At 43.2% G+C, this 243,793-nt stretch overlaps 1 protein-coding gene across 2 annotated transcripts; it reads left to right on the top strand.

The window, feature by feature from the left end:
• The first annotated feature begins 615 nt into the window (after window positions 1–615).
• On the top strand, window positions 616–230,020 carry PTPRB (protein tyrosine phosphatase receptor type B). 2 transcript variants are annotated; one of them, XM_077265275.1, is made up of 34 exons: window positions 616–687; window positions 52,061–52,456; window positions 81,968–82,197; window positions 126,417–126,687; window positions 138,986–139,264; window positions 139,883–140,140; window positions 140,234–140,497; window positions 143,658–143,924; window positions 146,879–147,139; window positions 149,480–149,746; window positions 154,134–154,397; window positions 157,781–158,044; window positions 158,123–158,386; window positions 159,141–159,413; window positions 159,502–159,771; window positions 161,271–161,534; window positions 162,113–162,376; window positions 162,716–162,997; window positions 163,239–163,517; window positions 167,165–167,314; window positions 167,903–168,146; window positions 169,156–169,262; window positions 179,493–179,598; window positions 180,344–180,421; window positions 180,502–180,519; window positions 180,615–180,696; window positions 183,148–183,238; window positions 185,061–185,137; window positions 186,542–186,676; window positions 193,762–193,884; window positions 197,269–197,432; window positions 209,497–209,632; window positions 227,898–228,018; window positions 228,627–230,020. In XM_077265275.1, the coding sequence occupies exons 1-34, from the start codon at window positions 633–635 to the stop codon at window positions 228,647–228,649; spliced, it is 6,627 nt and encodes a 2,208-aa protein (XP_077121390.1). In that variant the 5' UTR covers window positions 616–632; the 3' UTR covers window positions 228,650–230,020. The 2 variants fall into 2 exon arrangements, with proteins under 2 accessions (XP_077121390.1, XP_077121391.1); XM_077265276.1 differs by lacking the exons at window positions 616–687; window positions 52,061–52,456; window positions 81,968–82,197 and adding an exon at window positions 125,166–125,863.
• Window positions 230,021–243,793: the final 13,773 nt, after the last annotated feature.

Raw genomic sequence — 243,793 nt, 5'->3', positions numbered from 1 at the left:
GCCCTATTTTGCATGGCCCTTTATCACTTTATCTAATAGAATATGAAAGCATTGAGAAATACACTAAATATACATAATATATCACTAAATGTTGCTTAGAGAGTGAAACCAATGACACTTTAATACAGTACAAGTATATGAATAAATTCCTACTGTACAATTTGTGCACACTGTGTTCCTCTGTACAATTTACTATTCTATTTTACAGAGTGGTTCTCCATATACTACAGCATTACCATTCACAGCAATGGCTCTCACAACCACAGCAAAAATCTAACAAATTAACAATTTCCTCTTTTGTAGCAAAGCTCCTGATCTGTCCCAGATAGGCAGCTAAGAACACATTGCACCCCCTCTGGAGCAGGTTGCTGGGTCATACGATTTTGCTTGTTTTGCAGTCTTACTTGCTCTGCTCCGAGACCTCTGTACCAGGTCCAGACACAAACATATACATAGATATTAAATCCGTGCTGAAGACTCATGCAATCTGGTGTAGAGTCCCCAAAACAATTGAATAGAAGGAAGTCCTCGTCACTGACTTTTTCCCTCTGTGAAGGCTCATTTCCTTCCTAAAGTTAGCTTCACTTATCTAAGTTGTTGGACAGAAGCATGGAGTGACTGCTAGGTGGAAAATGGATGCATTTTTACATGGTCTGCTGGTGATCTGCTTGTCCTACGGGATCACAGGTAAGTGAAGGCTCCAGATGGGGATACACGTGCAGAAGGGGAGGTTTGATCAAGGAACATGTATATAGAAATGATTCATCTACAGTTAATTAGATGTATCTCATAATCTGACACTGTACACTATGTGTCAAAGGAACAACTCCTGAAGACGCAATAATACAATCTGTGGTATAATAAAATTGTACCATTTTATTCCTGCACTCAGGTTGCTAGTTGGTTAGGCCTTGTGAACCAAGAGGTAACACAATCTTTCTTTGCAAGAACCAAACAGTAAATAATATTTTTCATTTTCTGGAACCATGGTTGATTCATTTTACAAAAAATATGGTAGAATAATATATTTGAAATGCAAGCAACATTCAGGCGTTGAAATAATATAGTATAATGGATTCATTTGTTCTAACATTCACCTGTGGTTGGGAATCGTGACTTGACCGGTTCCCTTTCAGTGCTTCACTATTTTGCATTATTACTTTCAACAATGCCTTCATCCATAGTGCACCTTTATTGCACTTTGTAAGAGCCACATATATGTTCAGATAATACGTTAGGGTTTTAGTTAGGTATCTGTCAGTAGGAAAAGAGCTGACCTACAAACAACATATTCAATGGGTTCTAAATTAATTTAGAACAAATCAGATGTCATCAGGAAATCAGGACATGTGTATGAAAGCTAAACCTGGGACAAATGTCCTTGTATAATCTGATCTCTATCAGATATTTTACAGCAAGAGCTACAGGTAGATTTGCTGATTTTTATGTACTGTTTTCCATTTGGAAGAAGTAAAATAAGGCTGATTACAGATGGACAGTAATGCTGTAAAATCCACTGGCCTTCATTCCCAATGGGATCCTCTTGGCTTTGTAGGCCAAGAAAATGCAGGTCTGTATTTTGTTTGTGTATACCATGTGTAGTGTTATTCTTATTTATTTGGGCCTACATTAAAACACTCAAATATTTTTTTATTTTGGTATTATTTATTTTAAGGCCATTTTAGAAACAATTTGATTGATAAGCAATTCAATAGTTCAATTTAGTAAACTAATTTTTCATGTCTGCCCAAACAGTTAACCACGTATCGAGACTTGTCTATCATAGTTCTTGTTATCACGCTTTACCAGGAATCCTACCCGTGAAATAGAACAATAAAAGTCCTTTCTTGAGACAATGAGAAATTGTCAAACCTGGAGATTAATAGTTTCTGGTGTTTATTGTCTCATGACCATGGGATTCAGAAAGTATAATAAATGATTTAATATAAAAAATCCATTGAAATATTCTACTTACATTCCTTTTGTAGATGAATTTTCATTTGTGATATAACGTTATCTACAAAAACTGTGTCAGTGCAAAAAAAGGTTTATAGAATAATGTAGCAGATGAACCCCTTGCTAATGAAAGACTTAAATAAAATGCCAAGAAAACATAAAATGGAAGTTAGAAATATCTCATCACAGTATTCTATACAACAGACTTGTATCTTCACATCTAGGCATAACAATGACTGAATGACTCTTTGATATCATTCATTTCATAGTAACCGAGCACCACTGGTCCTCAGAACTTTATCCATGCTGGGTAAGAAGAAGAATCATGGCAATGACAATAATAGAGCCTTCTGATTCAGAGATCTCTCATCTTGCCCAATGAAGTGTTTGCAATCAAAACAATATTCAGTCTCAAATCAATGTAGCATTGATTAAAGGTCCAGAGGTCCTTAGTACAAATTCCCTGTCATAGATATTTTGCCAAATTCACTCTGATAGTGGTCGTTCAGTATGTGTCTAACACTGGTTCAAGATCAGTGGCTTGATTCTTGACTTTGGTAGCTACTCAATTTTTTTTTTCAGTCGAAACCCTGTGTTTAGTGTCTCTGAGTTCTATGTTATTGTAGTCTACCATGGCTATTTGACTTTTACAGCAGATTTGTGGATTTAAAAACACATCACCTGTCCAGCCATGATCACCAAAGGACTGTTTTTACACTGACATTTGGGGTGCAAATGCATACAATGGGGCCTGAACCAATCTATTGACCTACACTCAACAGCCTCATATGTGCCAATAAGGCTGTTGAGTTCAGTTCAGGAGAACTGTGGCCAGCCCAGACATCATGTCTGTACTCATCATGAGTGTCAAATGTGTGAAATTCACCTTAGAAAGACTTTGAATGGAGTCGTTTCCAATGGCGGGCACAAAACAGAAGAGGGTCCCTGTGCAAGAACAGTACATGAGCCTTTTGCAGTCCAATATATCATCATAATGCACAATCCCACATGCTTTAGGGGTGGAAGTGGACTACCTTGCCTGCTGGGCCTCTGTGTGCCTGCACAGGTAGCACCAATGGTATATCTGCCCCAGGTCTTTTCTTTCAAAGGTAAAAATAAAATGAGCATATACCCTGCTGTAAGTAAGTAATTAATAATAGTGCATATAAATAATATATATAAAAAAAGCGTAAAAGACATTCTACCATGACAAGGGATACCCCAATTGGAATGGTCCGTCCTCTATTATTAAAATCTCACCTTGTGTCAGAAGACCTCAATGTAGATGTGGCAGAGCAGGACCGGGATCCGACTGGTCAGATACCTGGCTACGGGAAGCTATATAAATGAAATGGCTGGCTCAAAAAAGGGGAGTCACACCACTGTTTGTACAAAATACAAAAAAAACTACAGGAAAACAAAAAAATGAGTTGGCACATAAGTTGGTGTTCACACTATGGCCATTTAACAGATAAAATGTGAGATAGAAACAAAATGAACATACTGTATACCCTGCTGTAAGTAAATAGTAGAAATGAATTAGGACTAATCAAAATCAATTGTGCACATGTAATCCCTTTAAAACTTAGCTTTTAATATAATCATTATTGTAAAACCCTGACCCAAAGCAAACCTTGGTTTAATACCATATGCAATAAAAATACCACATATTAGGTCACCTACTAAGATACTGTACTATAACCTACTATTCTCGCCTGCCTTACTGTGGAGGTTGGCACCCTAAGAGACGATTTTTTGGCGCCCCCACTCAACGCAGGCTGTCCCTCTCTTCCCTACAATGTCCCTCTGGATGTAGGTGGGAAAACAATATAGTGGAGAACAGTGGTGAAAAAATGAGATTTCACAGATATATATATGCAGACCGTAAAGAATTTTAACAGGTGCCTCCAAATGCTATATTGATGATCCAGCACACAGCTAAACACCAATCAAATATGGATATTCAGTCCAACCAATAACTGTATTTGTCCCATGTCAATGATGAACATATCAATGTCACACACACAATACCAAAGGGACCAGCCCAAAAGGATCAGAATATACCAATACAAAATATAAACTATGACTTAGCGTGTGCTGGTATTGCCCCGACGCGTTTCCCCGTTAGCACGGTTCATCAGGAGGGGATAATGTGGTCATCAGTGCCACCGGATGCCATATAGATGAATAGCATAAGCCGGCGGTAAAAATGTGCGGGCATAAATAGCTACCATTGAATCCACGCGCCGTAATAGGCCCCGCCCACACAAGGATATAGCGGAACTCCGTCCGGGTCAAGCCAGCGTTTCATAACCCAGTTTTAAATAAAATACCGATACCACCGGTCCAACATTCCTTTATATTATGATGCCATACTTAGATAAGTGCTCAGTGTTGTTATTATCATTCCTACGTTCTCCATGGCCTTGACCCGACATTTACTTCCGGGTTGCAGTGTGTCCAGGTACGCACATACTATTTACTACTGCTCATGCGCATTCCTGATTTTAATGACACGCATCCATCACACAGCTTGCGTGTCATAGGGAGTTTGCGCCATGCTACTAAATGGGCGTACCTTATCACTGCCAATGTATACTCTGCTTTCTATTGCTCATGCGCACTCCTGATATATATGACACGCATCCATCACATAGCGTGCGTGTCACAGGGAGTCTGCGCCATGCTGATAGATGGGCGTACCTTTTCTCTGCCGATGTAAAATCAGCCTGATCTACCGCTGATTACTTATGTGACAGTACGTTGCTGCAGGTTGTATGAGGCAAAGGAAAAATCAAATGACTATGAACATATGCAAACAAAGAGTTAAGGATATGTTATCAGTTCCAATATGGTTAAAGATATAAATTCATATTCATGGCCACAGAAAAACTGCCTTGATAGTATTAAAACTGGGGAAATTGGACGCCTTTTAAATAAACTGTATAACTAAGAAATCTAAAATGGAAATTGTTTTTTCAAAAAAATGATTCTGAGCAGTGTAAAAGACTAGGTATATCAGAAGAGGACATGGAGGGGGTACGGACATTAACCGACCTCTTGAGGGAAAACGAGCAGGAGAGAGGAAAGGGTCCATTTACAGATCTTAAGAATAGGAGTACCAGGAGTCCGCCCATAAATGACACTACGAGTGTGGACATCTTTATGCAGTTGGTTGAGGCTGATTTATGCAAAATACCTCGCTTCAGCCAACAAGGACGCTCTAATCTCTCTATTGAAGAGACTACAGCCTTGGAAAATCTAGAAAAGAATAGGGATGTCATCATAAAGGCATCGGATAAGGGCGGTAACCTGGTACTTATGGACCAACATGTCTATTTAAAGATGTGCCATCTACTGCTAGATGAAGTGGATACCTATGAGGTTTTGGGCTGTGACCCGACTGTAAGATACAGTCTTGAACTAAGAGATATCTTGGATAGGGCAAAAGAGGCTAAATTATTATCTTTAAATGAATGGAAGTTTCTGGCACCAGATAATCCAGTCAGGCCTACTTTCTATGCCCTACCAAAAGTTCATAAGGGCCTTTCCCCCCTTAAAGGACGCCCAATTGTGTCAGGGATTGATTCAGTGACGCAAAATAGTGGGATCTACCTCGATAAGATCTTAAGACCCTTTGTTACTTCTTTGCCTTCCTATGTCCGTGACACATCACACTTATTGAATCAGTTGGAAGGTATCACGGTGGAAACCAACACTTTGCTTGTATCAATCGATGTTAAGGCTCTCTATAGCAGCATCCCGCATGCCTGCGGGATGGAGGCTATCAGTTATTATCTGCAGACGAGAGCGATTGAATGCCGTGAACACAATCTGTTTGTGGAGGAACTGCTACAGTTCTGTCTGACCCACAACTACTTTCTCTTCGATGGGAAGTACTTCCACCAGCTCAGGGGTACTGCAATGGGGAGCCCTTGTGCCCCCACGTACGCAAACATCTTCCTGGGCTGGTGGGAGGAAACCGTTATCTTTGAGGAGGGGGGAGTGTGGTGGAACCCGTACATCAGCCTCTGGGCCAGATACATTGATGACATTTTGATGTTGTGGTCTGGCCCAGAGGTTGAGCTCCAACGGTTTGTGGAGATGATTAACATTAATAGCATTGGACTTCACTTTACCCATGAGTATCATGATAGAAGTATTAATTTCCTTGACTTGAGTATTTCTAAGGAACTTAACGGTAACATCAGCACCTGTACATATCGGAAACCGACATCTACTAATAGCTTGTTAAGATGGACAAGTCATCACCCGGTCCCCCTTAAGAGGGGGATACCGAAAGGACAGTTTATGAGAATTAAAAGGAATTGTACGGATGAGGGGATGTATAGAAAACAAGCTAGAGATTTATATCAACGCTTTAGGGCAAGAGATTACCCCTGTGAGGTATTGGATGGTCCTTTTTATGAGGTTCTGAGAACCGATACAGTCCCTGTTGAGATCAAAAGATACCTCCAGTTTACAAAAGGAGGAGATGGTTAGGCTTGTTGGCACTTACGATGGGCAATCATAGAGGGTCTACCAGGTACTTAAAAAGCACTGGGGGATTCTTCTAGCAGACCCCGGACTGAGGAAGTATCTACCCCCGAAACCAAGTGTAACATACAGGAGAGGTAGATCAATAGGTGACCGCCTGGTGCATAGCCTATACCAGAGACCGTCTAAACCAGGGACGTGGTTGGACAGGAAACCGTTGGGGTTCTTTAGATGCGGTAATTGTGCCAGATGCGATGTTATGACCCAAGGGAAGACTTTTATGAGTGCTTCAAATGGCAAGGTCTTCTGTTGTGAATTTACTTTTTGGCTCCCTCTAGTGGCTACTAGTGATTTGACTCTGGGGTTGTCAGTCATTCCTTTTATGCTCACCTGGGTCGTTAGGTCAGGGGTGTTGCTATATAAGCTCCCTGGACCTTCAGTTCAATGCTTGGCAACGTTGATATCAGAGCTAATCTGTAGTGCTCTTGTCTACTGATCCTGGTTCCTGCTTGATTAAGCTAAGTCTGCTTTTTTGCTTTTTGCAATTCGTTTTTGTTTGCATTTTTTGTCCAGCTTGTATATTATCTGTATCCTGACCTTGCTGGAAGCTCTAGGGCGGCTGGTGTTCTCCCCCCGGGCCGTTAGACGGTTCGGGGGTTCTTGAATCTCCAGCGTGGATTTTTGATAGGGTTTTTGTTGACCATATAAGTTATCTTACTATATTCTGCTATTAGTAAGTGGGCCTCTCTGTGCTAAACCTAGTTCATCTCTGTGTTTGTCATTTCCTCTTACCTCACCGTTATTATTTGTGGGGGGCTTGTATCCTACTTTTGGGGTCCTTTCTCTGGAGGCAAGAGAGGTCTTTGTTTTCCTCTTCTAGGGGTAGTTAGCTCTCCGGCTGGCGCGAGACATCTAGCGACCAACGTAGGCATGTTCCCCGGCTACTTCTAGGGTTGGCGTTAGGAGTAGATATATGGTCAACCCAGTTACCACTGCCCTATGAGCTGGATTTTTGTACTTTGCAGACTTGCTGATATCTCTGAGACCCTCGCCATTGGGGTCATAACAGTCTTCTATCTGAGAGATTTTGGAAACTGCAAGTCCACTGGTGTAGTCTACAAAGCGACTTGTACCTGTCCGTTGGACTACATAGGCAAAACCCTGAGGGAGCTCAGGGTTAGGGTTGGTGAGCACCTGGGGGATATCAGGCATAAACGGGATACCCCAGTGGCTCGACATATAAACAACTGCCACGGTGGCAATCTCCGTGAGATCTCATTCAGTATGATTGAACTGGTCAAACCAAAAATCAGAGGAGGCGATCTAGATAAGATCATACTGAGGAGAGAGACGGAGTGGATATACAGAATGCAATCACTGTCCCCAAAGGGGCTCAATGAATGTCTGTCGTATACCTGTTTTATTTGAATAATACTCGTGGGATCACCTGTTTGTCTGCCTCTGCCGCACGTAGAATGATATTGAAAAATTGGAGTATTGTCCGTAACAGTCCCATATCCCGAATAATGCATGCTTGTGCATGTTCCCGATTATAGGGGTAATGATTTCTGTATTATTTTCATGAATATCAGTTATACAGTTTATTTAAAGGCGTCCAATTTCCCCAGTTTTAATACTACCAAGGCAGTTTTTTCTGTGGCCATGAATATGAATTTATATCTTTAACCATATTGGAACTGATAACATATCCTTAACTCTTTGTTTGCATATGTTCATAGTCATTTGATTTTTCCTTTGCCTCATACAACCTGCAGCAACGTACTGTCACATAAGTAATCAGCGGTAGATCAGGCTGATTTTACATCGGCAGAGAAAAGGTACGCCCATCTATCAGCACGGCACAGACTCCCTGTGACACGCACGCTATGTGATGGATGCGTGTCATATATATCAGGAGTGCGCATGAGCAATAGAAAGCAGAGTATACATTAGCAGTGATAAGGTACGCCCATTTAGTAGCATGGTGCAAACTCCCTATGACACGCAAGCTGTGTGATGGATGCGTGTCATTAAAATCAGGAATGCGCATGAGCAGTAGTAAATAGTATGTGCGTACCTGGACACACTGCAACCCGGAAGTAAATGTCGGGTCAAGGCGATGGAGAACGTAGGAATGATAATAACAACACTGAGCACTTATCTAAGTATGGCATCATAATATAAAGAAATGTTGGACCGGTGGTATCGGTATTTTATTTAAAACTGGGTTATGAAACGCTGGCTTGACCCGGACGGAGTTCCGCTATATCCTTGTGTGGGCAGGGCCTATTACGGCGCGTGGATTCAATGGTAGCTATTTATGCCCGCACATTTTTACCGCCGGCTTATGCTATTCATCTATATGGCATCCGGTGGCACTGATGTCCACATTATCCCCTCCTGATGAACCGTGCTAACGGGGAAACGCGTCGGGGCAATACCAGCACACGCTAAGTCATATTTTATATTTTGTATTGGTATATTCTGATCCTTTTGGGCTGGTCCCTTTGGTATTGTGTGTGTGACATTGATATGTTCATCATTGACATGGGACAAATACAGTTATTGGTTGGACTGAATATCCATATTTGATTGGTGTTTAGCTGTGTGCTGGATCATCAATATAGCATTTGGAGGCTCCTGTTAAAATTCTTTACTGTCTGCATATATATATCTGTGAAATCTCATTTTTTCACCACTGTTCTCCACTATATTGTTTTCCCACCTACATCCAGAGGGACATTGTAGGGAAGAGAGGGACAGCCTGCGTTGAGTGGGGCCGCCAAAAAATCGTCTCTTAGGGTGCCAACCTTCACAGTAAGGCAGGCGAGAACAGTAGGTTATAGTACAGTATCTTAATAGGTGACCTAATATGTGGTATTTTTATTGCATATGGTATTAAACCAAGGTTTGCTTTGGGTCAGGGTTTTACAATAATGATTATATTAAAAGCTAAGTTTTAAAGGGATTACATGTGCACAAGTAAGTAAATAGTAATAGTATATATAAATAACATAGGGCACTTGGCAAACACTGTTTTTAATAAAAAAAAAAAAAGGTTTGCTTTGGGTCAGGGTTTTACAATAATGATTATATTAAAAGCTAAGTTTTAAAGGGATTACATGTGCACAAGTAAGTAAATAGTAATAGTATATATAAATAACATAGGGCACTTGGCAAACACTGTTTTTAATAAAAAAAAAAAAAAAAAAGAAAAGCATAAAAGCCATCCCACCGCGACAAGGTGTGCCCCAAATCGGGACGGACAGTCTATTGGACAGATACAAAATTCTTCAGTCCCACAGATTTTCAATGTAGTGGCAGATTAGCCTCTGCTCAATGCAGATGTCTTTTGATCGCATTTGTACATTGAGAGAACCGTAATAAAATGCTAGGCCCGTTAAATGATTATACCAAATAACACAAATTTATGACATAATAAACATTAAGAAAATACAGCAGACTTTGTAATGAATAAGCTGTACACATAAAACCAGTGTTTCCCTAAGCATTCCTTACTTATCATCAAACCTTCATTACGAGTGACAGATAAAAAAGGGCAAAAAGTAAAGTGTATAGTGCTGTGTTTTGACACCAAGTAGGAGAGCACAGCCTGCAAGATAGTCAACCATCCACCCATTTTTGGTCATTTTTTAAAAAATAGACTTTTTCTAATGTCCATGAAAAAAACTGCGCCTTTCATGTGATTAAGCTGGTGATTAAATTGCTGGTCATTGTAATTATTTTACATATCACAGTTAATGCTAGCAATACTTAGTTAATATCTGTATTATGCACTAAACAAAGATATTACTTATGGAATTTATAATTCATTATGATTTCAAATTAAAAAATATGTTGACTTTCTGCTTTTTGACTACGCTGTCCAAAAAAAAACAAAGAAAAATTCAGGTTAGCAACCCATTTAGTCAATATACAATATAGTGCATTATACAATATAGAGTAGGCCTATGGGGAGTGCATTATACTATATTGAGGGCTATCTGGTACATTATACTATATTGAGGACTATCTGGTGCATTGTACTATATTGAGGACTATCTGGTGCATTATAATATATTGAGGACGATCTGGTGCATTATACTATATGGAGGCTATCTAGAGGGGCATCATACAGTGTGGGGATTACAGAACTGATGGTCGCAACCCCATTTATAAGGCAGGAAATCCCACTTATTAAACCTGACAGGGCACACCTGTGAAGTGAAAACCATTCCCGGTGACTACCTCTTGAAGCTCATCAAGAGAATGCCAAGAGTGTGCAAAGCAGTCATCAAAGGAAAAGGTGGCTACTTTGAAGAACCTAGAATATAAGACATAATTTCAGTTGTTTCACACTTTTTTGTTAAGTATATAATTCCACATGTGTTAATTCATAGTTTTGATGCCTTCAGTGTGAATGTACAATTTTCATAGTCATGAAAATACAGAAAAATCTTTAAATGAGAAGGTGTGTCCAAACTTTTGGTCTGTACTGTATGTTCTGTAGGACTGGTATCTACCACTGACCATATGGCGGTAATAGCCATGTTGGTCGTTATATAGAGATTATCTTCAGTAACATCGCTGTCATCTGGTGAGGTCCTCCACTATTAGGGCGCATCACCAAGTTTTAATCAAGTTTACCTGGTCAGGGGCCCACTCAGGAGCTTCACCCCCCCGGACCAAAACTCTAGCTACGCCACTGGTTGTCACCAATGGACCGAAAGTATCTTCAGAGTTTGGGAAGGGATGTATAAACTGGTCCTACAGCGGTGTAGGCTGAGGATGCCTTCAGCCTTGGAAATGTCAGATTTGGTTCTGTGGGTTGTAGGAGACTTCAGTTCTGGGAATAACCTATGAAAAACAATGTTGGCTCTATGATAATTTAATCCCAGTTGAAAGTCAACAAATGAACTCTGGGTAGGATGATGGATCTGTAGAGTTGTAATCCTGGAGAGAGTTATAGATTAGTCAGCTCAGGTTTTTGAAGCTATTAGCCTGGGAGGAATTTGCAACTAGTGGTATATGAGATGGTTGTCTTCCCAATAATTGTGCTGTGACCTGTTATTCCTATCCAACAGTGGTGGAATGGAGGAAGAAAAAACCCAAAGGGCTCTTTAACATAAAATCAAGGTTGAGGAGAATGTTGCTCGTCCTGAGTGAGCAAAAGGTTCAAGTGTTCCACTTTATACAGCAAATTGCAATTTTAATGTGACTAGATGGTCTGTATGAAGATAATACTTACCAGACAAGGCTAAAATATGTGAAGGACAATAACAATTGAGTCCTAGAACATATTCCATATTAGAAAAGTGTGTCCAGCTGACATGAAGTTTATTTGAGCTAATGTTGTATAACAAAGAAAAGTGGACTTTTTATACCAACAAGTTTTTCGATAGTTTTCATTAATGGGGATTCCTCGACCAATTTTCATGCTGTTGTTGTAGACATTTTTGCAAATGTCCAATAAATCTGCATGGGGTTTTCAAAAGTCCACATGCTTGGTTCAAAAACAACTTCCTTTACATGTATGGATACATCCAAACAAGTCTTTGGGCGCGAGAAAAAAACCCAGCAGAGAATCTGATTTTTACAGTTACACTGCAATTCTGTAACATAGGAAACCGTAAATGGTCCTATAAGTGATTAATATAGCTGTTGCTTTAAAAAAAACAGATTGTACACAAATGGCACATTCTGCCAGCTTCCCAAACAAGCAAAACAGCACCAGAGCATCAATTGAGCCATTACCATGCTTCACCGTATATAGGATAAAGCAGCGTCTAGTACCCGTGAAACGCGCATCAGGGCTCTTTCACCCGGTCCTTGGCCGCCCTCTACACCATTAGTAAGCTCTGCCATCCGATGTTACTAGCTGTTGCATGCGCTTGTTGGATGGTTTTCACCTGAGCTCACCTTTTGGTCTATGGCCTCTTACATCTGATTACCTGTTATATCTAGAGGGTGACTTTGGTTTATCTATAGTGTCTTGGTGTTTTGTAACTTTCATATATATTTATTACTTTTTGATATTTAATAAAGTTTATATTAGATTTTACTTTATTTCACCTGTGGTTTCTATTTCTCCTGTTGTTTCTATGACTTTTGGAGTTGGTGCTGCTTTTCACGGCGTGGGCCATGATTCATGTCGCCACCCTGGTATTTGATATGCAGCTGGGATTCCTGCAACTACTGTATAAAGGATGTATCAGTGTATGCTTTCATTTTTCCTCCTCCAGACGTACCATTGATCCATAGACCAGTTATAGTTTTGTTTCATTGCGTCACAAAACAGAACAACAAACAAAACGTCTGAGACATTTTTATATGATTTTATCTAACTTAACTTTTACTTTTGGATTAGAGGTATATGTCAGGCTTAAAGAGCTTTAGCATTTAACCCCTTCACCCCCAAGGGTGGTTTGCACGTTATGGACCGGGCCAATTTTTACAATTCTGACCACTGTCCCTTTATGAGGTTATAACTCTGGAAAGCTTCAACGGATCCTGGTGATTCTGACATTGTTTTCTCGTGACATATTGTACTTCATGATAGTGGTAAAATTTCTTTGATATTATCTGCGTTTATTTGTGAAAAAAATGGAAATTTGGCGAAAATTTTGAAAATTTCGCAATTTTCCAAATTTGAATTTTTATGCAATTAAATCACAGTGATATGTCACACAAAATACTTAATAAGTAACATTTCCCACATGTCTACTTTACATCAGCACCATTTTGGAACCAAAATTTTTTTTTGTTAGGGAGTTATAAGGGTTAAAAGTTGACCAGCAATTTCTCATTTTTACAACACCATTTTTTTTTAGGGACCACATCTCATTTGAAGTCATTTTGAGGGCTCTATATGATAGAAAATACCCAAGTGTGACACCATTCTAAAAACTGCACCCCTCAAGGTGCTCAAAACCACATTCAAAAAGTTTATTAACCCTTCAGGTGTTTCACAGGAATTTTTGGAATATTTAAATAAAAATGAACATTTAACTTTTTTTCACACAAAATTTACTTCAGCTCCAATTTGTTTTATTTTACCAAGGGTAACAGGAGAAAATGGACCCCAAAAGATGTTAAACAATTTGTCCTGAGTACGCCGATACCCCATATGTAGGGGTAAACCACTGTTTGGGCGCATGACAGAGCTCGAAAGCGAAGGAGCGCCATTTGACTTTTCAATGCAAAATTGACTGGAATTGAGATGGGACGCCATGTTGCGTTTGGAGAGCCACTGATGTGCCTAAACATTGAATCCCCCCACAAGTGACACGATTTTGGAAAGTAGACCCCCTAAGGAACTTATCTAGATGTGTTGTGAGCACTTTGACCTACCAAGTGCTTCACAGAAGTTTATAATGCAGAACCGTAAAAATAAAAAATAATATTTTTTCACAAAAATGATATTTTCGTCCCCAATTTTTTATTTTCCCAAGGGTAAGAGAAGAAATTGGACCCCAAAAGTTGTTGTACAATTTGTCCTGAGTACGCTGATAACCCATATGTGGGGCTAAACCACTGTTTGGGCGCATGGGAGAGCTCGGAAGGGAAGGAGCGCCGTTTGACTTTTCACTGCAAAATTGACAGGAATTGACATGGGACGCCATGTTGCGTTTGGAGAGCCCCTGATGTGCCTAAACATTGAAACCCCCCACAAGTGACACCATTTTGGAAAGTAGACCCCCTAAGGAACTTATCTAGATGTGTGGTGAGCACTTTGACCCACCAAGTGCTTCACAGAAGTTTATAATGCAGAACCGTAAAAATAAAAAATCATATTTTTTCACAAAAATGATCTTTTTGCCCCCAATTTTTTATTTTCCCAAGGGTAAGAGAAGAAATTGGACCCCAAAAGTTGTTGTACAATTTGTCCTGAGTACGCTGATACCCCATATGTGGGGGTAAACCACTGTTTGGGCGCATGGGAGAGTTCGGAAGGGAAGGAGCGCCGTTTGACTTTTCACTGCAAAATTGACAGGAAATGAGATGGGACGCCATGTTGCGTTTGGAGAGCCACTGATGTGCCTAAACATTGAAACCCCCCCACAAGTGACACCATTTTGGAAAGTAGACCCCCTAAGGAACTTATCTAGAGGTGTGGTGAGCACTTTGACCCACCAAGTGCTTCACAGAAGTTTATAATGCAGAGCCGTAAAAATAAAACAAAAATTTTTTCCCACAAAAATTATTTTTTAGCCCCCAGTTTTGTATTTTCCCAATGGTAACAGGAGAAATTGGACCCCAAAAGTTGTTGTCCAATTTGTCTTGAGTACGCTGATACCCCATATGTGGGGGGGAACCACCGTTTGGGCGCATGGGAGGGCTCGGAAGGGAAGGAGCGCCATTTGGAATGCAGACTTAGATGGAATGGTCTGCAGGCGTCATATTGCGTTTGCAGAGCCCCTAATGTACCTAAACAGTAGAAACCCCCCACAAGTGACACCATTTTGGAAAGTAGACCCCCTAAGGAACTCATCTAGATGTGTTGTGAGAGCTTTGAACCCCCAAGTGTTTCACTACAGTTTATAACGCAGAGCCATGCAAATAAAAAAAAAAAAATTTTTCCACAAAAATTATTTTTTAGCCCCTAGTTTTGTATTTTCCCAAGGGTAACAGGAGAAATTGGACCCCAAAAGTTGTTCTCCAAAGTGTTCCGAGTACGCTGATACCCCATATGTTGGGGTAAACCCCTGTTTGGGCGCACGGGAGAGCTTGGAAGGGAAGAAGCACTGATTTACTTTTTTAACGCAGAATTGGCTGGAATTGAAATCGGACGCCATGTCACATTTGGAGAGCCCCTGATGTGCCTAAACAGTGGAAACCCCCAATTATAACTGAAACCCTAATCCAAACACACTCCTTACCCTAACCCCAACGGTAACCCTAACCACACCCCTAACCCAGACACACCCCTAACACTAATCCCAACCCTATTCCCAACCGTAAATGTAATCCAAACCCTAACCCTAACTTTAGCCCCAACCCTAGCCCTAACCCTAATGGGAAAATGGAAATAAATAAATTTTTTAAATTTTTTTAATTTTTCCCTAACTAAGGGGGTGATGAAGGGGGGTTTGATTTACTTTTATAGCGGGTTATTTAGCGGATTTTTATGATTGGCAGCCGTCACACACTGAAAGACGCTTTTTATTGCAAAAAATATTTTTTGCGTTACCACATTTTGAGAGCTATAATTTTTCCATATTTGAGTCCACAGAGTAATGTGAGGTCTTGTTTTTTGTGGGATGAGTTAACGTTTTTATTGGTAACATGTTCGGGCACGGGAGATTTTTTTGATCGCTTTTTATTCCGATTTTTGTGAGGCAGAATGACCAAAAACCAGCTATTCATGAATTTCTTTTGGGGGAGGCGTTTATACCGTTCCGCGTTTGGTAAAATTGATAAAGCAGTTTTTTTCTTCGGGTCAGTACGATTACAGCGATACCTCATTTATATAATTTTTTTTATGTTTTGGCGCTTTTATACGATAAAAGCTAATTTATAGAAAAAATAATTATTTTGGCATCGCTTTATTCTGAGGACTATAACTTTTTTATTTTTTCGCTGATGATGGTGTATGGTGGCTCGTTTTTTGCGGGACAAGATGACGTTTTCAGCGGTACCATGGTTATTTATATCCGTCTTTTTGATCGCGTGTTATTCCACTTTTTGTTTGGCGGTATGAGAATAAAGCGTTGTTTTTTGCCTCGTTTTTTTTTTTTTTTTTTTTACGGTGTTCACTGAAGGGGTTAACTAGTGATATAGTTTTATAGGTGGGGTCGTTACGGACGCGGCGATACTAAATATGTGTACTTTTATTGTTTGATTTTTTTTTTATTTAGATAAAGAAATGTATTTATGGGAATAATTTTATTATTTTATTTATTTATTTAGGATTTTTTTTTTTATTTTTTTTTTTACACATGTGGACATTTTTTTTTTACTTTTTTACTTTGTCCCAGGGGGGGACATTACAGATCGGTGATTTGACAGTGTGCACAGCACTCTGTCAAATCGGCGATCTCACTTAGAGTGCAGCAAGCTTACCAGCGCCTGCACTGAGCAGGCACTCGGTAAGCCACCTCCCTCCCTGCAGGACCCGGATGCCGCGGCCATCTTGGATCCGGGACCTGCGGCGAGGAGGGAGGTAGGAGACCCTCAGAGCAACGCGATCATATCGCATTGCTCCGGGGGTCTCAGGGAAGCCCGCAGGGAGCCCCCTCCCTGCGCGATGCTTCCCTATACCGCCGGTACACCGCGATCATGTTTGATCGCGGTGTGCCGGGGGTTAATGTGCCGGGGGCGGTCCGTGACCGCTCCTGGCACATAGTGCCAGATGTCAGCTGCGATAGTCAGCTGACACCCGGCCGCGATCGGCCGCGCTCCCCCCGTGAGCGCGGCCGATCGTGCTGGACGTACTATTCCGTCCTTGGGAAGTAGGGCCCACCCCACATGGACGGAATAGTACGTCTAATGACAGAAAGGGGTTAATATGCACCTTTGGCTGCCACCAAATCTTGCTGCAGGTCTTTGTAGTCACTTGACAGTATTTGTTCACCTGTCTGCCATGCCACCCCCATGTAGTGTAGAAAGTGTTCCCTTGAGGGTTATCCCAAGAAGAAAAGTTCATTTTAATTAATAGATCTTGGAATGATATTAATTTCCATAATTGGATGTGCTAAAAAAATGTTCCTGTGCTGGGATAATCTTATAAATGTGCCCCTGCTGTGTACTGTGTAATGGCTGTGTCTGACCTTACAGGGACATGGTATGAACATGAACATGTAAGTAGGTGGAGGTGTTGCCCACTTTCCCCTTGAAGACATGCTGATTATTGCAATGTATTTGAATGTGTAATGTCTTTAGTTATGTTCGTTATTAGCAATAGAGTTGTGTTCTGCCCAGCCACAGATAGTTGATAAGGACAGGTAGAGTTAATGGTTAGGACTAGTGATGAGCGAATATACTCGTTACTCGAGATTTCCCGAGCATGCTTGGGTGTCCTCCGAGTATTTTTTAGTGTTCGGAGACTTAGTTTTTATTGCCGCAGCTGAATGATTTACATCTGTTAGCCAGCATAAGTACATGTGGGGATTCCCTAGCAACCAGGCAACCCCCACATGTACTTATGCTGGCTAACAGATGTAAATCATTCAGCTGCGGCAATAAAAACTAAATTTCCAAGCACTAAAAAATACTCGGAGGACACCCGAATGTGCTCGGGAAATCTCGAGTAACGAGTATATTTGCTCATCACTAGTTAGGACTAACCCAGGATGAGAGCGGATAAAGTGAAGGGACAGAGGGAGTTTCCTGTCAGAAAGGCAGATGGAGCCTAGCTTGCCACTAGAGCAGACCCTTGGTCTGATCAGTCAGTAGAGCCGCATGAATTGGGTGTCCCTAAAGTGAGTAGAGACCGAAGCAATGAATAGCGTGATCCAGAGTGGAGACAAGTAAAAGTGTTAACAGGAATGATCCAGCCAGGACCCCATTTTCATGTATTGTCCAGGGGAGTGAAGCACAAGTACCTCACCCACGCGAGGCCACCACCTGGTGCCATTAAACAAATGTACCAAAGCTCCTGACCAGGGGCAAAAGAGTATACAGATATTACAGCAATCAAACGTAGCAGTCAATAAACCCATAGCCAGTGCAGGTATTTGATTTTTTTTTTCTTCTCATAACTGGTTAGTCTTTTGATTAATTGTATCAGATATGCATGAGACAACATCTGATTTGAAAATATTGTCTTGCAGGAATTCTATTCAAGGGGTGAACAATTCTGAGACTGTAGTGGCCATTAAAATTGTTATTTTGTGTTGCAATTGGAGAAACCAATTGTTAGATTAGTGGTGTTGAGTTATTTAAATTGTTTGTGTTTGACTAATTGAAAGTTTGTTCATTTTGTTAATAAACCTAAATTTGCAATTGTATTTGGCTAATATTGATTGCAACTGTATAATTAAAACACAATTTCAGTTGCAGCAAATACATTTTGTGAGCTTTTAATGTTGCAGATTTGCACCCATTAAATAATTCAGATTGCTTAAATTTTTTAGAAAATACACAGCATTAAAAACTCACCAAAAACTCATCATGTGCCCGTGACCTTAGGGTTTGTATTTATACCAGTAAGACTTTCTCTTCATTCCAGTTTTTTTTTTTTTTTAATGTCATCCAGAGAATTTTGGTAAAACGGATGTTCTCCTTAGAGATATGCCAGGGCTGTAAGCTGAAAAGGTTAATTCTTGCTTGTAAAGAGAGGGCTTTGAGCTGACATAGGAAGAGAAACATATAATTTCAATTCAGCTCCAAATTCATTATGTATTAATAAAAAAAATCATATTCTGTATGGAGAGGAAACCGAAATAAATCATAATAATAAAGTTTGTTTTCTTACAACTGCGTTCTTACAACTTCTAGTGTTTCTGTGTTATTTCTACAAAATTGTTGAGATAAAAACCTATATTTAGACCAAATAAGTGAAGGCCCTCCTAAAGAAACATATAAAGTGGTGTGAGAAAGTGGTTGCCCCCTTCTTCATTTCCTATTCTTTTGCTTGTTTGTCACACTTAAAACATAAATTAACTGTGGTTTATCACATCTTTGGGAAGCTGAGTTAAAATTCCCTAGCTGCACTCAGGCCTGATGACTGCCATACCTGTTCTCAATCAAGAAATCAATTAAATAGGACCTGCCTGACACAGTGAAGTAGGCCAAAAGATCCTCAAAAGTTAGACATCATGCTGTGATCAAAAAAAAATTCTGGAACAAATGAGAAACAAAGTAATTGAGATCTCTTTGTCTGGAAAAGGTTATGAAGCAATTTCTAATGCTTTGAGACTGCAGCCAACAACAGTGAGAGCCATTATCCACAAATAGCAAAAACATGGATCAGTGGTAAACCTTCCCAGGAGTGGCTGGCCGAGGAGAATTACCTCAAGAGCACAGCGACGACTCATTCAAGAGGTCACAAAAGACCCCACAACAACATCCAAAGAACTGCATGCTTCAGTTGCTTAAGTTAAGGTCAGTGTTTATGACTCCACCATAAGAAAGAGACTAGGCAAATATGGCCTGCATAGCAGAGTTCCAAGACAAAAGCCACTGCTGAGCAATAAGAACATGAAGGCTCATCTCAGTTTTGCCAGAAAACATCTTGGTAATCCCCAAGACTTTTGGGAGAATATTATTTGGGCTAATGAGACAAAAGTTGAACTTTTTGTAAGGTGTATGTCCCATTACATCCAGCATAGAAGTAACACAGTATTTTTGTTGCACTGTGACAGTCTTCGGTAAGGAAGGGGGGCCTCAAGCTGACCCTGGAACTGGGATCCTAACTATCCCTGTCCCAGGGGTACTCTTGAAGGTAGAGAGGCCCGGGTCTCCTACCTTACTGTGCTACTGTTAAACCCTGATCTGTCCCCTCCATCACCCCATGAGGCATGGGACAGGAATGTATTGTAAACAAGACACATAGACAAAACAGGGATAAAAGAAAACCTCTGTTTTATCATCTTTTAAACATGTCTGATATATTCTGTTTTTATATATCTTCAATAAAGTTTACTGAATTTTATTTGTGGCTGATTTACTCGTAGTCTTCTTGAAGGTTATATACAGTGGTGTGAAAAAGTGTTTGACCCCTTTCTGATTTCCTATTCTTTTGCATGTTTGTCACATTTAAATGTTTTAGATCACCAAACAAATTTAAATATTTGACAGATAATACAAGTAAATGCAAAATGCAGTTTTTAAATGAAGGTCTTTATTATTAAGGGAGAAAGAAATCCAAACCTACAGGGCCCTGTGTGAAAAAGTGATTGCCCCTAAACCTAATAACTGGTTGGACCACCCTCAGCAGCAACAACTGCAATCAAGAATTTTCAATAACTGACAATGAGTCTTTTACAATGCTCTGGAGGAATTTTGGCCCACTCATCTTTGTAGAACTGTTGTAGTTCAGCCACATTGGAGGGTTTCAAGCATGAACCGCCTTTTTAAGGTAATGCCGCATCTCAATCAGATTAAGGTCAGGACTTTGGCTAGGCCACTCTAAAGTCTTAATTTCGTTTTTCTTAAGCCATTCAGAGATGGACTTACTGGTGTATTTTGGATCCTTGTCCTGTTGTATAACCGAAGTGCACTTCAGCTTGAGGTCACGAACAGATAGCTGGACATTCTCCTTCATGATTTTTTGGTAGACAGCAGAATTCATGGTTAAATTTATCACAGCAAGTCTTCCAGGTCCTGAAGCAGAAAAAAAAGCCCCAGACCATCATACTACCACCACCATATTTTAGCAATATGATGTTCCTTTTCTGAAATTTTCACAAAGCACGAGGGTGTCACATCCCCCTGGAAGACCTAGAGTTAGACGGTCATGCTGGGTAATGAATTGCAGGTCTCCTTTAGAGATGGTGTGATTTGTGTCTCATATTAAATAGTTTTAGTTTTTTCTAGTGCTGAAGAGGTTAACAACCCTTTCTATGCTGGCCAGAAACATGCAGCTCCATTTCAGCTGCTTCTGATCTGCTCATTACCTCTTCCTATATAAACTGGTCAGACTCTCTTGTCCCTGCCAGTGAAAGATTCACCTTCCTGTGCTGTGTGCTAAAGCTATGTGATTGGAGTAGAATTGTTATAGAAGTGAATATCACAAATGCCGGTGTCCTGAGCCAGTGGCAACTCCCGCACCTGACCCCATAGTGCCCGGTGTCCCCGCCTGCTCAGGACACCGGCATTTGGCACCCAGCGATGAGAGATGAGTATGTCTTTTTTTTTATTTTTAATCGCAGCACCAGCATGTGGGGCATATTCTATGGAGCATCTTATGGCGCCATCAACCTTTATGGAGCAGCATATGTGGCATATTATGTTATGGAGCATCTTATAAGGCCATCAACCTTTATGAAGCAGCATATAGGGCATAATATTCTATGGAGCAACTTATGGGGGCCATCCACCTTTATTGAGCGGCATATGGGGCATAATATGCTATGGAGCATCTTATGGGGCCATCAACCTTTGTGCAGCATTATATGGGGTATAATATTCTATGGAGCATCTTATGGGGCCATCAACCTTTATGGAGCAGCATATGGGGCATATTATTCTATTGAGCAACTTATGGGGCCATCAACCTTTGTGCAGCATTATATGGGGCATAATGTTCTATGGAGCATCTTATGGGGCCATCATTAACCTTTTATGCAGCATTATGTGGGGCATATTTTAATATGGAGCATCTTTTGCGGCCCATCATGAACTTTATGGAGCATTATATGGGGCTCCTGATTCAATATGGATATTCAAAAACACAACCTACTGATGTCTCAATTAATTTTACTTTTACTGGTATCTATTTTTATTTTTGAAATTTACCAGTAGCTGCTGCATTTCCCACCCTAGGCTTATACTAGATAAGTTTTCCCAGTTTTTTGTGGCAAAATTATTAGGGGCTTATACTCGGGTCAGCTTATACTCGAGTATATATGGTAATAAAATCTAATATCACAGAGTTGATAAGTAGTGTTGAGCGATACTTTCCGATATCGGAAAGTATCGGTATCGGAAAGTATCGGCCGATACCGTCAAAATATCGGATCCAATCCGATACCGATACCCGATCCCAATGCAAGTCAATGGGACGAAAATATCGGAATTAAAATAAACCCTTTATAAACTTGTAGGTTCATTCTACATGAAGGAAAACAACTAAGAATAATGTAGGATGTATTGGGGGACGTGGCGGAGATATTAAAGGGACAGAGGTTTAGCCCAATGTAATAGAATAGCAGGATTTTTAAATTTTTTTTTTGAAGTTTGGCGTTAGAAAGAATTTGACTATGTTATTTTTTTTTTTTTTTATGTCAGATATTGATGTTTCACTACTTCCACGCCCTTCACCTTCTTTTTTACTTCTCCCACGCTTTCTTCTTAATTATCCTCATCATCAGCTTCTTTGACATCAACTTCTTCACCTTATTCATCTTCTTCTTCATCTTCTACCTATTATTTTTTGGGTTACATTGTTCATATTCTTTTTATTTTACTATTATCTTCATCATATTCAACTTCTTCATCATATTCTTATTTGTGACAGGCATTCCCGTAGTTGTTATCTATAAAAGTTTGAAGATTACACCTTCCGTTCTGCCTGTCACAAACCAGTTACATTTGTCCGCGTTCAGTTTGGCCTGCAGCATCAGGCTTTATCCAGGGGCACCACGAGGAGGAACGGACTCACCCCCATACACTGCTTAGTCTTCTTCTGCTTATAATTTACATAATATTTTTTTGCTCTGATATTTTGTGTTATGCTTAATGTCCTTCTGCTCTTTGTTCTGCAGCCTCTTGTTCTTCTGCTTCTCGGTCTTCCAGGTCGTCGTCGTCTCCAGGGTCGTCGTCTCCGGGGTCGTCGTCATCGGGGTGGTCTCCGGGGTCGTCGTCATCGGGGTGGTCTTCAGGGTCATCGTCTCCAGGGTCGTCGTCATCACGGTGGTTGTCGTCTCTGGTGTCGTCGTCATCTTAGGGGTGTTCTTCCGGGTCATCGTGTTTAGTCTCTTGAACTTGGAAATGTAGCAGAAGGTACAAGAAGGCTGAGAAAATGCCGAGAACCAGCTGATGGAACTGGAACTCGGATGGCTACCCGAAGGTCCAAGAGCCAATGGAACTACCGAGGACCAGCTGACGTTACTGGAACCCGGTTACTAAGCAGGAGGTACCCGTGCCTGAAAGCACTACCAAGGACCACCTGACGTTGGTGGAACTCGGATACCCAGAGGGAGGCACCTAAGCCAAAGGCTCTGCCCGGAACCAGCTGACGGTACTGGAACCAGGATGGGGAGCAGAAGGTACAAGAGCAAAAGACACTGCCGAGAACCAGCTGACGGTGCTGGAACCCGGATGGGTAGCCGAAGGTCCAAGAGCCAATGGAACTACCGAGGACCAGCTGACGTTACTGGAACCCGGTTACTAAGCAGGAGGTACCCGTGCCTGAAAGCACTACCAAGGACCACCTGACGTTGGTGGAACTCGGATACCCAGAGGGAGGCACCTAAGCCAAAGGCTCTGCCCGGAACCAGCTGACGGTACTGGAACCAGGATGGGGAGCAGAAGGTACAAGAGCAAGTGTCTGCGTGGCTTTTGCAGGACACGATGCCGGCTGCACAGCAGGGGAACAGCTGGCGGTGCTGGACCCCACTGACACATTGGCGAGGTGTTTTTCTCTGTGCAGCTAGCACATCTGGGCCCCAACTGGCGGTTTGTTAGAGCCCAGGGTCAGCAGGAGGAGGAGCAGGAGGAGGAGGAGCAGGGGGAGGGGAGTGTAGGCCGAAGCCTGCACTGGCGGCAGCTTTCGGTGTGTTGTGTCTGCGTGGCTTTTGCAGGACACGTTGCCGGCTACACAGCAGGGGAACAGCTGGCGGTGCTGGACCCCACTGACACATTGGCGAGGTGTTTGGCTCTGTGCAGCCAGCACTTCCGGACAGCAACTAGCGTTGTTGGAGCCCGGGCTCTGCAGGTGGAGCAGAGTGTAGGCCGAAGCCTACTTGAACCGATTTCAAAGGTCACCTTTAACCCCCCCTCAGGGGTTAGAAAGTAGAAGAGCCACAGCTTATGCAGCAGTAGTGCTGCACAAGTCAAAGGTTGCTCTTTTAATTTTTCTCCTTGCACACGCTGAATGAAACACGTATAACATTTAGCCCTTTATACAGTCAAACTGTGTAATGGAGGCGAGAGTTCCCTTTGTAATGAGACGCAGCACAGGTGTCAAGAATCCCACCTTGGTGCTGGGTGCAGCCTCCCGAGCATTGTTATTTGCTGTACAGGAGTCTGCGCTGTCGTGTTATCCCCTGGCCTAGCGCCGTTAGCGCTGCCCATCTTCTGGCATCATGTAATGTCGGCCGGTGCGGTTCGCGATGACCATGAATCCCAGCCCCGCAGTGTCTTAACATTGTTAAAACACTGCGGGGCTGGGATTCAGGGCCTGGCGCAGCACATATGTTGGCCTCTCACACTCGGGTCCTTACACCCGCTTCAGACTGTGCGGCGTCATCTGATCCCTTATCGCATGCCACGGCCATGAAGCCGCACAGTCCGAAGAAGGCGGAAGGAGAGGAGGGACAGGCGAACTGATGCACTGATCCTGCCCATCAATCACACCCTCGCAGTCCCAATAAATAAGACACCGAGGGGCGTTGTGTGGGTCAGGGCGGCCGCAGAGGCGCAGGCAGCCAAACAATGATGCCAGAAGACGGGCAGCGCTACCAAGGGGGTTGCAGCGTGTCATTACAAAGGAAAGTCACACCACCGGGACGGTTAAATGGTCACACAGAGGACACATTGCAGACGTGTTTTCAGTTCCACATGTGCGAGGAGAATACGTTTCTGAGCCACCTTGCACACATGCAGCATTACCGCTGTACAAGGTGGCTGGATAACGTAAAAACGCCTGGGGGAGGGGGGACAGGTTCCCTTCAATTTCAGTTCTTGTGTCTGCGTGGCTTTTGCAGGACACGTTGCCGGCTGCACAGCAGGGGAACAGCTGGCGGTGCTGGACCCCACTGACACATTGGCTGGTGTTTTTCTCTGTGCAGCTAGCACATCTGGGCAAAAACTGGCGGTGTGTTAGAGCCCAGGGACAGCAGGAGGAGGAGCAGGAGGAGGAGGAGCAGGGGGAGGGGAGTGTAGGCCGAAGCCTGCACTGGCGGCAGCTTTGGGTGTGTTGTGTCTGCGTGGCTTTTGCAGGACACGTTGCCGGCTACACAGCAGGGGAACAGCTGGCGGTGCTGGACCCCACTGACACATTGGCGAGGTGTTTGGCTCTGTGCAGCCAGCACTTCCGGACAGCAACTAGCGTTGTTGGAGCCCGGGCTCTGCAGGTGGAGCAGAGTGTAGGCCGAAGCCTACTTGAACCGATTTCAAAGGTCACCTTTAACCCCCCCTCAGGGGTTAGAAAGTAGAAGAGCCACAGCTTATGCAGCAGTAGTGCTGCACAAGTCAAAGGTTGCTCTTTTAATTTTTCTCCTTGCACACGCTGAATGAAACACGTATAACATTTAGCCCTTTATACAGTCAAACTGTAATGGAGGCGAGAGTTCCCTTTGTAATGAGACGCAGCACAGGTGTCAAGAATCCCACCTTGGTGCTGGGTGCAGCCTCCCGAGCGTTGTTATTTGCTGTACAGGAGTCTGCGCTGTCGTGTTATCCCCTGGCCTAGCGCCGTTAGCGCTGCCCATCTTCTGGCATCATGTAATGTCGGCCGGTGCGGTTCGCGATGACCATGAATCCCAGCCCCGCAGTGTCTTAACATTGTTAAAACACTGCGGGGCTGGGATTCAGGGCCTGGCGCAGCACATATGTTGGCCTCTCACACTCGGGTCCTTACACCCGCTTCAGACTGTGCGGCGTCATCTGATCCCTTATCGCATGCCACGGCCATGAAGCCGCACAGTCCGAAGAAGGCGGAAGGAGAGGAGGGACAGGCGAACTGATGCACTGATCCTGCCCATCAATCACACCCTCGCAGTCCCAATAAATAAGACACCGAGGGGCGTTGTGTGGGTCAGGGCGGCCGCAGAGGCGCAGGCAGCCAAACAATGATGCCAGAAGACGGGCAGCGCTACCAAGGGGGTTGCAGCGTGTCATTACAAAGGAAAGTCACACCACCGGGACGGTTAAATGGTCACACAGAGGACACATTGCAGACGTGTTTTCAGTTCCACATGTGCGAGGAGAATACGTTTCTGAGCCACCTTGCACACATGCAGCATTACCGCTGTACAAGGTGGCTGGATAACGTAAAAACGCCTGGGGGAGGGGGGACAGGTTCCCTTCAATTTCAGTTCTTGTGTCTGCGTGGCTTTTGCAGGACACGTTGCCGGCTGCACAGCAGGGGAACAGCTGGCGGTGCTGGACCCCACTGACACATTGGCTGGTGTTTTTCTCTGTGCAGCTAGCACATCTGGGCAAAAACTGGCGGTGTGTTAGAGCCCAGGGACAGCAGGAGGAGGAGCAGGAGGAGGAGGAGCAGGGGGAGGGGAGTGTAGGCCGAAGCCTGCACTGGCGGCAGCTTTGGGTGTGTTGTGTCTGCGTGGCTTTTGCAGGACACGTTGCCGGCTACACAGCAGGGGAACAGCTGGCGGTGCTGGACCCCACTGACACATTGGCGAGGTGTTTGGCTCTGTGCAGCCAGCACTTCCGGACAGCAACTAGCGTTGTTGGAGCCCGGGCTCTGCAGGTGGAGCAGAGTGTAGGCCGAAGCCTACTTGAACCGATTTCAAAGGTCACCTTTAACCCCCCCTCAGGGGTTAGAAAGTAGAAGAGCCACAGCTTATGCAGCAGTAGTGCTGCACAAGTCAAAGGTTGCTCTTTTAATTTTTCTCCTTGCACACGCTGAATGAAACACGTATAACATTTAGCCCTTTATACAGTCAAACTGTGTAATGGAGGCGAGAGTTCCCTTTGTAATGAGACGCAGCACAGGTGTCAAGAATCCCACCTTGGTGCTGGGTGCAGCCTCCCGAGCGTTGTTATTTGCTGTACAGGAGTCTGCGCTGTCGTGTTATCCCCTGGCCTAGCGCCGTTAGCGCTGCCCATCTTCTGGCATCATGTAATGTCGGCCGGTGCGGTTCGCGATGACCATGAATCCCAGCCCCGCAGTGTCTTAACATTGTTAAAACACTGCGGGGCTGGGATTCAGGGCCTGGCGCAGCACATATGTTGGCCTCTCACACTCGGGTCCTTACACCCGCTTCAGACTGTGCGGCGTCATCTGATCCCTTATCGCATGCCACGGCCATGAAGCCGCACAGTCCGAAGAAGGCGGAAGGAGAGGAGGGACAGGCGAACTGATGCACTGATCCTGCCCATCAATCACACCCTCGCAGTCCCAATAAATAAGACACCGAGGGGCGTTGTGTGGGTCAGGGCGGCCGCAGAGGCGCAGGCAGCCAAACAATGATGCCAGAAGACGGGCAGCGCTACCAAGGGGGTTGCAGCGTGTCATTACAAAGGAAAGTCACACCACCGGGACGGTTAAATGGTCACACAGAGGACACATTGCAGACGTGTTTTCAGTTCCACATGTGCGAGGAGAATACGTTTCTGAGCCACCTTGCACACATGCAGCATTACCGCTGTACAAGGTGGCTGGATAACGTAAAAACGCCTGGGGGAGGGGGGACAGGTTCCCTTCAATTTCAGTTCTTGTGTCTGCGTGGCTTTTGCAGGACACGTTGCCGGCTGCACAGCAGGGGAACAGCTGGCGGTGCTGGACCCCACTGACACATTGGCTGGTGTTTTTCTCTGTGCAGCTAGCACATCTGGGCAAAAACTGGCGGTGTGTTAGAGCCCAGGGACAGCAGGAGGAGGAGCAGGAGGAGGAGGAGCAGGGGGAGGGGAGTGTAGGCCGAAGCCTGCACTGGCGGCAGCTTTGGGTGTGTTGTGTCTGCGTGGCTTTTGCAGGACACGTTGCCGGCTACACAGCAGGGGAACAGCTGGCGGTGCTGGACCCCACTGACACATTGGCGAGGTGTTTGGCTCTGTGCAGCCAGCACTTCCGGACAGCAACTAGCGTTGTTGGAGCCCGGGCTCTGCAGGTGGAGCAGAGTGTAGGCCGAAGCCTACTTGAACCGATTTCAAAGGTCACCTTTAACCCCCCCTCAGGGGTTAGAAAGTAGAAGAGCCACAGCTTATGCAGCAGTAGTGCTGCACAAGTCAAAGGTTGCTCTTTTAATTTTTCTCCTTGCACACGCTGAATGAAACACGTATAACATTTAGCCCTTTATACAGTCAAACTGTGTAATGGAGGCGAGAGTTCCCTTTGTAATGAGACGCAGCACAGGTGTCAAGAATCCCACCTTGGTGCTGGGTGCAGCCTCCCGAGCGTTGTTATTTGCTGTACAGGAGTCTGCGCTGTCGTGTTATCCCCTGGCCTAGCGCCGTTAGCGCTGCCCATCTTCTGGCATCATGTAATGTCGGCCGGTGCGGTTCGCGATGACCATGAATCCCAGCCCCGCAGTGTCTTAACATTGTTAAAACACTGCGGGGCTGGGATTCAGGGCCTGGCGCAGCACATATGTTGGCCTCTCACACTCGGGTCCTTACACCCGCTTCAGACTGTGCGGCGTCATCTGATCCCTTATCGCATGCCACGGCCATGAAGCCGCACAGTCCGAAGAAGGCGGAAGGAGAGGAGGGACAGGCGAACTGATGCACTGATCCTGCCCATCAATCACACCCTCGCAGTCCCAATAAATAAGACACCGAGGGGCGTTGTGTGGGTCAGGGCGGCCGCAGAGGCGCAGGCAGCCAAACAATGATGCCAGAAGACGGGCAGCGCTACCAAGGGGGTTGCAGCGTGTCATTACAAAGGAAAGTCACACCACCGGGACGGTTAAATGGTCACACAGAGGACACATTGCAGACGTGTTTTCAGTTCCACATGTGCGAGGAGAATACGTTTCTGAGCCACCTTGCACACATGCAGCATTACCGCTGTACAAGGTGGCTGGATAACGTAAAAACGCCTGGGGGAGGGGGGACAGGTTCCCTTCAATTTCAGTTCTTGTGTCTGCGTGGCTTTTGCAGGACACGTTGCCGGCTGCACAGCAGGGGAACAGCTGGCGGTGCTGGACCCCACTGACACATTGGCTGGTGTTTTTCTCTGTGCAGCTAGCACATCTGGGCAAAAACTGGCGGTGTGTTAGAGCCCAGGGACAGCAGGAGGAGGAGCAGGAGGAGGAGGAGCAGGGGGAGGGGAGTGTAGGCCGAAGCCTGCACTGGCGGCAGCTTTGGGTGTGTTGTGTCTGCGTGGCTTTTGCAGGACACGTTGCCGGCTACACAGCAGGGGAACAGCTGGCGGTGCTGGACCCCACTGACACATTGGCGAGGTGTTTGGCTCTGTGCAGCCAGCACTTCCGGACAGCAACTAGCGTTGTTGGAGCCCGGGCTCTGCAGGTGGAGCAGAGTGTAGGCCGAAGCCTACTTGAACCGATTTCAAAGGTCACCTTTAACCCCCCCTCAGGGGTTAGAAAGTAGAAGAGCCACAGCTTATGCAGCAGTAGTGCTGCACAAGTCAAAGGTTGCTCTTTTAATTTTTCTCCTTGCACACGCTGAATGAAACACGTATAACATTTAGCCCTTTATACAGTCAAACTGTGTAATGGAGGCGAGAGTTCCCTTTGTAATGAGACGCAGCACAGGTGTCAAGAATCCCACCTTGGTGCTGGGTGCAGCCTCCCGAGCGTTGTTATTTGCTGTACAGGAGTCTGCGCTGTCGTGTTATCCCCTGGCCTAGCGCCGTTAGCGCTGCCCATCTTCTGGCATCATGTAATGTCGGCCGGTGCGGTTCGCGATGACCATGAATCCCAGCCCCGCAGTGTCTTAACATTGTTAAAACACTGCGGGGCTGGGATTCAGGGCCTGGCGCAGCACATATGTTGGCCTCTCACACTCGGGTCCTTACACCCGCTTCAGACTGTGCGGCGTCATCTGATCCCTTATCGCATGCCACGGCCATGAAGCCGCACAGTCCGAAGAAGGCGGAAGGAGAGGAGGGACAGGCGAACTGATGCACTGATCCTGCCCATCAATCACACCCTCGCAGTCCCAATAAATAAGACACCGAGGGGCGTTGTGTGGGTCAGGGCGGCCGCAGAGGCGCAGGCAGCCAAACAATGATGCCAGAAGACGGGCAGCGCTACCAAGGGGGTTGCAGCGTGTCATTACAAAGGAAAGTCACACCACCGGGACGGTTAAATGGTCACACAGAGGACACATTGCAGACGTGTTTTCAGTTCCACATGTGCGAGGAGAATACGTTTCTGAGCCACCTTGCACACATGCAGCATTACCGCTGTACAAGGTGGCTGGATAACGTAAAAACGCCTGGGGGAGGGGGGACAGGTTCCCTTCAATTTCAGTTCTTGTGTCTGCGTGGCTTTTGCAGGACACGTTGCCGGCTGCACAGCAGGGGAACAGCTGGCGGTGCTGGACCCCACTGACACATTGGCTGGTGTTTTTCTCTGTGCAGCTAGCACATCTGGGCAAAAACTGGCGGTGTGTTAGAGCCCAGGGACAGCAGGAGGAGGAGCAGGAGGAGGAGGAGCAGGGGGAGGGGAGTGTAGGCCGAAGCCTGCACTGGCGGCAGCTTTGGGTGTGTTGTGTCTGCGTGGCTTTTGCAGGACACGTTGCCGGCTACACAGCAGGGGAACAGCTGGCGGTGCTGGACCCCACTGACACATTGGCGAGGTGTTTGGCTCTGTGCAGCCAGCACTTCCGGACAGCAACTAGCGTTGTTGGAGCCCGGGCTCTGCAGGTGGAGCAGAGTGTAGGCCGAAGCCTACTTGAACCGATTTCAAAGGTCACCTTTAACCCCCCCTCAGGGGTTAGAAAGTAGAAGAGCCACAGCTTATGCAGCAGTAGTGCTGCACAAGTCAAAGGTTGCTCTTTTAATTTTTCTCCTTGCACACGCTGAATGAAACACGTATAACATTTAGCCCTTTATACAGTCAAACTGTGTAATGGAGGCGAGAGTTCCCTTTGTAATGAGACGCAGCACAGGTGTCAAGAATCCCACCTTGGTGCTGGGTGCAGCCTCCCGAGCGTTGTTATTTGCTGTACAGGAGTCTGCGCTATCGTGTTATCCCCTGGCCTAGCGCCGTTAGCGCTGCCCATCTTCTGGCATCATGTAATGTCGGCCGGTGCGGTTCGCGATGACCATGAATCCCAGCCCCGCAGTGTCTTAACATTGTTAAAACACTGCGGGGCTGGGATTCAGGGCCTGGCGCAGCACATATGTTGGCCTCTCACACTCGGGTCCTTACACCCGCTTCAGACTGTGCGGCGTCATCTGATCCCTTATCGCATGCCACGGCCATGAAGCCGCACAGTCCGAAGAAGGCGGAAGGAGAGGAGGGACAGGCGAACTGATGCACTGATCCTGCCCATCAATCACACCCTCGCAGTCCCAATAAATAAGACAACGAGGGGCGTTGTGTGGGTCAGGGCGGCCGCAGAGGCGCAGCCAGCCAAACAATGATGCCAGAAGACGGGCAGCGTTACCAAGGAGCTTGTTGCGTGTGTCAATACAAAGTCAAATCACACCTGAGGGACGTTTTAATGGTCACAGAGGACACATTTTAGACGTGTTCACTTCAACATGGGCAAGGAGAATAAGTTTCTGAGCCACCTTGAACACATGCAGCATTACTGCTGTTCAAGGTAGCTGTAAAACATAGAAACACCTGGGGGAGGGGGGACAGGTTCCCTTCAATTTCAGTTCTTGTGTCTGCGTGGCGGTCGCAGGACACATTGCCGGCTACACAGCAGGGGAACAGCTGGCGGTGCTGAACCCCACTGACACATTGGCTGGTGTTTTTCTCTGTGCAGCTAGCACATCTGGGCAAAAACTGGCGGTGTTAGAGCCCAGGGTCAGCAGGAGGAGCAGGGGGAGCGGAGTGTAGGCCGAAGCCTGCACTCGAGCAAGTTGAAAGGAAACCTTTAACCCCCCCCCCCCCCCAGGCGTTTGTAGCTGAAAGAGCCATTGTGTACAGCACTAATGCTGGAAAAGGTAAACTTAGCTCTTTTAATTATGGTCCTTGTACATGCGGAACCAAACATTTATGAAATGTGTCTCCTCACAGCGTTAAACCGTCCGGTAGGTGGAACTTTCCTTTGTCGTGTGACGCAGCACAGCCATCATTTTTACCCCCTTGGCGCCGTGCGCCCCCTCCTCAGCGTTGTTTGAATCTGTCCCGGAGCCTGCGCTGTTAGGTTAGCCCTTGGCCATGCACACATGTTGCGCTGCCCGTCTTCTGACCTCATTTGGTGTCAGGCTGGCTGCGCCTGTGCGGGTGCGCTGGCCGAGATCCCGCCTCGCAGTGTCGTCTAATGTAATCCCACCGCGGGCCTGTGATCCGTGCCCGTGCGCAGTGCATATCCTCTCCTCTCACTCCCCTCCCTACGGCTTTTTCAGACTGTGCGGTGTCACGGCCGTGGCATGCTATTAGGGACCAGCTGACATCGCACAGTCTGAAGAAGCCGTAGGGAGGGGAGTGAGAGGAGAGGATATGCACTGCGCACGGGCACGGATCACAGGCCCGCGGTGGGATTACATTAGACGACACTGCGAGGCGGGATCTCGGCCAGCGCACCCGCACAGGCGCAGCCAGCCTGACACCAAATGAGGTCAGAAGACGGGCAGCGCAACATGTGTGCATGGCCAAGGGCTAACCTAACAGCGCAGGCTCCGGGACAGATTCAAACAACGCTGAGGAGGGGGCGCACGGCGCCAAGGGGGTAAAAATGATGGCTGTGCTGCGTCACACGACAAAGGAAAGTTCCACCTACCGGACGGTTTAACGCTGTGTGGGGACACATTTCATAAGTGTTAGGTTCAGCATGTGCAAGGAGCATCACGAAAAGAGGCACTTTTTCCCTTTGCATTATTACTGCTGCACAAGGTGGCTCCTTCAGTAACAAACGCCTGGGGGGGGGGGGGGTCAGGTTCCCTTACATTTAACTTGTTGTGTCTGCGTGGCGGTCGCAGTACACGTTGCCGTATACACAGCAGGGGAACAGCTGGCGGTGCTGAACCCCACTAACACATTGGCGAGGTGTTTGGCTCTGTGCGTACAGCACTTCTGGACGGCAACTAGCGGTGTTGGAGCCCAGGGACAGGTGGAGGAGGAGGAGGTTGGAGGAGGTTGGAGGAGGTAGGAGGGATTGCCACACACACAGCAGGGGAACAGCTGACGTTACTGAACCCCAATAACAGAGGAGGGACTGTTGACTGTGCATACAGCACTTCTGGACGGCAACTGGCGGTGTTGGAGCCCAGGGACAGGTGGAGGAGGAGGAGGTTGGAGGAGGTTGGAGGAGGTAGGAGGGATTGCCACACACACAGCAGGGGAACAGCTGACGTTACTGAACCCCAATAACAGAGGAGGGACTGTTGACTGTGCGTACAGCACTTCTGGACGGCAACTGGCGGTGTTGGAGCCCAGGGACAGGTGGAGGAGGAGGAGGTTGGAGGAGGTTGGAGGAGGTAGGAGGGATTGCCACACACACAGCAGGGGAACAGCTGACGTTACTGAACCCCAATAACAGAGGAGGGACTGTTGACTGTGCGTACAGCACTTCTGGACGGCAACTGGCGGTGTTGGAGCCCAGGGACAGGTGGAGGAGGAGGAGGTTGGAGGAGGTAGGAGGGATTGCCACACACACAGCAGGGGAACAGCTGACGTTACTGAACCCCAATAACAGAGGAGCGACTGTTGACTGTGCGTACAGCACTTCTGGACGGCAACTGGCGGTGTTGGAGCCCAGGGACAGGTGGAGGAGGAGGAGGTTGGAGGAGGTAGGAGGGATTGCCACACACACAGCAGGGGAACAGCTGACGTTACTGAACCCCAATAACAGAGGAGCGACTGTTGACTGTGCATACAGCACTTCTGGACGGCAACTGGCGGTGTTGGAGCCCAGGGACAGGTGGAGGAGGAGGAGGTTGGAGGAGGTTGGAGGAGGTAGGAGGGATTGCCACACACACAGCAGGGGAACAGCTGACGTTACTGAACCCCAATAACAGAGGAGGGACTGTTGACTGTGCGTACAGCACTTCTGGACGGCAACTGGCGGTGTTGGAGCCCAGGGACAGGTGGAGGAGGAGGAGGTTGGAGGAGGTTGGAGGAGGTAGGAGGGATTGCCACACACACAGCAGGGGAACAGCTGACGTTACTGAACCCCAATAACAGAGGAGGGACTGTTGACTGTGCGTACAGCACTTCTGGACGGCAACTGGCGGTGTTGGAGCCCAGGGACAGGTGGAGGAGGAGGAGGTTGGAGGAGGTAGGAGGGATTGCCACACACACAGCAGGGGAACAGCTGACGTTACTGAACCCCAATAACAGAGGAGCGACTGTTGACTGTGCGTACAGCACTTCTGGACGGCAACTGGCGGTGTTGGAGCCCAGGGACAGGTGGAGGAGGAGGAGGTTGGAGGAGGTAGGAGGGATTGCCACACACACAGCAGGGGAACAGCTGACGTTACTGAACCCCAATAACAGAGGAGCGACTGTTGACTGTGCATACAGCACTTCTGGACGGCAACTGGCGGTGTTGGAGCCCAGGGACAGGTGGAGGAGGAGGAGGTTGGAGGAGGTTGGAGGAGGTAGGAGGGATTGCCACACACACAGCAGGGGAACAGCTGACGTTACTGAACCCCAATAACAGAGGAGGGACTGTTGACTGTGCGTACAGCACTTCTGGACGGCAACTGGCGGTGTTGGAGCCCAGGGACAGGTGGAGGAGGAGGAGGTTGGAGGAGGTAGGAGGGATTGCCACACACACAGCAGGGGAACAGCTGACGTTACTGAACCCCAATAACAGAGGAGCGACTGTTGACTGTGCATACAGCACTTCTGGACGGCAACTGGCGGTGTTGGAGCCCAGGGACAGGTGGAGGAGGAGGAGGAGGTTGGAGGAGGTTGGAGGAGGTAGGAGGGATTGCCACACACACAGCAGGGGAACAGCTGACGTTACTGAACCCCAATAACAGAGGAGGGACTGTTGACTGTGCGTACAGCACTTCTGGACGGCAACTGGCGGTGTTGGAGCCCAGGGACAGGTGGAGGAGGAGGAGGTTGGAGGAGGTAGGAGGGATTGCCACACACACAGCAGGGGAACAGCTGACGTTACTGAACCCCAATAACAGAGGAGGGACTGTTGACTGTGCGTACAGCACTTCTGGACGGCAACTGGCGGTGTTGGAGCCCAGGGACAGGTGGAGGAGGAGGAGGTTGGAGGAGGTAGGAGGGATTGCCACACACACAGCAGGGGAACAGCTGACGTTACTGAACCCCAATAACAGAGGAGCGACTGTTGGGACTGTGCGTACAGCACTACCAGGCAACAACTAGCGGTGTTGGAGCCCAGGGACAGGTGGAAAAGCAGAGGAACACAATGTAGGCCGAAGCCTGAGAAAGTCGAAAGGGAACCTTTAACCCCCCCCCAAGGCGTTTGTAGCTGAAAGAGCCAGCTTGTGCAGCACAAAAGATGCAAAAGGAAAAGGTGGCTCTTTTCATCATGCTCCTTGCAAACACAGAACTAAACACTTATAAAATGTGTCCCCTGCAACCGTAAAACCGTCCCGGAGGTGGGACTTTCCTTCGTAATGTGACGCAGCCCAGCCGTCATTCCTACCCCCCCGGCGCCGCGCACCGGCTCCTCAGCGTTGTTTTATTCCGTCCAGGAGCCTGCGCTGTTATGTTATCCCGTGGCCAGGCACACTTAGCGCTGCCCGTCTTCTGGCATCATTTGGTGTCTGGATGGCTGCGCCTGTGCGGCCGCGCTGGCAGAGAGCCCGCCTCGCAGTGTCTTCTGATTTAATCCCACTGGGGGCCTGGGATCCATGGACATGCGCAGTGCATATCTGAACCTCCACCTCTCACTCATCTCCCTATGGCTTCTTCAGACTGTGCGGTGTCACGGCCGTGGCATGCTGTTAGGGACCAGCTGACACCGAACAGTCTGAAGAAGCCATAGGGAAATGAGTGAGAGGTGGAGGTTCAGATATGCACTGCGCATGTCCATGGATCCCAGGCCCCCAGTGGGATTAAATCAGAAGACACTGCGAGGCGGGCTCTCTGCCAGCGCGGCCGCACAGGCGCAGCCATCCAGACACCAAATGATGCCAGAAGACGGGCAGCGCTAAGTGTGCCTGGCCACGGGATAACATAACAGCGCAGGCTCCTGGACGGAATAAAACAACGCTGAGGAGCCGGTGCGCGGCGCCGGGGGGGTAGGAATGACGGCTGGGCTGCGTCACATTACGAAGGAAAGTCCCACCTCCGGGACGGTTTTACGGTATCAGTGGACACATTTTATAAGTGTTAAGTTCTGCGTGTGCAAGGAGCTAAACAAAAATAGCTACCTTTTCCTTGGGCAGCATTACTGCTGCACAAGGTGGCTCTTTCAGTAACAAACGCCTTGGGGGGGGGGGGACAGATTCCCTTACATTTCAGTTGTTGTGTCAGCGTGGCGGTCGCATGACACATTGCCGGCTACACAGCTGGGGATCAGCTGACTTTACTGAAACCCAATAACACTGGGTCGTATGTTTTGACTGTGCAGACGGCACGTCTGAGCCTCAACTGGCGGTGTTGGAGCCCAGGAATTTAAGTTCAGGTGGTAGAAAGATGAACACAACAGGAGACCTGGATAACGTATACAGTGACCTAATTATTCAATCAGGAGGAGGAGTGGCAAATTCCGGCGAGATCCAGGCCTTGTTCATTTTCAGGAAAGTAAGCCGGTCAACGTTATCGGAGGATAGTCGCATGCGACGGTCAGTTAGTACACCACCTGCAGCACTAAAGACACGTTCCGATAATACACTGGCCGCAGGGCAAGACAGCACCTCCAATGCATACTGGCTTAGCTCTGGCCATGTATCCAGCTTTGAGACCCAAAACTTGAAAGGGGAAGAGCCGTCTGGGAGTACAGCAAGAGGGCAAGACATGTAGTCTGTCACCATCTGACGGAACCGTTGCCTCCTGCTGACTGGAGCCGTCTGTGATGGTGTAGACTTTTGTGGCGGGCACAGAAAACTGTGCCACAGTTCGGCCATACTGGTCTTGCCTTGGGCAGAGGCACTGCTTCTGCTCCCTCTTTGTGCAGAGCCTCCACCACGGCCTGGACGCACTGAGCTGCTTTGGAATGCACTAGCAGCACTTCTCTCAGTTGGAATGGAGAAGATGATGGAATTGACCAGTTTGTCTTGGTACTCCCGCATTTTTCGCTCCCGGTTCAACGGTGTGATGAGGCTTTCTACGTTGTCCCGGTAGCGAGGATCGAGGAGGGTGAACACCCAATAATCAGACATGTTGAGAATGTGGGCGATGCGGCGGTCGTTTCTCAGGCACTGCAGCATGTAATCCACCATGTGCTGCAGACTGCCAACTGCCCAAGAAACGCTGTCCCCTGCTGGAGGCGTGATCTCTGCCCGCTCGTCATCACCCCACCCTCGCTGTACACACTGAGTACTGGACAATTGTGTAACTCCCTCCTCTGGACGGATGTCTTCCTCCTCCATTGACTCCTCCTCATCCTCCTCACAAACGGTCCCCTGCCTACGCGTTTGTGAGGAACCACGTGGCGCTGACTGTCCAGAAGATGATGGAAATGGTGAATCCTCATCCTCCACCTCTTCCACAACATCATCCCTTAGCGCTTGCAGTGATTTTTCAAGCAGGCAGATAAGGGGGACAGTCATGCTGACTAGTGCATCATCTGCACTCGCCATCCGCGTGGAATAATCAAAGGGACGCAAAACCTGGCAGACGTCATTCATAGTGGCCCACTCTGTGGTTGTGAAGTCTGTACGGCGCTGACTGCGACTTTTTTGCGCCTGAAGCAGCTGGTACTCCATTACAGCTTGCTGCTGCTCACACAACCGCTCCAACATATGTAACGTGGAATTCCACCTGGTAGGTAGGTCACATATGATGCGATGTTCCGGCAGGCGGTGTCGGCGCTGCAGAGCCGCAATGCGCGCTTTTGCCGTGCTGGAACGCCGCAAGTGAGCACACTCTAGACGGACCTTGTGCAGCAGTGCATCAAGATCCGGATAGTCCCTCAAAAAGCTCTGCACGACCAAATTGAGCACATGTGCCAGACATGGGATGTGAGTGAGGTTGCCGAGGCCCAGAGCTGCCACCAGATTTCGGCCATTATCACACACTACCATGCCTGGCTGGAGATTCGCTGGCACAAACCACACATCGCTCTCCTGCTTGATGGCATTCCAGAGCTCCTGCGCTGTGTGGCTACGATTCCCCAAGAAAATTAATTTCAAGACGGCCTGTTGACGTTTGGCCACGGCTGTGCTCATGTCGGTCGTAACAGGTACACGTTCATCACGGGTCCATGTGGAGGTGGACTGTGACGGCTCCTGCAGCGATGATTCTGAGGAACTGGTGTAAGAGGAGGAGTCAATGCGTACAGAATGGATTCCTGCAATCCTTGGAGTGGGCAGGACACGTCCTGCGCCACTCGCACGGTCTGTACCCGGCTCAACGACATTAACCCAATGGGCAGTGAGGGAAAGGTATCGCCCCTGTCCATGTTGACTGGTCCACGCATCGGTGGTGAGGTGGACCTTGCTACTGACGGCGTTCAGTAGCGCGTGTTTTATGTGTCCCTCCACATGCTTCTGCAGGGCAGGGACGGCTTGCCTGCTGAAGTAAAAGCGGCTGGGCACATTGTACTGTGGGACTGCCAATGACATCAAGTCACGGAAGCTGTCAGTCTCCACCAGCCTGAATGACAGCATTTCCAGTGACAGAAGTTTGGCAATGCCTGCAGTCAGAGCCTGTGCTCGTGGGTGGTTTGACGAGAAAGGCCGCCTTTTCTCCCATGCCTGTACTACCGATGGCTGTAGACTGGGCTGGGAGTGTGTGGATGACTGGGAAAGTGGCGCTGCGGGTGGAATTACAGCGGGTCTCTGGACAACAGGGGCAGAGGTTCTTCCACGGCGATCCTGGGAGGACGCCGAACCAGCTGCGTGTGAGGTAGAGGAAGAGGCAACACGAGCTGAAGAGGTGGTAGCTGCCGCTGTTGGTTGGCCTACCTCTTCAGTGTGTTTTTCTAACTCCGCCGGGTGCCTGTTGCGCACATGTTTCCACATGTTGGAGGTATTGAGGTTGCTGACATTTTTCCCTCTTTTGACTTTTTGATGACACACGTTGCATCTGACATAGCAAATGTCATCTGCAACTGTGTCAAAAAAGGACCAGGCACTGCAAGTCTTGGGAGCGCCCTTTTTGGCTTTTGGAAGAGACATGCTCCTAACGGGTGCCAAAGCGGAGGCTGCAGGATCCGCAGTCTTCCCCCTCCCTCTCCCTCTTTGGGCCGTACGGGGAATCTCTTCCTCAGAGCTGCTCCCACCACCTTCCTGTCCCTCACGCCAAGATGGGTCGAGGACCTCATCATCTACACTACCCTCTGCCCCCAACTGCTCCTCCTGGGTAGTCTCAGCAGCAGAGCACGCACCAGTAAGTGGCACCTGAGTGTCATCATCAGCTGATGCGGCCTGCGATGTGGTGACCGGAGCCACTGGCCCACCCGCCTCTTCAGAGGAAGACAGAAAAAGCTGTTGGGCATCACTGCACCCTGCCTCTTCTTCCATTTCTCCAATGCTGCTTGGCTGGCCCCCTGTTTCCAAGCCAAGAGATTCAGAGAACAGAAGTAGAGACGGCTCCTGTCCTGGGCTCTCTGTCTGCCTGGGCAATTTGGCAGGTGGTGAAGAGACAGATGGCTGCTCTCCAGTGCTCTGTGTCTGAGAGGATGTGGCACTAATGGAAGTTGATGCATTAGCTGCCATCCATCCGACAACAGCTTCAATTTGTTCTTCACGCAGCAGCGGTGTACGGCGCTCGGACACAAAGCTTCGCATGAACGACTGTTGCCTGGTGAAAGTGGGTGCTGATGAGTCACCGGTGCCCGCAGCAGGCACAGAATCCCCACGTCCCCTCCCTGCTCCGCGACGGCTCCCACGCCCCCGTGCCTTACTCACTGCCTTCTTCATCTTGGTTGACTGATAAAGATAAGCAGAAAAGTACTAACGGATTTGTGTGCTTATTCCTGAGCAACTCCTCCTAACAGGTATAAGAAGCACTAATTATCTAAAGTGTGGACTAGACTTTAATATGAGCTAATGTGGCCTACAGAAATGTAAAGTGGTGTAACTGGTGTGTTTGGTGAACTTTATTATTTATTTATTTTTTGGGGGCTGAACTGACAACAGATAGAGCTGCAGTCACACGGAGACCGTGCAGACAGACGTAAACGGCGCTACAAGGCCCAAAAACCCTCCTCTACTTTATCCTATGTAGTGTTTTTCCACAAATTAGCTGGAGACGGGTGGAAAGACACTAATAGGATTTTTTTGAATAAATTAGCAGCAGACTACACTATTTGGAAAAAAAAGAAAATTGATTTGGCGGTATGACGCAGTGAAAAACCCTGAGCTGGAGACAACCAGGCTATAGCTGCTCACAGATTACAGGGCGAGCTGCAGTCACACGGAGACCGTGCAGACAGCCGTAAACGGCGCTGCAAGGCCCAAAAACCCTCCTCTACTTTATCCTATGTAGTGTTTTTCCACAAATTAGCTGGAGACGGGTGGAAAGACACTAATAGGATTTTTTTAAATTAATTAGCAGCAGACTACACTACTTTGAAAAAAAAGAAAATTGATTTGGCGGTATGACGCAGTGAAAAACCCTGAGCTGGAGACAACCAGGCTATAGCTGCTCACAGATTACAGGGCGAGCTGCAGTCACACGGAGACCGTGCAGACAGCCGTAAACGGCGCTGCAAGGCCCAAAAACCCTCCTCTACTTTATCCTATGTAGTGTTTTTCCACAAATTAGCTGGAGACGGGTGGAAAGACACTAATAGGATTTTTTTAAATTAATTAGCAGCAGACTACACTACTTTGAAAAAAAAGAAAATTGATTTGGCGGTATGACGCAGTGAAAAACCCTGAGCTGGAGACAACCAGGCTACAGCTGCTCACAGATTACAGGGCGAGCTGCAGTCACACGGAGACCGTGCAGACAGCCGTAAACGGCGCTGCAAGGCCCAAAAACCCTCCTCTACTTTATCCTATGTAGTGTTTTTCCACAAATTAGCTGGAGACGGGTGGAAAGACACTAATAGGATTTTTTTGAATTAATTAGCAGCAGACTACACTACTTTGAAAAAAAAGAAAATTGATTTGGCGGTATGACGCAGTGAAAAACCCTGAGCTGGAGACAACCAGGCTACAGCTGCTCACAGATTACAGGGCGAGCTGCAGTCACACGGAGACCGTGCAGACAGCCGTAAACGGCGCTGCAAGGCCCAAAAACCCTCCTCTACTTTATCCTATGTAGTGTTTTTCCACAAATTAGCTGGAGACGGGTGGAAAGACACTAATAGGATTTTTTTGAATAAATTAGCAGCAGACTACACTACTTGGGAAAAAAAAAAAAAAAAGGAACAGTATGAGGCAATGAACCACCCTCCCTGAACTGAATACAACCAACTATGGATGGCCTATGTGGCTGCACTCAGACTGGAGACTGGGCTGCACTCACACACACACACACACACACACAGACCTTGCAGATCGCTGTGAAAACAGCGCTACAAGGCAAAAGCAAGGTGAATAGTAGGTGAACACAGCGGTTGCTAAATTAGCCTTTGGAAAGCACAAAGAAGCAAATCGCTATCTCTAAACTGTCCCTCAGTCAGCAAACAGCGTCCTGTCACTAACTGAATTCACAGCAGAGTGATCGCAAAATGGCGCCAGCGACTTTTAAACTGCATCATGACATCATTACACCAGCCAATCACAGCCTTGCCAGTAGTTTCATGCCCTCCATGCTAAACAGGATGTGCCCACACTTGGAATCAATCTCATTGGCTGAATTTCTGCTTTTTGAATCTTAGAACTTCCGATTCCGGTATCCGATACGCGGCAAGTATCGGAATCCCGGTATCGGAATTCCGATACCGCAAGTATCGGCCGATACCCGATACTTGCGGTATCGGAATGCTCAACACTATTGATAAGTCAATATTTGAACATAAGAAGAAATACTGGGAACACATTAGATAATAATATATAATGTGCAGCACACTGATTGTAAGGCCTAATGCATATATGTAAGAGGCAAATCCCTCCAAAGCATAAAGTCCTATGCAGAGATGAACAGTGGAACAATTCCTACCACAAAAATAAGCACACTGTAATAATCATAGGATAAATCTAAGCATCCCTGTAGATCCCAGTATCCCTTGACATCACGCATTAGCTATAAGGCATAGTAAATAAAAAAGGGCAAACCCAGAGTGAACGTCAAGCCAGAGAAGAACACCCCTGATGCGCGTTTTGCATATGGCTTCTTCCAAGAGATCCTGCATATATGCATTATGCCTTACAATCAGTGTGTTACACAAAGTGTGTCTCATATACAATATATATATACAATACACTTGGATTCCTGTCTGTTTTGTCTGCATCTCTTTTTCCATTGGATTGATTCTATAAGCTACTGGGATATACAGCTCATTCCCCTCAGAATTAATAAGGGGTATTTCGGGAATATTCAACCCTGGGTTTAACAATGGTAGTGTGAAATGAGAACTACAGTATTGTATATAAAATGTATAATATTATCTAATGTGTTTCCTAGTATTTCTTCTTATGTAATTTATCAACTTAGTGATATTATATTTTTAAAAAATGCAGCAAATGTTTAAAACTACAAGAATTTATATATAAAATATTAGAACAACTGAGAAGAATGGGTGCAATGATGAAACATATGCCTGCAATTTAAACCTCAGGATAGAAGAGAATGGAAATGTATTTAAATAAAAAACAGTATAAATGCTAGTTATAATAAAGATTATGCTAATAACTAAAATATAAAGAACAGCTGTCCTGATAGTAAGAATGTATGTGAAATTATCAATATGTTGCAAGCCCTGGGTTACACATCAAACAAGGCTGCAAATGGGCAACTAGAGGTTGGGTAAAGAGTGGGAATAAGTCTGATCCAATCCAACTTAACAATGTAGTGTGCACAACAAATACTTAGTAAAAATTCCCATGCATACATATAGAATAAATAACATAACAATAACAGAGTAGGTGATAAGCCCACTCACTGCAACAAAGTCCAGCAGAGTCCCGGGTTTTCAGACAGTAAATTGCAATATGCAAAGGCCCTGTGTCCGGCGGGCGTATAAAAGGTCTTAGGCTGGTTTCACACTTGCGTTTTTGTCTGCAGCGTTTTTTGCACAAAAAACGCATGCGTTTTTTTTCCTATATTTAACATTGAAAACGCATGCGTTTTTTTGCACATGCGTTTGGTCGCGTTTTCAAACGCATGCGTTTTTTGTCTGCATGCGTTCATTTTCAAAAATGCTACCTGCAGTATGGCTACGTTCACATTTGCGTTGTGCGCCGCAGCGTCGGCGCCGCAGCGCACAACGCAAACGAAAACGCGGCAAAACGCACGCTAAAACGCTGCGTTTTGCGCCGCATGCGTCGTTTTTGGCCGCAAGTTGGACGCAAAAAAAATGCAACTTGATGCGTTTCTTGCGTCCAACGCTTGCGGCCATGCGGCGCTAAACGCAGCACAACGCATGTCCATGCGCCCCCATGTTAAATATAGGGGCGCATGACGCATGCGGCGCCGCTGCGGCGCTGACCGCAAATGTGAACGTAGCCTATTTTCTTGCGCGTTTTTTTGCCGCGAAAAAACGCATGCGTTTTTTCGCGGCAAAAAAATGCATTGCTGTCTATGTAAACGCATGCGTTTTTAAGCACATGCGTTTGTTTGCGCTAAAAACGCATGCGTTTTTATAGAAAAAAAACAGAAAACACACTGAAAAGCCACCCACCACCATCAAGGTGATAAAGGGATCCAAACCCTAACCCTAACTCTACCCCTAACCTCACCCCTAACCGTTTAATGAACATTTTCTGACAGTCATATTGCCACGTATTTAAGTGCCACGTATCACGTATTTCAGTGCCACGTATGCCACGTGCCACGTATTTAAGTGCCACGTGCCACATATTTAAGTGCCACGTGCCACGTATTAAAGTGCCACGTGCCACGTGCCACGTATTTAAGTGCCACGTGGCACATATTTAAGTGCCACGTGCCACGTATTAAAGTGCCACGTGCCACGTATTTAAGTGCCACGTATTTAAGTACCACATATTTAAGTGCCACATGCCACGTATTTAAGTGCCACGTGCCACGTATTTAAGTGCCACGTGCCACGTATTTAAGTGCCACGTGCCACGTATTTAAGTGCCACGTGCCACGTATTTAAGTGCCACATGCCACGTATTTAAGTGCCACGTGCCACGTATTTAAGTGCCACGTATTTAAGTACCACGTATTTCAGTTGCACGTATTTCAGTGCCACGTATTTCAGTCACGTTTAGGGTTAGGGTTAGGGGTAGGGGTAGGGTTAGGGTTTTCTTGTTTTTTCTTGTGTTTTCTTGTGTTTTCTTGTGTTTTTCTATAAAAACGCATGCGTTTTACCGCGTTTACATGCGTTTTTCACACATGCGTTTTTTTTTTAAAACGCATGCAGATAAAAACGCAAGTGTGAAACCAGCCTTAGAGGAAGCAGAGAACCACTTGGAGCAGTGGTGGAGTGATCAGGCAGCCGGCTGGTGGTGTGCCTTAAAGTAAAAACAAGGAGATCCTGCCAAAGAGCAGAGTGTGACGTCACACTGTCCAAGGAGTACGGGAGCCGATGAGGTCCACAAGTCCTAGTCAACACTTTACTAACTGAAGACCTGGGACTCTGCTGGACTTTGTTGAACCTGTCTGTGGTTTACAGTGAAATCCTTTTTACTCAGCACACATTTGACATAGTGTGTGTTAACCTTTTTGCAGGTGTGCATTTTTTTCCCACTGGTCAGTCGTTTCTCTTCTGAGCTCTATTCGTGAAGGTGTATTGTATTAATATCTATCTATGAGACATAACTTTTGCACATGTAAAATTTGCTTATGGCAATTATGGTTTTTGAACATTAACACCTTTTGTAAAGTATTCATTAAAATTTGCTGAATTTTATTTGTGATTGCTTTAATCCTAGATTTTTGTAGGTTATACTGTTAGAAACAAATATTCAATTAGGTGCTACCATTCCCATTGTCATATAGGCGTATCCCTACACAGACTAACACTCTAATCACTGATTGGGCCCTGCCAGTCTATGTAGGCATACGCCCATAACTTTCACTTTATTTATAAATTTCTAGTAGGAATAACAGAGATACAACACACAAAACCCCAAATATTGTCCAGACAAAACTGTTGACACCTTTCCAAAATTGTGGGTAAACAACTTTATTTCAAGCATGTGATGCTCGTTCAAACTGACCTGTGGAAAGTAACAGTTGTGGTCAATATGAAATTCACACCTGAAACCAGATAAAAATGGGAGAAGTTGACTCAGTGTTTGCATTATGTGTCTGTATGTGCCGCACTAAGCATTGGAGAACAGAAAGAGGAGAAGGGAACTATCTGAGAACTTGAGACGCAACATTGTTGAACAATATCAAGGTTACAAATTCATCTCCAGAGATCTTGATGTTTCTTTGTCCAAAGTGCACAACATAATCAAGAAGTTTTCAACCAATGACACTGTAGCTAACTTCCATGGACGTGGACAGCATAAAAAGATTGATGAAAGGTTGCAACACAGGATAGTCTGGATGGTGGCTAAGCAGTCCCAATCAAGTTGCAAAGAAATTCAAGCTGTCCTGCAGGATCAGGGTGCATCAGTGTCAGCGCAAACTATTTGTTGACATATGATTAGTCCAAGAGGACTCCACTGCTGACACAGAGACATAAAAAGCTACACTAAAGTTTGCCAAAATGTACTCGAGTAAGCTAAAATCCTTCTGGGAAAGTGTCTTGTGGACAAATGAGACCAAGATAGAGCTTTGTGGCAAAGCGCATCATTCTACTGTTTATCAAAAATGTAATGAGACCTACAAAGAAAATAATACAGTACCTACAGTCAAATATGATGGAGGTTCAAAGATATTTTTGGGTTGTCTTGCTGCCTCTGGCACTGGGTGGCTTGACTGTGTGCAAGGCATCATGAAATCTAAAGATTACCAAAAGATTTTTGATCGCAATGTAGTGCCTAGTGTCAGAAAGCTGGGTATGCATCATTGGTCATGGGTCTTCCAGCAGGACAATGACCCCAAAAATACTGCAAGAAACACCCAGAAATATATGAAAACAAAGTGCTGGAGAGTTCTGAAGTGGCCAGCATTGACTCTGGATCTAAATCCCATAGAACACCCGTGGAGAGATCTTAAAATTTCTGTTTGGAGAAGGCACCCTTCAAATATGAGATACCTGGAACACTTTACAACAGAAGAGTAGTCCAAAATTCCAGTTCAGACATGTAAGAAGCTTGTTGATGTATATAGAAAAGTATTGATTGCAGTTGTTTATTCCAAAGGCTGTGATGCCAAACATTAAGTTTTTGTGTGAAATTATGTTCAATTTGCCTTTCTTTCTCTGTTTATTTTTGTGTTGTACCAATACACACAAAGGAAATAAACATGCATGTGTATAGAAAAACATGTGTAATTGCAATAATTTAATAATTTTCTGGGATAAATATTTCACTTTCTGGAACATTTTCAAGGGTGCCGATACTTTGGGCCATGACAGTATGTACCTACTGAAATAGACATTTTAAGGCCTCATTCAGGTTTTTTTTCACAGATACAGCAGGTACCCAATGTAATCTATGGTGCTATTCATATGCTCGTGTTTTCTCATGAACCATGTGACCATGAAAAACTCACAGAGACATCCATTTTTTCTAGTATCATGGATGAAACATGCCAATCTAAGTCTATGGGTCCATGAAAAACGCGTGCAGCACATGGATGGCATCAATGTACAGTTCGTATGATGTCCTTATTTAACATTGTAAGGTATAGGAGAAGCTTTATAATGTATTTATTCAATTATCATTCTGTGAAAAACATGGATGACACACTGATGGTAAAAACGGACACATGGACCAAGCGCTGATGACATCGGTACCATTTTTTTAATATACGGATTTAAACAACAGTGAGGCCTAAAAAAGTGTCCAATTTTCTTTAAATACAGTTGTGCTTAAACGTTTACATACCCAGGCATAATTTTTGTTTTCTTGGCCTTTTTTCAGAGAATATGAATGGTACACCAAAACCTTTTCTACACTCATGGTTAGTGGTTGGGTGAAACCATTTATTGTCAAATTACTGTGTTTTCACTTTTTAAATCATAATGACATCCCAAAACATCCAAATGACCCTGATCAAAAATTCACATACCCCATTTCTTAATGCCACGTATTGTCCCCTCTAACATCAATGTTGTGGATGAGGTTCTTTATTTTCTCAGATGGTAAAGCTGCCCACTCTTCTTGGCAAAAAGCCTCCAGTTCCTATAATTTCCTTGGCTGTCTAGCATGAACTGTGAGCTTGAGATCTCCCCAGAGTGGATCAATGATATTGAGGTCAGGAGACTGAGATGGCCACTGTTGTGGACCTGGTGGTTAGGTGCACCAGGAATAACCTGATAGTTAAACACGGAATCGGGACGAGCTCTGGGGAAATGGGAACTCTGCTGACCGCAAACCCTACTCCTATCATCACAACTAGAAATAGCCGTGGAGCGTGCCTGACTCTGCCTAGACGCCTCTTCACAGCCTAAGAGCTAACTACCCCTAAAGAAAGGAAACAAAGCCTCACTTGCCTCAGAGAAATTTCCCCAAAGGTAAAAGCAGCCCCCCACAAGTATTGACTGTGAGTTAAGAGGAAATCACAAACACAGGATGAAATAGGCTTTAGCAAAGAGAGGCCAGTCTAACTAAACAGATTGAGGATAGAAAAGGGATCTTTGCGGTCAACACAACAAACTACAAAAACCACGCAGAGTGTGCAAAAAATACCCCCTCACCGGCTCACGGTGCGGTGGTGCCACTCTGCACCCCCAGAGCTTCCAGCTAGCCAGGCAGTTTCATGATAGCAGGCTGGACTAGAACTTATCAAGAAAAACCATAAGTAACAAATGAACAAGCCGGAACTTAGCTTTTGCTGGAGTAGTCAGGTCCTCAGAAAGATCCAGGAGAGATCTGAACCAGAACTAGAACATTGACAGCTGGCATGGAGTAATGATCTGAGTGGAGTTAAATAGAGAATCCAGCCTAGCCCTAAACGAGGGCAGGTGGGGAAGGAATCTCAGAACCAGCAGCTCCACTCACAGCCACCAGAGGGAGTCCACAGACAGAACTCACCGAAGTACCATTCATGACCACAGGAGGGAGTTCGAGAACGGAATTCACAACAGGCCACTCCAGAACCTTCACTTTGTTCTGCTGTAGCCAATGACAGGTCAACTTGGCCTTGTCTTTTGGATCATTGTCATGTTGGAACGTCAAAGTACATCCCATGTGCAGCTTCCGGGCTGATGAGTGCATATTTGCCTCCAGTATTTGCTGATAACGTGCTGCATTCATCTTTCCTTCAACTTTGACCAAATTTCCTGTGCCTTTGTAGCTCACCCATCCCAAAACATCAGCGATCCACCTCAGTGCTTTACAGTAGGAAAGGTGTTCCTTTCATCATAGGCCTTGTTGACCTCTCTCCAAATGTAACGTTTATAGTTGTGGTCAATTTTTGTCTCATCACTCCAAATTACCTTGTTGCAGAAGTTTTGAGGCTTGTCTCTGTGCTGTTTTGCGTATTGTAGGTGAGATACTTTGTGGCATCGGTGCAGTAATGGCTTTCTTCTGGCGACTCGACCATGCAGCCTATTTTTCTTCAAGTGCCTCCTTCTTTTTGTGCATCTTGAAACAGCCACACCACTAGTTTTCAAAGAGTCCTGTATTTCAGATGATGTTATATGAAGGTTTTTCTTTGCATCCGATTCCCGAACAATTTTCCTGGCAGTTGTGGACGAAATTTTGTTGTTCTACCTGACCGTGGTTTTGTTTTTACAGAGCCCCTGATTTTCCATTTGTTAATCACAGTTTGAAATCTGCTAAATGGCATTATCAATTCCTTGGATATCTTTTTTTGTATCCCTTTCCTGTTTTATACTGTTCAACTCCCTTTTCCCATAGATTCATTAACAATTCTTTTGACTCACAATCCAGAAACATCAGTGGCTGGATGAAAGATGCAAGAGTCTGTCTGGATCCCAGAAACTCACTCAGCTTTTATGCACACACACTGATTACTTGCAAACAGGTCACAGGTGAGGATGTTACCTTTAGTAGCCATTCAAACCTATTTGTGTCAACTGCTGTGCATGCTATCAGGCCAAAATCACCAGGGTATGTGAACTTTTGATCAGGGTCATTTGGATGTTTTGGGTTGTCATTATGATTTTAAAAAAGAAAGCACAGTAGTTTGAAACTAAATGGCTTTACCCAACCACTAACCATGAGTGGAGAAAAAGTTTTGGTGTTATCATTCATATTCTCTGAAAACAGATCAAGAAAGCAAAAATTCTGCTGGGGTAGGTAAACATTTGAGTACAACTGTAGGTGCAATGATGATCATACTAAATGACTAGTTTTAGTACTGATTAGTGATGAGCGAGTGTGCTCGTCACTTGGGTTTTCCGAGCATGCTCGGGTGGTCTCTGAGTATTTTGGGCGTGTTCAGAGATTATGTTAGAGTTGTCGCAGCTGCATGATTTGTGGCTGCTAGACAACCTGAATACATGTGGGGGTTGCCTGTTTGTTAGGGAATCCCCACATGTATTCAGGCTGTCTAGCAGCTGCAAATCATGCAGCTGCAGTGACTCAAACATAATCTCCGATCACGCCCAAAATACCCGAAGACCACCCCAGCATTCTCGGAAAACCCGAGTAATGAGCACACTCGCTCGTCACTAGTACTGATATGAAAAACTATGTATGTATAAGTTCTTTGATTTTCTGTTCAGTCTAATTATAACAAAACTATTTAGCTTTGCCTTATCCTTAGGGTTAATGGATAGGTCAGATTTTCTAGCGGTTTTATGGCCTCTTTGAAACTGTGTGAATTTTCCTGTAATTTTCCAGCTGCCATTTGGGCTATCATCCTACGTTTACATAAACTGATATAACTAAAAAATACATTTTTAATAGTTGGCTGAGGTATTTAACTTGGAAACTTACACGTGGTCAAAATTGTTGGTACCCCTCATTTAATGACAAAAAACCCACAATGGTCACAGAAATAACTTGAATCTGACAAAAGTAATAATGAATAAAAGATCTATGAAAATGAACAAACGAAAGTCAGACATTGCTTTTCAACCATGCTTCCACAGAACTAAAAAAAAAAAAACTCATAAAATAGGCCAGGACAGAAATGATGGTACCCCTGAAAATAATGTGACAAAAGGGACATGTTAAATCAAGGTGTGTCCACTAACTAGCATCACATGGGTCTACAATCTTGGAATCAGTAAGTGGGTCTGTATATAGTGCTACAGATACTCACTGTGCTGTTTGGTGACATGGTGTGTATCACACTCAACATGGACCAGAGGAAGCGAAGAGAAGAGTTGTCTCAGGAGATTAGAAAGAAAACTATAGACAAACATGTTAAAGGTAAAAGCTATAAGATCATCTCCAAGCAGCTTGATGTTCCTGTGGCTACAGTTGCACATATTATTCAGAAATTTAAGATCCATGGGACTCCCTGGATGTGGAGGAGGAAAATTGATGACAAATCAAAAAGACGGATAATACGAATGGTAAAATAAGAGCCCAGAAAAACTTCTAAACAGATTGAAGGTGAACTTCAAGCTCAAGGAACATCAGTATCAGATCGCACCATCCGTCGTTGTATGAGCCAAAGTGGACTTCATGGGAGACTACCAAGGAGGACACCATAGTTAAAAAAAAAAACATAAAAAAGCCAGACTGAAATTTGCCAAACTACATGTTAACAAGCCACAAAGCTTCTGGGATAATGTCCTATGGACAGATGAGACAAAAATTTAGCTTTTTGGCAAGGCTCATTAGCTCTATGTCCGCAGATGGAAAAATGAAGCATATCAGGAAAAGAACACTGTCCTTACTGTGAAACATGGAGGAGGCTTTGTTATGTTCTGGGGCTGCTTTGCTTAATCTGGCACAGGGTGTTTAGAATCTGTGTAGGGTACAATGAAACCTTAAGACTATCAAAGGATTCTAGAGAAAAATGTGCTGTCCAGTGTCAGAAAGCTTGGTCTTAGTCGCAGGTCATGAGTCTTGCAACAAGATAATGACACAAAACACACAGCTAAAAACACACAAGAATGGCTAAGAGGAAATAATGGACTATTCTGAAGTGGCCTTCTATGAGCCCTGACCTAAATCCTATTGAGCATCTTTGGAAAGAGTTGAAACATGCCATCTGGAAGAGGCAATCTTCAAACACGAGACAACTGGAGCAGTTTTCTCTTGAGGAGTGTGGCAAAATGCTTGTTGAGAGGTGCAGAAGTCTCATTGACAGTTACAGGAATCGTTTGATTGCAGTGATTGCCTCAAAAGGCTGTGCAACAAAATATTAAGTTAAGGGTACCATCATTTCTGTCCAGGCCTATTTCATGAGTTTTATGTTTTAAAAAATTCTATGGAGGCATGGTTGAAAAGCAATGTCTGACTTTTATTTGTGCATTTTCATAGATTTTTATTTATTATTACTTTTGTCAGATTCAAGTTATTTCTGTGACCATTGTGGGTTTTTCTGTCATTAAATGAGGGGTACCAACAATTTTGACCATGTGTGTATGTACCTTTTGAGCTTAGGTGGAAGTTCTTGTTAAATTAACATTAAAGGGGTTGTCTAGCCCTAGGGTACAATGTAACTGCAGACTTGTAGCCCGAGGTCGGACAACCCTTTTAAGGACATTAGAGACAACATGGATATTACTTAAAGCTACAAATGCCATTCATTTTGAGTTGTATAGAATGCTTTATAATGTGTTCTCTCCATTTCTGTTGTAGAGACCTTTCTTATATACCATGACCAAAAGAATGTTTGTATGAACCATGGCAAGTACGTGACCGTTACCAGATGCAATGTGACGTATCGCAGTCAGCACTGGAAATGGACAGAAGATGGGAAACTACATAATGTCAAGTCCTCCATGTGTCTGGGCATTTCTTTTGCTTCCGCATCACACTTTCGCCCAGCCATTCTTGTTGACTGTGATAAGGCTCCAACGTGGACATGTCATAAAAATGAAGGACTTCTTGAAGTTGCAAATTCTTCTCTGTTCTTGAGGAAACAAGCTTCAAGGGTTGTTGTCAAAAAGGGAACAAAATACCCGAATACCTGGAAAAGACTGGAAGTGGATGAAACAGGAAAAAGTGCATTTGAAAACATATGTTTAAATGAAGGTTAGTAGTGTAAATATATGCAAAACCATTCACAAGCCGCATGAGATAATTTATTTTCTCCAAATAAGGCTTAAAGTGGTTTCGGTAGTATCACAATATTATCCATCTACAACCTGTATCAATCTATATTGGACTGTGCAAACGTTTTAGGAAGATGTGGAAACAATGCTGTAAAGTAAGAATATTTTCAAAGATACAAGTGTTTACGTTTTCAAATAATAAAATGCAAATTGAATGAACAAAAGAGAAACCTAAATCAAATCAATATTTTGTGCGACCACCTTTTGCCTTCACAATAGCATAAATTCTTCTAAGGACACTTGCACAAAATTAGGGACTTCCCTGGACCCTCTTGTTCTGTCCCTCTTCATCATCTTCCTGGAAGAAAATGGCAGTGTACCTGCCGATTTCTGCTGGCTGGGAACCCAGCAACAATAGGAGATTTTTCCTATTGGTTCATTTTGATTTAGACCCTATCACAGTGATCAAAATAAAAATAATAGTAAATTTGTCACCCCATTAGTTAGATAAAAAATAATAAAATTAATTTTTTAAATTTTTTTCTATTTTTTGCAGTTAGGGTTAGGGTTGGGGCTAGGGTTAGGGTTGGGGTTAAAGTTGGGGTTGGGGCTAGGGTTAGGGTTGGGGCTAGGGTTGGGGTTGGGGTTAGGGTTGTGGTTAGGGTTGGGATTAGGGTTAGGGGTGTGTTGGGGTTAGGGCTGTGTTAGGGTTGGAATTAGAATTGGGGGATTCCACTGTGGTAGGGTTAGGGTTGGGGCTAGGATTAGGGTTGGGGTTAGGTTTGTGGTTAGGGTTAGGGTTGTGGTAAGGGTTGGGATTAGAATGGGGGTGTGTTGGGGTTAGGGCTGTATTAGGGTTGGAGTTAGAATTGGGGGGGTTCCACTGTTTAGGCACATCACAGGTTCTCCAAATATGACATGGTGTCAGCCATCAATTCCAACCAATTTTGCATTCAAAAAGTCAAATACTGCTCCCTCCCTTCTGAGCCCTGCCATGCGCCCAAACAGTGGTTTTTCCCCATATACGGGGTATCGGCATACTCAGGAGAAATTGCTCAACAAATTTTGTGGTAAATTTTCTCCTGATAATCTTGTGAAAATTAAAAAGTTTGGGTCTAAAGTAAATTTTTTGTGAAAAAGGTAAAATGTTCATTTTTTCCTTCCAAATTGCTTTAGTACTCGTGAAGCACCTAAAGATTTAATAAACTTCTTGAATGTAGTATTGCGCACCTTGAGCGGTGCAGTTTTTAGAATGGTGTCACTTTTGAGTATTTTCTGTCATATTGACCCCCCAAAGTCACTTCAAATGTGAGGTGGTCCCTAAAAAAAATGGTTTTATAAATTTTGTTGGAAAAATGAGAAATCGCTGGTCAACTTTTAACCATTAGAACGTCCTAACAAAAAAAAAAATTTGTTTACAAAATTGTGCTGATGTAAAGTAGACATGTGGAACATATTATTTATTAACTATTTTGTGTGACACGACTCTTATTTAAGGGCACAAAAATTAAAAGTTTGAAACTTGCAAAAAAATGTTCATGAATAAATACAAGTCATATCTAAGAAATGTTAGAACTAACATGAAGTACAATACGTCATGAAAAAACAATCTCAAAATCAGTCGGATACGTTGAAGTGTTCCACAGCTATAACCTCATAAAGTGACAGTGGTCAGTATTGCAAAAATTGGCTTGGTCACTAAGGGGTTAAAGCATTCTTAGTTTACAGCATTTTGTCACATCTGCCTAAAATATTCTAAAGTAACGAAACTGGTCAGGTGGGATGAAGTTGTGTTGACACAACTCACTGGATGCATGTGATTGGTTGATCACAGAACATGTGACATGCAAAATTTCATGTTGTGTTTCTAAAGTGTACTGAATAAATTTTACTTTCAATAAATGGTAATACACTATGAGAGATGCCTGTTTTCCACTATTGTGATATTGATGACCTATTAAAATAGGTCATCACTTTAAGATCCAATGTGCTGACACCTTCATCCACCCATCAGCTGTTATTTTCCTTGGGTGGTGGCCAGATATAAACAGTGTATGGGATAAAATGGCTCAGCTCCCTACACATCTTTGAGGCCTCAGCTGGGTATTGAAGTTCAGCTTTTATTGAAAAGGGTATCTTCTGTACCCAGAAACAGACTCTAAACAGTGTACAGACCTACAGTATTCTGCTTTGTGAGTACATCTGGCCCCCACTGGAAATGCTAATAGGATAGGTCATTGATATAAAAGTACTCAAAAAAACCTTTAAATCTATACTGGCTAAGCTATATGGACAAAAATATGTGGACACCTCACTATTGTAGCTATAGGAAAGATAAATATCTTTCACCGTGTTAGCCAATAAATAGAAAAATTGTTAGAATTGAGAGTCGCCAGTGGTTGATACCTTTTAATGGCTACCTGAAAAGAGGGTAACAAATTGCAAGCTTTCAAGACTACTCAGGTCTCTTCATCAGGCACAGACTAATACAAAATCTGAAGAATCACTAAGTTTATACACAACACAGCACAGAAATAATGCAATAGATAATAATGGGTGTTAATATGGAGTTAGGTCAACTTGTGCATCTATATTAATCTCACTCCACTGAGAGAGCTTTTCAAAAGAAGTCAACACCTATGTTACTGGGAATCAGCATTCTAAGGCCGGGGTCAGACCTAACATATAAAAATGCGGTCCGTTTTTTACGGCCGATATACACAGAAAAGTTCCTCAACATTGATCCGTATGGGGTAATAAGGGGTTAATGTCACCTTTCTAATGTAAGGTGACATTAAGCCTGGTTAACAATGGAGAGATGTCAATAAGACACCTATCCATTATTAATCCAATAGCAGTAAAGGGTTAAAAATACACACACCCACATTATGAATAAAGTATTTTAATGAAATAAATAAACACATGGGTTTTAATATCATTATTGTACGCTCAATCCATCTGAAGACCCTCGTTCTTCTGAAAAAAAGAAAATAAAAAAGCAACAATATCCCATACCTGTCCGCCGTACAGTCATGTCCCATGATGTAAATCCATCTGAAGGGGTGAGCCATTTTTCAACATGACGACCCTATACTACATGTTAAGCATGCTACTATGAGCAGCCTGCTTGGCCTAAATGTGCTACCATGACCTACAACATGTCTGGTTTTGTCTCTTATCAAGCACATCTGGGACATCTTTGATCAGCAACTGTAAATGAAGCTGCTAGTAGTGCATCTTGATGATTTGTGTGCCCACCTGCAGTCAGTGTGGTAGAATCTTCCTCACACAACTATTAGTAGCATCATTGACATCATGCCACGATGTGTAAGTGCGTGTATTTCTGCAGTTCGTACTCATACTAAAGAAATTAGATGTTTTGAAGATTTTGTTTCCTTTTTTTAATCATTTGCATATCATTAACATGCCTATTGATCCTGTGGATTTCATAATTACAGTTGCATGTGACCAGATCTGTACATCAGCCTTCTCCATTTAAAAAAAAAACACTTTCCCAAGTGCAGTGTTTTTCAAATGGAGAAGGCTTATGGACAGAGCAAATGATCTGTGAGTGCATGTCAAAAGCTGCACACACTAAATGTGGAATTTGAGAACTATGCATTGAAAAGAAATAACAAATTTAATATGTCTGAACAAACCTCAGGAAACCAATTTAATACAACTGCTGCCTGTTGGCTTCCCCAGTGATCTGCGGTAAAGAAAATAGGGCAATAACCAATGCCCATTGACGTAAATGAGTATCCAGGCGTCCTCAAAAGGCAATGGATGACGCTCGATGTGGATCTTTGTTCTGTCTGATAGAGGGGACCCCATTTGCAGGCCTTGACTGCAAAATATACACTTACCCAACAAATTCAAGAGTCATCACATTTTTATTACTAGCCTCTCTTTCATATCAATAGCTAATTTTAACCCCCTTAATGACCGGAGCTGTTTTCAGTTTTGCGTTTTCGTTTTTTGCTCCTCTGCTTCCCAGAGCCATATTTTTTTTGTTTTTCCATCAATATGGCCATGTGAGGGCTTAGTTTTTGCAGGACAAGTTTTACTTTTGAACGACACCATTGGTTTTACCATGTCGTGTACTAGAAAACAGGAAAAAATTCCAAGTGCGGTGAAATTGCAAAGAAAGTGCAATCCCACACTTGTTTTTTGTTTGGCTTTTTTGCTAGGTTCACTAAATGCTAATACTGACCTGCCATTATGATTCTCCAGGTTATTACAAGTTCATAGACACGAAACATGTGTAGGTTCTTTTTTACGTAAGTGGTAAAAAAAAATTCCAAACTTTGATTAAAAAAAGCGCAATTTTCCGAGACCCGTAGCGTCTCCATTTTTCATGATCTTGGGTCGAGTGAGGGCTTATTTTTTGCATGACGATCTGACGTTTTTAATGATGCAAGGAATTCTGACATTTTTTTTTTTCTCCCTAGGACATTTAGCGATCAAAGGTTAATTCTTTTTTTAATTGATAGATCGGGCAATTCTGAACGCGGCGATACCAAATATGTGTAGGTTTGATTTTTTTATTGTTTTATTTTGAATCGGGCGAAAGGGGGGGTGATTTGAACTTTTATTTTTTCATATTTTTTAAAAACTTTTTTCTTAACTTTTAGCATGCTTCAATGGACTCCATGGCAGGATAGAAGATGGCATAGCCTTATCAACCCTGCTACATAGGAGCGATGCTCAGATCGCTCTTATGTAGCTGAATTACAGCATTGCTATGAGTGTCAACTACAGGGTGGCGCTCGCAGCAATCTGGCATCAACAACCATAGAGGTCTTCATTAGACCTCTGGTTGTCATACCGATGCATTGCTGACCCCAGATCACGTGACGCTGTCAGAGTTTGACAGCGGCATTTAACTAGTTATTAGGTGCGGGTGGATCGCGATTCCACCTTCACCTATTGTGGGCACATGTCAGCTGTTTAAAACAGCTGACATGTCTCGGCTTTGATGCAGGCTCACCGCTGGAGCCCACATCAAAGCGGGGGTTCTGCTTTGGACGTACTATTCCATCCGATGGCAGAAAAGGGTTAAAGGGATTGCATAGGATAAGAAAATCAGAAAGAAAACTTTTTTCTAAAACAAGAGCCACACTTGAGGTGTTTCTAGGTTTTCTGGAACCCAGGGCAAGGATTCAGTTAGTCCCTCACCACAAGCAGTTTGAGATGTCGTCATGTGACCAATTTTTCATATGCAATTTGCACAATACTGCCAACTAGCTGCTCTTCCTAATTTTCTCAGTGTTCAGTGAGAAACTGATAGAAGCAGGAAGTAAAGCTAGTTGTCACATGACTATAAGCATGAAAATCACATGAGTCACTTAAGTGGTCATGTTATGACTGATGGAACTAACAAGGAGAACTTAATCCTGACAGTGAGTATAATACACACTATTAGGATTGGCATGCTACAGGGTTTCATTTTATAATTAAAGGGCTTGTTCAGATTTGAGATGAACGTTACTTAAAGCATACCTCCTAACTTTTGAAGATGGGAAAGAGGGACAAAGTTTGCGGCGCGCAAAGCGCGGCGCGGCAAATTTTAGGCCACGCCTCTGACCACACCCATTCATAATTAGTCACACCCATATCCACGTCCCAACCACACCCATTTAGCACTGCTGATCACACTGTTTCATATACAATAGTTATAAACAAAAAAATATGGCAACACAGTGCTCCATACCGTATAATGACCACACATGATGCCCCATACTGTATAATGGCCACACATGACGCTCCATACTGTATAATGGCCACACATGATGCTCCATACTGTATAATGGCCACACATGATGCTCCATATTGTATAATGACCGCACATGATGCTCCATACTGTATACTGGCTGCACATGATGCTCCATATTGTATAATGACTGCACATGATGCTCCATACTGTATAATGGCCGCACATGATGCTCCATACTGTATAATGACCGCACATGATGCTCCATACTGTATAATGGCCACACATGACGCTCCATACTGTATAATAAACACACATGACGCTCCATACTGTATAATGACGGCATGCATACCGTATAATGGCCGCACATGATGCTCCATACTGTATAATGACTGCACATGATGCTCCATACCGTATAATGGCCGCACATGACGCTCCATACTGTATAATGACTGCACATGATGCTCCATACTGTATAATGACCGCACATGATGCTCCATACTGTATGATGACCACACATGATGCTCCATACTGTATGCTGGCTGCACATGATGCTTCATACTGTATAATGACCACACATGATGCTGCATACTGTATAATGACCGCACATGATGCTCCATACTGTATAATGGCCACAGTTCTCCATACTGTATAATGACATACAGGCACGCAGCTCACACACACGCTCACACACATGCACACGCACACAGCTCACACACACGCAGCACACACAGCTCACGCACGCAGCTCACACACATGCAGCATCACACACACAGTATCACACATACACACGCAGCATCACAAACGCAGCTCACAAACACATGCAGCTTTGACACAAATGCATCACACACACACACACAGCCATCACACACACACGCAGTCATCACACACACACACGCAGTCATCACACACACACACGCAGCCATCACACACACACACGCAGCCATCACATACACACACGCAGCCATCACACACACACACACACGCAGCCATCACACACACACACGCAGCCATCACACACACGCAGCCATCACACACACACACAGCCATCACACACACACGCAGCCATCACACACACACACGCAGCCATCACACACACACACGCAGCCATCACACACACACACGCAGCCATCACACACACACACGCAGTCATCACACACACACACACAGCCATCACACACACACACGCAGCCATCACACACACGCAGCCATCACACACACACCCAGCCATCACACACACACACGCAGCCATCACACACACACAAGCAGCCATCACACACACACGCAGCCATCACACACACACACGCAGCCATCACACACACACACCCAGCCATCACACACACACACACAGCCATCACACACACACACAGCCATCACACACACACACACACCCAGCCATCACACACACACACACCCAGCCATCACACACACACACCCAGCCATCACACACACCAGATACCTCATACACACATGACACACTCACAAATGCAGCATCACACACACACAATGACACACACACATCTCACACACACACATCACACACACACATCACACACACACACATCACACACACACACAATCTCCTCTGTGTTGCAGGGGCGGCTGATCTGTCCATGTGCAGCTCTTCAGTTTCTCCGGCTGCTCACAGCTCTGCACTGTCCCGGCACCTCCCCCGTCTCTCCTTCTCTGCCGGGATAGCAGCTAAGAGCAGGAGAAGCCGGAGCTCCGTGCACACACAGGAGGAAGTGAGTCGCTGACCTCTCATCTTGATCGCTGCTGGCTCTCTGCCTCAGCGTGGCAGCGCCGCACACACAGGGGGCGGGGGGGGGAGGGTGATTTTAGCGGGATCGGTCGGGAGGAGACCCAGCATGTATAAGAAAAAAAAAACAGCCACAAACCTAAGCTACTCAGGTGCCGCCCCCTGCATTGTCCCCGCCCTAGGCACGTAGTGCGGGACATTAGTGTCCCGCCCGGGATCCCGGGGCTGACTGTCAAAATCAGGACAGTCCCGCGGGATCCGGGACGGTTGGGAGGTATGCTTAAAGTGACTGCAGGATTCTGGATTCTCACAGCACATCCACACTTTTAGAATTCTTCCTTGCCGGTGGCAAGAGTGGATGGTGATATGAGCACAAGTATGTGGTTTGTATACTTCTGGTCACATTCCGACTAGGTGGGTCTGGCCTAGATTAATTTATTTTCATTGAGGGAGGTCAAGCATATTCTAGTCGGCATCTGACTGCATGTATACAAATTACGGTACATATCTGCAGTTTTGTGACCTCCTACTTTCACCACTGACACCAGAGAATTCTGACAGCATGCAGTAAGTATTCAGAAGTCTGCAGTCACATAGAATGACTGCAGACTCATCACAAACTGGACAACCTCTTTAATGCTCCTAACATAAATAAAAACACAGAAACTAATTATTTGTCAGATGGTAAAACACTTTATTAAATAGCTATGTATCACATAATTCTTACAAGTTAGGGATTGATACATATATACAGGACAAGAACCAATACGAGCATAAGAATCCACCACCAGAACCAACTGCAGTACAAAAACTCATCAATAGAACCCCTGTGCAGAAACACAGCATCACAACGCTCTTCAGTAAAGAAATACATCACCAGAACCACCAGAAATACAGAAACTCATCATCAGAACCACCAGCAGTACAGAAATAAATTCATATAACCCCCATCAGTACAGAAACACAGCATCAAATCCCTCATAGGTACAAGAATGAATCACCAGGACCGCCATCAGTGCAGGAATACGTCACAGGGACCATCATCAGTACAGGAATAAATCACCAAAACCACAATCAGTATATGAATGTGTCACCAGAACCACCAATCAGTACATGAATTCAGCACCAAAACTGCCATCAGTACATGATACATAAATTGTAATTTCAAGTCAGACCCATATTCATTTGTATCGCAAGGTGTTACTGAGAATTGTTGCGGTCAGTTATCATCAGACTGTGGACCATACAGGAATCACAGTACTGATGATAATTAGCCAGTATCAAAATGAAACATGTGGCTTGTGAAAGTATTCACCCCTTGACAATTTTTGTACTTTGCTACTTCACAACATGAAATTTCACAGGTCTTTTTTTTTAGGGTTTGAAATCAATTCATGTAAAGAACATGCCTACAATTGTGAGCATTTGGTTTCCTTTTTTTGTGAAGCAGACAACAAATACGACAAAATAACTGAAAATTTCACTGTGCTTAACTAGTCATTTTCCTAAATGCATTACTTTGTATAGCCTCCTATTGCGGCAATTACAGTTGAACACTGGTGGCCAAAAAGTTCAATTTTGGTCTCATCTGACCACAGCACCATCTTCAATACATTTGGTGAGTCTCTCACATATCTTTTGGAAAACTTAAAATGAGCCTTCCAATTTGTGTAAGTAAAGGTTCTTTTCTGCCCACTCTTTCATAAAGGCCACCTCTATGGAGTGTACTCCTTATTGTGGTCGTATGGACATATATTCAGTCTCTGCTTGGGAACTCTACAGCTCCTCCAGGGTTACCTGGTATCTCTGCTGCCTGTCTGAGTAATGCCCTCTATGCCCTGGCTGAGAAGTTTGGTGGGTGGCCCTCTCAGCAGGTTTGTTGTGGTACCATGTTCTTTCCATTGGTGGATAATGAATTTGATGGTGCTCTGGGGACCATCATAAATTTGTACATTTTTTTATAACCCAAACCGGACTTGTACTTCTCAACAACTTTGTCCCTGACTTGTTTGGAGATCTCCTTGATCTTCATGATGTTGTCTGGTTAGTGGTGCCTCTTGCTTAATGGTGTTGTAGCCTCTGTTGCCTTTTAGAAAAGGTGTCTATATCCTGACAGACTATGTGACACTTAGATTGCTCAGAAGTAAACTTCCTTTCACTAATCATGTGACTTATGAAGATAATTGCTTACACCAGAAATTTTTTAGTTTCTTCATCGCAAAAGGGGTTAATACATACCGTATTTTTCGGACTATAAGATGCACTTTTTACCTCCAAAAATGTGGAGGAAAATGGGGGTGCATCTTATAGTCTGGATATATTGGCTCTGGCTGTGGTGAGGAGGTGGGGGAGCGGTATCGGAGGAGCAGCGATCACAAAGGCAGGAGCTGGTGGCTCCGGCTAACTCCTGTGCCCGCTGCTAAAGAGAAATGGATATGCACTGTATTCCTTGCCAATGGGCATGGAGGGCAATGAATATTCATTTCTTCCTGGCATCCTGGTATGATTGATTGGCCCCATCCCCTTGCTGGTATGGTTTGCCCCATCCCCTTGCTGGTATGATTGGCCCCATCTCAGTCCTGGTATCCATGGACCCATCAGAAAAGATTTTAAAAAAACCTTCACTCTTACCTTCCTCCGCTCCCTCGCAGTAGCAGCGTCCTGCTCCCTTGCCAGCAGCTGCTTAACCCCTTCCTGACATCAGACGTACTATCCCGTCGAGGTGGGGTGGGCCCGTATGACCGCCGACGGGATAGTACGTCATCACCGATCAGCGGCGCTCACGGGGGGAGCGCGGCCGATCGCGGCCGGGTGTCAGCTGCATATCGCAGCTGACATCCGGCACTATGTGCCAGGAGCGGTCATGAACCACCCCCGGCACATTAACCCCCGGCACACCGCGATCAAACATGATCGCAGTGTACCGGCGGTATAGGGAAGCATCGCGCAGGGAGGGGGCTTCCTTCGGGCTTCCCTGAGACCCCCGGAGCAACGCGATGTGATATCGTTGCTGCGAGGGTCTCCTACCTCCTTCCTGGCTGCAGGTCCCGGATCCAAGATGGCCGCGGCATCCGGGTCCTGCAGGGAAGGAGGTGGCTTACCGAGTGTCTGCTCAGAGCAGACACTTGGTAAGCCTGCAGCCCTGCACAGCAGATCGTCGATCTGGCAGAGTGCTGTGCACACTGCCAGATCAATGATCTGTGATGTCCCCCCCTGGGACAAAGTAAAAAAGTAAAAAAAAAATTTTTCCACATGTGTAAAAAAAAAAAAAAAAAAAAAACCTAAATAAATAATAAAAAAAATATATATATTATTCCCATAAATACATTTCTTTATCTAAATAAAAAAAACAAAACAATAAAAGTACACATATTTAGTATCGCCGCGTCCGTAACGACCCAACCTATAAAACTGCCCCACTAGTTAACCCCTTCAGTAAACACCGTAAGAAAAAAAAAAAAAAACGAGGCAAAAAACAACGCTTTATTACCATACCGCCGAACAAAAAGTGGAATAACACGCGATCAAAAAGACTGATATAAATATCCATGGTACCGCTGAACACGTCATCTTGTCCCGCAAAAAACAAGCTGCCATACAGCATCATCAGCAAAAAAATAAAAAAGTTATAGTCCTGAGAATAAAGCGATACCAAAATAATTATTTTTTCTATATTTTAGTTTTATCGTATAAAAGCGCCAAAACATAAAAAAATGATATAAATGAGATATCGCTGTAATCATACTGACCCGACGAATAAAAATGCTTTATCAATTTTACCAAACGCGGAACGGTATAAACGCCTCTCCCAAAAGAAATTCATGAATAGCTGGTTTTTGGTCATTCTGCCTCACAAAAATCGGAATAAAAAGCGATCAAAAATGGTCACGTGTCCGAAAATGTTACCAATAAAAACGTCAACTCGTCCCGCAAAAAACAAGACCTCACATGACTCTGTGGAGCAAAATGTGGAAAAATTATAGGTCTCAAAATGTGGAGACGCAAAAACTTTTTTGCTATAAAAAGCGTCGCTGGTTTCACACTTGCGTTTTTGTCTGCAGCGTTTTTTGCACAAAAAACGCATGCGTTTTTTCCCTATATTTAACATTGAAAACGCATGCGTTGTTTTGTACGCGTTTGGTCGCGTTTTCAAACGCATGCGGTTTTTTTCTGCATGCGTTCATTTTCAGAAATACAACCTGCAGTATTTTCTTGCGTTTTTAAGCACATGCGTTTGTTTGCGTTAAAAACGCATGCATTTTTATCGAAAAAAAACAGAAAACACACTGAAAAGCCACCCACCACCATCAAGGTGATAAAGGGATCCAAACCCTAACCCTAACTCTACCCCTAACCTCACCCCTAACCGTTTAATGAACATTTTCTGACAGTCATAGTGCCACGTATTTAAGTGCCACGTATCACGTATTTCAGTGCCACGTATTTCAGTGCCACGTATTTCAGTGCCACGTATTTCAGTGCCACGTATTTCAGTCACGTTTAGGGTTAGGGTTAGGGGTAGGGTTAGGGTTAGGGCTAGGGTTGGAGGTAAAGTTAGGGTTGGGGCTAAAGTTAGGGTTGGGGCTAAAGTTAGGGTTAGGGTTTGGATTACATTTACGTTTGGATTAGGGTTGGGATTAGAATTATGGGTGTGTCAGGGCTAGGGGTGTGGTTAGGGTTACCGTTGGGATTAGGGTTAGGGGTGTGTTTGGGTTAGGGTTTCAGGTAGAATTGGGGAGTTTCCACTGTCCAGGCACATCAGGGGCTCTCCAAGCGCGACATGGCGTCCAATCTCAATTCCAGCCAATTCTGCGTTGAAAAAGTAAAACAGTGCTCCTTCCCTTCCGAGCTCTCCCGTGCGCCCAAAAAGGGGTTTACCCCAACATATGTGTTATCAGCGTACTCGGGACAAATTGAACAACAACTTCTGGGGTCCAAGTTCTCTTGTTATCCTTAGGAAAATAAAAATTTGGGGGGCTAAAAATCATTTTTGTGGGAAAAAAAAGATGTTTTATTTTCACGGCTCTGCGTTATAAACTGTAGTGAAGCACTTGGGGGTTCAAAGTTCTCACAACACATCTAGATAAGTTCCTTGGGAGGTCTAGTTTCCAATATGGGGTCACTTGTGGGGGGTTTGTACTGTTTGGGTACATCAGGGGCTCTGCAAATGCAACGTGACGCCTGCAGACCAATCCATTTAAGGCTGCATTCCAAATGGCGCTCCTTCCCTTCCGAGCTCTGTCATGCACCCAAACAGTGGTTCCCCCCCACATATGGGGTATCAGCGTACTCAGGACAAATTGGACAACAACTTTTGGGGTCTAATTTATCCTGTTACCCTTGTGAAAATACAAAACTGGGGGCTAAAAAATCATTTTTGTGAAAAAAAAAAAGAATTTTTATTTTCACGGCTTTGCGCTATAAACTTTAGTGAAACACTTGGGGGTTCAAAGTTCTCAAAACACATCTAGATAAGTTCCTTGGGAGGTCTAGTTTCCAATATGGGGTCACTTGTGGGGGGTTTGTACTGTTTGGGTACATCAGGGGCTCTGCAAATGCAACATGACGGCTGCTGACCAATCCATTTAAGTCTGCATTCCAAATGGCGCTCCTTCCCTTCCGAGCTCTGTCATGCGCCCAAACAGTGGTTCCCCCCCACATATGGGGTATCAGCGTACTCAGGACAAATTGGAAAACAAATTTTGGGGTCCAATTTATTCTGTTACCCTTGTAAAAATACAAAGCTGGGTGCTAAAAAATCATTTTTGAGAAAAAAATAAAAATTATTTTCACGGCTCTGCGTTATAATCTGTAGTGAAACACTTGGGGGTTCAAAGCTCTCAAAACACATCTAGATAAGTTCCTTAGGGGGTCTACTTTCCAAAATGGTGTCACTTGTAGGGAGTTTCAATGTTTAGGCACATCAGGGGCTCTCCAAACGCAACATGGCGTCCCATCTCAATTCCAGTCAATTTTGCATTGAAAAGTCAAATGGCGCTCCTTCCCTTCCAAGCTCTGCCATGCGCCCAAACAATGGTTTACACCCACATATGGGGTATCATCGTACTCAGGACAAATTGCACAACATTTTTTGGGGTCCAATTTCTTCTCTTACCCTTGGGAAAATAAAAAATTGGGGGCAAAAAGATCATTTTTGTGAAAAAATATGATTTTTTATTTTTACGGCTCTGCATTATAAACTTCTGTGAAGCACTTGGTGGGTCAAAGTGCTCACCACACATCTAGATAAGTTCCTTAGGGGGTCTACTTTCCAAAATGGTGTCACTTGTAGGGAGTTTCAATGTTTAGGCACATCAGGGGCTCTCCAAACGCAACATGGCATCCCATCTCAATTCCAGTCAATTTTGCATTGAAAAGTCAAATTGCGCTCCTTCCCTTCCAAGCTCTGCCATGCGCCCAAACAATGGTTTACACCCACATATGGGGTATCATCGTACTCAGGACAAATTGCACAACATTTTTTGGGGTCCAATTTCTTCTCTTACCCTTGGGAAAATAAAAAATTGGGGGCAAAAAGATCATTTTTGTGAAAAAATATGATTTTTTATTTTTACGGCTCTGCATTATAAACTTCTGTGAAGCACTTGGTGGGTCAAAGTGCTCACCACACATCTAGATAAGTTCCTTAGGGGGTCTACTTTCCAAAATGGTGTCACTTGTAGGGAGTTTCAATGTTTAGGCACATCAGGGGCTCTCCAAACGCAACATGGCGTCCCATCTCAATTCCAGTCAATTTTGCATTGAAAAGTCAAATGGCGCTCCTTCCCTTCCAAGCTCTGCCATGCGCCGAAACAATGGTTTACACCCACATATGGGGTATCATCGTACTCAGGACAAATTGCACAACATTTTTTGGGGTCCAATTTCTTCTCTTACCTTTGGGAAAATAAAAAATTGGGGGCAAAAAGATCATTTTTGTGAAAAAATATGATTTTTTATTTTTACGGCTCTGCATTATAAACTTCTGTGAAGCACTTGGTGGGTCAAAGTGCTCACCACACATCTAGATAAGTTCCTTAGGGGGTCTACTTTCCAAAATGGTGTCACTTGTAGGGAGTTTCAATGTTTAGGCACATCAGGGGCTCTCCAAACGCAACATGGCGTCCCATCTCAATTCCAGTCAATTTTGCATTGAAAAGTCAAATGGCGCTCCTTCCCTTCCAAGCTCTGCCATGCGCCCAAACAATGGTTTACACCCACATATGGGGTATCAGCGTACTCAGGACAAATTGCACAACATTTTTTGGGGTCCAATTTCTTCTCTTACCCTTGGGAAAATAAAAAATTGGGGGCGAAAAGATCATTTTTGTGAAAAAATATGATTTTTTATTTTTACGGCTCTGCATTATAAACTTCTGTGAAGCACTTAGTGGGTCAAAGTGCTCACCACACATCAAGATAAGTTCCTTAGGGGGTCTACTTTCCAAAATGGTGTCACTTGTAGGGGGTTTCAGTGTTTAGGCACATCAGGGGCTCTCCAAACGCAACATGGCGTCCCATCTCAATTCCAGTCAATTTTGCATTGAAAAGTCAAATGGCGCTCCTTTCCTTCCGAGCTCTGCCATACGCCCAAACAGTGGTTTACCCTCACATATGGGGTATCAGCGTACTCAGGACAAATTGTACAACAACTTTGGGGGTCCATTTTCTCCTGTTACCCTTGGTAAAATAAAACAAATTGGAGCTGAAATAAATTGTGTGTGAAAAAAAGTTAAATGTTCATTTTTATTTAAACATTCCAAAAATTCCTGTGAAACACCTGAAGGGTTAATAAACTTCTTGAATGTGGTTTTGAGCACCTTGAGGGGTGCAGTTTTTAGAATGGTGTCACACTTGAGTATTTTCTATCATATAGACCCGTCAAAATGACTTCAAATGAGATGTGGTCCCTAAAAAAAAATGGTGTTGTAAAAATGAGAAATTGCTGGTCAACTTTTAACCCTTATAACTCCGTCACAAAAAAAAATTTTGGTTCCAAAATTGTACTGATGTAAAGTAGACATGTGGAAAATGTTATTTATTAAGTATTTTGCGTGACATATGTCTGTGATTTAAGGGCATAAAAATTCAAAGTTGGAAAATTGCAAAATTTTCAAAATTTTCGCCAAATTTCCATTTTTTTCCCAAATAAACGCAAGTTATATCGAATAAATTTTACCACTAACATGAAGTACAATATGTCACAAGAAAACAATGTCAGAATCGCCAAGATCCGTCAAAGCGTTCCAGAGTTATAGCCTCATAAAGGGACAGTGGTCAGAATTGTAAAAATTGGCCCGGTCATTAACGTGCAAACCACCCTTGGGGGTGAAGGGGTTAATGCTTGTAAGCAGCGCATGGCAGAGACATCATGTGCTGCTCACAAGCAGAGCACAGCTGCCAGAATACTCACCGGGTGTTGATTAGAAATCGTGGTGAGTATCCATTCCTCTTCAGTAGCTCGCACTGTCAGCTGCCTGCTTCCTGCTGCTGCCGGCAGTCACGTGTGCCGATACTTAAGAGAAATGAATAAGTATCGGCACACATGACCACCGACCCCAGCAGGAAGCAGGCAGCTGACAATGCATGCTACTGAAGAGGAATGGATACTCACCTTGATCTCTGATGAACACCAGGTGAATATTCTGGTAACAGCGCTCTGCTTGTGAGCAGTGCATGATGTCCCTGCCATAGAGCTGCAATACAAACAGAATTTTCTAGCTATGTAAATTATTTAATCACTCACATTGAAACATGTTTTTTTCAACATAGATTGAGGATGCCATAATTTAAAATGTAAGCATTATTTTTTCATTGTCAACTTTTCTGCAGCTAAGTACTTATTGTGCATTTCTAATAAATTGAAATAAATATATAAATAAATAAATCAGGTCTTTCTTTGCAACAAGACTCTAAAAATTTAGTTTGAAAGTTTGCCAAAAGGTCTTCCAACATTTGGCACGTATCATTTCCTGTGGAAGGAAAGGCAGGTCCTTTTCAGCACACTTGCTTAGAGAGACAGTTCTATACTGGGATTTGTAATTTTCAAGGACAGTTCTTTGCCTACAATGAACAAGTGCTAAAATAAATTAATCACAATAATAGTAATTGCCATCAATTTAGATCAGAAATAGATGGTTGTCAAGCACAGAAATAACATTAAATCAACTAATTACCATAAAAAAATAACATTTTTATTTAGTCTTTTCAAAAACATTGCCATTGTAGCATGAAATAATGCACAGCAAAAACAAATGTCACAAGAAGGGACGGGCGGACGCATGGATGTTCAGGTGTGTTGGATTCAGCCAAAACTTATGAAAAGTTTTGGTTCAGGTACTAGAACAGTACCTGAACTTGATTCCAAACTAAAACACTATTCAGGTGAATGAAGGGGCTCGAATATCCAGAGGTTCCCTCCCACGCTGTCATCTGTGTGACAGCGCAGGAAACACTGGCTGTGACCGGTGGTAACGTTACTGAAGTCATCGCCGGTCAGGCATTGGCTGATGACTAGTGTTGAGCATTCCGATACTGCAAGTATCGGGTATCGGCCGATACTTGCTGTATCGGAATTTCCGATACCGAGATCCGATACTTTTGTGGTATCGGGTATCGGGTATCGCAACAACATTAATGTAATAGTGTGTAAAAGAGAGAATTAAAATAAAAAATATTGCTATACTCACCTCTCCGACGCAGCCTGGACCTCAGCGAGGGAACCGGCAGCGTTGTTTGTTTAAAATTCGTGCTTTTACTTGGTTACGTGAAGTCCCGGCTTGTGATTGGTCAGGGCGGCCATGTTGCCGGGACGCGGACCAATCACAGCAAGCCGTGACGAAATTACGTCACGGCTTGCTGTGATTGGTCCGCGTCCCGGCAACATGGCCGCCATTAACCAATCACAAGCCGTGACGTCACGGGAGGCTGGACATGCGCGTATTTTAAAAAGCTACAGCTACTGTCTGTGTGTTTCAACAGCCGTGCTGAGAAGTCCTGTTACTGATGTCACCACTCAGCACTGCATTTGTATATAGCAGAGTGGGGGATCGTCATGGGATATAGGATGTATTTACAGAGGAGCCATTTGGATTTTTTTATTTTTTTCAAAGGTAATAAATGTTTAACCCCTTAATCCCATATGACGTACTATCCCGTCAAGGTGACCTGGGACTTAATTCCCAGTGACGGGATAGTACGTCATATGTGATCGGCCACGCTCACGGGGGGAGCGCGGCCGATCGCGGCCGGGTGTCAGCTGACTATCGCAACTGACATCCGGCACTATGTTCCAGGAGTGGTCACGGACCGCCCCCGGCACATTAACCCCTGGCACACTGCGATCAAACATGATCGCAGTGTTCCGGCGGTATAGGGAAGCATCGCGCAGGGAGGGAGCGATGTGATCGCGTTGCTCCGAGGGTCTCTTACCTCCTCCTCGCTGCAGCAGCCCCCCCCCCCCCCCTGGGGCAATGTTATAGTGCAAAAAAAAAATATTCACATGTGTAAAAAAAATAAAAAAAATTCCCCCCCAAAATTCTGCCCCCCAAAAAAATATTGTTCCTATAAATACATTTCTTTATCTAAATAAAAAAAACAATAAAAGTACACATATTTAGTATCGCCGCGTCCGTAACCACCCGACCTATAAAACTGTACCACTAGTTAACCCCTTCAGTGAACACCGTAAAAAAAAAAACGAGGCAAAAAACAACGCTTTATTATCATACTGCCAAACAAAAAGTGGAATAACACGCGATCAAAAAGACAGATCTAAATAACCATGGTACCGCTGAAAACTTCATCTTGTCCCGCAAAAAATGAGCTGCCATACAGCATCATCAAAGAAAAAAGAAAAAAGTTATAGTCCTCAGAATAAAGCGATGCAAAAATGATTATTTTTTCTATAAAATAGTTTTTATCGTATAAAAGCGCCAAAACATAAAAAAATGATATAAATGAGGTATCGCTGTAATTGCACTGACCCAAAGAATAAAACTGCTTTATCCATTTTACCAAACGCGGAACAGTATAAACGCCTCCCCCAAAAGAAATTCATGAATAGCTGGTTTTTGGTCATTCTGCCTCACATAAATCGGAATAAAAAGCGATCAAAAAATGTCATGTGCCCGAAAATGTTACCATTAAAAACGTCAACTCATCCCGCAAAAAATTAGACCTCACATGACTCTGTGGACCAAAATATGGAAAAATTATAGCTCTCAAAATGTGGTAACGCAAAAAATATTTTTTGCAATAAAAAGCGTCTTTCAGTGTGTGACGGCTGCCAATCATAAAAATCCGCTAAAAAACCCGCTATAAAAGTAAATCAAACTCCCCTTCATCACACCCTTAGTTAGCAAAAAATAAAAAAATTAAAAAAATGTATTTATTTCCATTTTCCCATTAGGGTTAGGGTTAGGGCTAGAGTTAGGGTTAGGGCTAGGGTTAGGGTTAGGGTTAGAGCTAGGGTTAGGGTTAGGGTTAGGGTTGGGGCTAGAGTTAAGGCTACAGTTAGGGTTGGGGCTAAAGTTAGGGTTAGGGTTGGGGCTAAAGTTAGGGTTAGGGTTTGGATTACATTTACGGTTGGGAATAAGGTTGGGATTAGGGTTAGGGGTGTGTCAGGGTAAGGGGTGTGGTTAGGGTTACCGTTGGGATTAGGGATGTGTTTGGATTAGGGTTTCAGTTATAATTGGGGGGGTTCCACTGTTTAGGCACATCAGGGGCTCTCCAAACACGACATGGCGTCCGATCTCAATTCCAGCCAATTCTGTGTTGAAAAAGTAAAACAGTGCTCCTTCCCTTCCGAGCTCTCCCGTGCGCCCAAACAGGGGTTTACCCCAACATATGGGGTATCATCATACTCAGGACACATTGGAAAACAACTTTTGGGGTCCAATTTCTCCTGTTACCCTTGGGAAAATACAAAACTGGGGGCTAAAAGATAATTTTTGTGAAAAAAAAGGATTTTTTTATTTTCACGGCTCTGCGTTTTAAACTGTAGTGAAACACTTGGGGTTCAAAGTTCTCACAACACAACTAGATAAGTTCCTTGGGGGGTCTAGTTTCCAATATGGGGTCAATTGTGGGGGGTTTCTTCTGTTTAGGTACATTAGGGGCTCTGCAAATGCAATGTGATGCCTGCAGACCAATCCATCTAAGTCAGCATTCCAAATTACGCTCCTTCCCTTCCGAGCTCTGCCATGTGCTCAAACGGTGGTTCCCCCCACATTTGGGGTATCAGCGTACTCAGGACAAATTGGACAACAACTTTTGGGGTCCAATTTCAACTGTTACCCTTGGAAAAATACAAAACTGGGGGCTAAAAAATAATTTTTGTGGAAAAAAAACGATTTTTTATTTTCACGGCTCTGCGTTATAAACTGTAGTGAAACACTTGGGGGTTCAAAGCTCTCACAACACATCTAGATGAGTTCCTTAGGGGGTCTACTTTTCAAAATGGTGTCACTTGTGGGGGGTTTCAATGTTTAGGCACATCAGTGGCTCTCCAAATGCAACATGGCGTCCCATCTCAATTCCTGTCAATTTTGCATTGAAAGCAAAACGGCGCTCCTTCCCTTCCGAGCTCTCCCATGAGCCCAAACATTGGTTTACCCCCACATATGGGGTATCAGCGTACTCAGGACAAATTGTACAACAACTTTTGTGGTTCAATTTCTTCTCTTACCCTTGGGAAAATAAAAAATTGGGGGCAAAAAGATCATTTTTGTGAAAAAATATGATTTTTTATTTTACGGCTCTGCATTATAAACTTCTGTGAATCACTTAATGGGTCAAAGTGCTCTCCACACATCTAGATAAGTTCCGTAGGGGGTCTACTTTCCAAAAAGGTGTCACTTGTTGGGGGTTTCAATGTTTAGGCACATCAGTGGCTCTCCAAACGCAACATGGCGTCCCATCTCAATTCCTGTCAATTTTGCATTGAAAAGTCAAACGGCATTCCTTCCCTTCCGAGCTCTCCCATGCGCCCAAACAGTGGTTTACCCCCACATATGGGGTATCAGCATACTCAGGACAATTTGAACAACTTTTGGGGTCCAATTTCTTCTCTTACCCTTGGGAAAATAAAAAATTGGGGGCGAAAAATCATTTTTGTGAAAAAATATGATTTTTTATTTTTACGGTTCTGTATTATAAACTTCTGTGAATCAGTTAATGAGTAGTGTTGGGCGATACCGTCCGATACTTGAAAGTATCGGTATCGGATAGTATCGGCCGATACCCGAAAAGTATCAGATATCGCCGATACCGATACCCGATACCAATACAAGTCAATGGGACACCAAGTATCGGAAGGTCACGTGACCGCTCCGTGACCAATCACAGGCCGCGACGTCATCGAAGGACTTTCAAGCGCTCATTCTTATGAACGGAGGCTGGCGGTTACAACCAGGGCGCGTCAGAGGGTGAGTATATCAATATTTTTTATTTTTATTCTTTATTTTACACATTAATATCGATCCCGATACCGATTCCCGATACCACAAAAGTATCGGATCTCGGTATCGGAATTCCGATACAGCAAATATCGGCCGATACCCGATACTTGCGGTATCGGAATGCTCAACACTATTAATGAGTCAAAGTGCTCACCACACATCTAGATAAGTTCCTTAGGGGGTCTACTTTCCAAAATGGTGTCACTTGTGGGGGGTTTCAATGTTTAGGCACATTAGGGGCTCTCCAAACGCAACATGGCGTCCCATCTCAATTGCAGTCAATTTTGCATTGAAAAGTCAAATGGCGCTCCTTCGCTTCCGAGCTCTGCCATGCGCCCAAACAGTGGTTTACCCCCACATATGGGGTATCGGCGTACTCAGGACAAATTGTACAATAACTTTGGGGTCCATTTTCTCCTGTTACCCTTGGTAAAATAAAACAAATTGGAGCTGAAGTAAATTTTTTGTGAAAAAAAGTTAAATGTTCATTTTTATTCAAACATTCCAAAAATTCCTGTGAAACACCTGAAGGGTTAATAAACTTCTTGAATGTGGTTTTGAGCACCTTGAGGGGTGCAGTTTTTAGAATGGTGTCACACTTGGTTATTTTCTATCATATAGACCCCTCAAAATGACTTCAAATGAGATGTGGTCCCTTAAAAAAATGGTGTTTTAAAAATGAGAAATTGCTGGTCAACTTTTAACCCTTATAACTCCCTAACAAATAAAAATGTTGGTTCCAAAATTGTGCATATGTAAAGTAGACATGTGGGAAATGTTACTTCTTAAGTATTTTGTGTGACATATCTCTGTGATTTAATTGCATAAAAATTTAAAGTTGGAAAATTGCGAAATTTTCAAAATTTTTCCCAAATTTTTCACAAATAAACGCAGGTAATATCAAAGAAATTTTACCACTATCACGAAGTACAATATGTCAAGAGAAAACAATGTCAGAATCACCAAGATCCGTTGAAGCGTTCCAGAGTTATAACATAAAGGGACAGTGGTCAGAATTGTAAAAATTGGCCCGGTCATTAATGTGCAAACCACCCTCGGGGCTTAAGGGGTTAAAAGAGAGTTGGAGAGTGCTCTTTACAATTAAAGGACTTTTCTGTGTGTGTGTTAATTCCTTTTGAGTACGGAGTTAGTAATGGGGGTGTCTTATAGATTCTGCCCAATTACTTACCTCTGAGCTTGATGTCAGATGTAAATCATTCAGCTGCGGCAATAAAAACTAAATCTCCGAGCGCTAAAAAAATGCTCGGAGGTCACCCGAGCGAGCTCGGGAAATCTCGAGTAACGAGTATATTCACTCATCACTTGTAGGAATGTATATGCGTGTTTTCTCTGAGCTTACATGGCAATTGTCTATATGGTAAAAGATGGTGTATAGAGGTTTAGAAATATATATATTAATAATGTGACTAATTCAAAATAAAAATGAATGAAAAATGTGAGATGAAGTATAAATCACATATATCAGGATAAACAGAAAATGGTCAAAAGAATGAACGTATACATTGATATGTAAAAATGACTTTCCATTAATAATAATATTATATTATTAATGATTAACATATTATTAATATAATAATAATAATTTTGAATATTTAACAGATTTAGGTTTCTAAAAACAACAAGCATTTGGCTGTAAGCCATAATCATCAACATTAACAGAAATAAACACTTGAAATAGATCACTGTTTGTAATGACTCTATATTATATATGAGTTTCACTTTTTGTATTGAAGAACAGAAATAAATTAACGTTATGATGATATTCTAATTTTGTGAGAATCACCTGTATATGATGTTTTTAATCTGAATGCAAACCTGCTGAACTTTTCTATCACAAAGCTGTTGGACAAAAATGTTGGAAAAATTCTCAGGAAACAACTGAAAAAATTACAGAAATGACACTTCAGGAAAAAAAAGCCAGCGCTTCCAGAAGTGTCTACTGCTTGACAAACTCTGCGATTTTGCCAGTGTTTTACAGATGTCGTGTGCACATACCCTATGAAAAATAGGAGAGTATATATTAGAAAACTGTCAGGAAACATGGTCTGACTTGCTGATTAATGTGCCGCCCACAGCACTGAGGAGAGGCTTTTAGTGTAATGCAGAGCAGATTAAGAGTAGCTAGTGCCCCGGGCAGTTTAGAAAGTGTCCCCCCCAGGTACCCGATGTATCATGTAACATATCAAATGAACCTATTTGATAGATCATGTGATAGGTCATGTGAGTAACACACAGGTGCTCTGATGCACATCTATAGAGGCAAAATGACAAAGATAATGGCGCTCGTAGCGCATCGCGCAAATTCTTCTCTTATGTACAGGACTTTACATAACATAGTACTATACATAATAGAGGAGGTGTGGGAGATAAATATTACCATGGGGCCACATAACAGACAGTGACTGTTGTGGAGACTGCACCATTAGACTAAAATTAATTCTGCTCAATATTAATATTAACATAATAATTTGATTTTTGTATATTAATTGTATGACTTAATATTGAGCAGACTTAAGTATGCTGACATCCTCTGTGGTAGAGCGGCTCACTTAGCTGCACATAGAGGGTTAGCAAAATAAGCACGGCCTTTCTGATCTAACAGGAAAAAGAAAACAAAGGAGCACAGTCCATGTAGATGCAGTGATCCCGTCTGAGAAATGGTGTACAATCTCCCATCCACTCTTCACCTGTTCACTAAACCTAGCCTTAAACATGGCCAATTAACTCCTCCCAGCATCTAGTGTGATGGAGCATTTTTCTAGGTTCATATCACTGAAGCTATTAAACTCAGTGATGCATATCCTCCCTCTAGTAGTTTGCCAGTGACTTTGTCACACCCCCTATATGAGCCCCTGCATAGCCTCTATATGCAATATGAGCCCCACATAGCCACCTCAATCAACAACCAAAGTGATCAACCTATGTATGCAAACAATTACAAAAAAGTATCTCTTTATTTAGCTAGTTTAAAAGCCAACATATCTCATAGTCACATAGTCACGATTCTATGGACATGGACTTCCTGCATATTTCCTATTCTTTTGCATGTTTGCAATAATTAAATGTTTCAGATCACTTAACAAATTTAAATATTAGACAAAGATAACGCAAGTAACCACAAAATGCAGTTTTTAAATGAAAGTCTTTATTATTAAGGGAAAAAGAAATCCAAACCTAAAGGTGTGAAAAAGTGATTGCCCCCTAATCCTAATAACTGTTTGGGCCACCCTTAGCAGCAACAGCTGCAATCAAGCATTTGGGATAACTAGCAATGAGTCTTTTACAATGTTCTGGAGGAATTTTGGCCCACTTATCTTTGCAGAATTGTTGTAATTCAGCCACATTGGAGGGTTTCTGAGAATAAACCGCCTTTTTAGGGTCATGCCACAGCATCGCAATTGGATTAATGTCAGGACTTTGATTAGTCTACTCCAAACTCTTAATTTTGTTTTTCTTAAGCCATTCAGATGTGGACTTGTTGGTTTGTTTTCGATCATTTTCCTCCTGCATAACTTAAGTGCCCTTCAGCTTGAGGTCACAAATAGATGGCCAGACATTCTCCTTCAGGATTTTTTGGTAGACAGCAGAATTCATGGTTTCATTTACCATAGCAAGTCTTCCAGGTCCTGAAGCAGCAAAACAGCCCCAGACCATCACACTACCACCATAATGTTTCACTGTTGGTATGATGTTACTTTTCTGAAATGCTATGTTACTTCTACGCAAACTGTAATGGGACATACACCTTCAAAAAAGTTAAATTTTTGTCCTGTCAGTCCCCAGAGTATTCTCCCAAAAGTCTTGGGGATTATCAAGATGTTTTCTGGCAAAACTGAGAAGAGCCTTTATGTCCTTATTGCTCAGTAGTGGTTTTCATCTTGGAACTCACCATGCAGGTCACTTTTGCCCAGTCTCTTTCTTTTGGTGAAGTCATGAACACTGATCTTAATGTGAGACAAGTGAGAATTGCAGTTCTTTGGATGTTGTTGTGGGGTCTTCTGTGATCTCTGGGGCAGCACGGTGGCGCAGTGGTTAGCCTTGCAGTGCTGGAGTCCTGGGTTCAAACCCCAGCAAGGACAACATCTGCAAAGAGTTTGTATGTTTTCTCCGTGTTTTTGTGGGTTTCCTCCCACATTCCAAAGACATACTGATAGGGAATTTAGATTGTGAGCCCCAACGGGGACAGCGATGATAATGTGTGCAACCTGTAAAGCACTGCGGAATATGTTAGCGCTATATAAAAATAAAGATTATTATTATTATCTCTTTGATGAGTCATCGCTGTATTCTTGGGGTAATTTTGGCCACTCCTGGGAAGGTTCACCACTGTTCCATGATTTTTGCTATTTATGAATAATGGCTATCACTGTTGTTCACTGGGGTCCAAAAGCTTTATAAATGGCTTTGTAACTTTTCTAGACTGATAGATCTCAAGTACTTTGTTTCTCATTTGTTCCAGAATTTCTTTGGATTGCAGCATGATGTCTAGCTTTTGAAGATGTTTTGGTCTGCTTCACTTTGTCAGACAGGTCCTATTTAAGTGATTTCTTGGTTGAGGTGTGGCATTTAATGAAGACAAACATGCAAAAGAATAGGATTTCAGGAAGGGGGCAAACACTTTTTCACACTATATATATACAGTGGGGCAAAAAAGTATTTAGTCAGTCAGCAATAGTGCAAGTTCCACCACTTAAAAAGATGAGAGGCGTCTGTAATTTACATCATAGGTAGACCTCAACTATGGGAGACAAACTGAGAAAAAAAAATCCAGAAAATCACATTGTCTGTTTTTTTTATCATTTTATTTGCATTAAATTACAGATGCCTCTCATCTTTTTAAGTGGTGGAACTTGCACTATTGCTGACTGACTAAATACTTTTTTGCCCCACTGTATAGTCATATGCTATATGACCTGAATGGCTGTGTACTTCTTTGCTTAATGGCATCTTTTTCCGATGTGTTTCTCCCCTCTTTTGGTCACTCAGGGGTTCATCAGGGAATTCATTTAATCAGGACAAGAAAAGGAGACCATAAACTGTACTGCAATGAGGCAATTAGCATAACAGCTGAAAGGCAATATGCCCCCTCATCGCCCCTACATACAATATAAGCTCCCACACAGCTCCCCTATATACAGTATGAGCCCACACTCAGCCCCTACATGCAGTATGAGCCCACACAGTCTTCCCATATAGCCTCCTATACACAGTATGAGACTGCACATAGCTATCTATATACAGTATGAATCCCCATATAGCCTCCTATACACAATATGAGCCCCCACCTAGCTGCCTATTTATAGTATGAGCACCCACATAGCCTTCTATATACAGTATGAGTGTGAGGTGCCATATAGCTGCCTATATACAGTGTGAGCCCCATATAGCCTCCTATATACATCCTATATATAGTGTGAGCCCCAAATAGCTGCCTATATACAGTGAGAGCACACATATAGCTGCCTATATACAGTATGAGCCACCACAAAGCCTACTATATAAGGAATGAGCCCAACATAGCCTCCTATATACAGTATGAGTCTGTACATAGCTGCATATATACAGTATGAGCCCCCACATAGCTACCTATATGCAGTGTGAGCCCCCATATAGCCTCCTATATACAATATGAGCCGGCATATACAGTAGCTGCATATATACAGTATGGGCCTGTACATAGCTCCCTATGTACAGTTTGAGCACCCACATAGACTGCTATATACAGTATGAGCCCCAAATAGCTGCCTATATACAGTGCCTACAAGTAGTATTCAACCCCCTGCAGATTTAGCAGGTTTACACATTTGGAATTAACTTGGCATTGTAACATTTGGACTGTAGATCAGCCTGGAAGTGTGAAATGCACTGCAGCAAAAAATAATGTTATTTCTTTGTTTATTTTTTTTTTAAATTGTGAAAAGTCTTTTCAGAGGGTCATTTATTATTCAACCCCTCAACCCACCAGAATTCTGTTTGGTTCCCCTAAAGTATTAAGAAGTAGTTCAGGCACAAAGAACAATGAGCTTCACATGTTTGGATTAATTATCTCTTTTTCCAGCCTTTTCTGACTATTTAAGACCCTCCCCAAACTTGTGAACAGCACTCATACATGGTCAACATGGGAAAGACAAAGGAGCATTCCAAGACCATCAGAGACAAGATCGTGGAGGGTCACAAGGCTGGCAAGGGGTACAAAACCCTTTCCAAGGAGTTGGGCCTACCTGTCTCCACTGTTGGGAGCATCATCTGGAAGTGGAAGGCTTATGGAACTACTGTTAGCCTTCCATGGCCTGGACAGCCTTTGAAAGTTTCCTCCCGTACCGAGGCCAGGCTTGTCTGAAGAGTCAAGGCTAACCCAAGGACAACAAGGAAGGAGCTCCGGGAAGATCTCATGGCAGTGGGGACATTGGTTTCAGTCAATACCATAAGTAATGTACTCCACCGCAATGGTCTCCGTTCCAGACGAGACCGTAAGGTACCTTTACTTTCAAAGCGTCATGTCAAGGCTCGTCTACAGTTTGCTCATGATCACTTGGAGGACTCTGAGACTGACTGGTTCAAGGTTCTCTGGTCTGATGAGACCAAGATCGAGATCTTTGGTGCCAACCACACACGTGACGTTTGGAGACTGGATGGCACTGCATACGACCCCAAGAATACCATCCCTACAGTCAAGCATGGTGGTGGCAGCATCATGCTGTGGGGCTGTTTCTCAGCCAAGGGGCCTGGCCATCTGGTCCGCATCCATGGGAAGATGGATAGCACGGCCTACCTGGAGATTTTGGCCAAGAACCTCCGCTCCTCCATCAAGGATCTTAAGATGGGTCGTCATTTCATCTTCCAACAAGACAACGACCCAAAGCACACAGCCAAGAAAACCAAGGCCTGGTTCAAGAGGCAAAAAATCAAGGTGTTGCAGTGGCCTAGTCAGTCTCCTGACCTTAACCCAATTGAAAACTTGTGGAAGGAGCTCAAGATTAAAGTCCACATGAGACACCCAAAGAACCTAGATAACTTGGAGAAGATCTGCATGGAGGAGTGGGCCAAGATAACTCCAGAGACCTGTGCCGGCCTGATCAGGTCTTATAAAAGACGATTATTAGCTGTAATTGCAAACAAAGGTTATTCCACAAAATATTAAACCTAGGGGTTGAATAATAATTGACCCACACTTTTATGTTTAAAATTTATAAAAATGTAACTGAGCAACAAAACTTTTTGGTTTGTAAGATTTATGCATCTGTTAATAAATCCTGCTCTTGTTTGAAGTTTGAAGGCTCTAACTTATTTGCATCTTATTAAACATGCTAAATCTGCAGGGGGTTGAATACTACTTGTAGGCATTGTTCAGTGTAAGCACCCACATAGCTGCCTATATACAGTATGAGCCACCACATAGCCTACTATATAAGGAATAAGCTCAACATAGCCTCCTATATACAGTATGAGTCTGTACATAGCTGCCTATATACAGTATGAGCCCCATATAGCCTCCTATATACAGTATGAACCCCACATAGCTACCTATATGCAGCGTGAGCTCCCATATAGCCTCCTATATACAATATGAGCCGGCATATAGCCGCCTACAGTATGGGCCCGTACATAGCTCCCTCTATACAGTTTGAGCACCCACATAGCCTGCTATATACAGTATGAGCACCCACATAGCCTGCTATATACAGTATGAGCACCCACATAACCTGCCATATACAGTATGAGCACCCACATAACCTCCTATATACACTATGAGCCCCAGCTAGCCTCCTATATACAATATGAACCCACACATAGCTTTCTATATACAGTATGAGCCCCACATAGTCTCATATATACAGTATGAGCTGCACATAGCAGCTGATGGTTTCATCGCACTGAACGTCACAGCAGAAGTGAAGGGAGCTGCACTGCTATTCTATATTGTCAGCAGCGGAGCTCCAGGAAAGCGCCTAGTCTGGATACATTACAAAACGTTACACTGAGAGCAATGTGATGCAATGGTTTCATCAACTCCCCCTTTTGTCTAAAGTTTTAAAATAACTTACTCTACCCATCAGTGTAACCATGCTTTTAGGACCCTTGCAAACTACTTCTGGTTATTCCTTTTTCGGATATATGTTTTGTCCAAAAATAAAAAGGTAAAAGTAGTAGAGCAGAGTTTTGCCAATCTAGAATCTACTATAGATTATATAATATAGAGTCTAGCTGTATCTATTCTATTATCCAAAATATCAAATATTAGGAAAAATGTATTATATAATTTTGGATGATCGTGGATATAAACAGTCAGAAAATTTGCCAGATTAATTATATGTATGTCATTTTCTTCTTAGTTATTGATGTGCACATATGAAGGCCATGAGATGGTTCAAGGAAGAGAAGCATGTCCAGCTAGTATACCCAACAAACTATGCCAAATTTATTAGGACATCTGAACTACATTGATAAATTTTGTGTAAACTGATAAATCTGTTGCACTGTCTCACTAATGCCTTTTTATTAAAGCAAAACATGTAACAAATTCTATTTGATCCTCAGATTATGATCTGACCACAGTCAGCCCAACAACAAAGACTTTTGCTTCAACCACTGCCATTACCCAATGGACGGTAACTGCCAACACAACTGAGACAAACCATGTGAATGCTACAAATGGAGACCAAGACACTGATACCGTAAGCCATCCCCATAATGACAGTCTGCTGTCTACTGCTACCACGCAAGTCTGGGTAGTAACAACACTGGCCTCCCCCAATTCAATAAAAGAGGTAAGCTGCATTGTATTTTGCATTAAATTCCGCTAATACTGTAGATAATACAAATGAGTGAAATTAGACAGTATGTATGTATTAATTCAGCAATGGAGTAAGGTTGGATGGGCAAAAAAGTGGTGGGGACTCTAATACAGAAGTGAAGCCCTCTGTAACCTGAAATCCACCTTATCATCTGTCACGACCAGAGATAAAAGATGTAGCCACGCAAGTCTATGTGCGTTATGGAGACAACAGAACCAACAGCTGGCTTGGACTTCAAAAAAGATAGTTATAATCCTCAGCTGGATTGGTTTACCAAACACCCATCAGGAAGGTTGGGTGGTGGAGGCCCAAGGGCACATGCACTATATGCTGTCTCTAAAAGCCAACCCTGATATTGGTGAAATGCTAACAGTTGACGGTCTGCGCCTTCACGACTAGTGCTGAGATGGAGGCTGGCATAGCACACAACCTGATCCTTATAGCAGACCAGTCATTTTATGATGGAAAGAGCTCCAAACCCTTTTCTAAACGTCCTGGAACACAGGACCAGCTTTAATGTCTAGACATTAGTGGAGTTTCATAACAAAAGTGTATTACTAAGTTTAATGAACTTCTATATTGAGCTCATGAAAAAAATATTTTATGTGGCAGGACAATGAAAGTGTGCTTGTAAAACAGTTAGGTTCCATCTATTTTTATTGATTTTATTGAATAAGAATGCAAACATGCAAACAGATGCAAGAATAAAACATTAGAATGAGGGTTTCACTGACAAAGTCAGCGCACATAAGTGCCTGAGAACATAGTAGGACAAAACGTTATGTATAACCTATCTTCTGGACTTCTATAGTCATCTATCGACTATAAGAAACAAGGACCATACAGTTGGAGAAAGGAAGAGAAAAAAGTAGACAAAAATAAGACAGACAGATAGAAAGGAGAGAAGAAAGAGAAGAGAGAATAAGGGGTAGTGAGTGACAAAACATTGTGTACTGTATAACCTATGTTCTGGACTTGAGATTTGAGCTCTAGCCAAGGCTACCCAAATGATATAGTCATCTATTGACTATAAGAAACAGGGACTATACAGTTGGAGAAAGGAAGAGGAAAAAGAGCAGCCAAAAGAAAAAAGGAAAGACAGATAGAAAGGAGACAGGAAAGAGAAGAGAAAAAAGGGGAAGGGTGAGCTTGGGAGATGGGTAGAAACTCTAAAATTGTTCACTCCTCTACAAAGCAAGGACCATGTGCGTTTTGGAAGATTATGTTTATAGATTTTGAAAATCAGGGGAATCCTGAAGAAGAATCAATGGTCGTCAGATTTTTTCACACTTTTCTGAGGCACCTTGGTCATAGGAGACCAGCTCTTCTATGAGCATAATATGGTTCAGCTCCTGAAAACACTGTTTTCCAATGCATAGTGTTTGCAACCCTTGCTGCCACAAGGAGGTGTCAAAGTACATCTTATATGATTGACTTAAAAGAGCAAGGCAAAATAGGTTACAACCTAATTTTAATGATAGCTTCAATAGATCACCACTGACTTTAGAGTATGTTGAAAAAAATTGTCCCATAGTGGTTTACTACATTTTATACCTCTCTATAAGTGAAACATACTTCCCTCTGTGACATCTCATCTCCAATATGTTTAAGGCACTGGGGAGGAGTGGGTAACTGGTGTAAAATTATTGGACACCTGTGCCATCTGGTATTTTTTTCCTACACAGCACAAGCTAAGGGCCACTTGTTTGACCAGATAAATGCCTTGGTTCGCTCCTCTTGCAGTTTTAAATAGGATTGTGATTGTCCAGTACACCACCTTAAACATAATTTGTGTAACACTAATGCCGGCGCCTCTGCATGGTTCCTCCTCCCCCTCCATGCGGGGATGGTGACATACTTACTGCCCCTGCAGCGCGCTGACCTCTCCATCTCCTGACACGTCTCCTGCTCCTTGCTTTCTGTGCGCACCGCACAGGCTTCCCGGTGGTGCAACTGGTGAGCGTGCACTCGCCTGTTCTTAAAGGTGCAGCATGCGCACCTTGAAAGTGCTCCCCAGCCAGTAGCTAGTATAAAAGGCAACCTCCCCAGTGGGATGGTGTCTAAACAACCCCTGCACTTTCCCTACATCTCTTATGTGTGCAACTGTATGTTGCTAGGCCTCCTGTCCTAATCTAGTGAAGTTAGTTTGTTATCCTGAACCTGTTCCTGTATTCCGGTATAGTGTGTAAACTACCCTGAAGCCGCTCCAGTGGTACCTAAACTCTGTAGCTGCACTGGCTGTGCCTGAACTCTGTAGCTGCACTGGCGATACATGAACCCTGAAGCTGCACCTGCGGTATCTGAACCCTAAAGCCGCCTCGTTCCAGTGAGTCTGAATCATACTGTCTGAATAGGTTCCAAATCCAGTCCTGCCTGTAACTCCGAGCCCAGCCGACTGCTCTAACTGTAAAGAACCCTTTCCTATTTAGCTGCTGGAATCACCTTTAATCCATCCGTAATGAGTGCCCCCTGATCCTTAGTATGGTCTTTGGAAGGAATAAGTCCTGTGCCAGTGTTTTATACTGGCCACACAGATATTTATACATGTAAATGAGATCCCCTCTGAGGCGTCTTTTTTCTAAGCTAAACAAGCCCAACTTTACCAACCTTTCATCATATGAGAGGCATTCAATCCCTTGTTATAATCTAGTTGCACGTCTTTGAACTGATTTTAATTTCTTAATATCCTTTTTAAAATGTGGAGCCCAAAACTGGATCTCGCATTCTAGATGTGGTCTCATCAGTGTGTTATAAAAGGGTAATAATATGTTGGGATCGCAAGATTTTATCTCTCTTTTTATACACCCTAATATCTTCTTTGCTTTTGCGGCTGCTGCCTGACATTGAGTACTGCTGCTCAGCTTTCTTGTAACCAGAATACTCAAGTCCTTCTCCTGTTCTGTAGTCCCAAGTATACTCCCATTTAATGTATATGCAGCTATAGGATTACCCCATCTTAGGTGCATTACTTTACATTTATCTATTATTAAATCTCATTTGCCAAATGTTTGCCCATTCGGTCATCTTATTCATATTGTTTTGCAATATTGTACTGTCAGATTTTAGTAACCTATATAGTTTGTTGTCATCAGAAAATACTGACACTTACTCTCAATCACATCCACAAGGTCACTAATAAAGAGGTTAAAAAGAATTGGTCCTAGTACAGATCCCTGCAGTCACCACTGCTCCCAGTAAAGATCCCTGCAGTCCCCACTGCTCCCAGTAAAGATCCCTGCAGTCACCACTGCTCCCAGTAAAGATCCATGTGGTCCCCACTGCTCCCAGTAAAGATCCCTGCAGTCACCACTGCTCCCAGTAAAGATCCCTGCAGTCCCCACTGCTCCCAGTAAAGATCCCTGCAGTCCCCACTGCTCCCAGTAAAGATCCCTGCAGTCACCACTGCTCCCAGTAAAGATCCCTGCAGTCCCCACTGCTCCCAGTAAAGATCCCTGCAGTCCCCAATGCTCCCAGTACAGATCCATGCAGCACCCCACTGCTGACTATATCCCATTTAGAGAACGTACCATTTATGATGATTCTTCGTTTCCTGACATTTAGCCAGTTCCTTACCCATCTGCATATAGTTTCCCCCAGTCCTTGCCTCTGTAGCTTCAGTATAAGGCTGTTATGTGGTACATTATCAAATGCCTTTGCAAAGTCCAGATAAATCACATCAGCCGCATTACCAATATCCAGATTTGCACTCACCTCCTCATAGAAACCTAAAATGTTGGTTAGACACGACCTATCATTCATAAATCTGTGCTGGTCGTCATTTATTATATTATTCTCTACAATATATTTCTGCAGGTCATCTCTTAATGCACTTACAAACTTTGCACACTACTACTTTATGCGTATCCTAACTGTATTTTTATTTCTCTCCTTAATAAGAAATCTCTGAAGGCAGAAGAGACCACAATTAATGATTTCTGTAATATGCAGCGGTATGGTACACACAACGCTAGCAATAGATGTAATGAGCTTCAGCCGGACATCTATCCGCAGATATTCTCTCTCTGACAGTATAGACTTAAGTGAGTTTACAGTGTGACATACTTGACTTTTAATAGATGACCTCCTGCAATAGAGCGCAGTAATAAATTCCCGAAAAATTCAGTCAGCCATAAAATCATCATTTCTATTGTTCATCATCACTACTGAGACAGCAGTAGGATTTTGCCAGTCATCATTCTTACCTGCCTTCTTCTCTGGTCAGGGCGTTCTAGGTAATGACGTCAATTGATGAGCAAATGATGCTGATCGAATTCTTACAATACATTAGACACCTGTAATATTTCCACTGGGCAGGTCCATATATTTGTTATCATTCATTTTGATTTTCTGCTTGTGTTTAATTGGAAACTTCTAGTCTGGGCCATCGCAGGCTGTCCAAAACAAAGTTGTTGAAATAGATAATATAAGGGAATGATGCGAAATTGGAAGGATTATGGTACTAGATTGCCTCAAAACTGTTTTCAACGGCAAATGCATTTATTGTTTGGTAAAAGAATATCCGTTGTTTTACTAACTGTAGAACGTTTATTTTTCATATTTAAGTTTCATAACCATTTCACTACGACAATACTGGTTGAAAAAATTCAGTTTAAAAAAATATTCTGTAAAATAGCATTAACAAGTCAACGCAACAATGAGAAATATCTTTGTCTGTGGCCGAATTGGACTGTTTCGATTTAACCCAAGAAGTATAGACTTTGGCATAGAGTCTAGATTTAAAACAATGTATGTATTGTCTGTTGCTTACATTACATTGATGACTATGTTCACACCACTGTTTAGGGTTCTCGATGGAAAGCCACATAAACTTTGGTAGAACCCCAATTCTAGATGCTTTTATATTCCCCTGGAAACATGTGAAAATACATATTCATCCTCCCCTTATGTACCAAACATTTCAGAAAGTACTGGAAAAAAGACTACATAGGATTGTTGCAGTGTATTCAGGGTCGCGGGTGACCATTGCTGATTGATTGATGTGGGAAGTAAAAGCTAGTCCGTTTCCATTTGTCTCATGGCACAGAAGGGCTCTTATAGAAACAAAATGCTATAAAAGTTAATGCTAGAAAGTTGTCAGAATACACAGTGCATCCTGACTTGCTCCATATGAGGTTGTGTAGTCGCAGACAGGTAAGAATGCCCATGCAGACCCCTGTAAATGGCATACATTACCGGGAAATGTGCTGTAGCCCATGACTGGAGTACATTTTCTGATATTGGCACATAGGCATCCAAAAAGATACACAACATTCATTTTGAATTTGGCGCATCTTACTTCAGTGTATAAAACTTCAGTCTTGAAGATTTCTACCTTACGCCACTTCAATATTTCTACAACTGAAAATCTGTTCAATGTTTCTGAATGAGGTTATTACGGTTTACAAACCCTATTTACAGGGGCAAACATACCATTGTTACAGTCTATGCCGCCACACAGGGGCCCAAGAGGTAAGGGGGCCACTTCTACCTCCAAAGCAGATGGAATTGAGCATCTTGATGAGCTATTGGATGGAAAAGGGCCCATATATTCTTCTTGCACAGGGTTCTGTCTTTGTCCGTTACTGCCCGTTTAGATATATGAAAATGTAGAAGAAGAAATTTGGTTATTTTGATGCAGAAAAGAGAATCACTTGAAAAACACTGCTTTAAAAACTAATGCTAATTGCTATCATTTTATACTTTAGTTTCCACTCAATTTAGATCCGCGGCACAAAAATAATTAAAAAATACAAATATACACAGGTTCTGACTGTTTGTAAAGTTGCTGGCTGGAGATGCTGCAGTCATCTGACAGACATGTTGTACCCAATATGAAACAGTAGGGGGCGCCATCTACAATGTTTTAGGCCACAAAAAATAAGTAAAAGTGCATCATTTAAAATAATTCCTGCTGCATCTGCAGGTCGGCATTCTAGAATGACTAAGTCATAATCTCCTTGGGCATTTTAATCTTTATTTTACTCTCCCATTAAAAAAACGAGCTTTTTAAAATAATGCACCATCAGGTTAAATATCTCACCCAGACCTCTGTATAACAGATGTATTGTACATAAATCAGTCTTTGCTAAAAAACAGAAGACTTTATGACAGCGGCTTTCAATTTATAGATTAGATCAGCTGTGGTACAATTATAAATCACAGCATGTTCTGACAGCTACAAGCTGGGAGTTGTAGTTGTTCACAGGTTGCAAACAACTATTTTCTAAGATCATAAGAAGGCGGAGCGATTTAAAGTGGTCACCTGGTTTATAGACCTCAATATAATATACTAAAAGGAAATTCTAATGACATAGTTGTGCCTGTTGTCTATCACAGTAGAGCAGGGGGGGGAACCTCAGGCCCCTGGGCCATTTACCTTTTATCAGGCCTCCGAGCAGATTCTCAGGGACCGCATTCTTGTATTTTCATTATAACCAGCTCATTAATTTCTTCTTGCTCTGTTAGCACACACATGCAGTGCTCACTACTGAACACTGAAGGGCATGCAATGAAAGATTACGTCCTTACACCAGTGCCAATGTCAGGATGTACTTTGTGGGCGCAGTTTGTACGGCCCCCGAAGGATGGTATAAATATCCAAATAGCCCTTGGCAGAAAAAAGATTCCCCACCCCTGCAGTAGAGTATGGCTACAAGTGGTACCTCTACCTCCGGAGGACCTGAGATGTTTCTGTATTACATTGGGTTCAGTAGAAATTATGCAATGTTTCAGTTCCCATGTGATGGGGCTACACGGGAACTAAATACTGCACAAAAGTGAGATGATTATATCAAAGGTCCGCCTAAGAAGAAGGGACTGTCCAAAGCAAAGCGATGGGAAACCCGAAACGCGTTTCAGAATACCCTAACGCTGTCTTCATTTGTACTGTGCAGCCTATCATCAAAGCAAATCACATTTTTGTTGTGGTTTAAGAAAAAGTCCTTCATCTTGACAATTCACATGAAAGTTTAGTTCATCCAGCAACGTTCAGCTGTGAGTAAACTTAACGCTTGTGCTTTAAAAGCCGCACGGACAAAGGTTGTTCATAGCCCATTTCCTCCTGATAATAAGGGAGTGAAGTTGGTATTCATAAAAAAAATGTCAGGAAACCTTGGGAAAGTGTCTGCAGCAAAAGACCCTGGAGCCTGCTATTAGCCACATATCCGGGCACTCCCTAAACTTCCGCAGCCTGTACAGTAAAATAATCGAGCTCAGGAAGCCATGTTAACTAATGGATTACCAGCTCTAGGGATTTTTATTAAGAGCCATATATAACACGTCCTTTATACAAAAGTGAGAATCTTTATTCATTTTAGAACAATGCAAGCAACAATGAAAAGCTTCCCCAAAGCATCTGTACTTTATATTTTTAGTGTCACAGGAAGTCTGAGATTTAATTATTTCCCAAGGTCACCGAGTTACACCAGTTTGAGATAAAGAATGTAAACCACATGACAGTCCAAGAACCACCTGCTTGATATATAATGCCCGGGAAGAATTGGGCAAATGTTCCATTATATTTGAATATTAATATCAGCCATCCTAAGTCCTAAGTCAATATTTAAGCAAGTACTTAAAAAAAGTACTTTATTCATAAAGTAAACACTTAAAGGGGTCCTAGTGGTTATGAGAAAACATAAAAGGTGTCAGTTAATGATATTTTGAGACTTTCATAAAATATATGTCATTAGCAAATGTGATTATTTATTTCCCTCGGTATTACTGGGGGGAGCGCAAAATGTAGTGAAATTTCGGCGGTACCAACGGTGACGATGGAGCTGATTCTGCACAGCATCTGAACAGCAAAATGGAGCTTTGTGCTGAAATCTGGCAAGATTTGACCAATTTCTCAGATTTGGTGAGTCCCTTTTCCATAGAATAAAATAGGAAAATTGATTCACCTATTCTTTTTCTCTTATGTTCCCCAAAAGAGAGCCATAAACATAGTGAAATTAGTCACCAATGCTTAATCAGTGAAATGTAAATCAAGTGAAAATTTACCTCACCTCCAATCAGATACTTGAACTTTACTTCTTACTGAATATTGTTATTTAGCCACCATGTAATAAGATGTCCCTGTGTATTACGCAGGTCAAATAAAGGTCGAGTTCACAAGAGAATATGGAGCGCCCCCCATAGGGCAGTGGGGTACTCGGAGCCGGGTCCTTTGGTTCGGGGGATGTCAGAGTGGCTGACCCGGTCCGTGGCCCTAGGGACGTCCGTTGAAAATGGGGAAAGGTCTTTAAAGGGGAAATGTTCGTGACACCACCTCTGGTATTCGGTCAGGGTGACCGACATTGCTTAGGGGTCCGCTGGGGTGATGTTATGGCAGCTAAATGGTATACCTTTCCACAGGTGAAGTATGTCCCCAGGGCTTCCCAGTGTGTAGATGGTGGATGGTGTGAGGCGCAGTGAAGAACGAGGACACAAGGTTGCAGTCTCTTTACCTTTACTGAAGGCTTCAGTGTCCACAGTCCAGAGCACCAGATCACAGGGCAGGCAGAGTCCGGCCGGTCTGAAGGCAAATCTAGAGTCCCCTTATCCAGGTGGAAATCAGTAGCCTTCCTCTAGTGCCTGGATGTTGTAGTACCTTACTGCTGAGCCTGTCATAAGGTCCTCATAACTGTTGTAGATGTTATGTCTCTTTCTGTCCCCCAGATGGATAGGAACAACCCGTATGACTGATGGCCTGAGGCTTTTTACAGGGACTCTAGCACGCCCCAGCCCCCACAAGTTGCCACCATGCCTCCTGGATATAGGTTGGGCAGGTAACGTGGAATTATCTGCCCTGCCGGTCTCTGGAGCAAGGCTTGGAGATGATTGCTCCCTCGGTGTTCCAGCTACCGGATCCTGCGCCTCAGAAGGAGGCAGCCTTTTGCAGGGCAGAACTCCTTCTGGTTTCCTCTCCTTTTGCTATGACTTCATTTCTCACCCTCTACAATACAATTCTCTTTCATGTCCTTCCTTAGGAGGCTGCCGCACGCCGGGCTGACGCAGCTCCGTGGCCTTCTGTCTAGGCCTCTGACAGGATCCCACCCCTGTCAGGGACCCACTCTGTCAGCAGCTATTAGGTGGTCTTCCTCCCTCTCTGTCTGCCTGACAGGTGCTGCCTGGCTGAAGCCCAGTCAGCTTCTGCCTAACTTTCTATCCAGACCACCAGTTTTACCTAATTGTGAAGAGTGTCCTAATAAATAGGAGCATAGCTCCCCCTGGTGGACTGGAGTGTGAAGTGTGTTGTGTTGTTTGTTATACCTGGTAAAGAGATCTCCTTTATTGCCTTCGGACGTAACATCACTCCCCCTGGTGGAAGAATGACATTACTGCAACGACCAGGACCCTGGGGCGCTGCACTCCCACCCCCCCCCCCCTGTTAAATCCAGTACTCCTGGACTGGGAAAAGAAAACAACAATACATTAGCAAAAAGACATGCAAAATTTTTGAAATGCTATAAAACTAATTAATTTAACCCTGCTGTTCTGTTCGGTCAAAAATGACCGTTTTTGAACTTTGATATTTTTAAAAAAATTTATTATGCGGTTCTGAAACTTATGGTTACTTCTATTTTCCTAATTAGAGGGGTTCTTTAGAAGGGTACCCTTTTTTGGGGGGGTTTAGTTTTTGTGCCACATTTTTTTTTTACACTTGTACTGTTCCAGGTCAAAAATGACCGAATAGCATGTTATGCTATTTCAGCCATTTTTTGAGTAAAACAAATGAGTTATAATTTCTTTTGAGACTACTTATTGCATCTACTATTGTTTATGAAGTAAACAGTTGCTTTAGGTGCAGATTTACACATGCTTTCAGTACAAACCATACGCATTGGCTTTCAGTACAGTTCTGTGCAATTGTTTTTCTCTGTATGTTATTTACCCTGCTTTTCCTCTAAAAATAAATAAATTCAGTTGTCAAGATTGCATATTGTAAAAAAAAAGATCGTACCAACTTGGGCAGATATTGCAAAAAAGAAAAATGACAATGCTGGGAACGGTAAGAAAAAACAAGCCTGAGCTTCCATAAGGTATTCTCAGCAAAAGAGGTGTACATAGTTCCATGTTTTATTTCACTCAAGACACAACAGTGGTTTCTTATGTTCCAAAAAAAAAATAAACAAGTGATACTTATGAGCACAATGCACAATGATGATGCAATAAGCAATCGAGAAGATAGAAAGCCGGACATCATAATGGAATAGGCAGACATGTGTATCATTGTTGTCCTGAATGTAAACAATATAATAATGTGAAGATTTTCTGAAAAAAAACTGATTTTTTATTTTTTTAATTTTTTTTATTATTTTTACTATTTTTTTTTTCAAAATGTTTGCACGCAGTTAAATTTTATACTATAGTTAATTTTAGTTATAGTTATAGTTAGTTATAGTTTTTATAGTAGTAGTAGTAGTAGTTGTTTTAGTAAGTTAGTTAAGCTCAAATTTGTAATTTCTGTGCAGAATTCAATAAGCCCTTGTAACCTTTATAAACACAAATTAAATAAAAAAAATTGAGTTTTTTACATATTTTTTTTTATAATGACCAACCATGTTCACATACAGTATAGTAGTGCAACAGGTATTCAAAAAATTATTTTTCAGTAGCTAAAACAGCATTTTAATAGGTCCAGTCAAAAATGACCGGAGCAGTACAAGTGTATAGTGGAAATGAACAGAACAGCAGGGTTAACTGTGCTTCCCTTTATGGGAGGTAAGAACACTTGAACATTACAAACAATAACATATTTACATTACTGACTTGCTTCTATATCTGACCAATATCAGATGTACTGACTAACTATTAAATACAATTACCCATACAGGTATACTATCTATTAAGTGCAAAGGCAAACATTCTATCTTTATTTAAGTTCAAATGTTATTAACTAACCCACACGGGCTTACTTTATTTAAATGCAGGACAGTCTATTAACCCCCACGGGCTCACTGCATTTTTTTCTTAAGCCCCCGTCACACTAAGCGAGGTCGCTAGCGAGATCGCTGCTGAGTCACAAGTTTTGTGACGCAACAGCGACCTCAGTAGCGATCTCGCTATGTTTGACACGTAGCAGCGACCAGGCCCCTGCTGTGAGATCGCTGGTCGTGTCGGAATGGCCTGGACCTTTTTTTGATCGTTGAGGTCCCGCTGACATCGCTGAATCGGTGTGTGTGACACGGATTCAGCGATGTCTTCACTGGTAACCAGGGTAAACATCGGGTTACTAAGCGCAGGGCCGCGCTCAGTAACCCGATGTTTACCCTGGTTACCATCGTAAATGTAAAAAAAAAAAAACACTACATACTCACATTCCGGTGTCCGTCAGGTCCCTTGCCGTCTGCTTCCCGCACTGACTGACTGCCGGCCGTAAAGTGAAAGCACAGCACAGCGGTGACGTCACCACTCTGCTGTTAGGGCCGGCGCTCAGTCAGTGCAGGAAGCGGACGCCGGGGGACGCGAAGGTGAGTATGTACTGTTTGTTTTTTTACATTTTACACTGGTAACCAGGGTAAACATCGGGTTACTAAGCGCGGCCCTGCGCTTAGCAACCCGATGTTTACCCTGGTTACCCGGGGACCTCGGCATCGTTGGTCGCTGGAGAGCTGTCTGTGTGACAGCTCCCCAGCTACCACACAGCGACTAAACAGCGACGCTGCAGCGATCGGCATCGTTGTCTGTATCGCTGCAGCGTCGCTAAGTGTGACGGGGCCTTTAGTTTATCTAAAGTACATTATCAAACCTTTTCTTACTATCTCAATTTCTGGCTACATCGGCTATGTAAACATTATTACTATCTAAACCTAAATCTCTAACTTTACTTGTTATATTACTCTGTAATATATTAACACCTTATCAAAGTCCAACGATTCAACATTCCCTTTAAGAGAAAACTCAAGTCTTTCAATGAGGCAGTGCAACATATCAATCACATCATCAATACTCAAGTCAGTTTAAAGGTGACATAATGCGAGGGACCCGTGACGAACCCCCAACGTTGGTCTTGGGTGGGCTACAAGACGTGTATCCTGACCCGGAATTCTGCCACACCAGTGGGCTTTTCTTCAGGTCTGTAAAGCAAAGTAATTTTTACAGTAAGATTAACAGCAGTTTCTGTTAGAGGCAGTCTCTTTAAAAGCCTCCTTTGTAAAAGCAGTAGGAAGCACCCTTAAGAAGGTGCCAACTATTTAAAAGGACAGTTTGTGATCATGCGCAGTTCATGATTCTGCAGTTCGTAGAAACAATAAGAAAACGTATGCAAAACATAGGATCCCTTTAAGCATGGGACCCCTTTAAGAGTTAACCCTAGATGGGTTTAAAGTAGAAAAGGAAATGTTTTGAGAACTATTTACATTCTTTTCAGTCAATACTCACTTGGACGGCTTCCAGGGCTTTACCTGGCACATAATCCTTCCTGGCCTGGGAAGGGTAGGGTCCAGGGTTACACCCGGTGCTGGATAAACGCCATTGGTCTGTCTCTCATGAACTGTAAGGTCATGGGCCATAATGGAAGTTTGCGTAGCTTGATGGTGAACATTTGCTACGACAGGGGCTGTGGCTGCTGTCGCAGTGGCAAGTTCATTTTCCTGGGCTTTAGGTGTTGCCATAAGGGCCGCACATCTCTGGACATCCCGAGCCTACCAACCGTTTCCCTTCCGGTACCGGATGTGGGTCACTGCATCCCCGGGGTACGAGTCTGGGTCCGCGTAGTCTCCTCTGAGGCAGGGTTCCACTTCATCCCGGGTGATGTGGACTCTCACAGGCAGTCCAATTTCTTGGAAAAAACCCTTCCCCTTCTGGAGGTGGAAGAATACGACAACACCCCACTTTGGTGGAAAGTCGTCCTGCAAGTCACCCCGAGCATCTTGTTCCGCTTCCTCCCTCCACTCCGATATTAGATGTCGCTGATACTCTCCCCAGGGGAGGACCCTAAGTGTTGTGAATTAGACTTTTTTGGCTCCCTCTTGTGGTCACTAGTGATATGACTCTGGGATTGTCTTTCCTCAGTTTGGCACCCACCTGGGTCGTTAGTCCAGGGGTGTTGCTATATAAACTTCTTGGTTTCTCAGTCCAGTGCCTGGCATCGTTGTAATCAGTTCCTTTCTGTTTGCTCCTGTCTGCTGGTCTTGGATCTTGCAAAATTAAGCTAAGTCCTGCTTCCTTGTTTTTTGATTATTTGCTTTGCTCTTATTTTTTGTCCAGCTTGTACTAAATGTGATTCCTGATTTTGCTGGAAGCTCTAGGGGGCTGGTGTTCTCCCCCCGGGCCGTTAGACGGTTCGGGGGTTCTTGAATATCCAGCGTGGAAATTTTGATAGGGTTTTTGCTGACCATATAAGTCATCTTACTATATTCTGCTATTAGTCAGTGGGCCTCTCTTTGCTAAATATCTAGTTCATTCTTACGTTTGTCTTTTCTCTTTACCTCACCGTTATTATTTGTTGGGGGCTTGTATCCAACTTTTGGGGTCTTTTCTCTGGAGGCAAGAAAGGTCTATCTTTTCCCTTCTAGGGTTAGTTAGTTCTCCGGCTGGCGCGAGACGTCTAGAACCAACGTAGGCACGTTCCCCGGCTGCTGCTATTTGTGGTGCTAGGATTAGATATATGGTCAGCCCAGTTACCACTGCCCTATGAGCTGGTTTTTTGTGTTTGCAGACTTGGTATGTACTCTTGAGACCCTCTGCCATTGGGGTCATAACAGTATGCCAGGCCAAGGTTGAATGTTTAATGCATTGCAGAAGTGGGATTACAAGAAAGGAAAGTCTGAGTTTTGTTTTTTTTTTTTCTGTCCTCTCTTTTTTCCTCCCCTTTACCTCTGAGTGGCTTGTGCTTGCTGCAGACATGAATGTCCAGACTTTGATTACAAGTGTGGATCAGCTTGCTGCTCGTGTGCAGGGCATACAAGATTTTGTTACCAGTAGTCCAATGTCTGAACCTAAAATACCTATTCCTGAACTGTTCTCTGGAGACCGATTTAAGTTTAGGAATTTCAGGAATAATTGTAAATTGTTTCTATCTCTGAGACCCCGTTCATCTGGAGACTCAGCTCAGCAAGTAAAAATTGTTATCTCTTTCTTACGGGGCGACCCTCAGGATTGGGCCTTCTCGCTAGCGCCAGGAGATGCGGCATTGGCAAATATTGATGCGTTTTTTCTGGCGCTCGGATTGCTTCACGAGGAACCCAATCTTGAAATTCAGGCAGAAAAAGCCTTGCTGGCTATTTCTCAGGGTCAGGATGAAGCTGAAGTGTATTGCCAAAAATTTCGGAAATGGTCCGTGCTTACTCAGTGGAATGAGTGTGCTCTGGCCGCAAATTTCAGAAATGGCCTTTCTGAAGCCATTAAGAATGTGATGGTGGGTTTCTCCATTCCTACAGGTCTGAATGATTCCATGGCGCTGGCTATTCAAATTGACCGGCGTTTGCGGGAGCGCAAAGCCGCGAATCCTCTGGTGGTGTTGTCTGAACAAACACCTGATTTAATGCAATGTGGTAGAATTCAGACTAGAAATGAACGGAAAAATCATAGACGTCAGAATGGGTTGTGTTTTTACTGTGGTGATTCTACACATGTTATATCAGCATGCTCTAAACGCCTAACTAGGGTTGTTAGTCCTGTCGCCATTGGTAATTTGCAACCTAAATTTATTTTGTCTGTGACTTTAATTTGCTCATTGTCCTCCTACCCTGTTATGGCGTTTGTGGATTCAGGTGCTGCCCTGAGTCTTATGGATCTGTTGTTTGCCAAGCGCTGTGGTTTTGTTCTTGAGCCGTTGGTAAATCCTATCCCTCTTAGAGGTATTGATGCTACGCCATTGGCGGAAAATAAACCGCAGTTTTGGACACAGGTAACCATGTGCATGACTCCTGAACATCGGGAGGTGATTCGTTTTCTTGTTCTGCATAAAATGCATGATTTGGTCGTTTTGGGTCTGCCATGGTTACAGACCCATAATCCAGTCTTGGATTGGAAGGCAATGTCTGTGTCAAGTTGGGGCTGTCAGGGAATTCATGGTGATTCCCCGCCGGTGTCTATTGCTTCCTCTACTCCTTCGGAAGTTCCTGAGTATTTGTCTGATTACCAGGATGTATTCAGCGAGTCCAGGTCCAGTGCTCTTCCTCCTCATAGGGACTGTGACTGCGCTATAGATTTGATTCCAGGCAGTAAATTTCCTAAGGGAAGATTATTTAATCTGTCTGTACCTGAGCATACCGCAATGCGTTCGTATATCAAGGAATCTCTGGAGAAGGGGCATATCCGTCCATCCTCTTCCCCTCTTGGTGCGGGATTCTTTTTTGTGGCCAAGAAGGACGGATCTTTGAGACCTTGTATTGACTATCGGCTTCTGAATAAAATCACTGTTAAATTTCAGTATCCTTTGCCTCTGTTGTCGGACTTGTTTGCCCGGATTAAAGGTGCCAAGTGGTTCACCAAGATAGATCTTCGTGGTGCGTACAACCTTGTGCGCATTAAGCAGGGGGATGAATGGAAAACTGCATTTAATACGCCCGAAGGTCATTTTGAGTACTTGGTGATGCCTTTCGGGCTCTCTAATGCTCCTTCAGTGTTTCAGTCCTTTATGCATGATATTTTCCAGAAGTATCTGGATAAATTTATGATTGTTTATCTGGATGATATTCTGGTTTTTTCTGATGATTGAGACTCGCATGTAGAGCAGGTCAGGATGGTGTTTCAGGTTTTGCGTGAGAATGCTTTGTTTGTTAAGGGCTCAAAGTGTCTCTTTGGAGTACAGAAGGTTCCCTTTTTGGGTTTTATTTTTTCCCCTTCTGCGGTGGAGATGGACCCAGTCAAGGTCCGAGCTATTCATGATTGGACTCAACCCACGTCAGTTAAGAGTCTTCAGAAGTTCTTGGGTTTTGCTAACTTCTACCGTCGTTTTATCGCTAATTTTTCTAGCGTTGTTAAACCTTTGACGGATATGACCAAGAAAGGTTCTGATGTTGCTAACTGGGCTCCTGCAGCCGTGGAGGCTTTCCAGGAGTTGAAGCGCCGGTTTACTTCGGCACCTGTTTTGTGCCAGCCTGATGTCTCACTTCCCTTTCAGGTCGAAGTGGATGCTTCTGAGATTGGGGCAGGGGCCGTTTTGTCGCAGAGAGGCCCTGGTTGCTCGGTAATGAGACCATGTGCTTTTTTCTCTAGGAAGTTTTCACCTGCTGAGCGGAATTATGATGTTGGCAATCGGGAGTTGTTAGCCATGAAGTGGGCATTTGAGGAGTGGCGTCATTGGCTCGAGGGTGCTAAGCATCGTGTGGTGGTCTTGACTGATCACAAAAATCTGATGTATCTCGAGTCTGCTAAACGCCTGAATCCTAGACAGGCCCGCTGGTCATTGTTTTTCTCCCGTTTTGACTTTGTAGTCTCGTATTTACCAGGTTCAAAGAATGTGAAGGCTTGAAGGCTAATGCTCTTTCAAGGAGCTTTGCTGATTTTGCTGGAAGCTCTAGGGGGCTGGTGTTCTCCCCCCGGGCCGTTAGACGGTTCGGGGGTTCTTGAATATCCAGCGTGGAAATTTTGATAGGGTTTTTGCTGACCATATAAGTCATCTTACTATATTCTGCTATTAGTCAGTGGGCCTCTCTTTGCTAAATATCTAGTTCATTCTTACGTTTGTCTTTTCTCCTTACCTCACCGTTATTATTTGTTGGGGGCTTGTATCCAACTTTTGGGGTCTTTTCTCTGGAGGCAAGAAAGGTCTATCTTTTCCCTTCTAGGGTTAGTTAGTTCTCCGGCTGGCGCGAGACGTCTAGAACCAACGTAGGCACGTTCCCCGGCTGCTGCTATTTGTGGTGCTAGGATTAGATATATGGTCAGCCCAGTTACCACTGCCCTATGAGCTGGTTTTTTGTGTTTGCAGACTTGGTATGTACTCTTGAGACCCTCTGCCATTGGGGTCATAACACCTAAGGTCATGCCCTTGTGATCTGGGGCCTGGTAGTGAGGCCGTCGGGTTCCAGCAGTCGTAGCGGGAGAAGTCGCGGGGGGCAGGCAGATCCCTGGGATGCAGCTAGTCTAGTACCTGCACGCGGGCGGACTTCACCAACGCCGTTCCACTCCTCTGAGGAAGGTGCCAGGACCAGCGGTGGCAGGGATTTGCGACTCCTCCAGCAGCTCCGAGAAACCCATATTCTCCAGCGGCGGCATGTCTGTGTGCTCCTCCGGGAACGGGGGTCTGTGCTGGGCCGGAGCGCTTCCAATCAGGTACCTGGGGGTCACCATGTCTGCTCCTTCTTCGTCCTTTTCCAGCTCTCTTCTCCGGGGGCGGTTTCTTTTTCTTTGTCTCCGCCCGCCATTGAGGATCAGGAGGCAGATCTCGGCTGCTGACGGACACGTCCTCAAGGTACAAAGATATTTAGACTGGGCGGCCATTATTTTTCGTGCTTTTCAGTTCGTTCATGCCCACAACGCCACGCCCTTCTTTTTCTCTTGTGCTCCTCGTGGCGCTGTAATGGTGGCAGTTTTGGCGGGAATTTTGGCGGTCTTTTGCAATACACAGTTGGTTCGGGGGATGTCACTGTGGCTGACCCGGTCCATGGCCCTAGGGACGTCCGTTGAAAATGGGGAAAGGTCTTTAAAGGGGAAATGTTCATGACGCCACCTCTGGTATTCGGTCAGGGTGACGGACACTGCTTAGGTGTCCGCTGGGGTGATGTTATGGCAGCTAGATGGTATACCTTCCCACAGGTTTAGTATGTCCCCAGGGCGTCCCAGTGTGTAGATTGTGGATGGTGTGAGGCGCAGTGAAGAATGAGGACACAAGGTTGCAGTCTCTTTACCTTTACTGAAGGCTTCAGTGTCCACAGTCCAGAGCACCAGATCACAGGGCAGGCAGAGTCCGGCCGGTCTGAAGGCAAATCCAGAGTCCCCTTATCCAGGTGGAAATCAGTAGCCTTCCTCTAGCACCTGGATGTTGTAGTACCTTACTGCTGAGCCTGTCATAAGGTCCTCACAACTGTTGTAGATGTTATGTCTCTTTCTGTCCCCCAGATGGATAGGAACAACCCGTATGACTGATGGCAGGCTTTTTACAGGGACTCTAGCACGCCCCAGCCCCCACAAGTTGCCACCATGCCTTCTGGGTATAGTTCGGGCAGGTAACGTGGAATTATCTGTCCTGCCGGTCTCTGGAGCAAGGCTTGGAGACGATTGCGCCCTCGGTGTTCCGGCTACCGGATCCTGCGCCTCAGAAAGGAGGCAGCCTTTTGCAGGGCAGAACTCCTTCTGGTTTCCTCTCCTTTTGCTATGACTTCATTTCTCACCCTCTACAATACAATTCTCTTTCATGTCCTTCCTTAGGAGGCTGCCGCACACTGGGCCGACGCAGCTCCGTGGCCTTCTGTCTAGGCCTCTGACAGGATCCCACCCCTGTCAGGGACCCACTCTGTCAGCAGCTATTAGGGGGTCTTCCTCCCTCTCTGTCTGCCTGACAGGTGCTGCCTGGCTGAAGCCCAGTCAGCTTCTGCCTAACTTTCTATCCAGACCACCAGTTATACCTAATTGTGAAGAGTGCCCTAATAAATAGGAGCATAGCTCCCCCTGGTGGACTGGAGTGTGAAGTGTGTTGTGTTGTTTGTGATACCTGGTAAAGAGATCTCCTTTATTGCCTTCAGACATAACATCACTCCCCCTGGTGGAAGAATGACATTACCGCAAGTCTCTTGACACGAACTTACAGCCTCATTTTCACATATAAGGCTGTCAATTTGGGATGTAAGACCAGACACCACACTGGGCATTGCAATCCATATACGGACCTTGACATATACTCATATGAACCTGGAGTGTCTCATTACATAATGAACAGAGTTAGAGATCACAACACACTTAGGAGAGGGCTGCAAAAATATTTACCTCAGTTTCTTTTTCTAGCCCTCTCTTGCTGCTCTATAATGCAGAGCAGTCAATATTACATTTCCTCCTATATAGCTAAATCCAATATGAAGACAGCAGCACAGATCTCCCCTGTAGATGTGACAGAATACTGAGGGCACTGCAAAATAATAATATATGGGATCATATATGTGTATAGAATGGCAAGGATCACCGCTACCAGGGCCGGACTGGCCATCAGGCAGTTCTGGCAAATGCCAGAAGGGCCGGTGCCAGTAGTGGGCCGCTGTGCGCCAACTCACCCCCACCAGCGCCACCACTGCATTCAACTATACCGGCGTCCATGACGCCGGTACAGTTGAATGCAATGATGGAGGAGAGAGCGTCTGCTGACGCTCACTCTCCCATCATTCCCCGCTCTGCCTCTGACACTGCAGGTGCGCGCGCACTCACTGTGTGCCAGGTAGTGCAGCGGCAGCCGCCGAGACAGAAGCAGGGAGAAACGCGGGCACGAGGAGAGGTGAGGAGTGTTTTTTTTTTGCTTCTTTTTACTGGACTGTGGGGCCATTCTCGGGGGGGGAGAAATGCGGGCTGTGCTGTATACCTTTATGTGGGCTGTGCTATATACTACTATGTGGGCTGTGATATATACTACTATGTGGGCTGTGCTGTATACTACTATGTGGGCTGTGCTGTATACTACTATGTGGGCTGTGCTGTATACTACTATGTGGGCTGTGCTGTTTACTACTATGTGGGCTGTGCTGTATACTACTATGTGGGCTGTGCTCTATACTACTGTGTGGGCTGTGCTGTATACTACTGTGTGGGCAGTGCTGTATACTAGTGTGTGGACTGTGCTGTATACTACTGTGAGGGCAGTGCTGTATACTACTGTGTGGGCAGTGCTGTATACTACTGTGTGGGCTGTGCTATATACTACTATGTGAGCTGTGCTATATACTATTATGTGTTCTGTTCTGTATACTACTATATGGGCTGTGCTGTATACTACTGTGTGGGTTGTGCTATATACTACTGTGTGACTGTGTGGGCTGTGCTGTATACTACTGTGTGAACTGTGCTGTATACTACTGTGTGGGCAGTACTATATACTACTGTGTGGGCTATGCTATATACTACTATGTGGGCTGTGCTATATACTACTATGTGGGCTGTGCTGTATACTACTGTGTGGGCTGTGCTGTATACTACTGTGTAGGCTGTGCTGTATACTAGTACGTGAGCTGTGCTTTATACTACTACATGGGCTGTGCTGTATACTGCTATGTGGGCTGTGCTGTATACTGCTATGTGGGCTGTGCTGTATACTGCTACGTGGGCTGTACTGTATACTGCTACCTGGGCTGTGCTGTATACTGCTACGTGAGCTGTGCTGTATACTACTATGTGGGCTGTGCTATATACTACTGTGTGGGCTGTGCTGTATACTACTGTGTGGGCTGTGCTGTATACTACTGTGTGGGCTGTGCTGTATACTACTACGTGGGCTTTGTAATCTGCTATGCGGGTTGTGCTATATGCTATGCTGGTTGTGCTATATACTATGCGGGTTGTGCTATATACTATGCGGGCTTTGCTATATACTATGCGGGTTGTGCTATATACTATGCGGGCTTTGCTATATACTATGTGGGTTGTGCTATATACTATGCGGGCTTTGCTATATACTATGGGGGGTATATTCTATTCTATAGGGAGGCCGTGTTATATACTATGTGGCTGTGTTATATACTATTGTGTGGGTATATTATATTCTATGGGGGAGGCTGTGTTATATACTATGGGGGGTATATTATATTCTATGGGGGAGGCTGTGTTATATAATATGGGGGCTGCATTATATTCTATGGGGGCTACATTATATATTATGGAGAGGTGGGCTGTATTATATTCTATGGGGGGCTGTATTAGATTTTATGAGGGATGATTGCATCATACTCTTTGATGGGGTTGCATTATATTCTGTGGGGAGGTGGGCTGTATTATATTCTATTTGGGGCTACATTATATTCTATGGGGGGGCTGTATTATATTTATATTCTTTGAGGGGTGATTGCATCATACTCTATGAGGGGGCTGCATTATATTCTATGGGGTGGCTGCATTATACTCTGGGTTGGCTACATAATACTCTGGGGTGGCTGCATTATATTCTGTAGGGTGGTGGCTGCATTATACAATATGTGGGCTGCATTATATTGTATTGAGGACTATGGGGAATATGTTACACTACATGAAGAACTATGGGGTGCATTATACTATGAGAAGTGAATTGTACTACATGGATGACTATGGCGGTGCATTATACTATATGGAGCACTATGAGGAGTGTATTATAATATATAGAGGACTATGGTGCACATTATAATATAAGGAGGACTGCATATTCAGATTGTTTTTGCCGGAACAAAAATCATTGTTTTCAGCAGCACATCGCCGTTGTAAACTGTAGATGTGCTGCTGATAACATGATACTGTATGGTGATCTGTTAGTGATCTATTAGTGATCATTCTGTCCCATCATTATTCCTCAGCAGGTGGAAAGAGGCCCGGAAACAAGCGTTGAACAACTTCAGTATTGTCGATCAAACTCATTTAGCGGCCTGAGATCAGCGCATATAAATACAACCGAAATGCTTTTGTGTGATGTGCAATATGTTAGCATTTGGGGCCCTATTTGAAACTTTGCCTAGGGCCCCACTTTGTCTAAAACCGGCCCTGCCTACAAGTGTACAAAGATATTATACAGTCACCATGTGACAAGTGGGCCTGTGTAACTTCAAATGCCAGGGCTGAATTTTATTCCCAGTCCAGCCCTGACCGCTACTAATAAAATAAATCAACTTTATTTAGATACAACTATACAAAAAGGACAGAAAAACACACATTAAAAAATAATTAAAAAGCTTTTAGGGCTAGTGTGAAAAAACCCTGGGAAGCCAGATACGGACCAACCAGGTTCCTCCACTGTATGCACCTGGTATAACAAAATGTATTACGCAACAATGAGCAATCTGAGTATAGTAAACTGTTCAAGAGATATAATAGTAGATCTAACACATAAAGGATGCAAGGGTATAATTGAACAATAAAAAGAAATAGTCCAATACCAAAAAGCCCAAAAGCCAAATGCAAACCCCCAAACAAAAAAGGTGGTTAAATCAAGTGGTATCCTATATATAAAAGATATACAAAAGATATAACACAGGCTGTAGGCAGACAAAAAGAGGACCTAGGAGAGCAAAAGGCTATGTAAAACCTGTATGTAGATGTGATAAATAAGAAACCCCAAGTCACAGCATGATGTGTGGAGGGACGAGGGTGCGAAGGTCACAGAAATTGGTCCTTGTAGCACCTTTTATTCCGGGAAGTCACGTGCACCTCACGTGACCACCTACGTCATGCAGGTCCTGTCTGCTCTCAGACGCTGCAACCATGCAGGAATCTAATGCGGCGCTTACACGTCCGCGCATCACCGGAAAAGAGCCACACGGAGCGCTTGTTACCAGCCGGGACAGCACTCCGGCTTGAATTAAATACCTAGCTGTTGCCAGCCACCCTCACAGACTTCGAGGATACTTACAGAAGACTTTATCTCCCCTGCCTGTGTGGCACCCCAGGAGTCCGGTTGCCACAGTGGCATTGCCTTCCTCGGGAGGGGAGGGGGTGATGCCATGCCTGGAAGCAAGAGGGGTCCCCTTTCCAGGTAATTTCAGCATACAACTGACTCCAGACCAGAAGGGGGAGCTCTAACCCGGTTTTCAGTGGAACTTCCCTATAAATTCTGGCCTGGAGGCAGGGTTAGTCAGTTTAGTTTCAGTTTGAGTGAGAGAGCAGACAGTGAAGGAGGAAGAGGCAAGACGTGAGGAGAATCTGAGAGAAAGGAGCTGCGACTGAGCTCACCCGAGGACTAAGCGCCAAAGACTGGACGCCAGAGTACATGTTTGTGTGGGAACTTCAGGCCCTGCAATCAAATCTGGAGGACAGGAGATTGCAGGTCTCCTAGCCCCAGCTGACACCTGAAGGCACAGCAGCATACAAGAGCCCGGAGTCACCATGAGGGAGTGACACCTGGAACAGGCTCAAGCCGCCTGCCATGTGGGTAGTGTTTCACTTAGTGGACAGACTGAGAGAGGGACTTGAGGAGAACTAAAAGCACCAAGCACTGAGAGAACAGTGCAGTAGGAAGGCCTACAACCCCACCTGGCTAGGGGGACTCTGAATTCCTTCCAGGCTGCCCAGATCTCCATCACCAGCTGTGACTTTTGCCCCAGACTGCACCTTCAACCTGGGATTAAAGGTAAAGAAACTGCAACCCTTGTGTCCTCTAGTTATTCCTGCACCCTCAGTCCTGTACCCTCAGTCCTGCACCCCAATGTCCACAAGTCCCTTACAGAACTGCACCAGCAGTCCTGGGGCCCCACTCCACCTGTGGGAAGCAGAACCATCCCAGCTGCATCACCATCGGCCCCAGCGGTCTCCTTAAGCAGCGTCGGCCATTTATAGCCGAACACCACAGGTGGCATCATGAACAATCCCACTTTCCCTATACAAACTTTATTCCCATTTCCACCATCATCCACTTTCTATTCTCCATCCCTTTAATTGCGCACCCAAGGCCACGGACTGGGTCACCGCTGCCGTGATCACCTCTTGAAGAGTTGTGCGACACGGTTCCGAGTACCCCACAGCCCTAACAGGTGTTGCACTTGCAGACTACCAAACTGCTACCCAGACAACCAGGGGAAAGGTAATACATCTCTAAGACCATTAGCTCATAGAATCTTCTGTCATTCCTCGATTACTGTGACCACCAGGGGTTTCCAGAGGCAAGTAATGTTATGTTGTTATATTCAATTTAATAAGTATAAAAAGTGAAACATGTTTAGTTCCTGAATTCTCAAAAAATTAGTACAAAACTCTGCATACTCAAGTAGTACAAAATAATGTTACAGTACAGTACACAATGCTTACATAAAGGGGTTATGTCCCTGACTCCCATCCCATCAGCTGCTGCGTCCAGCAGGGAATGGATAAAGAGGTGGCTATCGCCATTTCTGTGGGAGCTGCTTAAGCAGGTGGGATCTGCACTTAGCACACTGTCATGCCACATGACTATGCAAAAAATGTCTCTGATGTCAAAGCAGCGTAGACCTTTTGATGGTATTTTAGTGGCACAGTGTAACAACCCTGTCGGCATCACAGCATGGCTTCCCATCTCATATCAGGCTGATAGACTGACTTACTCACCACTCCAGGCCATGGTGTGAGTGCAGCCCTCCGCCTGCTCCATGCTGTATACCATGTGTCCTCTGCTTGGTGTGTGCATCCTTCTTGGCTGTATGCTTAGGGTGGCGGCACTTACTGAGTCTTAAAGAGACAGTGTGCACATTCCTAATGTGTCCCCAGCTTATTGCCAAGCGGTACCAGGTACTTAAGGCATCTCCACCAATAGAAAGATGCCTGAGCAACATTCTCTCTCTGTGTATGTTCTACTACTGAGTTGCCAGCTCCTGTCCTTTCCCTGCTCGTTTCTGCAATCCTGGGGGCTGTATACCCAGGTCTGTTCCTGTTTGTCTTGTTTCTGCCACCCCGGGGCTGTATGCCCAGGCCTGAATCCTTCATCCTGAACTTGTTTCAGTGTCTGACCTTGTCTGAACTAAGTCCTTGCCTGGACCTGTTTATATCCTTGTCTGAAGCCTTCCCTCCCGTGCTGTGTTTTTCCTTGTGTCTGCTCCCTCTTTGCCTGTGTGGCTCTGCCCTGTTCCTGTCCCGCATCCTGCAGCTCTGCTCTCGTCCAACATCCTGATGCTCTGCTCTTGTCCCACATCCTGCAGCTCTGCTTTCGTCTCACATGCGGCGGCTCTGCTCTTCTACCGTCTCGCATCCTATGGCTCTGCTCTGCTCCCGTCCTGCATCTCCCCTACTCCCATTCTGCACCCTGTGGCTCTGCTCTTCTTCCATTCTGCACTCTGTGGCTCTGCTCCTGTTCCACACCCTGCGGCTCTGCTCTGCTCCTGTTCTGCACCCTGTGGCTCTGCTCTGCTTCCGTTCCACACTCTGCGGCTCTGCTTCTGTTCCACACCCTGCGGCTCTGCTCTACTCCCGTTCCACACCCTGCTGGTTTTTGTCCTTCCAGTCTGAACTGGTTCCTACCTGTACCCTTATCCCACTGGTACCTGCCAGTGTTCCTGTCCTACCTGAAACAGTTCTGGTCCCTCCAGTCTGATCTGTGCCTGCCTGCCAGAGTGCCAGCCATGCCTGCCTGCCAGAGTGTAAGCCGTGTCCGCCTGCCTGCCAGAGTGCCAGCTATGCCCGCCTGCCTGCCAGAGTGCCAGCCGTGCCTGCCTGTACATCATTCGTGCCCACCAGTACTTGCCAGTCTGAACTTCAGCTATCCTCAGTACTTGTCAGTAGGGTTGAGCGAAACGGATCGTTCATTTTCAAAAGTCGTGAAACCCGACCCGACTCCAGCGTGGGATCGGCCACGTGGTCGGCGATCTTGGCGCCAAAGTCGCGTTTTGTATGACGCCTTCCCCGCCATTTTTTCAGCCAATTATGGAGTGTGGGCAGCGTGATGACATAGGTTCCGGCCTGGTTTCTGCGGCGTTATAGAGCCATATTACCGTTTGGGCTGCAGTGATTTCCGCAGTTAAACACAACATATGCTTTGCACGGAGGAGGGAGAGAGAGAGAGAGAGAGAGAGAGAGAGAGAGAGAGAGAGAGAGAGAGATGAATCCGCAGTGACTTGCATTGGGTTTCGTGTTCCGGTCCGGAACCCGACTTTACAGTAGAATCGGCCGATTTCACGCGATCCGACTTTCGAGAAGGTCGGGTTTCACAAAACCCAACTCGATCCTAAAAAAGCAAAAGTCGCTCAACCCTACTTGTCAGCACCAGTCCTTAGTGTTCTGTTCCCCTGGGGGATCAGCTGCTACTGCCAGATGTAGCCCTGGAGTGGTGCCTGACAGCTACCTGCCGCACAAGCCTGACCTCAGCCCTAGAGACTCCAGTGAACACCAAGGTAGCTGCTTAGTCACGCCCCTCCAGGGCTAGTCTGATTTGTGGCACAGTGGGGGCCACAATCACAATTCTCACTCGTGCCATCCAGTCTGGGCGCAAGCGTTAGTTTGCTCAGGTCATTGTCCCCGCTGAGTTCCATGGCCTTTTCTCTGAGAGCGAGATTAACGTTTTTGCAAGCATGAGCGACAGAACAAATTTTTTATCCGATCTGAATCCCTGACTTTTTCTGCACCAGCCCTAGTGACAGTTCAGGCAGCTGTACACACTCAACCTGCGACTTGCCCTCCCAGAGTAAAACCTGTCCCAGCGGATCCACCAAGGTACTATGGGAATCCAAAGCAGTGCCGTATGGTCCTGGAGCAGTGCTTGCAGCACTACGAATGGCATGCTCCCCATTTTTCCTCTGATCGGGTCAAGGTGGGATTCCTAATGTCCTACTTAGCAGGAGATGCCTTGAAATGGCTCAACCCCCTCTGGGAAGCAGGGAATCCTATCAACTTAGAGGCCTTCCTGGTGGACTTCTGTAAAGTCTTCGATGGGCCTAGTTCTGCTTCTTCTGCAAAGATTTCCCTCCCAAGCTTCCAGAAACGGACCAGATGGGTGATGCCTGTAGGAAAACCGTCACATCTGTCCGTAACCATCCAAAAACCTGTAATAGCAGCTACCAGAACAAAACCCAAGTAGGCTGATAAAAGAGAGCTGGCGGAGCAGCAGCCTGAATCCAGTCGTGAGAAGGGATTGTGATATCACTGCGGTTGTGGGGAACATCCTGATGGTCTCTGCCCTGAAAAGCTTAAACTCCAAAACCTTGGGCCAGTATGAGAGTTTGCCCTTGGTGAGAGTACTTCCTCTCCACTAAAGTCTATGACTGTTTCCATGGCTTGTGGGAGCTTTGGTTCAGCAGGTGTATTAAAGCAGCAAGCCATACAGAGTCAGTGTGTGATTCCTGTTCAACAGCTCGAGAATCCAGTGAGGGTGTTGTCTGGTGATGAATGGGCCCTACTCAAGAACAGTCTAGTCTTGCAGGAACAACTACAGCTCCAAGTTGGAGCATTATACATGGAGAGGTTCATCTTCCACATGCTGTCTGATATGCCCATAGGTCATTCTGAGCCAAGAACTCTACTAACCATTCTGGTCTGGAGACCCAGCGTGGCGCTTCGTTGGAAACAACCAAATCATGAAATGTGTCTGGTTCCCATACGTCAAGGTCAGTCAGCAGTGTCGTCATCTTCTTCACCTGGTCTGTTAGTTGTCGAGTCATGGTGTGCTGACGTCACCAAAGAAAGGGAAGTGGTGGCGTTTTCTCCACACATCTCTAACGATTGTACCAATGATCAGTTCCCAGGAACATACCTGCCTCTAGGATGTTTTTCTCTGGATAATGGAAAGAAGATGGATCCTGTGAGGATGTCTTCAGTCTCCATGTGGCCGGTTGATGAAGATACCAAAATGGAAGCTTTCACGTCTCTGCTTTCCACCAACCAGGAGGAAGAGGTTCAGATTGTTGTGTCTTCTATGGTGGGAGCTGACCTCGTCAGGCAGAGAGAGACTTGGCATTCTGGGATTCCTGATATCACGCCTGCCTCATTCTACCCTAAGGATGCCTTGATAAACTGGACTGTGCGTGGTCCTGAGGAGAGTTGGGCTATACACCTTCTGCAGACTATCCTGGCGGGCTTAAAGAAGAGGGGGCATAAGTACTGTAACAACCCTGCTGGCATCAGTGCATAGCTTCCCATCTCCTATCAGGCTGATACACCGACTAACTCACCACTCCGGGCCATGCTGTGAGTTCTGCCCTCTGCCTGCTCCATGCTATATACCTTGTGTCCTCTGCTTGGTGTGTGCATACTTCCTGGCTGTATGCTGAGGGCGGCAGCGTTGACACTTCCTGAGCCTTAAAAACACAGTGTGCACATTCCTAATGTGTCCCCAGCTTATTGCCAAGAGGTACCTGGTACTTAAGGCATCTCCAGTCTCCACCAGTCTATGTTCTGCTACTGAGTTGCCAGCTCCTGTCCTTTCCCTGCTCTTGTTTCTGTCACCCTGGGGGCTGTATACCCAGATCTGTTCCTGTTTCCTGTTTGTCTTGCTTCTGCCACCCTGGGGGCTGTATACCCAGGCCTTAATCCTTCATCCTGAACTTGTTCCGGTGTCCGACCTTGTCTGAAATAAGTCCTTGCCTGAACCTGTTTGTATTCTTGTCTGAAGCCTTCCCTACCCTGCTCTGTCTTTCCTTGTGTCTGCTCCCTCTTTGCCTCTGTGGCTCTGCCCTACTCCTGTCCCGCAGCCTGTGGCTCTGCTTTGCTCCCATTCCGCACCCTGTGACACTGCTCTGCTCCCATTCTGCATCCTGAAACGCTGCTTTGCTCCCATTCTGTACCCTGCGGCTCTGCTCTGCTCCCTTTCCGCACCCTGCGGATCTGCTCTGCTCCCTGTGGCTCTGCTCTGCTCCCATTCCACACCCTGCAGCTTTGCTCTGCTCTCGTTCCACACTCTGCTGCTCTGCTTCCATTCCGCACTCTGCGGCTCTGCCCTACTCCCATTCTGCACCCTGTGGGTTTTTGTCCTTCCAGTCTGAGCTGGTTCCTACCCATTCCCTTATCCCACTCGTACCTTCCAGTGTTCCTGTCCTACCTGAAACAGTTCTGGTCCCTCCAGTCTAATCAGCACCTGCCTGCCAGAGTGCCAGCCGTGCCCTCCTGCCTGCCAGAGTGCCAGCCGTGCCCGCCTGCTTGCCAGAGTGCCAGCCGTGCCTGCCTGTACATCATTTGTGCCTGCCAGAACATCATTTGTGCCCACAGTACTTGCCAGTCTGAACTTCATCTATCCTCAGTACTCGCCAGAACCTGTCCTTAGTGTCCTGTTCCCCTGTGGGATCAGCTGTTACTGCCAGACATAGCCCTGGAGTGGTACCTGGCAGCTACCTGCCACACAAGCCTGACTTCACCACTAGAAGCTCCAGTGAACACCAAGGTAGCTGCTTAGTCACTCCCCTCCAGGGTTAGTCTGGTTTGTGGAACAGTGGGGCCACAATCCTTACTCGCACTATCAGGGCCGGACTGGGACTAAGATTCAGCCCTGGCATTTGAAGTCACACAGGCCCACTTGTCGCATGGTGACTGTATAATATCTTTGTACACTTGTAGGCTACAAGAAGTGAGGGGAGTGTAACACGACTATATAACATATAATCACAGCTGTATCCAGCATTACAGCTCAGTCCCAATAGAATGTAATACAGCACAGCCCCCATAGACTATAATACAGCACAGCCCCATAGAATGTAATACAGCACAGCCCCCATAAACTATAATACAGCACAGCCCCATAGAATGTAATACAGCACAGCCCCCATAGACTATAATACAGCACAGCCCCATAGAATGTAATGCTGCACAGCCCCCATAGACTATAATACAGCACAGCCCCCACAGAATGTAATACAGCACAGCCCCATAGAATGTAATGCAGCACAGCCCCCATAGACTATAATACAGCACAGCCCCATAGAATGTAATGCTGCACAGCCCCCATAGAATGTAATACAGCACAGCCCCCACAGAATGTAATACAGCACAGCCCCCATAGAATGTAATACAGCACAGCCACATAGAATATAATGCAGCACAGACCTCATAGAATGTAATACAGCACAGCCCCATAGACTATAATACAGCACAGCCCCCATAGAATGTAATGCAGCACAGCCCCCATAGAATGTAATGCAGCACAGCCCCCATAGAATGTAATGCAGCCAGCCCCATAGAATGTAATACAGCACAGCCCCCATAGAATGTAATGCAGCACAGCCCCCATAGAATGTAATGCAGCCAGCCCCATAGAATTTAATGCAGCACAGCTCCCATAGAATGTAATGCAGCACAGCCCCATAGAATGCAATGCAGCACAGCCCCCATAGAATGTAATACAGCCAGCCCCCATAGAATGTAATACAGCACAGCCCCCATAGAATGTAATACAGCACAGCCCCCATAGAATGTAATACAGCACAGCCCCCATAGAATGTAATACAGCACAGCCCCCATAGAATGTAATACAGCCAGCCCCCATAGAATGTAATACAGCACAGCCCCCATAGACTGTAATGCAGCCAGCCCCCATAGAATATAATGCAGCACAGCTCCCATAGAATGGAATGCAGTCAGCCCCATAGAATATAATGCAGCACAGGCCCATGGAATGGAATGCAGCCAGCCCCATAGAATATAATGCAGCACAGCTCCCATAGAATGGAATGCAGCCAGCCCCATAGAATATAATGCAGCACAGCTCCCATAGAATGGAATGCAGCCAGCCCCATAGAATATAATGCAGCACAGGCCCATGGAATGGAATGCAGCCAGCCCCATAGAATATAATGCAGCACAGGCCCATAGAATGGAATGCAGCCAGCCCCATAGAATATAATGCAGCACAGGCCCATGGAATGGAATGCAGCCAGCCCCATAGAATATAATGCAGCACAGGCCCATGGAATGGAATGCAGCCAGCCCCATAGAATATGATGCAGTCAGCCCCATAGAATATAATGCAGCACAGGCCCATGGAATGGAATGCAGCCAGCCCCATAGAATATAATGCAGCACAGCTCCCATAGAATGGAATGCAGCCAGCCCCATAGAATATAATGCAGCACAGGCCCATGGAATGGAATGCAGCCAGCCCCCCCCAATAGCTCCACAATCCAGTCATCACTTATTGACAAAAAAAATCCAAAAAAACACTCTACTCACCTCTTCCTCGTGCCCCGCGCTGCTCCTGGCTCCGGTCTCAGCAGCTGCAGTCTGCCCACCCGGTCACACAGCAGGTGCGCGATGATATGACGTCATCGCGCACCCGCAGTGTCAGCGGCAGGCAGAGCGGGGAATGATGGGAGAGGGGGCGTCAGCAGACGCTCTCTCCTCCATCATTGCATTCAACTGTACCGGACGCCAGTATAGTTGAATGCGGGGCCGGGAGTGTGCCGCGACAGCGTGGGGAGTGTGCCGACAGCGGCACACTCGAGCGGCCCACTACTGCCATCGGCCCTTCTGGCATTTGCCAGAACTGCCCGATGGCCAGTCCGGCCCTGCGCACTAACCAGTCTGGACGTGAGCGTTACACACAGCCCCCTGCCATGAAAGAAAACGGACTGATCCTGTATCTGCTCAACCCTCCTAAAGTAACAGAGAGCAGAAATGATCAAATACAAGTCACAAAAGATCAAATCACAAAAATGCTAAAGACAGCACTCAGGTACTGCTATGGTTTGCAATGGGACAGAATGTAGGAAACTGTCATCTAGCATTTGGGTCATTGTCATGGAAACGCATGATGGTTCAATGGCATCACGGGCTTCCAACAGTTAGATGGGGGAGTGGAAAAAAAATAGTAAAGTGTATTGTTATATATGGAACAATGCAGCTATTTTCTGTGATTACTGAGACAAATCTCTGAAGTGGAGCTGTGACAGTATTGAGAATGTTGGTTAGGTAGGCTAAACGGGAGAGGGGTCTGCGTACCTGTTGTGCAGGCCACCACTGAAGCAGTAAAGACTGAGAGCAGCTCTGGCCTTGGTGGGGTTAGTTCTGGTGGAAATGTCTACCATAACCCTGGGGCATATGTCAGCCTGAAGAGAACAAGTGAGGAGTGACATTGGTAATGTTATACCAAGCTGTGTTTGAGATGTGAGCCAAACCAGTCTGGTCATGTTATGATCCTAGTGGTAGAGGATCTCAGAAGTACCAGCTAAGTCTGCAAACACAAAAACTAGCTCATAGGGAGGTGGTAACTTGGCTGACCGTATATCTAATCCTAGCACAACAACTAGAAGTAGCCGGGGAACGTACCTACGTTGATTCTAGACGTCTCGCACCAGCCGGAGAACTAACTAACCCTTTCAGAGAAAATAAGACCTCACTTGCCTCAAGAGAAAGGACCCCAAAGTTATAATACAAGCCCCCAACAAATAATAACGGTGAGGTAAGAAGAAAAGACAAACGTAAGAATGAACTAGATTTAGCAAAGAGAGGCCCACTAATTAATAGCAGAAAATAGGAAGGAGACTTATACGATCAGCAAAAACCCTACAAAAATATCCACGCTGAATATCCAAGAACCCCCGCACCGACTAACGGTGTGGGGGGAGAATATCAGCCCCCTAGAGCTTCCAGCTAAAATCAGGAATCACATTATGAACAAGCTGGAACAAAATAGAAGCAATGCGAATAAACAAAAATAAGAAAGCAGAACTTAGCTTATCTTGCAAAGAACAGGAGACCAGGAGTCAGGAGCAAACAGACATAGACTGACTACATCGATTCCAGGCACTAGACTGAGTTTCCAGGAAGTCTAAATAGGAACACCCAAGACCTAACGAACCAGGTGGGTACCAACCTGGAGAAAGAAGATCCAAGTGTAATACCGCTAGTGACCACAAGAGGGGGCCAAGAAATATAGTTCACAACAGGTCATTGAGGAACAGCTGAAGCATATAATTGGTTGCCTGGAAGCCAGAAAAGTGGTTGAACTGATCTAGTCGCTTTTTGTGGCATACTGCAGAGAATCAGTTATTTTAGTGACATGATATTTTCCAACTGGGATTGGTGGAAAAATGAGAAAGTAATGACCCAATTTGTCGGTGTAGTAGTCGTGTGAAAAAACAATAGAGGTTGTAGTAAGCAGTTAGCCTGTGTGACGCAACATGATATTTCAGCGCCCCAGGGTCCTGGTCGTTGCAGTAATGTCATTTTCCTCTAGGGGAGAGGGATGTTACGTTTGGAGGCAAAGAAGGACAACTGCATTCAGGTATCACAAACATGCAACACATTTCACACTCCAGGCCACCAGGGGGAGCTCTGCTCCTATTTATTAGGTCACTCCCCACACTTTGGTAAAACTGGTGACCTGTAGGGAAAGTTAGTGAGCTGCTGGCTGAGCTTCGCTCAGGTAGTTGGTTCCTGGCAGGGGTGGGAACCTGTTAGAGATCGAGGAAGAAGGACACAGAGCTGTGCATGCCCTGAGAGCTGTGGCTTCCAGAAAGAGACACTGAAGGAGAACTGTATTGCAGAGAGGGTGAAAGAAGTCATAGCAAAGGAGTGGATACCAGAAGGGGACCAGCCCTACACAGGCTGCTTCCTTCTGAGGCGCAGGATCCCGGGAGCCGGAACACCGAGGGAGCAATGACCTTTTGTGCCTTGCTCCAGAGACCGTCAGGACAGCTAATTTCATGTTACCTGTCTGCCCCTACACCCAGGAGGCAAGGTGGCACCCCTTAGAGGCTGGGGCATGATAGAGTCCCTATAAACCGCCTCAAGCCACTGGACATGCGGGTTTGTCCTATCCATGTCTTGTCCCTCATCCTTCAAACACACATCAATCACACCTATCAAACCCTCCCTCGACCCATCCTCTGTGTCCAGCTATCGCCCGATATCCCTTCTCCCTTATGCCTCAAAACTACTGGAACAGCATGTCCATCTTGAACTGTCCTCCCACCTCTCCTCATGCTCCCTCTTTGACCAGTTACAATCTGGCTTCCAAACACATGACTCAACTGAAACTGCCCTAACTAAAGTGACCAATGACCTACTAACCGCCAAGAGCAAGTGACACTACTCTGTCCTCCTCCTCCTGGACCTGTCTTCTGCCTTCGACACTGTGGACCACTCCCTCCTGTTACAGATTCTCTCATCTCTTGGCATCACAGACTTGGCCCTATCCTGGATCTCATCATATCTAACAGACCGGACATTCAGTGTCTCCCTCTCCCACACCACCTCCTCATCTCGCCCCCTGTCTGTCGGTGTTCCCCAAGGCTCAGTTCTAGGACCCCTACTCTTCTCCATCTACAACTTCAGCCTGGGAGAGCTCATAGAATCCCACGGTTTACAATATCATCTCTACGCTGATGACACGCAGATCTACCTATCTGGACCTGACCTCACTTCCTTACTGGCCAAAATCCCACAATGTCTGTCTGCTATTTCATCCTTCTTTTCTGCTCGTTTTCTAAAACTGAACATGGACAAAACTGAATTCATCATCTTTCCCCACCTCACTCTACCCCTCCACCCGACCTATCCATCAATGTCAATGGCTGCTCACCTTCCCCGGTCCCGCACGCTCGGTGCCTCGGGGTAATCCTTGACTCTACCCTCTCTTTCAAGCCACATATCCAAGCCCTTGCCTCCTCTTGCCGATTTCAACTCAAAAACATTTCCCGGATCCTTTCCTTGACCATGAAACCACAAAAACACTAGTACATGCCCTTATCATCTCTCGCCTCGACTACTGCAACCTCCTACTCTCTGGCCTCCCCTCTAGCACTCTGGCACCACTCCAATCCATCCTAAACTCTGCTACCCGACTAATCCACCTGTCTACCCGTTACTCCCCAGCCTCTCCTCTCTGCCAGGCCCTTCACTGGCTTCTTATTGCCCAGAGGCTACAGTTCAAAACACTAACAATGACATACAAAGTCATTCACAATCTGACTCCTACATACATCTGTGACATGGTCTCCCGTTACCTACCTACACGCAATCTTCGATCATCTCATGTTCTCCTTCTCTACTCCTCTCTCATCTCTTCCTCCCACAACCGCATCCAAGACTTCTCCCGTGCTTCCCCTATACTCTGGAACTCTCTACCCCAACACATCAGGTTCTCACCTACCACGGAAACCTTCAAAAGGAACCTGAAGACCCACCTCTTCCGACAAGCCTACAACCTGCAGTGATCCCCGTCTACTGAACCGCCGCATGACCAGCTCTACCCTCACCTAGTGTATCCTCACCCATCCCCTGTAGACTATGAGCCCTCGCGGGCAGGGTCCTCTCTCCTCCTGTACTTGTGTGTGCCTTGTTTTACTCATGTTTATTGTACTTGTCTATATTTGCCCCGTTCACATGTAAAGCGCCATGGAATAAATGGCGCTATAAAAATGAATAATAATAATAATAATAATCCATCTGGGGGACAGAGAGAGAGAGACACAACATCTACAACATCTGTGAGGACCTTATGAGAAGCTTAGCAGTAAGGGACTACAACACTGCAGCGCTAGAGGAAGGCTACTGATTTCCACCTGGACAAGGGAACTCTGGACTTGCCTCCAAACCAGCCGGACTCTGCCTGCCCTGTGATCTGGTGCTCTGGACTGTGGATGCTGAAGTCTTCAGTAAAGGTAAAGAGACTGCAACCTTTTGTCCTTGTTCTTCACTGTGCCTCTCACCATCCACCATCTACACACCGGGAAGGCCTGGGGACATACTTCACCTGTGGGAAGGTATACCATCTAGCTGCCATAACATCACCCATCGGACTCCTTAAAGCAGCGTCAGTCACCCTGACCGGATACCACAGGTCGCGTCACGAACACAAACTTTATCCCTTTAAAGACCTTTCCCTTTTACACGGACGTCCCAGGGCCACGGACCTGGTCAGCCACTGTGACATCCCCCTGTGAACCGCAGGACCCGGTACCGAGTACCCCATGGCCCCATGGGGGCGATCCAATATTTTAAGTCGGACTGTTGTGGAGTGTACAGGAGCCAATACAATTCTGTATCATTGCATTTGTCACTTATTTGGTCTCTGATTTTTCACCACTTTTGTGACACCTTTCTACAACCTTAACCTTACACAGTGTGAAACAACACAGGATACAGATCCTTTCTTCAATGATAACCTTCCAATAGGTTCATGGTCTGACATGAAGCGTACTTTTAGTCTTAAAGAGAACCTGTCAGCACAATTTTCTAAAGTAAAACCATGGCTGTAATGGCGCTGTAATACTGATTGCATTCATACCTTTGGTGAAGAAATCTGCTTTGTGGTTCTTCTCTAATCATCATTTGAGGTTTCCAGTGCACAGGGGCCGGACTGTGCACTGAGTCTTCTCAGTGTGGGTTATGGATAAAGTAGAAAGCATAGGCTCTCAATCTTATGCTTTCCATTGTATCTGTACTGTAAGTTGTGTGTGTGCTGACACTGGACCTGTGCACCTCAGGCAGGAGATGTGAGCAATTGTTTGGGACCTCCGGGCCAGGACCCTCACCAAGCTGCTTGTTATCATTAGGGGAAGAAAAAAAAAGATTTTGGTACTGTGCTAGCCAGCTTGAAAAAAGATTGATCTTTCTCAGTGGGAGAAACAAAATAATAATATTGTATTTAACACGTATGATACCTTTTAATAGCTAAAATTAGGGGAAGAAAATATGATTTTTTAAAAAGATTTACAAATACTTAGAATTGAGAGTCCTCAGTGGTTGATACCTTTTAATGGCTAACTGAAAAGATGGTAGCGAATTGCAAGCTTTCGAGACTACACAGGTCTCTTCATCAGGCAAAGACTAAAAGAAATTCTGAAGAACCACATATTTATGCCCAACATAGCATAGAAAAAAAAAAAAGGAAAAACCATGGATTAGACAGGTGACATGAAGCAGAATTACCATGAGTGATAAACAGTTATGTCCATAAATATTGGGCCAGTTCTTAGATAAGGATTGTTTTATTGGGGTCTGGTTCTGTTGTGATGACCCCTCACAGTCTGAGGGTTGGGTTAAGTTCCTTAGTTGATGTAAAAAGACATAAATCCATGCGACACATTCATTCCTGCAGTGAGAGTGTCAAAGGTCACCATCAGTTTATACTCCCAGACTCTTCTGTCTCTCTGAGATTTGAAGCTATCTTTTAACACAAGTAATTTCATGTCCATAATGTTATGATTTGGGAGACAAAAATGTATTGCCACAGGTAGATCCATTCTTTTTTCTCTTATTGTGTGGCGGTGAGAATTCATTCTTGTTCTAAGCTTTTGCCCTGTCTCCCCCACATACAGACCCCCAGTTGGACATTTAGTACAAATAATTAGGTACACCACATTAGAAGTGACGCAGCTGAAAGTACCTGGGATCTTGTAGTACTGATGTGAATTGGGGATCTTTATCTTGTCCGTGGTCATTATAAATGGACAGGTTTTACATTTTTTCTGGTTGCAAGAAAGTTGGTTTTCTTGCAAACAGAAAAAATGTCCTCAATACAATATAATGCAGCCCACATATAGTATAATGCAGCCACCACCCTACAGAATATAATTCAGCCACCCCAGAGTATAATGCAGCCAACCCAGAGTATAATGCAGCCACCCCATAGAATATAATGCAGCCCCCTCATAGAGTATGATGCAATCACCCCTCAAAGAATATAAATATAATACAGCCCCCCATAAAATATAATGTAGCCCCGAACAGAATATAATACAGCCCACCTCCCCACAGAATATAATGCAACCCCATCAAAGAGTATGATGCAATCATCCCTCATAAAATCTAATGCAGCCCTCCATAGAATATAATACAGCCCACCTCTCCATAATATATAATGTAGCCCCCATAGAATATAATGCAGCCCCCATAGTACATAACACAGCCTCCCCCATAGAATATAATATACCCCCCATAGTATATAACACAGCCTCCCCCATAGAATATAGTATACCCACACAATAGTATATAACACAGCCACATAGTATATAACACGGCCTCCCCATAGAATAGAATATACCCCCCATAGTATATAGCAAAGCCCGCATAGTATATAGCACAACTCACATAGTATATAGCAAAGCCCGCATAGTATATAGCACAACCCGCATAGTATATAGCAAAGCCTGCATAGTATATAGCACAAACTGCACAGTATATAGCACAACCAGCATAGCATATAGCACAACCCGCATAGCAGATAACACAGCCCACGTAGTAATATACAGCACAGCCCACACAGTAGTATACAGCTCAGCCCACACAGTAGTATACAGCACAGCCCACACAGTAGTATACAGCACAGCTCACGTAGCAGTATACAGCACAGCCCATGTAGCAGTATACAGCACAGCCCAGGTAGCAGTATACAGTACAGCCCACGTAGCAGTATACAGCACAGCCCACATAGCAGTATACAGCACAGCCCACATAGCAGTATACCAGAAAAGCACTTAGTGAGTGGGCACCACCTGCATATAGAATAAATACTAGGGGATCACCACTTGCATACCAAACATAGTAAAATCAAAAAGGAGCAAGTGTATGCAAACAAATTGGGATCACCACAAAATAAGAATTTATACAAAATCCAGCTTTATTCAAGAAACTCCACACAAAGACATAAAAACATATTAAAACAACCCCCTAAAAGTATGACCTGGGGTAATGGGTCCATATAGATCATTGATAGAAGTTGTAACATAGCAAATAGCCACTATACAGCCGATATATACATGGAACACAGAACCAAAAATATGCAACACACGGGCATTAAATGGTGCGATGTAATAACACAGATGAAGTAATACACCCTTTACTATTCTATGTCCCACAACAAAAAATCTACAGATAGAAAAACCTAAAATACACTTAGGGGCATAGTGAGCACCGTGTGGCTGCCTAGACCCTAGTATTCAGGTCCCATATTAACTCACCCTACCTAACACCTAGGCGGTAATAGGGCTCCTAGCAGCGTTGGTTCAGTGGATATCTGGCAGGCTGTAGCGTAGCTGTGACCCACGCGTATCGACGCCCGTAGCGTCTTCCTCAAGGTCGATATAACAAGTGCGGTACATTTCTTAACTTAAATAGCTACATGATTTCTTTTTACACCTACCAGGTGTGAGCAGCAGTACAGGCAGTATCACTTCAATCCTGGCGTCCCCCAAGACCTACTGCGTCTTGGGGGACGCCACCTCCGACAGCCGAAGATATTTTTCTCCTGTTCTGGGGCTATCATACCCCTGCACGACCGGGACATTGTGTTAGGTTGTGCACATTCACACATTTTTTCTGTTGATAAACGATACATGCATGCAGTATCCCTAACCTAAATGCGCAGGGTAATTGTGCGATGCCGCTCTGTGTGGCTGTATTCACATTACCACTCTTACAGCTATTAGCACTGTTGCTTGGAGCTGGGGCTTTGTTCCCATGGAGATGGGTGACTCACCATCTTGCAATGCACATGCACCAGCTACGTTCACTGTGCAATCACGGGGAACGTTTAGCATCTGCGCAGTAGGTCTTGGGGGACGCCAGGAATGAAGTGATACTGCCTGTACTGCTGCTCACACCTGGTAGGTGTAAAAAGAAATCATGTAGCTATTTAAGTTAAGAAATGTACCGCACTTGTTATATCGACCTTGAGGAAGACGCTACGGGCGTCGATACGCGTGGGTCACAGCTACGCTACAGCCTGCCAGATATCCACTGAACCAACGCTGCTAGGAGCCCTATTACCGCCTAGGTGTTAGGTAGGGTGAGTTAATATGGGACCTGAATACTAGGGTCTAGGCAGCCACACGGTGCTCACTATGCCCCTAAGTGTATTTTAGGTTTTTCTATCTGTAGATTTTTTGTTGTGGGACATAGAATAGTAAAGGGTGTATTACTTCATCTGTGTTATTACATCGCACCATTTAATGCCCGTGTGTTGCATATTTTTGGTTCTGTGTTCCATGTATATATCGGCTGTATAGTGGCTATTTGCTATGTTACAACTTCTATCAATGATCTATATGGACCCATTACCCCAGGTCATACTTTTAGGGGGTTGTTTTAATATGTTTTTATGTCTTTGTGTGGAGTTTCTTGAATAAAGCTGGATTTTGTATAAATTCTTATTTTGTGGTGATCCCAATTTGTTTGCATACACTTGCTCCTTTTTGATTTCACATAGCAGTATACAGCACAGTACACGTAGTAGTATATAGCACAGCCCACGTAGTAGTATACATCACAGCCTACACAGTAGTATACAGCACAGCCTATACATTAGTATACAGCACAACCCACACAGTAGTATACAGCACAACCCACACAGTAGTATACACCGCTGCCCACACAGTAATATATAGCACTGCCCACACAGTAGTATACAGCACAGCCCACACAGTAGTATGCAGCACAGCCCACACAGTAGTATACAGCACAGCCCACACAGTAGTATACAGCACAGCCCACATAGTAGTATATAGCACAGCCCACATAGTAGTGTACAACACAGCCCACACAGTAGTATACAGCACAGCCCACATAGTAGTATACAGCACAGCCCACATAGTAGTATACAGCACAGCCCACATAGTAGTATATAGCACAGCCCATATAGTAGTATACAGCACAGCCCACATAATAGTATATAGCACAGCCCACATAGTAGTATATAGCACAGCCCACACAGTAGTATACAGCACTGCCCACACAGTAGTATACAGCACTGCCCACACAGTAGTATACAGCACAGCCAACACAGTAGTATACAGCACTGCCCACACAGTAGTATACAGCACAGCCCACACAGTAGTATATAGCACAGCCCACATAGTAGTATACAGCACAGCCCACATAGCAGTAAACAGCACAGCCCACATAGTAGTATACAGCACAGCCCACATAGTAATATACAGCACAACCCACATAGTAGTATATATCACAGCCCACATAGTAGTATATAGCACAGCCCACATAAAAGTATACAGCACAGCCCGCATCTCTCCTCTCCCCGAGAATGGCCCCACAGTCCAGTAAAAAAAAAGCAAAAAAAAAACACTCCTCACCTCTCCTTGTGCCCGCGTTGCTCCCTGCTCCTGTCTCGGCAGCTGCCGCTGCACTGCCTGGCACACAGTGAGTGCACACGCACCCGCAGTGTCAGAGGCAGAGCGGGGAATGATGGGAGAGGGATTGTCAGCAGACGCTCTCTCCTCCATCATTGCATTCAACTGTACTGTACTGTACTGTACTGTAGTTGAATGCGGCGGCGGCGCTGGTCATGGTGGGGGTGAGTCAGCGCACAGCGGCCCACTACTGGCACCAGCCCTTCTGGCATTTGCCAGAACTGCCTGATGGCCAGTCCGGCCCTGCCTGTCTGTGATTCCCTGACCCCTCTGCTGCCTCCAATCTGTGGTTCCCCGGCCCCTCCGCCTGCCTCTAGCCTATGAATGACAGGTCACTGCTGAGATTTTATACAGAGGAGGCCGGTCATTCATAGGCCAGAAGCATCGAGGAATCACAGAGAGGGAGGAGAAGAACAAATGTACCGTCCAGCCCCTGTGCACCGAGATCTAATTAGCAGAAAACTCCAAATGGTGATTAAAGAACCACCACAAAGCGGATTTCTTCACAAAAGGTATAAATGTAATCAGTATTACAGCCCCATTACAGACATGTCTTTACATTACAAAATCTTGCTGACCGGTTATTTTTAAAAGTAACTAAGTCTTTAAAAAATAAATCACATTTCTTTCCCCTAATGTTAAAAGGTATCATAACTACAAGATTATTATTTTGTTGCCACCACTGAGAACAATCAATCTTTTTTCAACTGGCTAACACGGAACCAAAACCTTTTTTTTGTTTCCCATAATAACAAGCAGATTGGTGACAGTCCTAGCCCTGGGGTTCCAACCAATTGATCACATTTCCTCACCGAGAGGTGCAAAGCTCGTGTGTAAGTGCGCAGAGCCTATGCTTTCTATTAAATCCATACCCTCCACTGTGTGCGCTAAGCCATGAGCTGTGTCTTCTTGTCTCCCTAGGAGTGCACCTCTTCGGGAGGAGATTTGAACAATTGGAAGAGGGGTTTCAGGATCTGGGCCCCCACCAATCTACTTTAAATCATTAAAGCTGTGAAATGTGAAAAAAAAAAACATTTTAAAGGTCCAGTTACATTAATAAAAGCAAAAATCTGTTACTGCAGCAAATGCTTCTATTTATGCATACATAGGTATAATCTTTTCTGCTCCTGTGTTATTGCCTTCTACAAAATCTGCTACAAGATGTTGCATGTTCCATCAAAGTACCATAAACTTCATGATAATTAATTTTCAATTTAGATCATTTGGCTGACTTGTCCTTTTTTGCTTCTTTGGGTTAATTTCGTCATACCACTGATAATGCCAAAAAGCAAATTTGTAGAGAATAGAGTACCAGACAAATAGGCATCAAAAAAGGATAAAATACCACTTACAAAGATGTTAGAATTTACATTTGCTAACTATATTGTTAATAAAAATCAATTGTTTTATTTTGACCACTTTTAGTCTGTAGTGTGAACACCTTACATCCACCATACCAGGTGTTAAAGCCATAATACAAACCCTAATATCTAGTTTTACTAAAATTGCCCTTAGTTGATATTCTGATTATAGATTATCCCATATGTCTGGTTTAATAGGCTGAGATGGCAAAATAAAAAAGTAGATGTATTAATTATACTTTTATAGAGCCATTAATGCCACAGCACTTTGTTTATTTATTTTACTCAGTTATATAGCGACATTAATTCCACAGCGCTTTACAGACATTATTGGCACTGTCCCGATGGGGCTCACAATCTAGAATCCCTATCAGTATGTCTTCGGAATGTGGAAGGAAACTGGAGGACCCGGAGGAAACCCATGCAAACACAGGGAGAACATACAAACTCCTTGCAGATGTTGTCCTTGGGATTTGAACTAAGACCCCAGCGCTGCAAAGCTACAGTTTGAACCATTGAGAATCAGATTTCATTATTTACCTGTATAGCCTAAGCATCTTATATTATGTGAGAAATTCATTCATTCTAACATGATGTTGAGGTTTTTGGAGCTGCTACTACTGGGAAATCTAAACAGATAATGGACTTCAAAGAGAACAAGTTCCACGCATACATGCAGCTGATCTGATAATATACGGAGCAGAATGACCACAGCATATTAAAATCTGTAAAAGTTCCATTGCAAATCTAATTTGCTACTGTCCACACGTCAAAATGATCTGGTGAAAGAGTAACAAGACCTTTTGGGTGAGGCTGGTTGTGCGAAATTATAATGGCCAAACATTTTATTAAAAGAAAATAAAAAGCTCCAAAAATAGCCTCGGGAAACTAGCCTGAGAGAGAACGAAAAGATAGGAGGAAGGAAGGCAGGGGTGGGGGAGAGGAAAGTTAGAGGGAGAAAGAAACAAGATTTCAGGCAAAAATGATCAGAGCAGAATAGTGAAAGTGCTGGCATGGGACAGTGATATCCAAAGGACAGGCGCAACCAAGGGCAAAGACAGAAGGAACTTTTCTTCAGATGTATCCAGGCACCAGGAGAGAAGGTTAATGAAGGGTCAGCAGTCAGAGGAAATTGGCTGGTCTGGTATCTTAGAGGTACTGCCAAGAAGACAATCTAGATCATTCTGCAAACTCACAAGAAGGGGAGGCGCTCTTGAGTGCTCTGCTTGGGTTGGATTCTGGTTTCGGCTCATTATTATTGTTGCTTTAGAACTAACGAGGAAATTGACTCTTGATTAAGGAAGTTGATGGAAAGGACTGAACAAGTTTAGACTGGGTCAGAATGGCAATGTGGAAATTGCAAGACGTTGCCTTCTACACTCTTTTCTTAAATTTTACCCAAAATCAAGTCCTCTTGGTACCTTTATGTCTTACTGCACCACCTTTCAGGAAAAAAATGCTTGGATTTGAATGGTAGTTTTCTCAACTTCTGGAAAAAGATAATTGTATAAAGTAATTGACTTGGGAAGCCATCTGGAGTCTTCTATTCTGGAATTTCTTGAAAAAGCTTTTTTGTTAAATTGGATGCTCCATGGATTGCATGTTTGGGGGATTGGCAATGTAAATATTATCACTGAAGGATTATAGTAAATCAGGTTTCTCGCAATGCTGAGATATGTGTTTGGATTCTCATTGTGGATTATGCTTAGCTGCATTCAGGTGAGTACGCTTGATTTGTCATGGTACAGGTATAGCAGGGTTGAAATCATCGATGAGATCTGTGGATCTGTAGTGTTAGTGCATCGAAATGTCTCCCTGAATTAGGATTTTGTAGGAGGCTTATATGTAGTCCTTTGTAACATGACAGATCTCACAGTGAGATGTAAAGAATTGTGACAAATGCCAAAATGAAAATGACTACATATAGATATATGCTACATTTAACACTACAACATCTGACCACTTCTGTGCTTTAAACTATATCAACTTGTCTCTCTTAGGCGAATGAACCATGAAGTGTCCGTTTTGTACCAAATCAAAATTCAGAAAAGATTTTGTTCGCCATTTGAGCAATGAAATGCTAAGAATATTTTACAGGAGTTTTATAATTGAATATACATAGTGTTATTTATGATTGTAAGTATGTTAGCCAATAGACTCTCTATTCTGAGGACTGAGATTGTGACCAATAGGAGAATCACCTGCACTTTTCACTTTTACCTACCTATAATTCTAGAACTGAGTTCTAATGGGTTCTCTTTCATTTGTTTAGGATGTGGAGCCAGTAAAATGCACCATCAACATCACAGAGAGTAAAGTTTTCTCGCAGTCTGTCTACGTGAAGTGGAGCAGTTCTGGGAGTCTTTGTAACTTTAGCATGATATGTAGGTCAAGTAATTTTTGGGAGAACACTTGTGACCCAATTCAAAAGACCAATGACTCCTATGAATGCAGACAGAGTGGACTTGAGGCAGGAACTCTGTACGATATAAGCATTGTGGCTTTACAGGATGGAGAGGCAAAGAACCTTACCTTACAAACAGGTACGAGAGATATATACATTACTATATTTCAATCTGCAATGTCATCATATTTGTGAAGATCTCATTTCATTTGTTTTAATTTAATAAATGTGGAGTGATCCATTTACAAGCCGTAGAGGTATTGCATATTCTATCAAGGTTTCAGTCATGTGTCTATTAGTAAATGAAGTTTAATAGTGTGAAGAACTGTGAAACTGGATAGGTTAGAAATTGAAAACCCTCAAATCTTGAATATTTTTTACTTTGTGAATCTGGATATGACTAAGAACCTTATCAAGTTCTTGTTCTTCTAGTTGATCTCATTTGAAACACCTGAATTGATCATTGTGTGGTATTTATCTATAATTTTTGCAAAATTAGGAAGGCAGATGCTTTTATTGACTATGAGTTATACTATAGGTTGTATGAATAAATAGTCATCTATTTTGCCTATGGAACTACGTATGTTATATACAGTAAGTGTTCACACAATTTCCTTCATGTAACTGATATTGAAAAAGCAAGCCGTGCTGTATGTAGAAATCTTATTTGGGGAAATAAGGTCATGTCACGTCTCGTGAACATAGCCCGGCTCATCACAGCGTGATTGATGAATCTGACCATTTCTGAAAAGTAAGATTGGAAAAAATGTTAATAATTATGAGGACTCAGTTTCGTTTTAACCTATATCAAGTGCTGGTTCATTACGTTAAACAGTTGTCCAAAATGTTTGTATTCTCAGGTATTAAATAAAGACAAACACCAGCCTCATATCATTTTTCAACGTAGACCCTGTTAAAATACTTTTTCCAGTACTGCCTTTAACTGCAATTGCTGATATCACTTCACAATCAGATGCAAGTTTTTTGACACACAAAATGGCTTCATTTTTGGGAATAAATAAAAGTCACTTGGGTCCTGATCATGTCAGTGTGATGGGTTTTCCAATAGTTCAAACCCAGCAGCAATGGCCTTTTTTTCCATTTTTGAACATACCCATCACTTATGTCACTTTATTTGCTTATAAAATTGAAATAAATGATTTTTTTCCTGAAAATTAACATATTAGCCGTAGGTTACATAATATATGTTCCTAAAATTTCAATCTCTATGTTAGCTGGAAGTGGTTCAGAATATGAAGTTTTGTACTACGATTGTGTTTAATCTTATGGGCAGAGGTATTGAGTTGAGCTCATCTCAGAAAAAAAAGTCCACAGTTTGTAAGTAATAGGCCAATTATTAGGCATCTAATGGAAAACAAATTCTTTAGTTGACACATGAATGCAGAGAAAAACAAATATAGCATTAGAGTATGATCAGCAGACCAAAGCAGAGTACAAATGGCTTCATCAGAATTCTTCCTTTCCTAATGGTAAACCAAATATAATATGGAAGTACTGGCAGAGGTGTCAGATTGGCTCAGGTTGATTTAGTAATTGAGATGCCATCAACATGTATTGTAAACCTACCCATTGTGTTGGGGCAGTAAATGTGGCTCTAATGTTAGTATTAGATGACTAACATTGGCTTTAGTTAACCATAGCCAAGATTGGATTTTACAAGGCTCATATGCTACTGTAAATGAATCATGGGATGTGACTCAGTACTTCTGCCCAGAGGTGCTGACCAGGATGCTGTGCAGGCTCTTATCTACACTCAGATGTTTTATTAGTTGTCTGTAACTGTTCTCTAGTGGCTTTAACATGCCAATTTGAAATGCGCCTATTGTTTTTTGTAATATTAGTACAATGTATTATTAGAAAATGCTTCCAAACAGGCATTCGTTGATCAACGTGTTGACTTTGGAATACGTAGTTGTATTCATAAATGTAATTGTATTATGTAGGACCCAAGTGCATTGCCAGGTCACAAAATCTCACATCATGTATTCAATAATCACTATCTTGAATTACAAAGTTACAAACGGAGAAAAGCTGAATTTGTCATTTTCTAGGTAATAAAAAATAGCGGCACTCAATGCCAAATGAAGTTCTGGCCTTGAGAAAGTATGTGTTCATGCGAAATGGCGTTGGCCAACCTGGTTTTCATCTGCCCAGGTTAGCAATTTCACGCTTCAATAAAAAGTCAGCACTTTATTTGGTATTGAGTGCGGCTATTTTTTCTTACCTGAATTATAACATAGTTCTCACTGCGAGCTGAGCACCACTACCTGTGTTTCGCTTACTACCTGCCTTGGGGAATGTTTTAAGATCCGTGGTTGGGCGTTTCTCTCTATGTCCTACTAAGTAGCTGTTATCTGAAGCTTGCAGTACCAGTGAGCATTACTCTCTTTTTCACTGAATTTGTTATTCAGCAATTTATTTTGGGCTCTACAATATCTTTCTTTGAGATAACACATGAAATGACAAAATCTGCTTGCTAGTTTTTGAACTTTGTATTTGTGATGCGTTTTACCTTAGCGATTGGAACCTGGCATGTCTTTTAGACAATAGGGATATTTAATTGTCTTTTATTAGTATATTTAGTCTATAAAAATGCACCATTCACTCTTCATCCATGCAGGCATGGATGTCAGGAACATCATCAACTTTGTTTCCTTTTGGGACCATCTTAAACATTTTGCACAGGCAGGAGGGTTGTCACAAGATTATATGTGGTTTCAACTTTTTCAATTTCCATTTCATAAGCGTAGCAACAGCTACTGAAGGTGTGTGGGTACATGGGGTAATAGCCTTTCTTTGTTTTGTGTCATGGCTGCCCCTCTAGGAGTTTTCCCAAGAGAAATATGATGTTTCGTGAGCCATTGGTAGGATGAGTAATAAATATTTGATAACTGGTGAGTCTTAACATTAGGACTTTTAGTGCTCCCATATTTAGCAGAAAATTGAAATGTCTTCCCAAATAAATGAAAACAGTTGTGGAAACCAAAGACAGCTTTAGGTCATGAAAGTTATTCTGGGAAAGCCCCTTTAAGAGCAACACTTTTGTAAATAATATAATACCTTACATTGCAAAATACTAAACTACATTTACTGTCAATCTACTGTCAATAGTTTTTCCATGTCGTAAAGAATATTGTTGTGCAGTGTTAATTGGCCAATATATAGATGAGTAATCAGTCATTTGATTGTGCTTTTGACTGACACACAGATCTTACTATTCATGCAGGGTTACAGGGGTTTTCCTATGTCATATTTGATGGCATATCCAAAGAATATGCAGGAAATCTATAGCATATGTATGTTATTGCACCAATGGAATCCGCATCTACCTCAAGAACAGAGCTCTGTCGCATATTGCTTTCAGTAAAGATATGGTCTGAATTTCCATTCAAATGAATGGAAATTCTGTGGACCCCTCCACTGATAGCAGAGCTCTTCATTGCTCAGTTCTCAAGGTAGATGCATGTCCAATTGGTGGGATCCACATCTACTAAACATTTATGGCATATCCTGTAAATTTGTCATAAATAGATGAGAAGGGAATACACATTTAAATATAGTTAAATGCAAGATTCCATAAATCCAGGGATTAGTCTGATTGCCATATGTGGAGTCAGAAAGGAATTTGTCCCCTAATATGGGGCAATTAGAACCTGCCTCATGGAGATTTTCCTTTCCTCTGTATCAACAGGTTAGGATATTGGTTGAACTTGATGGACTTATGTCTACCTTCAATCGTACAAACTCTGAAACTATGAAATATAAAGAAGAGGACTACAAGCTTTGGATGACTACTGGACAAAAACATAACTTAATAAGTCAAAATTGTGACTTGCAGAAGTAATTTTTTAGGTGTTTACTTAATCAATACAGTTGTCTTTAGAGTACAGTGTTGATTAGATATCTCTTTAAAAATTAGACTAATAAATAGCAGAAAATGTAATTCCTACTAAAATTCCATGATAGAATATAATTATCATAACTATATACACTCTATCAGCTATGACGTTAGGATGTCGGACTAAGTATAACCTACACAGGATAACACTTTTGTTGCCCTTTATCTACAGAAGCTGTCACCAAAAATAAATTAACAAACAAATAAAGTTGCACTCTGCAGTGCTAAAGCATGTAAATATGAGATATATGAAATATGAATAGCATTGCTCTTGATAATAAGAAAAATGGGAGATACGTAGCACATAATTTGGCCAATTCATGCATGCCCAACAGCTATCGACAAGGTGATCTCCGGTTTTTACGGGAATCTACGTATCTAGTGTGAATGCCTCTCTTAGGCTAAAGCCTGAATTGCAGCAGAATCCTACCTGCCCATAAATTCAGGCTTTAGCCTGAGATAGGTATTCACACCAGACACGTAGATTCCCAGCAAACCAGAGATCACCTTGTCATTGGCTGTTGGGCATGCATGAATTGGCCAAATTATGTGCTAAGTATCTCCAATTTTTCTTACCTAGAGCAGTAATGCTATTCATATTTCACACATTTCATATTTACATTGCCTCAGTACTACAGAGTGCAACTTTATGTGTTTGTTATATATAGAGATGGCTATTCCTAGTTCGCACCTGTACACACCAGTTTTCGGATATGGAAGTGCCAGTCAGTTTTTCATTATTACGAAAGATAAATTATGCAGCCTGTAATCTCCTAAAACACTTAGTGCCATAGGCTGCCATGATCTGTTGATGTCTTCATGACATGTGCATGTATGGACAAAATGCAAGCTTTTGGTCACATTTATTTTTTTTTTAAATACAGCCTTAAATCCCTTGTTTTCCTTCACACAGCCATGAATGTAGTAATTATCAGTTTTATTCAACTTATTAGGGCATATGGACAGCGTCGGACTGGAGCACCTTGGGCCCACCAGAGAAAATCATTCTTGGGGCCCACTATGTAGCTACATAGAAATAGATACAAGACAGGTATAATATAAGGTAGTTCACGTCTTAATTATGTAGCAAGGATTGGGGTAGCCCCCTCACAGAATATAATGTAGCCCCCTCATAAAATATAATGCGCTCCCCTCTCATAGAATATAATGCAGCACCCCACAAAATATAATGCAACCCCCTCAGGTATGACGCAGTCCCCAACATAGAATATAATGTAGCACCCCCATAGGGTATAATGCAGCCCCCCTCATATAGTATAATACAACCCACCACAGAATATAATGCAGCCCCCCACAGAGTATACTGTAGCCCCCTCATATAGTATGATGTAGCCCCCCATAATATAATGTAGTACCCTGAGTATAATGCAGTCCCCCCACAGAATATAATGTAGCCCCCCCCCCCCCCAGGGCCGTATTTAGAGTTTCTGCTGCCCTAGGCACTTTCAGTGCTGCCTCCCCTTTGGTGAGTATGACACTATCAGCAGTGACTTTGGCAAGAAACGCTGTTGTGAAAGTCGCCTTTTGCAGCAGATCCGGCAGTTTTTCTGCATGTGCCGCGTAATGGATCACTTACAGCAACACTGCGTTTGGCCTCATTCATTCCCTATGGGATTTGTGGCACTTGCCGTGATCTGGCAAATGCGGTACCATACCTCCCAACTTTTGAAGAAGGGAAGGAGGTATGGCAAATTTTAGGCCACGCCTCTGACCACACCCATTTCACAACTAGTCACATCCATATCCACGTCCCAACCACAGCCATTTAGCACTGCTGATCACACTGTTTTATATACAATAATTATAAACAAAAAAAATATGGCCACACAGTGCTCCATACTGTATAATGGCCACACATGATACTCAATACTGTATAACGGCCACCACACATGATGCTCCATACTGTATAATGGCCACACACAGTTCTCCATACTGTATAATGGCCACATATGATGCTCAATACTGTATAATGGCCACACATGATGCTCCATAGTGTATAATGGCCACACATGATGCTCCATAATGTATAATGGCCACACAGTGCTCCATACTGTATAATGGCCACACAGTGCTCCATAATATATAATGGCCACACATAGTGCTCCATACTGTATAATGATCCCACATGATGCTCAATACTGTATAATGGCCACAAATGATGCTCCATACTGTATAACGGCCACACATGATGCTCCATACTGTATAATGTCCATTGGTCACACATGATGCTCCATACTGTATAACGGCCACACATGATGCTCAATACTGTATAATGGCCACACACAGTTCTCCATACTGTATAATGATCCCACATGATGCTCAATACTGTATAATGACCCCCCTCTCCTGTATGCATGGCTCATCTCCCTCCCATCCCATATGCATGGCTCATATCCCCCTGTATGCATAGCTCATATTCCCCCCCTGTATGCATGGCTCATATTCCCCCCCTGTATGCATGGCTCATATTCCCCCTCCTGTATGCATGGCTCATATCCCCCCCCGTATGCATGGCTCATATTGCCCCTCCTGTATGCATGGCTCATATCCCCCCCTGTATGCATGGCTCATATTTCCATTCCTGTATGCATGGCTCATATTCCCCCCCTGTATGCATGGCTCATATTCCCCCCCTGTATGCATGGCTCATATTCCCCCTCCTGTATGCATGGCTCATATTCCCCTTCCTGTATGCATGGCTCATATTCCCCCCTGTATGCATGGCTCATATTCCCCTTCCTGTATGCATGGCTCAAATTCCCCCCCCCGTATGCATGGCTCATATTCCCCCCCTGTATGCATGGCTCATATTCCCCCCCCCTGTATGCATGGCTCATATTCCCCTTCCTGTATGCATGGCTCACATTCCCCTTCCTGTATGCATGGCTCATATTCCCCTTCCTGTATGCATGGCTCATATTCCCCCTCCTGTATGCATGGCTCATATTCCCCTTCCTGTATGCATGGCTCATATTCCCCCCTATATGCATGGCTCATATTCCCCCCCTGTATGCATGACTCATATTCCCCCCCCCTGTATGCATGGCTCATATCCCCCCCGTATGCATGGCTTATCTCTCCACCCCCCCCGCTCCTGCTCCCATCTTGCATGGCGCGCCGGCTTATGTCCTCCTTCATCCCCCATTCCCCCGTCCCCCCGTCCCTCATACTCACCTGTCCCACACTGCACGGCCGTGACGACATCCCTCTGGCTCTCTCCCGACTCCCAGCGCAGCACCTTCTTCCTGCGTGAGCGGTCATGTGATACCGCTCATTAAGGTCATGAATATGCGCATATTCATGACCTTAATGAGCGGTACCACATGACCGCTCATTCAGGACGCGCTGCAGATGCCGAGACCAGGCATGGCTGGAGCAGGGTGAGTATCGTCTTCAAGGAGGGTGGGTGGGAGGCGGGCGGCCGGGGGGGCCCTGGAGCAGTGGGGGCCCTAGGCAGCTGCTGGCCAGTATGCCAGCAGGTGTCAGTGCCTGGGCCCACCGGAGAATCCTCCGCTTCTCCGGTGGGCCAGTCCGAGCCTGCATATGGACATGCATAAATGGCCTTGCTCCAGAAAAGGCACAATGCAAAAAGCAATTCTTCCTCTAAAGGACCCAACTGTTCCATGCATTCAAAGATGGTTGGTTCATTGTTTCCAATTTGTACAGGTCAATGTTTCAAGTTATATGCAAAGAAAATGCAGACTTGCTAACTTCTGCCAACATCATCAGAAAATTGCCAGGACCCCTTATCGTCAACCTATTGTGTCAACCTTTACCTTGATTTATCTGTGATAATGGATCTAAGCAAAAGTTTGGACCTAAAAATAAAATTAATTTTATTACAATAAATAGATATTACAGCATAACAATAATCACATAAATCCACAGATACCAGGAGGAATGAGGGCCCTGCTCGCAAGCTTACAATCTATGAGGAAATAGGGGAGACGAAAGGTTGATGGTAACAATTGCTTGTATTGTTCTGACCGGCCATAATGTAAGAAATTGGGTGTTCATGTAATGCTGCATGAACCAGTTATCAGCCTAAGTATGTAGCAGTACAGACACAGAGGACTATTAAATGCATAAAGCATGTGAGAACATGATGCGAGGAACCTGGTTATCATAAAAATTTTGAATGGGCCACACAGGGATGGTTAGCTTAATGCATTGAGACAGTAGGCCAGTCTGAACAAATGCATTTTTAGGGCACGCTTAAAACTGTGAGTGTTGGGGATTAATCGAATTAACCTGGGTAGTGCATTCCAAAAAACTGCCGCAGCACGTGAAAAATCTTGGAGACGGGAGTGGGAGGTTCTGATTATTGAGGATGTTAACCTCAGGTCATTAGCAGAATGGAGAGCACAGGTATGGTGGCAGACTGAGACCAGGGAGGAGATGTAGGGTGGTGCTGAGCCATGGAGTGCTTTGTGGGTGAGGTTAATAAGTTTATACTAAATTCTGGAGTGGATGGGTAACCAGTGTAATGACTGGCACAAGGTTGAGGCATCGGTGTAACGGTTGGTGAGGAATATAATCCTGGCTGCAGCATTCAAGACAGATTGGAGAGGGGAGAGTTTGGTTAGAGGTAGACCAATTAGCAGAGAGTTGCAATAATCCAGACAAGAGTGAATAAGAAAAACAGTAAGAGATAACATTTGCAGATCATTTGTCATAGGCAGTTGTAGAAAAAGGGCTGTGAAATAAGAAAGATGTTAAAAATAGAGTAGGTAATAATTTATCTTTATCAATTAACAAAGTGCAAAATAAATGGACATCTAAATCTAATCTAAATCAATTCAATATATGGTTTAACCACCTTTTGTCTTCAAAACCACATAAATTCTTCTAGATATACTTGTACACAATTTTTGAAGGAAATCAGCAGAGGATTTTTCCAAACATCTTGGAGAACTAACCACAGACAAGTGTCAAAAAGTAAGAATACTTTAAAAAAAATAGAAGTGGTAATAATTTATTTTTATCAATTAACAAATGCAAAGTGAATGAATAAAAGAGAAATCTAAATCATATCAATGTTTGGTGTGACCATCCTTAGGTAGGTTGTCCTAAACATCTTGAAAAACGAACCACTGACCTCTTCTGTGAATGTAGGCATGAGCAAATCTTTCTATCTGTTCATCTAATTCCACACAGGCTCAATGTTGAGATCAGGGATTTATTATGGCCATATCATCACTTCCACGACTACTTGTGCATCTGTACGCTGAAGATATTGACGTTGGCTGTACATTTAGGGTCTTTGTCCTGCTGCAGAATAAATTTGAAGTCAGATACCCCCAGATGGTATTGCATGATGAATAAGTTTATGCCTCTCTTTCTCTGCATTAAGAACACCAGTAATTGTGATGCACTTCCATCAGCTGAAACGCAAACTTGCGAAGAACCTCAACTATGTGTCACGGTTGTCTGCAGACACTGATTGTTGGACCACTCTCCAGCTCTTTGGTGACTAAACTGCATTTTGTTACAGCCAAATATTCTCATTTTGACTCATCAGTCCAGAGCACCTGCTGCCATTTTTCTGCACCCCAGGTCCTATGTGTTCATGCATAGTTGAGTCACTTGGCCTTGTTTCCATGTCAAAGGAATGGTTTTGGCTGCAATTCTTCCATTTGGCCAGACTTCTCCGAACAGTAGATGGGTCTCACTGGTTGCTTCCAGTTCTGAGCTGATGGTGTATCTTTCAATTTTGAATGGAAGTATGAGGTATCTTTCATCTGCTGCATAGGTTTCAATGACTGACCTCTCCATCTTGCTTATTTCTTGTTGTGATCATTGCCGAGAAATATAGGCAGATATTTTATCCATCATGCAACACTATCAGGAAAGAGTCTTATTGGCTCTAAATGTATTCTGCAGCAGGGCCATGACTCCAAACATGTAACCAATGTCATTAAAAAGTGTCTTCAGCTTAAAGAAAAACAATGGGTTCTGGAAGTAATTATTTATCCTCAACAGAGTCCTGATCTTAACATGAAAAACTTTCTGGAATTAGATGAAGAGACAGGAGGATTTGCACAGGCCTATATCCACATAAGATCAGTGGTTAGCTCTCCAGGATGTTTGGAACTACCTCTTTAAGTGCAGTCTCAATAAGTAATGATTTGATTTAGATTTTTTCATTCAATTTGTATTTTCTTAATTGATAAAAATAAACTATTTACACTTCTTTTATAGCATTCATACTTTGCAAACATTTTTTCCATATCAGTTTAAAACTTTTGCACAGTACCATACATATAACATATAAATATATACTATAAATATATTATTATATGTCTGTATGTAGTATTCAGTGGTGTCTATGTTTGTGTGCGCGTGTGCGTGTGTGTGAAGAAATGAACAAAGATTTATCAACACAATTGGATTAAAACAAAGGTGGAAGTTCACTTTAAGAATGGCAGAGAGGAAGTTATTATCCGTATCTGCCAATAGACTATTGTACTTGACCTTAGTGATCTCACAAGTGAACACTGAAGGAGACGTTAGTCCTGGTGTAAGTGTGATAGGGTGGGCTTCAATGAATGATAGATATATAAATGTAGCATGAAAAGTTTGAACAAGAAGAGAAATATCACACATCTCTAAAATGTACATGTAGATCTGCATTTGGTATAAGGGTGGTTTTACGTATGGTCCCAGGCTGGTAACAAATCCAGTGTGGCAGTGAGATTCCTATAGAGCGATGCATAATATTGCATTGGTGGCAGGTTGCCAACAAAGAATTCTTGTAACAATGTAAATGGCTTAAGTGTTTGTTTCCAGACAGGACTCTCTCAGCCCAGGCACTTCCCAACCTCATTGTTCCTTTGTTCTAGCGGATGTTAAAGGGACTAAGTGTTTTGTTTTCTGGGCCAGATAGATTAGATAAAGTCTGATTTTTTAAACTTCACCTTCTAGGCACGCAAACCATGTTCAACTCCTTCTGTGGTTCAAGTCCAAAGACACAATGTTCAAAGTACTAAGACTTTAGGAATTTATGTTTTAGGAAACAGAACATTTCTCTTGATGCAAGATGTTCCTCAAAAAAGGACTTTTTCAGAAGGTCGGTCAAGTAAGGGTTCTTGGAAGAGCCATGGTTTTAAGAGTAGTAACTAATAGTATCTATTAACTGGTTATGTTATTGCAATGAATTCAATGCCAAGGTTTCTAAGAATAAAATGTTTTTTTTTAATCCTATCTAACCCGTTTAGTTAGTCCATAATCAATACAAGGAGGACATTCAGCGTTACTGGCTCATGAGTACATATTAGAAGCGGCAGCTAACAAGAGTTCTCATATGTAACACTTCACTGTGTCTACCATTCCTGCTTAGGAAAGTGTGATGTGTGAAGGAGATGAGTATTGTACCATACCGGGATATACGTCTCCATTCTGTCGGCAGCGCGGAATATTGTCCACTAACTCCTTCTACAGTCTGAAGGAGATGAGTATAAAAGACAAACCACTTCTGTGATATATCACAATAAAAGATGCAGATTAAACTGTGGTTAATACAAGCAGAATGGATGTGTAAATGTAAATGATAGGATCATTCACTTTCTAAGATGTCCTTTAATGCATATAATAAAACCATAATGCATTATTATAGCTTTCAACTTCAACCATGGCTATAAAATTATGCAGAAAGAAAGAGGTGACTATTCTGGGGCCGAAGTCAGAGGTTCTAAAATGCTATTTAGACTTAATACTAAATATTCTAGGTCTCGTCAGGTAATATTAGGAATCGGATGCACTTTCTAAGCTAAAGAAAAATATTTTTTTTTTATCTGGCAATGTAGCAATACAATAAAAAAAATATTAGTTTAGTACCACACAAAGAGAACAAAGTTTTAGAACCTTGACAGGAAATTTGCTGGGCTTCCTGCCACTCCTTCCCATCTTTTAATAGAACACAACTAATTAAATGGTCGTTTGTTATTAGACAGCGGTCAAAAGATATGACGGGGAATGGAAAAATCGTATTCATTGTCCTAAATCACTTGCAATTAAATTGTGCTTTTCTACATGGGAATACGCACTAAACTGTTTTGATTTTAATTGAAGCAGCTTAATTTTTTTATGAATATGTTGTGATTGATCTAAACACTCAACGCGTTAATACAAGATATTCAACCAGGGCATAAACAAGGGATACTGAAAAAAAAGATTTGATCATATGGTACATTATTATTGGTAACTTGGTTTCTTGCAAAAATGCAGCAAGGACCAAGGTACTGCTCACTTATGGCTCCAACATTTCATAGAGTTTTGACCAGTATGATGGATCCAGTTACAAATCGATCCCAGCAAGTTCCAATGGATCCCACTGACTTGCTTATGCTAATTTGCAATTTATACATAATTGAAAAAAAAACCAATGTGAACAGAATCTAAAAAGTAAAATGAGAGAATCTAAACTCCAGCCACACATACAAAGCTCACCCAAACATATCGAATACTTATGTTGTATACTTTGGCTATTTTTTTTCAGATCCTCTTGCACCTTCTCAGTTTGCAGTAAAAAGGAATACAGTCACATCCTCAAGTTTTCAGGTTTCCTGGACCCCATCTCCAGGATGGGTAGATCATTATGAATTACAATTGCTAAGCAACAGAGGGGAAAGTCTACAAAAATATAACGTCCCTGGAGATGTCCCCCAAAAAGAAGCTGTGTTTACATCCCTAAATCCAGGCACAGAATATGAAATCACCATAACCGCTATCTCTGGCAGCAAGAGCAGCTCCTCCATTGCTATCAATGGTTCCACAGGTAACAGAAAATAAACCACTGTGCATTATTACACTATATCACCTCACACAGCATCATTTTCGCAATAAACCACAGTTCAGTGTTTGCTCTTGAACCAATTATTGGCATGCTTTATCTCAAAGTTTGTTTGCCTTCTTCATGATTCCCAATTCGTCAAAATAACCATAATATTTCCACTATTGATATCATCATGTTAGAAAAAAAAGTACCCAATTTATAAAGACCGATGATTTTCTTGATGAGGGGACATAGTGGAGTCAGACACTCTTGTTTCATGAATCAGGAGCATCTTACAAGTGGTGTGAGCCTCTGTACTTCACAGCAGAAATTTTACTCCAGTCACTGACTGGAGTAACATTTCTGGCATAGTGGATGCCACAGCCTGTCATGCATTAGCCGAGCTGTGGTGTCAGGTCCCTGCCACTCCCCAGTTCTGCCAATTTTGGTGGAGCTGAGAGAAACTGACGTGAAAACACCAAAGTGGCAACATTTTCAAATCAATTTACAACAGAATTCGAATGAAATTGCATGAATCAATCAGGGCCATAGTGTTGTACTATACATTATTTTCCACAACATGTATTTTATAATTAATATATATTTTCTTTTTTTATATAGTTCCAATGCCTGTGAAGAGTATCGATGTTAGTAGTAAATCAGACAGTATTCATGTATCATGGATTCCTGGTTCTGGCAATATAGAATATTACAAGGTTATTTTATTATATCAGCAAAAGATCATTAGTAAAGTTACTCTTGCTAAACAAATAACTACACATACATTTAATGAACTCCTTCCTGGATACACCTACAATATCACGGTGATAACTGATGCTGCCGGCCTGCAAAACTGGAACTCTAACTTAGCAAGGACAGGTAAGGACTGAAAAATTTCACTTGACCTTATTACCAACATCTGGGGTCATCTTGTCACTTCATCTTACCCATTTGTTGTTCTTCATTGACTAGCTCCTGCTGAAGTGTCTGATCTATCTGTGCTGAATGAAGGAAGTTCTACAAAACTAAAGGTTCGCTGGAAAACACCTCGAGGCAAGCTGGATTCCTACAATATTACCCTGTCTGAGAAAGGACCTATCAAGCAGAGCCGAACTCTGAATTCTGCTTCCACTGAAGTCACCTTTAATGATCTAACACCAGGACGTCTATATCAGGTTGTTGTCACTTCTATCGCTGGGGACCTAAGTGTGGACAAAATGGCGACTGGCAGGACTGGTATGTATTTACCAGTGGTGTTGTTTGGCTAATGATTATATGTGACAGCATATGTCATTCTTGAGTGACCAAAAAATTACCATCATTACTGATATACTAGATAGTAGATTATTTTTTCTAGCCAGTTTCTAAGTTATACAGCAATTAATATAAGAGGAAGCTGTTGTGAGACATAAACGGCCATTTTTGAAAGATGCCAATGACACACTATATCGGTCAAAACTTATTAGTGATTTCTCATCTTTTGGTATATCGGTCAAAACTTATTAGTGATTTCTCATCTTTTGGTATATCGGTCAAAAAAACTTATTAGTGATTTCTCATCTTTTGGTATATCGGTCAAAACTTAGTGATTTCTCATCTTTTGGTGTATCGGTTAAAAGCTTATTAGTGATTTCTCATCTTTTGGTGTATCGGTCAAAAGCTAGTGATTTCTCATCTTTTGCTATTTGCTGCTAGAAGACTCCATTAAGGCAAATTTGATTGTAGGGAGTGATGATGATCTGAACGATGGTGTTGACTTGCATATATAGCTAGTTAGTTATTACATTTATCTAAATATGGTGACCCAATTTGGGTGACAGAGTTCCTCCACTTCTAACCAGTAAGATAGATCTAATGAACGCTATTCACCACAACATCTAAAGTGTTATACTAGCTCCATTCATACAAATGACTGACAGGTGTCAGCTGTGTAAAATAGCCAGAATCTGCTGAATTTGGAGCGGGCACAGTAGATGAGCCCTCTTCTTACAACTCCTTTCCACTTCAGTCGTACATATATTGTGGATGCCAAGATAACTGGGAGATGTTAAGCACAGGAATAGCTATTTTGCGCAAGCCACCATTGCTAAGCAAGTCCTTAAGGGCCGTGATATTATTCACCCACTCCTGAAGGAGAGGGGGGCTTTACAGAGCCCCTCCCAGATTGCCTCAGGATAGTTGGCATCTGGTGACGCGGATGATGTGGAGTCAGATACAAGAATAAATTCAAAGCTAGCAAAAAACTTAAATGAAAACCAAAGGGAAACTCCAGGACAACAGCTAATAAAGAAGAATAAATAACGACCATTAGCAAGTACTGAGAAGCAACCAGAGCTGAACCAGGAGGCACTCACCACCATACACCTATGTAGGGGAACTGCATAAACAGCACTGAACTGAATTAGAAGCAGGCTTTAAATAGCCAGCCTAAATCTGAGGATAACAAACAGGCCATGCATTAAATGTGCAAAAAGGCTTGTGGTCTTAAATTAGATAGGGTAGGAGATCCCTGGGAGAGCACCACTCCCACCGCTACCTCAGAGGCGTCCTCCTGCATCACAAAAGACCAATTAACATCTGGCTGAGCCAGAACTGGAGAGGAGAAAAAGGCTATCTTCAGAGTATTAAATGTCTTAATAGCAGCAGGATCCCAGTTAGAAACATCTGCCCCTTTATGAGTAAAATCAGTAAGGGGTTTCACCACCTTGGAGAACCCCCTTATAAACCTCCTGTAATAACTAGGAAAACCCAAGAAACATGATAACACTTTACCTTTGCGGGGCCCATCTGAATTGCCCTGGGGACAAGATAACCCCAGGAATCCCAATTTTTGCACTTCAAATACACATTTATCTAGTTTGGCATATAAGTGATGATCATCTAATCTCTTCAGAATGACGTGTACATGGGCCCTATAAGTCGCAAGGTCCTTGGAGAAGATGAGGATACCATCAAAGCAAACATTGACACAGATACCCAGGAGATCCCAAAAAGCATCATTGACCAGTGCCTGAAGTACAGCTTGGCCCAAAAGTCGTGACACAATATTCATAGTGGCCTTCTGGGGTATTGAATATTGTTTTCCACTCATCTCCCCTTTTGATGCGGACAAGGTTATAGGCTCCTCTGGGATTCAGCTTATTGAACCAATTAGCCCCAATAAGTTGGTTAAAGAGATTAGGAATGAGTGGAAGGGGGTATTGGTTATGTACAGTAATGCGATTAAGCTCCCAATCAATACAAGGGTGCAAACCCCCATCCTTTTTGAAAATGAAAAAAAATCCTGCTCCCACAAGATATTTGTAGAGGTGAATAACCCCATTAGCCAAATTCTCCTTAATATAATCTTTTTTGGCGAGTCTCTCAGATTCTGACAAATTAAAAAATTCTACCTTTAGGCAATTTCTCTCCCCTTATTAAGTTGGATGGAGCAATCATAAGTTCTATGACGTGGCAGCCTTCACGTGGCTTCCTCAGAAAACACATGTGGAAACTCCGCCAAGTACCAAGGGACCCGTGAGGCAGATCCCACCGCCCGGGACAGCATGGACATACAGTGAGACCAACACCTTGAGGACCACTTGACAATATCCCCTCCCTCCCAATTAATAAAGGGATTGTGAGCACAAAGCCATGGAAGATCCAAAACCACTGCAGCAGGGTGGACCTGTAGGATGAAAAAGGATATCTCCTTCCTGTAAAGACAACCAGTGGTGAGGGACACAGGCTCTGCAGTGCGAAACCCAACAATCTGGCTAAGAGAATTATCCAAGGAGGATAGCTTTGTAGAAGCATCTAAGGAGATTAGGGGAACCCCCAGTTTTCTTAGTTACAGCAACATCCAAAAAAACTTCTCAGCCCCACAATCCACAAAAGCATAATCCTCAAGATGTTTATCAGAAAAAGAAGCAACAATTGGCATTTTTTTCTTTTTCATATCCAGAAAAAATTCTGATTGATGTCTCACAAGCTAGATTTGTCTTTACAAGCCAGCTCCAGTGGCATGCACAGTGAAGCAAGGTGTACCAGCCTATGCTGTGTGCATGGCATGCAACAGTTTCTGCCACTGACCTTTGGAACAACAATCAAGTCAAGACTGTATGACTCCTGATGAGAACAAGACCGCCCCAATATGACTCTCCACACATTGCATGTGCTACTTTAAACTTTTTTTTTCTTTTACGGTGTCAAAGATATTTTGAAAGTGATATCTATAAACTTCTTACCATCTTGCAAAACGCTATGGTGGTAGTTTATTGGCTCTATATGTAATTAGAGGTCTACTTTAATACTTCATTCAAGAAGCTTTTGTGATATCTTCTGTTAAGGCACTTTATAATCACCAGTAGTGAAAGAAGATGGAATACATATTATGTTTTGACTTTTTATTTTCTAGTTCCAGAGAAAGTTACAGATCTGAAAGCGATTAACAATGGAGTAAAATCTCTCCAAGTAAGCTGGGTGCCACCTGCTGGTGACTGGGACCAATATCATATTGTGCTCTACAACCAGTCCATCGTTTTACTGAATAGCAGTGTAGAAGAACACTTTAGAGAGTTCATCATTCAAGATGTTGGACTTATACCTGGAAGGCAATATGACGTTGCTGTGGTGGTGGAGAGTGGCGGATTGAAAAACACTGCGTACTGCAAAGGCAGAACAGGTTAGCTCTTACTTATTTGTCTAATACTTGGCTCTAACAAACGTCACGCAGTAGCTTTTATCTAGTGGAAACCTAGCCATTGTAGACCCCAGATCTATAATATAACGCTGGGAGCGTCACTCTGTCCGAAGCCTTTATAGACTGCGCAAGCGCAAGCGCCGGCGCAGTCTGGACCCCACAGAGCGACGCTCCCAGGAGATCGCGGTATACGTAAGCGCTGAACGCACACCGCGATCTCCAACAGAGAAACAGGGACGAGCCAGGACGCGGAGGGTGAGTATACTTACCTGTCCCGTTCCACCGACGCCATTCCGGGCCATGAATATCCCCCTGCTCCCGGAATCGGCGCCTGCGCAGTCCGCGCTTTCCGGCGCCATTTTCTTGAAGACACATTGCAGTGTGTCTTCAAGAAAATGGTGCCGGAAAGCGCGGATTGCGCAGGCGCCTTTTCCGGCACCAGGAGGACACAGAAAATCTGTCCTCCTGGTGCCGGAAAAGGCGCCTGCGCAGTCCGCGCTTTCCGGCGCCATTTTCTTGAAGACACACTGCAATGTGTCTTCAAGAAAATGGCGCCGGAAAGCGCGGACTGCGCAGGCGCCGATTCCAGGAGCAGGGGGATATTCATGGCCCGGAATGGCGTCGGTGGAACGGGACAGGTAAGTATACTCACCCTCCGCAAGTAACAAATTGCTGTGCCATGAGGCTGTGGCACTTCATGCCACAGCTATTTGTTACTTACGCCACTTACGTCCACAGCCACCGCACCCACCACAGCCACCGCACCCAGCACAGCCACTGCACCCAGCACAGCCACGCACAGCCGCCGCACCGAGCACAGCCGCCGCACCCAGCACAACCACGCACAGCCGCCCACAGCCACGCACAGCCGCCCACAGCCACACACAGCCGCCCACAGCCGCCGCACCCAGCACAGCTACGCACAGCCGCCGAACCCACCACCGCACCCAGCACAGCCACGCACAGCCGCCGCACCCAGCACAGCCACGCACAGCCGCCCACAGCCACACACAGCCGCCCACAGCCACACACAGCCGCCGCACCCAGTACAGCCGCTGCACCCAGCACAGCCACGCACAGCCGCCCACAGCCACACACAGCCGCCCACAGCCACACACAGCCGCCGCACCCAGCACAGCCGCCCACAGCCACACACAGCCGCCCACAGCCACCGCACCCAGTACAGCCGCCGCACCCAGCACAGCCACGCACAGCCGCCGCACCCACCACCGCACCCAGCACAGCCACGCACAGCGGCCGCACCCAGCACAGCCGCCTACAGCCACGCACAGCCGCTGCACCCAGCACAGCCACGCACAGCCGCCCACAGCCACGCACAGGCGCCTACAGCCACGCACAGCCACCGCACCCAGCACAGCCGCCGCACCCAGCAAAGCCACGCACAGCCGCCGCACCCAGCACAGCAGCCGCCCACAGCCACGCACAGCCGCCCACAGCCACGCACAGCCGCCGCACCCAGCACAGCCGCCGCACCCAGCACAGCCGCCGCACCCAGCACAGCCGCCGCACCCAGCACAGCCACGCACAGCCGCCCACAGCCGCCGCACCCAGCACAGCCGCCGCACTCAGCACAGCCGTCCACAGCCGCCGCACCCAGCACAGCCACACACAGCCGCCCACAGCCACGCACAGCCGCCCACAGCCACACACAGCCGCCCACAGCCGCCGCACCCAGTACAGCCGCCGCACCCAGCACAGCCACCCACAGCCGCCGCACCCACCACAGCCACCGCACCCAGCACAGCCACGCACAGCCACCGCACCCAGCACGGCCGCCTACAGCCACGCACAGCCGCTGCACCCAGCACAGCCACGCACAGCCGCCCACAGCCACGCACAGCCACCGCACCCAGCACAGCCGCCGCACCCAGCACAGCCACGCACAGCCGCCGCACCCAGCACAGCCACGCACAGCCGCCCACAGCCACGCATAGCCGCCGCACCCAGCACAGCCGCCGCACCCAGCACAGCCGCCCACAGCCGCCGCCCACAGCCACACACAGCCGCTGCACCCAGCACAGCCACCGCACCCAGCACAGCCACCCACAGCCGCCCGCACCCAGCAGCGCCACGCACAGCCGCCCGCACTCAGCACAGCCGCCCGCACTCAGCACAGCCACCCGCACTCAGCACAGCCGCCCGCACTCAGCACAGCCGCCCGCACTCAGCACAGCCGCGCGCACTCAGCACAGCCGCCCGCACTCAGCACAGCCGCCCGCACTCCGCACAGCCGCCCGCAATGATGGGGGCGCAGGATGGAGCAGCACGTGATAGGATGGGGGCGCAGGATGGGAGCACATGACAGGATGGGGATGCAGGATGGAGCAGCACATGACACGGTGGAGCAGCACATGACAGGATGGGGCGCAGGATGGAGCAGCACTTGACACGGTGGAGCAGCACATGACAGGATGGGGATGCAGGATGGAGCAGCACATGACACGGTGGAGCAGCACATGACAGGATGGGGGCGCAGGATGGAGCAGCACATGACACGGTGGAGCAGCACATGACAGGATGGGGATGCAGGATGGAGCAGCACATGACACGGTGGAGCAGCACATGACAGGATGGGGGCGCAGAATGGAGCAGCACATGACAGGATGGGAGAGCAAGATGGGAGCAGCACATACCAGGATGGAGACCATATACCAATATAAATGCTCGCCACCCGGGCGTAGAACGGGTTCAATAGCTAGTTTATTTATATCAGCCCATAGTCTAGATCCCATTTTCAGAACATGTAACTTGCATTACATATTGGAGGACATCAGTATTAGCATTGTGCACAATCTTAAACAGCTGCATTCACAAACAGCAAGTGATACCTGCAAAGTAACATAAAATAATAAATGCTATGAATATTAAATAAATATGTATGAGTGAATGATAATCTGTCTTGTCTTTTGACGTAGCTCCTCAATCTGTCCAGCAACTGAGGGTTAAACACATCAATGAATCTTCATTCGTCATCACATGGGTAACACCTCTTGCCGAATGGGACAGTTATGTGGTTTCACTTGCGGACAGGGATTTTATACTTATCAATAAAGTTCTTGCTAAAGAAGCTAAAGAATTTACTTTTGGTGACCTGGTACCTGGAAGAAAATATACGGCCAAAGTTACAAGTATCAGTGGGGAACTTAACAATTGGGCCTCTACAGATGGAAGAACAGGTAAAGTCAGTATCTCTATGATACACCCTTTTACTTTTAGCGTTGACCATGGTCCTTGTTAGGATGTATGGGACCCTCACTTATCGGGACATATACCGTTAAAATCATTGACTGATACAAGTGACGAAGGGATAACGTCTAAATCTGCAATGTGAATTTCAACACATCTACTTAAAAATTATCAAAAAAGGAAGGGTGGGAAGGAAAACTCAGGGGACTTGGCTCAAGAGTAGCAGGAAGGAAATGGGTGACTGATAACATTAATACGTACTTCTACATTCTTGTATTATTGTAAAGCCAAAGTAGACGCTGAGTAATGCTCTATCTGGTACTTTGTAGGGTAATATACATTATACCAAATACTGAAATGAGGCAAAGTACTGAGATGTGTTTACAGACCCCAGAAAAATTAGTTTTCAGGAGAATCAATGTAAAGCAATGCAATGCTCCTCAAAGTAAAGTGGTCCGTATCTGTAATAGTTGTCAGTGGCCTTGAAGTTTTAAAGGTACAAGAAAGATCAAGGTTGACAAGCAGTGAGTTGTCACATTTAGGGTACCGTCTCACAGTGGCACTTTGGTCGCTACGACGGCACGATCCGTGACGTTCCAGCGATATACTTATGATCTCGCTGTGTCTGACACGCTACTGCGATCAGGGACCCCGCTGAGAATCGTACGTCATAGCAGATCGTTTGAAACTTTCTTTCGTCGTCAGATCACCCGCTGTCATCGCTGGATCGTCGTGTGTGACGCCGATCCAGCGATGTGTTCACTTGTAACCAGGGCAAATATCGCGCAGGGCCGCGCTTAGTAACCCGATATTTACCCTGGTTACCATTGTAAAAGTTAAAAAAAACAGTACATACTCACCTTCTGATGTCTGTCACGTCCCCCGGCGCTGACACATTCAGTGCAGGAAGTTCTCGGCAGCAGCGCGTGACCCTGTGGACGCCGGGAGACGTGACAGACATCAGAAGGTGAGTATGTACTGTTTTTTTTTTTAACTTTTACAATGGTTACCAGGGTAAATATTGGGTTACTAAGCGTGGCCCTGCACTTAGTAACCCGATGTTTACCCTGGTTACCCGGGTGCTGCAGGGGGACTTCGGCATCGTTGAAGACAGTTTCAACTATGCCGAAGTCGTTCCCCTGATCGTTGGTCGCTGGAGAGAGCTGTCTGTGTGACAGCTCCCCAGCGACCACACAACGACTTACCAACGATCACGGCCAGGTCGTATCGCTGGTCGTGATCGTTGGTAAGTCTTTTAGTGTAACGGTACCTTTAGTCTTTAACTTTAATGAGAGCAACTTCTGTTTAATACAGGTTACACAATTTAGGCTGATGAGATCAAGTAGAGATGTAGCGAGTTAGTAGGCTATGTCAAATTTCTGGTAGCCTGCAGATAAATAGGAGCTTGGACACTTGGTTGTCGCTTTTAAGAAGAAGTGTTGGATGGTTGTTTGGTAAAAAGTTCTTGGTCTATTTAGGTTATTTCCAAATTAGTACAAGATGGCTGGGTCATGAATACAAGTTGTCAACTGGAAGGGCCAATGCTACTAAAAATGTGTTCTTCTGTACCTGTCAATATTCTGAATGGGTGTAGGATTGTGTAAGAATGAGTGGTGTTGGAGTGGTTGAGCTGAGTGAATGTAGCTAAGGGTGAATTTACATTGGATGGTTTTCGTGTATGAGCATTCCTAGGAACACTCGTTCTCAGTGCAAAAAAGTTGCCAATCACCCCGTGAATGAGGGTGAAATGGTGTTTAAGCTAGCTTAAGAATCATTGTTGTCAGAAGCACATCGTCTAGTGTAAGCAGGATATGTGCTGCCGACAACAATTACAGTCTATCCTTGTATAAGGATCTATTACCAATCAGTACTGAAGAGAAAAAAGATCATAATACGTAAAAATCACAGATTAACATAGGGCATGCCAAGTTAAAAACATATTGAAGCCAGACAGAACAATGTTCTAAGGTTTGTTTATCTGGGCTGGTGGACAATAGTAACGCCCAAGGACCAGAAAGTTCCCTTTTTAGTAGGCACAGCCTATTTTTTTACAATTTTTTCTGCTACATCATGGAATGGTCTGGCAAAGTGATGTTGGATTTTGTTGATGTGCTGTACTTTGATTGTTTCTGCCTATTATGGAAATTATTCGAAACATGGATGTAATATGTGAACATGAACTTAGAGAAACGTCTAGTGAAATGTCTGTATTTCAAATTTGCGTTAAATAGTGTGTTGTCATATATTTTGTATTCTAGGCATATAATAATATAATGTACTTATATTACAGCCTTCCATTCGAATATGTCTCTCATATGTCTCCATTACAGTTCCCTTCCAGGTCACTAATTTAAATTTAGTCAATCAAGGAAAATCAACCAGTCTCTATGCAGAATGGACGACAGGTCGGGGAGATGTGGACTCTTTCCAAGTTCTATTAATACATGAAAACATTGTTATAAAGAATGAAAGTGTATCTAGTGACATCAATAAATATCAGTTCCACTCCTTAAAGCCAGGAGGACTCTACTCAGTGGTGGTAACAACACTCAGCGGAGGCATTGCTTCTAGACAATCTCTGGCTGAAGGCAGGACAGGTAAGATGAAACCTGCTTGTCCATACACTGTACACAACCTTTCAGCTTTATCGTAGACCATAACTGAAGTTTTGGGAAAAGAATATCTGTAATGTCAAATAAAAGTTTGTTAGGTGTCTCTGACCTTCCTTACCTTCAGAGCCACATTCAGCTTTGAAAGATGGTCATGGGCCACCTTCTAAGTGAGGACATGTCCTAAGTCCCCTGCGTGCCGTTTGTAAAATAATAATGCTGCAAATAACCCCTTATGAAATAATAATACCCTAAGTATTCCCTTATAAAGTAATAATGGCTCAAGCCACCCGAATAACATGCTTATGGCCTGCGCCCCTTTATAATGCCCTATGTATCGTAATAACGTAATGTATTATTGTAACACCCCAACCTACTGTCTCCTACCCCATAATCCTGCAGAATGTAAGCCCGCAAGGGCAGGGTCCTCGCCCCTCTGTATCAGTCTGTCATTGTTAGTTTGCTTACTGTAAGTGATATCTGTAACTTGTATGTAACTCCTTCTCATGTACAGCACCATGGAATCAATGGTGCTATATAAATAAATAATAATAATAAATTTATATAAAACTGAGATATCGCGCTAAAAACACTATGTGTCTTACTTGAATCTGTCAATTAAGACACAAGGACCAATAATGATAACAAATAGTAATAATAACAAGTGATAATAATAATAACAACAACAAACTGCCGCCACTATGAATGCCAAAACCAGAACCAGTGTAGATATTATAAAGAGAAGTAAACTCTGCTCCTTACCAAGGGTGGCTTGATGGAGGTTGCGGCTGGTATAGAGGCGCTGGTAGTAGGTGTCAGTGGTTGTAGATATTAGACACCCGGCGGCAGGAGTGGATATCAGGATGCCCGTGTCAGGGGACGCGCAGAGCCAGCAGCGCTCAGGCCGGTAGCGATACTGGATGCGCGTATGAAAAAATGGCCGCCGCTGCTAGGAAGCAGCGTGTGACGTCACAGATACTACGGCGTGTAGGACAGGGCAAAAAGCTAAACCAACGCGTTTCGAGGGACTCCGTCCCTCTTCGTCAGGGTTACCGCCCCCTCACTGCCGATCACTATATATGCTATACCAGTGTAATTAATAAATTAGCCAATTAACCCCTACAAGGAAGTATGAGTGTGCGACAATTGCTTGCACTAATTTGTTGTAATAAGTGGGATAAAATGCATAAAGTTACCACCAATTCCTGCATAAAATAAAATACGATAAAACCAATTTTATTGATATCCTAATTAAAACCAAACAAGTGTTAAAATACATATACCAATATAATATAATAGGATGTATAAAAAAAATTATGTATATAAAAAATTATTTGTATACAAAGTTGCTGGCTTTCCATATAGGGAAATAAATATGGAATTAAATAGGGAATTAAATGAATATAGCATGTGCTTGGACAGTATATACGTATATTTGAGCTACACTGTCTCAAAGCTACTAATAATAATAAATTGCTTTCCTCACGGGGAGAGTGATGTCACGCTTGGAAGCGAAGGAAGATCTTCTTTATCAGGTAATCACAAACATACAACATGTTCACACTCCAGGCCAGAAGGGGGAGCTCTAAACCTGGTTTTTAGGGGAACTTCCCTATATTTAAATTCTGGTCTGGAGAGAGAGTTAGTTCCTGTCAGAGAGACAGAGGGGAAGCTAGAGAGAAGCTTGTCATGGAACATCAGCTTAGACGGAGCTGGTAAGACAGGAGTATAGCTTAGCAGATGTGGGAGTCTGCAGCTCCTGGCAGAAAGAGAGCTAAAGGACTGAGGAGCCGTGCAGCCATGAGAAAGAGCTGCAGCTCCTGGACAGAGATAACACAGAACAGATATGTAGTGAGTGTGCAGAAGAGCGAAGCACAGGCGAGTGACAACTGGGGAGGACAGCTGCAATTGGGTTATCTCCCTGCGAAGTGCAGATACCGGTAGCCAGAAGACCGAGGTTGTGAGGGACTCCAAGACTTACAGCAGAAACCGGCAGGACAGCTGAACTACACCTAACCTGTCCGCCCTAATACCCAGGAGACACAGTGGCGTATAGAGCCCGGATTGTGATAGAGACCCTGTAAAAAGGCTTGAGCCACCTGTCATACGGGTTTGTGTCCCACCTTTAAGGAGGACAGAGAAAACTGTGAGGACCCAGACAGAAGCCATAGGCAGTAAGGGACTACACCACAGCGCTGGTAAGAAGGCTTTTAACTCCATCTGGTAAAGGGGACTCTGAATTCGCTTCCAAGCCGGCCGGACCCTGCCTGTACCTGTGATTCGGTGCCCTGGACTGTGGCTGCGTGAAGTCTTCAGTAAACCAGGTAAAGAGACTGCAAACCTGTGTCCTCCGTTCTTTACTGCACCACTCACCATCTTCATCTACACACCGGGAGCCCTGGGGACCTACTTCACCTGTGGGAAGGTATACCATCTCCGCTGCTTTAACATCACTCCAGTGGACCCCTTTAAGCAGCGTCGGTCACCCTGACCGAATACCACAGGTGGCGTCACAAACACAAACTTTATTCAAAACCCCTTTAACGACTTTCCCTTTTACATGGGCACCCAGGGCCACGGACCGGGTCACCGCCACCGTGACGTCCCCCTTTAAGTACCGGACCCAGCCCTGTGGGCGGTCCATTATAATTAATGATATATTATTATAAATTATAAAGAACTGAAGAATCGACCTGACCATCACTGATCCCATTTTTCCGATGTCACCTCTTGCTGTGATCATATGTCTTCTGTTGTAATGTGCCATATTACAGTGGTAACGAAACGTAACTGTAGGATATTATGTCACTATGGATGAAATATGGACATTATAGCCTTACAGATTCTCCTAGATATTTGCATCAACCTCTTGAAATTTAATACGCTATTTTTAAGGCCCATTTGAAAAAAATAAGATTGTACCTTAGAATTGTTATTTTCAGACTACTATCAGTATTGACTGTTATTATACTTTTTAATTTAGAATATATTTGGACTTACTATTTAAAGGGGTTGTCCACTACTGGACAACCCATTATTGATTGCCCCATAAAAATCCTGCATGCATGCCACTCCTCTACTCTTAACCCTGTGCCTCCCTTCCGTCTCATGACATAAACAATGTCACAGTGCTTGAGTGAAAGAAATGCCGATCTTCCGCTTGGACGCAATTATGAAGGCTGTAGCCGATGAGTGGCCACTGATTGGCTGCACTGGTCATGTGCCATTGTCTATGTCAGGAGACTTTTGGGGGACTCAGGACTGAGAGGAAATGAATGGCATTGTGCTGAGGTTAAGTATGAATTATTTTTTGTTTATGCAGCACACTGGGGCAATTAACCATCTAACGAGGTGCAGTCAAGTAGCAGAAACCCCTTTAAAGCATTTTTAAAGCTTTTTCAAATTTCCACCAAAATGTGGAAACAAGAGTGTGGCAAACTGGCGAGGCAAAAGGCAATGGAATCACACGAAGTGGAAATGCCAATTAGCGAGAACAAGAGAACATAGATTAAGAAAACATATTGTAGAAAAATGACAAACTGTACTGAAAATCTTTAGGGAAGAGAAAGGATACAGATTAAGTAAAAAGGCTATGTACAGGAAATTAGCGTTAAGGCAAGAATGAATGTTTAATTATCCAAGATCAGCAAATTTAAAAGGTTGATGCTTATGTGAACTTAATCAAGCAGTTTCCTTCCTTGAGCGATTATGTCCTGTACTTAAGGAACAGAGTGAAATACTTTCAAACAATGCCTTGTACAAGTGAATGCATCATACTCCACAGTGATAAGGTGCAGTCTGCACACAAGCAGTGTTCCACATACAGCCAGCAGAGGGCGCAAGAGATTGACTTTCTACATCATACAGCAATAATGGCCACAATTAAATGTCTCTCTTTATAATTACCATAGTATTCTGGAACAAAATAAGTATAGTGTAGGTGTAAATACTAATACTAACCACTAATTATATCCAAGATATCAGTGTGAGCAAATGCAGAGTCCGTTCTGCAAGGTCTACATAGCACTAAATGGTTATTAAAACTTTTATATCATGCAGATAATTATGTCTGACTGTGTCTGAACCAAGGTATCTGGTGTATTAATCTTAGTAACGGGTATAGGAATAGTCAACACTTTATAATAACTACTGTATCATTACATAAATATTTCCGCTTTTTGTTAAGTATCCATATTCTATACAGATGGAGTATATAAGGCAGCTAATGAAGTCATTGTTAAAAAGGTGCATGCAGAGTTATGGATGTACATGGATGGATGGAGTCCAGTCATGTGAATAAATCTACATTATTTTGTAATGTTATTGTTCAGCCAAAGCTAAAACTGTGAATGTGTTTCATCCTATTATATTGCAGTGCCCTCCAGTGTCAGTGGGATTACAGTCAGTAACAATGGACAGAGTGACTACCTGCGTGTCTCCTGGCTGCAGGCTTATGGAGATGTAGATACATATGTAGTAACCTTATCCCATAACGGTAACATCCTCCCACCACTCACACTCTCCAAATCCATCCACGAATGTTCCTTCAGTGCCTTAACGCCTGGCCGACTATATAATGTGACTGTAACAACGCGGAGCGGAAAGTTTGAAAACTATTCCTTCAGCCAAGAGTGGACAGGTAAATGCACTATTACTATTTATCTCTCTATCTATCTATCTATCTATCTATCTATCTATCTATCTATCTATCTATCTATCTATCTATCCCATATCTATCTATCTATCTATCCCATATCTATCTATCTATCTATCTATCTATCTATCTATCTATCTATCTATCTATCCCATATCTATCTATCTATCTATCTATCTATCTATCCATCTATCTATCTATCTATCTATCTATCTATCCCATATCTATCTATCTATCTATCTATCTATCTATCTATCTATCCCATATCTATCCCATATCTATCTATCTATCTATCTATCTATCTATCTATCTATCTATCTATCCCATATCTATCTATCTATCTATCTATCTATCTATCTATCTATCTATCCATCTATCTATCCCATATATATCTATCTATCTATCTATCTATCTATCTATCTATCTATCTATCCCATATCTATCTATCTATCTATCTATCCCATATCTATCTATCTATCTATCTATCTATCTATCTATCTATCTATCTATCCCATATCTATCTATCATCTATCTATCTATCTATCTATCTATCTATCTATCTATCTATCTATCTATCTATCTATCCCATATCTATCTATCTATCTATCTATCTATCCCATATCTATCCCATATCTACTGTATCTATCTATCTATCTATCTATCTATCTATCTATCTATCTATCCCATACCTATCTATCTATTTATCCCATATCTATCTAGAAGTAAGAAAACGGAATAGCACATCTACTTATCTTCGAGTGCAAGGCCCCCAGGCAACCTGTCCAATGATTGCCCCAAATGCACACAAATTCAAAAATGAAGGCAGCACTCCATATCCTTGGTGAAAAACGTGCAGGATTTATTCAACCCACATAGGCGCGCTGAATTTGCAGAATGGGCAAAACAAAAATTGGAACAGGACCCTCAGTTTACACAGAGCATTATGTTCAGTGATGAGGCAAACTTTTTTGGGTGGGCCATTTATATGGATACACCTAGATCAAATGGGAATGATGACAGTTTTCTTGCGTAGGGTGTCTTGTCTTGCATTGAAATCTGCTGCAATGACCCAGGTACTGCGTTCACCAGACATCAACACAATTTCTATCCGCTCCTCACGTGTTAACCTCTGCGACATGTCAATGGCTGTAAGCAAAGATAAACTTGTAAATAACTCATGAAAGAATAAAGTTACATTAAAACCAAGTAAATCAATGTTTTTCTTGTGAAATTCTCAATAAGTTTGATGTGTCACATGACACTCTTCCCATTGGAAAAAATAAAGTTGGATCCAAAATGGCCGACTTCAAAATGGCCGCCATGGTCATCACCCATCTTGAAAAGTTTTCCCCCTCATATACTAATGTGCTACAAACAGGAAGTTGATATCACCAACCATTCCCATTTTATATAGGTGGATCCATATACATGGCCCACCCTGTACATTTCAGTAGGCCAATATTTCGGATGTTAAAATCATTTTTTAAAGCTGGTGTTATAAAGTATTATCATTTACTGAGATAATGACTTTTGGGTTTTCATTGGCTGTAAGCCATAATCATCAACATTAACAGAAATAAACACTTGAAATACATCACTCTGTTTGTAATGACTCTATATAATACACTGTGTGAAGAATTATTAGGCAAGTTGTATTTTGATCACATGATACTTTTTATACATGTTGTCCTACTCCAAGCTGTTCAGGCTTGAGAGCCAACTACCAATTAAGTAAATCAGGTGATGTGCATCTCTGTAATGAGGAGGGGTGTTGTTTAATGACATCAAAACCCTATATAAGGTGTCCGTAATTATTAGTGCGTTATTATTTCATTTCCTTTGGCAAAATGGGTCAGAAGAGAGATTTGACGGGCTTTGAAAAGTCCAAAATTGTGAGATGTCTTGCAGAGGGATGCAGCAGTCTTGAAATTGCCAAACTTTTGAAGTGTGATCACCGAACAATCAAGCGTTTCATGGCAAATAGCCAACAGGGTCGCAAGAAGCGTGTTAGGCAAAAAAGGCGCAAAATAACTGCCCGTGAATTGAGGAAAATCAAGCGTGAAGCTGCCAAGATGCCATTTGCCACCAGTTTTGACATATTTCAGAGCTGCAACGTTACTGGAGTAACAAAAAGCACAAGGTGTGCGATACTCAGGGACATGGCCAAGGAAAGGAAGGCTGAAAAACGACCACCTTTGAACAAGAAACATAAGATAAAACGTCAAGACTGGGCCAAGAAATATCTTAGGACTGACTTTTCAAAGGTTTTATGGACTGAGGAAATGAGAGGGACTCTTGATGGGCCAGATGGATGGGCCAGAGCTCCACTCCGACTCAAACGCCAGCAAGGTGGAGGTGGGGTACTGGTATGGGCTGGTATCAAAGATGAACTTGTGGGACCTTTTCGGGTTGAGGATGGAGTGATGCTCAACTTCCAGACCTACTGCCAGTTTCTGGAAGACAACTTCTTCAAGTAGTGGTACAGGAAGAAGTCGGTATAATTCAAGAAAAACATGATTTTCATGCAGGACAATGCTCCATCACATGCCTCCAACTACTCCACAGCGTGGCTGGCCAGTAAAGGTCTCAAAGAAGAAAAAATAATGACATGGCCCCCTTGTTCACCTGATCTGAACACCATAGAGAACATGTGATACCTCATAAAATGTGAGATCTACAGGGAGGAAAAACAGTACACCTCTCGGAACAGTGTCTGGGAGGCTGTGGTGGCTGCACGCAATGTTGGTCGTAAACAGATCAAGCAACTGACAGAATCTATGGATGGAAGGCTGTTAGTGTCATCATAAAGAAAGGTGGCTATATTGGTCACTAATTTTGGGGGGGTTTTGCATGTCAGAAATGTTTATTTCTAAATTTTGTGCCGTTATATTGGTTTACCTGGTGAAAATAAACAAGTGAGATGGGAATATATTTGGTTTTTATTAAGTTGCCTAATAATTCTGCACAGTAATAGTTACCTGCACAAACAGATATCCTCCTAAGATAGCCAAATCTAAAAAAAACCACTCAAACTTCCAAAAATATTAAGCTTTAATATTTATGATTCTTTTGGGTTGATTGAGAACATAGTTGTTGATCAATAATAAAAATAATCCTCTAAAATACAACTTCCCTAATAATTCTGCACACAGTGTATATGAGTTTCACTTTTTGTATTGAAGAACTGAAATAAAATAACTTTTTGATGATATTCTAATTTTGTGAGATGCGCCTGTATATATTTATATACAAATTCAAGTTCCATCCACGGGCAAGCTAACACTGAGGCAGTGAAATCACTATTAATGTTCTATTTATTTTGCATTATTGGTACATTGTGAGTATTAAACATTATTCCTTTTTTATAGTTCCCTCTGCTGTTCAGGGGCTAACAGTGAGCAATGCGGGAAGGAGTGACTACCTTAAAGTGTCCTGGCTTCACGCTATTGGAGATTTTGACCAGTATAAAGTGACCATAAAAAACAACAATAACTTCATTAACACCACAGCAGTCAGCAAGTTGCAAAATGAATGTGTATTCTCCAATCTGGTGCCAGGTCGTCTGTACAGTATAACTGTAAGCACTGAAAGTGGAAAATATGAGACTAGTGCTATGACCAGCGGTAGAACCTGTAAGTATCGTAAGATTTTTGCTACATTCTCCACCTGTTTTAATATTCTGTAATTTAAACATGTCCATCTCTTACTAGTCCCAGAAGCTGTAAAGAAGCTGACACTGGCAAGAAGAGGCAGCGAGGAGCTCCATGTTACATGGTCAAGAGCTGATGGAGATGTTGATCGCTATGAGATTCAGCTGCTATACAATGACATGAGTGTCCTCCCACTGATTACATTGAGCAATATGGCTTCCGAATACCACTTCACCTCTCTAACTCCTGGTCGTCTGTACAAGATAGTCGTGCTGACATTTAGCGGGGATGCACAGCGATCAACATTTGTAGAGGGGTTAACAGGTAGGAAACCACTATAAACATATTGAGATGTATAGCATTAAGTGGTATGGGGTGAAGATGAGGGCCATAAGTTGGAGGAGATATCCTACTGGAAAGTCTTCCACTATCAGTCAAAATGTGGGGTGGAACTGTGGGCACACATGCTTTTGGGTTGCAGAGGAAATGTTGGGTGGTCAACATTGAGTCCTCCAGAACAGCAGTTTCATGTAGCTCTTTAGCTAACAGAGGGGGCGAAACCAGGCAGGGGAACCTCACTGAAAGTCTGTGTTTACATATGTCATATTCATTATGTTTGGCCAGTTGTTTCCTGAGTTGGGCAAACTGATAACAGAGTAGTGCATCTTGCACATCAGTCCGGAGTCCTTACATTTTTGTAGCCAGCACCTGAACCAGTTGGGTGCAAAAATTGATATGCCATAAGCAATATCATAGAAAACATCGGCATCCGTTTCCCTCCGCTGTTACCCTGAGATATATAGGAACAAGGCCTTCAACATCCGTATTCCATAACACCATTATTTACAGTCTTAACGCTTTCATGGGTAGTCCATTTACCAATAATAAAAGCTTGCCACACATACTGTAAGTAACAGGAAACAGTTTCAACCACTCCAGGAGCAATAGGTATAAAAGGAGATCAAAGAGAGCAGAGACCTCATGTCAATGAATAATGAAAAAGAAAACCGAAAACACAGACCGTCCATCATGTAAATAGACATAAGTATTGAGCTGAGCTGTCATCTCTTTTCTTTAGTTCCCAGCGCTGCTAAGAATGTCTACATTTCTCCGAATGGAATGACTAACAGTCTCATTGTGAAGTGGACATCTGGTGGCGGAGATGTAGATTCTTACATGGTGACCATCTTCCGCCAGAACTACAAGGTAGAAACCCAGACTATATCCAAGAACATCTATGAACATTATGAACATACCTTCAACAACCTGATTCCAGGGGAACAGTACAAGATAGAAGTACAGACAAACAGTGGCAGTTTAAGCAAAAACATGACATCCTATGGACGAACAAGTATGACTTTACTATAGAGAGTCCTAAATGTTATAGTAGTGTGGAATATTCGAGAGTCCTTAAACTGATATGGTTGATTGTCTTCCAGTGCCTTCAATGGTTCAAAAGTTGTGGGCCGATAATGAATACAACAGTCATCTATTGGTGGTCAACTGGCAAAGTGCAGCAGGCATCGCCGACAGATATGACCTTCTTCTACTTACTAGTCAAGGAGCTCTAATAACTAATAAGTCTGTGCTAGCAACCGCAAAGTCCCACAAGTTTGAAGACCTAGTTCCAGGAAAAAAATACAAGATCCAGATGTTAACAGTCAGCAGTGGTCTATTCAGCAAAGGTGCACAGACTGAAGGACAAACAGGTATCAGAAATGGCCAGAAAGCAAGTCAAGAGCTTGCCCCATAAATGACATTTATCACCTTTCTATGTGTGATTGCTACGTATCCAGTTGTGACAATCGATCCAGAATACTGGAGGCACAATGGAGTGGTAGTGAGTATGTGGAACTTCTATTTCTGTAGAGACTGGAAGGAGCAGTGGTTGCACAAGCTCACTATGGCTCCATTAAAACAAAAAACTATCTTGTGACTCATGGGGATCCCAAAGCTTGGACTCAAAGACAGGAAACATTTATCTTTTATCCCATAGATAGATGATATGATGCATAAGGAACAATCCCTTGAAAGAATCTGTCACTAGGTTTTTGCTATCTAATCTGAGAGACAGAGACCCTGATTCCAGCAATGTGTCGCTTATTGGGCTACTTGCTATAGTTTTTATAAAATCACTGTCATAGAGGACTAGTAAACCTGCTGCCATGTAGTCCTCCATATCTATGTATGAGCTCTGTAAAACCCAGCCCCACCATTGACTGGCAGCTTTCTGCCTATGCACAGTGTACACAAAAAGATGCCAATCAGTGGTGTGGGCGGGATTATACAGAGCTCAGCATTCAGGGAACTGGTAGGTCTGCAGCAGATAAGTTTGTGATTTATCAAAACTGCCCTAAGCAGCCCAGTAAGTGATATATTGCTGGAATCAGGGTCTCTGCTTCTACACCATGCTTATCTCAGATAGGGTAGGAAAAACCTTGCAGCATACTGCCTTTAAAAGTAATAACAGAGATTGGAATAATCAAAGTATACAAGATTAATTTATAACATTATGGGATCATGCACACGACCGATTATATCAGACGAGTTCTCTCCATGGTTTTCACGGATAGCACTCATGCCCATAATATTCTATGGGGCTGTGCGCATGTCTGATTTTTTCACCACTTGATCGAAGTAAAAAATTGGAGACATGTCCAATTTTTATCCAAGTGTCAGATCAATATTGGCAATGCAAGTCTATGGGTCCATGCCAAGCCTGGGACTGGGAACACATATGAGTATAAAAAAGAAAACAGCACAAATCCGCACTGCCAACTGAGCACAATCCATATATATTGTTAACCACTTCACACTCTAAAGGTTAAGGTAGCTCTATGTATCCTGTATCAACTAGGGGGTGCGACATCCAACAAGTGTGCAAATAGTCCAGAAATCCAACAAGGAATAAGTGCGCTCCATTTTTTTTCTTCTTTTTCTGGACACATATGAGTATGTTGTGATTTTCACGGACTGACAGAATGGAGAGGGGGAAAAAACTTTTTTTTTTCTCCACCTCCGAGAAAAAGTGATCTGACCAAACTGGGATTAAACTCTGATTAAAAAAGTTGGGCCTTTTTGTTTGGATGGAGAGAAAATGGTCGTGTGCACCTACCCTAATGGAAACTTAATAGCAAACAAACTGCTCAATTAAAACTATAAAAATAGCAAATTAATTATATTCTATTTAACATGTTTTATGCTTTAGTCCCAGCTGCAGTGACTGGCCTCAAAATCACGGGGAACAGCACAGACAGTCTGTCATTCACATGGACAAGTGCGGAGGGAGAGCTGGAATCCTATGACATCTTCCTATACAATCCAGACAACACTCTGCATGACCGGAAGCCCGGGGTACAGAGTCTCACCCAAAGCTCATTTCAAGGGTTGCTGCCAGGTCGCCTTTATAAAATAGTCATCGTAACTCACAGTGGATCGCTGACAAATGAGTCCTCAGTCCACGGGAGAACAGGTAATGATGAGATCTCGCATACTGCTGATGCAACGCCATTTTATTGTGCCCTGTATTATAGGGATTCTAGGAAACCTATTGCAGCAAATACATCACTTCGAGACCGGTATTTCACATCTCATGTATCAGGTTGAAGGCTGTGTCAGTTGACTTAAAGGCTCAGTCTTATGGCTGAATATATTCAGCGCATGCAGCATAAAGCAAGTAATCTATGTAAATTATAATAGGCTGGATGAGACAAAGAAAATGGAAAAGCTGTGTTTTCCAGCAACAAGTCAGTGGGAGTTTGTAACTTATGAAAACTATGTAATGTTCTATTGTGAGAATTCAACTTTATGAGTCTCTTAGTTTCACACTGATATCTGAATTGTTCTTTCTTCCATTTTCTTCTATTCCAACTTATATATTGCTAATACATGCAGCTTAGCAGTGAAGTTTCTAAAACACTTAGGTAATGGGGTTTTGACGTACGCGGAATGCTAATGATCCTGTCCCTTTCTTTCCGGAATGGGAGTAGAACATTAGCAATTTTGTTGGCTATGAATTTTCATTATTGCTGTTGGGGTTTTCAATTCCAGTTCCAGCCCCAGTGAGTAATCTGCAAGCATCAAACCGAAATACATCTGACAGTTTGTGGTTTACATGGACCCCAGCGCTGGGAGATGTGAATATGTATGAACTGACTCTCTATAACCCTAACGGTACACAGAAAGAACGGTTGCAAGCCAATGTCCTTGGCGAATATAATTTCCAATATTTGATTCCTGGACGCCTGTACAAGCTGGTGATAGTGACACAGAGTGGTGACCTGATCAATAAAGTGACGGCAGAGGCCAGAACAGGTATGATGTTCTTTCTAAGATCGCTTTCCCTTTTACCTTTGCTTGGATAAAGGCTGGATCATAACTTTGGACTCACTTAACATTTGCTTCCATAAGAAAACATTTCCCACGCAATTCACAACAGTTGAACGCAATATATTTGGAAGAGGACAATGGAGTCAGGTGACTGATACTCAACCTCTGCCACTTGTATTGGAGTCCCACAAGTAACAATAGCACAAGCCACATTACTGATCAATTGTATCTTCTACCTCTGAAATCGTATCCAGCTCTAGACTTAAAAGCAAATTCTCTATAATCGAGGATTTTGTTTTAGTACTAAACTGTTGCCCTTTGTAGCTCCACAGCCCCCAAATTCAGTGTCATTTACTGATGTGAAGAATACCTCTGTGTCCATAACGTGGCTGGGCCCTCCAGACTGGACAGACTATGACGATTTTGAGCTGCAGTGGATACCTACAGACCCACTTGTGGTGTTTAACCCTTACAGCATTGGCAAGTCAAATGGAAGAATCATCACTGGCCTTCGACCTGGACGTCTCTATAAATTCAGTGTAAAGAGTGTCAGTGGCAATGTTAAGAAGACTCTGAGTTTTCCCATTACAGGATCAGTGAGAACAAGTAAGATGTTTCATTAAATTGGGATATTTTCTTGGAATACTTTATGTCAAATTGAACTTGTGTAATTGTATTTTTCAATTTTCTGGGTAATAATTTAAGATCTACAGCTCAAAACCGAGACCATTTCCATTTATATGTCATTGCCTCTGCCTATATATATTATTAGTTGAATGCGATAATGTGCAAGGCATTTAGGCCATTAGAAAAACCCCAATCAAAACTCTTGAATCCTTCTTTACAGAACCTGACAAGATACAACATCTTCATTGTCGACCTCAGAATTCTACTGCCATTTCTTGTTCATGGACACCTCCAGATTCTGACTATGATGGATATACCATTGAATATAAAAAGAACGGATCTGATGTTGTGGAGTACTCCAAAAGAATCGAGAAACACAAATCAGTACTTACCATCATGCAGCTTGAGCCACATAAAAGATATGTTGTATCTATCAAAGTGCATTCTGCTGACATGATAAGCCAGGTGGTAGAGGAGAGCACCATAACCATGATAGATCGTAAGTACTGATAGCAGAAGAAATCACAACAACATAGAATTTATAGATTTGCTGGAACAATCTCAGGACACTAGTAGTGTAATACAGTGTGGAGACCAAAAGTTTTTTTTAAATGTGATTACTTCTGTCTGGTAGTTGTGATGCCATTTTCCTGGTGAAGAATTGAAAGTGCATGAAGTTCTCATCATATAAGACCTTAATTTTAACCAAAGTACTTTACTTTATGGTCATTTAATTAAAGACAACTGCCTTCCAAAAGTTTTGTATACACTATTTATTGGTCACATCATAGAGAGTAATTCATTGTTTACAATTCCAAAACTTAGTATTTTGTAGCATAACTTCTTGCTTTAATTACTGCACCACACAAACGGGGCATTGAAGCCACTAGAATATTCAAGACATCTTGAGGGATCTTGCTCCATTCCATGTGAAAACAATTAATCTTTATTGCTATGGGTACGGGCCCCAACTCGTCACCCTAACTCATCCCAAAGGTGCTCTATATGGTTTAATTCAGATGATTGGCTTGGGCATTGCAACAGGTGAACATTTTCCTTTGCTATGTAATTTGTTACTAAATTAGATGTGTGCTTACTATCATTGTCTTGCTGGAATTTCCAGCCCCTGCCTACTTTGGTTTTGTCCATCTGGCAGCATTACATTCTTAAGTATATTCTTGTACATGGTAGCATTCATATTTCCATCAATTCTATGCAGAGGGTCAATGACAGATGCAGAAAAGCAGCCCCAAACCATGACATTGCCACCACCATGATTCACTGTAGGTGTTTGATACTTTACATCATTCCGTTTTCTAATTGGGCGGTATATATAGTGCTTGCCATCACTACCAAACATATTGAACTTGGATTCACCCAACCACAACACCTTAGACCAATTTGACTCTTTCCAGTGGCTGTGTTCTTTGGCAAACTCAAGTTGGACCTTCCAATTTCTGTGCACAGATGAAAGGCTTCTTGACTGGAACTCGTGCATTCAACCGTACTGCTCTTAGCTGTCGCTCCACAGTTTGGCAACTCACGTTGACCCTATATTCCTCTTTTATTTTGTGCAAAATCCCTACAGCACTTTTATGTATGTCAGATACTGACTTTATCTTAATAATGTGATCAACTGTCGAGGAAGCTTTCCATGGTCGTCCACTTCTAGGTTTGTGAGCTGTTCCATAACCTTCTTTTACTTTCTTTATTATATGTGACACTTGTCTGAGAACAGTTGAATTCCATACCTACCTTTTTTGGCTTTTGCCTAACTTCACTCTCAGAATAATAAGCGTACTGATATCTCATGACAAATTTGGCTTTATCTTTACCATGTTTTAACTGAAAAACACAAAAACAGAAAAAAAAATTATAGGCAAAATATGCAAAACATTTGGCCCAGAAAATGTTGAAAACTAACAAATAAAAGGATAAAACAATGTCAAACACAATTTTCATCCTTATAGCTGACAATTAGCTTCTGGTTTGCTAAAATCACCAGGAAAATGGCATCACAACACCCAGAGAGAAGTAATCACACTTAAAAAAAATGCAAAACTTTTGGTCGTCACTGTATTTAGACTACCTCCCATCATGCAGCTCCATACATTGTGGCATGTATAATACCACTAATATAAAGTACCACTTAGAGGACTGTAACTTACACAGATTTAATTCTTACAAGGCCATATGATGCCCTAAATTCAGTTGATAAAATTTGATATACCCTTTTTCTGTAAAAATGTCAATGGTATTCTTGTAATAGAAAACCTCTTTAAATGGGTTGGCTCATAAAACACCATTTTACAATTCACAGGATGGATGTATGATCCCTGGTATTACTACTACTCAGTCCAATTTGAAAATGAATAAAATGGTAGTACACATGTGTAACCTCCGTTCCATTCAAATGGGCCAACGGGCCCTCATTCCTTTGATTGGCGGGAGTCTCAACAGTAAAACAGCCAGATAAATATGATTTTGATCAACCTCATTCATCACAACAGTATCAAGCTTTGCTTAAACTGGCTGAATATATATATATATATATATATATATATATATATATATATATATATATATATATATATACTAGATGAAGAGCCCGGCGTTGCCTGGGCATAGTAACTAGCTGTGGTTATAACATATTATACACAGCCTCATGCTGCAGCAGCACCTCACTTCTCTCATTTTCCCATCACGCCTCCCATTTTCCCCCTCACATCTGTAATTTTCCTTCTCACATCTCTCATTTTCCCCTCACACTTCTCATTTTGACCTCACACCTATCATTTTCCGATCACTCCACTATTTTCCCCTCACTCCTCTCATTTTCCACTCACACTTCTTCACTTTCACCTCACACCTCTCATTTTCACCTCATACCTCTTTTTCCCCTCACTCCACTATTTTCCCATCATTCCAGTATTTTCCCCTCACTCCTCTCATTTTCCCCTCACTCCTCTCATTTTCCCCTCCCCTCATATTCCCCTCACGCCTCTCTTCCCCTCACACCTGCACAGCAACTTCCTGTTATGAGCACAGCAGTGTAATCCATGAGGCTCCTCCCTTTCCCTTGACATCATGCCTCACAGGAGCAACTCCATTTTAGACACGACGGAGCCAAATGTGGCCTGTGTCTGCCACGCACTGATACTGGCGAATTTTGCACGTGGCGAGTTTTGAGCGGTGACTTTTGTGTTTCGACTTTTATGTGGCGAGGTTGGTGTATGTGTGGTGAAATGTGCGCTGAGGGTGGTATATGTGTTCAATCACGTGGTAGTGTGTGTGGCGCATTTTGTGTGTGTGTTCATATCCCCGTGTGTGGTGAGTATCCCATGTCTGGGCCCCACCTTAGCAACTGTAGGGTATATACTCTTTGGCGCCATCGCTCTCACTCTTTAAGTCCCCCTTGTTCACATCTTGCAGCTGTCAATTTGCCTCCAACACTTTTCCTTTCACTTTTTCCCCATTATGTAGATAGGGGCAAAATTGTTTGGTGAATTGGAACGCGCGGGGCTAAAATTTCGCCTCACAACATAGCCTATGACGCTCTCGGGGTCCAGACATGTGACTGTGCAAAATTTTGTGGCTGTAGCTGCGACGGTGCAGATGCCAATCCCAGACATACACACATGCACACATACACACACACATTCAGCTTTATATATTATATATATATATATATATATATATATATATATATATATATATATATTTATTTATATTATTGCCTTCCTCACCCATGAGGAAAATGATAAATAATATGGTTTATTTTAGTCAAATGGTGAGGGTTTTACATTGCTATACACATGTCCTGTGGTACATATAATCTGGTAGCAGAAAACATTAATCCTTTGTCAGAGGGATAATGATTGCTATAAAACATCCATGATCCACATATATTAAGACTCCAAATAGTTGCCCAAGCATGCACCCTCATTTCCTTGTTCATGCCATTTTGTTGAGGCCTTTTTTCATAACTAGTCTGGTAACTATTTGCTGTATCATACTACTAGCATCCGCATGTAGCTTTCCTAAATGTTGTGCACCATATGATTTAGAAATGTCCAGGGCATCATATACAGATCTGCATAAAAAAAATTTTTTATTTATTAATTGTTATTATTGTATTTCCTCCAGGCCCTCCTCAGCCACCTCTTCATGTCAGAGTGAATAGAAAAGATACTTTCATTAGTAAATCATCAATCCACTTCAGTTTTAATTGCAGCTGGTTCAGCGACACCAACGGAGCTGTCAAATACTTCACTGTGATTGTGACACAAGCAGATGGTAAGCCCATATTAAATCCAGATGTTTGGTACTACACCTTCTGCAAACTATTCATTGGAAGCCCAGATCCATCGCTAAAGTTTCAATCCAGTATACCTTGATGTAGATACCTAATCAGGGACATCTGGACATACCTATTATAGTTGTCTCTAGTCCATTGTTAATATAATCATTATTCACATTAATCATTGGATGCCGGTATATGCTGTAACGAGCGCCATGTCCTATTAATTGCTTGCCAGGCACAGCTCTGTACATTTTCTAGTGGTCGTTCTTGGTACTACAGGTCATTCCTAGTCACATGGAGGCAGAGTAGCAGTGAGTAGAAGCACCAGTCACAACCCCTACAAAATGTATGGACATTTACTATTTTCCAGACTATACTAGAAGACGCATCTATTTAGGATAGACAAGGTTTCAATAAACTGGGATTATGCACTGAAAACATGAATTATGTGCTAAACTGAGGTGTCACTGAATTAGAATGGTCTTTATATCAGTCTAATCATTACAAATTATTTGTTAGTTGAAAAATATACATGTGAATGTTTTGGTGGCTTTGCTTCACAAGTGTTCCACCTGTCATAGGCAATGACAATCAGAAGCCTGAACCAATGCACCCCCTGCCAACATATACCGATTACAAGCGGAACAACTCTATTACAATCTACCAGACGGACTACTTTCCAAGCCGATGTACTGAAGCCTCTGACTACAACATTCAAACATTCAAAATCCGGCTGGGCGGTGAAATGGAAAACTTGGGAGGAAAATGTGATCTAAATCATAATAAATTCTGCGATGGCCCCTTGAAACCACAAACGTCATACAGGTTAGACACAATGAGGTTGATTGAGTCCACGAAAGAAAAGTATGTTTTACCTGCTGAGAGATACTTAAAATTGTGCATAACGAAATTGTGGAAACCAATCAAGGACGCATGTAATCTGCACCTGAGAATGTCAATAAAGTTTTGTCAAAGCATCAAAATCAAAGCAGCTTTATTTATAACATGACAGACCAAAAAAGAGAAAAAAATGCATTTAAAAACGCAGCAAAACGCAGGTTAAAAACACACTAAAAAGGTAATGAAAAATCGCAACCAACCTAATTTAAATAACGGGTGCAAAAATTCTGCAGCTTCAAAAACTTACCAATCATGGGATCATAGCCTAAAACAGGTAAAAACCTCAGGTTTTTTTAGAGAATTGTGCACAGAAAGAAGCAGTGAAAGTTGACAGACTTTCGACAACTTTCATCTGGTGCTAGGAACATTTTAATTTCTTAACAAAGTAGTTGGCATCTGACTTATTTGTATATTAAGGCATGTGGGAGTTGCTGAAGTTGTTGTGCATGTGCTCAGGAACTTCAGATTTACACATTTTTTCCTGATATCCTCTGTCTGTTCTCCAGCATATGCCACTGTTTTTCCAGAAAGGATGATAATATTCCATTATTCAGACGGTCAGACCTTACAGATCTACATTGTACTTTTGGAAGCATAGCGGGGTTTTGATATTAAAGCTTATTCATCAGTAGTGAAATCCTATGCATCACGCACCATTGAATCCAAGCATCATGATCATGAACAACTCCTGGGGGACCTCTACATTGTTGTATTTTATCTTGTTTGACATTATAGTTGGTCCCATCATGGGAAATTTACATTAATATTTTCAACTCTTTGTGCATACAATATTTGTATGTCATCACATATTTATTCTAGCTAATTTAGTGACAACGAATGTACAACTGGTGGAGAAAGGCAGAACTTGATGGATCTAGGTCTTTTTTCAACCTATGTAACTGTGTAACTTGGTCCTTTGATGTTTTTCTTTTAGGATTAGCATTCGAGCTTTCACACAGTTGTTTTCTGAAGAACTAAAAGAATTCTCAGATCCATTGTTCGCTGACACTTTTTTTTCCTTGCCAATCACAACAGAAGCAGGTGAGGAAATGTTGTGTCTAGCGTCCTTCTCAGTGCATTCTCATTGTTTACATCGTTAAAGGGTTATTTCCATCATCAGACATTGTTAAAATTGTAAAGTGCAATTTAACTGTTATGAAAAATCTTTTCTGTTTGAAGTTCTTTTAATTTTATTGTTTACTTTTCATTGTTAATTTACCAGTCACTTTAGCAGTCTATCAGAGGTGGCCGGTCTTCTAACAATGAGTGCAGCGCTTAGGGCTTGTTTCCACTTGCGAGAAACACGTCCGTGTCTCGCATGTGAAAACCAAGCTCTGGCGCCGGCACATTGGAGTGGAGCGTGCAGCTCCATGTGTTCCTATGCGGCCGCACGCTCCGCTCTGGAGTGCCGGCGCCAGAGCTTGGTTTCCACATGCGAGACACGGACGTGTTTCTCGCAAGTGGAAACAAGCCCTTTGGCCGGTTTCACACTAGCGTTTTGAGGACCTGCGGAGGGCTGCGGACTTCCTCCATGAAGCCCCGTCCTCGGCCGCACCTCCGCCTCTAGCTCTGCCTACTTCTGCATGCGGCCTGCATGCGGCCTGCGTACCTATCTTTAACATTAGGTATGCAGGTCGTGCCGCTATATGCGGATGCTTCCGCATGCGTCGTTTTGACGATGCGGAGAAGAAAAGAAATTGCTGCAAGCTGCCTCCTACGCTGGTCGCCGCACCCAGTATCATACTTACTAGCCATCACTTTTTATCGGCGACTCCTGTTGTCTTCTGCTGTTTGTGACCTGCCAGATTGCTCCAGTGGTAGATGGGCATGCTGGAATTCACTACTCAATATAGGGGCTTGTACGGATGGCCATATTTTCAGTCTGAGTGCAATCCGACAAAATATCGGATCGCACTCAGACCAATGTTATTCTCTGGGGCCGTGCAAATTGCACCATGCATGAGTTGCATCCACAGCCATGCCAGAAATGAGTCTGTGGAAAAAACTGGACTGTACATTTTAGTGCGGTGTGATTTTCACAAACTGACAGAATAGAGAATATGGAGACATTATTTTTCCATCTTCTCCTCATCCGCGAGAATCGAATCACACTATGAATTCACCGATTATACACTATTAAAAGAAATCTTTATTTGTATGCATTAAAACTTGTATATAATATAAGTACACCCCAAATTGTAGAAACATAAAAAGTGATAAAAAAAATAAATATCAAGTAGTCAAGAGTGGAGGGGGATCATCGTATTATGTCCACTGCTCTTGTTCTACCTGTTCGCGGAGGTTGGCACCCTCTTGAAACGCAATTGGCACCCCGCTCTTCATCAACTTGGCCTGGTAGTCCCTATCAGGTCCGATACAGATGGCAAAAAATGGATAAAACTACAGCTTGAAGGTCTATTCTTTACTAGAAACACCTATATAACGACACCGTCCTAGGTACATCAGTAGTACATCATTTTAACCAGTAGTCACATGAGCTGTATGGCCTGCAGTGGATAACAAACTATCTCTTGTCCAAGAGCAACACAGGCATACAGGACTGAACTATATCAGTTAAGTTAGTTTGCCATAAATGCCGCTCCTGGACCAGCAGCAGAGAACCATGGGCAACAATATTATCACAGTAAGGCTATGTGCACACTTTGTGGCGTCCTCTGCGGGTTCTCCCGCAGCGGATTTGATAAATCTGCAGGGCAAAACTGCTGCGGTTATCCCTGCAGATTTATCGCGGTTTGTTTTGCGGTTTCCGCTGCGGGTTTACTCCTATACTATTAATGCTGCATATGCAGCAATATGCAGCATCAATAGTAATGGTAAAAATAATAAAAATTGGTTATATACTCACCCTCTGATGTCCCGATCTCCTCGGCGCTGCACGCGGCGGTCCGGTTCCAAAGATGCTGTGCCGAGAAGGACCTTCGTGACATCACGGTCATGTGACCGCGATGTCACGGTCATGTGACCGCGACGTCATCTCAGGCCCTGCTCGCACAGCAACCCAGACCGGACGGCCGCGTGCAGCGCTGAGAGGTGAGTATATCATTATTTTTTATTTTAATTCTTTTTTTTACACACAAATATGGTCTCCTCTCCTCCACCCCGGGTACCATCTGCACATTATCCGCTTACTTCCCGCATCGTGGGCACAGCCCCATGCGGGAAGTAAGCGGATCAATGCATTCCTATGTGTGCAGAATCGCAGCGATTCTGCACAAAGAAGTGACATGCTGCGGGTTCTAAACCGCTGCGTTTCTGCGCAGTTTTTCCCGCAGCATGTGCACAGCGGTTTGCGGTTTCCATAGGGTTTACATGTAAATGTAAACGCTATGGAAACTGCTGCATCAAAATCGCCGCGGATCCGCGGTAAAACCCGCAAAGTGTGAACATGGCCTTATAGTATTTACAAGTTTTAATGCATACCAATCGAGATATCTATTAATAGTGTTTAATCAGTGAATTCATATGCAATTATATACACTGTTCACATTTAATTATTCTGTGATTTTCTATGATTACACTGTGGTCAAACTCTTCTCAGAGTGTGATGAGAGTGTGAGTAGCATAATCGGGCCTATTTTCTAGGATGAGAGAAAATAGAGTGGTGTTACCCTAGCCTAAGTGCTAGAATGAAACTCTCATAGACTGACAGTGAGAGCTGGTGAGTTTTTTACCTCAGTAAATGTAAGCCAAAACCAGGAGTGAGTGAAAAATGTGTTCAGAAGTGGTGACGTGTTTCTATTATACTTTTCCTCTGACTGTTCCACTCAAGATTTTGGCTTACGGATACTGGGGTAAAAAAAATGACCAAATACGTGTGCACGTGGCCTAAGGCAAGATCCTTGAAGAATACTGAGAGTACTAGACATGTATTTTCATATCGTAACTACTGGTCATGTGAGACCAGCATTGCTAGGCATATAAGGGGGACAACTAGTATGTAGCAGATATATCAGGACATGGAAAATTTTAACTGAAAAAATGTAGTACACTGCACATGTTAACAGAGCAAATTCATATTTATTTGTGAACCCCTTCACAGTAATAGCTGCATCGCAGTACCAGTAGTTACCTGATATTATATATATTCTGAATATTTCCTCATAAACCTGAACAGTCCAATAATAAATATGACAGGATGTAGAAAGGTCACATTGCTTTCTGCTACACTGCGGACCCCTAAGCTTCAGGGGCAATTGTGACTTTAGACATTTATGGCATATGCATTTATGACATGAAGCTGAGGAAGGATCCTTAAAGTATTTGTTGAATAAAAATCTTCTTTTCCATAGCAAATCATATTTCCACCTGTTGAAATTAGGCTTAGTACCTTTACTCAATCCATTTTATTACTGATGCAAAGGATATAATATGTCTTATGCCTAATTTCTGTTACAAATATTTTAGCAATATTTTCATTTTTGCTATCTTCTTTTATCACCTAAAGTCAAAATTGCATTATTCTATGAAAGCGTAAGCTGAGCTTCATTAGAAGTATGAGATGGCAACCATGAGTCCTTCAACATGGCTAAACATCTGTTAGCGGCACTAGCTCTGCTTGCTGCTGTTACAGGCAGATTCGAGCATCTGCCAAGTATAAAATGCGGGCTCACCTCCTGAGCCGGCTCCATATATGGGGACCTTACATGGGACATACGAATAAAGTATTAATAAATTGTTAAATGCTTTTTACTATCTTGTAGCCACGTTTATCAGATGTAGATTGATGGTGGTCAACATCCTGAGACATTTAAGTGGCTACAACATATTTAAAAAAGGAAAATTAAGCATTAGTTACAATTTAAGCATCTTGGCAACTTTAAAATATTTATAAATATCAAAAGCAAGCCTTTGAATTTTAGCTTAAAAGACTCTAAGACTATAGAGCCACGAGGGCCTGTTAACCCTCTTACTCCCATACATTTTTATGAACAAAGACTGGTTTTTAAGTTTAATATTTTGTCTCATGTTATTTGTCTGTCCTGCCTGCACTTGCATTACAGGAGGAAAGGTATTGTTGCTGTAGAGCTTGTCCAGTGCTCATAAATGATGGAACCCTTTGTATATCTGTAAAAGACAGTGGACATGTATAACAATAGAACTAAATATTATTTTAACCCCTTCCCGACCTTTGACGCATACGCTGCGTCATGAAAGTCTGTGCCTTCCCGACCTATGACGCAGCGTATGCGTCATGGAATGATCGCGTCCCTGCAGATCGGGTGAAGGGGTTAACTCCGATTTTACCCGATCTGCAGAGACAGGGGGAGTGGTGCTTCAGCCCAGGGGGGGTGGCTTCACCCCCCCCGTGGCTACGATCGCTCTGATTGGCTGTTGAAAGTGAAACTGCCAATCAGAGCGATTTGTAATATTTCACCTAAAAAACTGGTGAAATATTACAATCCAGCCATGGCCGATGCTGCAATATCATCGGCCATGGCTGGAAATACTTAAGTGGACCCCCCCACCCCTCCGATCGCCCCCCTAGTCCTCCGTTAGTCCTCCGGTCCCCTCCGTCCGCCTGCCGGCTCCCCCGTCCTCCTGTCCGCTCCCTCCTTGTGTGAATAAAGCCCCCCTGTGGTCCGATCACCCCCCCTGTGCTCCGACACCCCCCCCCCACCACCCCTTCATACTTACCGATCCTCCCGGTGTCCGGCCGTCTCCTCGCTGGGCGCCGCCATCTTGGAAAATGGCCGGCGCATGCTCAGTGCGCCCGCCGAATCTGCCAGTCGGCAGATTCCTTACAGGTACATTTTGATCGCTGTGGTAGGTTCTATCACAGCGATCAAAATAAAAAAAATAATAAATAACCCCCCCCTTTATCACCCCCATAGGGACATAGCGGATCGGCCGCGGATCGGCAGCGGATTCGCAGCGGATCGGCAGCGGATCCGCAGCGGATACGCAGCGGATACGCAGCGGATACGCAGCGGATCGGCCGCGGATACGCAGCGGATACGCAGCGGATACGCAGCGGATTGGCCGCGGATTCGCAGCGGATTGGCCGCGGATCCGCAGCGGATTGGCCGCTGCGAATTCGAAGCAGTTTTCCATCAGGTTTACAGTACCATGTACACCTAAGGAAAACCAAATCCGCTGTGCCCATGGTGCGGAAAATTCCATGCAGAAACGCTGCGTTGTATTTTCCGCAGCATGTCAATTCTTTGTGCGGATTCCGCAGCGTTTTACACCTGTTCCTCAATAGGAATCCGCAGGTGAAATCCGCACAAAAAAACACTGGAAATCCGCTGTAAATCCGTAGGTAAAACGCAGTGCCTTTTACCTGCGGATTTTTCAAAAATGGTGCGGAAAAATCTCACACGAATCCGCAAAGTGGGCACATAGCCTTAGGGTTAGGGTTGGAATTAGAGTTAGGGTACCGTCTCACAGTGGCACTTTGGTCGCTACGACGGTACGATCCATGACGTTGTGTCTGACACGCAGCAGCGATCAGGGACCCTGCTGAGAATCGTACGTCGTAGCAGATCGTTTGGAACTTTCTTTCGTCGCTGGATCTCCCGCTGTCATCGCTGGATCGGTGTGTGTGACAGCGATCCAGCGATGCGTTCACTTGTAACCAGGGTAAACATCGGGTTACTAAGCGCAGGGCCGCGCTTAGTAACCTGATGTTTACCGTGGTTACCAGCGTAAAAGTAAAAAAAAAAAAAAAACGTACATACTCACATTTCGGTGTCCTTCAGGTCCCTTGCCGTCTGCTTCCCGCTCTGACTGTCTGCCGGCCGGAAAGTGAGAGCACAGCACAGCAGTGACATCACCGCTGCGCTCTGCTCTCACTGTATGGCGGCACTCAGTCAGAGCGGGAAGCAGACGGCAAGGGACCTGAAGGACACCGAAATGTGAGTATGTACGTTTTTTTTTTTTTACTTTTACGCTGGTAACCACGGTAAACATCGGGTTACTAAGCGCGGCCCTGTGCTTAGTAACCCGATGTTTACCCTGGTTACCTGGGACCTTGGCATCGTTGGTCGCTGGAGAGCGGTCTGTGTGACAGCTCCCCAGCGACCACACAATGACTTTCCAACGATCACGGCCAGGTCGTATCGCTGGTCGTGATCTTTGGTAAATCGTTATGTGAGACGGTACCCTTAGGGTTGGAATTAGGGCTAGGGTTGGAAATAGGGTTAAGATTAGGCTTGTGGTTAGGGTTAAGGATAGGGTTAGGGTTGTGTTGGGGTTACAGTTGTGGGTAGGGTTGGGATTAGGGTTAGGATTAGGGTTGGATTTAGGGTTACGGGTGTGTTGGGGTTAGGGTTGTGGTTAGGGGTGTGTTGGGGTTAGGGTTGTGATTATGGTTATGGCTACAGTTGGGATTAGGGTTAGGGGTGTGTTGGGGTTAGTGTTGAAGTTAGAATTGAGGGGTTTCCACTGTTTAGGCACATCAGGGGTCTCCAAATGCAACATGGCGCCACCATTGATTCCAGCCAATCTTGCGTTCAAAAAGTCAAATGGTGCGCCCTCCCTTCCAAGCCCCGACGTGCGCCCAAACAGTGGTTTACCCCCACATATGGGATACCAGCGTACTCAGGACAAACTGGGCAACAACTATTGGGGTCCAATTTCTCCTGTTACCCTTGCAAAAAAAAAAAATTACTTGCTAAAACATAATTTTGAGGAAAGAACAATTATTTTTTATTTTCACGGCTCTACGTTATAAACTTATGTGAAACACTTGGGGGTTGAAAGTGCTCACCACACATCTAGATAAGATCCTTTTGGGGTCTAGTTTCCAAAATGGGGTCACTTGTGGGGGGGTTTCTACTGTTTAGGCACATCAGGGGCTCTGCAAATGCAACGTGACGCCCGCAGACCATTCCATCAAAGTCTGCATTTCAAATGTCACTACTTCCCTTCCGATCCCTGACGTGCGCCCAAACAGTGGTTTACCCCCACATATGGGGTATCAGCGTACTCACAACAAACTGAGCAACAAATATTGGGGTCCAATTTCTCCTGTTACCCTTGTGAAAATAAACAATTGCTTGCTAAAACATCTTTTTTGAGGAAAGAAAAATTATTTTTTATTTTCACGGCTCTGCGTTGTAAACTTCTGTGAAGCACTTGGGGGTTGAACGTGCTCACCACACATCTAGATAAGTTCCTTGGGGGGTCTAGTTTCCAAAATGGGGTCACTTGTGGGGGGTTTCTACTGTTTAGGCACATCAGGGGCTCTGCAAACGTAACATGATTCCCGCAGACCATTCCATCAAAGTCTGCATTCCAAATCATCACTACTTCCATTCCGAGCCCCGCCATGTGCCCAAACAGTGGTTTACCCCCACATATGGGGTATCAGCGTACTCAGGAGAAACTGGACAACAACTTTTGGGATCAAATTTTTCCTGTTACCCTTGGGAAAATTAAAAAATTCTGGGCTAAAAAAATATTTTTGAGGAAAGAAAACACATTTTTTATTTTCACGGCTCTGCGTTATAAACTTCTGTGAAGCACTTGAGGGATCAAAGTGCTCACCACACATCTAGATTAGTTCCCTTGTGGGTCTAGTTTCCAAAGTGGGGTCAATTGTGGGGAGTTCCTACTGTTTAGGCACATCAGGGGCTCTGCAAATGCAACGTGACGCCCGCAGAGCATTCCATTAAAGTCTGCATTTCAAAACGTCACTACTTCCCTTCCGCTCCCCGACGTGTGCCAAAACAGTGGTTTACCCCCACATATGGGGTATCAGCGTACTCAGGAGAAACTGCACAACAACTTTTGGGGTCCAATTTCTCCTGTTACCCTTGGGAAAATAAAAAATTGTGGGTTAAAAAATCATTTTTGAGGAAAGAAAAATATTTTTTTATTTTCATGGCTCTGCGTTATAAACTTCTGTGAAGCACTTGAGGGATCAAAGTGCTCACCACACATCTAGATTAGTTCCTTGGGAGGTCTAGTTTCCAATATGGGGTCACTTGTGCGGGAGCTCCAATGTTTAGGCACACAGGGGCTCTCCAAACGCGACATGGTGTCCGCTAATGATTTAAGCTAATTTTCCATTCAAAAAGCCAAATGGCGTGCCTTCCCTTCCGAGCCCTGCCGTGCGCCCAAACAGTGGTTTACCCCCACATATGGGGTATCATCGTAGTCAGGACAAACTGGACAACAACATTTGGGGTCCAATTTCTCCTATTATCCTTGGGAAAATAAAAAACTCCGGGCTAAAAATCATTTTTGAGGAAAGAAAAATATTTTTTTATTTTCATGGCTCTGCGTTATAAACTTCTGTGAAGCACCTGGGGGTTTTAAGTGCTCACTATACATCTAGATTAGTTCCTTGGGGGGTCTAGTTTCCAAAATGGGGTCACTTGTAGGGGAGCTCCAATGTTTAGGCACACAGGGGCTCTCCAAACGCAACATGGTGTCCACTAACGATTGGAGCTAATTTTCCATTGAAAAAGTCAAATGGCGCGCCTTCCCTTCCAAGCCTTGCCGTGCACCCAAACAGTGGTTTACCCCCACATATGAGGTATCGGCGTACTCAGGAGAAATTGCCCAACAAATTTTAGGATCCATTTTATCCTGTTGCCCATGTGAAAATGAAAAAATTGAGGCTAAAAAAAATTTTGTGTGAAAAAAAAGTACTTTTTCATTTTTACGGATCAATTTGTGAAGCACCTGAGGGTTTAAAGTGCTCACTATGCATCTAGATAAGTTCCTTGGGGGGTCTAGTTTCCAAAATGGGGTCACTTGTGGGGGAGCTCCAATGTTTAGGCACACAGGGGCTCTCCAAACCTGACATGGTGTCCGCTAACGATGGAGATAATTTTTCATTCAAAAAGTCAAATGGCGCTCCTTCCCTTCCGAGCCTTACCATGTGCCCAAACAGTAGTTTACCCCCACATATGAGGTATTGGCGTACTCAGGAGAAATTGCCCAACAAATTTTAGGATCCATTTTATTCTGTTGCCCATGTGAAAATGAAAAAATTGAGGCTAAAAGAAAATTTGTGTGAAAAAAAAAGTACTTTTTCATTTTTACGGATTAATTTGTGAAGCACCTGGGGGTTTAAAGTGCTCACTATGCTTCTAGATACGTTCCTTGGGGGGTCTAGTTTCCAAAATGGGGTCACTTGTGGGGGAGCTCCAATGTTTAGGCACACGGGGGCTCTCCAAACGCGACATGGTGTCCGCTAAAGATTGGAGCCAATTTTTAATTCAAAAAGTCAAATGGCGCTCCTTCCCTTCCGAGCCCTGCCGTGCGCCCAAACAGTGGTTTACCCCCACATATGAGGCATCAGCGTACTCAGGACAAATTGGACAACAACATCCGTGGTCCAGTTTCTCCTTTTACCCTTGGGAAAATAAAAAAATTGTTGCGAAAAGATCATTTTTGTGACTAAAAAGTTAAATGTTAATTTTTCCCCTATTTGTTGCTTCTGCTGCTCTGAAACACCTGAAGGGTTAATAAACTTCTTGAATGTGGTTTTGAGCACCTTGAGGGGTGCAGTTTTTAGAATGGTGTCACTTTTGGGTATTTTCAGCCATATAGACCCCTCAAACTGACTTCAAATGTGAGGTGGTCCCTAAAAAAAATGGTTTTGTAAATTTTGTTGTAAAAATGAGAAATCACTGGTCAAATTTTAACCCTTATAACTTCCTAGCAAAAAAAAAATTTGTTTCCAAAATTGTGCTGATGTAAAGTAGACATGTGGGAAATGTTATTTATTAACTATTTTGTGTCACATAACTCTCTGGTTTAACAGAATAAAAATTCAAAATGTGAAAATTGCAAAATTTTCAAAATTTTCACCAAATTTCCGTTTTTTTCACAAATAAACTCAGAAATTATCGACCTAAATTTACCACTAACATGAAGCCCAATATGTCATGAAAAAACAATCTCAGAACCGCAAGGATCCGTTGAAGCGTTCCTGAGTTATTACCTCATAAAGGGACACTGGTCAGAATTGCAAAAAATGGCAAGGTCATTAAGGCCAAAATAGGCTGGGTCATGAAGGGGTTAAGCAAGTATATTATTTAGATACTGGGTGATATGAACAGTAGAATATTGTAGATATTATAAATAAGAAAAAAAAATAGAAAAAGCAAGTAACAGATAAAAATATCGGTATGTTATATTTATATTCAACTTGTCCTGCTCATAACCATGAAGACAAAGGTACATTCAAAAAGTGAAATAACACTCATGCAATTTGGGATAAATCAGAATACATAACACAATATTATATAATATATGACCATTAATAACCATTGTGCTGCTCTTATGACTTGGCAGAGCCGTTAGTAGGAGTGATTGAAGGTGTCAGTGCCGGCTTATTCCTCATCGTTGTCCTGATTGGAGTCACATCTTTGCTGATTTGCCGCCAGAAATGCAGGAGAGTGTAAGTATTCATGCATCACATAACCAAAATCTTTGGAAACTGACAGTCAGGTAATCTGTGGTTTAGAAGAAAGGAATATTACAGTGGATGATCTCTGTGAGTAAAAAAAAATAACTTGAGAAAATAACTTTATGGAAAACTAGTAACTGTTTCTGAAGCTCCCAAACTGTCAACCTAAAATAAAAAAAATATGTATATAGAAGAAATAGAATAGCCAATACAAAAATCAGACATAGCTGCTTGAAGATGTAAATGACTTTCTATTTCGAGGACAGGAAATTCATTCGATCCCTGTACTCTCATCGTATTAGAGAAAAGTATGTGGAGGTGAACTCATATGGTGTCCATAAGTTAAGGTCATCCTGGTCCAGATAGTGAGCACAATGGAACATGTAGTACTACATTACACTGTAGAGAGGTGCCACTAGACAGCCAATCAGAGCATGCGTTTCAGCAATACAGGTGTTTAAACAGAGAAATGCCTTTTCCGAGCGGCTGGATGGCCCAGTCAGTCTATTGTGCCGCTGATGACGAGTGTCCGTGGAATCGTGTGTTCAATGGGTAAGGGGCTCAGGAAAGATCACCGTATGTTGTAAATATTGTAACCAGAAGCCTTTGTAACTTGAAAAACTTCTATACATGTAAAGCATGAAAGGTGATTCATAGTATCTTTCTTTTGTAAACCACTCACCGATCTCATCAGTGTCATGAGTGGGCTAAGTACAAAGCGTTCTTTTTATTCCAGCTACGATCAGGGTCAGATCAGAGCTCAATCGCATAGAGAAATGCCATCATCTTTACATCTTAACATCGCTCATAAAGGGTAAGAAAACAATACACACTTTCCTCTTCCCATAATTTTCAAGTTAACAAGTATTTATACATATTGTTGTTTCTTTATAGGAACAAGCGATCTTCCAGGTAAGCAAACATTCGCAAATACTGTACCTCTCTTCAAAACCTTACTATATGATTGGCATGTTATATCTAATTTTCCTTGTTTGCTTACATTTTAGTCCAATCAAAGCCAACCAGTTTGAGGTTCATTTCAGCAAACTTCAAGCAGATTCAAACTACCTACTCTCCCAAGAATATGAGGTTCGGAGCCCAAAAATATACATTTTCTTTAATTATATGACTTTTTTTTTCAGGCAGCATAATATAGCTGTAGACATTATGGACTCGATTCATCACGACTGGTTTTCTTCATTTTTGTTTTTCTTCATCTCCAGTTTTGATGAAGGGGTGTGGTGGAGTCAGAACCGCCTGATACATTAAAAGTAAAGCTCAAAATGTTAAGATTTTTCAAAGCATTTTACACCAGTTTTCTTGCGTAAAATCTTTGATGAATCGAGATCCATGTTTACAATATAATTTACTGCAGGTTAAATAAGTACTGAACATGTCACCAATTTTCTAAGTAAATAAGTTTCTAATAGTGCTTTTGACATGTAGTTCTCACTAGATGTCAGTAACAACCTATCCATTCCACACAGGCAAAGAAACCAAACCATAGATGTCCATAAATTATGTCTAATAACGAGGAATTACACAGGGAAAAAGTATTGAACATGCTTACTGAAATGTATTTAATTCTTCGTACAAAAGTCTTTGTTGGTGAAGACAGCTTCAAGAAACCTCCTGTATAGAGAAACTAGTCACATGCATTGCTCTGGTGTGATTTTGGCCCATTTTTCCACACAAACACTCTTCAAATCCTGAAACGTCTGTGGGCTCCTTCTCAGCTTTATTTTGTTTCATAAATGTTATATTGGATTAGGGTCAAGTGATTGGCAGAGCCATTCTAGCAGCTTTATTTTCTTTCTCTGAAATCAATTGAGAGTTTCCTTGGCTGTGTGTTGGGGTCATTGTCTTGCTGAAATGACCACCCTCGTTTCATCTGCATAATCCTGGTAGATGGATGCAAATCAAGAATGTCTTGTTTCATTTGTCCATTCATCCTTCCTTAAATTATATGAAGTTTCTTGTGCCATATTCTTAAAATCAGCCCAACACCACCACGATGTTCCCATCTTCTCTCTTCACTGTTGGCATCGTGTTTTGGGGGTGATATGCAGTGCCTTTAGGATTTCAAACATGGTATGTATTATGGTATCCATAAAGTTCAATTTTGGTCTTATCTGACTAGATTATATTCTCCAAGTATTTCACAGGCTTGTCTAAATGTTGTTTAGCAATGGAGTCTTGCGTGGTCAGCGTGTATACAGGCAATGGAGGTTGAGTGCATTACTTATTGTTTTCTTTGAAACAATTGTAAATGTTGATTCCAGGTCTTCCTGTAGCTCTCATTAGGTGGTCCTTGGCTCTTGGACAAATCTTCTGATAATTATTTTCACTTTCCTCTGTCTGAAATCGTTCGGGCACCTGATCATGGTCGGTTTATGCCGGTTTATGGTGAAATTATGTTCTTTTTACTTCTGGATTATGGCCCCATCAGTGCTCACTGGAGCCTTCATTAGTTTAGAAATTCTTCTATAACCATTGCATTAGCATGTTTTGCAACAATAAGATTGTGAAAGTCTTGAGACAGCTCACTGGTTTTACCCATTATGAGATATTTCTTGTGTGTCACCTTGGTAATGAGACACCTTTTTATAGGCCATCAGTTGAACCAGTTGGTATTATTTTTCACTAAGTGGCAGGATTGCTTTCTAATTACAGATAGATTTTAAATGGTGTCCTGACTTTTCATTGCTTTTCTCACCTCTCTTTCTTCATGTGTGCAATACTTTTTCCCTGTGTAATTTCTCATTATATCACATAACTTAATTTATGGACATCTAAGGTTTTATTTCTTTGCCTGTGTGGACTGGATGGGTTGTTACCGACCTCTGGTGAGAATTGCATGTCAATACTACCTTTAGAAGTATATTTACTTAGAAAATTGGTGATGTGTTCAATACTTATTTCACCTGTTGTATAATAAGTGCCAACATTTTCATGGGCTGGTGAAAATTTCCCTATATGCAAATGTCATAAATACTTGACTTTATGTATTATGTATGCTAGGTGAGACAGCTGCCATGTGAAGATTGAATAGAGCAATGCTCACATATTTCTGCTGTTGTTTTTCATTGAAGTCTATTAAAGTTACAGGAACGCTGAGGAAAAATCCTTCCTGACTCTGGCTCAATGATGAATATCAAGCAAAATTATAGTTAATCAATGAGACATGGATTATAATATTCTATATTTTCAAAATGTAGCTGCAAAATGAAAAAGAATATTCCACACTAGGGATTTCACACTAAATAAAGCACTGTGTAGTTTTCCTGCCGCAGATGTTAACATGTGGACTCATGCATTATTTCTAGTGACAGAAGAGCACTTTCTCTAACCCTATTTTTCACAGTTAAGTATTTATAGAGTAATATGTCAAGTTACAGTTTCAAGAACTTCCAGTTACAATCAATTGATGATTCTTTTGCTAAAGGACATGTCCTGTTGAATCAATGACCCTATAACACAGTGCAATGCAGCAGTGTCTTCAAGAGAAGTTAAAGCCTTTTTGTTACTTTTGTTTTTCAGGATCTTAAAGATGTTGGACGAAACCAATCTTTTGACATAGCACTTTTACCAGAGAACAGAGGGAAAAATCGATACAACAATATACTGCCTTGTGAGTATTCTTATGTAGAAACACCACATTACAAAGGAAAAAATTGCTAAGTACGTTTTTATATATTCATAAACACTCACATCATGAAATAAAGCAAGAATTTAATATTTACTTCACCCTGGAAAATGCTCTCTATATGAACCAGAGCTGTTCTAAAGGCCCCTGGTAACAGAAACTAATACACTATCAGGATGCAGCAAACCCATTTAATAGAGATGGAAGCAACACAAGTGCAAAATACTGATCAGACAACCAGTCACAACCTACCAATTAATGAAGGGGGTTATTGCTTATTATTAACATTGCACACAAAAAAGGCTTGTATAGGGCTCTGGCCACACACAGGTAGTGCACAATGTTTGACGTACAGACAGTGGCGTAACTAGAGTTCAATGGGCCCCAGTGCTAAAATTTGGCCCTGTCCCTCCCACACATGTTGATGAAATGTATGGGCCTTTGTAGCATTCAAAATCCTATAAGGACATACGAGTTACACCCCCCTCCCCCATTATGTAGTAATGTCCTCTATTTTGGGCTCCTTCCTGGTATATATGTACCCCATCCTGGACTATTCCAAGCATATATGTCCCACATCCTGGTATATCTGTCCCTAATCCTGGGTCCTATCCTGGTATATATATCCAGTATCCTGATATTTTTGTCCCTTATCCTGGGCTCGATCCTGATACATATTTCCCCCATCCTGATAAATTTGTTCCATATCCTGGGCTCCATCCTGGTTTATCTATGCCCCATCCTGGTATATATTACCCATCCTGGTATATATTACCCTTATCCTGGGCCCCATCTTGGTGTACATATAACCCCCATTCTGTTATATATGATCCTTATCCTGGGCCCATCCTGGGATATATAACCCACATCCTGGCATGCATGTTCCCCATCCTGGTATATGTTCTCCATTCTGCTCTTTAATACACAGAAAAAAAATAATTATACTTACCTCTCATCCGCTCCATGGCCATGTGGCATATGATGTCACCGTCATACACCTCCGATCACATGCTAATGTCAGCTGCTGGCCTCTGATTGGCTGGCAGCGTCTATTGCAGTGAAAGGACCTGGTGGGTCTCTGCTCCACAAAACACTTCAGTTGAATGTGCGATCAAGGATGCACATCCAGTTGAAGCTTGTTCTGGCATCGGCGGGCCCCCCACCTGCACTGTAATCATAATCACAGATGGCAATTCTTTACTGCAAGAGCAGATAAACCACTGACAGAGGTGTCTGGTAGCTGAATTTTTGAACTCTCATTGACAACTCTTAGGATTCGTTTACACGGACCAACCAGCAGCACTAACCGACCTGCGTAACAGGTTTAAACAACTGCCTATCAGTGAAGGTTTACCGTTTAGTAGTTTGTTTACACAGGCAGACCGCAGTTAACAATGGAGACAGAGCGATCTGTAACAGATTGCTCAGTGCGATAGGCCGCCATAGTTCTCGGCAGTGTGAGTCCTGTTTACCCAGCTGCCGAGAATGATGATATTTTGTGCTGCGCAAAGGATAATTTCACCCAGTATACAAGCGTTTTGCTTGTTCATCGGGTGATCAGTAGCTTGTTAACACTGAAAGATAATCATAAGCACTCTTAAGAAACAAACTTTCAGTGTGAATGCGGCCACATTTACAGCCGAATCAATCATTCATACACATTGGGAGGTAACAGTAAATGAACGTTGTATTGACAGCTTTATTCCTTTGGTACCTATCAGTCGGTTTTAGTAACATGTTATTACTGTATTGTTTTCTACTAAATTTTCCATCACTAGTCACAACATCTTCATCTTTTTTTCTGTAGATGATTTCACGCGTGTAAAACTCTCCAATGTGGATGATGATCCATGCTCAGACTACATAAATGCCAGTTACACACCGGTAGGTAACAGTTTCAGCATTATTTAAGTACCTGCAGTAAGTTTATACTATGAACTGTTGGCTCAGATGTGAAAATTATATAACAGAATTACTGATCAGCTTCTGGTCCACCATCTACACATTATTCTCTTCCTTGACAAAATGTATTCTTTGTCCATACTGATTATAATGTGTATTTTCAGGGCATACAGCCACAGGACAGAATAGAAGTAGTCATTGTTGAGCGAACAGGAATGTATTGTACATTGAGAGTACGTTGTCAAGCTGTTACATTTAGTAACAATGAAAATATTGTATTGAATATTGTATTGCTACTATTATTAGTACCAGTAATAAGAAAATATTGTGCAATCCTAGCACAGCAATTACGGAATAAACAGGAATATCTAATCTGGGCAATAGTGATAAATAACAGTGAATGATAATACTATAAGACTCGTTGCAATGTAAATGTAGTATAATTACCCAATTTTACTATCCACGAGCATCGCGTAATTGAGTACACTCCATTATAACATGCTGGTAATAATTTTATTGATAAAACATTATACATACTATACGGTGCATGTTAGCCGTTATCTTTATCATACTTTATGGACATATTGATTGTTCTAATATGTTTGTAATACTTTCTACAAGTCACATATAACCTAATGCTAATACACTAATCAATTTGCTAAAGTACTCCATTCCTGGCAGCTTAATATTAATCGCCATTTAAACACTTAAGTTGAGTTATGCCAATGGCGAAAAGTTAAGTATCATTCATGGTAATATGAAATGAAACATTCCGACTTACGAGGCTAATGTAGTTTATGAGAAGCGGGAGTGTAAGGGATATTATTATTATTATTTATTTATATAGCACCTTTAATTCCATGGTGCTGTACATGAGAAAAGGGGTTACGTACAGAGTTATAGATATTGTTTATAGCAAACAAATTTACAATGACTGGTACAGAGGGGAGAGGACCCTGTCCTTGCGGACTTACATTCTACGGGATAATGAGGAAGAGACAAAAGGTCAGGGGTGCTGATTAATAGAGATGCATATGGTACAGGAACAGTCCATAGAGGTGTTATTGGTCAAATCCATGGAATATGTGCTCATCAACAAGCCAAATCTGTATCCCAATGATCTGGCTAGTCTTACAGTTTCCTACAACTGTTCGAACATTGGACTGATGTGGTGAGCAACCGATGGGAGGTCTAAAGTAGCTCTGAGTGGTCATAAATTCAGGAAAACTAATATCCATACCTGCAAACTACTGCAAGAACTGATTAGAATCCATATTTCTTTTGTGCTTGGACAGTAACAAGCTTTGCTGTGGCTGCATGGTTTGTGTAAATGAACAATCACTCTAGTCTCTTTTTTTTTTTCTTTTACAACTTTTTTTGTTGTAGGGCAACAACTTCCGCAGAGAATATATTGCAACCCAAGGGCCTCTTCCAGGTACCAAAGATGACTTCTGGAAAATGGTGTGGGAGCAAAATGTTCACAACATTGTGATGGTGACTCAGTGTGTGGAAAAAGGACGGGTAAGAGACAGATAAGACACCTGGATAACTTTAATTTTGAGGGAAACCATACATTGTTAAAAGGCTGGTTTGAATAAAATAGATAAGGGATAAAATGAGACTTACCCCACCAAATGACCCTAACATGATATCCTATTGATTATAGGATACTGTTTATTATTGGATTCATTTTAAACCATAATTTTAAGGATATGTGCTCAAGTCTTCTTCAGGTGACTTTCACTTCAAAAATTGCCTGAAACCGTGCTAATTAAACTCCAACAAGAATGAGCATATAAATTTCGATGTAAAAATGACTTACGTTCATCCGTTCAGTCTTTTCAGTGTCTTTCAACCATGTCAGATGACGCAATGTGGGTAACAGTAGTGAGCAGACCATTCTTCAGGTGTTTTCTGCTCTGAAGACGCTTTATTCATTATAATAAAAGACACTCAGAAGATGCCCAGACATCTTTTTGAGCATTTACCCAGCGATTTTGTTTTAAAAATAATTGTTGGCTTCCTCATTATTGCGTGGAGTTAAAAAACAGTCTGGAAATACTAATAAAAAAACGCCACAAAACCGATGAAAAAATTCTAAAAAAAAAGTGAAAAAAACATTCAGTAAAGGACAAAAAAACACTAAAGTCATGTGCATAGGTTTAGTATCTGGTCAGTTTTTTACCTCAGTATTTGTAAGCCAAATCCAGGAAGTGGGTGATAAATGCAGAAGTGGTGATGTGTTTCTATTATACTTTTCCTCTGATTGTTCCTCTCCTGGTTTCATCTTACAAATACTGAGATAAAAAGCTGACCAAATACTGAACGTGTGCACGTGGCCTAAAGAAGCCACTTCAGAAAAATAAATTGCCTCCATTTTCTGTAGCATTTTCATTTAAAAAACTCGCCTACCTCTAAACCCTGTCATGTGCACATAGCCTGAGGTGGCTTTATGCTGTAAGCTTTCTTGAAAACAGTACAAGTCATTTTATGGTAAAATAATATGTCATTTTAAGTGTTTGGTGACAATGTAATTATTTATCCACTAGATGGTGGCCCGATTCTAACGCATCGGGTATTCTAGAATATGCATGTCCACGTAGTATATTGCCCAGTGACGTAGCATATTGCCCAGTGACATAGTATATTGCCCAGTTACGTAGTATATTGCACAGCCACGTAGTATATTGCCCAGTGACATAGTATATTGCCCAGTGACGTAGTATATTGCCCAGTGACGTAGTATATTGCCCAGTTACGTAGTATATTGCACAGCCTCGTAGTATATTGCCCAGTTACATAGTATATTGCCCAGTGACGTAGTATATTGCCCAGTTACATATTATACAGCACAGAGCCATGTAGTATATTGCACAGTGACGTAGTATACAGCACAGAGCCACGTAGTATATTGCCCAGTTACGTAGTATATTGCCCAGTTATGTAGTATATTGCCCAGTGACGTAGTATATTGCCCAGCCACGTAGTATATTGCCCAGTGACGTAGTATTTTGCCCAGTGACGTAGTATATTGCCCAGTGATGTAGTATACAGCACAGAGCCTTGTAGTATATTGCCCAGTGACGTAGTATACAGCACAGAGCCACGTAGTATATTGCCCAGTGACGTAGTATACAGATCATAGCCACGTAGTATATAGCACAGAGCCACGTAGTATATTGCCCAGCCATGTAGTATATTGCCCAGCCATGTATGTCACAGGTTAAAAAATAAAAAATAAACATATACTCACCTTCCGAGGGTCCCCTTGTAGTTCTGTCGCCTGTGTCCGGTTCAGGCGGCAGCTTCTGGTCCGAGGGTGTGATGACGTCGCGGTCACATGGCCGTGACATCACGGCAGGTCGTTCTCGCGCAGGCGTGCAGGGCCTGTGATGACATCGCGGTCACATGACCGTGACGTCACGGCAGGTCCTTCTCGCGCAGGCACGCAGGGCCTGTGATGACGTTGCGGTCACATGACCGTGACGTCATGGCAGGTCCTTGTCGCACACCAACTTTAGCACCGGAACCTGCCGCTTGCATGGACCGGTCACCGGAGCGTCGGAAAGGCGGCGGAAGGTGAGAATATAATGATTTGTTATTTTTTTAAATTATTTTTAACATTAGATGTTTTTACTATTGAGGCTGCATAGGCAGCCTCAATAGTAAATACTTGGTCACACAGGGTTAAGAGCGGCGGTAACGGAGTGAGTTACCCGCGGCATAACGCCGTCTGTTACCGCTGGCATTAACCCTGTGTGAGCCATGACTGCGGGGAGTATGGAGCGGGCGCCGGGCAGTGACTGCAGGGGAGTAGGGAGGGACTAATCGGACTGTGCCCGTCGCTGATTGGTCACGGCAGCCATGACAGGCAGCTGGCGAGACCAATCAGCGAATGAATATCCGTGGCGGAAGTTGCCGACAGATAGACGGAAGTACCCCTTAGACAATTATATATATAGATGAGTTTTAACTTAAAATATAATCATGCAAATATACTGAAATATGAAGCTCACCCTTGTCTACAAGAACCTAGTTACTTATAGGAAAGCTATGTGCAGCAGTCATTGTCATCGTCTAATTCATCCAGCGAGGATAGTAGATATGAAACAGCAAATAAAAAGTCCATTGTAATAAAGGGTATTCCAAACTTATACAAAAATAGCTATGGAGGTTATCCCACTAAATAAAACATAACCTTTAATATAAACAAGTTAAAATACTGGATCCCAACAAAAACACAAACATAGACCAAAGAAAACATGCTCATGTGAACCAGTGCTCAAGATAAAAAATTGGATCGGTCTTACCAATCTGAACGGACGTAATGGTAAGTTGCCTCTCAACCTCAAAGATTTGAGAGTGGTGGTCCCAAAGTCACGTGCATAGGGTGGGGGTGGGGATGTATCCTCTATCTTCCCTGTAGCACCCTTGTAGAGCTCCTGTCCTGACAAGGACAGGCCCCAAGTGAGCCCTACTATGGACACCCACCATCCAACCTGTAAACCCAAAGTGTTTCTCTTCTCCCAATGCGTTTCAACTCCACTATAGGAGAATCATCAGGGGAGTTTTTCCAGAATGCCTAAGTGCCAATGGGCACAGTTGCAAGAACAGAGTCCGTATAAGTCCATATAGTGTGGGTCCTGCAGTGGCTAGGCACCCAAAAAGACCAGTAAGGCTAGCTGTGTCTGCAGCTTAGGGTAAGTCCTCTATATCGTCCCATAAGTGGCCTACTATTTATAGAATGCCCAAAGTCATTGGGCCATCCCCCACCCATCTGTGACGCCATACCTGTAATCTGCCATAGAGGGTCGCCGGATATAGATCCGCCGCGCGATGCGACACGTGTGTCACCGGGTCACCATGATGCTCAGAACGCCGGCGCGCACGCCACCGGAAGTGTTGACGCCATGTTAGGTGCGTCACTTCCACTCACCATATGCAAGGAGGCTCAGAACGCCGAAGCCCACGCCACCGGAAGTATTGATGCCATGTTAGATGCGTCACTTCCGCCCACCATATGCAAGAAGTCCAGTATGTGTCAGGTACTGGGAATATCGGCGCCATTTTGTGTGCGCCGATATTGTAGCCATATAAAATATAGAAGCGCAAGAAATAGCCCCCTATGCGCTATTGGCAACAATACCATACTCCGCCAACCATTTAAAAGAATTACGGACCGTGATAAGCACCAGAAGTCTCGGTCTCGTAATCATGTAAAATATAACCAGCGCCAGGCAGATAGCCATATATAAATAGCAACAATGTCTTATTGGTCACATTGTGTTCCAGTGTGATATATAAGTGGCCCTGGATATCCGAGGATACATTGTTCATATAATCATAACTCCGGGCATCACACTGGCACGCAATCAAATGATCAAAAACACAGTACCCAATAGCGTAAAGATATGTAAATCCAATTAAAGGATATTAACACAAAAATTCATATAAGGCCAGGGATGACACACGTAGAATAGTAAAGACATACATTTCCTTGAGGACCAACTAAGTGACATAAAAGTTAGGTTCCAGATAGCAAAGACCTTTCAACATATATAATAAAAGGGGGTACAGCTCTAGATTAGAGTCCCCACTGTGTTCATATATTGAAAGCTGTCATAGAAAAAAGCAGTGGCTGTTTTCCTATATGGTAAGATTCACAAGTTCTAATTCAGTTTTCTTTGGCCGTCTCTATGGATAGAGGTCTGTAACAGCGCTAACTAGAATGGTAAAAGCACCCAATTCGAAGACAGAGCACAGAGTTTAAATGTTCATGTTCACTACGTGATTGGCTCCACTGTAGTTCTGTATTTGTGCACATTGGATTCCTGTAGTAAGCTCGGCATAGAGAACGGATGGTCACATGACCTGCCACGAGAAAAGACACTGATTTAACGTGTTCATAAGACAGCAGTTTATAAACATAATTCACCAATCGAGGCTGGAAAATCTTTCATTAAGTGCTAGCGAGAGGACCGTAGCCACAAGAGAAAAGACATGTAAAGAATTAGTAACATAAATATTAGTATTGTCAGCATGGTGAGAATTAGGAGGAAATATTGAATAAAGCCTAGCAGGAGAAAGTTATTCCCACTTAATACATATAAGAGTAACTCAACATCGACAAACAAGACACTTTCATTAAAAGAAAAAGAGAGGAAAACCTCCCTCTGAGGCGTCCAATACCTTCGTTATTTCGGCATTATATCAGCTGCTGAGAAGCAACGTTCCTCGTAATTCCCATTTTAATGAGATATAAAATTGCTAGATAAAACCAGCACACAATAGAAACACGGCATTACATGTTATTTTAATGGCCAGAAACATTTTTCAGGGAATAATTTCACTTCGAGAGAAGGATGGAAGTAAATGATAAAATATATTCTAAAGGCCAAGGTAACCTTTACAAAATCATTGAAAGACGGTAATGCAAAAACACGCGGTGAACTTTATATATTCTCATCATTTTTGAGAATGAACTTTTTCTAAAAATGACAGAGATTTTTTTTAAGCGGAGGGGCACACATAATCTAAAAGTAATGATTTTATATTACTGTTTCTGGAGGATAAACAATAGGAAATATCAAGACGTTTTCTGTGTCTAGTATTTAGTCTATGATTTATGTACTTGTTCTGTTCAATGGCATTAGCAGTTGTTGGATTTTGTTTGACTTCGTGTCAGGTATACCATACTCTTAATATTAACATTTAAAATATAATAATACAATATTTAAAGGTGTCATCCCACCATTTTTCAGGAGGACATTGCTCTTATGCATCCTGGGTTGCAGTTTAACAGGTGGCAGTGCACTCCTTAAGACTGACGACCAGTGGCATGATCACACCGCTACCCTGAACTATAGCTTGCCTATACATGCTTCTTGCTTAGGAAACTGACCACCTTTGGTGCACCCCAGCAACATAGGCAATGATTTTTAAACTATAATTAAAAAAAACTTATATTCTTGAGAACAGAGAGGATTTTTATTTAACGATAAATGAAAAAGTTACTTGTTTTTAGAAGTTTTTGTAATTTTACTTATTTAAAAAGTGGAGACAACCTCTTTAATAAAGACAGTAAAGTACACTAAAACTTGAGACTTCCATGCACATTGGATGATAGTTGATTGAATCCGCTGATTTAGATGGAATCGGCTTGGGTTTCCATCTGTCATGTATGCGAACCCCAACTCTACTCTTGATCGATGATGTCAGATGTGACCGGGATTGTGTTGTTGGAGTTTTAACGCCTGATCCTTGTGCCTTTACCTTTGCTTATGTATTTCATGCACATGTTGGTCATGGCCAAACTCAGTGCTTTGACTCCAGTGAAAAAACGGTGCTAGCTCATCTGAATGTATATTGTCCTAACAACTGGTGGAAATCTGTTGCAAGTTTTAGCTTATAAATTACTTTACATACATCATAAACGTGGTCTCAGGGCTCAAACACATGGTGCAGTTGCACTAGGAGCTTGTAAGGAGCATGTATGGCTCCTTAGTATACAATATTGGATTCCAAATGTACAAAGATATTCTTCCCTAGAAGCAATACTTTCAAGGGAAATAACCTCTGTACCTACAAAACAGAAAGGTTATTGGCACAATTGAAAAATCAGGAAATGCAAAAGCCTTGGAAAAATAAAATAATTACCAAAGACAAGAGTTGAGCAAAAAACTGGTCCTGTGTCTATGTAGGTATTCTGTGGCAGCCAGATGAAGGAAATGCAAAATTTACTGGCCAGCACTAGAATACCACCATTCTGGGCACCTCTTTTGATTACTCAGCTGTCATGACCCTATGGCTCTATGCAAGGCACAATCATAGATCATAAGACTGCAGGGGTCTAATAAACACAGGATACCAGCATTTGAAAGACGGCCAAGTAAGTTTGCAATACCCTGATGCTTATGCCAGAGATCATGAATGCCAGTCTAGGGTCCTGTGAATATATTGGCTCAATTCTATCAAAGAACTTTATGCCACAGCCTTGGAATGACTATTCTAATTGTTCTCTTCACCATGATTACAATAAAATGAATAAAATGACAAATTTATAAATCAGTCACTTTAAAAGAAGACAAGGACAAGGCAAAAAAGAAATATACAGACAGCATGAAATAGATATACTGTACAACTTTCATGACCTGCATTTAGACTGTACACTTGGGTTTCATCTTTTAGGTGCTCTGTCTAGAGAAAAAAAATGCTCCATAGGCTGTAAAGGAACAGTGTAAACAGTAATGCAGCATTTTTATGACTTTTTTAATGCTCTTTATGTTCAGGAAATATGCTTTTGTTTGATCCATTATTTATTTGCTTTCTGGCATTATTTTGTGATGAGCTTAATGCAGCATAAAGGTATAAACTACTTCTACATATTATATTAAAAGAAGTGTCTCACATTTATCTTGTTATAGCCATTATTCTGCAATTACCATCTTTATAGATTTACAATTGAAGTTATGGGTGAATTTCATTAGTATAGAACTTCTAGCTTCTAGCGATAAAACCCTTTTACAGCCATTGACTGTGCCTCAGCATTTCCTACGACCGACAGTTCTATCAGTCACACTATATCTAATTATATTTTCTTCTTACAGGTAAAATGTGATCATTACTGGCCTTTTGATCAAGACTCATTGTATTACGGGGACCTCATAGTTCAGATGCTGTCAGAGTCTGTGCTTCCCGAATGGACAATAAGAGAGTTCAAAATCTGCAGCGTAAGATTTTTTCCCTCACATTGATATTGAACAATGCAAAAGTTTCCACTTCTGCTCGGCCCTCATTTATCAACTACATGAGATCGATGTCAGAGTACACAATATGTAATTCTTATTTTGCAAAACTTTTTTCAGCAATTCATCACTCTGATTTGCGCCCTTTGTTGTAACCTTCAAGAAGCTTATATATACTAAAAGGTCAAACGAAAACCTCTTGTTTTGTGAAACCTGCAAACCTTTAAAACATATTAAAGTAGTGTGATTGATGTTGTGGCAATCAGATTAGCATGTTGGCATTTAGCCTTGACAACCCATCTGTGATTCAAGACCAAGAACCACTGGCGCCCCACATAAATAGAGCACACCGCAATTTCATTTTCACTACCTTTCAATAAAAAATTGGAATTCATATTAGGTGACAGTTGGAAAAACATTTCCTTTGGGATTATTTTTTTCCTTTCCGCTCATGGGGTACTGGTTATCATTGAAGAGATTCACAGTTCTATAAGCAATGCTACATGCGAAAACGAGCATACAAATGAATCCTCCTGAAGAAGGAAGAAAACTATCGCCAATCAGCCAAAAGCAATGTACTGTGGAATCATTAGACCCATGGTCCTCAACTTTTATTACCTTTATAGCCCCATTCCACTCTGATAGAATTTCTTGAATCACATCCAGGACACCCACAAGTATTGACATCCACTTCCTGCTCTCCCTTCCCCCCACAATAGTGATGCCCAGAGCCCCCATTGTAAGCATAATGACAGCCAAAGCTTCCTCATAGAAATCAAACCGAGACAGTATACCTAGATCCAGGGGTTCCCACCTTACTTACCTTAGTTTTTCATGAATCAGGCACTCCCACCACCCTATCGCATCCAGTTTCAATCACTTCCTCTGGCTGGCTGTATTGTCCTATTCCAAGGCCAGTATATGTTCATTCAGATCTGCTCTTCTGTGTGGGGCTACTTTCAAAAGTCACCATCTGGAAACCTGCTCTTCATAGCGGTTTGCTAGACCTGGTGATAATATACCCAGTTGGCACACAGTAATGAGCCACACATCAATGGCCCACGAGTCACATAAGGCTCCTGACCTACAGGTTGGATACCCTTGCATTAACTATGCATTTCATTACCAGAGGAAGGGATAGAGCACATGTCTGGACGTGAGCTGGTTATGTGCTCCTTGATTGTTAGCTATAAAATGAATTATACTGCCAGGCACTTTACAATGATACACCAACAGTTGACACTAAGGCTGTGTTCACACATTGCATTTTTTTGCTGCTTTTTTATGTACGTTAAATGTGACCCCAGCCTTAGGATTAGTACAGTTCCATTAAATTAGTGATATGTGTAAAAGTAAACAAATGCCTGACCAATGTGTGAAATTGGACAATGCCTGACCAACTTAATGGCCCGACAAATGTGTGAAAGTATACAGTGCCTGATTTACAAAATGCACTGCTAATGTCTTAGATACTGTATTTTTCGGACTATAAGACGCACCGGACTATAACGCGCACCCAGGTTTTAGAGGTGGAAAATAGGGAAAAAAATATTTGAAGCAAAAAAATGTGGTAAAATATTTAATAACATAAATAACATACTATTATATGTGGTGTTATTATATATAATAGTATGTTATTATGTTGGAAGCTGCGGGACCAGTGTGGTGTCTGTGAAGTACTATATGAAGATGCTGGAGGGTGAGTATAAGATTGGGGGCACAGGGCTTATATTGAAAGCACCACTCCAGCACTGCAAAATAACACTGGAGTGCTGCTTTAAAATCCCATGGGAGAACTATAACTCCCAGCATGTCCTGTAGATCCTATGACATGATAGGAGTTATAGTTCACCAAAGGAGTGGCAGAGTGCTTTATTGTGTTTTGTAAAGACCAACCTCTTAATTATGGCAGCCAGCCAGCCACTGTGGTGAGGTAAAAGCATCCCATGACTGCACACAGAGCTTTCCCTCTTGTTGCCTTTCCACAACACAGGTTATAAGAGGAAGCCTGCAGATTCTAGTGGGGAGTCTGAAGGACCTGTGATGATGTCAAGAAGAGGGAGGGTTCTGAGCTGCCATGTGATGCTCCAGCCTGCCCACTTGTGACATCACACAGGTCCTCCTTGTGCACAGCACTCAGTGTCCAGCCCACGCAGGTATGCAGCGATCTGCTCTCCCCTGGCCCCTGCTGCTGCCTCCTCCTCCCCCCCGGACACACAGATCTCCCCAGCTGCTGCAGGAATCCAGCGCTGGGGAAACCATGTGTGTCCCTGCTTAAGTGGAGTATTCATTTGCTGCTCCCAGCTCACCTCTCAGCTGATAGGTGGGCGGGGAAGCAGCTAATGAATATTCACTGCAATCATCGGGACCACATGGTTTCCCCAGCGCTGATTCCAGGCAGCGGGGACATTTTTCTGCCTCCTGAAGTGGGATAACAGTGCGATGCCACTCGCTGCTACCCCCTCCCCTCATGCTACATCCCTACCATAAGACGCACCCACACTTTCCTCCCAAATTTGGAGGAAAAAAAGTGCGTCTTATGGTCGGAAAAATACGGTAAATTTTGCCTAGCCATTCTAGTCCCCCAATTAACTCATATGAATGTTTTTGTTCAAAATAGTCACTAATTTTTCAGATATAAAAAACTTTTTCGACTAAATAATTTGATCAAAGTGCCCTTTTTTCTCCAAAAAAGTTTATTGTTTCACAAATGTGTTGCATTGGTAGCCTAACACCATTCATTAATCATGCTTGTATGGTGGAAGAAAACCTAATCTTTGGGATGCTGAAAAATGAAGCACAAGAGTAAAGCAAAAAACAGAGCAAAAACGCAGCAAGAAAAGCAGCAAAAAGCCAGCAAAACCTGCTTTTTGTTTGCAGCTTTTTTTACTGCCAAGAGATCAGGTTTTGGCTGCAGAAAAAAAGCAATATGTGAACAGAGCCTTATTGTGTTAGGTGAAAAACGTAAAAAGTTTCATTTGAGTTGAGAAAAATGTTAAATAGAAATTTAATAAAAGTACACTGAGTACATGTTTGCTAAGAGGCAATAACAGACTATTTTAGTCTGTAAAGTTAAAGATTTCATTTTGCTGATGTTGTGTGTTGACCCTGGAGCCTATATTGTTCTCCACAGGCAGCTTATTGACTTATGTTGTAAATTATACATTTCCATCAATTATACATTTCCATCTAGTCGTTTTATGTACACGGAAACTAAAATCATCTGCAACAGAAGGTGACTGCATCATGATTACCAAATAACTATACCTAATAACTATATATGATGAGTAAAGGTGATTATAAAAACCCTAATAAGATTTAGGATTTTGACACAAAGTACTTGACACGATTGTTTACCTTTCTCTATAGGAAGATCAACTAGATGCTGCCAGGCTGGTCCGTCATTTCCACTATACTGTGTGGCCTGATCATGGAGTTCCGGAGACCACTCAGTCTCTGATTCAGTTTGTAAGAACTGTCAGAGATTATATTAACAGGACACCAGGAGCTGGCCCTACTGTGGTCCACTGCAGGTACTACTAAAATACCTCTCATATTCAAGTTCAGTAGTCAGTCTTAATTCTTTCATCATTTATGGTCAGTGTAGGATTGGGGTGTCATGGGCCCACAAGTAACATTGATTCTGTGATCCATTCTACAGCTATAATCAGCAGTGGCGTAACTACAAAGTTATGGGCCCCGGTGCGAACTTCCAAATGGGGCCCCCCCCGCCATAAAATTCAATGTAAGCCCCATAGAATACAATGCAGCCCCCCTCATAGTATAATGCAGCCCCTCCATACAGGGGCAGTGACAAAGACACGAGCAAATGGTGACGAGGGGGCAGAGGAGAGGGAACAAGGGGGCAAGGAAGACAGGCACTAGGGGACACATGGGGGCTAGGAGGCAGGGGAGAAGGATACAAGGGGTCTAGTGGGCAAGGGAGACTGACACAAGTGGGCAAGGGAGACTGACACAAAGGGCACACGGGGACTAGTGGACAAGAGAGACTGGCACACGGGGACACGGACTAGTGGGCAAGGGAGACTGACACACGGGGAATAGTGGGCAAGGGAGACTGATACAAGGGGACTAGTGGGCAATGGAGACTGACACACGGGGACAAGGGACAAGCACAAGGGGACAAGGGAGACAGGCACAAGGGGACACATAGGGACTAGTGAGCAAGAGACTGACACAAGGGGACAAGGGATACAAGCACAAGGGGACACACAGGGACAAGTGGGAAAGGGAGACTGACACACAGGGACTAGTGGGCAAAGGAGACTGACACAAGCACAAGGGGACAAAGGAGACTGACACAAGCACAAGGGGACATAGGAGACAGGCACATGGGGACACACAGGGACTAATGGGCAAGGGAGACTGGCACACGGGGACACAAGCATAAGGGAGACAGGCTCAAGGGGACACACAGGGACTAATGGGCAAGGGAGACTGGCACACGGGGACAAGGGACACAAGCATAAGGGGACAAGGGAGACAGGCACATGGGGACACACAGGGACTAATGGGCAAGGGAGACTGGCACATGGGGACACAAGCATAAGGGAGACAGGCTCAAGGGGACTCACGGCCCCCTGACCTGCCAGAGCCGCTTGCAGCTGCGACCGTAGTAGTTACGCCGCTGCCTCACACACACACATACTACAGATATCACACACACACACATCATACTACAGATATCACACACACACACACACATCAGTTATTACACACACTACAGATATCACACACACATCATATTACAGATATCACACACATACTACAGTTATCACACACACACACTACAGATATCACACACACACATCATACTACAGATATCACACACACACACACTACAGATAACACACACACACACACTACAGATATCACACACACACACACACACACACTACAGATATCACACACACACACACATACACACACTACAGATATCACACACACACACACATCATACTACAGATATCACACACATACTACAGTTATCACACACACACTACAGATACCACACACACACTACAGATACCACACACACACACACACACACACACACACACACACACACACACACACACACACACCAGAGATACCAGCTCATATACACAACTCACAATCTCCTCTCTGGTACAGGGGTGGCTGATGTAAACCGGCTGCAGCTCCTCAGCTTCTCCTGACTAAGGCTAGTTTCACACTAGCGTCGGGAACAACCCATCGCTGTGCGTCGGGCCGACGTTCCCGACGCTAGTGTGGTCTCCGCCGCACAACGGGGGCAGCGGATGCATTTTTCCCACGCATCCGCTGCCCCATTGTGAGGTGCGGGGAAGTGCGGGGAGGTGGGGGCGGAGTTCCGGCCGTGCATGCGCGGTCGGAAAAAGTGGACCGTCGGGAGCAAAAAACGTTACATGTAAGGTTTTTTTCTCCCGACGGTCCACTACCACACGCCCAAGCGTCGCAAAACGGACGCGACGTTTGGCAATGCGTCGCAAATGCGTCGCTAATGTTAGTCTATGACGAAAAAACGTATCCAGTAAGAACTTTTGCTGGATGCGTATTTTCGGCAAAACGACGCATTTGCGACGTATTGCAGTTAACGCTAGTGTGAAACTAGCCTAAAGCGGCTCTGTCCCGCACCTCCCCCCTGCTCTCGCCTTCTGTCCCGGGGTTATTTTGGCTTTCTCTTAAAGGGAACCTGTCACCCCGTTTTTTCCGTATGAGATAAAAATACTGTTAAATAGGGCCTGAGCTGTGCATTGCAATAGTGTATTTTGTGGACCCCGATTCCCCACCTATGCTGCCGAAATACGTTACCAAAGTAGTCGTTTTCGCCTGTCAATCAGGCTGGTCTGGTCAGATGGGCGTGGTGTCTTCCCCCAGATCTTGCTTAGTTTTCCGTTGGTGGCGTAGTGGTGTGCGCATGTCCAAGGTCCCGAATCCACTGCACAGGGGAGTGAAAATAGCGTGATGTGCGACATTTCATTGGTGATCGGTGGGGGCGGCCATCTTCCTTTGGCCGCGCGTGCGCAGAAGCGGCGCTCTGCTGGCCGCGGCTTCAGGAAAATGGCCGCAGGATGCCGCGCGTGCCCAGATGGAGATCGCGGCGGCCATTTTCCTGAAGCAGAGATGCGACACCTCGTACACACCCTACTCCGCTCCGTACACCCCCGACTCCGCTCCGTACACCTCGTACACACACGGCTCCGCTCCGTACACCTCGTACACACACGGCTCCGCTCCGTACACCTCGTACACACACGGCTCCGCTCCGTACACCTCGTACACACACGGCTCCGCTCCGTACACCTCGTACACACACGGCTCCGCTCCGTACACCTCGTACACACACGGCTCCGCTCCGTACACCTCGTACACACACGGCTCCGCTCCGTACACCTCGTACACACACGGCTCCGCTCCGTACACCTCGTACACACCCGGCTCCGCTCCGTACACCTCGTACACACCCGGCTCCGCTCCGTACACCTCGTACACACACGGCTCCGCTCCGTACACCTCGTACACACCCGGCTCCGCTCCGTACACCTCGTACACACCCGGCTCCGCTCCGTACACCTCGTACACACACGGCTCCGCTCCGTACACCTCGTACACACCCGGCTCCGCTCCGTACACCTCATACACACACTGCTCTGCTCCGTACACCTCATGCACACCCAGCTCTGCTCCGTACACCTCATACACACACGGCTCCGCTCTGTACACCTCATACACACACTGCTCTGCTACATCCACCCAAACCCCTCCTGACCTCACACAAAAGCTTACCCTCCTCCGGCATGATGACAAACAGCACTGCACTACTGTCCTGCACTACACGGAAGCCCTTGATCATGTGACTCCAACTCCTCCCCTCCTGTGACCTCATCACAGGTCCTGTGCGCACAGAGCAGTGGCAGCTATAGTAGTGGTGTGCGGCTCTCTGCGGTGGAGGGGCTCTGCTGCGGGTCAAATGCAGTCCCACCCGTGATCGCGAGTGCACGCGCAGCAGGGCCTGTAAGGAAGAATTATTTAAAGGGCCGGCGGCCCATTTTGTAGCTTAGAGTTCTTAGGAGCCCGCCCAGTCTGCTGGACTGGGTGGGCCCCTAAGCACTGCGGGGCCCCGTCGCAATTGCGACCCCTGCGACCGCGGTAGTTACGCCCCTGAAATCAGCTATTATTACCTGACCCTTCATATATCTCCCACCAATACATTCTGTATACATTTGAATGGAAAGAAGGCCGTGTGTGCAGCCACATCTCCAGTAAAGTACATGGAGGATGCAGTGGGGTGAAATAGGTGATCCATCACTCACCTCATAAGGGAAGATCCCAAAGGTGGCATTTATGACAGCATTGAGGATGTGTGAGGTGCCCTGTCTATACGAAGTGCATCAAGTGTACCATGCCATGCACTGATCATGTGGGCCAGAGGATTCTGGGGGCCACTAATGCATAGAGCCCATGAGGGATTCACCTATTCCCCTGTGGCCAAATCTGTTTATGGTTATCATAATTAATAAATATAAAATATATAATATATATCAAGATATATGTATATATAAATACCTGCGCTAAAAAATGCATGTGTAAGACTGCATAGCTATTTACCTTGAGAAAGAGAGTGAAGGAAAAATGCTGAAGATAATGAAATAGTCGGTAATGAATCTGTATATTGGTCCGTGGGTATATTAACCTGGATTTTCCAACTCTGGGGACAGGAATAAATACACACAAGTAGTGAGCAATAAAAAAAATAAGCAACAATATTTGAAACTAAGGGCAACAACTATACTTATAGAACAGAATTTGCGAAGCTGTACTAAAAATGCTGTATTTAAAATTACACGCGGTAATAAAATGAAATAACAAGGAGTTAGTTACATACTGTTCAACGTGCGGACTCTTGAGACTGGAGAAAGCCGGCAACAAAGGGCACTGGTAACTTAGTCCAAATAGTAGTAAGTAAATTACTTTCTTAGTTTATAAGCACCGATGTGCAAAGACATTGATTCCTTTGGCGTGCTGTCCCGGCCGGTGACAGCCGCCCGTGCAGGGGAAAAAAAATACCTGTAGATACGCGCTCGAGAAACGTTGCAGCTGACAGGACCTTCGCTGTATTCGGGTCACGTGACCAGAGCGTCACGTGGTGCCCCGGCTTGAAAGTACGGAGCACTACAGGAGCCAAAAAACCAACGCGTTTCGGAATAAACACGGATTCCTTCTTCAGGGTATGGCTCCCGTTGTGCTTTATTGGCTATATATAGCCTTGGCTCCCATATCGTGTGTCAGTCAAAAGCGAAGAGTTCCACTCCCGTGTTCAATCCCTTCGGCTTTAAAGTGTCCAATTCAAAAATATACCTAGTTTCCTCCCTAGACATCTGCTTGATATAGTCACCTTTACGCCAGTTGGTGTGTACCACCTTAATTCCAAACACTTTGGTCCCTGATATGGAACCCCCATGACAAATTAAAAAGTGCTTTGAAAGCGGATGGTCTCCACATTTTTTCTTTATATTACGGAGATGTTCACTAATTCTCTTATTTAGAGGACGTTTTGTACGTCCTATATAAAGTTTTTTACAGGGACATTCTATTGCATAAATCACTCCCTTAGTGGTACAAGTAATGAAATCAGGGATTTCTATCTGTGACCCATTGTGAGATGTCACAAATTTCTGTTTCATTAGATTAAGCGATCTACACACTCCGCATTTTCGACATGGGAAAAAACCTTTTAGTATTTGTTTAAAAGGGCCTGCATATTTCTTTATTGAAATTGGGCGCTGCACAGTAGGGGCGATCAGGAGACCTAGATTACGTGCCCTTCTATACACAAAACTAGGATGATTTAGAAGTTTATCTCCTATAATTTTATCATCTTTTAGGAGTGGCCAATGTTTTTTAATAATATTTCTCAGAATCCGAGTATTTGAATTGTACTGTGTGATGATAGGGATAGAAACTTTCTCATCACTTTTTGTACGGGTGTCCACATTAACAATCTGATTGCTCAGGAGGTTCTCTCTAGAGATATCTCCCACATCATTTCTTGTTCTAATCAGTTGGTTACGGTCATAACCTTTGTTTACAAATTTTTCTATCAACATATCGGATTCTTTGGCATAATCATCCATTTTAGAACAGTTCCGATTTATTCGCATAAACTGGCTACGTGGGACATTAAGCAACCATCTGGGAAGATGACAACTTCCCATAGAGATGAAGCTGTTGGAATCTGTCGTTTTTTGATATGTTTTAGTGTGAATACTGCCATTTTCTATAAAAATATTTAAGTCTAAAAAATGAACACTTTCTTTATTAATAGTTGCAGAAAATTGAAGATAAAATTCATTGGTATTAATACTAGTTAAAAACTGATTCAATGAGACGTCATCCCCCTCCCATATAAAGAGGATGTCGTCTATGAATCTAAGCCATAGGGCCAGGCCCGCGCGCAGACTGCCCCCCTGGAAAATGTGGAGGTCCTCCCACATACCCACATAGAGGTTGGCATAGCTGGGCGCGAACCTGGTCCCCATGGCTGTACCCCATTGCTGGGTGTAGTAGTTCGCTTTATATTTAAAAACATTATGAGTTAAAATAAAAGTCGCGCACTTTTTTAAAAAATCAATTTTAGTTGAAGAAAATAATTTCGATGAGTTTAAAAAGTGACTCATTGCTGTAGTGCCTTTTTCGTGCTGTATAACAGTATACAGCGAGGCTACATCTAGAGTTCCAAAAATATAATTTTCCTTCCATTGTATTTTATTTAGAATTTGTAATACATGCTTACTATCCTTTAAATAAGCAGGTAATGTTGGAACTAAATTTTGCAAAAAACAATCCACATAATGGGATAGATTTGAGGTTAAACTTCCAATCCCTGAAATAATGGGGCGGCCTGGAGGGTTTTTTGTATCCTTGTGGATTTTTGGAAGATGGTAAAAGATAGGGATCCTGGGATGCGGAGTATAAATGTAATCAAACTCTTGTTTATTAATTAGACCCTGTTCTAGGCCTGTATCCAAAAGTACCTTTAGGTCTTGTATGTATTGCACTGTAGGATCCCTATCTAGCTTCTTATATGTTCTTATATCACCTAGAAGTCGTAGGGATTCTTTATCATAATAGGCCTCATCGAGGATGACAATGCCGCCCCCTTTGTCCGCTGGACGGATCACAATGTCTCCTTTTTGTTGTAAATTATAAACCGCTTCTCGTTCTTTTTTTGATAAATTAAATTTAAATTTAGAGCATTTTTTCTCGCTGGTGGCCTTAATCTCATTAATAACATTTTTCTGAAAGGCCTCAAAGGCTTCAGAATATTCATTCAAAGGGTTAAATGTTGACTTAGGTCATAGATTGGTATATGTGTCTATTTGTGGTACATTATTCGACAGTTCATTAGTATCCTTCTTCATAAAGTGTTTCTTTATTGCTAGTTTGCGCATGAATTGCTTAACCCCAATAAAAGCTTGAAATTTATTGAATTTAGCGGCTGGGGCATATTTTAAACCCTTCTGAAGTAAACGGGTTTCATTATCTTTTAATTTGTATTTGCTTAGATTATATATTTTTTGTATGTCCCCCGTTACTTTTTCACATAGTTTTTTCTTTTTTTGGGTGAGTTTCCCCGCCCTACAGCCCCTGAAACGTGCCTTTTTTGGCCCAATTGAAAAAAAGGATTGATAGTTTTCTGGGTGTTTTGAGTTTGTTGTATTCTTGTTTTTGTTCTGACTTGCGGCATAGATGTACCGCTAGTATGTGGTTCTAATGCATTATTTATAGATGACTCATTAATCGGATCCAAAGACTCAAAACGATTATGTGTTAGCAAAGGAGTCACAGTCAATGTCAAATCCTCATGAATGTTATTAGATTCCGTCTGTATCGTAATCAATGAAGTGAGATTATCCTGAGTATTCATTATAATTGGTTCATCATTATTAGCAGAAATAGAGGAGGGGGTAGGCGTGGGATATACTGAATATTCTTCCTCCGATGAAATAGTAGATAGAAGACTACCATCTGCTTGGTCTATTGTTTTTAGTTCATTATAGTTCATTATACCCCCCTCTTGGTTCAAATGGAGGGATAGCGTCGCGACCAAATTTCTTTTTTTTCTTTTCAATTATTTCTCTTTCTTTATTGTTCACCCGATTTTTTATACTATTAGAGAGACTTCGTATCTCTGGGTGATCTTTATAAGGGTCAATTTCTTTGAATAATCTCGAGATTTCACATTTACTAGCCATTAATTGGTCCTTTCTTTTATTAATTATAAAGGAAACTGCTTGTTTTGAAAAAAATTTTAACAGAGAATCCCATTCTTTAAGGGTTGTATCATCACCTATATCTCCTGACAGGTGTTTCTGAATTTGTAAGCCTTTTGGGATACTGTCAAAAGCTAAATATCTTTCAAGGGTGACTACTTCCCATAGATCCCTTGTTTCTTTAAGGAGTAATTGTTCTAGTAATCTTAATGAATTTTTAATATTCAGTATATTATTTTCATCAATGATATTGGGTTTATTCTGTTGTCCTAGATTGAAGAACGACTGAATATATTGAATGCGCTCTTTTCTATCCTCCCACAAGATACTCATTTTAATAGCATTTTCTTTTTAAAAAAATTTTTTATATTATTTATTAAATAAGTTTAGGTAAAATAGTAAGGAGGTATCTAACTTCTATTGATCAAAAGCTGCCAGCTACCAAATAATGGTTTTATTAAAACAGTGTGGAAAAGTGGTGTAGCGGCGCTAATGAAAAAAAGAAGAAAAAAAGATGAAGTGCATTAAAAGCAGCTGGTATAGCCCCTAAACCATAAAGGGGCAAAAAATTGAACTAATAAATATAAAATATATAATATATATCAAGATATATGTATATATAAATACCTGCGCTAAAAAATGCATGTGTAAGACTGCATAGCTATTTACCTTGAGAAAGAGAGTGAAGGAAAAATGCTGAAGATAATGAAATAGTCGGTAATGAATCTGTATATTGGTCCGTGGGTATATTAACCTGGATTTTCCAACTCTGGGGACAGGAATAAATACACACAAGTAGTGAGCAATAAAAAAAATAAGCAACAATATTTGAAACTAAGGGCAACAACTATACTTATAGAACAGAATTTGCGAAGCTGTACTAAAAATGCTGTATTTAAAATTACACGCGGTAATAAAATGAAATAACAAGGAGTTAGTTACATACTGTTCAACGTGCGGACTCTTGAGACTGGAGAAAGCCGGCAACAAAGGGCACTGGTAACTTAGTCCAAATAGTAGTAAGTAAATTACTTTCTTAGTTTATAAGCACCGATGTGCAAAGACATTGATTCCTTTGGCGTGCTGTCCCGGCCGGTGACAGCCGCCCGTGCAGGGGAAAAAAAAATACCTGTAGATACGCGCTCGAGAAACGTTGCAGCTGACGTAGCAATAAAGAAACACTTTATGAAGAAGGATACTAATGAACTGTCGAATAATGTACCACAAATAGACACATATACCAATCTACGACCTAAGTCAACATTTAACCCTTTGAATGAATATTCTGAAGCCTTTGAGGCCTTTCAGAAAAATGTTATTAATGAGATTAAGGCCACCAGCGAGAAAAAATGCTCTAAATTTAAATTTAATTTATCAAAAAAAGAACGAGAAGCGGTTTATAATTTACAACAAAAAGGAGACATTGTGATCCGTCCAGCGGACAAAGGGGGCGGCATTGTCATCCTCGATGAGGCCTATTATGATAAAGAATCCCTACGACTTCTAGGTGATATAAGAACATATAAGAAGCTAGATAGGGATCCTACAGTGCAATACATACAAGACCTAAAGGTACTTTTGGATACAGGCCTAGAACAGGGTCTAATTAATAAACAAGAGTTTGATTACATTTATACTCCGCATCCCAGGATCCCTATCTTTTACCATCTTCCAAAAATCCACAAGGATACAAAAAACCCTCCAGGCCGCCCCATTATTTCAGGGATTGGAAGTTTAACCTCAAATCTATCCCATTATGTGGATTGTTTTTTGCAAAATTTAGTTCCAACATTACCTGCTTATTTAAAGGATAGTAAGCATGTATTACAAATTCTAAATAAAATACAATGGAAGGAAAATTATATTTTTGGAACTCTAGATGTAGCCTCGCTGTATACTGTTATACAGCACGAAAAAGGCACTACAGCAATGAGTCACTTTTTAAACTCATCGAAATTATTTTCTTCAACTAAAATTGATTTTTTTAAAAAGTGCGCGACTTTTATTTTAACTCATAATGTTTTTAAATATAAAGCGAACTACTACACCCAGCAATGGGGTACAGCCATGGGGACCAGGTTCGCGCCCAGCTATGCCAACCTCTATGTGGGTATGTGGGAGGACCTCCACATTTTCCAGGGGGGCAGTCTGCGCGCGGGCCTGGCCCTATGGCTTAGATTCATAGACGACATCCTCTTTATATGGGAGGGGGATGACGTCTCATTGAATCAGTTTTTAACTAGTATTAATACCAATGAATTTTATCTTCAATTTTCTGCAACTATTAATAAAGAAAGTGTTCATTTTTTAGACTTAAATATTTTTATAGAAAATGGCAGTATTCACACTAAAACATATCAAAAAACGACAGATTCCAACAGCTTCATCTCTATGGGAAGTTGTCATCTTCCCAGATGGTTGCTTAATGTCCCACGTAGCCAGTTTATGCGAATAAATCGGAACTGTTCTAAAATGGATGATTATGCCAAAGAATCCGATATGTTGATAGAAAAATTTGTAAACAAAGGTTATGACCGTAACCAACTGATTAGAACAAGAAATGATGTGGGAGATATCTCTAGAGAGAACCTCCTGAGCAATCAGATTGTTAATGTGGACACCCGTACAAAAAGTGATGAGAAAGTTTCTATCCCTATCATCACACAGTACAATTCAAATACTCGGATTCTGAGAAATATTATTAAAAAACATTGGCCACTCCTAAAAGATGATAAAATTATAGGAGATAAACTTCTAAATCATCCTAGTTTTGTGTATAGAAGGGCACGTAATCTAGGTCTCCTGATCGCCCCTACTGTGCAGCGCCCAATTTCAATAAAGAAATATGCAGGCCCTTTTAAACAAATACTAAAAGGTTTTTTCCCATGTCGAAAATGCGGAGTGTGTAGATCGCTTAATCTAATGAAACAGAAATTTGTGACATCTCACAATGGGTCACAGATAGAAATCCCTGATTTCATTACTTGTACCACTAAGGGAGTGATTTATGCAATAGAATGTCCCTGTAAAAAACTTTATATAGGACGTACAAAACGTCCTCTAAATAAGAGAATTAGTGAACATCTCCGTAATATAAAGAAAAAATGTGGAGACCATCCGCTTTCAAAGCACTTTTTAATTTGTCATGGGGGTTCCATATCAGGGACCAAAGTGTTTGGAATTAAGGTGGTACACACCAACTGGCGTAAAGGTGACTATATCAAGCAGATGTCTAGGGAGGAAACTAGGTATATTTTTGAATTGGACACTTTAAAGCCGAAGGGATTGAACACGGGAGTGGAACTCTTCGCTTTTGACTGACACACGATATGGGAGCCAAGGCTATATATAGCCAATAAAGCACAACGGGAGCCATACCCTGAAGAAGGAATCCGTGTTTATTCCGAAACGCGTTGGTTTTTTGGCTCCTGTAGTGCTCCGTACTTTCAAGCCGGGGCACCACGTGACGCTCTGGTCACGTGACCCGAATACAGCGAAGGTCCTGTCAGCTGCAACGTTTCTCGAGCGCGTATCTACAGGTATTTTTTTTCCCCTGCACGGGCGGCTGTCACCGGCCGGGACAGCACGCCAAAGGAATCAATGTCTTTGCACATCGGTGCTTATAAACTAAGAAAGTAATTTACTTACTACTATTTGGACTAAGTTACCAGTGCCCTTTGTTGCCGGCTTTCTCCAGTCTCAAGAGTCCGCACGTTGAACAGTATGTAACTAACTCCTTGTTATTTCATTTTATTACCGCGTGTAATTTTAAATACAGCATTTTTAGTACAGCTTCGCAAATTCTGTTCTATAAGTATAGTTGTTGCCCTTAGTTTCAAATATTGTTGCTTATTTTTTTTATTGCTCACTACTTGTGTGTATTTATTCCTGTCCCCAGAGTTGGAAAATCCAGGTTAATATACCCACGGACCAATATACAGATTCATTACCGACTATTTCATTATCTTCAGCATTTTTCCTTCACTCTCTTTCTCAAGGTAAATAGCTATGCAGTCTTACACATGCATTTTTTAGCGCAGGTATTTATATATACATATATCTTGATATATATTATATATTTTATATTTATTAGTTCAATTTTTTGCCCCTTTATGGTTTAGGGGCTATACCAGCTGCTTTTAATGCACTTCATCTTTTTTTCTTCTTTTTTTCATTAGCGCCGCTACACCACTTTTCCACACGGTTATCATAATTAATACAGGCTGTTTAGAATCTTTAATGTAGACGTCATTACGTAAATACATACTAAAATGCTTAAAAACACATATTCATGTGTCTTCAGTGCTGGAGTTGGCCGAACAGGGACATTCATTGCTCTGGACCGAATCCTCCAACAAGTGGACACCAAAGACTCAGTGGATATTTATGGAGCTGTTCACGATCTACGATTTCATCGTGTGCACATGGTTCAAACTGAGGTGAGAAGGCTTCTCTGACAAAGGAGCTGTGCCTAATGATTAGACCCTAATTCTTCATTGTATCTGAGATGACGTTTCGCTTCATGGCGGTTGATGCTGGGCTATTGCTATTATTTTAAGGCTTGGATGTGCAAGTGTCTCCAAGTTGTCTCGTTCTAAGAAATACACTAGTAACCAATACATGTAACCAAAGAGTGAGTGGTTAACTGGAGAATTGCAGTTACGGTAATTGTTACTGCCAAGCAGTTACATCCCATTCATTTCTTGTTACTCTAGGGGGAAAAGGAGTACACAAGTAAGTTGCTTGCATATATAAGCACACATTATAAAATTGTACGGCCATAAATTTATGCAAAGCTATATGGAATTTGCAGTTTCTGCTCGCCATTTGTGCTAGGAAAGCTCCTGGCTAAAGATGGGCAGTCTCCAGTCTATCAGCCAGGTTAGGAGTTCCAGTGGACAGGAGGCTCATGAACCTTTTACCTTCCAAGATCCCCAGCGTGGCTTTGGATTAGTCGAGCTGGTGCAATGCCATCTGTGATTCACGTTAGATGAATGACATTGTGCAAGGCCTCGCTAGTCAAATGTGCCACAAACAAAGAATAACTGCTTAGATTTTTGCACCAGAAGCAGTGTGAAAGACTGGTGGAAAACATGCCAAGACGCATGAAAGCTGTGATTAAAAATCATGGTTATTCCACAAAATATTGATTTCTGAACTCTTCCTGAGTTAAAACTTTAGTATTGTGGTTTCTAAATGATTATGCACTTGTTTTCTTTGCATTGTTTGAGGTCTGAAGGCACTGGTTTTTTTTTAATTTTGACCATTTCTCCTTTTTTTACAATACAAAATGTATTGCTTGGAAATTCGAAGACATGTTGTCAGTAGTTTATAGAATAAAAGAACAATTTGCATTTTACTCCAAAATATACCTGTAAAGAGAAAAATCAGACAAACTGAACATTTTGCAGTGGTCTCTTTACTTTTGCCAGAGCTGTATGTCAAATGTATCCATAGACTATAGGGTTTTTTTGGCCTCCAAAGGCCCGCTCACACAAGCGTATAACATGGTCGACTGCTATGCGATGTTCTATTGCCAAGCACTTGGACCAGTGTTATACTATGGGGCAGTGCAAATCTGCAATTTTTTTCTCATGCTGATTAGCCATGAGAGAACAATCGCAGCATCTGACAATCGGATCACGAGCACCCATACAATTCTATGGGTGCATGTGAAAAATGCAGATACAGAGAATGGAGAAAATGAATAATTTAAGTTCTCCGCACCTGAGCTCCCTTTCTCTCATGTGAGAGAATCAGATCACACTATGGTGGCACTCTGTCAGAGTTTGATCTGAGTGACATTGGCATAATCATCCCGAATCTCTCTCATGAGTGAATCGACGGCCATGTGAGCCCTTAAACTGTGTAGGAAAGCACAGCTTGCGTCACTATTCTATAAGGAGGCATCCAATATATGCTTCTTTTTTTTTCAGTACGTGAACCAGTAGCTAATCTTTGGCACTATGTGACTATACAGAGGCATGTGTCAGATATATCCTCCTGACATATTAGGTGGGGAATAATTATATTTCTACAGCGTCCACATATTCTGCAGCACTTAAGAAATCAGAGGGAACAAGTACAAACCATATAAGACTTTACAGAGTAACATAAACAGTCTTGGCATAAAGTGTTGGCAAGCTTGAAATTGTTCCAGCGGGGGGGCTGTAGGAACGCAGTTAAACGAAAGCTCCCCATGACTGCGTTGCCAAGGGGACTGGGGGAGCATTGTTTAAAATTAAAGCAAGGTCAGTGGGGATTGGTTTAAGGGGAGGAGGAAAGGGGTGGCCTGTAGCTTGTAGGGCGGGCTTTTAGGAAAAGTGCGGGAAGGGGGCCATTACCTGGTTAGGCAGCAGAGTGAGAAGACGCACAATGTCCTCTGTAGATGCATTGGTGGGGCAGTTGCGGGAGATGGCGCGGTCCAGGCGCAGTGGCTGGCTGGAGGAACAGCTGGCATCTCTTCTGGGTGGCTCCGGTGTCCAGGGGACCAGATCCAGGAGGACCCGTCCCCCAGAGCGTTTGTCACCGGAGCTTGGAGCGCGCGGCAGACGCCGGCCACGGAGCCCCTCTCGGGACCCTGCGGAGGGCGCGGGCCGCGGGTCACCAACTCTCCCCGGCCCGCCCTCTGGCAGGAATCCTCCGGCCGGCGCTGCTGGCGCTGGGCGGCGATCCGGAGCATCAGCGGTGCAGGCCCGAAGTGAGGTGCGGGCTGCACCGGAAGTAGCTGGAGTAGTTCCGGTTCAAGGGCAGAGTATGGCGGCGGTGAGCAGGAGTGGTACCCGGCGCGGAGCAGCAAGGACGGCTGCGCCGGCGCCTGCGACGTCGACGACGAGGAGCCCTCAAGGAACAGCGGTGGTGCGGAGGGCCGGCAGGAATGAAGGCAGCGGTCCGGCGGCGGGTAGCATTGGGTCTGACCCACCCCAGGTGCCTGGCAGGGGCGGCGTTTCAAGAGGCAGGGCGACGGGCAGGCGTACTTCAACCCCCAGCCTGGCCCAGTCCGGAGGGGCCGTAGTTCGGCAGATGCTGGGGCTCGTGGCAGGGCCCAGCAAGAAGACAGGCATGGAGACGGGTTGGCAGCCGCCAGGTCCAGGTCGCCCAGAAGGTCGAGGGAGAGGTCCATTTCGTCTGCTCTGGTCCCCCCTGGTGACGAGGAGGCCAGGGGCGCGGGCCAGGAGCAACACAGCAGCGAGGAGGATTCCGGATCCGGGAGTGACCCACGCGACTTCGGTGATCGCACAGCTGGCGGGGACACAGCACCTGCGCAGCTTCGTGAGTATGAGGCTGATTCTTTTGCGGTGATGGATAGTGGAATACGGTCTGGGGATAACTTGTATGGGGGGGTCAATTTGGCAGGGAGAGGGGGGGCTAGCTCTGTTGGTGTTCCGGGGGTCAGGGAGCTTTTGGAGGGTATGTCTCAGATTTTGAGGAGATTGGATGGGGGGGGGGGCCCTGATAGTGTGAGGTCATCTCCGGTAGGTGCGTGGTTGCCGGGGTCCGGCCAGGGTGCCAGGGTGGTAGTGGGATCTGGTAGAGCGAGTGGCGTTGAGCAAGTGTCGGCGGCAGGGGTGTCAGTGTCGGTTCAAACGGAAAAGGAAAAAGGGGATACGATTAAATTGGATGATAGAGCTAAGGGAGAGGTTTACGTGTGTTTTGAGGGGCCGTTAGGGGCTCACTTAAAGAAAGAAATAAAGGAAAAAATTTGGAAAGATGAATATGTGGAGATTTTCTCCCTCTTGCCTTTGGAGAAGTTTAATCTAGATAAGGGTAAGAAGGAGGATAGTAAAAAGGAGGAGGAAGAAAAGAGGCGCTGGCGCTTAATACCGCAGACTTTTGTGAATTGGCAGCAGGCGTTTTCAATCTTGGCGAGTGTTATTGGGGAAAAGTTTCCTGAGAACTGTTCGGGCCTGTTTTGCTACTTGGATGCTATAGGGGAGGCATATAGAGCGCACGGAGGCCAGGCGTGGCTGCGGTATGATGAGCAGTTTCGGCAAAGGAAGGCGGTCAGGGCCGAGATAAAATGGGAGCAAAAAGACATAGGGTTGTGGTTGAAAGTTATGGCTCCAACGCGGTTTGGGCAGTCCTTTCATGGGGGGGAGGGGGTAGCGGTCAGCAGTCCGGACAGGGAGCTGAGGGACAGGTGTCACAAGGGGCTAAGGACAAAACAGGGACGTGTTGGCAGTTTAATGATGGCCAATGCAAATATGGCAGTACATGCAAGTTCAAGCATGTCTGTTCTCACTGCAGCGGGGCCTCGCATGGAGCAGCCAAATGTTTTAAAAAAGCAAGGGGTAAACCAGCAGTGGGAGGCGGTCAAGGGGGCGACACCAGTGAAGGTTCAAAGGATGGCCCCTTATCTAAGTAGGTATCCAGATCGGGAAAAGGCGAGGTTACTATGGGACGGGTTTTCTGAGGGTTTTCGGATTCCTCATCCGGCTCATGCTATCCCGTTTTCAAAAAAGAATTTGAGGTCGGCCAATTTACAGGCGGAGGTAGTTACAGCTAAATTGTTGAAGGAGGTGGAGTTTAGGCGTATGGAGGGGCCGTTTAGCGTGTTACCAATGGAAGGGGTGGTTGTTTCGCCTCTGGGGGTTGTCCCTAAAAAGGAGCCTAACAAGTTCCGCCTGATTCAGCATCTGTTGTATCCGAAGGGCCAGTCAGTTAATGACGGCATAGCCGAGGAGCTTTGTTCGGTGGTATATACTTCTTTCGATGCTGCGGTACAATGGGTGCGTAGGTATGGAGCCGGTGCCTTAATGGCTAAGACGGACGTCGAGTCGGCTTTCCGATTGCTTCCGGTTCACCCCGATAGTATCCCGTTGTTAGGCTGTTTTTGGAACAGGGGGTTTTATTTGGATAGGTGTTTGCCTATGGGTTGTTCGATTTGATGTTCGTTGTTTGAGTCTTTTAGTTCTTTTATTGAGTGGGTTGTTCGGGATGTTTCCCAAATTCCATCTGTCATCCATTATTTGGATGATTTTTTGTTTGTTGGCCCGCCGGATTCTTTGTTGTGCGGAAATTTGTTGGCTAGCATGGAATGGGTGGCGGGTCAGTTTGGTGTGCCTTTGGCGCGGGAAAAAACGGAGGGACCTTGCACGGCTTTGAGTTTTCTGGGTATCCTCATAGATTCGGAGCGGATGGAGTGCAGGTTACCTGAGGAGAAGTTGCTTGCGTTACGTCAGGAGGTGCTGAGATGTGAAAAATTGCGCAAGGTTACGTTAAAAGAATTGCAGTCGCTGTTGGGGCGGTTGAATTTTGCGTGCCGTATTATGCCTATGGGCAGAATATTTTGCAGAAGATTGTCCAGGGCGACTGCGGGTGTGCAGTCCGCACATCATTTCATACGATTGAATAAGGAGCATAGGGAGGATTTAGTCGTCTGGCGGCGTTTCTTGGATAATTATAATGGCCGGGCTTTGATTCAACAGGAGGATGTGAATGATTTTGATTGTGACATTTTTACGGACGCAGCTGGCAGTGTTGGCTATGGGGCCTATTGTGCTGGCAAATGGAGTGTTGGCCAATGGCCTGATTGGTGGTGTGAAACTGGTTTGACAAAAAATTTGACATTGCTTGAGCTTTTTCCAATTGTGGTTTCGGTGTTCATTTGGGGTTGTTTGTTTCAGGATAGGCGGGTACGTTTTCATTGCGATAATTTGAGCGTGGTGGCGGTGATTAATAGTCTTTCATCTTCCTCTCCCCCCGGTAATCAGATTGGTTCGGGAGTTAGTGTTGCGGTGCTTGGAGTTGAATACTTGGATTTCGGCGGTGAATGTTCCCGGCGTTCAAAACTCTATAGCCGATGCTTTGTCTCATTTGCAGTGGGAGCGTTTTCGGGAGTTGGTTCCTGAAGCGGAGGATGCAGGAACACCATGCCCTTCTCATTTGTGGCGGATTGTTGCAGACGTGGAGGTCGGTTGATACAGGCCTCAGTGTCGGGAGGGACGTGGTTAGGTTACGAATCATCATGGCATATGTGGGAGGGGTGGTTGGAGCAGTTGGGTTTGGTTCATTCGGATGGTGATAAGGTGATGGTGATTTTGTTTTTGATTGGGTCGGCGGAGGAATGGGGTTGGTCAGTGTTGCGGCTGAATAAATTTATAGCTGGTTTGGCTTTTGGTTTCAAGCTTCAGGGTTCCGTGGATGTTACTAAGGATTTCTTGATTCGGCAGGCGTTAAAAGGTTTTCAGAGGGGTTCGTCAACTTGCGATGCGCGGCGGCCCATTTCTTTTGGGACGTTGGAACGTTTGGGGGAGGCCTTGGGGGGTATTTGTAGTTCTCATTTCGACGCTGTCTTGTTTCGGTTGGCGTTTTCATTGGCCTTTTTCGGGGCGTTGAGACTTGGAGAGTTGGTGTCCCCTAATCGGCTTAAAGTGGGGGGTTTGTTAGCAGAGGATGTGGAATTTTGGGTTGGTGGAATCGCCTTTTGGATTAGGCGGTCAAAGACCGATCAGTTGGGTAAAGGGAAACGTGTGGTTTTAGGGAAGGTGGTTGGGGGTTTGATGTGCCCTCATCGGTGTTTGGAGGATTATTGGAGATTGTGGCCTGGCAGGTCTGGCCCACTTTTGTGGCACCGGCAAGGTGAGTTTTTGTCGCAGTTTCAGTTCACGGTGGTATTGAGAAAAGGGCTGACGTCGTTAGGCCTTGACCCATTTTCCTTTGGGTCACACTCGTTCCGGATTGGGGCAGCATCTGAGGCTGCTGGTTTGGGTTTGGGCCCGGAAATTATTAAGTGTATTGGCAGGTGGGCGTCTAATCGTTACCTGTCTTATGTTCGACATTGATGTTGGTTACTGGTTTGTCGGCTATTAATTGTTGTTTTATTTTGCAGGTCGGACCCCACTGCTGGCCTGGATATTTGGACACTCTTTTGTGCATTGGGGTGCGATTCGTGCAGATGCTAGGCCTGATGGTAGGCAAATGAGTTTTAAGAGAGATGAGGTGTTGGTTCGTTGGTTGGGTTTTCGGGGCATGTTGTGGCGCAGCATACTATCCGAATTTGCCCGCGCTGCTACTTTGGATCGTTCCCCGGACATTGTTGTGGTGCATTTGGGTGGGAATGATTTGGGGTCTAAGCCGGTAAGAGAGTTGATCCGGGATATCCGCTTCGATTTCCTGAGAATGTGGGTATCCTTTCCAGGAATGGTGACAGTTTGGTCGGATATCGTGCCTAGGAAAATGTGGAGGGCGGTACGTTCCCTTAAGGGGATTAATAGGGCCCGGGTGAAGCTGAACAGGGCCGTTGCAAGCTTTGTCTCCCGGAACGGAGGCGTGGCAGCTCGGCATTTTGAATTGGAGGCTGGTGTGGGAAATTTTTGGAGGCGGGATGGCGTTCATTTGAACGATATTGGTATGGACTTGTGGATGTTGGCTATTCAGGAAGGTGTTGAGAGAGCTATGGCGGTGGTGGGGCACTCGCGAGCATGAGGTGTCAGTGCTGCTCGTGGTTGGCGGGGGTCGGGGTTCTTGGAGTTGGTGTTTTATTGGGCTTATCTGGCTTTGGTTTAATGGCTCTGGACGGGGAGTTTACCCCGGGAGCTTTGGGGTTTTGTTTGCCCGGAAAAATGGGTTACATGGTGCCCTCGAGCTGGAGGTTACGGCTGAGGGTAAAGAAGGTTTTCATTTTAAAAGTTGGTTTGGGCTTTTGCCTATTGGTGGCCAGATTTATTATCTCCAAGAACCCTCCCCTCAAGTTTTTATACAAATGTATAAATGGTTATTTATGTTTGTTTTGTTAATAAAATGGCTGCTGTGGCCAAATTATCCAAAGAATTAATTGTTGTGTCTTAATTGTGGGTAAGAAATATATTGTGGGGGAAGGTGGTCAGGGGTAGGCTTTATGCGGCATCTTGAAGGACCAATCTTGGGATACGCAGTCAAGCGGGGGGGCTGAAGGAACGCAGTTAAACGAAAGCTCCCCATGACTGCATTGCCAAGGGGACTGGGGGAGCATTGTTTAAAATTAAAGCAGGGTCAGTGGGGATTGGTTTAAGGGGTGGAGGAAAGGGGTGGCCTGTAGCTTGTAGAGTGGGCTTTTAGGAAAAGTGCGGGAAGAGGGCCATTACCTGGTTAGGCAGCAGAGTGAGAAGCCCACCCACCCTCCCTTGTTTTAGTTTGGTTTTGGGTGTTTTTTCTTGGGCTTGGGGGGGAGTGGTGGAGGTGGGATTTTTAAATTAGTCTTTTTGGTGGGGTTCGAGTTGTACTGTCGTCACAGTGGCTGGTTGGCGGGGGGCGGGGTTCTTGGAGTTGGTGTTTTATGGGGCTGATCTGGCTTTGGTTTAATGGCTCTGGACGGGGAGTTTACCCCGGGAGCTTTGGGGTTTTGTTTGCCCGGAAAAACGGGTTACATGGTGCCCTCGAGCTGGAGGTTACGGCTGAGGGTAAAGAAGGTTTTCATTTTAAAAGTTGGTTTGGGCTTTTGCCTATTGGTGGCCAGATTTATTAGCTCCAAGAACCCTCCCCTCAAGTTTTTATACAAATGTATAAATGGTTATTTATGTTTGTTTTGTTAATAAAATGGCCGCTGTGGCCAAATTATCCAAATAATTAATTGTTGTGTCTTAATTGTGGGTAAGAAATATATTGTGGGGAAGGTGGTCAGGGGTAGGCTTTATGCGGCATCTTGAAGGACCAATCTTGGGATACGCAGTCAAGGAGATGAAGTATTTCTACCAGAAAATTATTGCAATTACACACATTTCGTTATACACATGTTTATTTCCTTTGTGTGTATTGGAACAACACAAAAAAAAAAAAGGCAAAATGGACATATTTTCACGCAAAAACCAAAAGATTGTCCGGATACAATTGTTGGCACTCTGAACTTAATATTTGGCTGCACACCCTTTGGAATAAATAACTGCAATCAATCGCTACCTGCAACCATCAATAAGCTTCTTACACCTCTCAGTTGGAATTTTGGACCACTGTTCATTTGCAAACTGCTCCAGGTCTCTCATATTTGAATGGTGCCTGCTCCCAACAGCAATTTTAAGATCTCTCCACAGGTTTTCAGTGGGATTTAGATCCGGACTCATTGCTGGTCACTTCAAAACTCTCCAGCGGTTTTGAAGTATGTTTGTCCTGCTTGTAGACCCATGATGTAGGACCCAAACCCAGCTTTCTGACACTGGGCACTACATTACAACCCAAAATCCTGTGGTAATCTTCAGATTTCATGATGCCTTACACACAGTGAAGAGTTAGATACCTTGCCGATTGGGGTACACATTATTGCATTGTTGCCGTGGGATGGCTTTTACATTTTTTGATCAAAACAGTGTTAACTAAGTATCCTGTGTTATTTTCTTGTACTATTAGGCTGTGTGCACACGTTGCTGATTTTCTGTGTTTTTTTAGCGTTTTTTCCCGATAAAAACGCTATAAAACCGCAAAAAAAGCATACAATATGCATCCCATCATTTAGAATGAATTCTGCATGTTTTGTGCACATGATGCGTTTTTTTTCCGCGAAAAAAACGCATCGCGGTAAAAAACGCAGCATGTTCATTAATTTCGCGTTTTTTTTGCGGATTTCCCACTATAAAATGCATTGGGAAATGTCCGGGAAAAAACGCATCAAAAACGCACCAAAAACGTGTAAAAAACGCATGCAGATTTCTTGCAGATTTCTTGCAGAAAATTTCAGGTTTTTCTCAGGAATTTTCTGCAAGTATTCCTGAACGTGTGCACATAGCCTCACTAGTTATTTACTTACTGCAGGATATTTGGTAATTTTGTTTTTGTCTTTGGTTCTGTTTATTAAATGGCCACAGTGTGAATGCGCACCTATGCATTGCACTTACACCAAAATATGCTCTGGCTTAATTTTTGCTATTGAGTACATGAAGATAAATCCCACTTAGGTTGTGATCAGAAACAAAAATCTGCAGTCCCTTAGTGAGCATCATTGTGGGTGTCAGCATTCAGACCTCCACCATGGCTATCCATTAAAGTGTCTACATTGAACAGTAGAAATTCAGTTATGGTACTCTAGATTTCTTTTCTTAATGTAAAATGTGTTGTCTCTCACTTATCTTACATCCAAAAATATTTTCTGTGTTTTTATTTAAATTACACATTGAAACCGTTAGCTTGTGATGTCATGCAGGGAATTGCTAAGTGTACATCAAATATATGCTAAATGTTTCCATCAGTCATTTCATATATTTGTTTTGCTCCATTATCATATAATAATGACAAAGTCACTTTCACTGAGTACAAGTCATTTCAGAAGAATCTGCAGTACATTGATTTTTTGAATAAAACATAAACATTCACTTTAAACCCTAGAACTGATGTTTCTCTAATTCTAAATAAATGTACATATTTTAAGTTGGAAACAAATGATTATAATTTTCCTGCCAACACAAAATATTTTCTATGATGTCATATAATATGTAATGATTATCATTTGGCAAAATTAGATGCTTAAAATAACAGAACGAAACGGCTCATCCATTTGCATTCTGTTTACCAGTATAAGCTATAAGAGCGAGTCCCTGGTGTCACAATATATTTTAGGAGCTGAACAACAGTGAAACATCTGCCCCCAGGTTGTTTAACTCTCTTAAGGTACCGTCACACTAAACGACTTTATAACGATATCGCTAGCGATCCGTGACGTTGCAGCGTCCTCGCTAGCGATATCGTTTAGTTTGACACGCAGCAGCGATCAGGATCCTGCTGTGATATCGCTGGTCGGAGCTAGAAGTCCAGAACTTTATTTGGTCGTCAGGTCGGCGTGTATCGTCGTGTTTGACAGTAAAAGCAACGATGCCAGCAATGTTAAACATGGAGCTAACGACCTGTGAGAACGATAAGTGAGTCACCGTTACGTCACAGGATCGCTCCTGCATCGTTCTGGAGCTGCTGTGTTTGACATCTCTACAGCGACCTAAACAGCGACGCTGCAGCGATCGGATCGTTGTCTATATCGCTGCAGCGTCGCTTAGTGTGACGGTACCTTTAGGCCAACATCACATTGCATAAATTGTGCAGAAGGGCTCCTGAAGAAATGCTGGTACATGCTCTCAGTAAATGATAGTAAGAGTATATAAGTGCAAATTACACCTAGACTATATAAAAACAAATGTATCATAGGCTCTTATACCAGTGCAAGAATAATCAAGACTCTCTACGTGCTGGTATTTCAGCTTGTTTTGCTTCTTTTGGATGACTTTTGAATATATAAGTCTGATAGTTATCTTTTCCGCGTTTGATTCATGATTCTTTTAATGCCAAAACAGTAAACTGAAAATCATAAGACTATTTCTGAGCATCCAGCAATGCAATAACTATGGTTTATGATGGAATAATAAACATCAATCCAAGCTGCAGATGACGCTAATCTTTTAGAAAATATTGCCTTTTCAAATTTAAGAAACTGTACTTATATATAACATTATCTCATGTCAGAGCAGAATTTAAAATCACAGTAATGCCATTATACTCTATTATATAGATATGCATTAGGTCAGTGACGCCAGAATAGTGGTCTGTGAGCTGCATGCGGCTCTAATGTACCCAGTGTGGCAAGGAAAAACCCTTAGGCATCCGGTCCAACTAGTGCTACCTTTCCCGAGTTAATAATCAACGCAACTGCCAACTGTCCAGCAAGCTTGTTCAGGAGGTCAGAGAAACCTCTTTACTGTCTCTGCCACTATCCTGGATGGTTTCTTTGGAGTGCTGCAGTCTCTGCCACTCCCACTGAAATGATGGACAGTGACAGTGCGCTTTCTTACCGGCTCTGATCAGAAGCGTTCTTTTGGTGGCTCATTACTTCTGATCAGAGCTGGCGAGTGAGCCCAATGTCACTGTGCATATTACACAGTGACAATCTACTGAGTATACGTCAGAATTGACAACTGACGCACGTTCAGTAAGGCAGGGACTAGTCCAGCCCCTGAAATGAACATCACTGATGACACTTAATTTCAGGGAGTGCAGCCTCTGCCCCCTGGTGACAGCATGCACTGGGGATTCTTAAGCAAAACATCATCAAAGAGGAAGTAGTAAAAAAAATAATGTCGTTAGACAGAGTACAGAGGGAATGGTAGGGACTTTCTTATTAACGTATATTAGAAAGTAGATTAGACTGTGACATTGAATAGATAGACATTTAGGATTAAAATAAATAATTGTTTCAGGCCACCCCTTTAATGCAAATAAATAACATTTATTTATAACCCTGGACATTTTTACTTCCCTAATCGGAAATTAGTGAATTCACTGGACCCATCCATAAAAGCGCAGAATATTTACTCTATGACAGGGTTGTCAAACTCAAACATACAGTGAGCCAAAAATAAAAACTTGGACAAAGTTGCAGGACAACCTTAATATTTATAACACTAATCATGACAGAAAAAAAGGGGAGGAGGGTGGGGAAAATATAGGTTGGGGGAATCTGCCAAAGGTAGGGAGAACTCCAATACTGCAGGAGAAGTTGAGGTTGTGGGAATGGGAGACAGCAGCATACAGGGGAATACAAAGGATGTGGTGACTCTCAAATAGGAGGATAACAATGTACAGAAAAGCAAAATGAAGAACACATGACCAAATAGAGCAATAAAAGAAATCACAGCATGAGCGCACTGGCTCAATATCATACCTGTGCCCAGCTTGTGGAGGAGATGGATGGGAGAGCACAAGGGGAGTGTGCGCTGATGTAGGGAGGACAGGAGGGAATGTCCGGCTCAGGGGAATGCTGGTCAGGAAGTGCGTTATGGCTGGGGAGCTCATTACTATGGGGAATGTTGTAGACAGCCTTGTAGTAACCAGTGAGCATGCCAGTTTGGATATACATGATTTGTAGCAGTAGCATGTGCTGTCTACCAGTGAGCGAGCTCTAGTAGACATTTGGTATTTTATCGTGCGCAAACTATAATTGCACTGGGGTCTGGGTTTGACCTCTGTGCTCTATGCTAGCTCCAGAAATTGTACAATATGTAGATTTATATGTTTGGGTTTTTTTTCATCCCATCTTGATCTGTGATCCTTGAAAATATCTTTTACAAATAAAAGAACAGATCTACAAACATTTGTTTTTGGAAAGTTTTGAAGGAAACCACATGTATGTGCAATTAAAATTGAGCATATGTCTATATAATTGTACAATGCATTTCACAATGCACTTTTTCTAATGATAGTACAGTTTTCTGTATAGTTTCTCTGTCTTTATTTATAAATCATCAGTTCCCCTAACAGAGATAGAATCAGATGATAGAAAGCTAAAGCTTTTTATTTACCAGGATGGATGCCACCCTTCCATCTAAACAGTAAGCATGCTTCCAATCTATCACTTGCTTTCTCGAAATGAAGGGATAACTAATGAGCCTCCCGCTTTATCACTAAGGGAGCGGTGAAATCTGTGCACCACTAATGTGGAAGTGTAAAAGAATAAAGCTGACCATACAATAGAGAGTTTACACTCTTTTAGCAAACAATATTCATATACTTCAAAGCAGAAAACCACATTTTTCCCAATTAATTGCATGGCATTTTCAACAAAATGCTGAAGTATAATTTTCTAATGGGGATTTCTAGCACATACAGTACAGACCGAAAGTTTGGACACACCTTCTCATTTAAAGATTTTTCTGTATTTTCATGACTATGAAAATTGTACATTCACACTGAAGGCATCAAAACTATGAATTAACACATGTGGAATTATATACTTAACAAAAAAGTGTGAAACAACTGAAATTATCTCTTATATTCTAGGTTCTTCAAAGTAGCCACCTTTTGCTTTGATTACTGCTTTACACACTCTTGGCATTCTCTTGATGAGCTTCAAGAGGTAGTCACCGGAAATGGTCTTCCAACAGTCTTGAAGGAGTTCCAAGAGATGCTTAGCACTTGTTGGCCCTTTTGCCTTCACTCTGCGGTCCAGCTCACCCCAAAACATCTCGATTGGGTTCAGGACTGGTGACTGTGGAGGTCAGGTCATCTGGCGTAGCACCACATCACTCTCCTTCTTGGTCAAATAGCCCTTACACAGCCTAGAGGTGTGTTTGGGGTCATTTTCCTGTTGAAAAATAAATGATGGTCCAACTAAACATAAACCGGATGGAATAGCATGCCGCTGCAAGATGCTGTGGTAGCCATGCTGGTTCAGTATGCCTTCAATTTTGAATAAATCCCCAACAGTGTCACCAGCAAAGCACCATCACACCATCACACCTCCTCCTCCATGCTTCACTGTGGGAACCAGGCATGTAGAGTCCATCCGTTCACCTTTTCTGCGTTGCACAAAGACATGGTGGTTGGAACCAAAGATCTCAAATTTGGACTCATCAGACCAAAGCACAGATTTCCACTGGTCTAATGTCCATTCCTTGTGTTCTTTAGCCCAAACAAGTCTCTTCTGCTTGCTGCCTGTCCTTAGCAGTGGTTTCCTAGCAGCTATTTTACCATGAAGGCCAGCTGCACAAAGTCTCCTCTTAACAGTTGTTGTAGAGATGTGTCTGCTACTAGAACTCTGTGTGGCATTCACCTGGTCTCTAATCTCAGCTGCTGTTAACCTGCAATTTCTGAGGCTGGTGACTCGGATAAACTTATCCTCAGAAGCAGAGGTGACTCTTGGTCTTCCTTTCCTGTGGCGCTCCTCATGTGAGCCAGTTTCATTGTAGCGCTTGATGGTTTTTGCAACTGCACTTGGGGACACTTTCAAAGTTTTCCCAATTTTTCGGACTGACTGACCTTCATTTCTTAAAGTAATGATGGCCACTCGTTTTTCTTCACTTAGCTGCTTTTTTCTTGCCATGATACAAATTCTAACAGTCTATTCAGTAAGACTATCAGCTGTATATCCACCAGACTTCTGCACAACACAACTGATGGTCCCAAAACCATTTATAAGGCAAGAAATCCCACTTATTAAACCTGATAGGGCATACCTGTGAATTGAAAACCATTCCCGGTGACTACCTCTTGAAGCTCATCAAGAGAATGCCAAGAGTGTGCAAACCAGTCATCAAAGCAAAAGGTGGCTACTTTGAAGACCTAGAATATAAGACATAATTTCAGTTGTTTCACACTTTTTTGTTAAGTATATAATTCCACATGTGTTAATTCATAGTTTTGATGCCTTCAGTGTGAATGTACAATTTTCATAGTCATGAAAATACAGAAAAATCTTTAAATGAGAAGGTGTGTCCAAACTTTTGGTCTGTACTGTATGTAATGCTTCTACTATCGAATAGTCCAGAAACATTCAATAGATGTCACTTTAATGCCCAATGCCATAAAGCTATTTATCTCAACCCCCCCCATACATGTCTGTTCTGATAAAGATTGTGGAGTAGGCAACAGTCAAATATCTATGGTTTAATCCTCCTGAAAACAATAAATAGTAATATTGCAATCCAACAGCTCAATGCTTCTCTGCAGGCAGATGTTGGTGGACTCATGACACTACCATACAGATAATATAATGATCTGGTTCTGCTGTGATATACAGTATGAGTTTAGCCAGCATTTATCTAATGTGTATGGACACCTTACATTATCCTGACTTCTGGTACAGTCAAAGTCACCTCCAAAGGTTCACAGAATTTGGGCTACAAGTGGTCCTGTTGGCAGCGGATTAATCTCTGTATTGTCCAGATGTTCAACGGTGAATATATATATATTCAGAAACAAACATAATACAGCTTACAACTGGTATTTCTTATAGCTTAGGATCTTAGCACATTGTCTGTCAGCTTGCAAAGTGAAAGTAAAATGTGCTCCAGTTACACACACAGTGAACAGAGAATTCCAGTTGTTGCTCTGGTCAACTCATATTTGCTATGTATAGAAGTGCCCTCACTGCCTCTCTGTATTTCTTATTGTTAGGTAACAGATCATCTCCTCCTCCCAACTTTAAGGAGGATGGTTCCACTGAGATTGATAAACCCCTGGTTTCTGACATTCCAAACTGATTCAGAATTGAGTTGATTCTTGCACTTTGGTCTAGAAGAAAGCTTCCATCTTCTTCTCTTTGGAGCTAAATTCCTAGATAATATGTCACATTTCCAATGTGTTTAATTTCAAAATGCTGATTCAGAATTTTAGTCATCTTTGCAATTTCTGTTTCCTTTTGATGAACGATAATCACGTCTTCCACATATTAGAGAATATACATCCACTTTCCGTCTGTACATTTTGAATATAAACACGGATCTGTTTTACTTCTTTCAAATACTTCCAATAAGACTTTGTTAATTTTCGTGTTCCACGCTCTTGCCGATTGCTTAAGACCATAGAGAGATTTTTGGAGTTTGCAAACAAGATTCTCTTCACCCTCTTTGATATAACCCTCAGGTTGAGTCATGTACAAGTCCTCTTCAATGTCACCATTTAAAAAAGCAATTTTGATGTCCAGGTGTCTGATAAACATGTTTTGTACAGCAGTTATAGCCATTAGAGTCCTGAATGTGGTCTGCTTAGCAACTGGAGAAAATGTGGCATCATAATCTTCGCCATATTTCTGAGAATATCTTTTTGTGACTAATCTTGCTTTAAATCTGTGAACCTTGCCTTCAGGGTCATTTTTGGTCCTAAAAACCCATTTACATTTGATGGCTTTCTTGCTTTGTGGTAGTTTGGTGACTTTCCAAGTGTGAACTTGATGAAGGGACTTCATTTTCCTCATTAGCAGCATTAATCCACTTAAGTTTTTCAAGGACAGGTAGTTGTTGCATCTCATCCCATGACTGCAGCTCCAACTCAGGTAGTGTTTTGACAAAGTAGGATAGATGCTTAGCTGGTATACCTTTGTTTGATCTGGATCATCTCCTGACTTCAGGTTCCCCTGATTTTTCTGCTGCTTTTCAGTGATTGAAGAAACTAACCAAATTTCCACATCCCTTTTCTTGTTATTTTTAAATTGAGACTGAGATTGCTGCTGCTTCAGCTGGACTACTGGTATGATGTCAAGAAACTTGAGTGACACAACGTTCTTATCAAGCATTACATCTCTGCTTATTGTGACCTTGTTCATTTCTGGGTGCAGGATTCTATATCCTTTCTGGGTTTCAATGCAGCCCACCAGGAAGCCATCTTTTGCATAAGATTCCCACTTCGTACATTTTTATTAGGGAACATGTACAAATACTGTCATGATTGCTTCACCCCAATATGTTGTTGGCAAATCGGCATCAAATAGCATACTTCCTCCACTTTCGCTTTTTACAGTGGTCTGAAATACGATTACATTTTTCCTTAAAACATTTTGTGTCTCATTACTAGTTTATTCAGTTCCATTATTTGCACATAGAATTTTTGCCATTCTCCCAAATTTGTTATATAGTTCAGCAATATATAGTTCAATTTTTTTCTGGAATTTCATTTTTGCTGTGAAGCAGATAAACAACTATATTTCTTGAATCATCATCTATAAATGTGAGAAAATATCTCTTCTTTGCAGGAGTATTAGTACTTATTGGACCACAAACATCTATGTGTATTAAGTCCAGAAGCTGTTCTGATTTTGTAGTACTATTCTTAGGAAAGGATTTCCTTTACATTTTCATTTTAAGACGGCTGCTACATTTCATTGTCTGATTACACAAATTATTTATTTATTTATTTTGCTGTGCTTGTATAGCACTATCTTATTCCGCAGCGCTTTACAGATATAATTACTGTCCTCATTGGGGCTCACAATCTAGGTTCCCTATCAGTATGTATTTGAAGTGTAGGAAGAAACCGAAGAACCCGGAGGAAACCCACGCAAACACAAGGAAAACATACAGACTCCTTGCAGATGTTGTCCTTGCTTAAATATTGGAGGTGCATCTCCATTTCTTTGGAAAGGTGTCTGTGTGATAAAGAACTTGGTTCTTAATACATAAAATTTGTGAGGACTTACTTGTTCAGGTAATTAACAGAAAACAGATTCCTACTGATGTACCTAGAAAAGGAAAATATTTTATGCGCATACCCTTCTTTCAAAAAAGTATACTTTAACCAGATGTGTCGTTTCAGGTCCTTTATAACAGCGGTGTAAAGTTTTAAAGAAAATCTGTCAGCAGGTTTTTGTTATGTAATTCGAGAGCACCATGATGTAGGGGCTGTGAGCCTGTGCGTGTAATTCTATCACAACTGCTGCACCCAGTAAACTAAGTGATATATGGCTGAATCAGAGTTTCTGTGCCTTCATCACACAGCTGTCAGATTACATAGCAAAATCCTGCTGACAGATTCATATAAACAATGTTTATATCTGTGATAATATAAATATAATGTAAAGTTTTAAAGAAAATCTGTCAGCAGGTTTTTGTTATGTAATTCGAGAGCACCATGATGTAGGGGCTGTGAGCCTGTGCGTCACTTACTGGGCTGTGTGTTGTTTCAACACAATAGGGTAGATTATTATAACAGGACAATCTGCCCTTGTGCCTCCTAGTCTAACCATGTCCCCAGCACTGATTAGTAGCTTTCAGTCAATATACCTTGTATGCAGCAACATCTGAGTTCTGCTAAATCTGCAGCAGAAAAAGGTGTAATTCTATCACAACTGCTGCACCCAGTAAACTAAGTGATATATGGCTGAATCAGAGTTTCTGTGCCTTCATCACACAGCTGTCAGATTACATAGCAAAATCCTGCTGACAGATTCATATAAACAATGTTTATATCTGTGATAATATAAATATAATGTAATTCATGTAATATTTAAAGTGTTTTTTTTTTTCATTTTTTGTCTTATTATAGTGTCAATATGTTTACTTGCATCAGTGTGTTAGAGATGTCTTAAGAGCAAGAAAACTGCGAAATGAGCAAGATAATCCTGTATTTCCAATTTATGAAAATGTGAATCCAGAATATCATAGAGGTGAGAACTGATGTAAATACAGTACCTGTACCCTTAAAGGGAGTCCGTCCCCACCAAAATGCACAATACAGATTATAGAGTGTTATAGGGGATTTAGCAAATAGCAATGAGTAGGCTTGGGGTATGGTATGCTGCAGCATTACTGACGGACTGAATGGTGCCGGTATGTACGCGGATGCATATAGTGGTCGCATGCATTCTTTTCCCTGTCTCATTTCTCGCTGCACTAATACACCCAGAATTCCAGTGAGCGGCATGAGAAGAAAGGAGACAGAGAGGGCAATAGGCGCGACCATGGCAGACGCTGGTGGCATTTAGACAGTGCTCACTCTGGGAAGTGAGCACTGCCAATCAGAAGCGTAGGAAGAGACCCAATATGCAAATGAGGAGGCATACCGGTGCACCAACATCTCCTCATTTGTCTCTGAATGAAAAGGTATTTTCTCAGGCACTGTACCAGTTACAGGTACCGTGCTAGTATGGTTATTCTAGGGGCTAAGTCCCCTACACCATTGTATAGCCTATTTAAAATGCATTTTGGGGGTGACAGACTCCCTTTAACTTATGTTTTTGTAATCCAAATTAACAATTAAATCTATTTTTTTCAGAAAATGTGTATGCCAGACAATAACTACGAAGTCTACAAAGACTACGCATGAGACACTGCGCGTATCTTCAGTATTTCTTCTGCATGTTGTAATGTACTGTATATGTAATATACCTGTACATCACATCAAGCCTCATGATATATGTAAATATATTCGCATTTACAGACTGCTTACTTAACTCCTTGTTGTAAAATTGAAGACCCTGGATGAACTCTGACCACTCTGCAATAGCTGACGATCTGCATTGTGTCAATGTATCCAGCACATTTGCATTAGTGCATTGACATCTCAATGACATATTCTCCAATCTCATCTGTGTCAGGGACCTCTTCATCTTCCGTCAAACCGCATCTGGTTATTTTCATGTAGAATAAAAAAGCAGGAATGATCTGTCCATGAATTATGAGGAGCTTACTTCATATACCATGTAGAGGTTGGGCTTGTGCTTTTATGCTTGAAATGGAAATACGCTGTATATAATAGCACAAGATTGATCCCACTTTATAGTTCATAATGGCGGCTTTTGTCGCTGCGTGCCTATTCTCTAATCCAAGCATTACTCCCTCGTACTAAGCAATTTCTATAAAAAGTATAGCTTTTATGCACTTACATAGGCTGGAAAGTCTAGGGTTTCCATTTGTAAAAGATCCCAAATATTCAGATAATGTTACATATATGCATATCCTTAGTCCATTGGTATATCAAGTGCTGAATGTATCAGAATGTATCACTCTCACCCAGCAATTTGCACTCAGCCAGAACCTAGGCACTTGTGTAATGGATGAATCATACAATATAAGCTATTTAGAACCGTGGCACTTATAAAGTGGTGCTTTAGTGGCCGAACCTCAGCTATGGTAAACTATCGCCACTGTGATTTCTGGCATGGGTGTATATAGATGTGATATGGAAGAGCATTGTGTTTCTATGAGATGTTAAAGGCATGTTCTTACTACAATATACAATATATAAAATGCGCAGGCTGCGATAATGCTACATCCAAACATTAGCACTTGGATGTTTCAGCCCAGTCATGAGTTATTACATTCTTACTGAACCAGAATGCATTTATTAGCTGGTTTATCATATTGTGTATTAAAGTATATCCTGTAAAAACAAGTGATGCAGAATGGTAGGCATATCTCGTCACCCGGTATACACTCACCCTGGAACATGAAATGCAGACATAGAATCTGGGTCACATTGACAAGCATTATCTGAAAAGGTTTGTTTTCCGAATTGCAGGTTACCATGGTAATTAAAATGCTCATTGGGAAATGGCTAGAACATTATTCGTTAGTAAGTTAGAATTCTGACTCAATGATTCTTAAAGTGAAATTTCACACTGGCTTTACTTTATGGAAGCAGGTAGATACAGTGGGGCAAAAAAGTATTTAGTCAGTCAGCAATAGTGCAAGTTCCACCACTTAAAAAGATGAGAGGCGTCTGTAATTTACATCATAGGTAGACCTCAACTATGGGAGACAAACTGAGACAAAAAATTCCAGAAAATCACATTGTCTGTTTTTTTATCATTTTATTTGCATATTATGGTGGAAAATAAGTATTTGGTCAGAAACAAAATTTCATCTCAATACTTTGTAAAATATCCTTTGTTGGCAATGACAGAGGTCAAACGTTTTCTGTAAGTCTTCACAAGGTTGCCACACACTGTTGTTGGTATGTTGGCCCATTCCTCCATGCAGATCTCCTCTAGAGCAGCGATGTTTTTGGCTTTTCGCTTGGCAACACGGACTTTCAACTCCCTCCAAAGGTTTTCTATAGGGTTGCGATCTGGAGACTGGCTAGGCCACTTCAGGACCTTGAAATGCTTCTTACGAAGCCACTCCTTCGTTGCCCTGGCGGTGTGCTTTGGATCATTGTCATGTTGAAAGACCCAGCCACGTTTCATCTTCAATGCCCTTGCTGATGGAAGGAGGTTTGCACTCAAAATCTCACGATACATGGCCCCATTCATTCTTTCATGTACCCGGATCAGTCGTCCTGGCCCCTTTGCAGAGAAACAGCCCCAAAGCATGATGTTTCCACCACCATGCTTTACAGTAGGTATGGTGTTTGATGGATGCAACTCAGTATTCTTTTTCCTCCAAACACGACAAGTTGTGTTTCTACCAAACAGTTCCAGTTTGGTTTCATCAGACCATAGGACATTCTCCCAAAACTCCTCTGGATCATCCAAATGCTCTCTAGCAAACTTCAGACGGGCCCGGACATGTACTGGCTTAAGCAGTGGGACACGTCTGGCACTGCAGGATCTGAGTCCTTGGTGGCGTAGTGTGTTACTTATGGTAGGCCTTGTTACATTGGTCCCAGCTCTCTGCAGTTCATTCACTAGGTCCCCCCGCGTGGTTCTGGGATTTTTGCTCACCGTTCTTGTGATCATTCTGACCCCACGGGGTGGGATTTTGCGTGGAGCCCCAGATCAAGGGAGATTATCAGTGGTCTTGAATGTCTTCCATTTTCTAATTATTGCTCCCACTGTTGATTTCTTCACTCCAAGCTGGTTGGCTATTGCAGATTCAGTCTTCCCAGCCTGGTGCAGGGCTACAATTTTATTTCTGGTGTCCTTTGACAGCTCTTTGGTCTTCACCATAGTGGAGTTTGGAGTCAGACTTTGAGGGTGTGCACAGGTGTCTTTTTATACTGATAACAAGTTTAAACAGGTGCCTTTACTACAGGTAATGAGTGGAGGAAAGAGGAGACTCTTAAAGAAGAAGTTACAGGTCTGTGAGAGCCAGAAATCTTGATTGTTTGTTTCTGACCAAATACTTATTTTCCACCATAATATGCAAATAAAATGATAAAAAAACAGACAATGTGATTTTCTGGAATTTTTTTCTCAGTTTGTCTCCCATAGTTGAGGTCTACCTATGATGTAAATTACAGATGCCTCTCATCTTTTTAAGTGGTGGAACTTGCACTATTGCTGACTGACTAAATACTTTTTTGCCCCACTGTATATGAGAAGGGCTTTACTGTATACTATTATTTGGAAATACAGATATATAGGTAATGTCCACATATTAAGGCCAGTCCATAAGACAGAAGCCATTAACATCTAGGATGTTCCTATCGACAGTCAGAACTAGAAAGGAAAAACACTTTAGAGCAGATTGGTTCCAACGTTATGGTTGTACATATACCCTGTCCCTTTATCCTTTTCCATTCCTTGGTTGAACTTGATGGATATGTGTCCTTTTTCAACAGAACAATGCAACAATGTATCTATACAATTGTACTCACTAAACTACTCATTGAAGTGTATAAGTGCATAAGCTAAAGAGGATACATGGGAGACCAACTCCTCTCAATAATCCTTCTCGGTGGTAGTGACTTGTCCAAGTAGAGCATTAGATTTAGAGCTTAGAGCCTAGACACCAAGGATGGTGAGTTTGGTTGGGTTCCTTTTACCCATTATTTATGGGTCTTCATCCAAGAAAATCATACTTTGATCAGACTCTGATGAGAGTGTGATCTGATTCTCTTGGATGAAGAGAAGATGGAGACATTTTTTCTTCATCTTCTCCATTGTGTCAGTCCGTGGAAATGGGACTGCACTTAGATGTCATTTGAATTCTGTCCGATGGTTTGCATGGCCGAGTCTGGTTAGATTATGAGATCAAACTCTGACATGTGCACAGACTAACATGGGTCCAGATACGATCCGATGCAATCACACTGAAAATTCACACATCCGCACCTGCCTTCAGTGAAACATTTGTATTACGAATTCATGGTAACCTATAAACCGTCACAAAATGTTTTAATATTACTGTACTACTGTGCTGCAGCATTTCAGAGATTGAGGCATACACAGTGTCTGATTCATGCTGCTCATAGTTTGGGCATCAAGAACCTACACTCCTGTTCCCTTTTGAACAAGGTAAATGGCATTCATATTCCAAAGTCAGTTTGCACAACCATACTACAGCCATATTTCACCCTTCGTAGTATGGTGGAAACATTTTGGCTTCTTGGGTTCTACAAACCAAATGTCTAGAATTTCAGGTTCTCTGGTGATCTATGTTTGGTTACATGAAACCGCAGAAGAGCTACATGCTGCAGTTAGATAATGCAGTGCAATCATATAATGGCGGCATGAAGATCTCCTTATTCAGTATATGAAACCAGAGCACTCAGACTTTCATGCTACTCAGCTAGTTTGATATGTAGCTTATACTACAATACTTCAGCAATTATTTGCTTTTAACTTATGTTTAATCATATTTATTTAAATGTTATCTATATTGTTGTTATCTATTAAAAATACATTTATTGCCAATGCTGGACAGACGTCCTACTTCACTGCCAAGCACCATAGCACAATATGTTGAAGGTCCAGTAAATATTGTTTTTAAATATTTTTGCATTTTGTAAGAAACAAAATATTTTTAAAGCATTAGAAGAATCTAAATATATAATAATATGTGTAAAGTATAGAGATGACATTGTCATTGATAATTAGTCTTAGGCCGGTTTCACATGTCCATTTTTTTCCGGTACAAAAAACGGTACTGGAGATGTGAGTGTCCTTGTGTGTAATACTTGTGTCACACATGTAGCAACTGTGTGCTGCATCAGTACCACACAGACGGGTGCCAAAGAAGAAGCGCTACAGTAAGCGCTGTTCCCCGGTGCTGGGTGCTGAAGATGGCTTCTCCCCTGCTCTGCTGGCGATCGGTGAGAATGATGAAAAATTCTCACAGTGATCTGCTGTGAACTCATTGAGCTTGAACTGCGGTGACCTCATCACTGGCTTTTCTCACGCTGATCGTCGGCAGAGCAGGGGAGAATGATGAGAGTGGTCTTCACCACCCGGCACCGGGAACAGCACCTACTGTACGCAGCTTTTCAGGCATCGGTGCATGTCACACAGATGACATCTATGTGTTCTCTCCATGTGCACGTGTGCGGGCTGTTTGGCGGCCCATGCTGACGGTAAAAACGGACATGTCAGTGTGTTTTGCCCACAGACACACACTCCGTGGAGACACACTGACTTGTGCACAGACCCATTCACTTGAATGGGTCTACGTGTCGGAGTCTGCGGTACATGTGAAAACAGTCACCACACGTACCGGAGACACGGACGTGTGAAAAAAACGTTATAGATGTTGTCCAAGCATGGTTTAAATAAAATATAATAAAATATAGCCACCTGATCTGGTAGCAGAGGTAGTGCATTGTTCACTGCTGCAACCAGTGATTGGCTACAGTGTTCACATGCCATCTTACTGACATGTGACTACATGTGATACACTGGCCAAAATGGTGACATGAGTATACTTTTTATTTTTTCCATTTTTAGACCATATTGTTTTAGGAAAAAAAGGGTGAACATCACCTTTATATTTTCTACATTTATTGTTATTAAAGGTGACAGTTTTACTTTTTGCCTGGGGTGCATCAGGCTGTCATCTCAAATTCTCTCTCACCTAGGTGTTCTCCAGACCTTTGTGCTCCAAGTAATAGCGTCCCACTGCCTTTAGTCTGTGATGTGGAGATGTTATAATCTTCTGTAGTTATACACACTCCCTTCCTTCAATTTTATCAAAGCATTGATTATTCGACTCTATCAAATACTATTGAAAATCTCTTTATGAAAGGATATTAATGAGTATGCTTGAAACGATTAGCCACATACTGCCGAGCCAACTAATATTGATGCCCTTGTTTAATAACACAATATTAATAATTGAATTACCTCTAAAAACAGCTTAGCCAGTAGGCTGTGCGTATAAAGAGTTCTTATATCCTGACCGGCCACTAATTTAAACTGAGAGTAGGTGAAGGTCAGAAATATAAATAAGCTATAAGTGCACAAGTATGGGGCATTATTATTTTTTCTTATCTGAATAAGTGCCTTGGTGCTCATTTACACGTCCGATTTTTCCATATACGAGAAAAATGGACTGATTATTCCGATCAGACTTTGATCAGAGTTTGATCAAAGTGTGATACGATTTTCTCGGACATGGGGAAGAAAAGAAAGTTTCTCCATCTTCTCCATTTTGACAGTCTGTGAAAACTGGACCGCCTTCGAATGACTGGCATGGCCGAGTTCGATCTGACCTTCGGATCAAAATTGGACATGTCTCCGTGATTTTCCGCGGCCTCTCAGTCCATGTGAATAGCCCCATACCCTAGTGCAGGTTCTGAGTACTATTTATGAAAAATACATATAGCACTTATATGTGAAAATTGGACTTCGGAAGGAACCCGTATACATTGGAGGTGGTAAAAAATAGTGTAAGGGAAAACTAATGCAGTTACCTGAAATATCCAGTGCACCTCCGACTACATTTTGTAAGACAAATTGAAGAGTTAAAGTGATTGGTTGCTTCATATATTTGTACCAGTTTGACCCGGCACGTGTCTGGGCTTATGGAAGATGTATTCTAAAATCTTGTTTTCTCCTCATTTTCAAATGTAGCAATAGCTTTATTTTACAAGGAGGGAAACACTGTGAAAATAACTTCCTGCCATTTGTAAGCTTTCAGTGGTTTGTATATAACATTGGAGTTCAGTACTGCGTTATTGGACAGTTTTGCTATTTCAGTTACAATGTAATAAGAAATGTAATATGTTTTTATATTACCCCCTGTAATAAACCTGTTACGTCTGTCAGCATTTCACATTCAGTGCAAATAAAAAACAAAAACGCTTCCATCTTCTTGTCTGTCCACTTCTTGTGATAGCAGATAGTACTGATGGGGAATGAAGGACTCTCCTTTAGCTGGCCATGTTTCTCATGGGTGATCTAAAAAAAATATGGTGTTAAGTAGTTGGTAATAGCAATTTTTCGCTTCAGAATTTCCTCATTGTAATTTTATTTTCAATTAATCCACAAAAACGATTGTAATCCAATCCAATTAATCAGTCCGCATCAGTTTGGTTACGAGCTTTTTAGATCAAGTGTTTTCACAAGACTCAGACACAAAGAGTCACACTGCACAGATGCTCTTCGGTATCTATTTAAAGGGTTTGTTCCAGCATAAAATATTGATGAGCTATCAATATTAGATCAGTGAGGGATTTACACCCGACACTCCCACCGATCTGGTGTTATTAGCTTCTGCAGTGGCCGGATATAAAAACTGAACTGAGCTGCACATTTCTGTTTAATGTGTAGCGGCGACTGCTGGGTACTGCAGATCAGGACCTGTTTAATGATTAGGAGCTGATCTGCAGTTCTTGGTAACAGCAAATACACATTAAATAGATTGAATATTTACATCCCACTCTTCCATAAAGACCACCTCTATGGAGTGTATGGGTTATTGTAGTCGCATGGACACATATTCCCAGTCTCTGCTTGGAAACTCTGCAGCTCTTAACCTGTGGTCTCCGTGCTGCCTCTCTGATAATGCCCTCCTTGCCAAGGTTCAGAGTTTTGGTGGGCAGACCTCTCTTGGCAGGTTTGTTGTTGTACCATGTTCTTTCCATTTGATAATAATGGATTGGATGCTGCTCTCAGGCATCATCAGAGACTGGGATTTTTTTATAACCCAACCCTGACTTGTACTTCTCAACAACTTGTTTGGAGATCTCCTTGGTCTTCATGGTGCGGTTTGGTTAGTGGTGCCTCTTGCTTAACGGTGTTGCAACCTCTGTGGCCTTTCAGAAAAGGTGTGTACAGTATATAGTGACCGACCATGTGACTCTTGTGGACTTCCTGTCATAAAAAACCATCATAAGAGGAAAAACCTCCACTATTCTAAACAAAAAAAACACCAGTATACAGGCAGAGATGCTTACCTGTTCAAGGCCTCCAACAATTGCACTAACCAAGGTACAGCGGACCCAAGTTAAGATGGCAAATACACAGGTGGAATAATACCGATAATGCAGCCACCCTACAATCAGGAATTGGCCGCTTGGTGCACCTGTGCAAACAAATAATCTGTATGTGGCGTGTTCACACAGGAATGCAAAGTATATGGCTCAAAGCCTATTAATGACACCATGTAGCGGGCTCACCATGATGCATCCTGTGTGAACAGAGGCCACAGTGATGAAAGGTGTGTACAGTATATAGTGACCGACCATGTGACTCTTGTGGACTTCCTGTCACTAAGCATGTGACTTATGCAAATAATTGCTTTCACCAGAAATTGTTAGGGGCATCTTAGCAAAAGGGGTAAATACATATGCACATGCCAATTTTTAGATATTTTTAAATTTAATTCATGCCTATATTTTTCACCTTTCACCAACTTAGACCCTTTAGTGATGATTCCTCGCGCAAAAATTGGATTACAAAAATATTTGATCACAGGTTGTAATGTAGCAAAATAGGTAAAAAGCCAAGGGGGATGAATACTTTCGGAAGCCACTGTATATCAATTTGCATTCCATATAGAGATGAGCAGATCAAATTGAAGGATCGAATTTGAATAAAATTTCCTGACATTCACATTTCCATGATTTGAATAGCAAAAAAAAAGTTGCACAGTACTTTTTCCCACACCGATAAAGAACCAGAGAGCGGGCTAATAATGTTTTGTACAACCAAGCAGGCTTATCATTAATGCCCAGCAACTACAACATCACACCACAGTTTATCAAATGGATTTTCATACTTTGTACAGTGGTGGTCAGAGATGGATTTTATCTTCAGACTCATCAGAAAAGTGGGTTGGATGTACTGTACTATTCTTGTGGTCTCTCCCTTCCTACCACCTGTTCAGTACTGAGATTTGTGCTAATTTATTTGCTGTGAATAAAATTTTTGGAGAGGATGTTGTGAATTTCAAAACCTCCACTCATCTCTAATTCCATGTAAAAAAAAAAACAACTCACAATAATTGCTCATGTGGACTTAGCCTTTTTCTGTTACTTTCAAGAACTTATAGTTCTAGTTCTGGACCTCAAAGTAAACTTGCAAACTCAGAACCCAATCTACCAAGTGCTATGTGCAATACCAATTAATTTTTATGTTACAGGGAATCTTTTTTTTCCTTGAAGCAGAAGTGCCTACCTATTGTAGAATTGTTCCCTTGATCAAATGTTCAGTACCGCTGCAAAATCAGCATAGCATGAACAGGCAACTCATTTCATTACAAGTATGAATGGGGGGTCCGTCTGTCATAAGGCACTTGCCTGTATAGCCCTCTTCTGTAGCAGTCCTTGCTGACCAACATAAAGTTAGCCTGCCTGTTTTTACAAAGGTTTAGTAGCAACTGTGGAATGAACGGAGAGGACATTAAGACAACCACAGGATAAGGCAAAATCTTGTAAAACGTATTACTACTACTTCAAAACAAATTTATGGAGTGAGAAGCAACTTCATGATGAGGTTGTCCATTCTTACTCTATGTAACTGCAGACTCCTGAATCTTCACAGCGTGTGGTGCGCACACTGTCAGGATTCACCGGTATTGGCAGTAAGAGCAAGTGGTCACATGATCGCAAATATGTGATTTACGTACAGTATGTGACTTACATAGGGGGACAGTAGACTTTTAGCACAAGACCGGACAACCCCTTCAATATCAGACAGGAATGTGCTTTTATATGACTATAGAGTTTATCACTGACTTCCACTTAATTATGGAAAATAACTGGACCTATTTAACAGCTGTAACAATCAAATAATCCTATTAGCCAGGTCACGGACCTGCCTAGGGAAGATAACACATTCCTCAAATTGAAATCCTCAGTCTGGATGTACCATCCAAAATATGTTAAGAAAACTCCATTTATTTTTTATAAGGTTGACTTCTCATTAGAGCTATAATACTGTCAGCCTTTACTCTGGCAATAATTGAACTTTCAATTTCTTCTTTATGAATATTTACTGTACAATATGATTTATTTATCAGCAAGTTCTGGGCATTAACAAGCTGTGAATCCACGCTGGCCAGACCCTCTACGTAATATACACTTGGATTCCAATTCCAATATCAACTGAAATTGTGCTCAGTGATGCATGCTGAAATATTACCCAAAGCCAAAGAGGGCCAGAATCCTGCCTCCTCTCATGCATCATGTATCTATTACCCTGGCGGTAAAAGAGAATTTGTCAGCAGGTTCTTTTCCGTAATCTGAGGGCAGCATGAGGTAGGGGCTGAGACACTGATTTTAACCCCTTTCTGCCAGCTGACGGAATAGTACGTCAGCTGGCAGATCCCCCGCTTTGAGGTGGGCTCCGGCGGTGAACCCAGCTCAAAGCCACGACATGTCAGCTGTTTTGTACAGCTGACATGTGCGCGCAATGAGCGCGAGCGGAATCGCGATCCGCCCGCGCCCATTAACTAGTTAAATGCCGCCGTCAAGCGCTGACAGCGGCATTTAACTAGCGCTCCCGGCCGCGCGGCCGGGAGTGCTCGCACCGCTGACCCCCGTCACATGATCGGGGGTCAGCGGTGCATTTCCATAACAACCAGAGGTCTCCTTGAGACCTCTATGGTTGTTGATGGCCGATTGCTTTGAGCGCCACCCTGTGGTCGGCACTCAAAGTACACCACCATTTCTACTACATAGAGGTGATCTGTACTTCACCTCTATGTAGCAGAGGCGATCGTGTAGTGCATGCTTCTAGCCTCCTATGGAGGCTATTGAAGCATGCCAAAATTTAAAAAAAAAAGTGTTTAAAAATATTAAAAAAATAAAAAAAATATAAAAGTCCAAATCACCCCCCTTTCGCCCCAATCAAAATAAAACAATAAAAAAAAAATCAAATCTACACATATTTGGTATTGCCGCGTTCAGAATCGCCCAATCTATCAATAAAAACAAAGGATTAACCTGATCGCTAAATGGCGTACCGAGAAAAAAAATCAAAACGCCAAAATTACGTTTTTTTGGTCGCCGCGACATTGCATTAAAATGTAATAACGGGCGATCAAAAAAACGTATCTGCACCAATATGGTATCAATAAAAATGCCAGTGTGGCACGCAAAAAATAAGCCTTCACCCGACCCCAGATCACGAAAATTGGAGACGCTACAGGTATCGGAAAATCGCGCAATTTTTTTTTTTTTTTTAGCAAAGTTTGGAATTTTTTTTCACCACTTAGATAAAAAATAACCTAGACATGTTATGAACTCGTAATGACCTGGAGAATCATAATGGCAGGTTAGTTTTAGCATTTGGTGAACCTAGCAAAAAAGTCAAACAAAAAACAAGTGTGAGATTGCACTTTTTTTGCAATTTCATCACACTTGGAATTTTTTTCCCGTTTTCTGTTACACGGCATGGTAAAACCAATGGTATTGTTCAAAAGAACATCTCGTCCCGCAAAAAATAAGCCCTCACATGGCCATATTGACAGAAAAATAAAAAAGTTATGGCTCTGGGAAGGAGGGGAGCAAAAACCGAAAACGAAAAAAACGGAAAAAGCTCCGGGGGTGAAGGGGTTAATGATGTGTCACTTACTTAAAAAGAGAAAACACAGTAGTTTGAAAATAAATGGCTTCACCCAATTACTAACCATGAGTGGAGAAAAAGTTTTGGTGTTATCATTCATATTCGCCGAAGAAAGGCCAAAAAAGCAAAAATTCTGACAGGGTATGTAAACTTTTGAGCACAACCATATTTATATCTTGGCAAAAATGGCTACTGGCACATTTAGGTGGTCTGCGCTGTGGATATGAAGAGCCTTGGGATTCCAAATAAGTTTTATTAACACGAATGTGTTTCTGCACCGGACTGACACCTTTCTGAAGGCATAAAATAGCAGAAACATGCCAGTTTCCGTTTTTGCCATATACGTCTGGAAGAACTCTTTCCTTCTGCCACGGGGCAGCAGCTTTCCATGCTTTTGCAAAGTGTGGGAGAGTGATAGCCATGACTGAGTTGCATAATGCACTGGAACTTTACAGGAAATTGTGGGTCCTGGCGGTGTGTTGGTAAAGTGAGGGCCTTGCACCTGTGCAGGCCATCTTTAGCGGATGGTATTGGCTGGTCAGGACCATGAATCCCACAGATTAATATAGGAGACATACGTTTAAAAATGGGGACTTTCCTGAACTTGATAAGGGTTATGTACAAGGGATAGCGGGTACACAGTCTTAAGCATATTTCCTTCACATTGAAAAGCATTTTCATACTCATTGTTTCCTTCCACTGTAGTCAATTCCAGGGCCGGTGGAGCACACTTTTTCATCCTACTTTGCCACAACCCAGCCTCAAAGCCACAGTCCTGATCAGCAAGTTTTTCTCTACTCACTCAGTAGTTCCTTGTTCTATTACTATGGACACCCTGGACCTACTGCTCAGGACCTCCATTAGTCCTACACTCTCAGTCCTTTACCTTCAGCCTTAGCAAGCTCTCAGGTTTCTTGTGGCACATTGCCTTATCCAAGGACCCCTATAAGGTGGAAGGCCACTGTGTCTCATCAGTAATTCTCTTCAAGCTCACACAATCCTTTAACATACATCTCTTTATGCTGTGGATCACCCCTTGGCAGCACTGCACACCTGTTACTTCTTTAGACTCTTAACTCCAGTCTCACTCTAACCAAGAAACACAGTCCTTTCCTTAGAACTAAGACCTTCCTTTGTGGGCTTGCCCCAACACTTAACTACTTCTGACCCTGCTATCTGTCGCTGGGCATAATACACTTACATTACACAATATGCATTAAAGGGAACCTGTCACCCCCATAATGGAAGGTGAGCTAAGCCCACCGCATCAGGGGCTTATCTACAGCATTCTAGAATCTTCATGATGATGTCCTCTTCTGGTCTTCATGCTGCGGCTCCGGCGCAGGCATACTTTGTCTGCCCTGTTGAGGGCAGAGCAAAGTACTGCAGTGCGCAGGTGCCGGGCCTCGCTGACCTTTCCAGAATGCTGTAGATAAGCCCCTGATGCTGGTGGGCTTAGCTCACCTTCCATTTTGGGGGTGACAGGTTCCCTTTAACAATGCTTATACTATACTTTATCACATCCTACGTTATACATTACAAACATTACTTGTAACACTGGTATACACAATTGATTACATTATACTACCAATACTTATCACACTCTATATACAGTGGGAAAAAAAAGTATTTGATACACTGCTGATTTTGCAAGTTTTCCCACCTACAAAGAATGGAGAAGTCTGTAATTTTTTATCATAGGTACACTTCAACTGTGTGAGACAGAATCTTAAAAAAGTCCAGGAAATCAAATTGTATGATTTTTACATAATTAATTTGCATTTCATTGCATAAAACAAGTATTTGATATAATAGAAAAACAGAACTTAATATTTAGTACAGAAACCTTTGTTTGCATTTACAGACGTCAGACGTTTCCTTTAGCTGTTAACCAAGTTTGCACACAGGGATTTTAGCCCACTCCTCCATACAGATCTTCTCCAGATCAGGTTTCGGGGCTGTCGCTAGGCAACATTGAGTTTCAGCTCCCTCCAAAGATTTTCTATTGTGTTCAGGTCTGAAGATTGGCTAGACCACTCCGGGACCTTAAAATGCGTCTTATGGAGCCACTGCTTAGTTGCCCTGGCTGTGTGTTTTGTGTCATTGTCATGCTAGAAGACACAACAACAACCCATCTTCAATGCTCTAACTAGGGAAGGGGGTTATTTGCCAAAATCTCGCTATACATGACCCCATCCATCCTCCTTTCAATATGGTGCAGTTGTCCTGTCACCCTTGCAGAAAAGCACACCCAAAGTATGGTGTTTTCCCACCATGCTTCATGGTTGGGACTGTGTTCTTGGGGTTATACTCATCCATCTTCTTCCTCCAAACATGGCTAGTGGAGTTAATACAAAAATGTTCTATTTTGATCTCATCTGACCACATGACCTTCTTCCATGCCTCCTTTGGATCATCGAGTTGGTCATTGGCGAACTTCAAATGGGCCTAGACATGTGCTGGCGTGAGCAGAGGCACCTTCCGTGCCATTCAGGATTTTAATTCATGATGGTATAGTGTGTTACTAATGGTAATATTTGAGACTGTGGACCCAGCTATCTTTAGATCATTGACCAAGTCCTCCCATGTAGTCCTGGGCCGATTACTGACCTTTCTCAGAATCATTCTTACCCCACAAGGCGAGATCTTTCATGGAGCCCCAGACCAAGGAAGGTTTTGTCTTTCTTCCAGTTTCTAATAATTGTGCCAACAGTTATTGCCCTCTGTAGGAGTCTGTACTCACTATGCTGCAGTTGAGGTAGGCACGTGAAGCAGTATTGCTGAAATGTCACAGTAACTTTATTAAAACTGCTTAAACTGCTCTAGATAGAAAAAACAAATGAACACCTTTTTCCGGCACAAAGTGAAAAAACAAACAGAAAAACAGTCCATATAGTACTGCAGGGTCACCTGCTAAGGTCAGTGTCTTTAGCAACACACACTGGAGGTTCTCCACACCTACAGCCACAGACATCGAATGAGACATTTGGCCTCCATTTTATTATCCAAACCACGCCCCTGGGGTTGGGATATGAGAGATATCATTCCCACCCATGTCTTATGAGAGCTCGTAAAACCTGGCGCTGGAATAGCCCAAATAACTCTTAGCACTATATGTGCTGGAACATACTTCCGAGCTCACATCACCGCAGCTAATAGCCACGATGACACATATCTCCCCTCAAGGACACCATCCGGCGACCATCTAACACCTCTCACCAAGCTGCTTGCCTATTGTCCTGTAGCCCATCCCAACTCTCTGCAGGTCTACATTTTTGTCCCTGGTGTCCTTACATAGCTCTTTGGTCTTGGCCTTGGTGGAGAGGTTGGAGTGTGATTTATTGCTAGGACATGTGGCTCTTATACAGGTAACGAGTTCAAACAGATGCAATTAATACAGGTAATGAGTGCAGAGTAGGAGGGCTTCTTAAAGAAAAACTAACAGGTCTCTGAGAGCCAGAATTTTTGCTGGTTGGTAGCTGATTAAATATCTATTTAATGCAATAAAATTATTTAAAATCATACAATGCGAATTTCTGTTGTTGTTTTTAGATTCTCACAGTACTTATTTTCCCCACTGTATAACACAATATGTGTAAAAGACGCATAACACTTATTCATATAATGCGATTGGTGTCTTCAGGGATAGGAACGCAACAGTCATTGTCCACACTTTTTACACTTTTATAAGTATTCTGCATTAAGGTGAGCGCTACCATCGCTTTCACTTATCCTTTATTAGACGGTATTGCCTTATTTTGTGTGTGCTTCTGTC

This window comes from Ranitomeya variabilis, chromosome 5 (assembly GCF_051348905.1).
Source record: "Ranitomeya variabilis isolate aRanVar5 chromosome 5, aRanVar5.hap1, whole genome shotgun sequence".
NCBI lineage: Eukaryota > Metazoa > Chordata > Amphibia > Anura > Dendrobatidae > Ranitomeya > Ranitomeya variabilis.
Note: the sequence above shows the minus strand (reverse complement) of the source record. Positions and strands in the feature narration are given on the sequence as shown.

What these genes read in the sequence shown, in the direction of transcription:
- PTPRB (XM_077265275.1), top strand. Translation starts at nt 633, where the DNA reads ATGGATGCATTTTTACATGGTCTGCTGGTGATCTGCTTGTCCTACGGG. An exon ending in TAAATGCCAGTTACACACCG is followed by an intron (nt 185,138 to 186,541) that starts GTAGGTAACAGT and finishes TTTTTGTTGTAG; the next exon opens with GGCAACAACTTCCGCAGAGA. An exon ending in TGCACATGGTTCAAACTGAG is followed by an intron (nt 209,633 to 227,897) that starts GTGAGAAGGCTT and finishes GTCTTATTATAG; the next exon opens with TGTCAATATGTTTACTTGCA.